The 288,358-nt window shown below is 45.9% G+C and overlaps 1 protein-coding gene and 1 long non-coding RNA gene across 4 annotated transcripts; one reads left to right on the forward strand and one right to left on the reverse strand.

Annotated features, from left to right (window-relative positions):
- Positions 1-41,725: 41,725 nt before the first annotated feature.
- Positions 41,726-145,509, reverse strand: SEPSECS (Sep (O-phosphoserine) tRNA:Sec (selenocysteine) tRNA synthase). 2 transcript variants are annotated; one of them, XM_063921914.1, is made up of 10 exons: positions 145,251-145,509; positions 127,928-128,082; positions 124,306-124,424; positions 124,068-124,226; positions 123,770-123,923; positions 108,814-108,916; positions 107,896-108,117; positions 68,895-68,988; positions 65,160-65,250; positions 41,726-42,907 (listed from the first exon to the last, which is right to left on the reverse strand). In XM_063921914.1, the coding sequence occupies exons 1-10, from the start codon at positions 145,452-145,454 to the stop codon at positions 42,622-42,624; spliced, it is 1,587 nt and encodes a 528-aa protein (XP_063777984.1). In that variant the 5' UTR covers positions 145,455-145,509; the 3' UTR covers positions 41,726-42,621. The 2 variants fall into 2 exon arrangements, with proteins under 2 accessions (XP_063777984.1, XP_063777993.1); XM_063921923.1 differs by lacking the exon at positions 145,251-145,509 and adding an exon at positions 144,898-145,127.
- Positions 144,754-223,500, forward strand: LOC134927458 (uncharacterized). 2 transcript variants are annotated; one of them, XR_010177648.1, is made up of 4 exons: positions 144,754-145,042; positions 218,325-218,380; positions 220,952-221,715; positions 222,915-223,500. It is a non-coding gene; the product is annotated as an uncharacterized LOC134927458 (long non-coding RNA). The 2 variants fall into 2 exon arrangements; XR_010177647.1 differs by having other exon boundaries at positions 221,675-221,715.
- Positions 223,501-288,358: the final 64,858 nt, after the last annotated feature.

The raw sequence follows: 288,358 nt of genomic DNA on the forward strand, positions 1-288,358 counted from the left end.
GTTTAGGATTTCTGCCGCTGCATTGTAAATGATTGCTGCTTTAAAAATATGTGCAATCTCAGCCAAAATCCCGGACCTCAGCAAACTCGGACCCTATGACATTTCCCCCCATATGAGAAACGTATCAAACCTTGGAGAGCTGTAGAGCGGGATTCAGCAAAGCTTATTTTGCGGCCAAAACCTCAGGTTTGGATGCTTATATTCCAAATAATAAGGGAGTTCTGTGTTTTTTTGTTGTTTTTTTAAGTGGCAATCATTTACATGGCAAAACCAGGTTTATTTTGCCATGTAAATGATTGCCTCTTTAAAAAAACAAAACAAAAACAAAAAATAGAGACAACTCTCACAAAATCTTTCACTTTCTGATTCTCACACCCTATTACATTCCCCCATAGTTTCTCAGTGCCATAACCCTGCGTGCCCACCAATAAGCTTACAGCAGACATGCCCCCATTATAGGTAGTCCAGTTATGGCAATATGTAATATTTGTTCCGTGGCTCTGTTAATGAATAGTATTTCCCCTGCAGTGTTTTTGAATTGATGAGAAATGGATTATCAAGTAATAACTTTGGCGCTAGTAATGAGTTGCTTTCCTTGAAGCAGCTAATACAACGGGGTTAGTTAAGCCCCACAACTAGAACAACAATAAATGAAAATTAGCGCTTGGAAACTGGATATGAAATTTATCACAATTTTAATAAAGTGATTAAAAAATATTACTGTTGCAACAGATAATTAAAACACAGTGTGTATGGTTAAATTCGGGCATAACATAGCACTGCAAAGATTAAAAAGTTCCATATATTCTATATGGTATATATGTTGTTTGCCGGTACTCAAATAAACCAGTTCATCCCCAAGAATGCTGCCACAGTCCAGGAACAATTGCAAGCGAATGGAAAAATACCAACTGCTGTTGGAGGTGACCTTACGTGGCTTGGTTCAAGATGCTACTTGGTCCAATTCGTTGCTCAGGTCCAATGGTGCAAATATCCAATTCGCAGATGAAGGGAGTTTCTATATCAGACTTCTAGGCTTTTGTAGGGGGATGAAGAAACAGAGTCCAGCTAACCCACCGACGCGTTTCGCTGTTTCACATAGCTTTTTCAACCTTGAAAAAGCTGTGTGAAACAGCGAAACACGTCGGTGGGTTAGCTGGACTCTGTTTCTTCATCCCCCTACAAAAGCCTAGAAGTCTGATATAGGAACTCCCTTCATCTGCGAATTGGATATTTGCATCATTGGACCTGAGCAACTAATTGGACCAAGTAGCATCTTGAACCAAGCCACGTAAGGTCACCTCCAACAGCAGTTGGTATTTTTCCATTCGCTTGCAATTGTTCCTGGACTGTGGCAGCATTCTTGGGGATGAACTGGTTTAATTGAGTACCGGCAAACAACGTATACACCATATAGAATATATGGAACTTTTTAATCTTTGCAGTGCTATGTTATGCCCGAATTTAACCATACACACTGTGTTTTAATTATCTGTTGCAACAGTAATATTTTTTAATCACTTTATTAAAATTGTGATAAATTTCATATCCAGTTTCCAAGCGCTAATTTTCATTTATTGTTGTTCTTTTTGAATTGATGGTATGATTTACTGCACTGCCTTAGTGATATCTATTAAATAACGATACTGGGGGGAACATTGACCTTGGACCATCCCTAAAACTTTTTTGCAAGTTTCAGCCCTCTCGCACAGATAGTGTGCTGTCATACAGCTTTTGAAGAAGTTGTGTTTTTACTGTGCGTCATAAAAATGCTTAGTTCAAAAGTAGAGCATGTCTTAACTTAAAATTTGTAGTTAAATTGAACAAAAAATGCCCATCTAATTTTTTCGTTTGCTAACTGAGGCTTACGGGGCAGACTGTATGTTACGTGAGTGGCACAAACGCTTTAGTGACGGTCGTGAGGAGATAATGAACGTCCTGGAAGGCCTTGCACATAAAAAGTAAACAAAAATGTGGAAAAAAAATGAGAAAATTGATCGAATTGACCATCGACTCAGCATCCGCATGATAGCAGAAATTAAAAACATAAACAAAGAAACCGTTAAGTAAATTTTGCATCATGATCTTAACATGACAGAAGTTTGTACTAAGATGGTTCCAAGGCTTCTCACTGCCGAGCAGAAAGAGATCCGAGAGCAAATTTGTGCAGACATTTTGGAACAAATTCAAGTGGATATGCATGTTTTAGATAAAATTATTACTTGCGCTGAAACATGGATCTCCCAGTACGATCATAAGACAAAACGCCAGTCCATACCATCATCACCAAGAATGAAGAGAGCATGTGAAAGCAAATCCAAATTCAAAGCAATGTTGTTTACTTTGATATCAAGGGTGTTATTTTGGCAGACTGGGTACCAGAAGGCACAACAGTGAATCAACATTACTACAAAAATGTTCTAGCAACTTTGCGGGAAAAGAATCAGAAGAAAGAGGCCATCAGGACAATGCACCAGCCACACAGCTCTCTCTGTGAAGCAGTTTTTGGGCCCAAAAAAAACGATTGCAGTGTTAGAACACCCTCCATACTCCGCAGACCTTACACACTGTGACTCCTTTTTTGCCCCTAAAGACAACTTTGTACTCAAGGGAATCTGTTTTGCATCAGTTACTGAACTAAAGAAGAAACGATTGAGCTGTTGAGACAGCTGACAGATAATGAACTACACCACGGCTTTGACCAATGCAAAATAAGAATGCCACTGTAATTAAAATGTACTAAATATAATTAAATGTAAATTATAGCATCAGTCTGGTTATTTAATAGCCACACCACATATAGCTGTGATTTAGATTTATAGTGGAATAGGTATATAGATAAGGCAGTGTACTGCATTGCACACTGGGCCTAATTCAAGGTTGATTGCAAAATCTTCTTCTAATGGCCAAGACCATGTTGCACTGCAGGGTGGTGCAGATATAACATGTGCAGAGAGAGAGTTAGATATGGGTGGGGTGTGTTCAAACTGAAATCTGAATTGCAGTGTAAAAACAAAGCAGCCAGTATTTACCCTGCACAGAATCAAAAGAACCCACCCAAATCTAACTCTCTCTGCACATGTTATAACTGCCCACCTGCAGTGCACATGGTTTTGTCCATTAGAGGAATATTTTGCTTTTGCAGTCAACCTTGAATTAGGCCCATAGCCTTTTACTGTAATTGTTCTTTTGTACACTTGGGATAAGTTAGTTACTTGTAGGGTACTGTTGTAGATAAGTTAGGCTTGTGTGGGTGATAAAAACTCATCTGGTAGTTGAAACAGGGCAGCCACAAGTGAGGGCTGTATGCAGGGGCTGAGATTGCCCTAGTGAGCATTCCTCTCCCCTTTGTGTATCCTCTGTGGCAATGTGGCGGATGCTATTGCTATATATCACTTGAGCGTGTGAGCACTATATACTGTAGGTGATAAAAGGGTTTCTAAAGCTGATTGCCTAACACCCAGCTTGGCAAAGAGTCTGGATCCTGGTAAGTACCTTGGATTCTCCCCATGCTGTGACTGTTTGTGTCAGGTTTTACCATGTCTCATTTGTTCTAATGTTGTCAGACCTGAGTTCCAGCCCGGTCTGATTGCGGAACATCCAGCATCCTGAGGGTTATAGCAGGTGGAACAGGTAAGTAACTTTTATCTAGGTGGAATAGGTAAGTTACTTTTACCCCTCTTACATAGCAGAGTGGGCTATACTGTTGGTGCCCTTGTCAAACAGGGAGCTGACAAGCAAGCAGCTCTTAGCAGTGGTGAATTTCCCATTAGGCATATGAGGCACGTGACTAGGGGTGCCACTTGTTGGGCAAGGAAGGGGGGGACGGGACGGTGGCACTTGGATACTTTTTTTTAGTACTGTTAGTACAAAAAGTACCAGTAACTACAATATATTTCCAGTCTGCTGTATCTCAAGCCATCTTAAATGGAGTATAACTGGATAGGACATGCCCAGACTGCCCCTGTAAGCTGTCCTCAAGGGCGTAGCTACTATAGGTACAGGCAGTGTAGCTGCTATGGGGCCCAGAGCTGAGAGGGGCCCACCTTCCATGTCAAAGTTACATGTGTTATAAACATTTTTGCCATTGGGCGGTATGTAGGGGTCCTTTCAAAATCTTCCTTGGGGCCTGCAATATATCTAGGTATGCCTCTGGACCTGCTCATTGTAGTGTGGTATAAAATTAACTGAAGGGCATTTGAATGTTATATAATATGAACCGGGGCACTGTAATGAGGCACAATATTAACAGGGAGCACTATATATCATAATGTGAATTGGGGGTACTGTGCGGCATAATGTGTACTGGCAGCTCTGAAATGTGACATAGGGTGACTATTACGATTCATAAAATAAACTAGGGCGGGGGCGTGGCTTGGCCGAGCATGGAGTAGGAAGCTAGGAGTTAGAGCTCCGTATATCCTGCCTTTTATATCCTGCTTTCCCCGCTAGTGGCTACCAATAACCCGGCTCAGGCGTTGTGGCTTTTGACCCTGCTCACATTGAGGGGTCTGTGGGACGGTGTTTCTGCTCTGGGAAGCCGCTGGACGTATCGCGGCCTACACCGCTCGGCATCACTCCTTCCGCCCGGCGCCATCTTGGGAATCAGCGGCGGAGTCCGGAGCTGCGCTGGGACGGGGCTCCCTCCACTCGCACCATCTGCTGTTTTCGGCTGAACCGGAGATCGCTGTGTGCCCCTGTCTCCTTTCACCTTGCGTTTGGCGGACTGCAGGCCCCTCTGTGGCGGTGATAGCTGCTGGCGGCGCGGGGGTACATCTGCCTACACGGGCCGTCTCTCCTCACATCCCCTGCCTTTCTGCGCTGCTGATCGGAGCCTCCCAGCCTGCATTACTCTGCCTGCAGGGGCTGCCTTGATACCTACAACTACCCTGCTCTACCCACACTGCTGGGTGACGTTTCCATATCTACACTACTCTCTGAGAGGGTCCACTCAAAAGCCTGCTGTTGATTATACTGCCTGACTGCTGACATTACAGATTTCCTTTCCCCTGCCTGGGTTTATTCAACTGCGTGAGACTCTGGAGTCCTGGGGATTTTACAACCTGTGGTGAGCACGTACTGTTTATTCTATATCATTGAATCTGCCCGTCTCCCATCATGGTGCGTGGGGGCAGTGCTGCTGCTGCTACCGCTGCTGCTAAACTTGAAAAATATGCTAGAGGCTCTCAATCCTCCTCCCAACCCACCAGGGCTGCTGCTCCCCCATCCCCCTCTTCCCCTTCGGAATCACCACCTCGGGAAGACGACACGTCTCAGTCGACGCAGCAAATTCTCTTAGCCATATCCACATCCGAGCACAGAGTCATGGATAAAATTGGCCAAGTACAGGTGGATATCACTTTAATCAGGCATGACATGCAAAAGATTCGTGAACGGGTGGGAGAGGCGGAACACCGTATCTCCGACCTAGAAGAAGTCACCAATCCTCTCAAAGACACAGTTTCCAGCCTCACAACTCAGATGTCGGCAGTTAAGGCGAAGCTCTCCGATATTGAAGGAAGACTGCGTCGTAATAACGTTCGCTTTGTGGGCCTCCCGGAGAGAGTGGAGGGCTCCTCCCCAGAATCCTTCCTTGAAACATGGCTTCTCCGTCTATTTCAACGCGATGACTTTGGTCCTCAGTTCTCTGTGGAGAGGGCCCATCGATTGCCTGCCAGGGCTCCTCCCCCGGGCGCACCTGCACGCACTTTCATAGCCCGTTTTCTACATTACAGGGACCGGGATGCAGTCCTACGGCTGGCCCGTACACAGGGTCCTTTGAAATTTGACAACCATGATATTGCTGTCTACCCAGACTTTGCCGTGGAAGTCCAGAAGTCGCGTACGCAGTTCCTACAGGTCAAGAGAAAGCTTCGTGATCATCAAATTCAATATGCCATGTTATTTCCGGCACGGTTGAGGGTGGTGTATGATGGCTCCACACACTTCTTCAATACCCCTCAAGAGGCGGAGGCCTGGCTTGAGCGCAGACCCAGGCCCCCTATTTAGGGACTGGTTCTCCCTCAGAGGACGCATTGACTGCTGGGTTCTGTACTCCTTCTAATCCTGTAGCGGGAATGATCTTTATTTCTAGGAGCTGAATGCTAGGATATAGCCTTTTTGTAGAGGCATTAGTTGTCTCTACTCCCTAGGGTTGTTATAGGTTCTCAGCCTTAGTTCAGTTAACGGTTTTTCTGGGATCCAGGCGTGTCTAGTTTGGGATGGATATGCAGGGAGGGGGGGGTTTGGGTTGTTCTGGGTTTGTTCTTTTTTTTGTACATGTATTGTCTTATGTGTCACTGTGCTATTTTTTTTTCTCGAACTGTAATGTGTCCATGATTTCGTTTATGTATGCCTTCTGCTCTCCGTATGCTCCGCCTGTGTGCTGGCGGGGGGTCGTAGTGATCCCTTTGCTTCTCTCCCCTCTATGTTATGGGTTCCTCTCTTTTGCGCGCCTTGCTTGCCTTGGATTTTCTTCTTCCCCTCCCTCTCCGCATTTGCCCCTTGCCCTTTTTCTCCTCCTGTCCTTTCTCTTTTGTATCTATGGCTGCAGGGGTTGATGGGCTCCGCATACTCGGCTGGAATGTGAGGGGCCTGAATGACCGCATTAAGCGGGCTCTGGTTTTGTCTCAGGTGAGAAAATATAGGGCAGATATCATATGCCTTTCCGAAACGCATCTAGTTGGTACTAAAACCTTGGCTCTCAGGAGGCCCTGGGTGGGTCTCTCCTATCACTCCACCTTCTCTGCTAACTCCAGGGGGGTTTCAGTTTTGGTGCGGAAGTCGGTTAATTTCCACTTGGTTCATAGCCAAATTGACCAATATGGCAGATATGTATTTCTTAGGGCCTATGTTAACCGTACACTTTTACACATACTTGCTGTCTACGTCCCTCCCCCCCTACAATAATGAGGTACTCAGGCAGGCGATGTCGTTTCTTGCTACTTCTCCCTCGGCTCCGGTCCTTTGCATCGGTGACTTCAATAATGTTTTGGATAAAGTCTTAGATAGATGGACTGAGCTTCCCCCTTCCCTACCCTCTGCCTCCCCGTCCCCCACTCCGTTCGCAAGGTTGATTTCCGAGCTTGGACTCCTGGATATTTGGAGGTTGAGACACCCTAATCAACTCCAATACTCCTGCCACTCGGCCAGCTTTCACTCGTTCTCGAGAATAGACTTGGCCCTCGTCTCCCCTGATCTCACTGCTAGAATACTGGATGCCCAGTACCTTCAGAGAGGAATCTCGGATCACTCACCTGTGCTGGTGGTCCTGGATTCTGTTCCTCCCCGTGGGGCTAAGCTCTGGAAGTTGAATCCCTTTTGGTTGACCTTGTTAACTGACCACGAGGCCTTGCTTAACGAATGGAGTGATTTTGGGGTTCATAATGCGTCCTGTTCTGATCCACTGGTTAAACATGACGCATTTAAAGCTTCACTAAGGGGCTCCTTCATACGACAAATAGCTAATGTCAAGAAATCTAGTAGAGAAGAGGAGATGCGCCTGGAGCTTGCCTGTTCCCAATCCGAATCTACTTACCTCACTACTAGGACCCTTGATGATCGGACAAGTTGGGATTTGGCCAGGAAAGCCTGGTCTGACCACTTGCTTGATAAATCAAAGCGCAAATTACTTTTCTCCCAGCACGCCCTGTATTCACAATCGGACACGGGGGGTAGTTACTTGGCATTTCTGGCTAGGGGAGAGAGGACGGGGGGTTCCATCCAGCAGGTCTGTGATACTCAGGGCGAAATGGTATATGCCACTCCTGAAATAGCCCAGGTCTTCCAGTCCTTTTATTCCTCGCTGTATGCCTCTAGAGTCGCCTATACCCCCACTCAACTACAGCAATATCTTTCAGACATTACCCTGCCACAACTATCTCAACAATCTGTAGATATTTTGGATGCTAATATTACCCCAGAGGAAGTTGAGGCTGCTATTGCCTCCTTCCCTAACAAAAAGGCCCCGGGTAGCGACGGTATACCGGTTGAAGTTTATAAACAATATCGTGCATACTTTGTCCCCTATCTTTTGACTCTCTTTAATACATTGCTGGAGGGCGCTCGTCTACCTCCCTCTATGTCTGAAGCTATTATCGTGGTGATCCTTAAACCGGGTAAAGACCCTACGGCCCCGGAATCCTACCGCCCGATCTCATTGCTACCTACTGATGTCAAAATTTTGGCCAAAATTCTGGCACTTAGACTCAATAGTGTTATCACTTCGATCATACATGATGACCAGACGGGATTTATGCCAGGCAAGTCCACCCTCCAAAATTTGAGGCGACTGTTCTGTCACCTGCAGATGGGGGACCGCCCCGAGTCGGAGGCTGTGGTAGTTTCCTTGGATGCTGCCAAGGCCTTCGACTCTGTGGAGTGGGTGTATTTGTGGGAAGTACTTAGACGGTTTGCTTTTGGCCCCAAATTCATACGCTGGGTACAATTACTCTATTCCTCCCCCGTGGCTCGGATATCTGTCAATGGCTATGTGACCTCCCCGTTTGCCTTGTCCCGTGGTACCAGACAGGGCTGCCCACTCTCCCCTGCCCTTTTTGCCCTGGCTGTAGAACCATTGGCATGTTTCATCAGAGCGTCCCCTGATGTTAGGGGCATCACCATTGACGGACATGAGGATGTCATTGCATTATATGCCGATGACATGCTCTTGTTCCTCAGAGACCCTGATGCTTCCCTGACCTCCCTTCTGGGTATTGTTGATACATTTGGTCTCTACTCAGGCCTGACTATCAACTGGAATAAGTCTAATGTCTTCCCCATCTCTGGTATTCTTCCTGACCCGTTGCCAGATGTGTCCTCCTTGACCTGGACCCTTCGCTTTCAGTATCTTGGTGTCTGGATCACTCCTAATGTTAAGTCTTTTGTACATCAAAACATTGACCAGGTCACGATGGATCTGAAGCGACGGGTTCATGTATGGAAGAAGCTTCCCCTTACTGTCACGGGTCGCATTAACCTTATTAAGATGGTGATGCAACCGAAGTATCTTTATTTATTGCAGCACTCTCCTACTTATATCCCCAAGAAAATATTCACAAATATTGATAGTGTACTTTCCTCCTTTGTTTGGGGCGACAAAACGCCTAGGGTTGCCCTGAGAGCTCTGGTTAAGGCTAAATCGGATGGAGGCTTGGGCTTTCCCAATCTCCGGGCTTATTATATAGCTGCTCAGCTTGCACACCTGTCTAATTGGATTCTCAACAGGGATAGTCTCACATTTGAGAGATTCTTTGCCGAGTGTGTGGGGTCTCATTTCTCCCCTCTCCAGTTTCTTCTTTCTGCCTCTTCTACTGCTGGTCTTCCTCCTTTGCTACGACAATCGCTACTTGTGTGGCGTCAGGCTCACTCCTATTACTCATGGCAGGGCACAGACTCTGACACGCCACTCTGGTTCAATCCAAGATATAGGGAGTTGTTGCAACTCTCACAGGACAACATATGGATTGGGGCAGGCCTTACCACAGTCTTGCAACTATTTGATAATGGTGTTTTCAAGTCTTTCGCACAACTGAAGGAGGAGCTTGAAATATCCAATAGATCCTTTTATCGCTATCTACAGCTCCGCCATGCGGTGCAGGCACAGTTTGGGGCCTCACCCCCGCCCATTTCTGACTCCCCGATTAAAGATATGGTTAGGAATTTAGGTGCAAGACACCAAGTTTCCATTCTATATAGTAGTCTGAATGCACACATCTGTCCGAATATATTTGATCAACTTAAACTCAAATGGGAACAAGACATTGGCCCAATTGCAGACGACCAATGGCTACAGGTGTTGAGCTCACTTAAATACTCCACTCAGTGTATCAAATATCAGCAGGTTTATTTTTATGTTCTGCATAGGACATACAGAACTCCAGTTTCTATGTATAAAGCAGGCCTACGGCCTGATAGTACCTGCCCCAGATGTGGTGCCCTTGAATCTACTTTTTGGCACCTATTATGGCTGTGCCCCACTGTGTATGCCTTTTGGGCAGCAGTTTGGGCGGACGTTCTGCTCACTGAACCTACGCTCCCCCCCCCTCTCTCCTACTATATGTATGTTTGCGCTAGACTTAGAGGAATCCTACTGCCCTGCACTATACAAATATGTTCTTTGCCTGACTACCTTAGCTAAGGTGATTATAGCGCGTAACTGGTTTGCTACCTCTTCCCCCAGTGTGTACAACTGGCGAGCCCTAGTAAATGAGGTGTCAGGACACGAGAGGTTTACACATAGATCTAGAGGGACCCTACCCCATTACTTTAGCAAGTGGGATAGGTGGAATACCTCCCGTCTGGCTACAACTGGAGCAATATTCTCTGACTGATTGAGGCTTCGTATTTGAATTTACAATGTTGCCGTGACGCTTATTCCATGTGACACTGTGACACAGATGGTATTAATTACTGTATTTTTTCTGCAATGTGTGTTTTTTTTTTCTTTTTTCTTTCTCTTCTCTTTCTTTCTCCCTCTGTTTTGATTGTTGTTCTGGTTTTGTTCTGCATTTAATGTTGTTGTTGTTTTTTTTTTTTTTTTTACCTTGTCCCTGTGCAAAACTCTAATAAAAAATTACACAAGTAAAAAAAATAAAAAATAAACTAGGGCACTACTATGGGGCATAACATTACATAAGGCTCTACTATGGTTCAGAAAATGAACTAGGTCACTATTATAAGGTATAAAATTGCAGAGAAGTGTCTCTCTAGAAGCATTGGGACAGGGGGCCCTTCAAAATGTTTCTATAGGGCTCACAGAGTTCTGGCTACACTCCTGGCTGTCCTAATTATGAAATATGTATACATAATTAAAAATAAAACAAAAAGTTATAGTACATGGCTTTTTTTATTATTATATTAAATTAGCAATCATTAAATATTAAAATTGGACAGAGGGAGGGCGGCGATCTATGTTGTGCCTAGGGGAGCCCTGACCACTAAATTCCCCCCTGATCCTCAGATCCTTTCTATTCCTATGCTGTGTTCCATGGCGTATTTCTCTTTAAAGTACTTGAAACAGTGGGAAACTTCCACAGTGCATGTTAGGAAGATTAAGACAGTGACGCTGGTGTTGAGAGGGTTATGGCTCCCTCACTTAAAATAGCATCTGCGATACATCAATTGGAGCAGAGACCCACAGTAACATGGGCTAATGATATGTGTACAGACACCTGCTGCCCACGGCATCACTTCATTTCATGCTCAGAAAGCTCACAAGCTGCAGGAATGGAAACATCAGCATTTCTGCCATTACAGCTGGTTGAGAAACACATCCAGGTAGCAAAAAATAAAAGGAAGTAAAAAAAAATGTGCAAATCCCTTGGAACGTCTTTTAATGCACAGCGAAAAAGCTACATTTAAAAAACTTAAAAGAATTAGCTATAAGCTGCATGCCCTGAGAACGGGCGCATGTTGGTTGGCAGAAAGTGTACTTGGCAAACTTCAGAATAACTTTGGATTTTCTTTATGCTTTTGCTTTCCAAGTTTTAGTGTAATCTCAGAAAATCCCCCTCAGGTTGGCATTGATGGCTAGCCATTCCGAATATCAGCACTTTCCTTTCTTGTTCTATTCAAACAACCTCTCCTATATATTTCTTTCCAAGGAACTTAACAAAATAATTCAGGATATATGATGTGCACAGCATATTTCAAGAAAAACTATACTTCACATACTGTACATTTTCCATATCAAAACAAATACAACTGAAATTAGTAATTGTCACGGCTCAGGATAATGCTCCCAAAACCGTCCTTCTTTCTTACCTGGCTGGTCGCTGGAACACTGTATCAGCCAGAAGGTGCAGGATTAGTGTGGCGATGATCGCTTCTGCAACCAGGTCCGGAGGTTCCGTGGATGCCGCACTAGGATGCACAGAGCAGGATTCCAGGATTGCCTTGCATGGTGCATGTGTATGTGCAGAGTGGGGTTCAGGGTGGGCTGCTGGCATTTCACATGGTGCACTTCCTGCCAGACCACCAACATGGACCAATCCTGTCCAGTCTGAAGCTCAGCTGACACTTCCAGCCAGTCCAGAGCAACCCTTGGATATAAAGCTTCCTGGTTTGCAAGGCCAAGATTGTCAGTGCCATAAGCCCCACAAGTCTGCATGTGAACATTGTCTCTGTGCTCTCCAGCAATCCTATCCAGTTCCTGGGGATCATGATCCCATTATAGTTTCTCTCCTAGGGGTAAATTTACTAAAGCTTTTAAAACAGAGAATTGGTGATGTTGCCCATAGCAACCAATCAGATAGGGTGTATCATTTTCTAAACGGCTATAGAGAAATGATAGCCAGCATCTGATTGGTTGCTATGGGCAACATCACCAATTCTCTGTTGTGGAAGCTTTAGTAAATTTACCCCTTAGTATCTTCCAATATTCTCTACCATCGGTGCAAGTACAATATTCTCTACCAACGGTGCAAGTCCGATATACTCTACCATTGGTGCAAGTTTGATATTCTCTATCAACAGTGCATGTCCAATATTCTCTATCAACAGTGCAAGTCCGATATTCTCTACCATTGGTGCAAGTCCAATATTCGCTACCCTCGGTGACTCCTAAATTATACAGTAGCTTTCTAGTGTTAACGCAGGTGGCCCAGACAGGGGGATACGACCGTCCCGTTGGGTGACGGGGTAAGACTCTACGACCCTGTTTTGGGTCTTAGTCAACTATCTGGTGTTAGTTTATGTACTCCGTCTACTACTTCTTCATAGTAGCCAGCACTACAGTCTCTGATGCGAAGGAACTATATAAAGACTCCTAACTTCACGCCATCCTCAAACCCAGCACCAAACAGCCTGACCACAAGGAACGACATCCATCCACATCAAATCCTGACCGTAATTAATTTAACAAAAAATATACATTATATATTCTTTTGTGTTTATTGTTTCCTTGTGTTGCCAGAACTTTATTGCCTCATCCAGACCAACTGACATTGGGCCTAATTCAGATCCCGAAGGATCTGACACACATAACAATGTTCGGTACTTTGCGCCGGTTCTGCATTGTTGGATGCACTACGGCTGCAAACATCAAGATATTGATAACCTGCAGACATTTAGTATCAGGGAGGGGGCAGCAATGGGCTCCGTTATCTAAAATGGACGCGTGTTGGGGGCATGATCTCCGTCAGAAGATGGAGATTTCCTGGCCTCCTGGTCGGAACTACTGTGGCTGGCTTGTGTGACCCCATAGGTCACGCAGCCTGCTGATCATGTCGCAGATGATCAGGAGCTGTGTCTTAGAATGCAGCCCTGGAACACAAATGCATGCAGGAGACATCTACTTATACCAGAGTCTTCTGCTGCATTACCATATTAGTGCATCACTGCAGCAGCGCCTCCTCCAACCACATCTGAATTAAGCCGATTGTTATTTGGACTATATTTAAAGCGCTTTGATACTTTAGATAAGTTCCTTATACCCTTGAAAAAGTAATAAAAATAAAACTTTTCTACTACCGCAAAAAAAGACCCAGATTCATTAAAAGCAAAACCACACAACATACAGGTGAAACTCAGAAGATTTGAATATCGTTCAAAAGTTAATTTCATTCAGTAATTCAACTTAAAAGGTGAAACTAATATATTATATAGACTCATTACATGCAAAGTGAGATATTTCAAGCCTTTATTTGTTATAATTTTAATGATTGTGGTTTACAGTTTAAGAAAACCTCAAATTCTAAATCTAAACTCAGAAAATTAGAATATTCCATAAAATCAATAAAAAAAGGATTTTAAATATAGAAATGTCGGCCCTCTGAAAAGTATAATCATACATATGTACTCAGTACTCGGTTTGGGCCCCTATTGCATGAATTACTGCCTCAATGCGGCGTGGCATGGATTCTATCAGCCTGTGGCACTGCTGAGGTGTTATGGAAGACCACGATGCTTCAATAATGGCCTTCAGCTCTTCTGCATTGTTCGGTCTCATGTCTCTCATCTTTCTCTTGGCAATACCCCATAGATTCTCTATGGCAGGGATGGGGAACCTTTGGCCCTCCAGCTGTTATTGAACTACACACCCCAGCATGCCTTGCAATAGTTTTAGCATGGCCAAATAGCAAAACTGTAGCAGGGCATGCTGGGATGTATAGTTCAACAACAGCTGGAGGGCCAAAGGTTCCCCATCCCTGCTCTATGGGGTACAGGTCAGGCGAGTTTGCTGGCCAATCCAGGCAGGATATCAGATGTACCCCAGTATAAGTATACATATATATACATATACTTACCCCCTAACACAACATACAGATGTATCCTCAGACACCAAGCCTCTATACGCCAGGTGGCACAATACACCGTGCGCGAGTGAGCAGCACTGGATGGTGTAGCATAGCAACTTTTTCTTTAAATGTGAATCTTATTCGTATCACAGAAACAGTGAAAATAACACTCAACCTGTACCAGAGACACTGGGCTGCAATTTAAACCGCACAGGAATTAGTTTAAAATATGTACAAAATAGCAAATGAAAATACTGAAAATACAAAACTACCGACCAATAGCCTTATTAAATGGTGATATCAAACTTTATGCAAAGCTCATAGCCACCCGTATTAATCCCTTTTCTGCTGCGGGGTACACTGGGCTCTGCCTCCACAAGGATTGGACAATGGGGTGTAGAATAGGATCTTGATCCGAGGCACCAACAGGCTCAAAGCTTTGACTGTTCCCAGAATGCACAGGAGCTCAGTTTTGTAAGTTGGTGCTGCAGTAAGCAGGCACTTAACAGAAGGGCTGCTCCCAGCAACCCTAAGAAAAGCTTTTTATGAGGTAAAAAGTGAAGACTTCAAGGGCAGCAGCGGTGGTAAATGTCTTGTGACATTCACTGCAGCAGTTCCAGCTCTCCCCAGCGGCGCTGTACACTCCCGAGCCCTGGTTGCCGGGTACCTACAGCGGAGGCTCCGGTTTTCTTCACGTTAGACACACACGGCTGGGGCTCTCCAGGATCGCGTGGCCGCGCTTCGGGAGGTGGTAAGTGGGTCCCACTTGCGGTACCCGGTCTTTATCGCGATCCGGCGCAGTCAGTGGGAGGCGGGCCGCTCGCGCTGGCGGTGGACACTGTGCAGTACAGGCGATCCCACTAGATCACCAGGGCATGGGCGCAGGTCAGGTGTTCTCTCTAAACCAATTCTTATATCGGCCACAGTACCTGGTGGTTTTGCCAGCAGAGGGGATAAGGCTTAGACCTGAAGCCCCTCCCCCAGACCCAAGGCGCCATTTCTAGCAAGTGTTCCCGCCCTGGAGCTGCATATCTGTCTTTTCCTCACTCCCTGTCAGTGTCTGCGGCGCCATTATCCCTCAGCTTACTGTTCCTGGGACTGCTTGGGCAAATCCTCCTATGTAAAGCCGCCTGGTTGTCAGCGCTGTGCCTATACATGACACTTAAGTATTCTACCTGCCTTTTTAGACAGTGATAGTTAAGAAAGAGTGCACTTAGGGTTTTATAGTACAATTACCCTGTGATATACATCCATTTCTTACTGTGTACTGTTATATTTATTGTTATATAGCTGTGTAAGCTAGTCCAGTGCAGTATTATTGTCAGTAATAACCTCTGCATTGTACAGACTGTGACTATTTGTGTGTGCATTTGATAGCTGAGTGGTGTCCATTTCGTGTCTTTCACTCAACCTGCTATCCCTATATTCTATAACCTGAGGGGGCTTGGTGCGTCAGGTTTTATCTAATATAGGATTTTCACAAAGATATACTGTATTACGTATTTTTCTCTGTGATTTAGTCACCATATCTCTCCCTTATCTCTGCTAGTGCTGACTACACTGCGCAGGGGTTTAGAGGTATAGTGCTGCTGATAATTGTACTGTGTTAATCTCATACTGCAAGTTATATCATGTCTGCTTCTTACGGTAACGGTTCTGGGGCTGAACACACTGCCGGTGTTGCTGACGCCACGGGGCCATATGAGGAGAATATAGCAGCTGTGGGCTCTGGTTCTGGGGGCTCCTTGCCCCCCAGTGGGACTGTGGCAACGGAGGCACATACTGACCCACCGTGGGCCACTTTTTCCACACTTCTGCATACGCTAGTTCATAAACTAACTCCACATATGGGACCCCCAATGCCGGTACAACCGTATGTGGTCCCTGCAGCTAACCCGCTGTGGGCGGACGATTTATCTGCTCAATTAAAGAAGTTGAACCAGTCCTTGACTACTAAAAAGTCTGACCAACGCTAACCTAAGTCCAAGAGGTCCTCTAAGCGAGCGCTTATCTCCTCACAATCCACTGCTGTCACCTCGTCTGATGAAGACGGCACATATACTGACCCCACAGGTTCTGACTCAGACACGGCTGATGGGGATGGTAGTTCACATGTGGATGTTCCTGATCTTTTGGAGGCTATTAAGTTAATTCTGCAGATTACAGATGATCCCGAGCCATCCGTCCATCCTAAGAAACCAGATAGGTTCAAGCGTCAGAAGGTGGTTAAGCAAGTTTTACCTCACTCTGACCACCTAGTGGATATATGTCAGGAACCCTGGGAAAACCCGGGTATGAAGTTTGTGCCTCGAAAGAAGATGCTGGCTCGCTATCCCCTCGCGCCAGAGCTGTCTAAAAATTGGGAAACGCCTCCTCCAGTGGACTCACATGTGGCTAGGATGGTGGTTTCCTCAGCTCTACCTGTCACTACCGTCACGTCTCTAAAAGAGCCTACGGATAAACGTGTGGAGGGTTGTCTGAAAGCGATTTACACCCTCACGGGTGCTGCACAAAGGCCCACTATTGCAGCTACATGGGCTGCAGAGGCTATTGAAGCATGGGCCTTGGAGTTAGAAGCTGAAATCTCTTCTGACCATGCTAGACAATGCTTGTCATATATTGTCACAGCTTCTGATATATTAAAGAGGCGGCTTCTGATGCCGGTATCCTAGCAGCCAAGGCCTCTACTACGTCAGTCCTGGCTCGCCGGATATTGTGTCTGAGATCCTGGTCTGTGGATCTGGAGGTACTCCCTTTCAAGGGAGATATTCTGTTTGGGGAGGACTTAAATAAGATTGTGGCTGACTTGGCTACTGCCAAAACTGCCTGTCTGCCTAATACCGCTCCTTCTGTGTCGAAGGCTAAAGGTACGTCCTTTCGCCCCTTTCGTCCTTCAGGTAAAGCAAAAGGTCAGGCGTACAACAAGCAGGCCCGCACTTCCAAACCTGGTAAGCCGAAGCCCAAAAGAGCCTGGGCTGCCCGTCAGCCAGCTTCCAAGACCGATAAGCCTGCCGCATGATGGGGCGGGCCTCCCCTTGGGGGATCTCAGGGTGGGGGGCCGGCTTCTAGGGTATACCCAGGAATGGTTGAAAACCACTTCAGATGCCTGGGTACGGGAAGTCGTCACTCGAGGTTACGCCATAGCCTTCAAATACTGACCCCCTCATCGATTTTGCCCGACAGACATCCCTTTGGACCAGACAAAGGCAAAAACTCTACACTCGGTGGAACAGACCCTCCTGGATACAGAAGTCGTCGTACAGGTGCCTCTTGCTCAGAGGGGCCGCGGGTACTATTCTCCGCTGTTTCTAGTCCCGAAACCGAATGGGTCCTCCCGGCCCATTCTCAACCTCAAGGCATTGAACAGGTTTGTGAAGGTTTCCAAGTTCCGTATGTAAACCCTTCGCTCTATAGTTCTGGCCTTGCAACCTGGGGACTACATGGTCTCCCTGGACATACAGGATGCTTACCTGCATATTCCTATAGCAGTGTCACATCAACAATACCTGAGGTTCGCTATTGACAACCTACATTACCAGTTTCGGGCGTTACCTTTTGGCTTATCAACGGCTCCGCGAGTCTTCACCAAAGTTATGGCGGTGATGACGGTGGTACTCCGCCGTCAAGGGGTCAGGATACTGCCGTATCTGGACGACTTGTTAATCCTGGCAAATTCTCCAGATCTTCTCCTGCGTCATCTGGATATGACGGTCCGGTTTCTACAAGGCCATGGGTGGCTCATCAACTGGAAGAAATCCTCCCTGGTCCCTGCTCAGAGCATGGTGCACCTGGGAGCGTTGTTGGACACTCACAACCAGAGGTTGTTCTTGTCTCAGGAGAAAGTCCTGAAGATTCAGGACAGGATTCGTTGCTTCCTTTCTCGTCCGCAAGTGTCGATACATTCGGCAATGCAGGTGCTGGGCCTAATGGTATCAGCATTCGACATGGTGGAGTATGCTCAATTCCATTCTCGCCCCCTCCAGAGGCTGATTCTAGCCAAGTGGGACGGCCTGCCTCACCGGATCAGGTCTCAAATGATCTTCTTGACTGCGGAGGTCCGTCTGTCGCTACACTGTTGGCTCCGGGACCAACAATTGTGCAGGGGTCGTCCCTTCTGGATATCCAACTGGGTCCTGTTGACGACAGATGCCAGTCTAAGAGGTTGGGGCGCGGTGCTGGAGCAACACTCATTGGTGGACCAAGGAGGAATCTCTCCTCTCGATCAACATTCTGGAATTGCGGGCGGTCTTCAATGCATTGAACCTGGCCCAGCATTTAATTCAGAACCGTCCTGTTCAAGTATAGTCGGACAACGCCACCGCAGTGGGTTACATAAATCATCAAGGCGGCACTCGAAGCCGTTTGGCAATGAAGGAAGTCTCACGGATTCTACGTTGGGCGGAACGCCATCTACCGGCCATATCGGCAATATTCATTCCGGGGGTTCTGAATTGGGAAGCGGACTTTCTCAGTAGTCAGGACGTGCATGCCGGCGAGTGGGGCATCCATCCAGAAGTGTTTCAACTCGTAGTGGAAAAGTGGGGTCTTCCAGACGTAGACCTGATGGCGTCTCGACACAATCACAAGGTTCCGGTCTTCGGAGCAAGGACAAGGGATCCTCAAGCAGCATTCGTGGGTGCGCTGGCGGTGCCGTGGAGGTTTCGGCTGCCGTATGTGTTCCCTCCGGTGTCGCTCCTGCCCAGGGTGGTTCGGAAGTTCAAGCAAGAAAAAGGAAATCTGCTTCTCATAGCTCCTGCGTGGCCCAGACGGCACTGGTTCTCAGACCTGCAAGGCCTATCGTCAGAGCGTCCAATTCTACTTCCACAACGCCCAGACCTCCTCATTCAGGGCCCTTGTGTCTACCAGGACCTAGCCCGGCTGTCTTTGACGGCGTGGCTCTTGAAGCTTCCGTCTTGAGGGCTAAGGGTTTTTCTGAAGAGGTCATTAAAACTATGTTGCGGGCCGGGAAACCGGCTTCTGCTCGGATTTACCATAGGGTCTGGCATTCCTACTTTGTTTGGTGCGCATCTAACAATTATGACTCTTCCAAGTTTAGTACAGCCAAGCTTTTGGCTTTTCTGCAGCAAGGCCTAGAGTTGGGCCTGCGTCTGGCCTCCCTAAAGGTTCATATTTCTGCCTTGTTGGTGTGGTTTCAGAGAAAAATTGCGACTTTGCCTGATGTTCATACTTTCACTCAGGGTGTGTTGCGTATCCAACCTCCCTATGTCCCGCCTGTGGCTCCTTGGGACTTGTCGGTGGTTTTGGAGGCGTTGCAGGAGCCTCCGTTTGAACCCCTTGGTTCAGCTGACCTTAAGTGGCTTTCCCTTAAAGTGGTGGTCTTGCTGGCTATTGCCTCTGCTAGAAGAGTGTCGGATCTGGGTGCCTTGTCTTGTAGTTCCCCATATCTGATTTTTCATCGTGATCGAGCGGTTCTTAGGACTCGTCCCGGATATTTACCTAAGGTGGTTTCTTTGTTTCACCTTAATCAGGAGATTGTGGTACCGGCCTTTGTCTCTCCTGATTTGTCTCCCAAAGAGCGGTCTTGGATGTTGTACGGGCTCTCCGTATCTATGTGAAGAGAACTGCTTCTATCCGAAAATCTGATTCTCTCTTTGTTTTGTTTGGATTTAACAAACGTGGCTGGCCTGCTCACAAGCAGACCCTGGCCAGATGGATTAGAATGGTGATTGCACATGCTTATGTGAAGGCTGGTCTCTCTGCTCCTGTTCACATTAAGGCCCATTCTACTCGGTCTGTTGGACCTTCTTGGGCGGCCCAACGTGGTGCGACCCTTGAACAATTGTGCTAGGTGGCTACGTGGTCTTTCGGGAACACGTTCAAAAGGTTTTATGCCTTCGATACTGCCGCTTCCCAGGATGCTTCCTTTGGACGCCGGGTTCTTGTGTGCCCGCTACAGTGCGTCCCCTCCCATAAGGAACTGCTTTAGGACATCCCCATTGTTCAATCCTTGTGGAGCCCAGTGTACCCCACAGCAGAAAACGAGTTTTATGGTAAGAACTTACCTTTGTTAAAACTCTTTCTGCGAGGTACACTGGGCTCGACAAGGCGCCCACCCTGACGCACTTAGCTTATTTGGGTTGGTATGGCATTAGCCGCTGACACTTCTCTTGTCGTGAGAGTGTGGTGTATGTGGCTACTAACTGTTGTCGTCTCTTTTCCTGCTACTGCATTGGGCTGGTTAACTAAAAACTGAGCTCCTGTGCTGGGAGGCGGGGTGATATAGGAGGCGGCGCTGTGCATTCTGGGAAGTCAAAGCTTTGAGCCTGTTGGTGCCTCGGATCAAGATCCTATTCTACACCCCATTGTCCAATCCTTGTGGAGCCCAGTGTACCTCGCAGAAAGAGTTTTAACAAAGGTAAGTTCTTACCATAAAACTCGTTTTTGCCCTTGCTGATCCACATGGACCAAGCTGGATTTGTCCCTGGCAGACAAACATCAGATAACACCCGACGAGTGTTCAATTTGAACCCTGGAACAAGGCCTTCTTTTGTTGTCCCTCGACGCAGAAAAGGCTTTCGACCGCCTAAACTGGTCATACATGAGAGAGGTCCTTCTAAGGTTTTGATTTCAAAGTCAAAATTTAACTTCTATTTGTTAATTGTATACTGCACCCTCGGCACGTGTGTTCAGCAATGGCTTCTTGTCTGACATCTTTCCTATATCTAATGGAACTAGACAGGGCTGCCCCTTATCCCCCCTGATTTTTGTTCTGGCTATTGAGCCCCTAGCAGTTAGGATCCGAAACATTGATAAGGTTTCCGGGATGGTTGTAGGTGATTCGCATCACAAACTATGTTTATACGTGGATGACGTTCTTTTATTCGTCTCTGACCCCTCTTCTACTCTTCCGCATCTCCACTTAATATTAGATGACTATATTAAGGCTTCTTATTACAAACTAAATACGACAAAGACAAACACCCTTCCTATAAATCTTTCTAGGGTCCCATCTTCCTTGCAGGCCGGTTATCCGTATAATTGGCAGTCTGAATCGATAAAATACCTCGGTATTAATATCCCAGCGGTCACCTCCAAATCCTTTGAGGTGAATCTCCCTCCTCTTCTCACGACCCTATCTTCTCTGACTAAATCCTGGGTAACCTATGAGATTTCCTGGTAAGGCCGCATGGCAGCATTCAAGATGTCCCTACTACCAAAGTTAATGTACTTATTCCATACTATCCCTTACTCTTTCCCTGCTAAATACTTAAATGAGTGTAACCGTATTTTAATTAAATATATTTGGCCAACAGGACCCCCCAAACTCGAGAAGTCTAAGATGATTTTACCCAAGGCTAAAGGAGGTCTCAACCTCCCAGATTTGACCTTGTACCATGAAGCCTGTATCCTGGCCCAACTTAAATTTTATTCTGATACTGATTCAAATATGGGCTGGGTAAATTTGGAACAAACAGCTGGTTCCAATTATCCGTTACTTGATGCTGTATATATCCCTAAATTCCTGCATCCACTCTCCTCTTCCTTGCTACCCTCCACACAATCTTCATTGAAAATATGGGATAAATTAGCTGAAAAATTACATATTCCCTTGCTCACGCTTTCGAAAAAAAACAAAACTTTGAGGTCACTCTCTAAATTAATACCTAATTTGAACTTAGTGAGGTGGGTCTCCTGTGGTGTGGCGACGCTTGGCGACTTGCTCAACGGTTCATTATTGTTATCATTTTCCACATTACAATGTAAAATTTCAAATTCTTGACACGGAATTATTATGTTATTACCAAATACACCATTGGTGGAAAGATTTACCCAAGCAACTTGGTTCTACTAATTCTCTGACACCTTCAATTTTAACGCGCATTTCTCAACACACATCCAAAGGGGACATCTCTTTTTGGTATAAGACCCTTATTGATTTAGCCCATATTCCTGACTACAAAGCTCAAAAAAGGTGGGAAGAGGATTTGGGAATTACATTGTCTGGGACACAATGGAGTAAAATCTTTATCCCTTCCTTTAAAATCTCCAGATGTTTAAATCACTCTGAGATGCATGTGGAATTGCTCCATAGGATGTATCTGACACCTGATAGGCTACATACTATCTGGCTGTCTTGTTCTAAATTTTGTTGGCGCCAATGCGGTGAGATAGGCCACATATTCCATGTGTTTTGGCCATGTGTTGTTATTGGTCAATTCTGCTCAGACGTTTTTAAATTGATTAATGATGTGTTGAATTTCATACTCTCTCCCTCCCCCTCTATAGCATTACTAAATTAATTTCCTGACGATATTTTATCCCGCAAACGCTATGTCCTTGGACAAATTTTGATAGCGGCGAGAGCCGCCTTAGCGCAATTGTGGAAACAATCAACTCCTCCTTCTTTACTAAAGGTTATCCATAAAATTCAATTCCATTTCACTATGGAGACGACAAATCTACCCTACTCGTACTCGGTCAATTCTCCCTTAGTGCTCTGGTCACCTTGGCACGAATTTGTTACGGAAGGCGCTAGAGCCCAGTATTTCCCTAAAGCTTCCCAATCTGATCCTCTGCCATTTAGCCTCAATGAGTGTCTGATTCTTCCTAAACTTAATGAACCTTTCATTTGTTTCCATGCATTATGTTCTACTATTGTTGTGTGTACAGACAATTGTGAATATATGATAACTCTGTATTGACAAAATATTCCCTTCTTTTTTTTCTCTAATAAAAACTATTGATGTTAAAAAAAAAAAAGAAAATACTGAAAATAAACTTCCTTTATCTTTGTGATGAAACAGATTACAGCAGATGAAGCACAACGGAATTTGAATGAGAAAAAGTCACGGATGTTGCATCCTAGCACTTCGCACACAAATGTCGCATAGCACATGAATCAGTGTCGTCTCGTTAAGCAGTTCTGGCATATCCGATTGTTTAACTTGTGCAACGAAGATGCACATTCGAGTGAAAATGATGCTCACAGTAAGCCGAGTTGCCCGGCCCCCAATGCGCCAAAAAAGGCTTTTTGAATCAATTATTCCACAATGCGACATCTGATAGATAAAAGTTGAAAATTACCACGGGTGTAGTCCTGCACTCCTGGGCTGTTCAAGGGGTGGTGGTCTCTGCATATTGGAGCTGTGACATTAGGGATAGGAGATTTGAGGGAGGTTCTGTGCAGGTTCCCCCTGCTGATTACGGGCCTAATTCAGACCTGATCACTCGCTAGGGTTTTTTTTGTAGTCCTGAGTTCGTATAGTCGCCGTCCATAGCGGAGTGTATTTTAGCTTTGCAAGTGTGCGAACGCATGTGTAGCAGAGTTGTACAAATAGATTTTGTGCAGTCTCTGAGTAGCCCAGGACTGACTGTGAACACTTCAGCCTGACCGGTACCGGAATTGACGTCAGACACCCGCCCTGCAAACGTTTGGACATGCCTGCATTTTTCCAACCACTCCCTGAAAACGGTCGGTTGACACCCACAAACAGCTACTTCCTGTCAATCTCCTTGCAAACAGATTCTTCGCACAAACCCATCGTTGAGCGGTGATCCGCTTTCTACCTGTGCGATGCGCCTGCACATTGCATACGCATGCGCAGTTTAGACCTGATCGCAAGTGGTACGAAAAAGCAGCCTAGTGATCAGGTCTGAATTAGACCCTACATGCCACAAAGTTTAACACAATCCTAGGTGAGAACTACAGTATAAGCCTTCCATAGTATCCAGTCACTCCCAGAATTAACCCCTTATGTGTTTTATTTTTCTATGGTATAAGAGCTTTTAGTGGTTGCTGACTCCTGTTGAGAATCTCACCAGTAGCTGGTGACTGGCATGAGATCAGGTAGACCCCTGGGCAGCATTTCAGAGTGGCCAGTGGTACCTACTATTCATTGATTATTCATCACACAGTTTGATAACAACAAGCCCTGGGTAAATAGAAACACCCACAAGTTATCCTTAGAAAAGGTGTCTAATGGATGGACTGATTGGGTACCCATCGAATTTCTCTTCCTCTGGTTTCATCACTGTGGGCTATTACACTGGTTATTCGCTATTGCAGAAGTTCCCAAACTGTACAGTACAGTGCACTAGCAGAGGTGCAATGGGTGGGTGTTCCGGTCCCAGATCAAATGTCTTGTGGGCTTATCCAGAGCCATTTGCACAGGATGACATGATCAGAGGGTGCCCCAATCCCCTACCCATCTTCCCCATTTCTTTCCTCTTTGACAATGTCTCAGCAGAAGGTAGACAGTGTAACTAAGGTCCCCACGCCTTCCCCGATCTTACTGTACTATTCCCCAACATATTCATCCCCTTCTGTGTGCCTCTGTCAAACTCTTTTTGTTAATCTGTCCCCAATTTTGAATGTGTACTTTCTGTCTCCCCAAATATGCCTCTCTGGGCCACCCTTTGTGTGCATGACACACATTATCCTCTCCATCCCATCCCATCTGTCACCATCTGCTAACGAAGCCCACTGTCCACTTGCACCACACCTTCCACTTCAGCCCTTTTCATGCCTTCCTTTCCTCCTCTTTCTGCTCATAGTAATAGGGAAAACCAGTACTGGTAGCTGCCAATCTGAAGCAATGGGACAAACAGAAGCGTAACTGTGTCCAACACCAAGTAATCAAACCTAAGAGTGGCAGGTAGCTGTAGCGTATAGGCTGGGTGAGTGGGCCTAAGGAAGGGATGAAACAGAAGTATAGAGGGCCCTGCTTACAAATCCTAAAGGGGGTTAGTGGTAAAGGGGAAAAACAGTGGGTTAGGGATGGTAGAAAGACCAGACAGGTTAGTGTTAAATAGTGGGTTTTGAAGTAGAGCTGGATGTAAAGGATATTGGGGGAGAGTCTGATGGAAAAAGACATAGACATAGACATAGGGCAGCGCAGGAGAAGTTTAGAGTGGGAGGTGGTTATCAACGGAGAAGTGAGGCGGCGACCTCTGGCTGACCGATAAGAGCAGGTGGGGGTGTGGAGAGAAATGAGGTTGGAGATGTAGGAGGGAGAGAAGTGTGAGAACACAAAAGTATTACAATGCATTATACAGAACATACTTGAGCATTTAGTATGTGTTCCAGTCACACTGTCAGACTATTTTTAAGGCTCTCTAAAGTATATATAATTTTACGCCCCTTTCTTTAATCCTCTTATGCAAACTGATCTGTTTCATTGGTGGTGTATATCTTAAGGGAGCAGACCTTTAGATTTGTTAACGTTAATCCGGTTAAAGAGCACTTTGAGGATCATCACTCCGTCCCCATCTGTTTAGAAACTGTTATGTTCTACTGTGACCATTAGTCGTAAAAGTTGTCCATGCAATTAATCTATCAATTAATCTTCAATTAGCTATATCATTGCTTTAGCAATGCAAAAATAAGTGAAAATGCTGACGCACAGCAGAACGGAGGAGTATGTAGGTCTCTGGTCTCCAGCTGTCCTAAAAAATGATGATTATACACTACAAATGACTTTTCAATAATGTGCTTTCAGTTTGTATGAGCTAAATTGCAATGCCAGCATTAACATTTGCAACATAATCTCTTTCCCCCACCTACTGGGCTCTGGAGATTCGATGCATCTGGTTGCCCTGTTCCGTTCTCAGCAGCTACAAATTATAAAGTGCACATTTCAACAAAAGCAAAACACAATTACACAGCATATCATTCTGCCCTTCCGTCTCTACCTCCAGCCGAGATTTATTTTAATTTTAAATCCAACTTTAATGTACCTTGACAGCATGTGAAGTACTAAGCAAAGCACGGCTACAGAACATAGAACATGCAGTAGGATATTTTATACAACTTGGGCACCAGAGAGTAAATCTCCATCGCAGTTACAGTGTATCCAGAGGCCCTTTCCACACCCCATTATATTTATTGATGTTAATTTGTCTGTCAGTTTGAATTCCTTTTGAATGCATCTAAAATTCGCAAACATTTTCACGGTCCGAGCAGTTTTAGTACGAGCAATTATACTGATACTGTGCTCCGTATAATACAGGAGTAGCGCAAATAACTTTGTGCAAACACTTGCAAAAAATTAAGAAAATACATAACGGAACAAAAAAAAATAAATAAAAAGAAAATTCTAAAATCCTAATTCATTTATTTGCCAAAATATTTATCAGGAGTTCTTCTTGAGGGATATAATTACTTGCTGACTAGTAGAGTAATTTCATCCCTGCAAGAAGCTTCATCCTATCCTAAAGTTATGACTTTGGAATAAAAAAATTATTATTATATTGTGTAATATTTCCATATACCTTGGCGGCATATGAAAAGAAATGTCTGTTACTGATGTTTATTCAAGATTCTGAACATAAAGGCTGTAAAAAAACAGTACAAAATAATAAAACTAAAATATTATTACATTTCCATGTTTAGCTCTATGATATATTACATGTTTTGTATACTCACGGTAAATATCACTCATAGACCGAATAGCCTAAAAAACATAAAACACTAATGTTTTGAAGTTATATGATACACCCCACGCAAAGTCAGTGTTCATAAAATTGCAACAGTAAAGATTCCAAAGTTAGCTGTCATCATATACGTATGTAGAGAACCGGGGACCTGCCCACTACACAAAAACTCACAGCAAATTTGCTAAAAATGGCGCTCCAATTCTTCAATTAGGTCAATAACCTCTCATTGGAGATTTTTGTGAAACATGAGGTGTTGGGGGGCCATTACATGCACACTAGAGATGCACTGCCACTCTGTCTGGAAGGAACCAAGGGCTGTCCAGGTATTGCACAGATTCTACTTTCCACGCAAAGTTATAAAAAAAAAAAAAAAAAGAAGAGCAAGAAGTCAGGTCTTCTTTTTTCTTTTTTGTAAATGTCTATTTAAGTCAGTTGGTAGCACCACCAATTCACGTTAGGGATTAGAATTAGAATCTCCCTATGTTTTGTATTATATTAAGGATTAATCTTGGTGTGGGATATCTGTTTGGTACATTGATTCCTATTTTAACATCTGATAAGAAGCCAATTTGCTTCACTATGGCCTTTAAAGTATGTAAGTTTTCGTATATTGTTTTTATACTTTAAATTAGAACTGACTTTACGCTATCGACTTCTCCTTCATCTTTTGGGTCTTTAGAGTTCCACACAATATAACTTTGGGGGTGTTCTAACAAAAATCCCCTATGAGAGGTTGACTGGATTAAAGTAATGTGCCATTTTTAACAACTTTGCTGTGCATTTTTGTGTAGTCGACAGGTCTCCTATTCCCTACATAAGGATGCTGCCTTTTGAATTCTTCACTATTGCAATTTGATGAATACTGCCTTTGTGTAGGGTGTACATTTCTATACTAAAATACTACACTATATATATTATGTTTTTAGATTTTATTCTTTGAGGTAAACTACCTATTCCAAGAGCACCACACTGGACAAATACTCTCTACAAGGGCAGTGGTGTAGTATGTAATTTATTTACTGAGCGTTGTTACCGTTATAAATTATTTTTGTTATAGTAATTACATGTACACAATAAACTGACTTTGGCCACCTTTGTATCAATATATCCCCAGGGATGTAAATTAACAGCCTTTTATTCAGGAACATCACTTCAAGTGGACCTTACAATATAATTCCTCATATCACATGCACACAAACATGCAGCACCTGGATAAAGCACACAAAACCTGGTGAGAACTTTGACATTCCATATAAATAGTGACCTGGGTCAGGATCTTTCCACAGTCCCAGCACTGTGAGGCAGAATTGCTAACCCGTGTGCAACTGTGCTATCCCTAATGTAATATCAGTGTCTACCCTATGATATCAATTAGCCATGAGAGTATGACAGATCAAAGCACCCCTACAAATATGCGTGTCTAAGTGCAATTGGATTGTGCAGATGATGTCCCTATAAATGTAGAGGATGAGGACTTGTGTGACTACTATGCAGATAGCAAGGAATGTCCTGTCACAACCCAACTCCTCTCACGTGTAGCCGTATTCTGCCATTAGCCAGCATTAGTGAAATTCCCGACTTTGAAATCAATGGAGTAAGATGAAAAGAAAAATGGGGTAATAAGAGTTTAAATTATGCAGTTCTCAATGGGATAATTGTGTGAATAAAATATGAATGGAGACTTCAAATTGTTTGGTTATGGCCGTATTACTCTACTGTTATGATTCCAGCTCTCTTCAGAGGAGATCTTATGGCAAGGACCGGAGCACTGGAACGGAATGCTGGGGAAGGGAGCAGGACAGGAAATTAGCCCCTGGCGCCCTAACTCTGTTGTCTCACCCGTGTTGTCAGAAATCCCCTGCGAGACTATGGTTTCTTGAGCCCTTGGCAGCCGCGTTTGAAGGGCGGATTATGTCTGCCCAACTCCGATGCCCCCCGGTCTTAATGAGAGACAAAGGGAAATCCGAGACAGGGTGATAACAAGAGGCCCTCTAACTAAACAACCAGGCCAGGGGCTAAGCTAACTCAAAACTATAATATGTGCGGAGAAACCGCCAGAGAAAAGGACAACCAAAATATCCACTTGTCCAATTCTCCTACCCGGCACCGCCGAGTACCAGAGAGGACTTGTGGAAGCGGAACCCTCCGCAAATGCTCCAAACACAAAATATAAAAGGCAAAGCGGCTGAGCCGCAACACACGGCAGAGCCGCAACTCACGAACACCACTGGATATAAAACGGTGATCAGTCAGGACTCCTGGGAACCAAACGACCTCCTGGGATTAGATGACAACTCCCGAATACCGGACTTCTGAGGACTGGAATGACCGGATACAGCAGGACTGGAAACAGACTCTCAGCAAACAAAGGCAGCATGCAGGAAGCTATTACCGGCGTCTGTGAGAAGCCCTGGGAGTGTATTTAACAAGGAGTCCTCCAATCAGCTGCTTAAAGGCTGATTAGAATAAATGCCGTGCAGCTGCCTTGCTGCACGGCCAGAGAGCAGGTGAATATCTTAATTTCCTAAAGCCTAGCAACGGGGAACGCGGTCCGCCAGTGGCGTCCCCGTTGCTAGGGTCCGTGCGGCTCAGCGCGCCCGGCGTCTAGCGTTGCTAGGGAGCCGGCGGCTGTACGCGCACGGCGTCTCTAGTTGCTAGGCGCCGGGCCGCGCAGACAAGCGGACCCCGGCGCCTCACAGTACCCCCCCCTTGAGGAGGGGTCAAGGAACCCCTAAAGCCAGGTTTCTGAGGAAATTCCCCAAAAAAATGCCCTCTTGAGCCTCGGGGCATGAAGATCCTTATCCAGGACCCAAGACCTTTCCTCCGGACCATAGCCTTTCCAGTGAACTAGAAAATACAGCCGACCCCGGGACAATTTGGAATCGAGAACCTTCTCTACCAAGAACTCCTGTTGTCCCTGTACATCCACTGGAGATCTACCCTGAGAGATCTTCCGAGAAAATCTACTGGAAGAAACGTATTGTTTCAACAGGGAACAATGAAACGTATTTCCAATCCTGAGAGATCTTGGTAAACGTAACCGAAAGGCAACTGGGTTGACTCTTTTAATAATAAGAAATGGCACAATAAATTTGGGTCCCAGTCTAGCCGAGGATTGTCGAAGCCTGATGTTGCGAGTCGACAACCACACCCTATCTCCCACCTTAAAAGTGCAAGGACGTCGGAGCCTGTCAGAAAATTTCTTCTCTCGAAAGGCCGCTTTTCTGAGAGCAAGGTGCACCTTTTTCCAAATGGCTCTGAGATGGGAGGTTAAGGTTAGCGAGGAGACTGAGGAATGATGAAAAAAAGAATTAGCTCTGGGGTGAAAACCAAAAACTGAAAAGAATGGAGACTCTTTAGTGGAGGAATGACAAGAATTATTGTAAGCAAATTCAGCCAACGGAAGAAACTCGGACCAATCATTCTGGAGTTTGGCTGAATACAAGCGCAAATATTGTTTCAATGATTGGTTAACTCGTTCGGTTTGCCCGTTGGATTGTGGGTGGTAACCGGATGTTAACGACAATTTCATCTTCAATGAGGCACAAAAACATTTCCAGAATTGTGCAATGAATTGTGGACCCCGATCAGAAACAATATCAGTAGGCAACCCATGAAGCCTGAATACATGGCGGAGAAACAAAACTGCCAACCCTTGGGCAGAAGGCAATCGGGGGAAGAGCAATAAAATGAGCCATTTTACTAAAACGGTCCACTACCACCCATATGACTCGGAATCTGGCTGAAAGGGGAAGGTCTACCACAAAATCCATGGAAATATGAGACCATGGCCTGAGAGGAACATTTAAGGGCATAAGTTGCCCGATAGGCAAGGAACGGGGAACCTTATGCTGTGCACAAACCTGACATGAATAAACAAATTCCTTGACGTCTTTAGAAAGACCAGGCCACCATACTGAGCGAGAGACTAACTCCAATGTCTTAGAGACTCCTGGATGCCCTGAAACTTTGTTATCATGGAATTCCGTTAAAACAGTAGCTCTCAAAAACTCAGGGACGTAAAGACGACCAGCAGGAGTAATTCTAGGAGCTTGGTGTTGAAGCTGTTTTAACTGGGTAAATAAATCTTGTGTGAGGCCCGCCCAGATGACCGAAGATGGAAGTATGGGGGTAACAGGATTGTTATTGTGAACCGGAAGAAAGCTACGTGACAGGGCATCAGCCTTAATATTCTTAAAACCAGGCCTGAAAGTGATTATAAATTTGAAACGCGTAAAAAATAATGCCCAACGTGCCTGCCGGGCATTTAGCCGCTTAGCCGATTCAATGTATTGCAGGTTCTTATGGTCAGTCAATACCGAAATAGTATGTTTTGCTCCCTCCAGCCAATGCCTCCACTCCTCGAAAGCCCACTTTACCGCCAGTAACTCCCGATTACCAACGTCATAGTTGGATTCAGCGGAGGAGAATTTCCTGGACATAAAGGCACAAGGATGTAACTCCAGAGACTCCGGATCCTTTTGAGAAAGGATAGCCCCCACTCCAACCTCCGAGGCATCAACCTCCACCACAAAGGGCAATTCCGGATTAGGATGTCTGAGGACTGGAGCCGAGACAAAGGCTTGTTTCAAGGCCCGGAAGGACAACTCAGCTTCACGCGACCAGTTGGTAGGATCCGCTCCTTTCTTTGTCAGAGCTACAATGGGAGCAACCAGGTCAGAAAAAGAATGAATGAACCTCCTATAATAATTCGCAAACCCTAAAAAGCGCTGAATTGCTTTTAAATTGGTGGGTTGCGCCCAACTAAGGATGGCCTGGAGTTTCTTTGGTTCCATGGAAAATCCCTGAGGGGAAATTATGTACCCTAAAAAAGATACTTCCGTGACATGAAACTCACACTTCTCCAGCTTGGCATATAAATGATTCTCACGTAACTTTTGAAGAACCAGACGCACCTGGGTAACATGTTGTTCCATTGATTCAGAAAAAATCAGGATGTCGTCTAAGTAAACGACCACGAATTTCCCTAGGAAGTCACAGAGCACATCGTTAATGAGGTCTTGAAAAACTGCTGGAGCATTGGACAGGCCGAACGGCATCACCAGGTATTCGTAGTGACCTGACTGAGTACTGAAGGCCGTTTTCCACTCATCTCCAGATTTAATTCGGATGAGGTTGTACGCTCCTCTAAGGTCAATTTTAGAAAAAATCACAGCAGAACGTAACTGATCAAAGAGTACAGAAATCAACGGCAAAGGATAGGTGTTTTTAACTGAGATCTTATTCAGGGCTCTAAAATCAATGCAAGGTCTAAGCGAGCCATCCTTTTTCTCCACAAAGAAGAAGCCTGCACTTAAAGGAGATTTTGATGGTCTAATAAATCCTTTCTCAAGGCTCTCCTTTATATAATCATTCATAGCCGCAGTTTCTGGCCCGGATAATGCATATAATCTTCCCTTTGGCAATGCGGCACCAGGAATTAACTCAATAGCACAATCATAAGGCCGATGGGGAGGCAGAATGTCCGCATTGCCTTTGGAGAAAACATCAGCAAACTCCTGGTATTCCACCGGAATGAGTTCTGGAATGATAGCTGCTACTCTGACTGGAAACGTGATACATTCCTTATCACAAAAAGTACCCCATTGTGAAATCTCCCCCGACCGCCAATCAATGGTGGGATTATGAAAGGCCAGCCAAGGGTGACCCAGAACAACTGGAACTGCTGGGCAATGGGTAAGATAGAACTCGATTTTCTCGGAATGTAGAGCTCCTACTGTAAGTAATACAGGGGGTGTACGGAGAGAAATAATCCCATTGGACAGCGGACTCCCATCTAAGCCATGCATGGTGACACACCTACCCAAAGGTAACTGAGGAATGCCTAAGGCCTTAGCCCAAGTTAAATCCATAAAGTTTCCTGCAGCTCCACTGTCAACAAAAGCCGACACCGAAGAACTGAGGCTGCCAAAGGAAACTTTAACTGGGACTAAAAGGGAGTTATTCGAGGAGATAAGCTGCAGACCTAGGTGAACCCCCTCACAATTCACCTGGTCAAAGCGTTTCCCGACTTGTTCGGACAATTACGAGCAAAATGTCCCTTAACCCCACAGTACAGACAAAGACCAGAATTTTGCCTTCTGGCTTTTTCCTCAGGAGACAGCCGGGAGAGACCCATCTGCATGGGCTCCTCTACGTCTTCAGGAATGGAATATACACACGGACTTGACCTTACAGGTGCTCCTCTTTCAGCCCTCCGCTCTCTGAGACGACGATCAATCTTAATAGAAAGCTCCATGAGTTTATCGAGAGTCTCAGGAGCGGGGTACTGAAGGAGACTGTCTTTTATAGACTCTGATAAGCCGAGGCGAAACTGACTGCGCAGGGCTGGGTCATTCCAGCCACAGTCGTTCGACCAATGGCGAAACTCCGTACAATAAACCTCCGCAGGATTTCTACCTTGTCTGAGGGCGCGCAACTGACTTTCAGCGGACGCCTCTCTATCAGGGTCATCATACAAGAGCCCTAAAGACTCAAAAAAAGCGTCAACTGACAACAATGTAGGATCCTCTGCTCTTAAACCAAATGCCCAGGTCTGAGGATCCCCCTGGAGCAAAGAAATAATAATCCCGACCCGCTGAGATTCAGTACCCGAGGAAGTCGGTCTTAAACGAAAATAAAGTTTACAGGATTCTTTAAAATTAAAAAACTCTTTTCTATCACCAGAAAAACGGTCAGGCAAAAGCATTTTTGGTTCAGGGACTAGCCTTGTGGAAGCTCGCAAAAGATCTTCCTGCGAGTTCACCCGAAGAGAAAGATCCTGAACCATCTGAGTAAGTTCTTGAATCTGGCTGACTAAGAGCTGACCAGGATTTGGCCCTAAACCTGTCGGATTCATGAGGCCGACAAACTCTCACAAAACTGAATGAGAAAAAATTAAACCCCGTTTAATTTTAAGTTTTGGTATGGCCGGTAATAATGTTATGATTCCAGCACTCTGGTCAGAGGAGATCTTATGGCAAGGACCGGAGCACTGGAACGGAATGCTGGGGAAGGGAGCAGGACAGGAAATTAGCCCCTGGCGCCCTAACTCTGTTGTCTCACCCGTGTTGTCAGAAATCCCCTGCGAGACTATGGTTTCTTGAGCCCTTGGCAGCCGCGTTTGAAGGGCGGATTATGTCTGCCCAACTCCGATGCCCCCCGGTCTTAATGAGAGACAAAGGGAAATCCGAGACAGGGTGATAACAAGAGGCCCTCTAACTAAACAACCAGGCCAGGGGCTAAGCTAACTCAAAACTATAATATGTGTGGAGAAACCGCCAGAGAAAAGGACAACCAAAATATCCACTTGTCCAATTCTCCTACCCGGCACCGCCGAGTACCAGAGAGGACTTGTGGAAGCGGAACCCTCCGCAAATGCTCCAAACACAAAATATAAAAGGCAAAGCGGCCGAGCCGCAACACACGGCAGAGCCGCAACTCACGAACACCACTGGATATAAAACGGTGATCAGTCAGGACTCCTGGGAACCAAACGACCTCCTGGGATTAGATGACAACTCCCGAATACCGGACTTCTGAGGACTGGAATGACCGGATACAGCAGGACTGGAAACAGACTCAGCAAACAAAGGCAGCATGCAGGAAGCTATTACCGGCGTCTGTGAGAAGCCCTGGGAGTCCTCCAATCAGCTGCTTAAAGGCTGATTAGAATAAATGCCGTGCAGCTGCCTTGCTGCACGGCCAGAGAGCAGGTGAATATCTTAATTTCCTAAAGCCTAGCAACGGGGAACGCGGTCCGCCAGTGGCGTCCCCGTTGCTAGGGTCCGTGCGGCTCAGCGCGCCCGGCGTCTAGCGTTGCTAGGGAGCCGGCGGCTGTACGCGCACGGCGTCTCTAGTTGCTAGGCGCCGGGCCGCGCAGACAAGCGGACCCCGGCGCCTAACATCTACTATACTGGTGAGCAGCAATGGCTTCTCTGAGATCATTGTAGATGTCTTTTCTCCTTGGCATAGTGTTAACCCATTAGCTGATTGCTCCACACTGTTCTACCGTTATACAAAGGCAGTAGTTCTCCCCGATGATCACTGTCGTACATTTTGTTAGATAGTAAGTTCTCACAAACAGAGCCCTCTTACCTAATTTGCTTATGCTTCCCATCTTTTTCCGATTGGCAACAGCGACACCAAACTTTTGGGTATTGTGACTTCATAAGCACCGATGGTTATATAGCTTGTATCCCATGTTATGAAATATATCACACCGCAAGTCTTTTTGACTTTTCTGGTCTTGTTTGCACTGCTTCTGCATTTAGGAAGCCTCTGCGGACCCTGTGTGGCACCACATAAATATTAATATCAGCACATGACTTAGCTTCTTTTCTAATAAACACACATAGCAAGGGGACTCATTTTATCTACACACAGCTTTTTCACACAATCATATTGTTTTTGTCTAAATAATGTAAAAGTAGAAATGGTTATGTATAATTTACAAAATTAAATTTGATTCATTCCATTTTAGTACTTGGTGAGTAGTAGATAAACCATGCCCAGATTTGTAAAAATATTGATTGAAAGAGGGTGTATTTTCTTTTTCACATCACTGTATATTTCTCATATTGTATTTCCCGATTAGTAGTCTTTTAATGACCAATGGGATACACTGTTTGGAATTTAGTGAAGTCTACCATCGGGATAATAGAATCAAGACATAAATAAACAATAAATAATTTGCATGATTACACACCCAGCTATGAATGATCTCAACATATATGGATAGAAGTGGCTAAAATATAAGTGCTCTGCTGTGTACGTCCTGGGTGTGTCTATATTAATTAGCTGGTTTTTCCATTTATGTTCAAAGCCTGTCCACGTTTCTAGTCCACGGATCAAATGCCTGGAGGTCTAGGATAGCTTTAACGTAAGTGTGTCTTACATTTTCACAACAAAGAACTACTTTTTCATAATTTGTATTGGCATCTACATACACTACCGTTCAAAAGTTTGGGGTCACCCAGACAATTTCCTTATTTTTGAAAGAAAAGCACAGTTTTTTTTTTCCAATGAAGATAACATTAAATTAATCAGAAATACACTCTATACATTGTTAATGTGGTAAACGACTATACTAGCTGCAAACGTCTGGTTTTTAATTGAATATCTACATAGGTGTATAGATGCCCATTTCCAGCAACCATTACTCCAGTGTTCGAATGGTACACTGTGTTTGCTAATTGCATTAGAAGACTAATGGATGACTAGAAAACCCTTGAAAACCCTTGTGCAATTATGTTAGCACAGCTGAAAACGGGTTTGCTCGTTTGAGAAGCTATAAAACTTGCCTTCCTTTGAGCTAGTTGAGTATCTGGAGCATCACATTTGTGGGTTCAATTATACTCTCAAAATGGCAGAAAAAGAGAACTTTCATGTGAAACTCAACAGTCTATTCTTGTTCTCCGAAATGAAGGCTATTCCATGCGAGAAATTGCCAAGAAACTGAACATTTCCTACAACGGTGTGTACTGCTCCCTTCAGAGAACACAAACAGGCTCTAACCTGAGTAGAAAGAGAAGTGGGAGGCCCCGGTGCACAACTGAGCAAGAAGACAAGTACATTAGAGTCTCTAGTTTGAGAAATAGACGCCTCACAGGTCCTCAACTGGCAGCTTCCTTAAATGGTACCCGCAAAACGCCAGTGTCAATGTTTACAGTGAAGAGGCGACTCCGGGATGCTGGTCTTCTAGGCAGAGTGGCAAAGAAAAAGCCATACCGGAGACTGGCCAATAAAAGGAAAAAATTAATATGGGCAAAAGAACACAGACATTGAACAGAGGAAGATTGGAAACAAGTGTTATGGACAGATGAATCGAAGTTTGAGGTGTTTGGATCACACAGAAGAACATTTGTGAGACACAGAACAAGTGAAAAGATACTGGAAGAGTGCCTGACGCCATCTGTCAAGCATGGTGGAGGTAATGTGGTATGAGACTGCTTTGGTGCTGGTAAAGTGGGAGATTTGTTCAAGGTAAAAGGGATTTTGAATAAGGAAGGCTATCACTCCATTTTGCAACGCCATGGCATACCCTGTGGACAGCACTTGATTGGAGCCAATTTCCAATGACCCAAAGCACACCTCCAAATTATGCAACAACTATTTAGGGAAGAAGTAGGAAGCTGGTATTCTGTCTGTCTGTAATGGAGTGGCCAGCGCAGTCACCAGATCTCAACCCAATTGAGCTGCTGTGGAAGCAGCTTGACCGTATGGTATGCAAGAAGTGCCGATCAAGCCAATCCAACTTGTAGGAGGTGCTTTAGGAAGCGTGGGGTGAAAATTCTTCAGATTACCTCAACAAATTAATAGCTAGAATGTCACAGGTCTGCAATGCTGTAATTGCTGCAGAAGGAGCATTCTTTGACGGAAGCAAAGTTTGAAGGACAAAATTATTCAAATAAAAATCATTACTTCTAACGTTGCCAATGTCTTGACTATATGTTCTATTCATTTTGCAACTCATTTGATAAATAAAAGTCAGTTTTCATGTAAAACAAGAAAATTGCCTGGATGACCCCAAAGTTTTGAACGGTAGTGTATATTTCTAATTACGGCAACTAGATGGACCAAATAGGTTAAATATTTACAGTATATATTAGACTGATATGGAATACAGTGAAATCACAAATCTTCCTGAGGCATTGATATTTCATGATTATGTTTCATATACAACTGTGAGATTAAATGACCTTATTGAATGTAATAATAGAGTGCTAGTATGTTAAAGAGTGAGGACATTATAATAAAAAAATGTTAATCACTAGAATTGGTCTTATACAAAGAAGTAACAGGTCCTAAAAATAAATTGGCATTTCCACCATAATCCGGTCACTGATCTCACAGGGAGAAAGAGGAGTGTGGACAGAAGAAAATATGCATCGATTTGCAAAATTCTAAGAATTGTGGACCAGCTTCCTGTCTGTGTTTCTTGCTTTATCTTGCTAATTACAGTATATTTGCATATATGTGAATGTTAGTTCTGTGTTCTTCCTTTACTTGTTTAAGAATGGTTTTGCAATTTAACTTTATTATATATATATATATATATATATATATATATATATATATATATATATATATTACAGTTGTGCTCATAAGTTTACATACCCTAGCAGAATTTGGGATTTTCTGGCCATTTGTCAGAGAATGTGAATGATGAGTCACAAACTTTTATTTCACTCATGGTTAGTGGTTGGGTGAAGCCATTTATTGTCAAACAACTGTGGTTACTCTTTTTAAATCATAATGACAACAGAAACTACCAAAAAATTCGTCAATACAATTCAGTACTTTCCGTCAAAAAAACGGACTTTTTGAAATTCGACTTTTTGCAAATTCGACTTTTCTGCAATGATACAAGTGCTGCAATTCGACAAAAGCATATTCAATTCAAGTTTGGAAATTCGACAGCAGTGCTTTTAAACAGTAAATTCGTCATTTTCAATCCGCCATACTTTGGAGGGTGAAAACAATAAAAAAAAATTTAAAACATGTTTTTTTTGGTGTTTTTTTTTTTTGGGAATAGCATATCTATTTATATTAGAAGGGATTAGGTACTTTTTTTTTTTTTTTTTGGAGGCACAAGTATTATTTATATATTTTTAAAAATATTTTAAAAAAAAAAATTTTTTTTATTGCTGGAACGGTAAAATAAAAAAAAAAAATGGCGTGGGGTCCCCCCCTCCAAAGCATAACCAGCCTCGGGCTCTTCAAGCTGGTCCTGGTTCTAAAAATGCGGGGAAAAATTGGGCAGGGATCCCCCGTATTTTTAAAACCAGCACCGGGCTCTGCGCCTGGTGCTGGTGCAAAAAATACGGGGGACAAAACGAGCAGGGGTCCCCCGTATTTTTCACACCAGCATCGGGCTCCACTAGCTGGACAGATAATGCCACAGCCGGGGGTCACTTTTATACAGTGCCCTGCGGCCGTGGCATTAAATATCCAACTAGTCACCCCTGGCCGGGGTACACTCCCCCTTCAATCAAGGGGTCCCCCCCCCAGCCACCCAAGGGCCAGGGGTGAAGCCCGAGGCTGTCCCCCCCATCCAAGGGCTGCGGATGGGAGGCTGATAGCCTTGAGTAAAATGTCCGAATATTGTTTTTTCCAGTAGTACTACAAGTCCCAGCAAGCCTCCCCCGCAAGCTGGTACTTGGAGAACCACAAGTACCAGCATGCGGGAGAAAAACGGGCCCGCTGGTACCTGTAGTACTACTGGAAAAAAAATACCCAAATAAAAACAGGAGACACACACCTTGATAGTAAAACTTTATTACATACTGCCGACACACACACTTACCTATGTTGACACGCCGACTGCCACGGTCTCCGACGATCCGAGGGTACCTGTGAAAAAATTATACTCACCTTCCAGCGTCCAGAGGTAAATCCACGTCCAGATATAAATCCACGTACTTGGCAAAATAACAAAACGCAAATACCCGACCAGCGAACTGAAAGGGGTCCCATGTTGACACATGGGACCCCTTTCCCCGAATGCAGAGAGACCTCTCAGAGTGACAGCTGTCACAGAAAGGTCTCTAAAGCCAATCAGGAAGCGCAACTTCGTTGCGCTCACCTGATTGGCTGTGCGCTGTCTGAACTCAGACAGCGCATCGCACAGCTCCGTCCATTACTTTCAATGGTGGGAACTTTGCGGCTAGCGGTGAGGTCACCCGCCGGTCAGCGGCTGACCTCGGGTAACCCCACCGCTGACGGCAAAGTTCCCACCATTGAAAGTAATGGAGAGGCTTTGCGATGCGCTGTCTGACAGCTCAGACAGCGCACAGCCAATCAGGTGAGCGCCACGGAAGTAGCGCTTCCTGATTGGCCGAAGGGACTTCAGTGACAGGAGTCACGTGGTGTCCCAGCATTCGGGGAAAGGGGTCTGATGTGAAAGCACGGGTGTTCGTTTTTTTTTTTTTAACAAGTACGTGGATGTATCTCTGGACGTGGATTTATCTCTGGACGCTGGAAGGTGAGTATAATTTTTTTCACAGGTACCCTCGGATCGTCGGAGACCGTGGCAGTCGGCGTGTCAACATAGGTAAGTATGTGTGTGTCGGCAGTGTGTAATAAAGTTTTACTTGTCACGGTGTGTGTGTACTGTTTTTATTTGGGTATTTTTTTTCCAGTAGAACTACAGGTACCAGCGGGCCCGGTTTTCTCCCGCATGCTGGTACTTGTGGTTCTCCAAGTACCAGCTTGCGGGGGAGGCTTGCTGGGACTTCTAGTACTGCTGGAAAAAACAATATTCTTGTCATTTTTCTCAAGGCTATCAGCCTCCCATCCGCAGCCATTGGATGGGGGGGGGGGGGACAGCCTCGGGCTTCACCCCTGGCCCTTGGGTGGCTGGGGACCCCTTGATTGAAGGGGTCCCCACTCCCCCAGGGTACCCCGGCCAGGGGTGACTAGTTGGATATTTAATGCCACGGCCGCAGGGCACTGTATAAAAGTGACCCCCGGCTGTGGCATTATCTGTCCAGCTAGTGGAGCCCGATGCTGGTGTGAAAAATACGGGGGACCCCTACTCTTTTTGTCCCCCGTATTTTTTGCACCAGCACCAGGCGCAGAGCCCGGTGCTGGTTTTAAAAATACGGGGGATCCCCTGCCCAATTTTTCCCCGCATTTTTAGAACCAGGACCAGCTCGAAGAGCCCGAGGCTGGTTATGCTTTGGAGGGGGGACCCCACGCCATTTTTCCCCCGGGTTTTTCCCGTTTTTTTAAATCGCTGCAAAATCCGGCAAATCGGACGATTTTCGCCCGCGGGACTGTCGAATCAGTTTTTCATTGAATATGGTGAATTCCGGCAGCCACCTGCCGGAATTCACCTGTCGAATTGTGTCGAATTAAAAAACGTCGATAATTTGCCGCGATTCGCCGTGAATTGCATATACCCCTAAAACTGACAGCGGATTGTTTGGTTTAAAATAATCCTAGTTAATTTACCAATTTTATACCGCAGGTCACAGCCGGGAGCCTGACACGGGTGCTACCCGGCTGCGACCAGCCTTAGGAACCTTTCCCACCGCAGTTACCAACGTTGCCAATGACGCCGCGGGGGCGGCATCTCCAAGCGCTGCCCATACATACACTCTAAATGGGAAGCCATGTCAATGCGACACAGCTCCCGTTTACACAGCACAGTTTGCCGGGTTGAACCAGTGTTCAACCCTGCAAACCATTAGTGTTGGAATAACGGGTCACTCGACCCGGATTATATCAACTCGCCCCTTATACACCAACCAGCAACATGGGTTATGCACGTTCATGTGCAATAACCAGTGTTATATGCTAGCGGTGTAAAAGATTGTAGTGGAATGCCAATTATGGATAACTGAATAACTTCTTCAGTGAGTCAGCTTTAGAAACAGATCTTGGTGGTGCCAATACTGCTAGATTAATAGTGAGTAAGAGGTATTAAAAAGAGGAAAATAGGTGTTTTTTTGCTGATTAACTGTTTGTCACAAGTATGTTTTGCGGATGCACACCACAGAAAATAAGCCATCCACATTTTGAACTGATGAGCTTAACAGGTATATGCATAATAGTTGATGACTCTAGTTGATGACTTGGATTGTAAAACAGACACTTCTGAGCGAGTTTATACCAGATATTTAAAAGGCCAATGCTTTTACGAGTAAAAGCATTGCCCTTTTTTAAAATCAGACATAAACACGCTCAGAAGTGTCATGTTTTACAACCAGACCCTTCGGGGGAAATTTATTAAAGGTTCTAAAAATGAAAAGTGGTGATGTTGCCCTTGGCAGATTCTACCATTTTCTAGGACGCAACAGAGAAATGATAGACAGAATCACCACTTTTCATTTAGAACCTTTAGTAAATTTACCCCTTCGTAACTAAACCCCTGCATCTCTGGATGTATCTATGCTAGAATGCCCATGACTATTGATGCATGATTTGCAAACAAGTGAAGTGAAACAAGTGAAACTCTGTTTTTGTGGAATATTACATATTGTTTTAAACCAGATACATATGATTGTACATACTGTACCTTGTTATAAGAATGTGCACTTCTAAGTAATAAGATAAGAGGAAAAAAAAAAAAAGACTACAATAAGAGAATAATTTAAAAAGCTTTATTTACCAAAGAAAGAAAAACAAATGTAATGAAGATTTTGGAAAATTAGCGGAAAGGCAAAATAGAAAAAAAAAAGGCACTTTAAATTAGTTTTTGTGTCAGCTCTGACACTGGATTAAGCATATTTAATTTAACTTTGAAAATCAAGATTTACCTTTGTTTAGGCTTACAAAAGGTGCAATTAGTTAACATACTGTATTTTTTGCCTACGAATCACGAATGAGGGGTTTTCGTGATTTTTTTTAAAAATAACTTTTCAGCAGATCTTTTTTGCCCAATCCTATTTCTCCAGACAAAACCCTCCAAATTCCCCCTTTTTTTTGTGTGCAAAATATACACAGGATCCGCGAAAAGTCACGGACCTATTTATTTTTGTGTCCGCAATCAGGAAAAAGTGGTCTTATCAGGAATTTGATTCCACCTGTCTGCGGCATAATCCCTGATTAGTGTCGGCAGCAGGGCTAATTGGATAGCCCCAGGAGAAGTCAATTAGCCGCAGTAAATTATCACGGCCAATTGGATACCACGTAAACTGGCTCTCAAAGTTCATCCATAAGAGGGCTCACATACTGTACACATTTAAATTGCATTAAAATAGAGCAAAAGCTATCATATGCCAGGCCTAAATTATGGATCAACGTTCCTTGTCTTGGCTTTAAATTGGTCTCACACTCCACAGAGGTTTCAATAAACCCTTTATGCAAACCCTGTCTGTGATGTTTCTAACTTGTCCGTTGTAAAATATCATAGGATATGGAATTAAGAGTGTTTCCAACATTCTTACTATCCTTGTAGATGTAATTCATTAGAAAAGCAGGACCAGTCCGACTGCATTGCAGTTTGTAGAAATATCCTTCATCTTCTATCTAATTATTCTCGTCAAGTCTCAGCTTCACTTGTAACGAGACTGAGCTTCTTTGTTAATTCAGCGACATCCTCCTCTGGTGCCTGCTGAGCGCCTTTAGGTTCATCCCCTAAATCTTTTTCTTTTCTACATATCTTGAGGCACTTGTCCAGTCGCCTGATGAATATGTCAACATCTTGTTTTTTAATTCCAATGGCTGAAGCTGCATTCAGGTAAGCACATGGATAGTCATTACTGTGTGACATGAAACCTTTAAAAACGTATCCGTTAACGGTCTGTGATGTCCCGAGCGGCACCACCCTGCAAGAGAAGTAAAGGAAGGTTATATTAGCTATGACTACACACAAGGTGCTTAATTACATGAATTTAATCCTTCCTGAATTATAAAAATATGATACATACAATTACAGAATTGAAGTTTCACATCATCTAGTTATTGATCTCAGTGAAGGGGAGATGTATCCAGCCTTGGAGAGAGATAAAGTAGAGTAGTTGATCAAAGCAACCAATGTCCTTTAAAAGACTGTGCTAGATAAATGACAGACGCTGATTGGTTACTATGAACAACTTCTCTACTTTAACTCTCTCTAAGGCTTAATATATGTCCCCCTAAATCTTCTTAACCATCTTAGACTAAATGCCGCACCCTTTCTAAAAGATCTTAAGATGTATAGTTTGGAGGAGAGAAGGGAAAGGGGGGACATGATAGAAACTTTCAAATATATCAAGGGTCTTAAAGTTCAGGAGGGAAACATTCTTCAAAGGAAGAGAAGTATTAGAACTCAAGGACATACACTGAGACTGGAGGGGCGGAGGTTCAGGGCAAATTTAAGGAAAAATTACCTCACAGAAGTGGATAAGTGGAATAGCCTCCCAGCAGAGGTGGTAGAGGCTAAGACTGTAGAGCAATTTAACCATGCTTGGGATAGGCATATGAATATCCTTACAAAGAATTAAAGTTCAAACAGGGTTGACCTTGCCTAAAGGATAAAAAAAAAAAGGGGCAGACTAGATGGGCCAAGTGGTTCTTATCTACCGTCAAATACTATGTTTCTATGTTTAATATGAAGGACATAAAGTTCAGCATCTACATAGGAAAACAGGGTGCGGATTATTAGGTCTACAGCAAAAAGGTCTACAGTCAGTAGGTCTACCACTAATTGTAGACATGCATTAGGCCGACAGGGTCAAAAGGTTGACAGGTCAAAATGTCAACATAGAATAGGTAGACAGTAGGAAAGGTCGACAGGGTCAAAAGGTCGACATGGAAATGGTAGACAATGTTTTTTGGGTGTTTTGTCACTTTTCTGCCACAAACAAGCTCTATTAGTGTACTGCTTCGCTCGCCATGCTTCGGGCAAGGTTACTATTCCCAATCATAGTCCACGTGGATGGTAAAGTATGAAAAAGTTGGAAAAAACCCCCAAACTTGTATCTACCATATGTTTGTTGACCATTATCATGTCGACCTTTTGACCCTGTCAACTGTCTACCTTTACATGTCAAGCTTTCAACCTAATGCAAGTCTACCATTAGTGGTAGACCTATGGACTGTAAACCTTTTTAGTGTAGATCTACAGTCCGTATACCAGGAAAACATGCCTAAGAAATAAACAGTTCTCTCTAATCTCATGACATTATTTTTATAAGTAGTCATGTGCCGAATAATGTATTCCCTAGAAAGAAGAAAGACACGCAAGGATATAAAATTACTACATGTAGGTATGTCGTGCCACTGCCAATGTATCTTTGTACGCAGTGGCTGTGCTACAATATGCAGAAGCTGCAGGAGGCATCATGTAAAAAAGATGCTCATTGCCAGCGGGCCTCTCTGATCTGCTGCCTAGATCCGCAGACGCAGCATTGCTGCAGCATTGCTTCAACATCGCAACCTTGGTCGCAACATCAAACTTCAGAGCCTGGAAAAACTGTACTGCTATGGCCAGTGAGACAGTATCTAAGGATGCAGGCACCTGAATTCAGCAAGCCTAGAAAACGCTGCCAACCAGAGGTGGGGCTGAGGCTCCAGAGGTGGGGCTGCAGCGCAGTCTAAAGTTCAAATAGGGGATCCACACCAACTGCCAGTTAGTCTGTTTAGGATGACAGTTGGTGGCAGTTGGTGTGGCTCTCATATTTGAAATTTGGACTGCACTGCAGCCCCACCTCTATGCTACCGTTACTGTACTAGTTATAAGGATTAAAGCCATAGGGGTATATGCAATTCACGGCAAATTATCGCCGTTTTTTAATTCGACACAATTCGACAGGTGAATTCCGGCAGGTGGCTGCCGGAATTCACCATATTCAATGAAAAACGGATTCGACAGTCCCGCGGGCGAAAATCGGCCGATTTGCCGGATTTTGCCGCGATTTAAAAAAACGGGAAAAAACGAGAAAAACCCGAAAAAAAAATGGCGTGGGATCCCCCCTCCAAAGCATAACCAGCCTCGGGCTCTTCGAGCTGGTCCTGGTTCTAAAAATGCGGGGAAAAATTGGGCAGGGATCCCCCGTATTTTTAAAACCAGCACCGGGCTCTGCGCCTGGTGCTGGTGCAAAAAATACGGGGGACAAAACGAGTAGGGGTCCCCTGTATTTTTCACACCAGCATCGGGCTCCACTAGCTGGACAGATAATGCCACAGCCGGGGGTCACTTTTATACAGTGCCCTGCGGCCGTGGCATTAAATATCCAACTAGTCACCCCTGGCCAGGGTTCCCTGGGGGAGTGGGGACCCCTTCAATCAAGGGGTCCCCCCCCCAGCCACCCAAGGGCCAGGGGTGAAGCCCGAGGCTGTCCCCCCCATCCAAAGGCTGCGGATGGGAGGCTGATAGCCTTGAGTAAAATGACAAGAATATTGTTTTTTCCAGCAGTACTACAAGTCCCAGCAAGCCTCCCCCGCAAGCTGGTACTTGGCGAACCACAAGTACCAGCATGCGGGAGAAAACCGGGCCCGCTGGTACCTGTAGTTCTACTGGAAAAAAAATACCCAAATAAAAACAGGACACACACACCGTGACAAGTAAAACTTTATTACACACTGCCGACACACACATACTTACCTATGTTGACACGCCGACTGCCACGGTCTCCGACGATCCGAGGGTACCTGTGAAAAAAATTATACTCACCTTCCAGCGTCCAGAGGTACATCCACGTCCAGAGATAATCCACGAACTTGTTAAAAAAACAAAACGAACACCCGTTCCATGCCGGACTGAAAGGGGTCCCATGCTTTCACATGAGACCCCTTTCCACGAATGCCGGGACATCACGTGACTCCTGTCACTGAAGTCCCTTCAGCCAATCAGGAAGCGCTACTTCCGTGGCGCTCACCTGATTGGCTGTGCACTGTCTGAGCTGTCAGACAGCGCATCGCAAAGCCGCTCCATTAGTTTCAATGGTGGGAACTTTTCCGTCTGCGGGGGTTACCCGCGGTCAGCCTCTGACCGGCGGGTGACCTCTCCGCTAGCCGCTAAGTTCCCACCATTGCATATAATGGACGGAGCTGTGCGATGCGCTGTCTGAGTTCAGACAGCGCACAGCCAATCAGGTGAGCGCAACGAAGTTGCGCTTCCTGATTGGCTTTAGAGACCTTTGTGTGACAGCTGTCACTGACAGGTCTCATTCGGGGTAAGGGGTCTCATGTGTCAGCATGGGACCCCTTTCAGTCCGGTGGTCCGTGTGTCCGTTTTCTTTTTTTGCCAAGTACGTGGATTTATCTCTGGACCCTGGCTGAGGTGAGTATATTGATCTTTTCTTTTCAGGTATCCGTGGATTCTACATGGAGAAGAGGACCGATGTCGGCGTGTCAACATAGGTAAGTAGGTGTGTGTCGGCAGTGTGTAATAAAGTTTTACTTGTCACGGTGTGTGTGTACTGTTTTTATTTGGGTATTTTTTTTCCAGTAGAACTACAGGTACCAGCGGGCCCGGTTTTCTCCCGCATGCTGGTACTTGTGGTTCTCCAAGTACCAGCTTGTGGGGGAGGCTTGCTGGGACTTGTAGTTCTTCTGGAAAAAACAATATTCTATCATTTTACTCAAGGCTATCAGCCTCCCATCCGCAGCCCTTGGATGGGGGGGACAGCCTCGGGCTTCACCCCTGGCCCTTGGGTGGCTGGGGGGGGGGACCCCTTGATTGAAGGGGTCCCCACTCCCCCAGGGTACCCCGGCCAGGGGTGACTAGTTGGATATTTAATGCCACGGCCGCAGGGCACTGTATAAAAGTGACCCCCGGCTGTGGCATTATCTGTCCAGCTAGTGGAGCCCGATGCTGGTGTGAAAAATACGGGGGACCCCTGCTCGTTTTGTCCTCCGTATTTTTTGCACCAGCACCAGGCGCAGAGCCCGGTGCTGGTTTTAAAAATACGGGGGATCCCTGCCCAATTTTCCCCCGCATTTTTAGAACCAGGACCAGCTCGAAGAGCCCGAGGCTGGTTATGCTTTGGAGGGGGGACCCCACGCCATTTTTTTCAGGGATTTTACCATTCCATCTATAAAAAAAAAAAAAAAATATTATTGTTAAAAATATATAAATAATACTTGTGCCTCCAAAAAAGACAAACCAAGTACCTAATCCCTTCTAATATAAATAGATCTGCTATTCCAAAAAAAAAAAACACAAAAAAAAACATGTTTTAAATTTTTTTTATTTGTTTTCACTCTCCAAAGTATGGCGGATTGAAAATGACGAATTTGCTGTCTAAAAGCACTGCTGTCGAATTTCCAAACTCGAATTGAATATGCTTTTGTCGAATTGCAGCACTTGTATCATTGCAGAAAAGTCGAATTTGCAAAAAGTCGAATTTCAAAAAGTCGAATTTTGAAAGTCCGTTTTTTTGACGGAAAGCACTGAATTGCATTGACGAATTTTTTTTTTTTTTTGGCGAAAATGACCCGAAATTCGACAATTTCGGGAATTCGACCGCAATTGCATATACCCCATAGCCTGTGTGGCGAAAGGTAGCCAGCAGCTGGTGGTCTTTAGAGTTATAAAATGCTCATCTCTCCTCATTCCAAGCACCACACGGATAGCTGCACAGTACTACCAGTCCCCAGAGACTGCTCTGACATTGCTACTGCTGCTGACGGCAGAATCCCGAACAGTGGAATAATGCAGCATCACATCCCGACATCAAAATACCGTCTGGAATCCCGTACTTCTTTTAGCCGGATGCGCTCGCGTCCTGCTGCAGGGGGGTGGGAGGTTAGGTTTAGGAAATAGAAGGGGGTCTAGGGTTGGGGTGCAGGGTCAGAAAGGGGACGGTTAGGTATCGGGAGGGGGGGAGGTCGGGTTTAGGCACTTACAAGGGGAGGTTAGGCATCATCATTGTGCATATTACGTTTATCTGTATTGCTGAATCATATTCATCTGGCATTGCTAACTGCAACATTTAATGATAACGCTACTTTAGCAGACTATGGATAATTAATAGTTTAACAAATGTCTAAATATATATTAACTGCATTATACCTAAAGTGTACCTGATGCCAGAACTAACTAGAGGCAGCCATTTTGTGGGGTGAACCAATATTAAACCATCAAGTCACAAAGAACAAATGACATCACCTGAGATATTCGGTCTCATTCTTAGGGATGCCATGTATAAAAGGGGGAGATGTATCAAGCAGTGGAAAGAGCGGAAAAGTGGACAAAGTGGAGAAGTTGCCCATAGCAACTAGTCAGACCTAACATGTTATAGAATGTACTCGATAAAGGTCACCTCTTTACAATATTTGATATACCTCCCCCTAAGTTTTCTAAAGGTAGTTCCCTATTTTCCGCACCACATTTTAAACTTCTAATTAAATATGTTCCTAGAAACCTATAACTTACATGGGACCTACAGAAAGTATGGGGTGGATTTTATGACTTAATTTCCAAATGTTGGGAACCCAGCTCATTCCACAGTATTGCACTTTCAGGAATACGGATTCAAAATGGCTCTGTCCCAGTGGCATATCCATAATGGGTGCACGGTGTACGGTGCATACGGGTCTAGGGGGGCCCACACGCCCTGCACCCATTGCTTTACTTGCCGCCTGGCTGCTGCATGTGCAGATCTCCAATACTAGCTTCTGCAATATGGCTCTGGCTCCACATTTCTTATGTAATAAACAGAAATATGGTGCTGGTACTATTGTATCCGTAGACTATGCTGGAAATATACACATAAGACTCTGGCAGAGGGCCAGCGCACGAGCTGGTGCCAGGTAGTTTTCCTTTGGGGGGGACATCAGCACCCCTGATTCCATTAGCAAGGGACAGTTATACCTTAAAGAGGGATAATTTTAAATGCTATTCTATGTCCCTGAGAAAGGTCTGAAAAACACTTCCAGAGATCAATGTTGGTGTTTAAAAATGGATGAAGCCTTACATGAGAGAGTGGAGTACCTTATTACATGTACCAGAAGATACGTGCTGCAGAGTAAGAAAATAGCCCTCTGGTGTCCTGTATCCATTTACCAGCATGGAGGTAGGATGTGTATCAGCTGCTGTGTTTCCCAGCAATACAGAGACATTATCACCTCAGCTAAATATGATCTGCCAGGCTGCTGGATGCGCAGAGATGGCCGACCTGTGGATACAGCAGCTCTGCTCAGAGCTGGCCAGGGGAACAGAACAATTCAGAGTAATGGAGCATTTCGCCCTGGAGTACGTTTCTGTGGCCATCCGAGAGCAGAAAACCGTTCAGTCTTGCAGAAAGCAAAACATGCAGCAGCAAAGAAAATTCACCAAGATCACACTTACGAGAGTTTTGCTTTATATTTAGATGTAGAAAGTGCATAATTTCAGTGGATTATGTAATTATAATCCAAAAAGTCAAACTATACCACATATATTCATTATTTTATTAATTATTGTAGTTAATAATATGCACCCTTCACAAGGGGAAACAGGAGTCTTTTATGGATTAACAGCAATTAAGTCTTAATAGAAAAAATAACCGTTATGGTAGACTTACCGTTGATAACTCTATTATTCCTAAATCCACAGGATCTACAGGATAACATTGGGATATGAGGTGGTGACAGCGGATTGGCACCAAATGATCAAAACTTTCGGCCTCCCAGAATGCAATGGGCCCGTCCCTATATACCCGCCTCCTGGCTCAGGCAATTCAGTTGTTTTCCAAAGCTCAAGGCAGGAGCATCATAGAGAGCCCTAATCAGGCGAGAACACACATGCACACCCTTCCGTACAAGAAGGAAGAGGTTAGTAAGTGAAAGGATCCTCAAATCAGGTGCATCAGGGTGGGATCCCTGTGGACTTAGGAGAAATAGAGTTATCAATGGTAAGTCTACTATAACGATTATTTCTCCTGCAGGGTCCACAGGTTATCCACAGGATAACATTGGGATGTCCCACAGTAATTTAGTGGTGGGGACGCTCCTGATTGGACAGGAGAATCCTTCGCCCGAATTCAGCGTCCTGAGAGGCAAAGGTATCAAAGGCATAATGTCTAATGAATGTGTTAATGGAAGACCATGTGGCTGCCTTACACATCTGTTCTGCTGAAGCACCACGTTGTGCTGCCCATGACGGACCTACCTTACGAGTAGAGAGAGCAGACACATTAGCCGGAACAGGGAGAACAGCTTAAGAATATGCTTCTGAAATAGTCATTCGAAGCCACCTCGCCAGTGTCTGCTTGTTAGCAGGCCATCCTCTCTTGTGAAATCCGTAGAGAACCAAGAGAGTGTCTGTTTTTCTGATGGCACTGGTACAATCCACGTAGATCCTTAAAGCATGGACTACGTCCAACGATACATCTCCCACAGAAAGGTCCGGCCCTTGGAAGGCCGGGACCACAATTTCTTTGTTAAGGTGGAATTTAGACACCACCTTAGGAAGATACCCAGATTTGGTTCTGAGAACAGCTCTACTTTAGTAAAAAAAAAAAAAAAAATCAGAAAAGGAGGGCGACATAACAATGCCCCCTAAATCTGAAACTCTTCTAGTTGGAGCAATAGCCAGTAGAAAGAGAACTTTAGCTGTGTTATGCACACCAGTGCCTGCAGGAATGTACTGGTGTCTGAACTGTTATGCACACCAGTGCCTGCAGGAATGTACTGGTGTCTGAACGGATAGGTATGCAAAACAAATGAACTCACAGACAGACTGGGGAATATGACATTACGTACACAGAAGGTGATAGGGTAACAAAATAAACACAAAGTGAACAGAGAAGCCCAGAGGCTAAGAAACTGGGTGTCTCCCTAGTATTAGGAATGCTCAGATGGGAAAAGCAAGATGTTGTGTTTTAATACGTAGAGAACCCGAAATGCTGTTGCTAAGGGCAACAGCAAAACCCTAAAGGGTTACCAACGGGTGTGGCAGTAAACTCCTTGGTCAGAGATGGAATGATAGACACAAGGAGAGTCTCCACAATCCTAATCCTCACTTGCAGTGCACAGGTTCAGCTTACTGCCACTAAACTGACACCTGAACTCCTTGCACAGTGAGAATGGATTTAGGCAGGCAAGTCTGAGAATACAGACGCAAACTTGCTAAGTTCACAGAGTAGCAAAAGAACCCCAGCAAGTTAAACGACTGACTCCAGTCTTACTGCTAGGTCTGGATTGGCAGAGTGTAGTACCAAATCCCCAGGCCTATTTGCAGTAAGCAACAACAAATACAAAGCTACACAGTACTGGCTAACTTTCAGGAACTAACTAACCAACAAAGATTCAGCAGCATCTGCTTAACCTGAGAAGAGGGTTTATAAAGCAGGTGCTGTCCACGCCCCACTCAGACCTCACAGACTGAGCACAAAAACCAGCACCGGATCCCCTGCCGTGCACAGAGCCTGTAACCACTGCACAGCAAAAGACCCGAACCGGAGTATCAGCTGCGCTCAGGTTACTCCGCTTGCACTTGTCTACCGGTTGCCATGACGACGTGGCAGCACAGAGCAGGAGACCCTAACAGTACCCCCCCTCTGACGAGGGGTCAAAGAACCCCTACCACCGGGTTTATCGGGGAACTGCGAGAAGAAAGAGCGTATCAGTCTGGGGGCATGAAGATCACAACTGCGCACCCACGACCGCTCCTCCGGGCCATACCCCTTCCAGTGCACCAAAAATGACAGCCGACCCCGAACCATCTTGGAGTCAAGAATCCTTTCAACAACAAACTCCCTCTGGCCACGTATCAGAAGAGGGGAAGGTCTTCCACTGGAAGAAGGATTACTAATCGCCCGTTTTAAAAGGGAACAATGAAATGTTTTATTGATACCCAAAGAACGGGGCAGATCTAACTGAAATGCCACCGGATTGATAACCCTGGTGATCTTATAAGGGCCGATGAACCGGGGGCCTTACTTATGAGATGGCTGTCTCAACTTCAAATTCTTGGTAGACAACCAGACGAAGTCTCCTAATTTGAAGCTGCAGGGTCTTTTCCGCTTATCAAAAACCCTTTTGGTCACTAATGACACAGACACAAGGGCTTTCTTCACTTTCCTCCAAATACCTCTAAGGACCGAAACCACAGAGGAACCACCAGGCGTGGAGTCCAGGGGGTCAAAAGAATTGGCCTTAGGATGATGCCCATACACACAAAGGAAGGGAGAGATCCCTGTAGCAGAGTGAGCCGCGTTGTTATAGGCAAACTCCGCCATGGACAGATGAGCAACCCAGTCAGTCTGACACTTGGAGACATAACACCTGAGGAACTGCTCCAAGGACTGGTTCACCCTTTCCGTCTGCCCATTAGACTGCGGATGGTAGCCTGACGACAAGCTGACAGAAATCTGGAGATCGGTACAAAATGCCCTCCAGAATTTGGCCACAAACTGGGATCCGCGGTCAGAGACCACATCAAGTGGCAACCCGTGGAGACGCACAACATGCAGCATAAATAATTCAGACAGGCGTCTGGCCGATGGCAGCCCAACCAGTGGAACGAAGTGCGCCATCTTCGAAAACCTGTCAACGACAACCCAGATGGCTGTCATCCCCGAGGATTTGGGCAAGTCCACCACAAAATCCATTGAAATGTGGGTCCATGGCTTAGATGGAATAGAGAGTGGATGTAATGGGCCAACAGGAACCCCTCTAGGAGTCTTAATTCGGGCACAGGTGTCACATGCCCAAACCCACTGATCCACATCCTAAGCCACCGAGGGCCACCACACCGCCCTAGATAGCAACTCCCGAGTTCTGGCAATACCCGGGTGACCTGCCGACTTCTTGGCATGGAATTCCAGGAACACTCGCTGTCTTAACCTAGGAGGCACAAACAAAAGACCTACCGGAAGGTCTGGAGGAGCCTGCTCCTGTGCTCTAAGGACTAATGACAAGAGGTCCTGGGTAATGCCCACTTTAATACATGATGGGGACACAATGGGCAACGGCTCCTCGGTGGTCTCCTGGATTGGAGCAAAACTCCGCGAGAGCGCATCAGCCTTGATGTTTTTTGACCCAGGGCGATATGTTATCAAAAAATTAAAGCGAGCAAAAAACAAAGCCCATCGTGCCTGCCTGGCATTGAGACGCTTCGCTGACTCTAAATATGCCAGATTCTTATGGTCGGTGAGAATTGAGACCACAAACTTAGCCCCCTCAAGCCAGTGTCTCCACTCCTCGAGTGCATCCTTAATAGCCAACAATTCCCGGTTACCCACGTCATAATTCATCTCGGCAGGCGAAAATTTACGGGAAAAGTAAGCACAGGGATGAAGGCGATTATCAGACACTCCCATCTGAGAGAGCACTGCCCCAATACCCATCTCAGAGGCATCCACCTCCACCACAAAAGGACGCTCTGGATCTGGGTGTCGCAGCACCTTGGCCGAGACAAATGCCCTTTTGAGACGGGCAAAAGCCGCTTTAGCCTCACAAGACCAGTGAGCAACATCCGCCCCTTTCTTAGTGAGTGCCACCAAGGGCGCCACTATAGACGAAAATCCAGCGATAAATCGTCTATAAAAATTCGCAAAGCCCAGGAAACGCTGAAGCGCCTTCAAACTAGTGGGCTGCACCCAATCCAGGACTGCCTGTACCTTGGAACCCTCCATTTGGAAACCTTCTGGGGAGATAATATATCCTAGAAATGCGATTTGCTGAACTTCAAATTCGCACTTCTCCAGCTTCGCCCCAAGCCGGTGGTCTCTGAGTTTCTGGAGGACAAAGCGTACATGCTTCCGATGTTCCTCCAGGGAATGGGAGAAGATTAGGATGTCATCTAAGTATACAACTAAGAATCTATCCAAATATTCCCTGAGTACATCGTTCATGAAATCCTGGAAGACTGCCGGGGCATTACAGAGCCCAAAAGGCATCACCAAATATTCATAATGCCCTGAGTGGGTATTAAAGGCAGTCTTCCATTCATCCCCCTCTCTTATTCGGATTAGATTGTACGCCCCGCGTAGGTCAATCTTAGAAAAAATGGTGGCAGTACGAAGCTGGTCAAACAAGACCGAAATGAGAGGCAGTGGGTATGAGTTTTTAATCGTGATACGGTTCAATTCCCTGAAGTCGATGCAGGGTCGCAACGAACCGTCCTTTTTACCCACGAAGAAGAACCCCGACCCAACTGGAGACTGTGAAGGTCTGATAAATCCCTTAGCCAAGTTCTCCTGAATGTACTCTGCCATAGCCTGAGTCTCAGGACGTGACAGGGAGTACAACCTGCTCTTGGGAAGCTTAGCATTCGGCAACAAATCAATGGCACAGTCATAGGGGCGATGGGGAGGTAGTACCTCTGCAACTTTTTTGGAGAACACGTCCGCAAAATCTGCATAACACCCTGGCAATCCTGGCAAACTTAGCTGCGAGAGCCTGACTGGAAGGCTCAAGCAACTCCTGAAACAATCAGTACCCCAACTAAGAATCTCCCCAGAGACCCAGTCAAATTGAGGATTGTGGGCCCTTAACCAGGGTAACCCCAACACCAATGGGGCAAAAGTACAGACAGTCACATAAAAGGACAATTTTTCAGAGTGTGTGGCTCCAATAAACAAAGAAATCTGGCTAGTGCAAGAGGTAATTTTACCTTGGGATAATGGTTCCCCGTTTAACCCACAAATCTCAATTTCCAATGCCAAGGGTACTAAGGGAACAGAGTGTTTCAGGGCGAATTGGCGGTCCATAAAAACCCCGTCGGCCCCACTGTCCACAAAGGCCTCAGTCTTGACAGTTTGACCGAGGATCTTCAAGGTCACCGGAATGATAAAAGTCTTCTTGGGAAATTCTGACTTCTGGCCTGACAGGATATTTCCCATCACCCTCAGGCCCTGAAGTTTTCCGGCTTTTCTGGGCATGATACTACCACATGACCTTTATTCCCACAGTACAAACACAACCCCTGCTGTCTCCTCCGCGTCTTCTCACGCGAGGAGAGGCGGGTAGCCCCAATCTGCATAGGCTCCTCGGAAAATTCCTCAGAGTCTGAGGTTCCCTTGGGAAAGAAGGAAACCTCGGTCTCCCTTTCAAGCCTACGCTCTCTCAGCCGTCTATCCACCCGGATGGATAACTGCATGAGCTGATCCAAGCTATCAGGCAAGGGATATTGTACCAGTTGGTCTTTTATCTGGTTAGAAAGACCTCTTCGGTACTGGTGTCTCAGGGCTGGGTCATTCCACTGGGTATCATGGGCCAACCTCCGAAACTCCGTACAGTAAACCTCAACTGGCCTTCGCCCTTGCTTAAGGATCGAAATCTGAGCCTCGGCTGAGGCCGTCTTGTCAGGGTCATCATACAACATGCCCAGTGCCGTAAAAAAAGCATCAACACTTTTAAGCGACGGACAGTCAGGCTGCAACCCATATGCCCAGACCTGTGGGTCTCCTTGTAGCAAGGAAATCACTATGCCCACCCGCTGAATCTCCGACCCAGAAGACTGAGACCTAAGCCGGAAGTATAGCTTGCAGCTCTCCTTGAAACAAAAGAACTGCGAGCGATCTCCAGAAAAACGATCCGGGAGATTTACTTTCGGCTCCTTAACCCCTGAAGGTGCTGCTGCTGCGGGAGCTCCGCCAGCGGCCTGGGAGGTGTGCATTTTAATGGACAAATCATTAAATTGTAGAGTCAGGACCTGCACCTGATCGACCACCTGTTGCAACGTATTTTGAGGGGTATGCTCCATATTCCCACAAAATTTCAACAGGAGTGTTAGGCTGCTGAATATGTTATGCACACCAGTGCCTGCAGGAATGTACTGGTGTCTGAACTGTTATGCACACCAGTGCCTGCAGGAATGTACTGGTGTCTGAACGGATAGGTATGCAAAACAAATGAACTCACAGACAGACTGGGGAATATGACATTACGTACACAGAAGGTGATAGGGTAACAAAATAAACACAAAGTGAACAGAGAAGCCCAGAGGCTAAGAAACTGGGTGTCTCCCTAGTATTAGGAATGCTCAGATGGGAAAAGCAAGATGTTGTGTTTTAATACGTAGAGAACCCGAAATGCTGTTGCTAAGGGCAACAGCAAAACCCTAAAGGGTTACCAACGGGTGTGGCAGTAAACTCCTTGGTCAGAGATGGAATGATAGACACAAGGAGAGTCTCCACAATCCTAATCCTCACTTGCAGTGCACAGGTTCACCTTACTGCCACTAAACTGACACCTGAACTCCTTGCACAGTGAGAATGGATTTAGGCAGGCAAGTCTGAGAATACAGCCGCAAACTTGCTAAGTTCACAGAGTAGCAAAAGAACCCCAGCAAGTTAAACGACTGACTCCAGTCTTACTGCTAGGTCTGGATTGGCAGAGTGTAGTACCAAATCCCCAGGCCTATTTGCAGTAAGCAACAACAAATACAAAGCTACACAGTACTGGCTAACTTTCAGGAACTAACTAACCAACAAAGATTCAGCAGCATCTGCTTAACCTGAGAAGAGGGTTTATAAAGCAGGTGCTGTCCACGCCCCACTCAGACCTCACAGACTGTGAGCACAAAAACCAGCACCGGATCCCCTGCCGTGCACAGAGCCTGTAACCACTGCACAGCAAAAGACCCGAACCGGAGTATCAGCTGCACTCAGGTTACTCCGCTTGCACTTGTCTCCCGGTTGCCATGACGACGTGGCAGCACAGAGCAGGAGACCCTAACAAGCTGTCAACCATTTAAAATCCACACATTTTAGTGATTCAAATGGGCCAACTTGAAGGGCCTTTAGGACTAAACTTAAGTCCCAAGGCACTGTAGCAGGAACAAAAGGAGGCTGAATGTGCAGCATTCCCTGGAAAAAAGTGCACACATCCTGTAGGTTAGCAATTTTCTTTTTGTACCATACAGTCAATACTGACACTTACACTCTCAAGGAAGCCACCCTTAGACCTTTGTCCATTCCTGCCTGAAGGAATGCTAGGACCCTGGAAACTCTGAAACCTAGAATCAAATTTCTGGTCACTGCACCATTGAATATAGGCTTGCCATTTTCGGTGATAAATGTTAGCTGAGGAAGGTTTCCTTGCTCTGAGCATTGTTTGAATTACCTAGTTGTGAGAATCCTCTTGCTTTCAGGATGGAAGTCTCAAGAGCCACGCCGTCAAAGACAGTCGATCCAGGTGCTTGTGATAGCAAGGACCCGGAGACAGTAGATCTGGATGTTGAGGGAGTAGGAATGGAGCATCCATCGACAACCTCTGTAGATCTGTGTACCAATGTCTTCTGGGCCAAGCCGGAGCTGTGTGTCACGGCGCCCCTTCCTTGTTTTGCCTTTTGCATCACCCTGGGTAACAGGGCGATTGGTGGAAACACATAGGCCAGACGAAAGTCCCATCTCACTGACAGGGCATCCACAAAGATCGCTTTGTGATCCTTTGTTCTTGACCCGTATGCGGGAACTTTGTTGTTCTGACGGAAAGCCATGAGATCTATCTTCAGTAACCACCACGTGGCTACCAGAATTTGGAAGACCTCAGGGTGTAAAGCCTATTCGTTTGCATGGGGAGGCATTTGGAATGGCGTGTTGACTGAGAAAATCCGCTTCCCAGTTTAGGACTCCAGGAATGAACACTGCGGACAAGGCTGGATGATGAAGTTCTGCCCACTTTAACGTGCGACTTACTTCTTCATTGCGTTTTGGCTGCAAGTTCCTCCCTGATGGTTGAGGTACGCTACTGTTGCATTGTCCGAGCGGATTTGGACTGGTTTCCCCTGAAGGATGTCCTTTGCCTGAATAAGTGCCATATATATGGCCCAAAGTTCTAATATATTTATTAGCAGGCAACTCTCTTCCTTGGCCCACTGCCCCTGGAAGCAACTCCTTCCTGACACCGCTTCCCAGACCTGAAGGCTAGCATCCGTTGTCAGAATTTCCCAATCTGATATCCAAAAATTACTCTCTGAAGACTAATTCAACACAGCCCCAAAGTGAGTCATCCGTTGTGACGGATCCAGGGATGACTTTGCCCAATTTACGAGCCAACTGTGACTCTGCAAACAAGCTATTGTCTGCCGCAAATGACACTGAAGAAATTCCTGAGATTGTGCCAGCATTAATAAGTCGTTGAGGTATGGAAAAATCCTTATCCCCTGCTGACGGAGATTAGATGCCATTACCATAATTTTGGTGAACACTATGGGAGCTGTGGCCAGTCCGAATGGTAGGGCCTGAAACTGAAATTGTTCCTGGAGGAAAGCAAACCTGAGATAGCGCTGATGGGACAGTGCTATAGGAAAATGAAGGTAAGCATCCTGGATATCCAGATATACCATAAACTTCTCCGGCTCCACGGGCAAAATAATGGAACGTAAAGTCTCCATATGAAACCGAGGCACCCAAATGTACTTGTTCCACACTTTGAGACTGAGTATGGGCCGGAACAATCCATTTGGCTTCTGGACTAGAAACAGGTTGGAATAAAAACCTTGTCCTCATTGTGCAGGAGGAACTGGAATTATCAATCCTGACTGAAGCAAATCTGAACTGCCTCTTGCATAGCCCTGGCCTTCGTTTCCACTGAAGACGGGCTGGTACAAAAAAACCTTTGAGGAGTGTGTTTCTTGATAGCAAACGCATAACTGTGAAATACCGCTTCTTGCACCCAGGCATCTGTGGTAGAATGCTGCCAGATCTGTGCAAACTGAAGAAATCTGCCTCCCACCCTGGGGTTCCCCAGGTGGAGGCCCGCACCATCAGGCTGATGGTTTATCTTCTGATTTGGAAGCCGGCCCTCTGGTAGCCCAATGCGTTTTAGTCTTACCAGACTTGTCAGTTTGAGACGGTTTGCCATAACCCTTTCCTTTTGATTTTCCTTGAGGTCGAAGAGCTTGAAATCTAGGCTTGGATTTATGTGTGGAAGGAAATTTTACTTTCTTGGAGTCTGCTTCTGACTCCAAAATACTGTTTAATTATTTATCAAAAAAGAATATCTCCAGTAAAATGCAAAGACTCCTGAACCTTCTCAGATTCTGAGTCAGCTTTCCATGTACGTAGACAAACTGCTCTGCGAGCTGCTACTGCTGAGGCTGATGCCTGAGAGGCAATTGTACCCATATCCAAGGCTGCTTCTTCCATAACAATAGCTGCCTGTTTGATATGTCCAATATGGGATTTTTGCTCTCTAGATGCCATTGAAAGGTCATCCTCCAATCCATCAGCCCAGGCTGCCACTGCTTTTGCCATCCAATCCGAAGCCATGGCTGTCTTATGATTGCCCCAGACAAGGAGAAAACGGTTTTAAGAAAACTATCTATTTTCCTATCCGTGACATCATTTAATGATGTTAAAGGCAGAGGTAATGTAGATTTTCGCACCAATCGGATGACATGCATATATACTTTGGGAGTCACCTCCCTTTTTAAACAGTCCCTAGCCGGAAGAGGATAATAGGAATTCCATTTACTTGGAATTCTAAACTTCTTACTGGGTGCAACCCAAGCCTCTTGCATAATTTCCGTCAGCTGTTCTGACCTAGGAAACTCAGTCCTACGTATTTTGGGACATTTAAACACAGGTGCCTTAGATTTTAACAAAGGCTCTGCTGCCTCCTCTAAGGATAGAATGTGTTTCATAGCACTAATTAGCTCAGGAATGTCCACTGAGCTGAGGCCTTCCTCCTAGTCTCTGTATGCAGACCCAGAGTGCGATGAGTCCTCATTCTCCGACGAGTCCTCCTCTGAAACATGTGTAGACTGTGAAGATTTTGTTTCATGTCTATGTGATTTACTTACCACCGGCCTTTCAGCCTGTTTGTTAAGAGGCTGCCGATTCCTGTACTGGATGTGATAATCCACAGGTGGAATGTTGCACGTAAGGGTTAATAGGGTAACCTATCCCTGGTATAGGAGCTGGCATTATCCGCTCAGCTATAATGGATGTCTGTGCAAAAGTAGCCCATGGGGGTTCAACCTGAACCTGCCTCGGATTATTCAAGAGGCTTTGGTGAAAGCTACAACAATTTGCACAGAATCCATTTTGAACCAGATCCTGAGAGGTTAACCCAGCTTTGCAAGACAAACAGGACATAAGTGTTGGTGCTGCTGTGGAGAGTGTATCCTCCTCACCCTTGCCTCTCTTAGACATGATAAATAAATCACACACCTTTAAAGTGTTAACTACACAAATTGTGACAGCTATCACTTTAAAATTTGTTAAAGTGACACACAATCCGATCCCTTTCTGCTTTGCACAAGTATTGAGGATCAGAATACACAGAAACGGACAGAAAATAGTGAAGTCAGCAATCACACTAGCAATCAGTCACAGGTTATACATTAGTATAATAAGCAATATGAGCACATAATCAACTACAGATACATTTCAAGTATGTAGGAGAAACATATTACTGCATTACCTTATATAGGAGTATTCAGTCACAGCGAAAGAAAACAGCAGCAATAGTTTACAGAATCATATGCATCAGGCACTTATCGAACTATTCGTACCAAAGATAGATAGAGACTTAGTGCTGTAGCACCCGGCTCAGGAGAGTGGGATACAGGGAGAATTCACCATGCTTCCAGGGTCGATCATTACATTAGTGAACGCTGAGTGGATCCAGACGCTATTAGTGTACACAATCGCCCCGTAAACCTACAGTGAACACAGACGCCCAAGAGAACACAGACACACCAGAATACAGCTGCCTATACTGCGAATGGGTCCTTTTAAATACACAGCATCTTAAACGGAAGCGGGAACTCAGTTCATGGTGGGAAACTCAGAGGAAACTGGTCATGAACTAGGGATCGCAGCCTCATATACCCCTGTAGCCTATGATTCCTGAGGCCTAGCACTGGTACACACATGCCATTTCAGTGACTGTTCAATAGTCTCCATCCCGAAATAGTGCAGCTGTGTCTCACGTTTCCCCTACTAAGCGGAACCGATGCCTTACCTTCTCCCTGTGCTCTGGCCACAGCCTGGTAATGTCTGCTGGACTTGCTAGTACATCCTACACAGACGCCCGCCGAAACAGCACTGTACAAATGGGTAAGCGTTGTCACGACCTGGCGGGGAGTTGTTGGAGTGACTATTTCTAAGGTACGTATAAAGACGCTTTTTAGAAAGATCTCTCAAAAAATATAGTAAGACTATAAAAATAAAATAAAAAGCTTATGGCTGCTAAAAACTAGCAGCCCATTGACTGTTGTCCAGCTCCTGCCGCACCAAACAAAAAACTGAATTGCCTGAGCCAGAAGGCGGGGATATAGGGACGGGCCCGTTGCATTCTGGTTGGCCGAAAGCTTTGATCATTTGGTGCCAATCCGCTGTCGCTACCTCATATCCCAATGTTATCCTGTGGATAACCTGTGGACTCTGCAGGAGAAAAAATAATCCATTCTCTACCTGTTCTTCCATTAAGAATCTCTAGGAGGGAAGTGGGAGTCACAAAGTTGCTGAACTTAATACACTAAAGAGATGACTGGGTAGAGATGTAGCTCCTCCATGCTGCTCTACATATTCCAAATCATGGTTTTCAGAATTTCCAACTGGTCTGGGCAATGACGGACTGGGGCTAAGAATCGTCCCCAGCTTTGCTAGTAGGCGCACACGGGAAAAGGGGCGTGTCCTGAGGAAGTAGAGATGCTCGGCCCGGCTGTCAGACAACCGGACCCACCCATCGGGCATTTGCCAGATGGCCATTGTGGCCATGGTTCTGGCAGCTAACAAGGAATGGAGACTGCAGTTCTGAAATAGTGCTGTTCAGCAAATGTAATAAAAGTCTGACAGAGCTAAAAAAGTGTTTGAAATAAGTTATTACTTATTCTAGTAGCAACCTATTAAATAAATGAGCATTGTTCAGCCTTAGCCTGATTTTTAGCTTTACATACAAGTCACTGTAAATGACTCTGTTACATTCACAAAACGATTTACTTGTTCACTATCCATCATAAGTGAAATATTTCTGCATTTTAAACCAATCTATAATTTTATAATATTTTACATTTTGTTTAATGAATTGGGTAAGTTTTATATATTAGCCTGCAGAAAAGGCGGTTTAAGTAGTGCGTGGCTGTAAAACAGCTTGTAGGTCACAACAGAGAGGAACCCCACCTGCGTAAGCGTAGGCTGTGTACATATATTTTAACACTTACTACAGTTGGTTCTACATTAAATCACAAAGTTAATCAATTTGACAAGTGTTGTAGGTGTGCATATATGAGATGCAGTTACTATATCAACAATTACAATATCGACATTGCTGATATGTCAACATAAAACTTGTTGACTTGTTCAAAATGTCGACATCTGAAATTCTGTAGAATTCCAACATTAGGCTTAGGCTGTGGGAGTGGAGGCTTAGGGATAAGCACTAGAGGGAGGGTTAGGCACTAGAGGAAGGGTTGGGCTCTGGGAGTGGAGGGTTAGGCACAAGAGGAAGCTCTAGGGGGAGAGTTAGGGTTGGGCTGCAGGAGAAGAGGGTTAGGCACTAGGGTGAGGGTTAAGAATAAGGGCGTTACCTCCTGGTAGATGACACCCAGAAGTCATCATACGCTGACCACTGGACCCAGCAGACACCGCCAGAGAGCTCCTAGCAGGTAAGTGATTGCTGCACCGCTGAGGTGGTTTTGTGGAAGTCTAATCATGTCAAAATTTGATCAGTGTCGACATGCTATTCAAGTCGACAAAACATACCAAACCCGCATATGTACAGTAGCTTGACAACTTTCTATAAGTTTGTGACATGCTCTGTCAGTATGTTATGCCACATCTTTTACAGTTAAATGCCAACCTATTCTGCCCCATATCTTTTGGAGATAACAACTACAGTAGATTGGTGTCAAATTTCAAGACCCTTGAATAAAATATTTGTTACAAAACAAATTAATTCATGAATAAATGTAGCATACCCTGTTTGGAAGAATAAAGGGGGAAATTTACTTAAGGCAAAACCGATAAATAAAAACAATACTGGACATTTCTCTAATGCAGTCTAGAAAATGATAGAATCTGACTGGTTGCTATGGGCATACAAAGGGAGAGAACAGAAGGCTCTTGTGTGGGCGCACTCTTAGGAAAAAAGGTTGATCATTTGTAACAATTCAGAAAGTTTTAAGACATAACTTTTAATTACATTGGTAAAACGAAGATAACCTTCCCAAGGATCTATGAAACAAATAAGAAATTTGAGAAAATATTAAAAATGTTCTGGTCTCTTTGATTCAAAAAGTATTTGGAAAGGTTGTAGACATTGGATTGTCATACCCCCATTTCCCCTAACCAGTACAGGGTTTCTGTATTGATGGAACCGGGGGTTGGTCAAAAAAAAATTCCAGCCATGTTCAAAACAGATGCTTAATAAATCTGTTTCATTTACCATTGAAAAATTGGGAGTGTGGTAGAACATTTTTAATATTTTCTCAAATTTATTATCTTCGTTTTACCAATGTTATTAAAAGTTATGTCTTAAAACTTTCTGAATTGTTACAAATTATCAACCTTTTTTCCTAAGAGTGCGCCCACACAAGAGCCTTCTGTTCTCTCCCTTTGTAAGTCCACGTACTTTCTGGCTTTGGGTGCACCACCAACCAGGACAGCATACCTAAGAAAAAACGATAACATACGTTGTTTTCTCCCTATTATTAAGGGCAATACACTGTCCAATTTTGGTCTTTGTCTTTCGAATTTATAAACTATCATATTTATATAAATCCTGTGCCAGATCGCCCTTTGTCTTTCTGGTTGCTATGGGCAACAGCAGCACTTGTCTATTTTAGAAGCTTTAGTAAATCTACCACACTGTCCCAATTTTTCAATGGTAAATGAAACAGATTTATTAAGCAGCTGTTTTGAACATGGCTGGAATTTTTTTTTGCCAGAATAGCATGCCAAACAAAACAAGATGGTTGTGACAGGCGAATCAGAAGATGAGGACTCCCAATACACTTTTAATGAGGGAACCATAATGCATTGATGAAGAATAAAACAAACAATAATACTCTAATGGGCTAATACAGGTTGAGTATCCCTTATCTAAAATGCTTGGGACCAGAGGTATTTTGGATATGGGATTTTTCCGTATTTTGGTATAATTGCATACCATAATGAGATATCATGATGATGGGACCTAAATCTAAGCACAGAATGCATTTATGTTTCATATACACCTTATACACATAGCATGAAGGTAATTTTAGCCAATATTTTTTATAACTTTGTGCATTAAACAAAGTGTGTCTACATTCATACAATTCATTTATGTTTCATATACACCTTATACACACAGCCTGAAGGTCATTTAATACAATATTTTTAATAACTTTGTGTATAAAACAAAGTTTGTTTTTTGATGGCTCAATGTACACAAAGGTTTCCCTATCTCACTCAAAAAAGTCCGTATTTCGGAATATTCCGTATTTCAGAATATTTGGATATGGGATACTCGACCTGTATTTATATTTTAAGATATTTCATCGTAAAAATAATGTTGCATTTGATCATTAGAGGATTATTATTTATTATATTAAAACATCAATATTATTAGTTTGTGTTGAAAGGTGAATTTATGGGGGAAGGTGACAACATTTGTTATTTATAACCATTTATAAATTCATAAAATAACAAATGTTGCCCCCTTTCATACATTTCTAAATACATTTTTCTTAGCTGTCCTCCAGGAAATCTTTCTCCCTCCCCCAATCATCTTCAAAGTATGGCTGCAAGTCACACATTCAGATTATCAGCATGTCCTGTGATGGCACATGGGTTGGTTTTTACAAAGCAGACTAAACTCATGTGTAATGTGGCTGTGATTGCCATGGTAATATTTAGAAAAAACAAACCCCACCTAAGTTTATCTTGGGATTGCTGAAATCAGCGGGAGATCTGAGCTGAAGAGAGTAGCAGATAGAGTGATAGAATGTGAATGTTGGAATGTGTCATGCGACTGACTCGCGTTAAACCATGTACTGCAGCAACCTTCAAGGCTCTTGTGTTTACGGTCTTGCCCAGCTGATTTTGCTAAATACGGGGAGCTGTACAATAAAGTTTAGGCAATATTCAAAATTTCCACCACCACATAAATAATTATATAATAACTGAATGTTGATTAGGTTAATGTAATCTCTGTTGAGAAAGTAGGATTTAATAAAGTATGTACCAGTAGAGTTGTCAAACAATCACTTTCGTGTAAGAAACCACTCACCTTGCACCGGACACCTGTCTAGTAAAGAGCATGGATCCAAGCTGTGTGACGGTTTCTCCGCCTTTGTTATTCAGATTCCCCAAAGACATTGCTGCATTGTGAGACATAAAGAAAGGAAGGAATGATGTATGCTGAGACACTGCCCACTGCCAGCTGTTTTGGATGGCAATTTATCAGTCGTTCCTTCAATTACAGAATTTGTGACGGGTAAACAAAACAAAGCCATGTAATACAGTCTTCTTACATGAACTAGAACGGTCGGATTAAAGCAGAATTATAGAACAGGGACAGACTGGGTTACTCTTGGTTGTTAGCAAACCCAAAAAACAAGCAACTGGGCAAAACCATGTTGCACTGCAGGTGGGGCAGATATAACATGTGCAGAAAGAGTTAGATGTGGGTGGGGTTTGTTCACACTGAAATCTAAATTGCAGTGTAAAAGTAAAGCAGCCAGTATTTACCCTGCACAGAAACAATATACCCCACCCAAATCTAACACTCTCTGCACACGTTACATCTGCCCCACCTGCACTGCAACATGGTTTTGCCCAGTTGCTTGCTTTATTGGTTTGCTAACAAACCTAAATAAAAGGCCCAGAGGTTTTTGCTTCCATCTCACGCTAGCATGGATACATTATTCACACAATTGCACGGATTACTAAGGTTGCAAGCCATTTTGTTCTGTTACAAACAAAAGGTGAATTCAACAAGTCATGGCCAACCTCAGGTGCTCCTTATTATAGGTTATCCCCTCAGGTATATTACGAGACCTCTGCGAAGCGAAACTCTTTTACCTCTGAGGAAACGGCCAGGTTTGGAGGTGGAGAAATGCATTAGTTTCCACTTCACAGCATTACAAGTCCGGTATCTTAAGCTCTTCACGGAATGGATTATCCTTCAGTACTTATACTACTTCATTGAAAGCGCATATCGGACAGCCATCCACAGTCATCAGCAGCACTGCCACTACATTCATTAGGAGATGCTCTCCCATTAGAGCACCCAGTGATTTGCAGCCAGACGGACATTACACAGACACCGTGGATGCACGGTTCAACTACGCGGCCTGTCTCCGGCTCTTGCTTCCAGTCACCAGGCACGGTAAGAACAGAGATTATCACTCCCGAACACTAAGCTGATACATACCTGCATGTGACATATGAGGGACTGGAAAATTTTGTGCATTTTTATTTAATCGGGTGTGTGCACTAGCGGAGACTATAGTGTATACACACAAGACTCGCAAAAACGATTCTCTGCCTACCATTATATACTATGCTCCTTTTGGACTTTTATGTGAAGAAACCGTTCTGCCTACAATATCTGATTTTTGACCTAAATACCAGTATTAGGGCTTGCTATATTTTAATAATACATAGATCTGTACTGTTATTATATATTGTTTATTTGATATGTGAGATTTTTTATTGAATTGCGTTTTATATATTTTTATTGGGATAAAAAAAACTGCACTTTATCTGAGAGCACTCCCATTATTTTCAATCTTACTTTTTATTTACTGGTCTACATAAAAAAAGAATAGAAAAAATGAAATGGCATCATTTAATAGCATAAAAAGCTGCAATACCAACATCATCATGCTAAACTAAACAAGCCATCTAAAAAAGGATAACAGAAGTCACCTCTGTGTTTCATCACTAATCTCAAAGCACTGCAAGGACTGTACTTTTATACAATCACAAAGTGATGACTTTGAATATGATTGCATGTTACAATGGAGGGTCTATTATAGTCATTATTACTTCTCTACGGGGGGTGCAGAATGATTTATTCCACTTAGCTCCTTACTATACATATGACACGGCATCACTATAGCACAGTTTACTGTATATACTGTTTTTAAGATATTTTCATTCATTCTTAAGTTAAAAAGAAATAATGTAAAATAAGGGAATGAGGTTAGGGGAAGGTGTTGGGGTGGTTGCCTACCATTACTACACACAGACTAGGGCAGCAAAAAAAAACAACAGAATCAGACAATGTCTGATATACCGGATAGGCGCAGTGCAATAATGCAGCATGCCAAACTGTCGAGGTATAATTAGAATGTTTTCTAAATATTGAGTCCATGTAAGCCTACCATTCTGATAAACAGCTGGAGCGTAATAACCAACATATAATAAAACGGTGTATTGCTAATGTAATGTGCAGAATCCCAGGATGTTCTGAGACAACTATTACCTGGCAGTTGAATACTTTATCGCATTAATAGGCTTAATGTCACGCAGCACAAAGCAGGAATCACAGACCATTTGTACTCTGCACTCACACTGCGCCACACAGAAAAGAATCCATTGATTGTACGAAGCCATTATGTCCGGCCTAAGTGCTTACAGTAAGTATCCCTTTGTGCTGATAATACAAATTCATTGTAGGCAGAAGCAACGAACACAGGACACAATGTGCCTAATATAAAGTTCATTTCACACAACCTTGTGATGTATCTCAGTATATATCAGCAATGTGATATTGCAAACTGATCTGCTATCACCATTTTATTTATAGATAAGAAGAATGTTCAAGTATCAAACACACATTTGTGCATCCTTCAACATTATGTTGAAAGCCAAATATACTGAGCAGGTTACATTCATTATTTTAACATTAAAAATAAGTGTTTTCTCCCTGCAACTTCCAACAGCTTGCCAGAGCTCATTGAGATAATGGCACAGAGAGCATCTGCAGGTCTACGTTAGGTGATTGGCAACCAAGCCAGCCCTAGGCATAGGCAGTATAGGGAAATCCTAAGGGCATCTGGAAAAGCAGAGGCACCCAAACATGGTCCTCAAGGCACCCTAATGGTCCAGGTTTTAAGTATATCCATGCTTGTCCACAGGTGACTTAATTAGTACATCAATTTGATTTAACCATCTATGCTGAGCCATGGATATACTTAAAACCTTGAGGACCACGTTCGGGAACCTCTGGCCTATGGGCACCTGTGCAGGCTGGACATCTAAGATCTGCACCGCTGGTTCCAGATATCAAAAGTCCTGGCTGACAGTGGCCTCTGATGGGATGTACAGACTTTCCGTCACTGCTGTACTGTTGCCTGTCATATTACATGACAAGCAGCACAGCAGCAGAAAGCCCTATACAACCCAGCAGCGATCATACAGCTTCCATCAGTGTGACGCTGTCACGTATGCATCATTCACAGCAGAGGAGAGAAGCAGAGGAAAGCCACCAAGGGTAAGGAAATGATGAGAGCTTGTTAAACAGATAGGTTGGGGATTGAATTGCTGGACACAAACAAAGGGGAGATATTTGTTTGCTTAGACACACAAGGGTGAGAATTTGATAGCTGGAGACATACGAAGGGGAGATTTGAGGCTGGAGACACACAAGGGGGAACGATTTGATGGCTGGAGACACTGACACCCTCTACCTCCCTTCCTGGGAACAGTCAGAATCTTGCCTAGGGAATCAAATTGGTCAAGGCCAGCCCTGCTGGCAACATAAGCCTGGCACCAAGGCAAAAGGAATCCAAGAATGACTTGTCACTATTTTATATTAAATGGACTGGCTGCATGATTGGATTGGCTGGAGCGACTACCATTATAAAATCCAGAAAATGTCTAGACCGGTCAGCAAGAGTCTTGGAAAGTATATATATATATATATAAAAAAAAACCAAAAAAACCCCAACAATCTACATTTAATATGAAACCTATTGAAAAGTTATTTGTTTCAACACAAATTGATATTACTTACCTAATGAGATGGGATTATGCGGAGTTTTCAGCAACTGCTCATTGTATTTTGCTGCCAAGACCATTAGTTCATTGGAGAGATATGCAAACAGTTCCTAGAAGAAAACATCTGGATTACTGCAAGAGTAGCCATCACCTACACATTAGAACTCAAGAAAAGGTTTTAGTAATTAAATATGCTTACTAGATACAGCAAAGGAGGCAGCATGTTAAAGCTGTTAGTTTTCTTCTAGATCTATGCTTTGACATGCCTACATTAAGTAAGCTCTCATCTGGGCAGCAATGATTATTCATGAGTATTAATGAGAAAGTGAGCAGCCTAAGAACTGGCAGGAGCATGCTCAGTATGCTACAGAGTCATCAAATTGCCAGCTTTCAGTACATTGGCTCTAAATGATCACATGAGATCACAGTAGCTTCTGCCCACACCTACACCTAATTTAAAAAATGGCATTTAAGACACAACGATGAAGGGGCACTGGTATGTGTATTGCAACAAAGCTTTTAGGGGGATATCCAATAAGGCACGGAATTACCATGCAGGTAATGATCTGGGTTTCACACCTGGAGGTATTCAACTATTATGCATTTTCCCCATATTCTGTGTAAAACAAGAGATCTATAGGTTTCCTATGCATTGAATTCCAAGGGATGCCTTTTAACGCAGACTTTTCCACTCAGCTCGTAAGACTGCGAGAAATAGTGAACCTTCAGAGCTTGATGTGCAGGAGATGCAGAACCTAGCTGAAGAGGGCTAAGCCTACAATTAGCTACAGAGTTTAGGACAGGGATTCCCCAACCACAGTCCTCAAGGCACACTAATAGTATAGGTTTTAAAGATATCCATGCTTGAGCACAGATGGTTAAATTAAAATAACTTCAGTACTAATTAAGTCACCTGTGTCCAAACATGGCTATCCTTAAAACTAGGACTGTTAGTGTGCCTTGTGGACAGAGGTTGGGAAAACAAAATTTATGGTAAGAACTTACCTTTGTTAAATCTCTTTCTGCGAGGTACACTGGGCCCCACAAGGATAGACATTGGGGTGTAGAGTAGGATCTTGATCCGAGGCACCAACAGGCTCAAAGCTTTGACTGTTCCCAGAATGCACAGCGCCACCTCCTCTATAACCCCGCCTCCCTGCACAGGAGCTCAGATTTTAGTTAACTAGCCCAATGCAGTAGCAGGAAAAGGGATGACAACGGTTAGTAGCCACATACACCACACTCTCACAACAGGAGAAGCGTCAGCGGCTAATGCCATACCAACCCAAAGAAGCAAAGTGCGTCAGGGTGGGTGCCTTGTGGAGCCAAGTGTACCTCGCAGAAAGAGATTTAACAAAGCTAAGTTTTTACCATAAATCTCGTTTTCTGCTGCGGGGTACACTGGGCTCCACAAGGATAGACAGTGGGGATGTCCTAAAGCAGTTCCTTATGGGAGAGGACGCACTGTAGCGGGCACAAGAACCCGGAGTCCAAAGGAAGCATCCTGGGAAGCGGCAGTATCGAAGGCATAGAACCTTATGAATGTGTTCACTGAGAACCACGTAGCCGCCTTGCACAATTGTTCAAGGGTCGCACCACGGCAGGCCGCCCAAGAAGGTCCAATAGACAGAGTAGAATGGGCCGTGATGTGAGCAGGAGCCGACAGAACAGCCTTCACAAAAGCATGTGCAATCACCATTCTAATCCATCTGGCCAAAGTTTGCTTGTGAGTTGGCCAGCCCCGTTTGTGAAACCCAAACAGTACGAAGAGAGAATCAAATTTCCTAATGGAAGCAGTTCTCTTCACATAGATACGGAGAGCCCGTACCACATCCAAAGACCTCTCTTTGGGAGACAGATCAGGAGAAACAAGTGACGGAACCACAATCTCCTGGTTAAGGTGGAACGAGGAAACCACCTTAGGTAAATATCCGGGACGAGTCCTAAGAACCGCCCGTTCACGGTGAAATATCAGATATGGGGAACTACAGGACAAGGCACCCAAATCCGACACTCTTCTAGCTGAAGCAATAGCCAGCAGAAATACCACCTTAAGGGAAAGCCACTTAAGATCAGCTGAACCAAGAGGATCAAACGGAGACTCTTGTAACGCCTCCAAAACCACCAAGTCCCAAGGAGCCACAGGCGGGACATAGGGAGGTTGGTAAGGTCGCAATTTTTCTTTGAAACCACACCGACAAGGCAGAAATATAATATGAATCTTGAGGGTCCAGGCCCTGCTGAAGAAAAGCCAACAACTTGGCTATACTAAACTTGGAAGCGTCATAATCGTTAGAAGCGCACCAAACAAAGTAAGAATGTCAGACCCTATAGTAAATCCGAACCGAAGCCGGTTTCCGGGCCCGCAACACAGTTTGAATGACCGCCTCAGAAAACCCTTTAGCTCTTAAGATGGAAGCTTCAAGAGCCACGCCGTCAAAGACAGCCGGGCTAGGTCCTGGTAAACACAAGGGCCCTAAACGAGGAGGTCTGGGCGTTGTGGAAGTAGATTTGGACGCTCTGACGATAGGCCTTGCAGGTCTGAGAACCAGTGCTGTCTGGGCCATGCTGGAGCTATGAGAAGCAGAATTCCTTTTTCTTGCTTGAACTTCCGAATTACCCTGGGCAGGAGTGAACCGGAGGGAACACGTACGGCAGCCGAAACCTCCACGGCACCGCCAGCGCATCCACGAATGCTGCTTGAGAATCCCTTGTCCTTGCTCCGAAGACCGGAACCTTGTGATTGTGTCGAGACGCCATCAGATCTACATCTGGAAGACCCCACTTTTCCACTAGGAGTTGAAACACTTCTGGATGGAGGCCCCACTCGCCGGCATGTACGTCCTGACGACTGAGAAAGTCTGCTTCCCATTTCAGGACTCCCGGAATGAAGATTGACGATATGGCCGGTAGATGGCGTTCCACCCAATATAGAATCCGTGAGACTTCCTTCATTGCCAAACGGCTTCGAGTGCCGCCTTGATGATTTATGTAAGCCACTTTGGTGGCGTTGTCCGACTGCACTTGAACAGGACGGTTCTGAATTAAATGCTGGGCTAGGTTCAAAGCATTGAAGACAGCCAGCAATTCCAGAATGTTGATTGAGAGGAGGGACTCCTCCTTGGTCCACCGACCCTGAAGGGAGTGTTGCTCCAGCACCGCGCCCCAACCTCTTAGACTGGCATCTGTCGTGAACAGGACCCAGTTGGATATCCAACACAATTGTTGGTCCTGGAGCCACCAGAGCAGCGACAGATGGACCTCCGGAGTCAATGAGATCATTTGAGACCTGATTCGGCGAGGCAGGCCGTCCCACTTGGCTAGAATCAGCCTCTGGAGGGGGCGAGAATGGAATTGAGCATACTCCACCATGTCGAACGCTGATACCATGAGGCCCAGCACCTGCATCGCCGAATGTTTCGACACTTGCGAACGAGAAAGGAAGCAACAAATCCTGTCCTGAAGCTTCAGGACTTTCTCCTGAACACAAGAACAACCTCTGGTTGTGAGTGTCCAATAGTGCTCCCAGATGCACGATGCTCTGAGCAGGGATCAGGGAGGATTTCTTCCAGTTGATGAGCCACCCATGGGCTTGTAGAAACCGGACCGTCATATCTAGATGACGTAGGAGAAGTTCTGGGGAATTTGCCAGGACAAACAAGTCATCCAGATACGACAGTATCCTGACCCCTTGACGGCGGAGTACCACCGTCAACACCGCCATGACTTTGGTGAAGACTCGCGGAGCCGTTGTTAAACCGAAAGGTAACGCCCGAAACTGGTAATGGAGGTTGCCTATAGCAAGCCTCAGGTATTGCTGATGTGACGCTGCTATAGGAATATGCAGGTAAGCATCCTGTATGTCCAGGGAGACCATGTAGTCCCCAGGTTCCAAGGCAAGAACTATAGAGCGAAGGGTTTCCATACGGAACTTGGAAACCTTCACAAACCTGTTCAATGCCTTGAGGTTGAGAATGGGCCGGGAGGACCCATTCGGTTTCGGGACTAGAAACAGCAGAGAATAGTACCCCTGGCCCCTCTGCGCAAGAGGCACCTGTATTATGACTCCTGTATCCAGGAGGGTCTGTACCACCGAATGCAGCGTGTTTGCCTTTGTCCGGTCCAACGGGATGTCTGTCTGGCAAAATCGATGAGGAATTCGGTTTTTGATGGCATAACCTCGAGTGACAACTTCCCGTACCCAGGCATCTGAAGTGGTCTTCAACCATTCCTGGGTATACCCTAACAGCCGGCCCCCACCCTGGGATCCCCCAAGGGGAGACCCGCCCCATCATGCGGCAGGCTTGTCGGCCTTGGAAGCTGGCTGACAGGCCGCCCAGGCTCTTTTGGGCTTTGGCTTACCAGGTTTGGAAGTGCGGGCCTGCTTGTTGTACGCCTGACCTTTTGCGCCCTGGGGCTGGGGGAGGGGCTTCAGGTCGAAGCCTTATCCCCCTGCTGGCAAAACCACCGGGTACTGTGGGCTACTGAAAATGGTTTAGAGAGAAAACCTGACCTGCACCCATGCCCTGGTGATCTAGTGGGATCGCCTGTACTGCCACAGTGTCCACCGCCAGCGCGCGGCCGCCTCCCACTGACCGCGCCGAATCGCGATAAAGACCGGGTCCCGCAAGCGGGACCCACTTACCACCTCCCGAAGCGCGGCCACGCGATCCCGGAGAGCCCCCGTCGTGTGTGCCTGACGTGAAAAAAAAAACGGAGCCTCCTGCTGTAGTTACCCGGCAACCAGGGCTCGGGAGTGTACAGCGCCGCTGGGGAGAGCTGCAGCTGCAGTAGTGAATGTCTTCTGACATTTACCACCGCTGGTGCCCTTGTAGTCTTCACTTTTTTCTTCAAAAAAAGCTCTTCTTAGGGCTGCCTGGAGCAGCCCCTCTGTTATGTGTCTGCTTACTGCAGCACCAACTACAAAACTGAGCTCCTGTGCAGGGAGGCGGGGTTATAGAGGACGCGGCGCGGTGCATTCTGGGAACAGTCAAAGCTTTGAGACTGTTGGTGCCTCAGATCAAAATCCTACTCTACACCCCAATGTCTATCCTTGTGGAGCCCAGTGTACCCCGCAGCAGAAACACTGGTTTAGGATATGCCCATGGGTGTTTTATGAGAGAAGGGTGCATGCGTCAGGCTCCCACCTCTCTGGTGATGCAGTAGAATCTACTGCACATGCCAAGGTCTCTGGGAACATGGCTCCCGCACCTTGTTCTCTACTACGCATACGTAAATCACTGGAAAAATGGCTGCTGCATCCATTTTCCTAGGAATTTCTGCAGCTCAGCAGCCAGCGCTGGGCCAACAGAGTGGTATGCACAGTTTGCGGTGTGTGGGCCCCCCTGGACCCAGGGATCAGTGTGCACCACACACCCTGCGCCCATTATAGATACGCCAGTGGATATGCCCTATAGTAAGACTGCCCTAGTAGGGTGTAGTAACGTATATGGCGGCGGCCGGGCTCCCGGCGACCAGCATACCGGCGCCGGAATCCCAACCGCCGGCATACTGACAGCGTGGCGAGCGCAAATGAGCCTCTTGCGGGCTCGCTGCGCTTGCGACGCTGCGTGTACGGTGGCATGCTACGCGCGCCATGTTATTTTTTTCTCGCTCCAGGGGGGTCGTGGACCCCCAAGAGGGAGATAAAGTGTCGTTATGCCGGCTGTCGGGATTCCGGCGCCAGTATACTGTGCGCCAGGATCCCGACAGCCGGCAAACTGAAGACCACCCGCCCTAGTAATATTAGTTCTTTCAAAACAGCATTACAGATAAGCTTCCATTTTGAAAGTTCAGAAAACCACATTGTTGTGGACAATTCCAGTCCATAATGAAATATTAAACATGGCTAGACCACACAAGAAATAGGACTGTGATTATAGGGGATGTGTACTCAACTAAAAAGTGATTTAGAACATAAATTTAGATAGCCAGGCAGGATATAATTACTGCATTTGTTACAATGTATCTACATACATATGTCAAACAAATAGTTGGCTGTTAAATTAAAGTATCCCAAAGTAGAGTTCTAAATGTCATAATGAGAAGAAATTTGGTTAACCGGTAATTCAGAAGTTGTGCTAGCCATGTATTAATAACATTTTTTTTTTTTGTTATGTCCTCCATTGTGGTAAACCACAGTTTCTGGGCCTAATTCAGACCTGATCGCTAGGCTGCTAAAATTGTTGTCCTGCAATCAGATAGTCGCCACCAAGGGGAGTGCATATTCGCCGTGCAAGTGTGCGATCGCATGTGTACACCGAGCTGGTAAAAATACCTCAGTCAGCGGACAGCGGTAAATCCGTTCGCACCTCACTCACCAGTGAATGGTTTTTACCGCTGTGCGCAGCTCAGGACTTACTCCTACAGTGTGATCAGAACGGGCTGATCAGGACCGTAACCAACGTTACACACCCTCCCTGAAAACGCCTGCGATTTTCCTGACACTCCAAGAAAATGGTCAGTTAGCACCCACAAACGGCCGCTTCCTGTCAATCAGTAAGTGAATGGCTGTACAATTAGACTTTTTGCACCAGCCTGTCGCTGACCGGCGATGCCTGTTGTTGTTTGGTGACGTGCGTGCGCATTGCGGTGCATACGTATGCGCAGTTAATCACTGATCGCCTGCTGTGCGAAAACGCACAGCAGCGATCAGGTCTGAATCAACCCCTCCAGTCGAAGAACTGCTTTCTCTATAGCAGAAAATAACAGGGGTGGAATAGCCAGCAAATGATGCATCATGCTATCATTCAGATCTGACAGGGCATGACAGTCTTCTCGATATATAGCTGATTTGTAAAAAAACACACACAAAAAAAAAAAACAAATAAAAAACACACAACCAAAAGATGCATGGGGTGTGGTTCAGTGATTGGTGTGGCCAAGATGGCTGAAAGTAGCGGCTGATGACCAGTTTTGTTAATTGTTCCCATAGCACTAATAGTGCTCCTCAAGTGATTTTTATAGACACATGGTGACAATATCTGTAACCAATTTGTTTTTTTTTCCAATAAAATGAATCCTCTGGTGTACTGGTTGTCAAAAATTCTCTTTATTTTGGGCTCTATGTGCTCGAAGTATGGATACTTTACATGTAACAGCCCTGTACATAAAAGAGACTTTAATGCCCAGAGCGATTCACGTAGAGCCCTTTTCCTTGCCTGGTAAATTAGCCTGCTAATGCACGCTAACCCATAGAAAGCGGGATAAGTTCCCGGACACATGACTTAACACGTTCGCGGCATCCGCAATCAGGGCTTTTATCGTGGATTTCTTTTCCAGAGTGTTCAGGCTTGAAAAGAAATTCTTACGAACTGTGAGTTGCCGCAAGCTCTAATTGAATAGACCTGCTGCTTCGAGTCAGGTAAACACACGTGAACAGAAAGGAGAAGCAGAAGACTTGTGTGGGTGCACTCTTATTCTAAATATTAAATTCTAAGATATGTAGAAATATTAAAATATAATTTTTATTGATAATTAGAATAAAACAAAACAAAACAAAACAAAAAACAAAGAATTACCCAGATGCCAATGCCTCAACAGACAAAGCATGTGCCTAAAGTAGGTTAAAACGTTCTGGTCATACTACACATCTGGTAGGTTGAATAGGTGTGGACACAGTAAGTACTACACCCTTTTCCCTTGAGCAGTATAGAGAAATCTGTATTAATGAGACCGGAAGGTTGCTCGGTGACAAATAGGGACCCTGATCTCTAGTATATAGAAAAAGCTAAACAAGCAACAGTCGTGATTTCAATTTCATACCAGATGATTAGATAGCACAAGTAAAAGATCTCACTGATAAGGATAAATAGGGGCGGATTGGGAACAAAAAGCGGCCCCGGAAAAAATTTGTACTAGTGGCCCCACATGGGTAGCACCAGAGGTGTAAGGTCTAGCCATGGGCCATGGCAGCAGCACCCTCACCCCAAGACTTTCCAGGGAGTGGGCATGTCCAACATCAAGGGGGAAGTTAAAAAGAAATAAAATTAAATATTATGAGCACATTATATGATACACCTTCAGAATTTAGGAAACTATATCATTCTTTAGAAAGAAATATGTTCTTACTTATTACACCAACAGTATCTCAATCACTTTTCATTCAATCGTATATGTCAGCCAAGTAGGCAGAGTATACACTAGATCATCTGCAATCACAGGCTAAGTGGCAAAGTAATTTTCATATATGCAAATTATTTTGCAGCTTATTCATTATGTCTATAAATAGGACCATGTTTCCTCAAACAAAACAGGCCCCATGGGTGCATTGGCCCACCGGGAATCTTCCCTGTAAACCCTATGGCCAATCCGCCTCTGAGAATGAAAATAAAAAAACTGATACTGCTGTTAGTGTTATGTTTGAATCACACCCAAATGAATTCCAGAACCTCTACAACACTAGGTATTCCTAGGAGGTCTCCCATCCAAGTACTGACCCAGCCCAGACCCTAATTGGATTCCCCTAAAGGTGTATACACACGGTGAGATAAATCTGTAAGAATTGACTATATAGTCAAAATCTTATGAAAAGTTAGTGCATATCTCAAGGTGTGAGGCAGCTTGCGATACAGATTCAATCCCGATGCGCGCTCCCGATGGGTCGTTATTGTAAGGCTAGATAGACTGTGCAGGCAAGTCAATCTTGACTATCTAATGTACTACCTAGTACAAAGTATAGTCAAAATCGTACATAGCCAAAATCTCAAGCACAGATAAAATCTGTACTATCTGTGCTATCTGGGCTCTGGGGGAGTTCAAGGGAAATCGCATAGTCAAAATCGGGCATAGCAAGGATCTTACCGTGTGTAAAGAACACTGATTTTGCTTGGTAATTATTTATTCACCAAGAAAAAACAAACAAAAAACAAACAAAAATTAAGCCATGTGTAAAAAAAAAAAAAAAAAAAAAAAAGGAAGAATTAACAAAAAAATAATTCTTACTACTTAAATAAGAAATACAGATGGTAGTGCGTACAGGTACTGATCATCAAGTGCATCTCATTTTTTCATCAGAGCTACCACCACTGTATAAACAGCAGAACCTTCTGCAGCGGGACTGGAACATTGAAGTTTCTGTTACCATCATTCCAAGGAGAAGAGGAATTTGCAAATCTGCTATAAGGGTTTGTTGCTACCAGAGGAGGCTGCAGCGCCGATTACCTAGTGCAGGAGGGGGGGTACTAAGCACATATAAACATACACATGAAGATGTATGAAACATATGTGCTAATATGTATGCTTAGCGGTCCCCCTTTGATCAAGGTAGTTGGCACTGCAGCCGCCTCTGGTTACTACTTACACACCTTATGTATATGCAGTTGAGTGCCAAGCCAGCCTCCTGACAAAGTCACTTTGGGATGAAACGTGCCGTTACCGTATATACTCGAGTATAAGTCGACCTGAATATAAGCCGAGGCATCTAATTTTACCACAAAAACCTGGGAAAACTTATTGACTCGAGTATAAGCCTAGGGTGGGAAATGCAGCTCTAGCCGTACACAGCCCTCAGTGCCAGATATGCCCCCACAGTGCCAGATATGCCCTCATACTGCCAGATATGCCCCCACAGTGCTAGATATGCCCCCACAGTGCCTGATGTGCCAGATATGCCCTCATACTGCCAAATATACCCCACAGTGCCAGATGTGCAAGATATGCCCTCATGCTGCCAGATATGCCCTCATGCTGCTGCCAGATGTGCCCCTCATGCTGCTGCCAGATGTGCCCCTCATGCTGCTGCCAGATGTGCCCCTCATAGTGCCAGATATGCCCCCTCCCCAAGTGCCAAATATGCTCCCCCAGTGCTGGTACTTACCCCTCCGTTGATCCCGCGCTGTCTTCTGAAGGAGGGACACGGAGCGCACAGCGCGCTGCTCTCCTGTGTCCCCTCTGCATCTCCGGCGGCCGCGGCGGGTCTATTAAAGGAAGTGCCGGTTCGTGATCAGAGATCACGGAGCGTGTCCCTCCTTCACACTGCACTCCCTGTCACTGTGCACTGACTCGAGTATAAGCCGAGGTGGCTTTTTCAGCAGAAAAAAAAGTGCTAAAAAAGTCGGCTTATACTCGAGTATATACGGTAATTAGGTTGGGCCAAGTTCGGAATTTGGATTTTTCAGAGCATGATGCAAAGTGTTTGGCAGAAGTGCTCAGACTCATACTTAGGAGGGGTAAGAGTTTATTTTTAAATATCTGGTATGAATTTGTGTCTATGAAATAGCATTGTAAATAACAGTCATTTATGTACAACAGGGGTGGGGAACCTTTTTTCTACCAAGGGCCATTTGGATATTTATAAAATCCTTCGGGGGCCATACAAGTCTGTCCCGGCGCGCGCCCAAAAAATGGGTGTGGCCAGATAAAATGGGACGTGATACACATATGCCCCCAACAGTGCAGTGCCAGATCCACAATTGCCCCCACAGTGCCAGGTATACAAATGCCCCTCACAGTGCCAGGTATGCAGATGCCCCTACAGTGCCAGGTATACAAATGCCCCTCACAGTGCCAGGTATACAGATGTCCCCACAGTGCCAGATATACAGATGCCTCCACAGTACCAGGTATACAGATTGCCTGCCCCCCCCCCCCCCCTCCAACATTGCCAGGTATACAGATGCCCACCCACAGTGCCTGGTATACAGATGCCCCCCACAGTGCCAAGTATACAGATGCCCCCCACAGTGCCAGGTATACAAATGCCCCCACAGTGGCAGGTATACAAATGCCCCTCACAGTGCCAGGTATACAGATATACAGATGACCCCACAGTGCCAGGTATACAAATCCCCCCCCCCCCCGTGCTGCTTACCGCTCCTTTCGGCGGGACACGGAGGAGAGTGCGGCTATGTTGCGTGGCGGCGTGTAAGACTTGAAACCAGCCGCCGGTTCGAGAGCCAATCAGAGCTCACGGACCTGCAGCCGCGGCTCCTGATTGGCTGCCGGTCCGCGAGCTCTGATTTGCTCACGAACCGGCGGCTGGTTTCAAGTCCTACACGCCGCCGCCAGCCGACAATAGCCGCCTGATGTACAAGTTACAGTAGCAGGTCCCTTTCTAGGGGCCTAATTCAGACCTGATCGCAACAGCAAAGTTGTAAGCAGTTGGGCAAAACCATGAGCACTGCAGGTGGGGCAGATATAACATGTGCAGAGAGAGTTAGATTTGGGTGGGTTATATTGTTTCTGTGCAGGGTAAATACTGTCTGCTTTATTTTTACACTGCAATTTAGATTTCAGTTTGAACACACACCCACCCAAATCTAACTCTCTCTGCACGTTATATCCGCCCCTCCCCCTGCAGTGCACATGGTTTTGCCCAACTGCTAACAAATTTGCTGCTGCGATCAACTCTGAATTAAGCCCTATGCTTTGTACAGATACACCTTCAAAATCTGTTTTGTGCATCAAGGATCAACTACCTGTATTGCAGGATTTTTTACTCCGGAACATCACAGTAAATTTATTAGCATCATTAGTGATTTTTAATTTTTGGACACATATTTGTTTGACTGTTCACAACAATAAACTGCAAAACACACATTGCAAACAATTATAGGCATGGGGTTTGGTCTACACACTCACATTGAATATATGGAAAGAAAAGTGCATCACCACTGTGAGTGGCCAGGAAAGCAGGATCACATTTGAGACTTACTGATCTAAGCGGGAATTCAGTTAGGCGCAGGGTTTGCCGTGTAGGTAATAGCTCCGTGTTTCATAGGGGTAATTCCAAGTTGATTGCAGCAGGAAACTTTTTAGCAGTTGGGCAAAACCATGTGCACTGCAGGGGGGGGGGGGGGCGCAGATATATAACATTTGCAGAAAGAGTTAGATTTGGGTGGGTTATTTTGTTTCTGTGCAGGGTAAATACTGGCTGCTTTATTTTTACACTGCAATTTAGATTTCAGTTTCAGCACACCACACCCAAATCTAACTCTCTCTGCACATGTTATATCTGCCTCCCCTGCAGTGCACATGGTTTTGCCCAACTGCTAACAAAGTTCCTGCTGCGATCAACTCAGAATTACCCCCCATGACCGGAGCTATTCATTTTCCCTGAGTGTTTAACCGATACTTGCTGAGTGTATGGGTTTCCCCGTGCGCTAAACCCAAGCAACTCAATTTTAACCCAGGCTTTTTCTCAGAACACCGGAGGCTGCGAGGAAGAGTTCTCCTGCGGGGATTAATGCACAGGGTAAACCCCGCTAACTGAATCTTGCAGCAATTTAATTTGTTAGGATATATCCCAAAATGTAAAATGTCCATATACTGTGACATTTTTCAGATTGTTCCAAAATGATTAATCCTTTTATATGACAGGTGACCTCCCTCTCCCCGTTACACCTCGCTACAGGCTATAGATACGGATGGCCTCCATAGCCATCTGAATGAGGTCACAGTAGATGGGCATTCAGGAAGCAATCAAAATGTGCAGCAATAATCAGATATCCATTTCATATATCTCAGTACAGTTGCATATCTCTTGGGCAATAGAGAGCAAAACTAAACATGACAATTGTGCAGTCTACAGTGACACCCACAGGAACATACTACTGGCTGCAGGGACACCATAGTATCTAGTGTATGTGGTTGCCAGGCATCAGTTAACATGCAGTGTAAAGTAGAGTGACCATATTATCCCTTTTACCTGAGGATTGGGCTTTAGGTCACAGATTATAGTAAAAAACAAACTAGAAATTAGGGGTGTACAATGCACAGTCCCTTCTTAACTTCGTTTGCACAGATTTGTCTGGTCAACTGTGTATAGGTTTCCACTACTTAAACAGAAAGGTAGTAGCACAACATTGAACCAGGTGGCCCTAGCAGCGTTACAGCGCTGACCACACAGTGCAGGGGTGCTTAGCATATATAAACATACATGTTATGTTGTTTGAACAACATTATACAAGTATTGTCATCCATCCGGGGACATCGATCCACAAATAAGCTTAGGAGCCAGAGCAGGGTGAAGATTTGATTACCCTGCCCTATTTTAACACCTGCGGCTCCTAGCTTACCTTATTGGTACGCTTTTAGTTGTTTTATGAAATTGTGTATTAAAATGTGTGTTAATTTTATGATTACACTGTATGTTATCAGTTTTACAAAATCACACCCACACAGTCACCTGTATTGTGAGGTGACCATTGTTTTGGCCCTGCTATAAGTCCACTGAAAGGTTAGGCGCCCAGGGTACACCACTATCCCTTGACATATGTTATGGTGTATGTAATATATGTGCTATAAAGTTAAACCCAGGTAAAGCCTAACGCTGAGTCCCAGGGGTCGCACGAGAGCTGCAATATGCACATCACTGCCGATCCCCAGGATAACCGGCTGGCGCATATATTACATGTATGTACTGGCAGGTTATCCTGGGGGTCGGCAGGATAACCCCCCTGCACTGTGTGGTCCGCGCTACAGCTGCCGCTGGTGGCCACACAAAGTATTTTTGTTTTTAAAATAAATCATTATATGGACATTAAATAACATCTATGAAACCTGTGGCACACAAGTTAAACAATTGTCATTGGGCAGAGCAGAGAGATAGCTTGTAAGACTGCTGTAGGATTGTTACACTTTTAGCACAAGGTTACCGTACACACTAGAGTCCTTTATAATGTCCTAGATACTTAAGGGGCGTACACACAGAGAGATCTGGGCTTAATTTCTAAGCAATCTGACTAGATTGCTTAGAAGTTAAGCACGGATCTCTGTGTGTATGCCCCACAGCGATAGTGATGCGCAGCCCCGCGCATCGCCGGTACTAGATTGGCATGCATGCCGGCACAATCTAGCACATACCTAATTTCACCGCTGGGTGAAATGAGCGGCCCCCTTCCCCCTCGCTCGCTCAGCACACATCGAGAGAGTTGTGTGCTTAGCGGTTGTACTTTTGTAACCTTAGAGATGTGACTAAAATACATATTTTGTGACAGGACATATGGTGCGGCATAGTGATAAAGTCTTTGTGCGCCAGACAGAACTATTTGGTGCGATACGTGGACTGGTGGATATAGACACATCTGTAAGTAAAACATTACAGGGCCGATAAAAAGTTGTATGAAAGTTATTTGTGCGGATAGATCTTTTTTCTTCCTTAAAAATGTAAGCACTGTGCATGCTCCAGACCCCAGTGCGCACATCTACGGCCGATACAGTGTCGTACACAATCCTCCACTTGCACCTCAATGGGTAAAACTGGGTAGCATAAGGGCGTTAGCATGTAGGCTACGTTTAGCAAAGGTGTGTGGACAGGCCCATGGGCTATGCAGAGTCCTGCACCAAGTATAGCGCTGGTGCATGTGTGCACTTATAATGATGAAACCAGCGTACAAGCAGCGGCAGTACCATTGCACAGATGTGCACAATTCACGATACAGGCGAATATCCGCATTTAGTTGTGCGCAAGCAATGCTGTAGCAATTCCGTCCGGCTTGCACTCAACTCTGCACTATCTCCAATGTGCGTGGCTAGATTTACTACTGAAAGTCTAAATGCGGTTTTTATTTATTTTTTGACATAGCCATAGATAAGAATGAGCCTTTGGTGATAATTCTTAACCCCCCTTTACCCCCAAAAAATTATAAAAATGCAAGAAACATATAGCACGTGCAGTTGTATAGAAATTACGTTAAGGAAAAGATACAATGGGGTGATCGGCATATGAAGGATGACCCCTTTGGCTATCGGTGATGTAAATCTCTATAGGTTAAATTAATAGTAAGCTAGGTTTAATCAGATAGTGAGCAGATAACGCTGTAATTGGGATTTCTCCTTCAGCTGACTGGTGATGTGTGTACAGATGGTCACCCTGACTCCTACCCATCTATAACACACATTACGTATCAGAGGAAGGGAATATCACTCAAGTCATCCACATCAATCACTGACTTTTTCTAACTTCTAGCTGTAAAAATAACTTTCCGACTCTCCTGCGCCCCTAAAATACATGTATGTATCCAGTTTAGAGTCACACACACACAGGCGGGGATTCAATTTAATGCAGAAGAGATTAATCGTGCTTTTGGACTTGTAGCATTTTTTCTGCAGGGGTCAAATCAATAAGAGGCTTTATTCCAGAGCGACGTCTGTGGGGAACTTAATAGCACCCCAAGCAAACACACAGTTCAGGGATTCAGAGAAATGAGATGGCAAATGCATTGATTTTTATGTACTATATTTAACTCAATTTGTACACCTCTTTTGTGATGAACAATTGGCAAATTGTGAAAAAGCTGTCCTGCACAGTACTCCTGCATACCAAGCAGTGGCTTTTTTATTTTGGTTGTAAAAATCTGCAAAATAAATCAATGTGGAACGATAGAAAGGTGCTGCAGAGGTAAAGGCTAAATTTGATTGAATATAAAAACAAATTATCCTTTGTATTTTTTTTATAGCAATTGATTCTAAATATGATACTGTATAGGTATCAAGGATAAACAGAAGTGAAGGTCAGCGCTAGATCTTGCCACTGAAGCAGCAGATTCTTAAAGGCACCTTGAGACAAGACATCTCCACATTCCAATGCAAAGATGCATGTCTCACTTATCCGTGCTAATTTGGCATTCCCCACTTGATCTACACTGCTATATAAAATGTGAGATTGTGATGGCTGGGACAGCAAGGTGTAGATTAACTCGGACTGTTAAACTGGGTACACATTAGACCATGTGTACCAAGCACAACATCATCAGCGAGGGGAACCGACGGGGCTGCTGGTACACCCCCACCGGTTCCCTTCGCTGGCAGCGAAGGAGCGATGGCAGGAGGAGTAGGGACCATGCTGCATTCGGCAACATGGCCCTTGCTGGCAATGTTGCCCGTCAGACCTTCATGAAACATGTGCAGAGAGATTAGATTTTGATGGGTTATGTTCAAACGGAAATCTAAACTGCAGTGTAAACATAAAGCTGTCTAACATGTGTGGGCTACATGCAAAAGCAACCGGTATTTACTCTGCAGAGAAACAAAATAACCCACCCAAATCTCTCTGCGCGTTACATCTGCCCCACCTGCAGTGCAGCATTGTTTTGCCCAGTTGTGTGCTTTTTTTGCTTTGCCAACAAACCTGAATCAGGCCCAATAACCGCACTGTGATACGTGGGTAAGAGCAGTATGTGAGTAGAATGATCCCTGACGAGGAGAGATGCTCTTCTATGGCTACTCATCAAATATCTTACTAACCAGTTGGTGCTGTCCCAGGCATTATGGAAGCTCTCAACCAAGTGGTGGGGGAACTTTGTGAAACTGAAGTTTTGAACCAAATTGGAATGTGTATATAAGAAAATCCCTACACAGAGGAGAAGTTGGGAAAGTTAATTATTTTTAAATACAAATCTTAAACTATCACAGATCAAAAATAAATACATTGGGGTGGAGTCAGGGGCATTTGTGATGACTTCTTCCCCTCCTGGATCACACCATCAAGAGGATCTGATGAAGACCAAGTAGAAGGACTTCTACTGACCTTGTGACTACTTCAATAGGTTGTTTTTCAACAATGCCTCATCGCAACACTCCCCTGGGTCCCAAAAGAATCCCTCCCTGCCAGGCAGGCATAGGCTTTATTATAGCAAACACTGATAATGTTAGTCCCCCCTCCCCAATTTATTTTTACATCCTGGCAATCAATGTGTCAGGAGGCTGATTAAGATAAGATTTACTACAATGAAACTAGCAGTACCATTAAAAAAAGAAATTAAAAAAATAAATAAAAATAAATATAAAGTAATAATACAGAAACACCCTTCTAAAGAGTGCCAATTTCCAATGTTGGAGGGCAGTAGTATCCTATGGATAGAGTATCACTGGTATCCATGGCTTAATGAACAGAAAGGGTTGGAGAGAGCAGTAAACTCACTCATCGTCTCATCATTGCACTGTAGTATGGTGGATAAATAGGTTGTTGCTGCAAAACAATTACAATCCACTGTAATCGCAGCTTAAGAGGACATCAATATATAGTTCACTATACATTAAACCTAAACATTTTGAAATCAATGTCAACAACCACCTACATGAAAATGAACATAGTGACTTAATCACTGTTCAACCTCACCTTTATACAAGATGCAATTTTTTGTTGATTTACGTATGAATTTAAGTGAGGGTGATCTATTAACCACTTAATTGACTAATGTTTATTAAAAAAAACGCTCAGACATTGACAGGTTTTTTTGATGGAATTAGATTCAGATTTTTTATTTTATTTTTGAACAATGGGGGTCATTCCGAGTTGATCGTAGCTGTGCTAAATTTAGCACAGCTATGGTCATGTTCCCAGACATGTGGGGGGACGCCCAGCACAGGGCTAGCGCACCCGCATGTCTATCCGTGTCCCCCCCCCCCCCGCACAAGTACAAAAGTATTGCACAGCGGCGATGCTTTTGTACTTGTTGAATAACTCCCGGCCAGCGCAGCTCCTGTGGCCGACCGGGAGTTGCTTGTCGCTGCCCCACCGCCCGCACGATCCGGCCACGCCTGCGTTGGCCATACCGCGCCCTCAAAACGGCAGCCAAACGCCGGCGTGCCGCCCCCTCCCGCCCAGCGACTTCCTCTGCCTGTCAATCAGGCAGAGGTGATCGCTAGGGGACGACGCGGCCGTCCGGCATGCGCGCACTGCGGCACCGGCAAATGCGCAGTTCCGACCCAACCGTTGCAATAAACTGCAGCGAACAATCGGTCAAAGCAGAACACGGTACAATAGAAAAAAAAACACAAATTACATGATACATATTGAGGCATTAAGTCTGAAACCAGCAGAGTTAGGTGAATAGTGGAAACGAAGGCTAAATCGGCCAAGAACATGTAATATCTGACACTGCAATACCCAATTTTCATTTACATCAACAAAAGAGACGTCTAGAAACATAACATAAAACAATAGACTAAGGGGGGGGGGGGAGAAAAGGAATGCAAGAATAGTAAGTGGCGTGGCTAGAACCATTAAAAAGAAAGGAAAAAAGGAAAGAGACAGGACAATTGGAAAAAAAAAGGGGGGGGGGGGGGTTACGTAAAAGGAGAACTAGCTTTAAAGAAGGACAGCCAGGGCCTCATATTTTGTCAAAAGATTTAGAGGTATGTTTAATGATATTGGTCATAAACTCCATGCGATGAACTGACCAAACCCTGGTGATAACTGAGGTGACAGTGGTTGGGAGGGGCTGTTTCCACTCGGCTGCCAGTTGACAAGTGGCTGCTGAAATGACATGCCTAACAAGTTTATTCTGATGGCAGGTTGCTTCTGGGAAAGGCATTGGTAGGAAGAAAAACTTAGGATCTAGGGGAAGCGAGAGTTGAAGGAGGGAGGAGAGAAGGTTCCTAATATCAGACCAAAAGATGGAGAGCTTGGGGCAGCTCCACCACATGTGGAGTAATGAGCCTTCCTATCTGCAACCTTGCCAGCACTAATTAGAGGCCTTGGGGAATATCCTAGCTATCCTGGAGGAAACCAAGTACTTTTGTAGACGTTTTATTTTATTCTAACACATACTGAGCTTGACACAGCTCCCCCTATAATATCATGCCAATCTCCGGGATCTAAGGACTCACCCAAATCCCGTTCCTAAGCCAGCTCAAAAGAGTCCCATGTGTGCAAAGAGGAAGATGACAGTTCAGAATACAAGGAAGAAATAAGACCAGATGTGGAGAATTGGCGGAGGGAAAGTGACTCAAAAGATGTTAGGGGGTGGGAAACAAGACGGTGTTTGGAGGTACTATGAAAATTACGTAGCTGTAGGTATTGGAAATTTTTTTTGAGGGGATATCAAATTTAGATTGGATGTCGGAAAAAAGGGGAAATGTGAGGTCATGTGATATAGGATTAAGAAATCTGATACCTCCTTTTAACCATGGGGAAAACGTCAGAGGGTCCAGACCGGGTGGGAAATCCTTAGAATTGAACAGAGGGATAATCGGGACAGGCGTTGGAGATAGTCCAAACTTACGAATGGACAAGTCCCAAATCGATCAAGAGTGGGAAACAATTAGATGTTTGCGGACCTTCTTTGGGCGACGGGCTCGAGGAATCCAAAGAACGGAAGCTGGGGAAAGCAGTTCCAGAGACTCAGCCTCAAGGTGAACCCACACTCTAGAGTTATTAAAATAATTCCATAAAATACATTGAGTGAGCTGCGCAGAGAGGTAGTAATGCTTAAAATTGGGAATACCCAAAACCCCTCCCTGAGTCAGGCCTTTTGCCTGCCCAAATAAACTTAGAAGTCTGAAACTGAAGAAATTTTAAAACATATGGAGGGCTACGGATAGGGAGGCTTTGAAAGAGATAAAGGAGTTTAGGGAGAACAGTAATTTTTACAGTGTTAATACGGCCTATCCAGGAGATAATTTGATGGGACCAGGACCAAGGCGTGGAAAGATGGCCTGGAAAAGCTGATGGTATCTTTTAGTTATGAAAATGCCCACATTTTTAGTTATGAAAATGCCCAAATATTTTATCTTCTGAAGACGCCAACTGAATGGGAAAAGGTTTTCTAAGGACGACTAGTCCATTTGTGATATATAAAAATCAAGGACTTCCGTCTTATCAAAATTAATCTTGTAACCAGAGAAGTGGCTATATAAATCCAGTTCAGCTAGAGTGGGTGGGAGCGAGAAGAGGGGGTTAGTGAGTGTTAAAAAGACATCGTCGGCGTACAGAACCAGTTTATGTTCCGTGGTGCTAATACGAACCCCAGATATTTCAGAGTTGGCACGAAGTCTAGCAGCCATGGGCTCAATAATGAGAGCGAAAACGAGTGGAGAGAGGGGGCATCCCTGACGTGTGCAATTGGAAATATCGAAAGGCATCGAGGTCAGACAGTTTGCAGAGACAGCAGCAGAGAGTGAATGGTAAAGGGCTGCTATTCCCTGCAGAAATCTGCCAGAGAAGCCCATTGACCCAAGAACACCAAACATGAACAGCCAGGATATGCGGTCGAAAGCCTTTTCGGCATCCAAAGACTTAAACAAAGAGGGAATTTTTCCGCCATGAATGGAGTGTATCAGGTCGATGGTCCTCCTGGTGTTGTCAGGAGCTTGACGGCCCGGGATAAACCCCACCTGATCAGGGTGAATTAAAGTTGGCAGGTGGGGATTCAGTCTATTTGCAAGGATTTTTGCACATTGGGGCAGATGTATTAACCTGGAGAAGGCATAAAGGAAGTGATAAACCAGTGATATTTGCAAGGTGATAAACATACCAGCCAATCAGCTCCCATATGTAAATTAACAGTTAGGAGCCGATTGGCTGGTGCATTATCACCTTGCACTTAACACTGCTTTATCACTGGTTTATCACTTCCTTATGCCTTCTACAGGTTAATACATCTACCCCATAATTTGAGGTCGACGTTGAGAAGGGAAATTGGCCTAAAGTTAGAACAAAGTGAATGATCCTTTCCGGGTTTCGGAATCACAGTTATGTTAGCAGTCGTCGTGGCACAGTCAAAGGAAGTCCCGTCCAGCACTCTTTTATAAAGTCCGTCAGGTAGGGAGTAAGGACATCAGAGTCTTCCGGGCCGGGGGCAGAACAGCCTTTAAGGGATTTAATGGCAGCCAGAACTTCGTTTTGCGAGATACTAGAGTTAAGTGTTGAGAGTTAATCTGGGGAAAGTTTAGGAAGTGGGGAATTTGCCAGATAAGAGTCTAGGCTGTCAAACTGAGGGGAATGGTCAGCGCAGGAGCTAGGGAGGTTATACAAGGAGGAATAAAATTCTCTAAATTCATGGACAATTTTGATTGGGTCATAAGTAGTGGAGTTAGTGTGGGGAGAGCGAATCTTAATTAAATTGAGGGAGCGTTTCTTTCTGAGTTTTTTGGCCAGCATAGAATCAGCCTTGTCGTCCTTATCATATAAGCTCTGCTGGAGTTCTTGCATGGCGATGGCAGCCCTCTTAGAAAGAAGGGTATTAAGTTGGCCTCTGACAGTCGAAATCTCGGTCAGAAGGGTTGATGTGGGTTTACGTTTATGACTATCTAGAAAGGCAGCAAGCCGATGCTGTAAAGAGGTTATTTCTTCGGCAACACGTTTTACGTAAGTCGGAGATGAAGCTAATAAGATGGCCGCGGATGGTGGCCTTATGGGCCTCCCAAACGACCTACGGTGATACGTCTGAGGTAGAATTAATTAGAAAATAATCAGAGATAGCCTGTTAGATTGTAGAGAAGATAGTCGGATGTAACAAAAAAGTGAGTCATCGAGACGCCACCTACGAGGGCGGGAATACGGTCTGAAGAGGTCGAGGAGGATAAAGACTCCTGCATGATCTGTCCAGGAAAGGGGGGTAATTCCGGCTGGAGTAGTCAGGGCGGTTAATGAGCGGGAGACAAAAATCATGTCTATGCGTGAATATATATTGGGAGTCATTCAGACCTAATCGATTGCTAGCATTATTTGCAGCGCTGCAATCAGGTCAGAACTGTGCATGTACCGCAATTCGCATGCGCGTCGCACGGGTACAAAGCGGATCACTGCTGTGCGAAGGGTTTTGCGAAGAATCCATTCGCACAGGCTATCGCAAGGAGATTGACAGGAAGAAGCAGTTTGTGGGTGGCAACACAGGAGTATTCAAGCGTTTGCAGGGCGGGTGTCTGATGTCAATTCCGGGCCCCGGATAGGCTGAAGTGATCGCAGCGGCTGAGTAATTCCTGGGCAACTCAGAAACTGCACAAAGTTTTTTTGTACCGCTCGGCTGCACATGCGTTCGCACACTTGCAAAGCTAAAATACACTCCCCTGTGGGCGGCGACTATGCGAACGCAGGACTGCAAAAAAACCCTAGTGAGCGATCAGGTCTGAATGAGGCCCATTGTGCGGTGGGGAGAAATGGCTGTAGTCACGAGCAGTACAGTTTTTAAGACACCAGGAGTCATAAAGATGATATTGTTTAAGCAATGAAGATAAACATAGTGCGTCTTTTGAAAGAGGAGGGTGAGGACCTATCAAGGCTCGGGTTAAGGATAACATTAAAGTCCCGCGCTATAATGAGATGACCCTGCGCATGTTGCTCAATGCACTAGAACAGCCTAGAAAAAAAAAGGGCCAAGAGTTTGGTTTGGAGCATATACTGAAACAAGAGTAACACTTTGTGAGCAAAGCGAGCCAGACACAATAAGAGAACGACCCTCCGGGTCAGAATAGGTGGCAGAGTGCAAGAAATGAGTCTTTTATAAAACAGTATTGCAACACCTCGTTTCTTGCAGTCCACAGAAGCATAAAAAAAAGTTTGAGAGATATGCTTCCCCTATAATAGAGTGTGGGTTCCAGTGAGGAGAGTTTCCTGCAAAAACACTATGGGGGTTATTCAGAGTTGATCGCTAGCTGCCGTTGTTCGCAGCGCAGCGATCAGCCTAAAAAAAAACCAAGATTTTACTCACCGGTAATTCTATTTCTCGTAGTCCGTAGTGGATGCTGGGGACTCCGTAAGGACCATGGGGAATAGACGGGCTCCGCAGGAGACTGGGCACTCTAAAGAAAGATTTAGTACTACCTGGTGTGCACTGGCTCCTCCCTCTATGACCCTCCTCCAGACCTCAGTTAAGGAAACTGTGCCCAGAAGAGCTGACAGTACAAGGAAAGGATTTTTGGAATCCAGGGTAAGACTCATACCAGCCACACCAATCACACCGTACAACTTGTGATAACATACCCAGTTACCAGTATGAACAACAAACAAGCATCACTCAACTGATGCCACATAACATAACCCTTTAGGAAGCAATAATAAGAATTTACTCACCGGTAATTCTATTTCTCGTAGTCCGTAGTGGATGCTGGGAACTCCGTAAGGACCATGGGGAATAGACGGCTCCGCAGGAGACTGGGCACAACTAAAGAAAGCTTTAGGACTACCTGGTGTGCACTGGCTCCTCCCTCTATGACCCTCCTCCAGACCTCAGTTAGGATACTGTGCCCGGAAGAGCTGACACAATAAGGAAGGATTTTGAATCCCGGGTAAGACTCATACCAGCCACACCAATCACACCGTACAACTCGTGATAATAAACCCAGTTAACAGTATGATAACAACGGAGCCTCTGAACAGATGGCTCTCAACAATAACCCGATTATTTAACAATAACTATTTACAAGTATTGCAGACAATCCGCACTTGGGATGGGCGCCCAGCATCCACTACGGACTACGAGAAATAGAATTACCGGTGAGTAAATTCTTATTTTCTCTGACGTCTTAGTGGATGCTGGGAACTCCGTAAGGACCAAGGGGATTATACCAAAGCTCCCAAACGGGCGGGAGAGTGCAGATGACTCTGCAGCACCGAATGAGCAAACTCAAGGTCCTCCTCAGCCAGGGTATCAAATTTGTAAAATTTAGCAAAAGTGTTAGACCCTGACCAAGTAGCCGCTCGGCAAAGTTGCAGTGCCGAGACCCCTCGGGCAGCCGCCCAAGATGAGCCCACCTACCTTGTGGAATGGGCTTTTACTGATTTAGGCTGCGGCAGTCCTACCGCAGAATGCGCAAGCTGAATAGTGCTACAAATCCAGCGATTGCCCTCATTCCGAGTTGTTCGCTCGCAAGCTGCTTTTAGCAGCATTGCACACGCTAAGCCACCGCCCTCTGGGAGTGAATCTTAGCTTCTTAAAATTGCGAACGAAAGATTCTCAAAATTGCGATTACACACCTCTTAGCAGTTTCTGAGTAGCTCCAGACTTACTCGGCATCTGCGATCAGTTCAGTGCTTGTCGTTCCTGGTTTGACGTCACAAACACACCCAGCGTTCGCCCAGACACTCCTCCGTTTCTCCAGCCACTCCCGCGTTTTTCCCAGAAACGGTAGCGTTTTTTCGCACACACCCATAAAACGGTCAGTTTCCGCCCAGTAACACCCACTTCCTGTCAATCACATTACGATCTCCAGAACGATGAAAAAGCCGTGAGTAAAAATCCTAACTGCATAGCAAATTTACTTGGCGCAGTCGCAGTGCGGACATTGCGCATGCGCGTTAGCGATTCATCGCTCCGTTGCGAAAAAAACAACAACGATCGATCAACTCGGAATGACCCCCAATAGTCTGCTTAGAAGCAGGAACACCCAGCTTGTTGGGTGCATACAGGATAAACAGCGAGTCAGTTTTCCTGACTCTAGCCGTCCTGGAAACATACATTTTCAGGGCCCTGACTACGTCCAGTAACTTGGAATCCTCCAAGTCCCTAGTAGCCGCAGGCACCACAATAGGTTGGTTCAAGTGAAAAGCGGATACCACCTTCGGGAGAAACTGAGGACGAGTCCTCAACTCTGCCCTATCCATATGGAAAATCAGATAAGGGCTTTTACAAGACAAAGCCGCCAATTCTGATACACGCCTGGCCGAAGCCAGGGCCAACAGCATGACCACTTTCCACGTGAGATATTTCAAATCCACGGTTTTAAGTGGCTCAAACCAATGTGATTTCAGGAACCCCAAAACCACATTGAGATCCCAAGGTGTCACAGGAGGCACAAAAGGAGGCTGAATATGCAGAACTCCCTTGACAAATGTCTGAACTTCAGGCAGTGAAGAAAATCTGGAAGAAAATCGACAGATCCGAAATCTGGACCTTAATGGACCCCAATTTGAGGCCCATCGTCACCCCTGCTTGCAGGAAATGCAGGAATCGACCCAGATGAAATTCCTCCGTTGGGGCCTTTCTGGCCTCACACCAAGCAACATATTTCCGCCAAATGCGGTGGTAATGTTTTGCAGTTACATCCTTCCTGGCTTTGATCAGGGTAGGGATGACTTCCTCCGGAATGCCCTTTTCCTTCAGGATCCGGTGTTCAACCGCCATGCCGTCAAACGCAGCCGCGGTAAGTCTTGGAACAGGCAGGGCCCCTGCTGCAGCAGGTCCCGCCGTAGCGGTAGAGGCCATGGGTCCTCTGAGAGCATCTCTTGAAGTTCCGGGTACCAAGCCCTTCTTGGCCAATCCGGAACCACGAGTATAGTTCTCACTCCTCCCATTCGTATAATTCTCAGTACCTTGGGAATGAGAGGCAGAGGAGGGAACACATAAACTGACTGCTACACCCACGGTGTCACTAGAGCGTCCACAGCTATCGCCTGAGGGTCCCTTGACCTGGCGCAATATCTTTTTAGTTTTTTGTTGAGGCGGGACGCCATCATATCCACCAGTGGTCTTTCCCAACGGTTTACAATCAGTTGGAAGACTTCTGGATGAAGTCCCCACTCTCCCGGGTGGAGGTCGTGCCTGCTGAGAAAGTCTGCTTCCCAGTTGTCCACTCCCGGAATGAACACTGCTGACAGTGCTAACACGTGATTTTCCGCCCATCGGAGAATCCTTGTGGCTTCTGCCATCGCCCTCCTGCTTCTTGTGCCGCCCTGTCTGTTTACATGGGCGACCGCCGTGATGTTGTCTGATTGGATCAGCACCGGCTGGTTTTGAAGCAGGGGTCTTACTTGGCTTAGGGCATTGTAAATGGCCCTTAGCTCCAGAATATTTATGTGTAGTGAAATTTCCGGATTTGACCACAGTCCCTGGAAATTTCTCCCTTGTGTGACTGCTCCCCAGCCCCGAAGGCTGGCATCCGTGGTCACCAGGACCCAGTCCTGTATTCCGAATCTGCGGCCCTGTAGAAGATGAGCACTCTGCAGCCACCACAGTAGAGACACCCTGGTCTTTGGCGACAGGGTTATCCACTGATGCATCTGAAGATGCGATCCGGACCACTTGTCCAACAGGTCCCACTGGAAAGTCCTTGCGTGGAACCTGCCGAATGGAATTGCTTCGTATGAAGCTACCATCTTTCCCAGGACTCTCGTGCATTGATGCACCGACACCTGTCCTGGTTTTAGGAGGTTTCTGACTAGAGATGACAACTCCTCTGCTTTTTCCACTGGAAGAAACACTTTTTTTCTGGTCTGTGTCCAGAATCATTCCCAGGAACAGAAGACGTGTCGTCGGGACCAGCTGTGACTTTGGGATATTGAGAATCCAGCCGTGCTGTTGTAGTACTTCCCGAGAAAGTGCTACCCCTACCAACAACTGTTCCTTGGATCTCGCCTTTATCAGGAGATCGTCCAAGTACGGGATAATTAAAACTCCCTTCTTCCGAAGGAGTATCATCATTTCGGCCATTACCTTGGTAAAGACCCTCGGTGCCGTGGATAACCCAAACGGCAGCGTCTGGAACTGATAGTGACAGTCCTGTACCACAAACCTGAGGTACTCCTGGTGAGGAGGGTAAATGGGGACATGCAGGTAAGCATCCTTGATGTCCAGGGAGACCATGTAATCCCCCTCGTCCAGACTTGCAATAACCGCCCTGAGCGATTCCATCTTGAACTTGAATCTTTTTATATATGTGTTCAAGGATTTTAAATTTAAAATGGGTCTCACCGAACCGTCCGGTTTCGGTACCACAAACATTGTGGAATAGTAACCCCTTCCTTGTTGAAGGAGGGGTACCTTGATAATCACCTGCTGTGAATACAGCTTGTGTATAGCCTCCAACACTGCCTCCCTGGCTGAGGGAGTTGCAGGTAAGGCAGATTTTAGGAAACGGCGGGGGGGAGACGTCTCTAATTCCAGCATGTACCCCTGAGATACTACTTGAAGGATCCAGGGATCCACCTGTGAGCGAGCCCACTGTGTGCTGAAAATTCTGAGACGGGCCCCCACCGTACCCGGGTCCGCCTGTGGAGCCCCAGCGTCATGCGGTGGACTTAGCGGAAGCGGGGGAGGACTTCTGCTTCTGGGAACTGGCTGTATGCTGCAGCTTTTTCCCTCTACCTCTGCCTCTCGGCAGAAAGGATGCGCCTCTAGCCCTCTTGTTTTTATGGGGCCGAAAGGACTGTACATGATAATACGGTGCTTTCTTTTGCTGTGGGGTAACTTGTGGCAAAAATGTTGATTTCCCAGCCGTTGCCGTGGAAACAAGGGTCGAAAGACCATCCCCAAACAGCTCCACCCCTTTATAAGGCAAAACTTCCATGTGCCTTTTTGAATCGGCATCACCTGACCACTGCCGAGTCCACAACCCTCTCCTGGCGGCAATGGACATTTAGCTTATTTTCGATGCCAGCCGGCAAATATCCCTCTGTGCATCACGCATGTATAAGACAGCGTCTTTTATATGCTCTATTGTCAGCAAAATATTGTCCCTATCCAGGGTATCAATATTATCCGACAGGGAATCTGACCACGCAGCTGCAGCACTGCACATCCATGCTGAGGCAATAGCTGGTCGCAGTATAATGCCCGTGTGTGTATATATAGACTTAAGGGTAGCCTCCTGCTTCCTATCAGCAGGTTCCTTTAGGGCGGCCGTATCCGGAGACGGTAGTGCCACCTTCTTTGACAAACGTGTAAGCGCTTTATCTACCCTAGGGGGTGTTTCCCAACGTGACCTATCCTCTGGCGGGAAAGGGTACGTTGCTAATAACCGTTTAGAATTACTAATTTCTTTTCGGGGGAAGCCCACGCTTCTTCACACACCTCATTTAATTCCTCAGATGCAGGAAAAACTACTGGTAGTTTTTTCTCACCAAACATAATACCCTTTTTAGTGGTACCTGGGGTAATATCAGAAATGTGTAATACATTTTTAATTGCCTAAATCATGTAACGGGTGGCCCTATTGGAAGTTACATTGGTCTCCTCGTCGTCGACACTGGAGTCGGTATCCGTGTCGACGTCTGTGTCTGCCATCTGAGGTAGCGGGCGTTTCAATGCCCCTGATGGCTTTTGAGACGCCTGGACAGGCACAAGCTGAGTAGCCGGCTGTCCCATGTCGTCAAACCTTTTATGTAAAGAGCTGACACTGTCACGTAATTCCTTCCATAAGTCCATCCACTCAGGTGTCGACCCCGCAGGGGGTGACATCACATTTACCGGCATTTGCTCCGCCTCCACATCATTTTCCTCATCATACATGTCGACACAGCAGTACCGACACACCGCACATACACAGGGAATGCTCTGATAGAGGACAGGACCCCACAAAGCTCCCAAACGGGCGGGAGAGTGCGGATGACTCTGCAGCACTGAATGAGCAAACACAAGGTCCTCCTCAGCCAGGGTATCAAACTTGTAGAATTTTGCAAATGTGTTTAAACCCGACCAAGCAGCAGCTCGGCAAAGCTGTAATGCCGAGACCCCTCGGGCAGCCGCCCAAGAAAAGCCCACCTTTCTTGTGGAATGGGCTTTCACTGATTTTGGATGCGGCAAACCAGCCGCAGAATGAGCCTGCTGAATCGTGCCACAGATCCAGCGAGCAATAGTTTGCTTTGAAGCAGGAGCACCCAGCGAGTCAGTCTTCCTGACTCCAGCCGTTCTGGTCACATAAATCTTCAAAGCCCGGACTACGTCAAGCAACTTGGAATCCTCCAAGTCACAAGTAGCCGCAGGCACCACAATAGGTTGGTTCAAATGAAAGGATGACACCACCTTTGGCAGAAATTGCGGACGAGTCCGCAACTCTGCCCTAGCCATATGGAAAACCAGATAAGGGCTTTAACATGACAAAGCCGCCAATTCTGACACACGCCTAGCCGAAGCTAAGGCCAACAGCATGACCACTTGCCACGTGAGATACTTTAGCTCCACAGTTTTAAGTGGCTCAAACCAGTGGGATTTCAGGAAACTCAACACCACGTTAAGATCCCAAGGTGCCACTGGTGGCACAAAAGGGGGCTGAATATGCAGCACTCCCTTAACAAACGTCTGAACCTCCGGCAGTGAAGCCAGTTCTTTTTGAAAGAAAATGGATAGGGCCGAAATTTGGACCTTTATGGACCCTAATTTTAGGCCCATAGTCATTCCTGACTGTAGGAAGTGCAGGAATCGACCCAGCTGGAATTCCTCTGTAGGGGCCTTCCTGGCCTCACACCAAGCAACATATTTTCGCCATATACGGTGATAATGCTTTGCTGTCACGTCCTTCCTAGTCTTTATCAGCGTAGAAATAACTTCATCCGGAATGCCTTTTTCCGCTAGGATCCGGCTTTCAACCGCCATGCCGTCAAACGCAGCCGCGGTAAGTCTTGGAACAGACAGGGCCTTTGTTGTAACAGGTCCGGTCTGAGAGGCAGAGGCCATGGGTCCTCTGTGAGCATTTCTTGCAATTCCGGGTACCAAGTCCTTCTTGGCCAATCTGGATCAATGAGTATTGTTCTCACTCCTCTTTTTCTTACAATTCTCAGCACTTTTGGTATGAGAGGAAGAGGAGGAAACACATAGACAGACTGGAACACCCACGGTGTTACTAGTGCGTCCACCGCTATCGCCTGAGGGTCCCTTGACCTTGAGCAATACCTTTGTAGCTTTTTGTTGAGACGGGACGCCATCACGTCCACCTGTGGCAGTTCCCATCGATTTGCAATCTGCGTGAAGACTTCTTGATGAAGTCCCCACTCTCCCGGGTGGAGGTCGTGCCTGCTGTGGAAGTCTGCTTCCCAGTTGTCCACTCCCGGAATGAACACTGCTGACAGTGCTAGTACGTGATTCTCCGCCCAACGAAGAATCCTGGTGGCTTCTGCCATTGCCACCCTGCTTCTTGTGCCGCCCTGGCGGTTTTGCCGAACCTGCGGCCCTCGAGGAGGTGAGCACTTTGCAGCCACCACAGAAGAGACACCCTGGCCCTGGGGGACAGGGTGATCAGCCGATGCATCTGAAGATGCGATCCGGACCACTTGTCCAACAGATCCCACTGAAAGATCCTCGCATGGAACCTGCCGAAGGGAATGGCTTCGTATGACGCCACCATCTTTCCCAGGACTCGCGTGCAGTGATGCACTGATACCTGTTTTGGTTTTAGGAGCTCTCTGACCAGAGTCACGAGCTCCTGAGCCTTCTCCTCCGAGAGAAACACCTTTTTCTGGTTTGTGTCCAGAATCATGTCCAGGAAGGGCAGACGCGTCGCAGGAATCAGCTGCGACTTTGGAATATTCAGAATCCAGCCGTGCTGTTGCAACACTTCCTGAGAGTGTGCTACGCTGATCAGCAACCGCTCCCTGGACCTCGCCTTTATGAGGAGATCGTCCAAGTATGGGATAATTGTAAACCCTTGCTTCCGAAGGAGCACCATCATTTCCGCCATCACCTTGGTAAATATTCTCGGTGCCGTGGACAAGCCAAACGGCAACGTCTGGAATTGGTAATGACAGTCCTGTACCACAAACCTGAGGTACTCCTGATGAGGTGGATAAATGGGGACATGCAAGTACGCATCCTTGATGTCCAGAGACACCATAAAATCCCCTTCCTCCAGGCTTGCAATGACCGCTCTGAGCGATTCCATCTTGAACTTGAATTTCTTCAGATAAATATTCAGGGATTTTAAATTCAAAATGGGTCTGACCGAACCGTCCGGTTTCGGTACCACAAACATGGTGGAATAGTAACCCCTGCCCTGTTGAAGGAGGGGAACCTTCACTACCACCTGGTGGAGATATAGTTTGTGAATTGCTGCCAACACTACCTCCCTTTACATGTGGGAAGCTGGCAAGGCCGATTTTAGGTAACGGTGAGGGGGCGTCACCTCGAATTCCAGCTTGTATCCCTGAGACACAATTTGTATAGCCCAAGGATCCACCCGTGAGCAAACCCACTGGTGGCTGAAATTTCGGAGACGCGCCCCCACCGCTCCTGGCTCCGCCTGTGGAGCCCCAGCGTCATGCGGTGGATTTAGTGGAAGCCGGGGAGGACTTTTGTTCCTGGAAACTAGCTGCATGGTGCAGCTTTTTTCCTCTACCCTTGCCTCTGGCAAGAAAGGATGCACCTCTGACTTTCTTGCTTTTTTGTGAACGAAAGGACTGCATTTGGTAATACGGTGCTTTCTTTGGCTGTGAGGGAATATATGGCAAGAAATTTGACTTCCCAGCCGTAGCTGTGGAAACTAGGTCCGAGAGACCGTCCCCAAACAATTCCTCACGCTTATAAGGTAACACCTCCATGTGTTTTTTAGAGTCGGCATCACCTGTTCATTGCCGAGTCCATAGGACCCTTCTGGAAGAAATCGACATTGCGTTTATTCTAGAGCCCAGCAGGCAAATGTCCCTCTGGGCATCCCGCATATATAGGACAGCGTCTTTGACATGTCCTAGGGTCAGTAAAATAGACTCCCTGTCCAGGGTATCTAACTCCTCAGACAGAGTATCTGTCCATGCTGCTACAGCACTACACATCCAGGCAGAAGCAATTGCTGGCCTCAGAAGAGTACCAGAACATGTATAGACAGACTTCAGGATACCTTCCTGCTTTCTATCCGCAGGATCCTTTAGGGCGGCTCTATCCTGTGACGGCAGGGCCACCTTCTTAGATAAGCGTGTCAACGCTTTGTCTACCCTAGGGGAGGATTCCCAGCGCAACCTATCCGTTGGCGGGAAAGGATACGCCATAAGTAATCTTTTGGAAATCAGTACTTTCCTATCAGGGGAATCCCACGCTTTTTCACATAACTCATGTGAAGGGGGAAAAGTCACTTCTTGCTTTTTCTCCCCAAACATATAAACCCTCTTGTCAGGGACAGGGTTATCCTCCGATATGTGCAATACATCCTTCACTGCTATAATCACGTATCGGATGGCTTTAGACATTTTAGGCTGCAACTTTGCATCATCGTCATCGACACTGGAGTCAGAATCTGTGTCGACATCTGTGTCAACCAACTGGGATAGTGGGCGCTTTTGAGACCCTGACGGCCTCTGAGCTGTAGCATCAGACATTGGTTGAGACCCTGACTGATTATCCCCTTTTATGCAAGGAGCTTACGTTATCATTTATCATTTAACACCTTCCACATATCCATCCAATCCACATATCCATCCAATCAGGTGTCGGCGCCGACACCACATTCACTTGCACTTGTTCTGCCTCCACGTAACCGTCCTCGTCAAACATGTCGACACAAACGTACCGACACACCGCACACACACAGGGAATGCTCTAATGCTCTAATTGAGGACAGGACCCCACGAGGCCTTTTGGGGAGACAGAGAGAGAGAGAGTATGCCAGCACACACCCCAGCGCTGTATAACCCAGGGATTACACAGTAACCTAGTGTTTACCCAGTAGCTGCTGCATTATGATAATTTGCGCCTAAATTTATGTGCCCCCCCCTCTCTTTTTTACCCTTTTTCTACTGCAGGGGAGAGCCTGGGGAGCTTACTCTCAGCGGAGCTGTGGAGAGAAAATGGCGCCGGTTAGTGCTGAGGAAGAAGGCCCCGTCCCCTCAGCGGCGGGCTTCTGTCCCGGGTCTGTGTAAATAAAATGGCGGGGGCTGGTACATATATACAGTGCCCAGCTGTATATATGTGTCCTTTTGCCAAGAGGTATCCTAATTGCTGCCCAGGGCGCCCCCCCGAACCCTCTGGAGCTAATGGTGTCCAGTAGCCTAAGAAGCGTAACCTAGCCGCAGTTAGTAGGTTTGCTTCTCTCCCCTCAGTCCCACGTAGCAGAGAGTCAGTTGCCAGCAGAAGCTCTCTGAAAATAAAAAACATAACTAAAATACTTTCTTATTAGCAAGCTCAGGAGAGCTCACTAAAAGCACCCAGCTCTGGCCGGCCACAGATTCTAACTTAGGTCTGGAGGAGGGGCATAGAGGGAGGAGCCAGTGCACACCAGGTAGTACTAAATCTTTCTTTAGAGTGCCGAGTCTCCTGCGGAGCCCGTCTATTCCCCTTACGGAGTCCCCAGCATCCACTATGACAATGTCTATAATATTTGTCCTATTAAAAACACGTTAAAGGTTAAAGAACACAGTACGCAATTGGCGCAAAAGGTACCGCAAGGGTATGCGCAGACGCTGTGCCCAGGGTGTGAACACAGGCATTGCAGATACTTACAGAATTAAACTAGAATAACTATACCTTAAGGAATGTACTTATACTGTAAACCTCTGTGTAGTGGTAGAGTGTAGATGCAACACCGTGTAACCTTATTAATTTAAAAGCTGTTCGAGCGTCACCGACGCTCTGAGAATACTTAACACTATAAGAAATACACAAATACCGTGCTTAGGGTCTAACGCCTTATATGAATGTTATACTTGCAAAAGAATAATACAATACAAGTCACACACTACAATATAACATAGACTAACTAACCAGATAACTACACAGGAAATACAATACAATACAATTACGTTTAAGGGAAAAAATGAGGGAGAAAGAGGAGAAGAGAGAGAGAGAGAGAGAGAGAGAGAGAGAGAGAGAGAGAGAGAGAGAGAGAGAGATATGGCTCACAATAACTATAAAAACAATATGGTTGCAGAGAAGCTTACACATGTGGGGAACAATCGCTGCGCAGTTAGTCAATGCTGAGAATCTTTGTGGAGAAAATACTTGAGCTTACCCATACTGGCTGTCCCTATATACACAACCCTACAATACCGCATGGGACAGAAGCTAGACTCCATTTTGGGAAACCTCCCATGATTCCAAGGACTGCAACACATGGTTGAAAGGGGGATGCTAGCAGCCATTTTAGATTTGCAGGTCCAAACACATGGCACTCTCTGCTACACCACAATCACATAGCAGAAGACACAAGACTCCATTTTATTCCAAAATGTCCAAGCCTCAAAACAATGCATATGTTCTGATTTTACAAATCCAAACCATCTAAATCACCTTTCACAATTTCAAGCAAACACAGTATCTCAATAACCAGAGCATATGAGCTATCACAAGACCAGACCACCAGGTACCCACAAGTATCAGCCTGCCATTGCTACAAGCACATATTCAAATGTAACTGCATGGTGGTATTCATGATTAACAAGATATATTATAACAAACCAGCACAATCTATTTTAAATCACCATAGGCAAACAAATACCACAAATGCTATGCTACAGGTTGTCTAATGTCCCAGCTACCATCACAGATTCCCAGATCTATCACACAAACAAGTTACAATATCCTATTTAAACCAGCACCATTGACCTTAAAGCAATCTGTCTATATTTCCTTATCTAGCCATGTGAATTCAATACTTAGCCTTTAGCTTGGAGGTCAGTCCTGGGGATGTAGCCGTCATGCTGCTGGGTGCCAGGTAGCTGTGTGAGAGTCTGAGCCCTGTGATTTCCAGTGGATAATATCATACCTGCATTCCAGCTGTGGGGGTGTGTCAACCACAGGAAGTGTGTCTTTCTTGTATCAGGGAGCTGAGCATGTGAGCTTGGTTATGCAAAATGTTGGGTGATGACTAACACATTCCTGTCTTCTGGAGAGCTATTGTTTGGCGAATACAAAACAAAACCCTGTCTCTGGGTTTTGTTCGATATTCATGATGTCCACTTTCAGTTGAGACAATGACATCTCAGCAATCATTCTTCTGGAGACAAATCCAGCCCCATTTCGTAAACACAGGTGTTGGCCCTCCTCATTGAGTCTCAAAGCTCAGTGTAATTAAAGGCTATTGTACTCCGTCTGCGGGAAAGATACTGATTCGGAATACAATTAATCTTCAATTACTATTCCTGTGCTTAACTATGCATATGAAGATGTGAAGCCCTCCCAACATGCAAACTATTGTTTGGGGAATCTCTAAGGTCAAAGAGCCATTTGAGACCCACTGATACCTGCTGGACTCAGGGGAATATTAACTTATAAAATACATTATATGGTTAAATTATGTAACGATTGAGTCGCACGCTATGAACACAAACTCTATCGTAAATGCGCATACCGTGCGCCTGCGGGTGCACGCAACAGCGAGAATGCGCACGCACGGGAGAGCTCACGCATGCGCAGCGCGGACATGTATGAGGTGCAAATATGGCAGTGTGCATAGTGATATTTTTCTGACTTTGACAACTAGGACGTTAGAGAAAAAGGAATTTCTGTGCATGCGTATGTCCTGCAATGTCCCGTAAGGGTACAAATCCCGTTTTGGCTGTGCACAGGTTCTAGCGAAGTTTTCAGTTGCACTGACGGCCGCAAGAAGATTGACAGGAAGGGGGCGTTTCTGGGTGTCAACTGACCGTTTTCAAGGAGTGTCTGAAAAAACGCAGGCGTGGCTGGGCGGGTATATGACGTCAAATCCGGACACAAATAGGCTGAAGTGATCGCAAGCGCTGAGTAGGTTCAGAGCTACTCAGAAACTGCACAAACTGTTTTTGCAGAGCTCGGCTGCACATGCGTTCACACTTCTGCTAAGCTAAAATACACTCCCCAGTGGGTGGCGGCATAGCGTTTGCACGGCTGCTGAAACTAGCCGGCGAGCGATCAACTCGGAATGACCCCCTATATCAGCTTTTTCCCTCAGACAGGCCTCCAGGGCGACAATGTGCTTGTGTGGGACGTTAAGACCATTTACATTAATGGACAGTAATTTAAGGGCCATGGAGTCAAGGGTATAGTCGCTAGGCAGTGGATAAAGTAAAAGGGCTAAAACACTGAGAAAGTCTACCAGACACATGAAGAGGGGGGAAAAAAAGAGAGAAGAAGGAGAGTAGCCACAAACAAGTAAGAAACTGAGGAAAGGGGGAGGAAGCCCAATTGGGCGTAAACCCTCAAACCTAGGAACCCACAAGGGGTTCAGCGTAATGAGGAGTATAATATAGAAAATAACGTACAAGAAGTACAGGGTGCGTGGGTCATAGAAAGGTGGGGGGTTTAAGACACCCCACATCGGGACCTGGGGTCCTAATTAGAACAGCAGCAAAAGAAAAACAGAAAATATTCGGTTAGAAAACATGGGTCAATACTTTTGTGTGTAGTAACTACAAAAACCACTGGAAGTTGAAACATTGAATAAAGCGTATAATGTCCAGGAAGACCTAGACATGACTATGGGAAATGAGAACAGTCAAAAACAAAAACAACTTCCCAGTCATAGGCCGGTAACCACCGAGGACATCGTCCAAGGGGAGGGTGCGGGTGGAAGCATCCAATAAGCAGAAAAGGCAAGATACTATAAGTGGAACCAACAGTCTCACTGAGGGGCAGCATCACGCTCACGATCCTGACGTCTCGTGACAGTAGACCATTCCGGAGCAGGGGGGCATGAACATTAGGGTTTGGGTGAAGTAGGGGACAGAGACGAAGATTCAGGTAACAATTCCAATTTTGCCAGGAGATCCTGGCCTTGAGCAATGGATTTCACAGAATACGAGGAATTGGCAGTGGATACTTGAAGTTGGAAAGGAAAACCCCAACGGTATACGGTATCTGACATCGTGTTGACGTAATAGGCGTGTAATAGGTTGGAGGTCTCTATGCTTCTAGATTGTGGATGGGGCCTGGTTCTAAATTAGCTGGATATCCATATCTTGATAAAGTAATGACCTGGGTATCTCTGGTGGCTTGGAGTAACCGTTCCTTAGTACGGTAATAGTGCAGCCGGACAATGATGTCACGAGGAGGTTGAGCAGACGAGGGCCTCGCTCTATAGGCCCGGTGGGCCCTATCTATCAAATAGTCAGTTGCGTACAAGTCCGGGAGGATGTGTCAGAAGAGGCCACCAAGAAAAGACTGTAGTTCAGAGGTAGAAATGGTCTCGGCCACATTGCGTATCCTCAGATTATTACATTGAGAACGATTTTCTGCGTCATCTTGTTTTTCCTTAAGGGATTCGACCTCATTATGTAACCGCGAAAGTTCTTTGTCAAGGGTAATCTGAGAGAGGCAGAGACGGTCAGTCTTGGATTCTAGGGTATCCGTCCTAGCGCCAAGAGAAGACCGTTCTGATTTAAAGTCATTGACCACCTTAGAAAGTTCCTGCGCAAAGGCCGTTTTGACTCCCTCCAGAAGATTAGTCATAACCGCTTGTATTTACGGGTCAATTTCAACGTCCGCCAGTGGTGGCAAACTGGATGAGGAGCGAGGATTAGGTGACTGTGGAGTCGGCTTGTTTTAGGGCCAAAAAAAGGAAGCCGATGGGGCTTGGGATGACCTCTTCATTTTAGACATAATGAGTTTATGGAGAAATGAAGATAGCGAGCCTACAACACTTGAAGGGGTCTCGTGTCCCAGGGTAGAGTAGCGGAAAATGTGAGTTGCAGGGAAAGTATACAAATGAATAATGTCGCTGCATTCAGATTGATTGAATAGAAAACATATGAGGGGTCCCCAGGACGTCATAAAGGGATTCACATGGGGAGTGGAGTGATTACATACCTATAGAGCCTCAGAGAGAGGGGCTGACCGGTGATCACTGGGAGCAGGCCAGCAGGGTACCAAATTGCTCTGCAGCTTCAGCCTGGGATACAGGAACCAACACCACAGGACAATGCAGGCTCATATGATCCAGGCTGTTCCGTACAAGACTATGTGGCAACGCAATGCAAGCCCTGTGACAGCAATCCAGCCACAGGGGACTATAGAGCAGATAACCTAAATTAAGTGTAGGCAACAGAAACAGAATACCAGTGAGCACTCTGGCTGTTTAGAAGAAAGGCACAGAATTGATGAAATGTTCACTGCGGAGAGGGGCGCCAGCAGCACAGGGGCACTCGACCAGCACTCACCCCACCAGTATCACTTCAGGCCAACCCTGCTGTGAAAGGAGGTTCCAGGGATCTGCTGGTTAGTATTGCCAGCAAATGGGGTATCAGCCTCACAGCGCACAGGCCAGTCACTTTTAGCAGGGGAGAGCAGGCTCAGGACCGCAGCACACAGCCCCAATGAGCCCCCAGCCAGCGGCACTAGTCCCAGGGGAGAGTAGGAGCAATCAGCCCCCCTCAGAGCAGAGCAACAGTCCCCCAGGCTGCCGCTCCCCCACACCTCCGGCCGCGGTCCGCAGCACACTCCCAGGGGATCTGCAGTCTCCGGAGCCAATTAACCAGCGCAGCTGCCTCCCTGTGCGTCCCGCTGTCTGCTCCTTCCGGTCCCTGTAGCAGCACGTAGAGGAGACCCGGCGGGCTGATGACACCGGGAGGAAGGAGGTCCACTGGTGCTAAGTAGGGCCAGGAGGTGGGGGGAACCACGCGGGAGCAGAAGTGAATGAGGGACAGGGAAAAAGGGCACACTGTAGTAGAGGAATAACAGGAGTTCTCCTGAAACACGTCCGCACAGCAAGCCGGTTAAGCCACACCTAGATTCATATTTTTTAACTAAACATTGTCCAAAACTATTTTCTTAAAAACAAAACTAACATAAAAAAAACAAAAAACCATTGGTGTAAACATTGATGGTCGGAACATCGCGACCATCAATGATTGGACCATCGCGACTTCCATTTCCAGACATCAGATCCTCCCAGCAGCCCCTGGAGCCCCTCGGGAAGGTGAGGGGCTGTTTTTTGTTTTCAACCATTCCCCAGCGGCTGCTAATGTCTGCAGCCGCTGGGTGGGTGGTGCTGCCGGGCTGACCGTTCAGCAGTGATCGGCAGTATGGCAGGCACTGGGTGCGGAGGGATCCAGGAAGCCTTTGAGAGCAGCAACTGCAGGAAACTTTGCTTCCTGCTGCTGCACAGTGAGCTTTCTGACTGGTCGCATCAGATGTGACCAAGTCAGGGAAAGCCCAGCCTGGTGTGGTCGCATCTTATGCAACCATGCAAGGCAAGTGGTTAATTAAGGATTACAAGTATGGATGTAGTTGCTCTGAACACAAGAACAAAGCACGGGTACATTTGCTATATGTTTGCTCCCCTGAGCAGGACTCCATTCATTAAGCCCTTTCACGGTCTACTACCATCACTCACCACACCCATTCCTCTTCAGCACTTCTCATTGGATCAGACAGTACAAGGAGGTGGGGAGGCGGAGCTCTGCCAAGTGGAGTACTTAGCATACAAGTCTATGGCCCTGTATGGATGAGTTGGAGAGGGGAAACTTTTATACATTAATTACTTTGATGTATGAAATAATGCAATCAATACCATTTAATAAGCATGAATTAACTGTAGTAGTTTTGAGTGTTGGTTACTTTGCTACATTCCACTTTATGTGGCATCTTATGGTATTGTAATAAATCACGTTTACAGGCACTGTCTTGAGATTTCTGGAGTCACAAAGGCAAAGAAAGACTTCTTTCAGCAGACTAGAACAGTCACTGCGGCAAAACTTCAACTAACCTCTTCAGATTAAAAACATTTCTGTTTCTAGCAGTGCAGCTTACCTTCCTTTCTGTCAGGAGATTCTTGTATCCACTCGCACCAAGTGACAGCAGTGTTATTAGGACATCCAGAGACGGAGAGGCAGATGCTCTCCCTGGGTACATTTTACTAATTTCGTCAATAAAAGAACTGTTGAAACCAGCGATAACAGCGCCACCTACTGGAACCATGAAATTCTTGTCTAAGCTCTGCACAAATGCATCAATTCTGCCCTTGCAAGCTCCCTGGACAAATGGAAGAGAAAAATTATTTAACTCCAATGGTTTTTAGCTGTTTTTTTTTTTCTCCGACCTTTATAACATATCAAATGCACAATATTAAAGTAGCATCAGGACAAATACTGTACAGAGGTAAAAAAAAATGTATGTGAAATCTCAATTAAGGCCTTTCAAAACAGGTACCATAATGTAATAAATCGCAAAAACATCAATGAGGATAGATATCTAAGGAGGAAAAAGAGCAAGGGGAAAGGGAGCCTGTTGGTGCAGACAGTGAGCAGCAGAAGGATAAGTCAGTAGGAAAAGAATTAAAAAGTAGACAAAGGAGGTTTGGCTGCAAAGGGCGAGCTTCAGGGCGTCCAAACTTTAACAAAGTGTGCTGGGGTATTAGGTATAGTGTAGGTTATAGGCTGATAGTTTGTGTTATTATTATACATTATTCCAGCACAGGCTGAATCCAGGGCTTTCTGACGAGGTCCCCATTCACAAATGGGTAACGGCTCGGGTTACAATCAGCCCCTGTACACTAGTTAACGACAACAGGGAGTAGACTGTCGTTATGTAGGATAACACTAAACCACCTGCAGTGAAGTCATGAGATGCTAGTGAATTGATGAGATGTAGTCAGCCTTACCCTAAGCAGCTTGTGGTCACCCACATATTGGAGACCTATAATAAAGGGACACACATTAGTCACATTACCTGTTGGATTAGATGCATACACTTTGAAGACTGAACGCCATAGGCATTGTTGACTATATGTGGAATGTCATACTTGGCACAGATCACTGCCAATTCTTCCAGCCTAAAAAGAGAGCACAAATAGAGAACTAAGGGGTCTATTTACTAAGCCTTGGATGGAGATAAAGTCGCTGGAGATAAAGTACCAGCCAATCAGCTCCTAACTGTCATTTTTCAAACACAGCCTGTGGCATGGCAGTTAGGAGCCGATTGGCTGGTACTTTATCCCAGCGACTTTATCTCCATCTAAGGCCTAAGGGCCCTACTCACTGGCCGACCCGCCGCCGAGCTGCCCGACGGCGGATACGGCCGACGAGCGACCCGGCGGCGGGGGGGCAGTGACGGGGGGAGTGAAGTTTCTTCACTCCCCCCGTCACCCGGCTGCATTGAAGTGCAGGCAAATATGGACGAGATCGTCCATATTGGCCTGCATGCACAGCCGACGGGAGACCAGCGATGAACGAGCGCGGGGACGTGCAACGTTCATCGCTGGAGTCTCCACACTGAAAGATATGAACGAGTTCTCGTTCATTTATGAACGAGATCGTTCATATCTTTCCGAAAATCGGCCAGTGTGTAGGGCCCTTTAGTAAATAGACCCCTAAGACAGATCTGTGTGAATTATATATTAGTCGTTTTTAATATACCAGGCATTCTTCTATAAAATACCAACAAAAACATGTACTGCATGAGTGTTGCCTAATATATGGTAAGATGCAGCAGTTTGTGGAAGTTTTCATTATATTTTAAGCTATTTACACAGCAGGACGTGTTGACGATGTGGTCACAGATGGTGTGTTCTTACAGTGCTAAGACTCCCTTTTGGGAGTGACAGTACTGGGAAAGGACGTGTTATCTGGGAATATTGATAAAGGAAAGAGATGGTGTGAGTAAATATTGCTATGCAATGTGTAGGAAATAGTGAAATATTATTATTTAATGGATATACATAAATACAGAGAGATACCTGTATGGATGCCAACATATATTTTTATGTGAACCGGGTATGGATGGCGGACATTGGGAGTAAAGAACATGATTGGCGATGACTACTAAAATAGGATTTTAATACCTACCGGTAAATTCTTTTCTCGTAGTCTATAAGGGATATTGGGGAATTAGTACGATGGGTATAGACGGGGTCCTCCCCTCTATGACCCCTCCCACAGACAGTTATAGGTAAAAACGTGCCCTAAGGAGAAAGGACATATGAGAGAAGGAACATGATAACAGAAAAGGTGGTGAGATTTAGACACCAGCACACCACTATCAAACAACAACCAGCAACCACAACAGCAACAGCTGAACAGGTAACTATAGAACAAGAACCTGCAGAGAAGTCCACGCACTGAGTTGGGCGTCCAATTTCCCTCATGGACTACGAGAAAAGGATTTACCAGTAGGTCTTAAAATAAGATTTTACTCACCGGTAAATCTATTTCTCGTAGTCCGTAGTGGATGCTGGGAACTCCGTAAGGACCATGGGGAATAGCGGCTCCGCAGGAGACTGGGCACAACTAAAAGAAAGCTTTTAGACTACCTGGTGTGCACTGGCTCCTCCCACTATGACCCTCCTCCAAGCCTCAGTTAGGATACTGTGCCCGGAAGAGCTGACACAATAAGAAAGGATTTTGAATCCCGGGTAAGACTCATACCAGCCACACCAATCACACCGTACAACTCGTGATAAGAAACCCAGTTAACAGTATGATAACAATGGAGCCTCTGAACAGATGGCTCTCAACAATAACCCGATTTGTTAACAATAACTATTTACAAGTATTGCAGACAATCCGCACTTGGGATGGGCGCCCAGCATCCACTACGGACTACGAGAAATAGATTTACCGGTGAGTAAAATCTTATTTTCTCTGGCGTCCTAGTGGATGCTGGGAACTCCGTAAGGACCATGGGGATTATACCAAAGCTCCCAAACGGGCGGGAGAGTGCGGATGACTCTGCAGCACCGAATGAGAGAACTCAAGGTCCTCCTCAGCCAGGGTATCAAATTTGTAGAATTTTGCAAACGTGTTTGACCCTGACCAAGTAGCAGCTCTGCAAAGTTGTAGAGCCGAGACCCCTCGGGCAGCCGCCCAAGACGAGCCCCCTTCCTCGTGGAATGGGCTTTTACGGATTTAGGATGCGGCAGTCCCGCCGCAGAATGCGCAAGCTGAATTGTGCTACAAATCCAGCGAGCAATAGTCTGCTTAGAAGCAGGAGCACCCAGCTTGTTGGGTGCGTACAGGATAAATAGCGAGTCAGTTTTCCTGACTCTAGCCGTCCTGGAAACATACATTTTCAGGGCCCTGACTACGTCCAGTAACTTGGAATCCTCCAAGTCCCTAGTAGCCGCAGGCACCACAATAGGTTGGTTCAAGTGAAAAGCTGATACCACCTTCGGGAGAAACTGAGGACGAGTCCTCAACTCTGCCCTATCCATATGGAAAATCAGATAAGGGCTTTTACATGACAAAGCCGCCAACTCTGACACACGCCTGGCCGAAGCCAAGGCCAACAGCATGACCACTTTCCACGTGAGATATTTCAAATCCACGGTTTTAAGTGGCTCAAACCAATGTGACTTTAGGAAACTCAACACCACGTTGAGATTCCAAGGTGCCACTGGGGGCACAAAAGGGGGCTGAATATGCAGCACTCCCTTAACAAAAGTCTGAACTTCAGGCAGCGAAGCCAGTTCTTTCTGGAAGAAAATCGACAGAGCCGAATTTTGGACCTTAATGGAACCTAATTTTAGGCCCATAGTCACCCCTGACTGTAGGAAGTGCAGGAAACGACCCAGCTGAAATTCCTCCGTTGGGGCCTTCCTGGCCTCACACCAAGCAACATATTTCCGCCATATGTTGTGATAGTGTTTTGCTGTAACATCCTTCCTAGATTTAATCAGCATAGGAATGACTTCCTCCGGAATGCCCTTTTCCTTTAGGATCCGGTGTTCAACCGCCATGCCGTCAAACGCAGCCGTGGTAAGTCTTGGAACAGACAGGGCCCCTGCTGTAGCAGATCCTGTCTGAGCGGTAGAGGCCATTTGTCCTCTGATACCATTTCTTGAAGTTCTGGGTACCAAGCTCTTCTTGGCCAATCCGGAACCACGAGTATCGTCCTTACTCCTCATCTTCTTATTATTCTCAGTACCTTTGGTATGAGAGGCAGAGGAGGGAACACATAAACCGACTGGTACACCCACGGGGTCACTAGAGCGTCCACAGCTATTGCTTGAGGGTCCCTTGACCTGGCGCAATATCTCTCTAGCTTCTTGTTTAAGCGGGACGCCATCATGTCCACCTGTGGCCTTTCCCAACGGTTTACCATCAGTTGGAAGACTTCTGGATGAAGTCCCCACTCTCCCGGGTGTAGGTCGTGTCTGCTGAGGAAGTCTGCTTCCCAGTTGTCCACTCCCGGAATGAACACTGCTGACAGTGCTAACACGTGATTTTCCGTCCATCGGAGAATCCTTGTGGCTTCTGCCATCGCCATCCTGCTTCTTGTGCCGCCCTGTCTGTTTACATGGGCAACTGCCGTGATGTTGTCTGATTGGATCAGTACCGGCCGGTTTTGAAGCAGGGGCCTTGCCTGACTTAGGGCATTGTAAATGGCCCTCAGTTCCAGAATATTTATGTGTAGAGAAGTCTCTTGACTTGACCAAAGTCCTTGGAAGTTTCTTCCCTGTGTGACTGCCCCCCAGCCTCGAAGGCTGGCATCCGTGGTCACCAGGACCCAGTCCTGTATGCCGAACCTGCGGCCCTCTTGAAGATGAGTACTCTGCAGCCACCACAGCAAAGATAACCCTGTCTCCAAGGACCAGGGTATCAGCCGATGCATCTGAAGATGCGAGCCGGACCACTTGTCCAACAGGTCCCACTGAAAAGTTTTTGCATGGAACCTGCCGAATGGGATTGCTTCGTAGGAAGCCACCATTTTTCCCAGGACTCGCGTGCAGTGATGCACCGATACCCGTTTTGGCTTCAGGAGGTCTCTGACTAGAGATGACAGCTCCTTGGCTTTCTCCTCCGGGAGAAACACTTTTTTCTGGTCTGTGTCCAGAACCATCCCCAGGAACAGTAGACGTGTGGTAGGAACCAGCTGTGACTTTGGAATGTTTAGAATCCATCGTGCTGTTGTAGCACTTCCCGAGATAATGCTACCCCGACCGACAACTGCTCCTTGGACCTCGCCTTTATAAGGAGATCGTCCAAGTACGGGATAATTAAAACTCCCTTTTTTCGAAGGAGTATCATCATTTCTGCCATTACCTTCGTAAACACCCTTGGTGCGGTGGACAGTCCAAACGGCAGTGTCTGGAATTGGTAATGGCAATCCTGTACCACAAACTGAGGTACTCCTGGTGAGGATGGTAAATGGGAACATGCAGGTAAGCATCCTTGATGTCCAGGGATACCATGTAATCCCCCTCGTCCAGGCTTGCAATAACCGCCCTGAGCGATTCCATCTTGAACTTGAATTTCGTTATGTATGTGTTCAAGGATTTCAAATTTAAAATGGGTCTGACCGAACCGTCCGGTTTCGCCACCACAAACAGAGTGGAATAGTAACCCCGTCCTTGTTGAAGTAGGGGCACCTTGACTATCACCTGCTGGGAATACAGCTTGTGAATTGCCTCTAGCACAGCCTCCCTGCCTGAGGGAGTTGTCGGTAAGGCAGATTTGAGGAAACGGCGTGGGGGAGACGTCTCGAATTCCAGCCTGTACCCCTGAGATACTATTTGAAGGATCCAGGGATCCACCTGTGAGCGAGCCCACTGATCGCTGAAATTTTTGAGGCGGCCCCCCACTGTACCTGGCTCCGCCTGTGGAGCCCCACCGTCATGCGGTGGACTTGGAAGAAGCGGGGGAGGACTTTTGTTCCTGAGAACCTGCTGCTTGTGGCAGTCTTTTGCCTCTACCTCTGCCCTTGGGCAGAAAGGACCCGCCTTTCCCCCGCCTGCTTTTCTGGGGTCGAAAGGACTGTACCTGATAATACGGCGCTTTCTTAGGTTGTGAGGGAACATGGGGCAAAAAAGCTGATTTCCCAGCTGTTGCTGTGGAAACTAGGTCAGAGAGACCATCCCCGAACAACTCCTCACCCTTATAAGGCAAAACTTCCATGTGCCTTTTAGAATCTGCATCCCCTGTCCACTGCCGAGTCCATAAGCCTCTCCTAGCAGAAATGGACATTGCACTTATCTTAGATGCCAGCCGGCAGATCTCCCTCTGTGCATCTCTCATGTATAAGACAGAGTCTTTTATATGCTCTATGGTTAGCAGAATAGTGTCCCTGTCTAGGGTGTCAATATTTTCCGACAGGGAGTCTGACCACGCAGCAGCAGCACTGCACATCCATGCTGACGCAATAGCTGGTCTCAATATAATGCCTGAGTGTGTATATACAGACTTCAGGATGGCCTCCTGCTTCCTATCAGCAGGCTCCTTGAGGGCGGCCGTATCCGGGGACGGTAGTGCCACCTTTTTTGATAAGCGTGTGAGCGCTTTATCCACCCTAGGTGGTGTTTCCCAACGTGACCTATCCTCTGGCGGGAAAGGGTACGCCATTAGTAACTTTTTAGAGATTACCAATTTCTTATCGGGAAAAGCCCACGCTTCGTCACACACTTCATTTAATTCTTCAGATGGGGGAAAAACTACTGGAAGTTTTTTCTCTCCAAACATAATACCCTTTTTTGTGGTACCTGGGGTAATATCAGAAATGTGTAATACCTCTTTCATAGCCTCAATCATGTAACGAATGGCCCTACTGGACATTAAAGTAGTCTCATCGTCGTCGACACTGGTATCTGAATCCGTGTCGACATCCGTGTCTGCCATCTGAGGTAGCGGGCGTTTTAGAGCCCCTGATGGCTTTTGAGGCGTCTGGGCAGGCACGAGCTGAGAAGCCGGCTGTCCCGCATTTGGCATGTCGTCAAATTTCTTATGTAAGGAGTCGACATTAGCTCGTAATTCCTTCCATAAATCCATCCATTCAGGTGTCTGCCCCGCAGGGGGTGACATCACATTTACAGGCATTTGCTCTGCCTCCACATAACTCTCCTCATCAAACATGTCGACACAGCCGTACCGACACACCGCACACACACAGGGAATGCTCTGATTGAGGACAGGACCCCACAAAAAAACCCTTTGGGGAGCCAGAGAGAGAGTATGCCAGCACACACCAGAGCGCTATATAATGCAGGGACTAACTGAATTATGACCCCTTATAGCTGCTTATTGTATTAAACTGCGCCTAAATTTAGTATCCCCCCTCTCTTTTTTACCCTTTCTGTAGTGTAGACTGCAGGGGAGAGCCAGGGAGCTTCCTTCCAGCGGAGCTGTGAGGGAAAAATGGCGCCAGTGTGCTGAGGGAGATAGCTCCGCCCCTTTTTCGCGGACTTTTCTCACGCTTTTTTATGGATTCTGGCAGGGGTAATTATCACATATATAGCCTCTGGGGCTATATATTGTGATTGTTTAGCCAGCCAAGGTGTTTTTATTGCTGCTCAGGGCGCCCCCCCGCAGCGCCCTGCACCCTCAGTGACCGGAGTGTGAAGTGTGTATGAGGAGCAATGGCGCACAGCTGCAGTGCTGTGCGCTACCTTGGTGAAGACAGAAGTCTTCATGCCGCCGATTTTCTGGACCTCTTCTTGCTTCTGGCTCTGTAAGGGGGACGGCGGCGCGGCTCCGGGACCGAACACCAAGGACGGGTCCTGCGGTCGATCCCTCTGGAGCTAATGGTGTCCAGTAGCCTAAGAAGCCCAAGCTAGCTGCAAGCAGGTAGGTTCGCTTCTTCTCCCCTTAGTCCCTCGGTGCAGTGAGCCTGTTGCCAGCAGGTCTCACTGTAAAATAAAAAACCTAACATATACTTTCTCTCTAGGAGCTCAGGAGAGCCCCTAGTGTGCATCCAGCTCGGCCGGGCACAAAAATCTAACTGAGGCTTGGAGGAGGGTCATAGTGGGAGGAGCCAGTGCACACCAGGTAGTCTAAAAGCTTTCTTTTAGTTGTGCCCAGTCTCCTGCGGAGCCGCTATTCCCCATTGTCCTTACGGAGTTCCCAGCAACCACTAGGACGTCAGAGAAAATCCTATTTTCTCTAGCATCCATAAGGGATATTTGGGGGAAACTAGTACGAAGGGGATGTCCCAAAGCTTCCAGAATGGGCAGGAACGTGCGGAGAGTGCTGCAGCACCGCCTGCCCAAACTGGCTATTCTCTTTGGCCAGGGTATCAAACTTGTAGAACTTCACAAAAGTGTTCTTCCCCAACCAGGTAGCAGCTCGGCATAATTGCAAGGCCGAGACTCCATGGGCAGCCGCCCATGAAGAGCCCACTGATCTAGTAGAGTGGGCCTTTAGAGACTTAGGAACAGGTAAGGCTGCCGACACATAGGCCTATTAGATAGTAAGCCTAATCCAACGAGCAATGGACTGCTTTGAAGCAGGGCAACCCATTTTCTGCGCATCATAGAGCACGAACAAGGAATCCGTTTTTCTGACCCGAGCTGTGCGCTTGACATAGATCTTCAAGGCATGCACAACATCCAATGCTTCTGGAAGAGCAGAAGTGTCAGAACTGGACGGAACCATAATATGCTGATTCAGATGAAACGCAGAGACAATGTTCGGCAGGAACTGCTGTCTAGTCCGAAGCTCTGCTCTGTACTCGTAAAAGACCAAGTACAGACTTTTACACGATAAGGCCCCCCATTTCTGAAACACGGCGAGCAGAAGCCAGGGCCAGTAATATCACAGTCTTCCACGTGAGATACTTGTCTTCTACCATCATCAGAGGTTCAAACAAGGAGGCTGTAGAAATTTCAACACGACATCCAAATCCCAGTGCCGCAGGCGACACAAAGGAGTATGTGGAGTAGCCTTTGCAAGATGGTCTGAACTTCTGGCAACACTGCCAATTTCTTCTGAAAGAAAATGGAGATATCTGAAATCTGGATCTTAATGGAACCCAGACGTAAGCCCTTATCCACACCAGCCTGCAGGAAACGACCCAAGTGAAACACTGCAGGTGGATGTGTGTGTTCCTCGCACCAAGGGACATATCTCCTACAGATATTATAGTGTTTTGACGTCACAGGTTTTCTGGCCTGAACCATGGTTACAATAACCTTCTTGGAAAGGCCCATGTGAGCTAGGATGTTCCGCTCAACCTCCATGCCATCAAACGAAGTCGCCGTAAGTCCGGGTAGACGAACGGTCCTTGTTGAAGAAGATTGCTTCTTATAGAGGCCAGAAGTACCGCGTACCACGCCCTTCAAAGCCAATCCGGGGCAATCAGAATTGCCTGGACTCCTTGATTTGCGATTCACTTGAGCACCCTTGGGAGCAACGGAATCGGAGGAAACAGGTAGACAAGCCGGTAAGGCCAAGACTACGTCAGTGCATCCACTGCCCTCGCCTGAGTGTCCCTGGTTCGTGAGCAATACCAGTGAAGCTTCTCGTTGATGGAAGAGTTCCAAATCTCCTGGGTGGAAAGCTGACGACTCAGCAACTACGCTTCTCAGTTGTCCACACCCAGAATGAAGAATGCCGACCTTGCTCTTACATTTCTTTTCGCCCAGAGGAGTATCTTTGACACCTCTTGCATGTAGGCTCTGTTTTTGTCCCTCCTTGCCAATGGATGTACGCCACTGCTGTGGCGTTGTCAGACTGTACTTGGATCGTGTGAACCCTGGGTAGAGGAGAGGACTGAAGTAGAGCATTGTAGATCGCCTGAAGTTCCAGAATTTGATCGGAAGGAGGGTTACGTGGGCTGACCACCTGCCCTGGAACTGAGTCCCTTGGGTTACAGCTCCTCATCCTCGCAGACTTGCATCAGTACTGAGGAGTATCCAATCCTGGATTCCGAAACTTCGCCTTCCAGTAGGTTGGAGGACTGCAGCCACCACAGGAGAGAAATCCTGTCCTGATGAGACAGCCGTATTATCCGGTGCATCTGAAGATGTGATCCGAACCACTTGCTCAGGAGATCCAACTGAAATGTCCTGGCATGGAACCTTCCATACTGGATTGCCTCATATGAGGTTACCACCTTTCCCCAACAATCCTATGCAAGGATGGATGGGTATACGAGTAGGCCGGGGAACCATGCGGACCATCTCATGAAGTGCTCTCCCTGTGTCCCCTGGGAGGAACACCTTCCGGGTCACAGTATCCAGCAACAGTCCCAGAACAGGAGCCGCCTAGTTGGCTCGAGGCGGGATTTCTGTAACTTGAGGATCCAAGCATGATGTGACAGAAGTTGGATAGTGCGGTCTAATTGTAGCAAGTAAGCATGATTTGAAAAATCGGTGGGGAGGAGTGCCGTCGAACTCTAGCTTGTAGCCTTGAGAGATTAGGTCCTTTACCCGGGTATCCTGACAGGAGCTCACCAAGACGCGGCTAAAGTGACGCAGTCTAGCTCCCACCTCGAGATCCCCTCGGGGTGGGTGGGCACCGTCATGCCGAGGCCTCAGTGGAATCAGAACTGGTGCTCTCCTGAGAGCCTGCGACGGCTGGGTTTTACTGTCTCCTCTCTGGTGCCTCTAGCCGCATTGGAGGCACCTCTGGCCTTTGATCGAAAACTGTGAGACCGAAAGGACTGGACAGACGGCTCCGGATAGGAGCGTCTCGCAGGCAGGGCCCCAGAAGGGAGAAACGTGGGTTTCCCAGCAGTAACTTTGGAAATCCAGGTATCTAATTCAACCCCAAAAAGCCATTCCTCAGAAAAGGGGAGGGATTCCACACTATGTTTGGATTCTGCTTCCGCAATCCACTGACGCAACCACAAGGCCCTGCGTGTCGACACTGCGATGGCATATGTCTGAGCATTAATGTTCCCCATCTCTTGAGGGAAATCACAAAAGGACACGTTTAGTGTCCTGAATGTGTTTCAGCAGGGTTACCATAGTAACAAAGGGCATATACCCCGAGAGGCCCCCTGAATTAGAACGGCCCAAGAATGAATAGCATGGGTCATCCAGCAACCCGCAATGACCGGTTTTTATGAAAGGCCGGCTACAGCGTATACTGTCTTTAGGGTAGTCTCTATTTTCCGATCCCCAGTATCTTTCATGGTAAAGAATCCCGGGGCAGGTAGCACCGCCTTCTTAGACAGGCGAGAGACAGAGACACCCACGCCAGGGTGTTCCTCCCAAAATTTTCTACCTTCAGGACCAAATGGGAAAGTGCACAAAAACTTTTTGGACACTTGGAATTTTTTGTTTGGATTTTTCCTAGCTTGAAAAAGTCATCTAATTATGTAGAATCAGGGAAAGTGACATTAGGCTTGTTTTGTACAAAGAAAAACGACTGCTGTGACGCAGCTTCAACACATCCCTTATAGCCGAAATGAAGGGTTCAATACCCTGAGCAGCATCTGGATCCCCACTAAAGGGATCCAGGTCATCCCCATCATCCTGTATATCAGCATCTGTATTAGATAGTAGTGCATGGAAACCGCACTTCTGGGGACCTGCATGAGAGAGGGGGGGGGGGGGGGGGGCGCAAATGTGCATCAGCCCTAGCAGCTAAATCTGCAACAGCTTGTTGCAGCAGCTGAGTTTTCTGCACATTAGCAGTGAGTTGGGATGACATATCTGACATCATAATCTAACCAGTGGGGCTCTGGACCCTCTCCCCCAGCCTCTTCGCCAAGTTGTGAAGAGTATCTACATTGTTCACAGGCAATAGAGTCATTAGATAATGGAGAGAATTTGGTGTGACATACACTGCACAGCTTGTGTTTACCCATATTCACAGTAAGCACAATAACATACACACAAACAGATAATGCAAGCCTGCCCTACTGTATGTGAGGATTATGAAACCAGCACACCCCGAGTTGCACAATCCCAGTGAGACTGTCAGCTCTGTATATAACAGTAAACACTAATAAATGCAGTCCTAAATAGGCTCAGTATAGTGTACACAAGCGACTCTCCCCCTTAGCTACACCCTGTGCCAGTTTCCAGCATGTCGGTGAGGCAGAAAGTGCTGAGTGTGTGCTGTTGATGGCTGCAGTAAGCAGAGGAAGGTGCCAAAACGCTGCTGGTCCCGCTCTGAGGAAGCTCCGCCCCCTCCAATGGCGCTGGAGCTATATATCTTATTTATACTTGCAAAGTCTCCAAATAAGCTTAAAACCTCACACAAGTGCTTAGTTAAGCAATTTAGTGCCAGTTTTCACACAGAGGATCTTAGCAGGACCCTCCAGGGAGGGTCCTGTACGCCACGTCCACGGTCAGCTGTACTTTGAACTGGGGACCCCCTAGCGGGGTCCCCAGTTTGTACTCACCACCGAAGTCACCTTCAGGCAGCGTTAGGGGTGTGCGGCTGTGAAAGCCAAGGCCCAGCGGCCCGCTGAAAAACCAGACCCTCAGGATGGTTGTCCTGCAGCGGAGAAGCGGCTCTGCACCTCGTAAGGCCGGTGACCGTCTCCCCCCTAACACCCAAGGTGCAGGTATGCTGTTGCCCAGACAGAATACTGAAAAAAAATAAAAGTTTAAAATTAAATTTAAGAAAACTCTCTGAAGCTGCAGAGATGTGCATCCTCTCCTGAGGGCACTTTTTTCTAAACTGCCTGTGGGAGGGGGATAGAGGGGAGGAGCCAGCACACCCAGTTGAAGAAATTTAAAGTGCACTGGCTCCTTTGGACCCTGTCTATACCCCCATCGTACTAGTTTCCCTCAATATCCCTTATGGATGCTAGAGAAATAAGAAAAATACAGGATTCTAGGATGGGAATGATGGCATGGGAATTCTGTATGGATATTGATATGGTAATGATGTTGGAATAAAGATATGGGACTGCTAGTGATACAGACAGGGAGGAAGCTGTACTGGGAAATAATGATAGTAAATTGAAGTAGAAGTCACAACAATGGGGAATTGATTAACCTGTATCCATGTTTTATATTATTCGAACTGTGTGCAGAATTAGGTTTTTTGATGAGCGAGCAAGGGATATTATTTTATACATATACAGTACATCTGCAGGGATGCAGATGGATGCCGGCGGACAGGTGGCCGACCCCGGAATCCCGACAGACGGCATCTCAATGGTGAGTATTGGAATGAGGGTTAGGGCCCCCGCGGAAGGGGGTGTTTAGCTGTATCGCCCCCCCCTACCCGAGTCTAAGCCCTAGCCCCCCCCCCCCCCCCCCTCCCCCCGTGATTAGCTGTAGCAGACACCCCCCACTACCTAGGTGTAAATTAAATATTCAGTCCCTTGTCGGCATTGTACAAGCCGGGATACCTCGGTCGGTCATGTGACCGCCGTCATCCTGACTGTTGGCATTTCATATCACACCCCACCTGCAAAGTGTGCAAGAATGTGATTACACAGTGAGGTATCATAGGAAGAAAACATATGTTATGAGAGCGTATAGCAACATCTTTAAAAAACACTCCTATTTCTGGAGGTACTGTATATATATATATATATATATATATATATATATAAAATATTGATAACATATTGTGTTAGGACATTAATAGGGATTATAGTCTAGTAATTGATATTAGTATGAAAGAAATTCTTTTACACTCAAATAAACAAATGTGTTACTTTGGGAAGCAGTTATAACTCTATATTTCCAATACAGATTACTGAAGCCTATTCTGCTTTAACCAAATAGTCTCGCACAACAGAGCAGAGGGTAATCGGAAACTTATTACAGAACCTGGATGCACAGAATCCAAAGCTTAATAATGCTAATATATGATAATGAGAGGCAAATAGCTACAGGGACATGGGTTGATAGACGTAGTAGGAGGCTAATTGGGAAACATAGAAAACAATGGTTAATTAAAGAGTCACAGCTATAACCCTTGTGTTACTGCTCTTTCTGTGGAAGGACATTTTCTTTTCAGCAATTTATGACTGCTTGGTTTCCACCCCTCCATAACCAGACTGAAATGCACAGTTTACAATGTAATGGACATATCCTTTTTATTTCTTTATCCACACAAGGGAATTGTTTCATGATGAAGAAGGCTTTCTTAAAGTACTATAGGCATTTTTAGATATTATTCCATATTAAGGTGAATAACTAACTAGAATGAAGGTCTGGAGTATTTTTTTTTCATGGTGGTAATCATTGGGTGCAAGGGATGCAGCTGTTATGAGCTCCAGGGCACGCCCCTCCCCCTGCACCCAGTCACGCAGAGATTGGGCCATCGGGAATGAAGGATCCTTTTGGCTCAGTGTCTAATACTATGCGCTAGGGACCAAACACTAGAGGCTGGACTGGCACTCTAGTGTACAGGATTGGGCGCATGTACAGTGAGCGGTACCCTGAAGTGTCAGCACTACTTGCCATGGGCGCTGGGAAGGGAGAGCTGTGGACACACATAAAACCTATAAAAATGAGCAGACTCCTGACAACAAGCAGAGGGGCACCAGCCATTGAGAAAGTCCCATTTAGGGATGAAACACATTGGCCAGCATATCAACACCTATGTGTAATATTTACATACTAGGTATAGTGATTTCACTTGTATTTACATTGGACCTTTTGTTTAATACATGCAGTTCCCCAATTGGGGATGTTAAGGACAATATGCATTGCTAAAACACTGTGCTTTTAAACCAAAGGGCAGCAGATCCAACATACCTTTGCCACGGGTATAGTATACCGACAGCTGGGCTAATGAGCCCCTTGCTGGCTCGCTGCGCTCACCACGCTGCGGGCACGGTGGCTACGCGCGCCACGCTATTTATTCTCCTTTCAGGGGGGTCGTGGACCCCCAAGAGGGAAAATATGTGTCGGCATGCTGGCAGTCGGGATCCTGGCGCCGGTATGCTGGTCGCCGCGATCCCGGCCGGCGGCATACTGAAGACCACCCTATACCCTACTACGCACCAGAAATTGTATATACTTGTCAGTGTCTAATGCTGGCTGCTTTAGGTGTACTAGGGAAGAATGGGAGGGCCATTGGGAGGAGGGTGTGCTCATTGCTTTAGACGACCCAGCATTCTCAACTGTTGCTCGGACAGCGCTAGGTATTTCCAGGAGGCCCAGACACTGGCCAAGCCTGACCCTTCTGACAGTGGCATGCCGGTGTGATGTCATAGGTCACGTTGATGCACACTGTTCCCGCCCGCCCAAAGTGATCTAATGACTGGGACTGGAGTCAGGCAGTGCGGTGCTCAGAGGATGAGCAGCAGTCAGCCAGCAGGTAATGTGTACTGTGCTGCTGAGGACTGAGCCTGCAGTGCTAGGTATGTTTTTTTTTTTTTCAATGTTGTGGCAAATGTGTGTTTTTTTTACCTCTTGGTGCCAATGAGGGGCAGGGGACTTTCAAGATTTTGCTATGGGGCCCACAAAGTTCTAGTAACACTCCTGGTGACATTGACACATTTTGAAGGTGTGATGCAGTCTAGGTGAATTTACAAAGTGTTCGGCTGTAAAACTCTGTGCTTCTGATTGTTATGCCCAAAGTTTAAAAGAGCAATGCTTTACTAGCAAGACAAACCATGTAAAAGCATTGTTCTTTTAAATATCTAGCATACACACAATAAGAAGTGCCAACATCATAAATAAACCCTTATGTATTAAAGGGAGGGAGGATCGGGAAGGATTAATTTCCCCAAAAAATATATTAAAATGTAAAAAAATAAAAAAAATAAATAAATAATTTTTTACATTTTGAGAAGAAGTTCTAATGGGACTCCCTTTCATTCTAACAGTATTAATTGCAGTGCTAATTGGATCTTGTATCAGGTATTAGATTCAGGTGGGAAGATTTCAGCTACATTTGTATTGGAACCAGAGTTTGTGTCAATATTCAGTGACTCTTGGGCCACAATGGAAGTGGAAGCGGGAGTAAATATACGTTGTGTTCGAGACATAGAGCCTCCAGACCAACATAAATACAATGTGGACTGTGTAGAGCAGGTTTTACCACGCATGCTATACCTGTCAGGCACACGAGGCGCGAAGCAGGAGGTAGTAGAGTGGACACACAGGATATTGTCAGCTCCGAGTTCATGGATTGTAGATTCAACACTATTCAGATCAGTGCGTAACTCGTCTCCTTCCAGCACATTCTCAATCACCACTGGCTCAAAACCTTAATAAAACACATCGCATACAGTATCATAAGAGATAGAACCCTATAATGCAATGATTCAGAATCAAAGTGGAAAGCTAGTATGACAGATATGAAAAGCTAAAGTAATAACTGTTATGAGAAAAATAAAACACTGTGCTCTACCTGCAGTAATCATAGATTTGAAGCAAGACTTCTGGTCTATCCTTGGCCAAATAATGTATTTTGCCTTTGGCCTTTTATGTCGGAGAGTAAGAAAACAAAGGGTTAAACTCATTCCAGTTGCCATGGGAACCACAAAGCAGCTTGTTGCAGTACGCACACCTGAAATGATAAATACCTGTTACAATGAACCACTGTGTATTGACATGGACAGACAAGTAGTTATTGAATCTTTTTATACCTGCCATCTTTAGAATGTCCAGCACTACAGAATTGGTTAGTTTGTTTAGGAGACTTGATCCGGCAGCTTTTGGCTGGACAGCAGATATATCTCCCGATCTTCCAATTCCATGAATAAGGCTACAAACAAACAAGAGAGGACTTTCAATCGTATATAGTGTAACTTCCTGCAAGACGTGAATGCAAATTCGGTAATAACTGAGTAATGAAAGTATAGCTACTGAAGACAGTCTTATACCACTTTCAGACAGACAGAAAAGTCTGAGAGTCCCGGCAATTACCCGGCATTTCAGTGTTTTGTCGGGACCTGCCGGGTCCCCCCTTTCACACAGACATGCAAATTACCGGGTCAAGAATTTCGACCCGGTAATTTGCAGATCAACACGGGTATTTTGTCTGTGTGAAAGGGTCAACCCGTGTCTCAGACCCTGGTAGATTCCAGGGTCGAATTCCCGGGAATTACAACACGAGTTGACCCTTTCACATAGAAAAAGGACCCATGTGTTTCATTAAATTACCGGGTGGAACTGCTTCACCCAGTAATTTCGGTTTCTGTCTAAAAGGGGTATTATTTAATATAGTCACATCCTGTAATATTTATGTTCCTAAAGATGAAGAGAAGGGAGATGACAGAACAGCCCATAATTAAATGAAAAAAAAAAAAAAAGAGGCTGGATGGGCAGAACCCCTTTCACGAACGTCTGAACTTCAGGAAAGGAGGCCAATTGTTTGTGAAAGAAAACTGATAAGGCCGAAATCTGGACCTTGATTGACCCCAATCTAAGGCCCACATCCACACCAGCCTGCAGAAAATGGAGAAAACGTCCCAACTCAAACTCTTCTACTGACACCATGAAGTCCCCCTCCTCCAGACTGGAAATCACTACCCTCAGGGATTCCATCTTGAACTTGAACCTTTGAGATTCAGATTTTCCAAGTTTAAAATCGGTCTGACCGAACCGTCCGACTTCGGAACTACGAAGAGGCTTGAATAAAAACCTTCTCCTTGCTGTGACAAGGGTACCAGGACAATGACCTGATCCTGACATAATTTTTGAATTGCCGTTGTTACTGCCTCTCTTCCTGGAAGAGAAGCTGGCAAGGTCGATTTGAAAAATCGGCATGGGGGGGACGTCTTGAAACTCTAGTTTGTACCCATGGGACACTATTTGTAAGACCCATGGGTCCAGGCCAGATTGAATACAGATTTGGCTGAAAAGTTTTAGGCGTACTCCCACTCGAGCAGACTCCCGCAAGGGAGCCCCAGCGTCATGCTGCAGATTTGGCATAAGCAGGGGTGGACTTCAGCTCCTGCGATCCGGGAGACGCTGCAGATTTCTGTCCTTTTCCCCTTCCACCACCTGCAAAAAAGGGGGAACCTTTGGCCCTTTTATATTTGTTGGGCCGAAAGGACTGCATGTGAGAGTGATGTGTCTTTTTCGCCGGTGTAGGAGCATAAGGCAAGAATGTCGACTTACCTGCGGTAGCCGCCGAGACTAACGCATCCAGCCCATCACCAAACAAGGCCTCACTTTTATACGGGAGAGCCTCCATATTTCTTTTGAAATCTGTATCAGCATTCCACTGGCGAACCCACAACGCCCTCCGAGCCGATACTGCGCCATGGTAGTGGTTCTTGATCCCAAGAGACCAATATATTTCATGGTTTCTAGTACGTACGTAGCAGCGTCTTAAATATGACCTAACGTTAGGAGTATCTCGTCTCCATCTATTGTGTCAATGTCTAATGACAAGTTTTCTGACCACTTTTCAATAGCACTACTCACCCACGCACAGACAATGGTAGGCCTGAGTAGTGTCCCATTGGCCACATCAATAGATCACCTCACTCATCTCGGCTCCTTAAGTGAAGCCATTCCAGGCGCAGGGAGAAACACCTTTCCTCTTTTATGACAGGGCCCTGTCTAAAATGTGGCGTGACTCCCACCTTTTGGAAAAAGGTAAGCTGCCTGAATTCCTTTTGGGAATCTGAAATTTCTTTTCAGGTTAAATCAGACTCCCACCAAGAGACTGTTCAACTCTTTAGGTGGAGGTAAAATTACCTTACTTCTTTACTAAAGTAAACCCTCTCCTTGTGGTAAAAGAGAGGGCTTCGTAACTTCTAACACCTCCTTTATAGCTAAAACATGTTTTGAATGCTTATTGCTAACTTAGGACCTATTCCCCTGGAATCAGAGTCCGTGTCGGTATCAGTTTGTACTACTTGTGCAAATTTGTATGTGACCCAGAAGGGTCCCTGTGGATGAAAGGCAGAACTATTAAAAATCACATATTCAACAGATTATATTCAGTGTTCTGTATAACATTCAGTCCAACCTCTTACTGATATGATTCACACTATCATGTAACCTTTCACCCAGTCAGGCTCTTGGTGTCATATTACACCTCTGTGTCTCTAACATGTCTCCCACAGAGGAAGAGTTCCCTGTCACAGACATGTCTACACATGTGCACAACCACACCACAGACACTCCGGGACTTATAGGGGACAGACCCACAGTAAAACCTGTCAGAGGGACACAGATAGGATTTGCCAGTTCACAACCCAGCGCCAGTAACACAATGTCTGTGAACACAAAATGCTCACTGACATGCAGCGCTTTTATAATGCTAACCACACAATTATATAGCACCAAATTCACTGTGGCCCCCCCTGTTTTGCACCCTGATAGTGGAGGAGGACCAGCGTTGTCTCTGCAGCCTGAGGAGAGAGAGAAAATGGCACTGAGCAGTGTGCTGGCTGACTGAGGAGGAAGCTCCACTCTTCGATGGCGTGTTTCTCCTCAGCTTTTTTGAGGTAATTTTTTATACTGGCGGGGGTAGGACTGTGCCTCAGCAACTTATGCCTCTTATTTATGCTAGTTTCCATAAGTTTCATGCTGCCCAGGGCGCCCACCCCGCGCCCTGCAGTGCCTGTGTATGTGTGGGCAACATGACGCGCTGCGCTCCCGCCAGCCGTGCGGTACCTTTAGCCGTCACTTTCTTGATTGAAGATATGGCTTCTAACACTCACCTGTCTTGTGACTTCTGGCTCTGTGAGGGGGGTGACGGCGTGCTGTGAGAGCATCTAGGCACGGCTAGCGTTCAGTTCCCTTCAGGAGCTAATGGTGCCCTGTCAGCCAGAAGCAGAGCCATGAAACTCTTTAGGAAGTTGGTTCCTACTTCCCACGAAGCAGGGAGTCTGTTGCCAGCAGTTCTCCCTGAAAATAAAAAACCTAATATAAAAGTCTTTTCAGAGAAACTCAGTAGAGCTCCTCTGGAGTGCATCCAGTCTCCTGGGCACATTTCTAAAACTGAGGTCTGGAGGAGGGGCATAGAGGGAGAAGCCAGTTCACACCCTTGAAAAGTCTTAAAGTGCCCATGGCTCCTGCGGAACTGTCTATACCCCATGGTACTGAAGTGGACCCCAGCATCCTCTTGGACGTATGAGAAACCTTACCAAATCTCTCACTTTCTGAAACTCTCACTCTATTACATTTGGCCCCTAATGTTTGTTGTGTTAGACTCTTGACATTACTAAGTGCTTTTATATGAATATTATTTAGCACAACTGTAGTATTAATGATACCTTAACATACTGTAGTAATACAAAAGAGAAATACCGATAGTGCCGTCGGGAAACCATGCCAGACGCAACTCTTCCTTCTCTTTCACCAACGCCACAATTGCCGAGGAAATTATTGCTGTCCATCACCGCTAATTCATGAAGGAAGAGTTCAATTGTGCTTTCATCCCAAGCATCTCGTGGACATTTTCCCTAAATCACGAAAAAGAGCAAAAATATAAATAGAAGAGCAAAACATAATAAAAAAAAGAATAATAATAATACTAACAACACCCAAACACATGTATGTGTAGATACTTTTTACCCCGATTATGCAGTGATATTTTTGCGAGATTTATGTTTAGGAGTTATTTCATTGTAAACCCAAAAAGCAAATCCGGAATTTTTTAAACAACATTGGAGTCAGTACAGGGTTAACGCAAGAGGATGATTTCTACATGTCCTTGGCAGGAGCTTTGTGAGAAGAGACATAAGCATATATTTACCAAACGTCATTATTTAAAGCGAACGGCTGGATTTGAAAGTGCAACAGTGATACACAGAAGACAAGCCTGATTTCCTATGATCGCCCTTTTAAATACAGCCCTCAGAGTCGCCAAGAATACTTGGCTTTGAAAAACTGACCTTTAGTAAAATAAACCCGATTAACAGGAATATGGGAGTGTTTGTTCATTGCAGCCTCATGTTTTCACATTTCCTGGCCATGCGGTTATAAATTCCCCTTTCACACCGCCAGCTTCTAACACGGGTTATTGCTCGCATAACGTGTGTTGCTGTGCGGTCTGAAAGGTGCCAGGGAAAATATACCGGGTTGAGCGACCCGGTATTTCAACCCTGGTAGCAACCAGGGTTGAACATGGTTTCAATCCTGATCGCTGTGCGGTGTGAACGGGTTGCCGGATCGATGCGACCCATTTCCCATTCATACTGAATGGACGGGAGGCGCTTGGAGATCATCTGATCTCCAAGTGCCACCCCCGCACGTGTCATCGCTGATGTCACCAACCTGGCAATATGCCAGGCTGGAGGCGCCAGTGTAAAGGGGCCTGAGGCGTGTTGCACCTGGGAAGAACACATGTACGGCTCTTGGGTGCGACCCGCCAATAGTGGTGTGAAAGGGGTATAATTTGAACAATGGATGCATGTATACCAGGTATTAATGGAGCTATATTGTAATAAATAAGAATTTACTCACCGGTAATTCTATTTCTCGTAGTCCGCAGTGGATGCTGGGGACTCCGTAAGGACCATGGGGAATAGACGGCTCCGCAGGAGACTGGACACAATTAAAGAAAGCTTTAGGTCTATCTGGTGTGCACTGGCTCCTCCCCCTATGACCCTCCTCCAGACCTCAGTTAAGATACTGTGCCCGGAAGAGCTGACACAATAAGGAAGGATTTTGAATCCCGGGTAAGACTCATACCAGCCACACCAATCACACCGTACAACTCGTGATAAGAAACCCAGTTAACAGTATGATAACAATGGAGCCTCTGAACAGATGGCTCTCAACAATAACCCGATTTGTTAACAATAACTATTTACAAGTATTGCAGACAATCCGCACTTGGGATGGGCGCCCAGCATCCACTACGGACTACGAGAAATAGAATTACCGGTGAGTAAATTCTTATTTTCTCTGACGTCCTAGTGGATGCTGGGGACTCCGTAAGGACCATGGGGATTATACCAAAGCTCCCAAACGGGCGGGAGAGTGCGGATGACTCTGCAGCACCGAATGAGCAAACTCAAGGTCCTCCTCAGCCAGGGTATCAAATTTGTAAAACTTAGCAAAAGTGTTAGACCCTGACCAAGTAGCCGCTCGGCAAAGTTGCAGTGCCGAGACCCCTCGGGCAGCCGCCCAAGATGAGCCCACCTTCCTTGTGGAATGGGCTTTTACTGAAGTCCTACCGCAGAATGCGCAAGCTGAATAGTGCTACAAATCCAGCGAGTAATAGTCTGCTTAGAACCAGGAGCACCCAGCTTGTTGGGTGCATACAGGATAAACAGCGAGTCAGTTTTCCTGACTCCAGCCGTCCTGGAAACATACATTTTCAGGGCCCTGACTACGTCCAGTAACTTGGAATCCTCCAAGTCCCTAGTAGCCGCAGGCACCACAATAGGTTGGTTCAAGTGAAACGCTGATACCACCTTCGGGAGAAACTGAGGACGAGTCCTCAACTCTGCCCTATCCATATGGAAAATCAGATACGGGCTTTTACACGACAAAGCCGCCAATTCTGATACACGCCTGGCCGAAGCCAGGGCCAACAACATGACCACTTTACACGTGAGATATTTCAAATCCACGGTTTTAAGTGGCTCGAACCAATGTGACTTCAGGAATCCCAAAACCACATTGAGATGCCAAGGTGCCACTGGAGGCACGTAAGGAGGCTGAATATGCATAACTCCCTTGACAAATGTCTGAACTTCAGGCAATGAAGCCAGTTCCTTTTGGAAGAAAATCGACAGAGCCGAAATCTGGACCTTAATGGACCCCAATTTGAGGCCCATCGTCACCCCTGCTTGCAGGAAATGCAGGAATCGACCCAGTTGAAATTCCTCCGTTGGGGCCTTCCTGGCCACACACCAAGCCACATATTTCCGCCAAATGCGGTGATAATGGTTTGCAGTTACATCCTTCCTGGCCTTGATCAGGGTAGGGATGACTTCCTCCGGAATGCCCTTTTCCTTCAGGATCCGGTGTTCAACCGCCATGCCGTCAAACGCAGCCGCGGTAAGTCTTGGAACAGGCAGGGCCCGCCTTAGCGGTAGAGGCCATGGGTCCTCTGAGAGCATCTCTTGAAGTTCCGGGTACCAAGTCCTTCTTGGCCAATCCGGAACCACGAGTATAGTTCTCACTCCTCCCCTTCGTATTATTCTCAGTACCTTGGGAATGAGAGGCAGAGGAGGAAACACATAAACCGACTGGTACACCCACGGTGTCACTAGAGCGTCCACAGCTATCGCCTGAGGGTCCCTTGACCTGGCGCAATATCTTTTTAGTTTTTTGTTGAGGCGGGACGCCATCATATCCACCTGTGGTCTTTCCCAACGGTTTACAATCAATTGGAAGACTTCTGGATGAAGTCCCCACTCTCCCGGGTGGAGGTCGTGCCTGCTGAGGAAGTCTGCTTCCCAGTTGTCCACTCCCGGAATGAACACTGCTGACAGTGCTAACACGTGATTTTCCGCCCATCGGAGAATCCTTGTGGCTTCTGCCATTGCCCTCCTGCTTCTTGTGCCGCCCTGTCTGTTTACATGGGCGACCGCCGTGATGTTGTCTGATTGGATCAATACCGGCTGGTTTTGAAGCAGGGGTCTTGCTTGGCTTAGGGCATTGTAAATGGCTCTTAGCTCCAGAATATTTATGTGTAGTGAAATCTCCTGATTTGACCACAGTCCCTGGAAATTTCTTCCTTGTGTGACTGCTCCCCAGCCCCGAAGGCTGGCATCCGTGGTCACCAGGACCCAGTCCTGTATTCCGAATCTGCGGCCCTCTAGGAGATGAGCACTCTGCAGCCACCACAGTAGAGACACCCTGGTCCTTGGCGACAGGGTTATCCGCTGATGCATCTGAAGATGCGACCCGGACCACTTGTCCAACAGGTCCCACTGGAAAATTCTTGCGTGGAACCTTTCGAATGGAATTGCTTCGTATGAAGCTACCATCTTTCCCAGGACTTGCGTGCATTGATGCACCGACACCTGTCCTGGTTTTAGGAGGTTTCTGACTAGAGATGACAACTCCTCGGCTTTTTCCACTGGAAGAAACACTTTTTTCTGGTCTGTGTCCAGAATCATTCCCAGGAACAGAAGACGTGTCGTCGGGACCAGCTGTGACTTTGGGATATTGAGAATCCAGCCGTGCTGCTGCAGCACTTCCCGAGAAAGTGCTACCCCCACCAACAACTGTTCCTTGGATCTCGCCTTTATCAGGAGATCGTCCAAGTACGGGATAATTAAAACCCCCTTCTTCCGAAGGAGTATCATCATTTCGGCCATTACCTTGGTAAAGACCCTCGGCGCCGTGGATAACCCAAACGGCAGCGTCTGGAACTGATAGTGACAGTCCTGTACCACAAACCTGAGGTACTCCTGGTGAGGAGGGTAAATGGGGACATGCAGGTAAGCATCCTTGATGTCCAGGGAGACCATGTAATCCCCCTCGTCCAGGCTTGCAATAACCGCCCTGAGCAATTCCATCCTGAACTTGAATCTTTTGATATATGTGTTCAAGGATTTTAAATTTAAAATGGGTCTCACCGAACCGCCCGGTTTCGGTACCACAAACATTGTGGAATAGTAACCCTTTCCTTGTTGAAGGAGGGGTACCTTGATAATCACCTGCTGTGAATACAGCTTGTGGATAGCCTCCAACACAGTTGCTGGTAAGGCAGATTTTAGGAAACGGCGGGGGGGAGACATCTCGAATTCCAGCCTGTACCCCTGAGATACTACTTGAAGGATCCAGGGATCCACCTGTGAGAGAGCCCACTGTGTGCTGAAATTTCTGAGACGGGCCCCCACTGTACCCGGGTCCGCCTGTGAAGCCCCAGCGTCATGCGGTGGACTTAGCGGAAGCGGGGGAGGACTTCTGCTCCTGGGAACTGGCTGTATGCTGCAGCTTTTTCCCTCTACCTCTGCCTCTCGGCAGAAAGGATGCGCCTCTAGCCCTCTTGTTTTTATGGGGCCGAAAGGACTGTACATGATAATACGGTGCTTTCTTTTGCTGTGGGGTAGCCTGTGGCAAAAAATGTTGATTTCCCAGCCGTTGCCGTGGAAACAAGGTCTGAAAGACCATCCCCAAACAGCTCTACCCCCTTATAAGGCAAAACTTCCATGTGCCTTTTTGAATCGGCATCGCCTGACCACTGCCGAGTCCATAACCCTCTCCTGGCGGCAATGGACATTGCGCTTATTTTTGATGCCAGCCGGCAAATATCCCTCTGTGCATCACGCATGTATAAGACAGCGTCTTTTATATGCTCTATTGTCAGCAAAATATTGTCCCTATCCAGGGTATCAATATTATCCGACAGGGAATCTGACCACGCAGCTGCAGCACTGCACATCCATGCTGATGCAATAGCTGGTCGCAATATAATGCCCGTGTGTGTATATATAGCCTTCAGGGTAGCCTCCTGCTTTCTATCAGCAGGTTCCTTTAGGGCGGCCGTATCCGGAGACGGTAGTGCCACCTTCTTTGATAAACGTGTAAGCGCTTTATCTACCCTAGGGGGTGTTTCCCAACGTGACCTATCCTCTGGTGGGAAAGGGTACGTTGCTAATAACCGTTTAGAAATTACTAATTTCTTATCGGGGGAAGCCCACGCTTCTTCACACACCTTATTTAATTCCTCAGATGCAGGAAAAACTACTGGTAGTTTTTTCTCACCAAACATAATACCCTTTTTTGTGGTACCTGGGGTAATATCAGAAATGTGCAATACATTTTTCATTGCCTCAATCATGTAACGTGTGGCCCTAATGGAAGTTACACTAGTCTCATCGTCGTCGACACTGGAGCCAGTATCCGTGTCGACATCTGTGTCTGCCATCTGAGGTAGCTGGCGTTTTACAGCCCCTGATGGCTTTTGAGACGCTTGGACAGGCACAAGCTGAGTAGCCGGCTGTCCCATGTCGTCAAACCTTTTATGTAAGGAGCTGACACTGTCACGTAATTCCTTCCATAAGTCCATCCACACAGGTGTCGACCCCGCAGGGGGTGACATCACATTTATCGGCATTTGCTCCGCCTCCACATCATTATCCTCATCATACATGTCGACACAGCAGTACCGACACACCGCACACACACAGGGAATGCTCTGACAGAGGACAGGACCCCACAAAGCCCTTTGGGGAGACAGAGGGAGAGTATGCCAGCACACACCAGAGCGCTATATAACACTGGGATATCACTATACAGAGTGTTTACCCCTATAGCTGCTTGTATTTTATATATACTGCGCCTAAATTTAGTGCCCCCCTCTCTTTTTTACCCTTCTGTAGTGCAGGACTGCAGGGGAGAGCCAGGGAGCGATCCTTCCAGCGGAGCTGTGAGGGAAAATGGCGCCAGTGTGCTGAGGGAGATGGCTCCGCCCCTTTTTCGGCGGACTTTCTCCCGCTTTTTGTGTAATTCTGGCAGGGGTAATTTACACCTATATAGCCTCTGGGACTATATATGGTGTATGTTTTGCCAGCCAAGGTGTTATTTATTGCTGCTCAGGGCGCCCCCCCCCAGCGCCCTGCACCCATCAGTGACCGGAGTGTGTGGTGTGCATGAGGAACAATGGCGCACAGCTGCAGTGCTGTGCGCTACCTTGGTGAAGACCAAAGTCTTCTGACGCCGATTTTCCGGACCACCTTCTTGCTTCTGGCTCTGTAAGGGGGACGGCGGCGCGGCTCCGGGACCGGACGAAAAGGTCGGGTCCTGTGTTCGATCCCTCTGGAGCTAATGGTGTCCAGTAGCCTAAGAAGCCCAAGCTAGCTGCAAGCAGGTAGGTTCGCTTCTTCTCCCCTTAGTCCCACGTTGCAGTGAGTCTGTTGCCAGCAGATCTCACTGAAAATAAAAAACCTAAACTATACTTTCTTCTAGGAGCTCGGGAGAGCCCCTAGTGTGCATCCAGCTCAGCCGGGCACAAAAATCTAACTGAGGTCTGGAGGAGGGTCATAGGGGGAGGAGCCAGTGCACACCAGATAGACCTAAAGCTTTCTTTAATTGTGCCCAGTCTCCTGCAGAGCCGTCTATTCCCCATGGTCCTTACGGAGTCCCCAGCATCCACTAGGACGTCAGAGAAAACTGGTTGGCACTGGTTTGCAAAGGGGGCTATAACAGCGTCCGGCACATTACCTCAGTATCTCACTTTGGGATGAGAGAAATATTGCGCCCAAGATCATCTGCAATGATCAGGCAGCAAACAGCCATGAATGCTGAATGGGCCCCTGGTAGGAGAAGTCCACTTTGGACAACCACTTCAAGAAAAATAAATTATCCTTAGTACAGCAAATAGGTGGTCCCAAACAATAGGGAATTTTGGACTACCTGAAACCTGATGCTGGACTGTATGTAATGCAGGCCACTTCTCCTGCACAGGATTACATTACAATCCATACCAATAGCCTGCGCAGAGATATGCAAGTAGAATACCCTTTATGGAGGAGTCATTTCCCCCCTTCAAAAGTGGGCAACCTCATGTAACTAGGAAGCACTGACACAAAACCTGAGCTACTAAATAGCTGCCTCAATACTATGGGAGTTACACATAGGGCTGTTAGACTCTCCCCGACCTTGCAAAGCTTCAAACGGGCACTGAAAATGACCTGTTCATCAAAGCGTACCCTTCCGCATAACCTAGTTTCGAGGCTACCCTCCCAACCCACTAACTCAAGCCTTGGCCATTTCTGCCTCACTTACTTCCTAACATTAGGCCACCTTCCGCTTGCTGTCATCTGCCTGTATCCCCCCACGCCCTAGACTGTGAGCTCCTTGGAAGTGGACCCTCTTCACTCCTGTTCTCACATACTTCAATTACAGCTCTCACCTACGTAGCGAATGTCTATACCCGCATCTCCTCTCGCTCATTGCTGTATCTCTCCCAATGGCTGCCTGCCTCTAGTAGTACGCCGATTACTCCTCTGCTTCCTTATATCTCGGCTGTATTGTGTACTGAGAATTGTGTTGCTAAGTGTTACCTGTGCTCCGTTTTAGTTTTTCCGTTACTGTAATGTTAAGTTCTGTGTACCCTGTATTGTTCTAATGTGTGCCGTATGTACGACGCTGCAAAACACTTGTGGCGCCCTATAAATAAAATATAATAATAATTATTATTATTATTCAATTAGGTGTTAGTTGGGTCCAGCAAGCAGTTCTCATAGTAAACTTATACCGCAAATTACATTTGCAATTCAATTCCTTACTCACATTGCCTTTTCTGAGGAAATCTGTGTTTATTTATGGTAAGACCCCAGAACAGGTGGAAAGGTAGGAAAAATCTTTATCCAGAGGTAAAAATGTCAGTACACAGCGCAGAACTCCTAGAGGCAATGGAGACACCTGCCTCCGGGCTCCAAGCCCTGAAGGGACACCTGCATGTACAGCAGCACCTGTGTGATTCACAGCGGGATCAAAGTGTGACCGCTAATTTCCAAGCGGTGCTAAGCGGCGTACCTGCAGAATTGTCTCTGACCCTGCTAACACCTGCACTAGGGGACAGGAATGCTCCCGTCTGGTACCACTCAGCAAGCTGGGATGCGACCTGCTGGTGTGTGCCGTTTCTGCATGTGGCAAACATCTGTTGTCACACAGCGTAGCTGGAGTCCTGGCAATTCACTGCAGGCTGCAGTCCCTGTATACCGGCTGAGAGTGCTATCTATAAAATTCTGTAAGATGTGTGTGCGTGCGTGTGTGCGTGCGCGCACGAGGCAATTGGGACAATAACGACATATCAGTTTTGAGAAGAATGTCTGAATTAATTAATTAATTGGTTAATTGATGTGGGGCATGTATGTAGAGGTGCTGTATTGTTTGTAAATGGTAGCTGAAAAAAATGTTTTTATTCCTAACTTGTATTAAAACACAAAAAAAAAATCACTTTTCAGACATCTTCCTATACCCCGAAGTGCTGAAAGACTGTAATTTGATGAAAAACACTTGTTGCCCATAATTTTTCCATCATTAATAAAACCTGCAAAAATCAGGCATTAAAAACGAGTTTTATGGTAAGAACTTACCTTTGTTAAAACTCTTTCTACGAGGTACACTGGGCTCCACAAGGAAAGACATAGGGGTGTAGAGTAGGATCTTCATCCGAGGCACCAACAGGCTGAAAAGCTTTGACTGTTCCCAGAATGCATAGCTCCGCCTCCTCTATAACCCCGCCTCCCTGCACAGGAGCTCAGTTTTTAGTTAACCAGCCCAATGCAGTAGCAGGAAAAGAGACGACAACGGTTAGTAGCCACATACACCACACTCTCACGACAGGAGAAGTGTCAGCGGCTAATGCCATACCAACCCAAAGAAGCTAAGTGCGTCAGGGTGGGCGCCTTGTGGAGCCCAGTGTACCTCGTAGAAAGAGTTTTAACAAAGGTAAGTTCTTACCACAAAACTCGTTTTCTGCTGCGGGGTACACTGGGCTCCACAAGGAAAGATGTAGGGGATGTCCTACAGCAGTTCCTTATGGGATGGGACCCACTGTTGCAGGCACAAGAACCCGGCGTCCAAAGGTAGCATCCTGGGAAGCGGCAGTATCGAAGGCATAGAACCTTATGAACGCGTTCACCGAGGACCACGTAGCCGCCTTGCACAATTGTTCACGGGTCGCACCACGGCGGGCCGCCCAAGAAGGTCCAACAGACCGAAGAGAATGGGCCGTAATGTGAGCAGGAGCTGATAGACCAGCCCTCACATAAGCATGTGCAATCACCATTCTAATCCATCTGGCCAAAGTTTGCTTGTGAGCAGGCCAGCCCCGTTTGTGAAATCCAAACAGCACAAAGAGAGAATCAGATTTCCTAATAGAAGCAGTTCTCTTCACATAGATACGGAGAGCCCGTACCACATCCAAAAGACCGCTCTTTGGGAGACAGATCAGGAGAAACAAGTGCTGGAACCACGATCTCCTGGTTAAGGTGGAACGAAGAAACCACCTTAGGTAAATATCCGGGACGAGTCCTAAGAACCGCCCGGTCACGGTGAAATATCAGATATGGGGAACTACAAGACAAGGCACCCAAATTCGACACTCTTCTAGCTGAAGCAATAGCCAGCAGAAACACCACCTTAAGGGAAAGCCACTTAAGATCAGCTGAACCAAGAGGTTCAAACGGAGACTCTTAGAACGCCTCCAAAACCACCGACAAGTCCCAAGGAGCCACAGGCGGGACATAGGGAGGTTGGATACGCAACACAGTGAAGGTATGCACATCAGGTAAGGTCGCAATCTTTCTCTGAAACCACACCGACAAGGCAGATATTTGAACCTTGAGGGAGGCCAGACGCAGGCCTAAGTCCAGGCCCTGCTAAAGAAAGGCCAACAACTTGGCTGTACTATACTTGGAAGCGTCAAAATTGTTAGATGCGCACCAAACAAAGTAAGAATGCCAGACCCTATAGCAAGTCTGAGCAGAAGCCGGTTTCCGGGACCGCAACATAGTTTGAATGACCGCCTCAGAAAACCCTTTAGCCCTTAAGACGAAAGCTTCAAGAGCTACGCTGTCAAAGACAGCCGGGCTAGGTCCTGGTAGACACAGGGGCCCTGAACGAGGAGGTCTGGGCGTTGCGGAAGTAGAATTGGACGCTCTGACGATAGGCCTTGCAGGTCTGAGAACCAGTGCTGTCTGGGCCACGCTGGAGCTATGAGAAGCAGAATTCCTCTTTCTTGCTTGAACTTCCGAATTACCCTGGGCAGGAGTGACACCGGAGGGAACACGTACGGCAGCCGAAACCTCCACGGCACTGCCAGCGCATCCACGAATGCTGCTTGAGGATCCCTTGTCCTTGCTCCGAAGACCGGAACCTTGTGATTGTGTCGAGACGCCATCAGATCTACATCTGGAAGGCCCCACTCGCTGGCATGTACGTCCTGACGACTGAGAAAGTCCGCTTCCCAATTCAGGACTCCCGGAATGAATATTGCCGATATGGCTGGTAGATGCCGTTCCGCCCAATGTAGAATCCGTGAGACTTCCTTTATTGCCAAACAGCTTCAAGTGCCGCCTTGATGATTTATTTAAGCCACTGTGGTGGCGTTGTCCGACTGGACTTGAACAGGACGGTTCTGAATTAAATGCTCGGCCAGGTTCACCACATTGAAGACCGCCTGCAATTCCAGAATGTCGATCGGGAGGAGGGATTCCTCCTTGGTCCACCGACCATGAAGGGAGTGTTGTTCCAACACCGCGCCCCAACCTCTTAGACTGGCATCTGTCGTCAACAGGACCCAGTCGGATATCCAGAAGGGAAGGCCCCTGCACAATTGTCGGTCCTTGAGCCACCAGAGCAGCGACAGACGGACCTCCGGAATCAAGGAGATCATGTGAGACCTGATCCGGTGAGGCAGGCCGTCCCACTTGGCTAGAATCAGCTACTGGAGGGGGCGAGAATGGAATTGATCATACTCCACCATGTCGAATGCTGACACCATGAGGCCCAGCACCTGCATGGCCAAATGTAGCGACACTTGCGGACGAGAAAGGAAGCAACGAATCCTGTCCTGAAGCTTCAGGACTTTCTCCTGAGGCAAGAACAACCTCTGGTTGTGAGTGTCCAATAGCGCTCCCAGGTGCACCATGCTCTGAACAGGGACCAGGGAGGATTTCTTCCCGTTGATGAGCCACTCGTGGGCTTGTAGAAACCGGACAGTCATATCCAGATGACGTAGGAGAAGTTCTGGGGAAATTGTCAGGATTAACAAGTCGTCCAGATACGGCAGTATCCTGACCCCTTGACGGCGGAGTACCACCTTCATCACCGCCATGACTTTGGTGAAGACTCGCGGAGCCGTAGTTAAACCAAAAGGTAACGCCCGAAACTGGTAATAGAGGTTGCCAATCGCAAACCTCAGGTTTTGCTGATGTGACGCTGCTATAGGAATATGCAGGTAAGCATCCTGTATGTCCAGGGAGACCATCTAGTCCCCAGGTTCCAAGGCCAGAACTATAGAGCGAAGGGTTTCCATACGGAACTTGGAAACCTTCACAAACCTGTTCAATGCCTTGAGGTTGAGAATGGGCTGGGAGGATCCATTCGGTTTCGGGACTAGAAACAGCGGAGAATAGTACCCCAGGCTCCTCTGCACAAGAGGCACCTGTACTACGACTCCTGTATCCAGGAGGGTCTGTACCACCGAATGTAAAGTGTTTGCCTTTGTCTGGTCCAACAGGACGTCTGTCCGGCAAAATCGATGAAGGGGTCGGTTCTTGAAGGCTATGGCGTAACCTCGAGTGACGACTTCTCGTATCCAGGCGTCTGAAGTGGGCTTCAACCATTCCTGGGTATACCCTAGAAGCCGGCCCCCCACCCTGGGATCCCCCAGGGGGAGGTCCGCCCCGTCATGTGGCAGGCTTATCGGTCTTGGAAGCTGGCTGACGGGCCGCCCAGGCTCTTTTGGGCTTTGGTTTACCAGGTTTGGAAGTGCGGGCCTGCTTGTTGTACGCCTGACCTTTTGCTTTACCTGAAGGACGAAGGGGTGAAAGGAAGTACCTTTAGCCTTCGACACAGAAGGAGCGGTACTTGGCAGACTATCTTTTTTAAGTCCTCCCCAAACAGAATATCTCCCTTGAAAGGGAGTACCTCCAGGGTTTTTCTAGAGTCCAGATCCACAGACCAGGATCTCAGCCACAATGTCCGGCGAGCCAGGACTGATGTAGTAGAGGCCTTGGCTGCTAAGATAACGGCATCAGAAGCCGGCTCTTTAATATAGCGAGAAGCTGTGACAATATATGACAAGCATTGTCTAGCAAGGTCAGAAGAGATTTCAGCTTCTAACTCCAAGGCCCATGCTTCAATAGCCTCTGCAGCCCATGTTGCTGTAATAGTGGGCCTTTGTGCAGCACCCGTGAGGGTGTAAATCGTTTTCACACAACCCTCCACACGTTTATCCGTAGGCTCTTTTAGAGACGTGACGGTAGTGACAGGTAGAGCTGAGGAAACCACCATCCTAGCCACATGCGAGCCTACTGGAGGAGGCGTTTCCCAATTCTTAGACAGCTCTGGCGCGAGGGGATAGCGAGCCAGCATCTTCTTTTGAGACACAAACTTCTTACCCGGGTTTCCCCAGGGTTCCTGACGTATATCCACTAGGTGGTCAGAGTGAGGTAAAACTTGTTTAACCACCTTCTGACGCTTGAACCTATCTGGTTTCTTAGGAGGGACGGATGGCTCGGGATCATCCGTAATCTGTAAAATTAATTTAATAGCCTCCAGGATGTCTGGAACATCCACATGTGAACTACCCTCCCCATCAGCAGTATTCGAGTCAGAATCTGTGGGGTCAGTGTAAGTGCCATCTTCATCAGACGAGGTGTCAGTGACAGCAGTGGATTGTGAGGAGATAACAGCTCGCTTAGAGGACTCCTTGGACTTAGGCAAGCGAGGGTCAGACTTTTTAGTAGTCAGGGACTGGTTCAACTTCTTCAATTGAGCAGATAAATCGACCACCCACGGTGGATTAGCTGCAGGGACCACAGGGGTCATTCCGAGTTGTTCGCTCACTAGCAGATTTTAGCAGCATTGCACACGCTAGTCCGCCGCCCTCTGGGAGTGTATCTTAGCTTAGCAGAATTGCGAAAATTCTTAGCAGTTTCTGAGTAGCTCGAGATTTACTCCTAACACTGCGATCAGCTCAGCCTGTTTCGTTCCTGGTTTGACGTCACAAACACGCCCTGCGTTCGGCCAGCCACTCCCCCGTTTTTCCAGACACTCCTGCGTTTTATTCTGGCACGCCTGCGTTTTTCCGCACACTCACAGAAAACGGTCAGTTTCCGCCCAGAAACACCCACTTCCTGTCAATCACTCTCCGATCACTTCAACGATGAAAATTCTTTGTTCGGACGTGAGTAAATCTACTAAGTTTTGTGCTAAAATACTTAGGCGCATGTGCACTACGTACCATGCGCATTTTTGCCTTAATCGCTCCGTTGCGAAAATCGGCAACGAGCGAACAACTCCGAATGACCTTCCACATACGGTTGGACCGGCATAGGGGGTCCCATAGGGGGTGTTAGTTTGTTAACTAGCGTATATAGAAGCGTGGAAAAAGCAGCCCGCGGTGGGTCATTATGTACCTACGTTGCCACAGTCCCACTGGGGGGCAAGGAGCCCCCAGCTGCTGTATTCTCCCCATATGGATCTGTGGCTTCAGCAACAACGGCAGTGTGTTCAGCCCCAGAACCGCTACCCTTAGAAGCAGACATGATATAACTGGCAGTATCAGGTAACACAGTACAATTGGCAGCAGCACAATACCTCTTACCCAAACCCCTGCGCAGTGTAGTCAGCACAAGCAGAGATATAGGAGAGATATGGTGACTAAAATCACAGAGAAAATTACGTATATATTCTGAATATCCTATATTATTATAAAACCTGACGCACCAAGCCCCCTCAGGTTATAGAATATAGGGATAGTTGAGTGAGAGACACGAATGGAAACTACTCAGCAAGCTAATGCACACACAGATAGTCACAGTTGTACAGTGCAGAGGTTATTACTAACAATAATACTGCACTGGACCAGCTTATATAGCTATGTAGTCAATAGATATAACACTGCACAGTAAGAACTGGATGTATATCACAGGGTAATTGTACTAGAAACCCCTGACTAAATGCGCTCTTTCTTACTAACACTGACTAAGTGACAGGTAGAATACTTAAGTGTCATGTAAAGTCACAGCGCTGACAACCAGGCGGCTTTACACAGGAGGATTTGCCCAAGCAGTCCCAGGAACAGTGTAGTTGAGAGAAATGGCGCCCAAACACTGACAGGGAGTGAGGGAGAGACAAATATGCAGCTCTAGGGCGGGAACATTTGCGGGAAATGGCTCCCTGGGGCTCCAGGTCTAAGCCTTATCCCCCTGCTGGCAAAACCACCGGGTACTGCGGGCTACTAGTAAAATGGTTTTAAGGGAAAACCTGACCTGCACCCATGCCCTGGTGATCTAGTGGGATCGCCTGTACTGCCACAGTGTCCACCGCCAGCATGCGCGACCCGCCTCCCACTGACCGCGCCGGATCGCGATAAAGTATGGGTCCCGCTAGCGGGACCCACTCACCACCTCCCGAAGCGCGGCCACGCGATCCCGGAGAGCCCCCGTCGTGTGTGCCTGACCATAGAAGAAAACTGGAGCCTCCTGCTGTAGTTACCCGGCAACCAGGGCTCGGGAGTATACAGCGCCGCTGGGGAGAGATGGAGCTGCAGCAGTGAATGTCACTAGACATGTACACACTGCTGCAGCCCTTGAATTCTTCACTTTTCCTTCTCAAAAAGCTCTTCTTAGGGCTGCCCAGAGCAGCCCCTCTGTTATGTGCCTGCTATCTGCGGCACCAACTACAAAACTGAGCTCCTGTGCAGGGAGGCGGGGTTATAGAGGAGGCGGCGCTATGCATTCTGGGAACAGTCAAAGCTTTTCAGCCTGTTTGTGCCTCGGATCAAGATCCTACTCTACACCCCTATGCCTTTCCTTGTGGAGCCCAGTCTACCCCGCAGCAGAAAACCTTTTAAGAGCCTCCAATAATACTCTCCTTATGGCCAATAACAGTCTTCTATATGACCCTGTTATCACAGCTGTCTGGGGTCTATGATAGTTTCCCTACTTTTTCATGCACTTATAGTTTACTTTTTGTAGAAGAGTCGCACAACCTTGGCACAGGACCCACAAAAAGGCATTTCTAATAGCATCTCGCATTTCTCTGGTGCTTGCATTCACACAATGTATGCGAGTTTCTCAAACCTGCTCCTAATTGAATTGGTCCCATACGCTTACATTTTAAACAAATCATTTAAGAATTGTCACAGCTCCTAATCATATTTGCAATTATACAGGGGAATAAATGACGTAAGAGAGCAATCCTACACATACTTTTTCCCTTTAAATAGCAAGTTAAGCAGTACTCTTAAAGCTTGTATAGGGATGTAGTTATGTGATCGGCGGTCTGACAATATCTCCCCCTACATCCCACCCCCTGAGAATCCCGACAGTTGGCATGCCCACTAGCAGGCACTATTCCTATTCCTATTGGCCCGGGTCTCTCAGCAGCAGTAGAGACTAATGGGATGCTCATTTTTTTAAATGAGATTGCTGTATTCTGTGGGACACTGCAGCCCGTGGGTCAGCAGTGCCCAAAAAGCTGGGCTGTCCAACCAAAAGAAAGATGGTGGGAGGTATGCATCCTTACTGCAGTATTAGGGTATACTTGCAGATTTCTTGGCAGTGGTCTACCCGGGAGTTGGCAGATAGGCATGTAGTGTAGGGTGGAGTGGTGCTACCACTGCAACTATATGGCCCTGTTCCCCACTATACAAAGCAATGATTCCCTGCTTTAGTATTCACTCTAAAAATTATACTAGGCAGGGCGCCAGACTGTGTGGGCATGTCTGCACGCGCAGCATTGCCCCAAAAAGGGACGTGGCCATATAGCGTCATTTAAGTGGGCGGTGCGGCCCACATACATTACTTTAGGGGGCGTGGGCAGCCGGCGACATCACTGTTGGGGGCATGCCCATAACATACGGAGGTGCTGGGTTTCCCCAAAACTCTCTCCCCTAGCGTGAATGCGCACTGCATCTTTACACGTTGGGAGGGCAGGAAGCGGACGGGTGTTTTAGCAGGGTGCCGCAGAAAGGGCAGGGCAGATTTTGCCCTTAAAAAAAATCGGGCAGGGTGTGGCGCCCTGCTAAAACAGCCTAGCGTGAACACTACTGTTTGGTAAAGCAGGGGGCGGAACCACAACAACGTAATTCAACGTGTATCGTGTTATCAAACCAGGAGACTTGTGTACTAGAGTCCAGGAGACAGCACCCGGCCATAAAAACGTTTGCTGCTAGCGCTAGTGGCGAGAGTGTAGCTGTTAAGCCTGATACAAACTGGAGTGGTTGTGGCCTGTTGTCGTTTCGGGCCAAATCGCAATTACATATCAGGCATATTTAGGTGAATGTATTATAGAGTCATGCATCATGGTGCTATAAAACTTCCTGCTTTCCTCATTACCGAGGTGAAGCAAGAAGGGACATCAACAAGATGTATTCAAATCTTGTCTGCCGAAGTGGAGGAGCTCACAGCGAGTCAGCTGTGTCTCCTTCCCGGCCGGCTCGTCTACGCATGTGCGGGATCTCGCTACTCACGCAAGATACCCTGCGCACTCCGGAGCCGGCACCTGCCACAGTCCCTGCTGTGGTGAATGGGCATCGCCACCTGTGCTGGTTCCACTTCTCCCCCATATCGCCACATAATACATTTACCCCATTGTTCGGTGTGTATGCATAATATGTCGGTACCCACAGTCGCTGGTGACATTACACATCTCGTTCTGATGTTTTCCCAGTATCCGAAAATGTCAGGCTGACACATCGGCTGGGTGCACATCGCTCAGTGTGCTCCCAGCTGTAGACTTCGCAGGGATGGCTTACTCCAACAACTGGCACAGGTACAATAATAAATTGCTCTGACAGTGACATTTGTTTGCTGACAAATAGCAGCGAGTTGGTTTGATAACTACTGACACAGTCCCCTTTAAGGATTGTTCATGTGCACACCTGGACAAATAATACCACATCACGGAAGAACTACCATTCCCATGATGCTTTGGAGTGTCACGTGATAAGGCGCAATAGCCAGCGCAGACTGACACCTACCGTCTCCAGCAGCAGCCTGATGAGCTGCTCGTGGCTACGCCGGGCTTCCCTCCCCTGGCGGATGTAAGCCGGGGAGACGACTCGCTCTCCTGCGCTGAAGCTCTCGCTGTTCATGGCATAGAGGAGAGGATGGACGATTGGCAACTCTGCCCTTAGGCGCACAGCGTGATGCAGCTGCCAGCAACTACGACGCCAACCAATCATGAGCGAGCGCTGGCTCTGTCTGCGCACTCTGAGCCAATCACAGCGGAGAGCGGCGGCCTCAAGTCGCTGTTACAGCAGAGTCAGCTGCATAAAATGCCACGCCCACTGTGGGCGAGGTCTATTCCGCTGCAAGGATAAGGTCACGTGAGAAACGAGCATCTATAAAAGGATGAATACGATGTGCGCCATTTTCTCAACGAGTGTTGGAACTTGGAAGCGGGTGTGATGTGTACATGGAAACATGGGATGGGATGGGATGGGATGGGTTGGGTTGGGTTGGGTTGGGTTGTCATATAGAAAACGCAGTTGTCTTACCCGTGATTAAAACCGGTTGTAGGGGGGCAGTAAGTCGTCTCTCCCACTTCAAACATAGGTGGATTCTGTAGGGTCCTTCCATATGAGGATCTGTTAAGGTAGTGCTGGAAAGTGACCCAGAGGAGTTCTGAGAGGAAGAACTATACAATGCTTGGCAGGGGAAACGTAGAACAACTGTTTGAGGAACTAAAAATCCTATTTTCTTTATTATGAATTATTTACAAAATACAGGCAATGTATATGACACCTGCACACAGTGTCCCCATCTGCTGTAATTCTGCTGAACTTAATACCCCTTTCTCTATCGTCCTAGTGGATGCTGGGGTTCCTGAAAGGACCATGGGGGATAGCGGCTCCGCAGGAGACAGGGCACAAAAAGTAAAGCTTTTCCGATCAGGTGGTGTGCACTGGCTCCTCCCCCTATGACCCTCCTCCAGACTCCAGTTAGATTTTTGTGCCCGGCCGAGAAGGGTGCAATCTAGGTGGCTCTCCTAAAGAGCTGCTTAGAGAAAGTTTAGCTAGGTTTTTTATGTTACAGTGATTCCTGCTGGCAACAGGATCACTGCAGCGAGGGACTGAGGGGAGAAGGAGTCAACTCACCTGCGTGCAGGATGGATTGGCTTCTTGGCTACTGGACATCAAGCTCCAGAGGGACGATCACAGGTACAGCCTGGATGGTCACCGGAGCCGCGCCGCCGGCCCCCTTGCAGATGCTGAAGACAGAAGAGGTCCAGAATCGGCGGCTGAAGACTCCTGCAGTCTTCTAAAGGTAGCGCACAGCACTGCAGCTGTGCGCCATTTTCCTCTCAGCACACTTCACACGGCAGTCACTGAGGGTGCAGGGCGCTGGGAGGGGGGCGCCCTGGGAGGCAAAATGAGTACCTATAAAGGCTAAAAATACCTCACATATAGCCCTAGAGGCTATATGGAGATATTTAACCCCTGCCTGATTTCTCAAAATAGCGGGAGACGAGCCCGCCGGAAAAGGGGCGGGGCCTATCTCCTCAGCACACGGCGCCATTTCCTCTCACAGCTCCGCTGGTCAGGACGGCTCCCAGGTCTCTCCCCTGCACTGCACTACAGAAACAGGGTAAAACAGAGAGGGGGGGCAAATTTATGGCGATATTTTTATATAACAAAGCAGCTATAGGGGAGCACTTATTATAAGGCTATCCCTGATATATATATAGCGCTTTTGGTGTGTGCTGGCAAACTCTCCCTCTGTCTCCCCAAAGGGCTAGTGGGTCCTGTCTTCATTAGGAGCATTCCCTGTGTGTCTGCTGTGTGTCGGTACGTGTGTGTCGACATGTATGAGGACGATATTGGTGTGGAGGCGGAGCAATTGCCAAATATGGGGATGTCACCTCCTAGGGGGTCGACACCAGAATGGATGCCTTTATTTATGGAACTACGGGATAGTGTCAACACGCTAAAGCAGTCGTTTGACGACATGAGACGGCCGGACAATCAATTAGTGCCTGTCCAGGCGACTCAAACACCGTCAGGGGCTGTGAAACGCCCTTTGCCTCAGTCGGTCGACACAGACCCAGACACAGGCGATGACTCCAGTGGTGACGGTGACGAATCAACCGTATTTTCCAGTAGGGCCACACGTTATATGATTTTGGCAATGAAGGAGGCGTTACATTTAGCTGATACTACAGGTACCACTAAACAGGGTATTATGTGGGGTATGAAAAAACTACCTATAGTTTTTCCTGAATCAGAAGAACTAAATGACGTGTGTAATGAAGCGTGGGTTGCCCCTGATAAAAAGCTGATAATTTCAAAGAAATTATTGGCATTATACCCTTTCCCGCCAGAGGTTAGGGAGCGCTGGGAAACACCTCCTAGGGTGGACAAGGCGCTAACACGCTTATCTAAACAAGTGGCGTTACCCTCTCCTGAGACGGCCGCACTTAAAGATCCATCAGATAGGAGGATGGAAAATATCCAAAAAAGTATATACACACATGCAGGTGTTATACTACGACCAGCTGTAGCAACTGCCTGGATGGGCAGTGCGGGGGTAGTTTGGTCAGAATCCCTGATTGAAAATATTGATACCCTGGACAGGGACAATATTTTACTGTCGTTAGAACAAATAAAGGATGCATTTCTTTATATGCGTGATGCACAGAGGGATATATGCACACTGGCATCACGGGTAAGTGCTATGTCCATTTCGGCCAGAAGAGCTTTATGGACGCGACAGTGGACAGGCGATGCGGATTCAAAACGGCATATGGAAGTTTTGCCGTATAAGGGGGAGGAGTTATTTGGAGTCGGTCTATCAGATTTGGTGGCCACGGCTACAGCCGGGAAATCCACCTTTCTACCTCAAGTCACTCCCCAACAGAAAAAGGCACCGACTTTTCAACCGCAGCCCTTTCGTTCCTTTAAAAATAAGAGAGCAAAGGGCTATTCATATTTGCCACGAGGCAAAGGTCGAGGGAAGAGACAGCAACACGCAGCTCCTTCCCAGGATCAGAAGCCCTCCCCGGCTTCTACAAAAGCCTCAGCATGACGCTGGGGCTTCTCAAGCGGACTCGGGGACGGTGGGCGGTCGTCTCAAAAATTACAGCGCGCAGTGGGCTCACTCGCAAGTAGATCCCTGGATCCTGCAGATAATATCTCAGGGATACAGGTTGGAATTAGAGACAGATCCACCTCGCCGTTTCCTGAGGTCGGCTTTACCAACGTCCCCCTCCGAAAGGGAGACGGTGTTGGAAGCCATTCACAAGCTGTACTCTCAGCAGGTGATAGTCAAGGTACCTCTTCTGCAACAAGGGAAGGGGTATTATTCCACTTTTTTTTGTGGTACCGAAGCCGGATGGCTCGGTAAGGCCTATTCTAAATCTGAAGTCCTTGAACCTGTACATAAAGAAGTTCAAGTTCAAAATGGAGTCACTCAGAGCAGTGATAGCGAACCTGGAAGAGGGGGACTTTATGGTATCCTTGGACATCAAGGATGCGTATCTCCACGTTCCAATTTACCCCTCACACCAGGGGTACCTCAGGTTCGTTGTACAAAACTGTCACTATCAGTTTCAGACGCTGCCGTTCGGATTGTCCACGGCACCTCGGATCTTTACAAAGGTAATGGCCGAGATGATGATTCTTCTTCGAAGAAAAGGCGTATTAATTATCCCATACTTGGACGATCTCCTAATAAGGGCGAGGTCCAGAGAACAGCTAGAGATGGGATTAGCACTGTCTCAAGAAGTGCTAAAACAGCACGGGTGGATTCTGAATATTCCAAAATCCCAGTTAATGCCGACAACTCGTCTGCTGTTCCTAGGGATGATTCTGGACACGGTTCAGAAAAAGGTTTTTCTCCCGGAGGAAAAAGCCAAGGAGTTATCCGAGCTTGTCAGGAACCTCCTAAAACCAGGAAAGGTGTCTGTACATCAATGCACAAGAGTCCTGGGAAAAATGGTGGCTTCTTACGAAGCGATTCCATTCGGCAGATTCCACGCAAGAATTTTCCAAAGGGATCTGTTGGACAAATGGTCAGGGTCGCATCTTCAGATGCACCTACGGATAACCCTGTCTCCAAGGACAAGGGTGTCTCTTCTGTGGTGGTTGCAGAGTGCTCATCTATTGGAGGGCCGCAGATTCGGCATACAGGATTGGATCCTGGTGACCACGGACGCCAGCCTGAGAGGCTGGGGAGCAGTCACACAAGGAAGAAACTTCCAGGGAGTATGGACGAGCCTGGAAACGTCTCTTCACATAAACATTCTGGAACTAAGAGCAATATACAATGCTCTAAACCAGGCAGAACCTCTGCTTCAGGGAAAACCGGTATTGATCCAGTCGGACAACATCACGGCAGTCGCCCATGTGAACAGACAGGGCGGCACAAGAAGCAGGAGGGCAATGGCAGAAGCTGCAAGGATTCTTCGCTGGGCAGAGAATCATGTGATAGCACTGTCAGCAGTGTTCATCCCGGGAGTGGACAACTGGGAAGCAGATTTCCTCAGCAGACACGATCTTCACCCGGGAGAGTGGGGACTTCATCCAGAAGTCTTCCACATGCTGGTAACCCGTTGGGAAAGACCAATGGTGGACATGATGGCGTCTCGCCTCAACAAAAAACTGGACAGGTATTGCGCCAGGTCAAGAGATCCGCAGGCAATAGCTGTGGACGCGCTGGTAACGCCGTGGGTGTACCAGTCGGTGTATGTGTTTCCTCCTCTGCCTCTCATACCAAAAGTATTGAGAATTATACGGCAAAGAGGCGTAAGAACGATACTAGTGGTTCCGGATTGGCCAAGGAGGACTTGGTACCCGGAACTTCAAGAGATGATCACGGAAGATCCGTGGCCTCTACCTCTAAGGAGGGACTTGCTTCAGCAGGGTCCCTGTCTGTTTCAAGACTTACCGCGGCTGCGTTTGACGGCATGGCGGTTGAACGCCGGATCCTAAAGGAAAGAGGCATGCCGGAAGAAGTCATTCCTACTTTGATTAAAGCAAGGAAGGAAGTAACCGTGCAACATTATCACCGAATTTGGCGAAAATATGTTGCGTGGTGCGAAGATCGGAATGCTCCGACGGAGGAATTTCAACTGGGTCGATTCCTACATTTCCTGCAATCAGGATTGTCAATGGGTCTCAAATTGGGATCTATTAAGGTTCAAATTTCGGCCCTGTCGATTTTCTTTCAAAAAGAATTGGCTTCAGTCCCTGAAGTCCAGACCTTTGTTAAGGGAGTGCTGCATATACAGCCTCCTGTGGTGCCTCCAGTGGCACCGTGGGATCTAAATGTGGTTTTGGACTTCCTAAAATCTCATTGGTTTGAACCACTAAAAAAGGTGGATTTGAAATATCTCACATGGAAAGTGACCATGCTTCTAGCCCTGGCTTCTGCCAGGAGAGTGTCAGAATTGGCAGCTTTATCTTACAAAAGCCCATATCTGATTTTCCATTCGGACAGGGCAGAACTGCGGACTCGTCCGCATTTTCTCCCTAAGGTGGTGTCAGCATTTCATCTGAACCAGCCTATTGTAGTGCCTGCGGCTACAAGTGACTTGGAGGACTCCAAGTTACTGGACGTTGTCAGAGCATTAAAAATATATATTGCAAGGACAGCTGGAGTCAGAAAATCTGACTCGTTGTTTATATTGTATGCACCCAACAAGATGGGTGCTCCTGCGTCTAAACAGACGATTGCTCGTTGGATCTGTAGCACAATCCAACTTGCACATTCTGTGGCAGGCTTGCCACAGCCTAAATCTGTAAAGGCCCACTCCACAAGGAAGGTGGGCTCATCTTGGGCGGCTGCCCGAGGGGTCTCGGCATTACAACTTTGCCGAGCAGCTACGTGGTCAGGGGAGAACACGTTTGTAAAATTTTACAAATTTGATACTCTGGCTAAGGAGGACCTGGAGTTCTCTCATTCGGTGCTGCAGAGTCATCCGCACTCTCCCGCCCGTTTGGGAGCTTTGGTATAATCCCCATGGTCCTTTCAGGAACCCCAGCATCCACTAGGACGATAGAGAAAATAAGATTTTACTTACCGATAAATCTATTTCTCGGAGTCCGTAGTGGATGCTGGGCGCCCATCCCAAGTGCGGATTATCTGCATAAGTTGTACATAGTTATTGTTAACTAATTCGGGTTATTGTTGAAGGAAGCCATCTTTCAGAGGCTCCGCTGTTATCATACTGTTAACTGGGTTTAGATCACAAGTTGTACGGTGTGATTGGTGTGGCTGGTATGAGTCTTACCCGGGATTCAAAATCCTCCCTTATTGTGTACGCTCGTCCGGGCACAGTACCTAACTGGAGTCTGGAGGAGGGTCATAGGGGGAGGAGCCAGTGCACACCACCTGATCGGAAAAGCTTTACTTTTTGTGCCCTGTCTCCTGCGGAGCCGCTATCCCCCATGGTCCTTTCAGGAACCCCAGCATCCACTACGGACTCCGAGAAATAGATTTATCGGTAAGTAAAATCTTATTTTCACACCGTGCAAATAACCCGGTGTGCGCCGCGGTGTGAAAGGGGCATAGCTGAAATCGTGGGTCGCCTGGCCCGTCAATTCAACCCGGGAATAAAGCAGTGTAATACCCGGGTTGAATAGCGGGTCAGTGGCTGCGTAAACGGGCTCCCGGTTCGATGCGTCCTGGGACCCGTTTTCTACAGCAGGGAGAGGCGGCGCGGAGATGATCTCATCTCCCAGCACCGCCCCCGCTGCTTTGGCAATCCGCCCAGCATATTTTCGGGTCGGGGAATCCTGCAGCAGCTGCCAATGCCGAATCCCACTACCCGTTTCCAATTCCCGGGTGGGATCCGGCATTGGCAGTGTGAAAGGGCTATTGGGTTGCTCTGTTTCCAAATAGGGTGGTTCTCCGTGATGCACGGGACAGCTACACAAATTCAAATGACCAACTTCTCTAAAATACCAACATTTTAGTGGGTCTCTAGTTATAGGCTAAGGCATTGCTACTAAGCAACTAAAGGCCCATACACACTTGACGATGCACACATCGTTAACGACCGTCGTTAACGACTTCCCTTGAACTTCCCTTGAACAGCTGAGCAAACGACATGAGCATACACACTACCAACGACCAAAGACCATTCATCGTTGAAGCATCCAAGCTGAACAGTTTATTAAAATAATGAGCTGGGAACAGAGCAGGTAAACAGTGGCTTGGTCGTTGGTCTTTCACACCATACACATTCAACGACGTCTCTGGTCGGTAACGACCGTAGTGGAAATTGAGCATACATGCTCCACAGATAAGCGAGGGTCGTTAACGTCCCGCGGGGCCGCGCATCGGTGGTCGTCGGATGCATACACACTTGACGATATAATGAGCGACGTCGTTCATTTTATCGTCAAGTGTGTATGGGCCTTAAGTGTTCATATAACAATGTATTAGTAGACCTGTTTAAAAGAAAAAAATAAATGCGTGTTATGCACGGGACTTTATGCTCGTTTTCTGGAGAATCACCACCTAGTACAATTTGTGTGAATGAAAATAAAACTGCAATTGTGACCACATACCAGCCTCAAATGCGCTATCTCAAGATGAGGGCTGTTTGGCAGTGATATAATCTTGATTGAGTCCAGGCAAACACCATGCGCTTGTCATATTTTAGTTCATGTTTTTAAACATTTGTAATAAACATTCTGTATTAGTCATGAATAAAACTGCTAAATCCACTTTATATAATGGCAGAAATATTTTTTTATTTTCTTGAAAGTCATAAAAATATATTATTTGCTACATAAATTATCAATTGTTTGTGTAGTATTCACAAATGGCTATTTTACTAGTGTGGTAAGGTGCATCAGAATATGAGTTCTTACTTCCAGGCAGGCTTCACAACATGCATGACTTTGTCTCATTTTTACCCATGTTTTTAACTTTGTTTTGTTTGCAATAAACACAATCACTATTAGGCATCATTAAAATGTCTAAATCCAACTAAATACGACAAATAACCTGTCTTGTGTATCATAATTTTTTTTTGTTTGTTTAAATATGCTCACAAAAGAATTTTATGTACCCAAGTGACAAATTCTCAATTGACTGTGGAATATTAGCAAAGGGGCATTTCACTTTTACCGCGGAGGTTATCTTTTAACTAATGGCACCAGTCTCTGACCATCTGCAATAACTGCACAAACATTACTTCACTCTGCCTACTTTAGAATATCTGCTGAACTAGGTGTAAGGAGCGTGTAAATGGGAGTATCACGAAAATCTGCACGTGTGCACCCACAGTCCTTGGCTTGTGCGGTGACAAATCATTTACACAACTGAATACTTGGTATTTGAGATGAGAGCACTTCAGTGTAGCCTTTGCCCAGACACGTAATAGTGATTTTTTTTTTCTGTCCTACTACGCTGATGATAGCATTAGCCTATAGTAACTTTTTCAGTCTTGTTTTTACTTAAGGCAACTGATGATTACAATTTGCAAAAACATGGTTACTCACACTGTTAACAGCAACACAAGCAGTCGGTGGAAAACTCTGCTTAGGTTGACAATCTTTAGGTTGACAACTATTGGTCGACATGAACAGGGTCGACAAGGAAAAAGGGCGACATGAATTTTTCAATTTGTTACATTTTTTTTAACTTTTTCATACTTTACAATCCACGTGGACTATAAATGGGAACGGTAACCTGTGCCGAGCGCAGTGGTAGCGGAGCGAGGCACCTTGCCTGAATCATGACGAGCGGACACTGTGCACTAATTGGGGTTCCCCGTCACTTTACAAAGAAAACGACAACCCCCCCAAAAAAACTCATGTCGACCTTTTTCCATGTCGACCTAATGACCATGTCGACCTAGTGCATGTCTACCAATAGTGGTCGACCTACTGACTGTCGACTTAATGACCCATACCCAAAACCCAATAGCCAATGTTCTCCAGGAGCAGGGCTGAGACTGCAAGTATTGAAAGTTAGTGTTATTTATTTCAAAATTATATTTTTATTGAGCTTAGATCTGTACAGTGATCTCTGTACATATATAAAGAACAATATTTTATTTTCTCTGACGTCCTAGTGGATGCTGGGTACTCCGTAAGGACCATGGGGTATAGACGGGCTCCGCAGGAGACTGGGCACTCTTAAAAGAAAGATTAGGTACTATATCTGGTGTGCACTGGCTCCTCCCTTTATGCCCCTCCTCCAGACCTCAGTTAGTATCTGTGCCCGGCCAGAGCTGGATGCACACTAGGGGCTCTCCTGAGCTTATAGAAAAGAAAGTATTTGTTAGGTTTTTATTTTCAGTGAGATCTGCTGGCAACAGACTCACTGCTTCGTGGGACTGAGGGGAGAGAAGCGAAGCAGCTAGCTTGGGATTCTAAGGCTACTGGACACCATTAGCTCCAGAGGGATCGAACACAGGCCCAGCCTCAGTCGTCCGGTCCCGGAGCCGCGCCGCCGTCCCCCTTGCAGAGCCAGAAGCAAGAAGAACATCCTGAAAATCGGCGGCTGAAGACTCCGGTCTTCATTAAGGTAGCGCACAGCACTGCAGCTGTGCGCCATTGCTCCCTATGCACACCACATACTCCGGTCACTGATGGGTGCAGGGCGCTGGGGGGGCGCCCTGGGCTGCAATTAGAGTACCTTACATTGGCAAACAGCACATAGTATAGTCTAAATAACTATATATGTGCAAAAATCCCCCGCCATAAAATAAATATAAGCGGGAGAAGTCCGCCGAGAAGGGGGCGGGGCTATCTCCCTCAGCACACTGGCGCCATTTCCTCTTCACAGCTCCGCTGGAAGACAGCTCCCCAGGCTCTCCCCTGCAGTTTCCAGGCTCAAAGGGTAAAAAAGAGAGGGGGGCACTAAATTTAGGCGCAAACTGTATATGTAAAGCAGCTATAGGGAAAAATCACTTTGTGTTAGTGTAAATCCCTGATTATAGCGCTGTGGTGTGTGCTGGCATACTCTCTCTCTGTCTCCCCAAAGGACTTTGTGGGGTCCTGTCCTCAGTCAGAGCATTCCCTGTGTGTGTGCGGTGTGTCGGTACGGCTGTGTCGACATGTTTGATGAGGAGGCTTATGTGGAGGCGGAGCAGGTGCCGATAAGTGTGATGTCACCCCCTGCGGGGCCGACACCAGAGTGGGTGGATATGTGGAAGGTATTACACGACAGTGTCAGCTCCTTGCATAAAAGGTTCGATGACATAACAGCTGTGGGACAGCCGGCTTCTCAGCCAGGTCCTGCCCAGGCGTCTCAAAGGCTATCAGGGGCTTAAAAACGGCCGCTACCTCAGATGGCAGACACAGATGTCGACACGGAGTCTGACTCCAGTGTCGACGAGGATGAGACTAATGTACATTCCACTAGGGCCATCCGTTGCATGATTACGGCAATGAAAAATGTGTTGCACATTTCTGACATTAACCCAGGTACCACTAAAAAGGGTATTATGTTTGGGGAGAAAAAGCAACCGGTGGTTTTTCCCCCATCAGATGAGTTGAATGAAGTGTGTGAAGAAGCGTGGGCTTCCCCTGATAAGAAACTAGTGATTTCAAAAAAATTACTGATGGCGTACCCTTTCCCGCCAGAGGACAGGTTACGGTGGGAGACATCCCCTAGGGTGGATAAGGCGCTCACACGCTTGTCAAAAAAGGTGGCACTGCCGTCTCAGGATACGGCCGCCTTAAATGAGCCTGCTGATAGAAAGCAGGAGGCTATCCTGAAGTCTGTATATACACACTCAGGTACTATACTGAGACCTGCAATTGCGTCAGCTTGGATGTGTAGTGCTGCCGCAGCTTGGTCTGATACCCTGTCAGATAATATTGATACCCTCGACAGGGATACGATTTTGCTAATCATAGAGCATATTAAAGACGTTGTCTTATATATGAGAGATGCACAGAGGGATATTTGCCGTCTAGCATCTAGAATTAATGCAATGTCCATTTCTGCCAGGAGAGTATTATGGACTCGGCAGTGGACAGGTGATGCTGATACTAAAAGGCACATGGAGGTTTTGCCTTACAAGGGTGAGGAATTGTTTGGGGATGGTCTCTCGGACCTCGTATCCACAGCAACAGCTGGGAAGTCGACATTTTTACCTCAGGTTTCCTCACAGCCTAAGAAAGCACCGTATTATCAGGTACAGTCCTTTCGGCCCCAGAAAGGCAAGCGGGTCAGAGGCGCTTCCTTTCTGCCCAGAGGCAAGGAAAGAGGGAAAAAGCTGCACCAGACAGCCAGTTCCCAGGAACAAAAATCCTCCCCCGCTTCCTCTAAGTCCACCGCATGACGCTGGGGCTCCACAGGCGGAGCCAGGTGCGGTGGGGGCGTGTCTCCGGAACTTCAGCGACCAGTGGGTTCGCTCACAGGTGGATCCCTGGGTTCTGCAAGTAGTATCACAGGGATACAAGCTGGAGTTCGAGGCGACACCCCCTCGCCGTTACCTCAAATCAGCCTTGCCTGCTGCTCTCGGAGAAAGGGAGGTAGTACTGGCGGCTATTCACAAGCTGTATGTTCAGCAGGTGATAATCAAGGTACCCCTCCTTCAACAGGGACGGGGTTACTATTCCACAATGTTTGTGGTACCGAAATCAGACGGTTCGGTGAGACGCATTCTAAATTTGAAATCCTTGAACATTTATATAAGAAAGTTCAAGTTCAAGATGGAATCGCTCAGGGCGGTTATTGCAAGCCTGGAAGAGGGGGATTTTATGGTGTCATTGGACATCAAGGATGCTTACCTGCATGTCCCCATTTATCCACCCCACCAGGAGTACCTCAGGTTTGTGGTACAGGACTGTCATTACCAATTCCAGATGCTGCCGTTTGGTCTGTCCACGGCACCGCGGGTATTTACCAAGGTAATGGCCGAAATTATGATACTCCGAAAAGGAGTCATAATTATCCCGTACTTGGACGATCTCCTTATAAAGGCGAAGTCCAAAGAGCAGTTGCTAGTCAGCGTAGCACTATCTCAGGAAGTGCTGCATCAGCACGGCTGGGTTCTGAATATCCCAAAGTCACAGCTGATTCCTGCGAAGCGTCTGCTGTTCTTGGGCATGATTCTGAACACAGAACAGAAGAAGGTGTTTCTCCCGGAGGAGAAGGCCCAGAAATTATCATCTCTGGTCAGGGACCTCCTGAAACCAAAGCAGGTGTCGGTGCATCACTGCACGCGAGACCTGGGAAAGATGGTAGCTTCTTACGAAGCAATTCCCTTCGGCAGATTCCATGCAAGGATCTTTCAGTGGGATCTGTTGGACAAGTGGTCCGGATCGCATCTCCAGATGCATCGGTTGATCACCCTGTCCCCGAGGGCCAGGGTGTCTCTGCTGTGGTGGCTGCAGAGGGCTCATCTGCTCGAAGGCCGCAGATTCGGCATACAGGACTGGGTCCTGGTGACCACGGATGCAAGCCTCCGAGGTTGGGGGGGCAGTCACCCAGGGAAGAAACTTCCAAGGACAATGGTCGAGTCAGGAAACTTCCCTACACATAAATATAAGGGCCATTTACAACGCCCTGAGTCAAGCAGAACCCCTGCTTCAAAACCAACCAGTTCTGATTCAGTCAGACAACATCACAGCAGTCGCCCATATAAATCGACAGGGCGGCACAAGAAGCAGGATGGCAATGGCAGAAGCCACAAGGATTCTCCGTTGGGCGGAGAATCACGTGATAGCACTGTCAGCAGTGTTCATTCCGAGAGTGGACAACTGGGAAGCAGACTTCCTCAGCAGGCACGACCTCCACCCGGGGGAGTGGGGACTTCATCCAGAAGTCTTCAAGCTGATAGTAAATCGCTGGGAACGGCCACAGGTGGACATGATGGCGTCCCGCCTCAACAAAAAGCTAAAAAGATATTGCGCCAGGTCAAGGGACCCTCAGGCGATAGCTGTGGACGCTCTAGTGACACCGTGGGTGTACCAGTCGGTGTATGTGTTCCCTCCTCTTCCTCTCATACACAAGGTACTGAGGATAATATGAAAAAGGGGAGTAAGAACTATACTCATTGTTCCGGATTGGCCAAGAAGAACTTGGTACCCAGAACTTCAGGAAATGATCTCAGAGGACCCATGGCCTCTGCCGCTCAGACAGGACCTGCTACAGCAGGGGCCCTGTCTGTTCCAAGACTTACCGCGGCTGCGTTTGACAGCATGGCGGTTGAACGCCGGATCCTAAAGGAAAAGGGCATTCCAGATGAAGTCATTCCTACGCTGTCAAAAGCTAGGAAGGACGTGACCGCAAAACATTATCACCGCATATGGCGAAAATATGTTGCTTGGTGTGAGGCCGAGAAGGCCCCAACGGAGGAATTTCAGCTGGGTAGATTTCTGCACTTCCTACAGTCAGGAGTGACTATGGGCCTTAAATTGGGTTCCATAAAAGTCCAGATTTCGGCCCTGTCTATTTTCTTTCAAAAAATAAGAATTTACTCACCGGTAATTCTATTTCTCATAGTCCGTAGTGGATGCTGGGAACTCCGTAAGGACCATGGGGAATAGCGGGCTCCGCAGGAGACTGGGCACTCTAAAAGAAAGATTAGGTACTATCTGGTGTGCACTGGCTCCTCCCTCTATGCCCCTCCTCCAGACCTCAGTTAGGGAAACTGCCCGGAAGAGCTGACACAATAAGGAAAGGATTTGGAATCCTGGGTAAGACTCATACCAGCCACACCAATCACACCGTACAACTCGTGATACTATACCCAGTTAACAGTATGAATAACAACTGAGCCTCTTGAACAGATGGCTCAAAACAATAACCCATTAGTTAGGCAATAACTATATACAAGTATTGCAGACAATCCGCACTTGGGATGGGCGCCCAGCATCCACTACGGACTACGAGAAATAGAATTACCGGTGAGTAAATTCTTATTTTCTCTGACGTCCTAGTGGATGCTGGGAACTCCGTAAGGACCATGGGGATTATACCAAAGCTCCCAAACGGGCGGGAGAGTGCGGATGACTCTGCAGCACCGAATGAGCAAACTCAAGGCCCTCCTCAGCCAGGGTATCAAACTTGTAGAATTTAGCAAATGTGTTTGAACCCGACCAAGTAGCAGCTCGACAAAGTTGTAAAGCCGAGACCCCTCGGGCAGCCGCCCAAGAAGAGCCCACTTTCCTTGTGGAATGGGCTTTTACAGATTTAGTATGCGGCAATCCAGCCGCAGAATGTGCAAGTTGAATCGTGCTACAGATCCAGCGAGCAATAGTCTGCTTTGAAGCAGGAGCACCCAGCTTGTTGGGTGCATACAGGATAAATAGCGAGTCAGGTTTCCTGACTCTAGCCGTCCGGGAAACATAGATTTTCAGGGCCCTGACTACGTCCAGCAACTTGGAATCCTCCAAGTCCCGAGTAGCCGCAGGCACCACAATAGGTTGGTTCAAATGAAACGCTGATACCACCTTAGGAAGAAATTGGGAACGAATCCTCAATTCCGGCCTATCCCTATGAAAAATCAGATAAGGGCTTTCACATGACAAAGCCGCCAATTCTGATACACGCTTGACCGAAGACACGCCTGACCGAAGCCAAGGCTAACAGCATGGCCACTTTCCACGTGAGGTATTTTAGCTCCACGGTTTTAAGTGGCTCAAACCAATGCAACTTTAGGAAAACCAACACCACGTTGAGATCCCAAGGTGCCACTGGAGGCACAAAAGGGTGCTGAATATGCAGCACTCCTTCAACAAAAGTCTGAACTTCAGGCAGTGAAGCCAGTTCTATTTTGGAAGAAAATGGACAGAGCCGAAATCTGGACCTTAATGGAACCCAACTTTAGGCCCATAGTCACCCTTGACTGTAGGAAGTGCAGAAATCGACCCAGCTGAAATTTCTCCGTTGGGGCCTTCCTGGCCTCACACCAAGCAACATATTTCCGCCATATGCGGTGGTAATGTTTTGCGGTCACATCTTTCCTAGCTTTAATCAGCGTAGGAATGACTTCCTCCGGAATGCCCTTTTCCTTTAGGATCCGGCGTTCAACCGCCATGCCGTCAAACGCAGCCGCGGTAAGTCTTGGAACAGACAGGGCCCCTGCTGCAGCAGGTCCTGTCTGAGCGGCAGAGGCCATGGATCCTCTGAGATAATTTCTTGAAGTTCTGGGTACCAAGCTCTTCTTGGCCAATCCGGAACAATGAGTATAGTTCTTACTCCTCTCATTATTATCCTCAGTACCTTGGGTATGAGAGGAAGAGGAGGGAAAACATAAACTGACTGGTACACCCACGGTGTCACTAGAGCGTCCACAGCTATCGCCTGAGGGTCCCTTGACCTGACGCAATATTTTTTTTTTGAGACGGGACGCCATCATGTCCACCTGTGGCCTTTTCCAACGGTGTACAATCATTTGGAAGACTTCTGGATGAAGTCCCAACTCTCCCGGGTGGAGGTCGTGTCTGCTGAGGAAGTCTGCTTCCCAGTTGTCCACTCCCGGAATGAACACTGCTGACAGTGCTAACACGTGATTTTCCACCCATCGGAGAATCCTTGTGGCTTCTGCCATCGCCATCCTGCTTCTTGTGCCGCCCTGTTGGTTTACATGGGCGACCGCCGTGATGTTGTATAATTGAATCAGCACCGGCTGGTGTTGAAGCAGAGGTCTTGCCTGACTTAGGGCATTGTAAATGGCCCTTAGTTCCAGAATATTTATGTGTAGGGATGTCTCCTGACTCGACCATAGTCCTTGGAAGTTTCTTCCCTGTATGACTGCCCCCCCCAACCTCGAAGGCTTGCATCCGTGGTCACCAGAACCCAGTCCTGTATGCCGAATCTGCTGCCCTCTAGAAGATGAGCACTCTGCAGCCACCACAGCAGATACACCCTGGCCCTTGGAGACAGGGTTATCAGCCGATGCATCTGAAGATGCGATCCGGACCACTTGTCCAACAGATCCCACTGAAAGATCCTTGCATGGAACCTGCCGAATGGAATTGCTTCGTAAGAAGCAACCATCTTTCCCAGGATTTGCGTGCAGTGATGCACCGACACCCGTTTTGGTTTTAGGAGGTCTCTGACTAGAGATGACAACTCCTTGGCCTTCTCCTCCGGGAGAAACATCTTGTTCTGTTCTGTGTCCAGAACCATACCCAGGAACAGTAGACGCGTCGTAGGAACTAGCTGCGACTTTGGAATATTCAGAATCCAGCCGTGCTGTTGTAGCACTTCCCGAAATAGTGCTACTCCGACCAGCAACTGCTCCCTGGACCTCGCCTTTATAAGGAGATCGTCCAAGTACGGGATAATTATAACTCCCTTTTTCCGAAGGAGTATCATCCTTTCGGCTATTACTGTTATGCACACCAGTGCCTGCAGGAATGTACTGGTGTCTGAACTGTTTTGCACACCAGTGCCTGCAGGAATGTACTGGTGTCTAAACGGAGAGGGATGCAAAACAAATGAACTCACAGACCGACTGGGGAATATGACATTACATACACAGAAGGTGATAGGGTAACAAAATAAACACAAAGTGAACAGAGAAGCCCAGAGGCTAAGAAACTGGGTGTCTCCCTAGTATTAGGAATGCTCAGATGGGAAAAAGCAAGATGTTGTGTTTTAATACGTAGAGAACCCGAAATGCTGTTGCTAAGGGCAACAGCAAAACCCTAAAGGGTTACCAACGGGTGTGGCAGTAAACTCCTTGGTCAGAGATGGAATAATAGACACAAGGAGAGTCTCCACAATCCTAATCCTCACTTGCAGTGCACAGGTTCATCTTACTGCCACTAAACTGACACCTGAACACCTTGCACAGTGAGAAAGGATTTTGGCAGGCAAGTCTGAGAATACAGCCGCAAACTTGCTAAGTTCACAGAGTAGCAAAAGAACCCCAGCAAGTTAAACGACTGACTCCAGTCTTACTGCTAGGTCTGGATTGGCAGAGTGTAGTACCAAATCCCCAGGCCTATTTGCAGTAAGCAACAACAAATACAAAGCTACACAGTACTGGCTAACTTTCAGGAACTGACTAACCAACAAAGATTCAGCAGCATCTGCTTAACCTGAGAAGAGGGTTTATAAAGCAGGTGCTGTCCACGCCCCACTCAGACCTCACAGACTGTGAGCACAAAAACCAGCACCGGATCCCCTGCCGTGCACAGAGCCTGTAACCACTGCACAGCAAAAGACCCGAACCGGAGTATCAGCTGCGCTCAGGTTACTCCGCTAGCACTTGTCTCCCGGTTGCCATGACGACGTGGCAGCACAGGGCAGGAGACCCTAACAGTACCCCCCCTCTGACGAGGGGTCAAAGAACCCCTACCACCGGGTTTATCGGGGAACTGCGAGAAGAAAGAGCGTATCAGTCTGGGGGCATGAATATCACAACTGCGCACCCACGACCGCTCCTCCGGGCCATACCCCTTCCAGTGCACCAAAAATGACAGCCGACCCCGAACCATCTTGGAGTCAAGAATCCTTTCAACAACAAACTCCCTCTGGCCACGTATCAGAAGAGGGGAAGGTCTTCCACTGGAAGAAGGATTACTAATCGCCCGTTTTAAAAGGGAACAATTAAATGTTTTATTGATACCCAAAGAACGGGGCAGATCTAACTGAAATGCCACCGGATTGATAACCCTGGTGATCTTATAAGGGCCGATGAACCGGGGGCCTAACTTATGAGATGGCTGTCTCAACTTCAAATTCTTGGTAGACAACCAGACGAAGTCTCCTAATTTGAAGCTGCAGGGTCTTTTCCGCTTATCAAAAACCCTTTTGGTCACTAATGACACAGACACAAGGGCTTTCTTCACTTTCCTCCAAATACCTCTAAGGACCGAAACCACAGAGGAACCACCAGGCGTGGAGTCCAGGGGGTCAAAAGAATTGGCCTTAGGATGATGCCCATACACACAAAGGAAAGGAGAGATCCCTGTAGCAGAGTGAGCCGCGTTGTTATAGGCAAACTCCGCCATGGACAGATGAGCAACCCAGTCAGTCTGACACTTGGAGACATAACACCTGAGGAACTGCTCCAAGGACTGCGGATGGTAGCCTGACGACAAGCTGACAGAAATCTGGAGATCGGAACAAAATGCCCTCCAGAATTTGGCAACAAACTGGGATCCGCGGTCAGAGACCACATCAAGTGGCAACCCGTGGAGACGCACAATATGCAGCATAAATAATTCAGACAGGCGTCTGGCCGATGGCAGCCCAACCAGTGGAACGAAGTGCGCCATCTTCGAAAACCTGTCAACGACAACCCAAATGGCTGTCATCCCCGAGGATTTGGGCAAGTCCACCACAAAATCCATTGAAATGTGGGTCCATGGCTTAGATGGAATAGAGAGTGGATGTAATGGGCCAACAGGAACCCCTCTAGGAGTCTTATTTCGGGCACAGATGTCACATGCCCGAACCCACTGATCCACATCCTTAGCCACCGAGGGCCACCACACCGCCCTAGATATCAACTCCCGAGTTCTGGCAATACCCGGGTGACCTGCCGACTTCTTGGCATGGAATTCCAGGAACACTCGCTGTCTTAACCTAGGAGGCACAAACAAAAGACCTACCGGAAGGTCTGGAGGAGCCTGCTCCTGTGCTCTAAGGACTAATGACAAGAGGTCCTGGGTAATGCCCACTTTAATACATGATGGGGACACAATGGGCAACGGCTCCTCGGTGGTCTCCTGGATTGGAGCAAAACTCTGCGAGAGCGCATCAGCCTTGATGTTTTTTGACCCAGGGCGATATGTTATCAAAAAATTAAAGCGAGCAAAAAACAAAGCCCATCGTGCCTTCCTGGCATTGAGACGCTTCGCTGACTCTAAATATGCCAAATTCTTATGGTCGGTGAGAATTGAGACCACAAACTTAGCCCCCTCAAGCCAGTGTCTCCACTCCTCGAGTGCATCCTTAATAGCCAACAATTCCCGGTTACCCACGTCATAATTCATCTCGGCAGGCGAAAATTTACGGGAAAAGTAAGTACAGGGATGAAGGCGATTATCAGACACTCCCATCTGAGAGAGCACTGCCCCAATACCCATCTCAGAGGCATCCACCTCCACCACAAAAGGACGCTCTGGATCTGGGTGTCGCAGCACCTTGGCCGAGACAAATGCCCTTTTGAGACGGGCAAAAGCCGCTTTGGCCTCACAAGACCAGTGAGCAATATCCGCCCCTTTCTTAGTGAGTGCCACCAGGGGCGCCACTATAGACGAAAATCCAGCGATAAATCGTCTATAAAAATTCGCAAAGCCCAGGAAACGCTGAAGCGCCTTCAAACTAGTGGGCTGCACCCAATCCAGGACTGCCTGTACCTTGGAACCCTCCATTTGGAAACCTTCTGGGGAGATAATATATCCTAGAAATGCGATTTGCTGAACTTCAAATTCGCACTTCTCCAGCTTCGCCCCAAGCCGGTGGTTTCTGAGTTTCTGGAGGACTAAGCGTACATGCTTCCGATGTTCCTCCAGGGAATGGGAGAAGATTAGGATGTCATCTAAGTATACAACTAAGAATCTATCCAAATATTCCCTGAGCACATCGTTCATGAAATCCTGGAAGACTGCCGGGGCATTACAGAGCCCAAAAGGCATCACCAAATATTCATAATGCCCTGAGTGGGTATTAAAGGCAGTCTTCCATTCATCCCCCTCTCTTATTCGGATTAGATTGTACGCACCGCGTAGGTCAATCTTAGAAAAATGGTGGCAGTACGAAGCTGGTCAAACAAGACAGAAATAAGAGGCAGTGGGTATGAGTTTTTAATCGTGATACGGTTCAATTCCCTGAAGTCGATGCAGGGTCGCAACGAACCGTCCTTTTTACCCACGAAGAAGAACCCCGACCCAACTGGAGACTGTGAAGGTCTGATAAATCCCTTAGCCAAGTTCTCCTGAATGTACTCTGCCATAGCCTGAGTCTCAGGACGTGACAGGGAGTACAACCTGCTCTTAGGAAGCTTAGCATTCGGCAACAAATCAATGGCACAGTCATAGGGGCGATGGGGAGGTAGTACCTCTGCAACTTTTTTGGAGAACACGTCCGCAAAATCTGCATAACACCCTGGCAATCCTGGCAAACTTAGCTGCGAGAGCCTGACTGGAAGGCTCAAGCAACTCCTGAAACAATCAGTACCCCAACTAATAATCTCCCCAGAGACCCAGTCAAATTGAGGATTGTGGGCCCTTAACCAGGGTAACCCCAACACCAATGGGGCAAAAGTACAGACAGTCACATAAAAGGACAATTTTTCAGAGTGTGTGGCTCCAATAAACAAAGAAATCTGGCTAGTGCAAGAGGTAATTTTACCCTGGGATAATGGTTCCCCGTTTAACCCACAAATCTCAATTTCCGATGCCAAGGGTACTAAGGGAACAGAGTGCTTCAGGGCGAATTGGCGGTCCATAAAAACCCCGTCGGCCCCACTGTCCACAAAGGCCTCAGTCTTGACAGTTTGACCGAGGATCTTCAAGGTCACCGGAATGATAAAAGTCTTCTTGGGAAATTCTGACTTCTGGCCTGACAGGATATTTCCCATCACCCTCAGGCCCTGAAGTTTTCCGGCTTTTCTGGGCATGATACTACCACATGACCCTTATTCCCACAGTACAAACACAACCCCTGCTGTCTCCTCCGCGTCTTCTCACGCGAGGAGAGGCGGGTAGCCCCAATCTGCATAGGCTCCTCGGAAAATTCCTCAGAGTCTGAGGTTCCCTTGGGAAAGAAGGAAACCTCGGTCTCCCTTTCAAGCCTACGCTCTCTCAGCCGTCTATCCACCCGGATGGATAACTGCATGAGCTGATCCAAGCTATCAGGCAAGGGATATTGTACCAGTTGGTCTTTTATCTGGTTAGAAAGACCTCTTCGGTACTGGTGTCTCAGGGCTGGGTCATTCCACTGGGTATCATGGGCCAACCTCCGAAACTCCGTACAGTAAACCTCAACTGGCCTTCGCCCTTGCTTAAGGATCGAAAATCTGAGCCTCGGCTGAGGCCGTCTTGTCAGGGTCATCATACAACATGCCCAGTGCCGTAAAAAAAGCATCAACACTTTTAAGTGACGGACAGTCAGGCTGCAACCCATATGCCCAGACCTGTGGGTCTCCTTGTAGCAAGGAAATCACTATGCCCACCCGCTGAATCTCCGACCCAGAAGACTGAGGCCTAAGCTGGAAATATAGCTTGCAGCTCTCCTTGAAACAAAATGCAGAAAACCAAGTGTGGCTTCCTGATCCACATCCTGTAATTACAATGGTCACCATAGATTGGTCACCATAGATTACAATTCCCTTCGATGGCCGCCTTAAATCCCTCAGCCTCCCTACCTGATACCAAACTATCTTCTCACCCAGCGACATAGCATTTGCCGGCTCAGACTCTGCCTTTTAAAAACTCACCTCAACTTTTTGATTATCCATAACCCTCTGTGTTACTGCCTAAGCTGCGTTTCCCACAGCCCTGAAATTGTTTTCATCACCCATAAAATCTCAAGACAAGCCCCCATGTTTTAGTCTAAGCCTTGCCAAATCCATCCGTGACCTTACAATTATATTAAGAGCGTGATGGATACAGCCAGGATCAGTCATTTGAAAATTACCGCAAATCCAGCGGCATGTATATTCCATGTGAAAAACCTTTCCATGGTTGTCACTATCCTAACTGCTGGCATGCCATTTTGGCTGAATGCAGACTTATTATCTTAATGTCTGTTGGCCATCTTAGAGTAGAGTTTTATAAAAAAATAAATTTATCTGGGGATACTAGCTAAATAATCAACAAATTGTAAACATAAAATTACAAACTTTGTTGACCAAAAAACAAACAAACAAACAAACCTGTAGGGCAATCTCATTGTTCTGGTTTGGCAACAGCAACTAATCATCATTGTCAGTTATATGTAAAAACTACTTAAAAATTACATACAGATAAGCCATCCTTTAGGAAATTTTGACTGCTCAAAATCTGTAGTTACTGAAGGGTTTCTTAATATATGAGTCATAAGTCGAGCCGGGATACGCAGCACACACATTAAGTATGCACCCTTTTGATGTGCATATGACCTGCATGTTCATTGACTGAAAACATTTTCTGTTCCTCGAAACCTCCTGTATATCAACTGTAGGCCTATATGGAATGTGAGTACAATCCATTGCTCCTAAGACTCTAGGGAATCCAGCAACTCTATAAACATCTTGCATTACTTCCAACCATTCGGCATCTGTTTTAGGCCAGTGTATAAATGTGTCTGTATGCTCCATTATAGCTTTCGGGACCTTACTGAAAATCCTAGAAAAAGTGGTCTGCGTAATACCACCTACTGCCGCCACTGTTGATCGAAACGAATTGCAACATGGCCAACAATTTTGTGATTCCAGGAACTCATCGATCTCCTAGTTTGGGGTTCAAGACTGTCCTTAATAAGGCTGTACAACATCAGAATCATATAGCTGCATAAAGGTTGACTACATCAGTTTACTCACATGCTCGTTGTTGAGCATGTCATACCATACTACTGTGCAAATGGAAAAGCGATCGGATCCAATCTCCTCAGCCAAAGATTGGACTTCAACTTTAACCACAGGATCTGAAGTACTGTTATTCCCTCATCTCCAAAAGAGCCTTTTGACTTTGCCAGTCTGGTTCCTTACTGCCTCAGTGCTTTTGATCCTGATTTTTCACATGGTCACTGACCATGATTTCAGTGTGGTTTTCAAATGTTTCCAGAGGATAGTCAATCTACTGGTGGAGGCTGAGAAGACTGTGAATATTTTCATTATGTATCTAAAGTTGCCAATGGCATCTGGTACAGTCGTAGCAGCATCAGCTACCACCAGATTTAAACTGTGGGTACCACAAGGGACCAAAAAAGCCCTTGAGTTCTGTTGAAGCAGCCTAGCCTGAACACCTTGAGTCTTTCCCTTCATGTTTTCACCATTGTTATAGGACTACCCAATGCAGTGCCCTGTTGACTGCATTGGCACAAGGAAGCTCATGAAGTGCTCTTTAATTTGTGTTTGGTGTATCTTTCAGTGACCCCATTCTGACAATGACAGACAGCTGTTCTTGTGACTAAGGTGAGGGGTGTAGTCTAAATTTATGCAAAAATACTTAGATACCTGGATGTTTTGGTCTCTTCCACCTTTGATACCAGTATTTTTGTTCTGATTGAATCAGTTCATTTTGGATTCTCCTGCCCAGATAATGTGTGTGATTGACCGCTCCACTTTCCACCCTACCAGTATGCTGCTTCATTACTGGATCAAATTAGCACCACCTCTTTAAGAAAATTTCCATTGCCTGTTTTTTTAAGTGTCTGTTGACCCTCTTACAGCCATGTTTCTTTCAGCTAAGGGCCAAATTATTGCTAATCATGTAAGTACTTGATGCCACCTCAGCAAGTGCTATCTCTTGACTAACATAGTCCCTTTGCAAGGTGGACCTCCAATTCCTTCCATGGGTCTTAAACAGTTGACCTGCATTTTTCCACTCACTTACTGTAATCCTCAAATCAATTTAAAATCTCTCTGAAAACATTTTTCAGCAGAAGCAGTACAGACCATTATTCTTTTTGGAGTACATTAGCCATCTTCTTTTCATTATTTCACTCTTAAGATTGAAGTACTCATGCTGAGACCTTCTTCCATCATTTGTTTTAGAAAAGTAAAGCTTGTGTTAATTTTTAATGGTCCCCTGAGAACAAACTCTGCTCTTAGCTCATCAGATAAGAGAGATGTCTAGTCAGCAGAGTCTATTGGTCAAGCCTGTATTCTGTAGGTATCTGGAGAAGCATTGGTTTCACAGAATTGAAATGCCCACCAGATGAAGCTGGCAATACTGCACTACAGGACTGTTGTGAGGAGATGTAGACATGAGCAATTAAATGCATGGACTGTGCTGAAGAGTAAGCAGAGAAAGGAGCACCTGATTGTGAATGGCTAGAGAGTGCTTAGAAGGAGGCAAAGTAAGGAGTATCTGATTGTAAACAGCTAGAGAGTACTAAGGAGGAAGTGGCAGAGGCAGGAGCACCTGATGGTTTACAGCTGGAGAGTATTGAGGAGGCAGGAGCGAACAATGATGAATAGCTGGACTGTGCTAAAGAGACGGCAGAGGCAAGAGCACACCATGGTGAACATTTGGACTGTTATGAAGAGCCGGCAGAGACAGCAGCACAAAATGGTGAATGTATGTACCGTACTGAAGAGATGAAACAGTCAGGAGCTCACAATGGTGAACGGCTGTGTTGTGCTGAAGAAGCAGCAGTGTACAAAAGTGACTAAAGTTTCCTTCGTACACACTACAAAGCAGCTATATTGCATATAAGGGTACTCTCCAACCCTCACCAATGAATGTATATCCCAAACAATTGACTGACACACATCAAGTGCTAAAAAAACATAAATATCACCGTCTCCTTTTTGATAAATTGAGACTTTCAGTTCCTCATATGCTTATATGGAGTTTCCCAGAAAAACCAAATGAAAGGAAAATCATATAGTGAAGCACAGTTTTAATATACATTAAATATCACAAGTATAAAACATTAAGTAGACATCCACAATGTGAGGATCCTCAAGTGGCTAGGTATTGTAATTACTGGCTGTTCAACTGAACTGAGCGTGTAAACAGGTTTCCACTCAAATCTGTGTCAGCGGCACACTCCGGTCACCAGCAGTTTGGTCCTTCTCCGCAATCGCTGCTGGTCCTCCACAGCTTAACTTGGTTAAGCTATCTCATTTCAACCATCATTAACCAGTTATAAATCAGTCTAACGGCTGAAAATTATATATGTAGCCAAATTTCAAAGGTAAATACATTTTTCACGATTTTGATTAAGCTGCAGATCAAACTGAATTTAGTATAAGTATTATAAAATATAGATTTGAGAAAATTGCTAAATATTTGAATGAGGGGCTGAAAACAAAATGCAGAAAACCAAGTGTTGCTTCCTGATCCACATCCTGTAATTACAATGGTCACCATAGATTGGTCACCATAGATTACAATTCCCTTCGATGGCCGCCTTAAATCCCTCAGCCTCCCTACCTGATACCAAACTATAGCATTTACCGACTCAGACTCTGCCTTTTAAAAACTCACCTCAACTTTTTGATTATCCATAACCCTCTGTGTTACTGCCTAAGCTGCGTTTCCCACAGCCCTGAAATTGTTTTCATCACCCATAAAATCTCGACAAGCCCCCATGTTTTAGTCTAAGCCTTGCCAAATCCATCCGTGACCTTACAATTATATTAAGAGCGTGATGGATACAGCCAGGATCAGTCATTTGAAAATTACCGCAAATCCAGCGGCATGTATATTCCATGTGAAAAACCTTTCCATGGTTGTCACTATCCTAACTGCTGGCATGCCATTTTGGCTGAATGCAGACTTATTATCTTAATGTCTGTTGGCCATCTTAGAGTAGAGTTTTATAAAAATAAATTTATCTGGGGATACTAGCTAAATAATCAACAAATTGTAAACATAAAATTACAAAATTTGTTGAAAAAAACAAACAAACCTGTAGGGCAATCTCATTGTTCTGGTTTGGCAACAGCAACTAATCATCATTGTTAGTTATATGTAAAAACTACTTAAAAATTACATACAGATAAGCCATCCTTTAGGAAATTTTGACTGCTCAAAATCTGTAGTTACTGAAGGGTTTCTTAATATATGAGTCATAAGTCGAGCCGGGATACGCAGCACACACATTAAGTATGCACCCTTTTGATGTGCATATGACCTGCATGTTCATTGACTGAAAACATTTTCTGTTCCTCGAAATCTCCTGTATATCAACTGTAGGCCTATATGGAATGTGAGTACAATCCATTGCTCCTAAGACTCTAGGGAATCCAGCAACTCTATAAACATCTTGCATTACTTCCAACCATTCGGCATCTGTTTTAGGCCAGTGTATAAATGTGTCTGTATGCTCCATTATAGCTTTCGGGACCTTACTGAAAACCCTAGAAAAAGGGGTCTGCGTAATACCACCTACTGCCGCCACTGTTGATCGAAACGAATTGCAACATGGCCAACAATTTTGTGATTCCAGGAACTCATCGATCTCCTAGTTTGGGGTTCAAGACTGTCCTTAATAAGGCTGTACAACATCAGAATCATATAGCTGCATAAAGGTTGACTACATCAGTTTACTCACATGCTCGTTGTTGAGCATGTCATACAATACTACTGTGCAAATGGAAAAGCGATCGGATCCAATCTCCTCAGCCAAAGATTGGACTTCAACTTTAACCACAGGATCTGAAGTACTGTTATTCCCTCATCTCCAAAAGAGCCTTTTGACTTTGCCAGTCTGGTTCCTTACTGCCTCAGTGCTTTTGATCCTGATTTTTCACATGGTCACTGACCATGATTTCAGTGTGGTTTTCAAATGTTTCCAGAGGATAGTCAATCTACTGGTGGAGGCTGAGAAGACTGAATATTTTCATTATGTATCTAAAGTTGCCAATGGCATCTGGTACAGTCGTAGCAGCATCAGCTACCACCAGATTTAAACTGTGGGTACCACAAGGGACCAAAAAAGCCCTTGAGTTCTGTTGAAGCAGCCTAGCCTGAACACCTTGAGTCTTTCCCTTCATGTTTTCACCATTGTTATAGGACTACCCAATGCAGTGCCCTGTTGACTGCATTGGCACAAGGAAGCTCATGAAGTGCTCTTTAATTTGTGTTTGGTGTATCTTTCAGTGACCCCATTCTGACAATGACAGACAGCTGTTCTTGTGACTAAGGTGAGGGGTGTAGTCTAAATTTATGCAAAAATACTTAGATACCTGGATGTTTTGGTCTCTTCCACCTTTGATACCAGTATTTTTGTTCTGATTGAATCAGTTCATTTTGGATTCTCCTGCCCAGATAATGTGTGTGATTGACCGCTCCACTTTCCACCCTACCAGTAGCTGCTTCATTACTGGATCAAATTAGCACCACCTCTTTAAGAAAATTTCCATTGCCTGTTTTTTTAAGTGTCTGTTGACCCTCTTACAGCCATGTTTCTTTCAGCTAAGGGCCAAATTATTGCTAATCATGTAAGTACTTGATGCCACCTCAGCAAGTGCTATCTCTTGACTAACATAGTCCCTTTGCAAGGTGGACCTCCAATTCCTTCCATGTGTCTTAAACAGTTGACCTGCATTTTTCCACTCACTTACTGTAATCCTCAAATCAATTTAAAATCTCTCTGAAAACATTTTTCAGCAGAAGCAGTACAGACCATTATTCTTTTTGGAGTACATTAGCCATCTTCTTTTCATTATTTCACTCTTAAGATTGAAGTACTCATGCTGAGACCTTCTTCCATCATTTGTTTTAGAAAAGTAAAGCTTGTGTTAATTTTTAATGGTCCCCTGAGAACAAACTCTGCTCTTAGCTCATCAGATAAGAGAGATGTCTAGTCAGCAGAGTCTATTGGTCAAGCCTGTATTCTGTAGGTATCTGGAGAAGCATTGGTTTCACAGAATTGAAATGCCCACCAGATGAAGCTGGCAATACTGCACTACAGGACTGTTGTGAGGAGATGTAGACATGAGCAATTAAATGCATGGACTGTGCTGAAGAGTAAGCAGAGAAAGGAGCACCTGATTGTGAATGGCTAGAGAGTGCTTAGAAGGAGGCAAAGTAAGGAGTATCTGATTGTAAACAGCTAGAGAGTACTAAGGAGGAAGTGGCAGAGGCAGGAGCACCTGATGGTTTACAGCTGGAGAGTATTGAGGAGGCAGGAGCGACTAATGATGAATAGCTGGACTGTGCTAAAGAGACGGCAGAGGCAAGAGCACACCATGGTGAACATTTGGACTGTTATGAAGAGCCGGCAGAGACAGCAGCACAAAATGGTGAATGTATGTACCGTACTGAAGAGATGAAACAGTCAGGAGCTCACAATGGTGAACGGCTGTGTTGTGCTGAAGAAGCAGCAGTGTACAAAAGTGACTAAAGTTTCCTTCGTACACACTACAAAGCAGCTATATTGCATATAAGGGTACTCTCCAACCCTCACCAATGAATGTATATCCCAAACAATTGACTGACACACATCAAGTGCTAAAAAAACATAAATATCACCGTCTCCTTTTTGATAAATTGAGACTTTCAGTTCCTCATATGCTTATATGGAGTTTCCCAGAAAAACCAAATGAAAGGAAAATCATATAGTGAAGCACAGTTTTAATATACATTAAATATCACAAGTATAAAACATTAAGTAGACATCCACAATGTGAGGATCCTCAAGTGGCTAGGTATTGTAATTACTGGCTGTTCAACTGAACTGAGCGTGTAAACAGGTTTCCACTCAAATCTGTGTCAGCGGCACACTCCGGTCACCAGCAGTTTGGTCCTTCTCCGCAATCGCTGCTGGTCCTCCACAGCTTAACTTGGTTAAGCTATCTCATTTCAACCATCATTAAGCAGTTATAAATCAGTCTAACGGCTGAAAATTATATATGTAGCCAAATTTCAAAGGTAAATACATTTTTCACGATTTTGATTAAGCTGCAGATCAAACTGAATTTAGTATAAGTATTATAAAATATAGATTTGAGAAAATTGCTAAATATTTGAAAGAGGGGCTGAAAACAAAATGCAGAAAACCAAGTGTGGCTTCCTGATCCACATCCTGTAATTACAATGGTCACCATAGATTGGTCACCATAGATTACAATTCCCTTCGATGGCCGCCTTAAATCCCTCAGCCTCCCTACCTGATACCAAACTATCTTCTCACCCAGCGACATAGCATTTGCCGGCTCAGACTCTGCCTTTTAAAAACTCACCTCAACTTTTTGATTATCCATAACCCTCTGTGTTACTGCCTAAGCTGCGTTTCCCACAGCCCTGAAATTGTTTTCATCACCCATAAAATCTCAAGACAAGCCCCCATGTTTTAGTCTAAGCCTTGCCAAATCCATCCGTGACCTTACAATTATATTAAGAGCGTGATGGATACAGCCAGGATCAGTCATTTGAAAATTACCGCAAATCCAGCGGCATGTATATTCCATGTGAAAAACCTTTCCATGGTTGTCACTATCCTAACTGCTGGCATGCCATTTTGGCTGAATGCAGACTTATTATCTTAATGTCTGTTGGCCATCTTAGAGTAGAGTTTTATAAAAAAATAAATTTATCTGGGGATACTAGCTAAATAATCAACAAATTGTAAACATAAAATTACAAACTTTGTTGACCAAAAAACAAACAAACCTGTAGGGCAATCTCATTGTTCTGGTTTGGCAACAGCAACTAATCATCATTGTTAGTTATATGTAAAAACTACTTAAAAATTACATACAGATAAGCCATCCTTTAGGAAATTTTGACTGCTCAAAATCTGTAGTTACTGAAGGGTTTCTTAATATATGAGTCATAAGTCGAGCCGGGATACGCAGCACACACATTAAGTATGCACCCTTTTGATGTGCATATGACCTGCATGTTCATTGACTGAAAACATTTTCTGTTCCTCGAAACCTCCTGTATATCAACTGTAGGCCTATATGGAATGTGAGTACAATCCATTGCTCCTAAGACTCTAGGGCAGGCTTTTTCAACCAGTGTGCCGTGGCACACTAGTGTGCCGCGACCAGTTGCAAGGTGTGCCGCGGAGCCAGAGCAGTGTCCTGCACCTTCAGAGTGAACTGTTGGCCCGGGCTCTTTTTAGAGGATCAGTCATGCTCCGGCCATGACCTATGACTTGAAGACGCGGCGGTGTGATATCATAGGTCACTGCTGCCGCGTCTACCACCCAGCCAGCCCACTTGCCTGCTTACACATCTTCCAGTTCCCGCCTGCATACACAGCTTTCCTTGCCAACCCACATCCACACCTGCCCAACCGCCCCCTGCTCAGTATTTGCAGCACTCCACTATGAACGCCCGCAACCGAGGGACAGGGAGGAGGACAGCTGACCGGTAGGGGCTAATATTTGTTATTTTATTTCTCCTGTGGGGAACAATAAGATTTATGTGGGGAGAATAAGGATTTATATGGATTTATGGGGGGAACAATGTGAATAATTAATGTGGGGAGCAATACGATTTATGTGGGGAGAAATGTGATTGATTTATGTGTGAGCAACATGATTTATGTGGGGAGCAACTGTGTAGGCCAATGTATGTGTGGATTTTTCTTTACTGTGAGGGCCAATGTGTGTTTTTTGTATTTTTTCTGTGGGGAACTGATGGTGTGCCTTGGGAATTTTTAAATATTATTCGGTGTGCCGTGACTAAAACAAGGTTGAAAATCACTGCTCTAGGGAATCCAGCAACTCTATAAACATCTTGCATTACTTCCAACCATTCGGCATCTGTTTTAGGCCAGTGTATAAATGTGTCTGTATGCTCCATTATAGCTTTCGGGACCTTACTGAAAACCCTAGAAAAAGGGGTCTGCGTAATACCACCTACTGCCGCCACTGTTGATCGAAACGAATTGCAACATGGCCAACAATTTTGTGATTCCAGGAACTCATCGATCTCCTAGTTTGGGGTTCAAGACTGTCCTTAATAAGGCTGTACAACATCAGAATCATATAGCTGCATAAAGGTTGACTACATTAGTTTACTCACATGCTCGTTGTTGAGCATGTCATACCATACTACTGTGCAAATGGAAAAGCGATCGGATCCAATCTCCTCAGCCAAAGATTGGACTTCAACTTTAACCACAGGATCTGAAGTACTTTTATTCCCTCATCTCCAAAAGAGCCTTTTGACTTTGCCAGTCTGGTTCCTTACTGCCTCAGTGCTTTTGATCCTGATTTTTCACATGGTCACTGACCATTTATTTATTTATTTATTTATTTATTTATTTATTTATTAACAGTTTCTTATATAGCGCAGCATATTCCGTTGCGCTTTGACCATGATTTCAGTGTGGTTTTCAAATGTTTCCAGAGGATAGTCAATCTACTGGTGGAGGCTGAGAAGACTGTATATTTTCATTATGTTTCTAAAGTTGCCAATGGCATCTGGTACAGTCGTAGCAGCATCAGCTACCACCAGAATTAAACTGTGGGTACCACAAGGGACCAAAAATGCCCTTGAGTTCTGTTGAAGCAGCCTAGCCTGAACACCTTGAGTCTTTCCCTTCATGTTTTCACCATTGTTATAGGACTATCCAATGCAGTTCTCAAAAGGGATGTTCAGCTCTTCCAGCCATTTGAGAATGAGGGGATGACAAGGTTTGCCCTGTTGACTGCATTGGCACAAGGAAGCTCATGAAGTGCTCTTTAATTTGTGTTTGGTGTATCTTTCAGTGACCCCATTCTGACAATGACAGACAGCTGTTCTTATGACTAAGGTGAGGGGTGTAGTCTAAATTTATGCAAAAATACTTAGATACCTGGATGTTTTGGTCTCTTCCACCTTTGATTCCAGTATTTTTGTTCTGATTGAATCTATCAGTTCATTTTGGATTCTCCTGCCCAGATAATGTGTGTGATTGACCGCTCCACTTTCCACCCTACCAGTATGCTGCTTCATTACTGGATCAAATTAGCACCACCTCTTTAAGAAAATTTCCATTGTCTGTTTTTTTAAGTGTCTGTTGACCCTCTTACAGCCATGTTTCTTTCAGCTAAGGGCCAAATTATTGCTAATCATGTAAGTACTTGATGCCACCTCAGCAAGTGCCATCTCTTGACTAACATAGTCCCTATGCAAGGCAAACCTCCAATTCCTTCCATGGGTCTTAAACAATTGACCTGCATTTTTCCACTCACCTAATCCTCAAATCAGTTTAAAATCTCTCATTAGCCATCTTCTTTTCATTATTTATCTTACGTCCTAGAAGATGCTAGGGACTCCAAAAGGACCATGGGGTACAGACGGGATCCGCAGGAGACATGTGCACACTATATGACTTTTACTAGGTTTGAACTGGCTCCTCCCTCTATGCCCCTCCTCCAGACCTTAGTTAGATTTTGTGCCCAGGAGAGACTGGTCACACACTAGGGGAGCTCTACTGAGTTTCTCTGGAAAGACTAGGCTTTTTTATTTTCAGGGAGACCTGCTGGCTCCAGGCTCCCTGCTTCGTGGGACTGAGGGGAGAAAAGTCAGACCTACTTCTTCTGAGTTAAGGGCTCTGCTTCTTAGGCTACTGGACACCATTAGCTCCAGAGAGTTCGATCACTTGGTGCGCCTAGCTGCTTGTTCCCGGAGCCGCGCCATCACCCCCCTCACAGAAGCCAGAAGAAAGAAGCCGGGTGAGTATTAGAAGAACAGAAGACTTCAGTGACTGCAGAAGACTTCAGTAATGGAGGTACAGCGCAGCGGTCGCGCTGCACTCCATGTTCCCACACACCAACGGCAATCGCAGGGCGCTGTGGGGGGGGAGCGCCCTGGGCAGCAAGTTACTGGAGCCTTGTTTTACACTGGCAATATACATATTAGGGGTGCCTGGGCACTGTGTATATACACAGTATAATATTTCAAAGTGTAGTGGGACTATAGTGCGCTGGGAAGGGGCGGGGCTTAGCCGCACAGCTTACCAGCGCCATTTTCTCTTCTCCACAGTGCATGCGGAGACGCTGGCCCGGACCTCCACTCTCCTTACAAGTAATAAAGGGAGCAAATCGGGGGGGGGGCGGCGGCACAGGCAATTGGTGCTATATATATATATTCAGCGCAGACATCATATATTATTTATGTAGTAGTATATGGGCTCTGGTGGTGTGAGCTGGCATACTCCCTCTGTGTTCTCTCTACAGGCTTCCCTTTTGGCCAGTGTGAGTGTGGTGTGTCGGAACTGCGTTTCGACATGTCTGAGTCTGAGTGTTCCTCCCCGGAGGAAGTTACTGGGGCGCAGAGAAGGATTTGGGAAGGACTCTGTCGGCACAGCCGACTGCTGATTGGGTGAATATGTTGAGTACATTGAATGCAAATGTGGCATTATTGTCTAAGAGACTAGATAAATCTGATTCTCAGACACAAACGTGGAGAAAATCCATGGAGGACGCTTTGTCTCAGGTACAGGCCCCCTCAGGGTCACAAAAACGTTCGTTTACCCAGATGGCAGATACAGATACCGACACAGACTCTGATTCCAGTGTCGACTTCAATGAGGCCATTTTACATCCGAAATTAGTTAAGAGTATTCAGTACATGATTGTGGCTATTAAAGATGTTTTACATATTTCTGAAGTGCCTGCTGTTCCAGATACGAGGGTTTGTTTGTATAAGGGAAAAAACCTGAGCTGACCTTTCCCCCCCTCTCATGAACTGAACGCTCTTTGTGAAAAGGCTTGGGAGTCGCCTGACGAAAGGTGGCAGATTCCCAAGAGAATTTTTATGGCATATCCTTTCCCCTCTGACGACAGGGAGAAATGGGAGTCATCTCCCAATGTGGACAAGGCTCTGTCCCGACTGTCCAAGAAGGTGGCGCTTCCGTCTCCTGACACGGCTGCCCTCAAGGATCCGGCGGATCGCAAGCAGGAGACGACATTGAAGGCCATTTTCGTCACTACTGGTGCACTCCTCCGGCCGGCCGCGGCGACGGCGTGGGTGAGTAGTGCTATTGCTAAGTGGCCTGATAATTTAGCATCTGACATGGATACCCTTGATAAGGATAACATTCTTTTGACTCTTGGTTATATCAAGGACGCTGCAGATTACCTGAAGGATGCGGTGAGGGATATTGGCCTCTTGGGATCAAGGGCCAATGCCAGGGCGCTGTGGAATGCTGATGCCGACTTCAAGAAAGCTATGGAAGCTCTCCCTTTTAGATGTAGTGTCTTGTTTGGTGACGGCCATGCTGACCTGGGGGTATATTTACTAAGGTCCCGATTTGGACCGAGATGCCGTTTTTTCTTCAAAGTGTCATCTCGGGAATTTACTAAACTCAAATCACGGCAGTGATGAGGGCATTCGTATTTTTTTGGAAGTTAAAGTAAAAAAATACGAATGAATACACCATCGGTCAAAACGCGGCTGTTTAAGTATGAATCTCGGTCATTTACTAAGAAGTGCAAAGCAAAAAAAATACAAACACTGCCGTGATAAATTACAATTCGTAAAAAAGTGCTAAAAAAAAACAGACCTGCTTTTTTGAGCCGTGATTGGATAGGCATGCACGGATCCATGAGATCCGTGCATGTATATCTGTGGGAAGGGGTGGGAAAGTGTTAATTTAGACTAAAAAAATTGCGTGGGGTCCCCCCTCCTAAGCATAACCAGCCTCTGGCTCTTTGAGCCGGTCCTGGTTGCAGAAATATGGGGAAAAAATGGACAGGGGTTCCCCCATATTTAAACAACCAGCACCGGGCTCTGCGCCTGGTCCTGGTTCCCAAAATACGGGGGACAAAAAGAGTAGGGGTCCCCCGTATTTTAGAAACCAACACCGGGCTCCACTAGCTGGACAGATAATGCCACAGCCGGGGGTCACTTTTATACAGTGCCCTGCGGCCATGGCATCAAATATCCAACTAGTCACCCCTGGCTGGGGTACCCTGGGGGAGTGGGGACCCCTACAATCAAGGGGTGTCCCCCCCCCAGCCACCCAAGGGCCAGGGGTGAAGCCCGAGGCTGTCCCCCCCATCCAATGGGCTGCGGATGGGGGGCTGATAGCCTTTGTTGAAAAGTGAAAGATATTGTTTTTAGTAGCAGTACTACAAGGCCCAGCAAGCCTCCCCCGCAAGCTGGTACTTGGAGAACCACAAGTACCAGCATGCGGCGGAAAAACGGGCCCGCTGGTACCTGTAGTACTACTACTAAAAAAATGCCCAAAAAAAGACAACACACACACACACCTTGAAAGTAAAGTTTTAATACATCCATCCACACAAACATATACACATACTTACCTATGTCCCCACGCAGGTCGGTCCTCTTCTCCAGTAGTATCCATGGTGTACCTGTTGAGGAAATTATACTCACCAAATCCTGTGTAGAAGGCTCCTCGGATAATCCAGTTGTAATCCACATACTTGATAAAAATAAAAAAACGGAGACCCTATCCTCGCACTGAAAGGGGGCCCATGTTTTCACATGGGACCCCTTTCCCCGAATGCCAGAACCCCCCTCTGACATGTCTAAGTGGGTTTCTACAGCCAATCAGGGAGCGCCACGTTGTGGCACCCTCCTGATCGGCTGTGTGCTCCTGTACTGACTGACAGGCGGCACACGGCAGTGTTAAAATGTAGCGCCTATGCGCTCCATTGTAACCAATGGTGAGAACTTTCTGCTCAGCGGTTGACCGAAAGTGACCTCACCGCTGAGCAGAAAGTTCCCACCATTGGTTACAATTGAGCGCATAGGCGCTACATTGTAACACTGCCGTGTGCCGCCTGTCAGTCAGTACAGGAGCACACGGCTGATCAGGAGGGTGCCACAACGTGGCGCTCCCTGATTGGCTGAAGAAACCCACTTAGACATAAGTCAGAGGGGGTTTCTGGCATTCGGGGAAAGGGGACCCATGTGAAAACATGGGTCCCCTTTCAGTGCGAGGATCGGGTCTCCGTTTTTTTATTTTTTATCAAGTACGTGGATTACAACTGGATTATCCGAGGAGCCTTCTACACAGGATTTGGTGAGTATAATTTCCTCAACAGGTACACCATGGATACTACTGGAGAAGAGGACCGACCTGCGTGGGGACATAGGTAAGTATGTGTATATGTTTGTGTGGATGGATGTATTAAAACTTTACTTTCAAGGTGTGTGTGTATTGTCTTTTTCTCTGACGTCCTAGTGGATGCTGGGAACTCCGTAAGGACCATGGGGGAATAGCGGCTCCGCAGGAGACTGGGCACAAAAGTAAAGCTTTAGGACTACCTGGTGTGCACTGGCTCCTCCCCCTATGACCCTCCTCCAAGCCTCAGTTAGATTTTTGTGCCCGGCCGAGAAGGGTGCACACTAGGGGCTCTCCTGAGCTTCTTAGTGAAAGTTTAGTTTTAGGTTTTTTATTTTCAGTGAGACCTGCTGGCAACAGGCTCACTGCATCGAGGGACTAAGGGGAGAAGAAGCGAACCTGCCTGCTTGCAGCCAGCTTGGGCTTCTTGGCTACTGGACACCAATAGCTCCAGAGGGACCGAACACAGGCCCAGCCTCGGAGTCCGGTCCCAGAGCCGCGCCGCCGGCCCCCTTACAGAGCCAGAAGCAAGAAGAGGTCCGGAAAATCGGCGGCAGAAGACATCAGTCTTCACCAAGGTAGCGCACAGCACTTCAGCTGTGCGCCATTGCTCCTCATACACACCTCACACTGCAGTCACTGAGGGTGCAGGGCGCTGGGGGGGGGGGGGGCGCCCTGAGCAGCAATAAAAACACCTTGGCTGGCAAACATACATCACATATAACCCCCAGGGCTATATGGATGTATTTTAACCCCTGCCAGAATCCATAAAAATGCGGGAGAAAAGTCAGCGAAAAAGGGGCGGAGCCTATCTCCTCAGCACACTGGCGCCATTTTCTCTCACAGCTCCGTTGGAGGGAAGCTCCCTGGCTCTCCCCTGCAGTTACTACACTACAGAAAGGGGTTAAAAAAGAGAGGGGGGCACTAATTAGGCGCAGTATTAATAAAACAGCAGCTATAAGGGGAAAAACACTTCTATAAGGTTATCCCTGTATATATATAGCGCTCTGGTGTGTGCTGGCACACTCTCCCTCTGTCTCCCCAAAGGGCTAGTGGGGTCCTGTCCTCTATTAGAGCATTCCCTGTGTGTGTGCTGTGTGTCGGTACGATTGTGTCGACATGTATGAGGAGGAAAATGGTGTGGAGGCGGAGCAATTGCCTGTAATGGAGATGTCACCCCCTAGGGAGTCGACACCTGAGTGGCTGAGCTTATGGAAGGAATTACGTGACAGTGTCAGCTCTTTACAAAAGATTGATGACATGAGACAGCCGGCTACTCAGCCTGTGCCTGTCCAGGTGTCTCAAAAGCCATCAGGGGCTCTAAAACGCCCGTTACCTCAGATGGCAGATACAGACGCCGACACGGATACTGACTCCAGTGTCGACGATTAAGAGACGAATGTGACTTCCAGTAGGGCCACACGTTACATGATTGAGGCTATGGAAAATGTTTTACATATTTCTGATAATACCAGTACCACTAAAAAGGGTATTATGTTGGGTGAGAAAAAACTGCCTGTAGTTTTTCCTGCATCTGAGGAATTAAATGAAGTGTGTGATGATGCGTGGGTTTCCCCCGATAAAAACTGTTAATTCCTAAAAAGTTATTAGCATCATACCCCTTCCCGCCAGAGGATAGGGCACGTTGGGAAACACCCCCTAGGGTGGATAAAGCGCTCACACGCTTGTCTAAACAGGTGGCACTACCGTCCCCGGATACGGCCGCCCTTAAGGAACCTGCTGACAGAAAGCAGGAAAATATCCTAAAAATGTATATACACTCACACGGGTGTGATACTGCGACCGGCAATCGCCTCAGCCTGGATGTGCAGTGTTGGGGTGGCTTGGTCGGATTCCCTGACTGACAATATTGATACCCTAGATAGGGACAGTATATTACTGACTATAGAGCATTTAAAAGATGCATTTCTATATATGCGTGATGCACAGAGGGATATTTGCCGACTGGCATCAAGAGTAAGTGCGCTGTCCATTTCTGCCAGAAGAGGGTTATGGACAAGACAGTGGTCAGGTGATGCTGATTCCAAAAGGCATATGGAAGTATCGCCTTATAAAATGGAGGAGTTATTTGGGGTAGGTCTAACAGACCTGGTGGCCACGGCAACGGCTGGGAAATCCACATTTTTTACCCCAGGTAGCCTCTCAACATAAGAAGACGCCGTATTATCAGGCGCAGTCCTTTAGGCCCCATAAGGGCAAGCGGGCAAAAGACTCTTTATTTCTGCAGGGCAAGCGGGCAAAAGACTCCTCATTTCTGCCCCGTGGCAGAGGGAGAGGAAAAAGGCTGCAGCAGAAGCCATTCACAAGCTGTATTCCCAGCAGGTGATAATCAAGGTACCCCTCCTACAACAGGGAAAGGGGTATTATTCCACGCTGTTTGTGGTACCGAAGCTGGACGGTTCGGTGAGACTTATTTTAAATCTGAAATCCTTGAACACTTACATACAAAGGTTCAAATTCAAGATGGAGTCACTCAGAGCGGTGTTATGAACCACAGGTAGTGGTTCATTCCTATTTTATGTTTAAGTTGTCTTGCATGCCAGGATTTCCTGTTGCTCTGTTTTAGAATACTCTTGTCTGCTGCCGCTGGTGAGTCTGTGTAATTGCAGCTTGTTCCCATGTGTTCAGCCTCACCTGGCTGCTAATTGCATCTTGTCAGTTTGGAATCATGCAACAGGGCAGCTGCATGGGATTATTAATTAGGCCTCTCTGTTATATGCTGGCTGACTGCAATTCACAGATGCTGGTGATATTCCTTGGTTTGCAGTCTGCTTGAAGTTTGAGCTGGTTCCTGTCAGTCCCTGTGTTGATTCCTGTGTCAGTCCCTGTGTCGATTCCTGTGTCTGATCCCGTGTCCTGCTGTGAGGCGTTCCTGCCCTGAGTTCCAGTGGCTTTGCCTGTCCCTGGTCAAGGCTTCCTGGTGTCCACCGGTCTGTCGTTTGGGATTCTGCCTGTCCTCCAGTTCTGAGAGTCAGTGTCGGCAGCATTAGAAGTTCCTGTCCGTTTGCCAGTATTCGTACCGGTTCCGTGAGTAGCGGCTCTCCCGCGTCCGTTGGCCTAGGCCGCTGTATTCCATTATTGTTTCTGTCCCTGGTGTTTTGCAGAGGGTTCTGCTTATGCTGTCACCGCCGGTACACAAAGGTATTGTGTCGGCGTGTGATCAGCATTTCCTTTGTTGTTCTTTTCCTTTGGCGGTTTCTCCGCACATACTTTAGGTTTTTAGTTAGCTTGTAGCCCCTGGCCTGTTTGCTTAGTTAGAGGTCCTCTTGTTATCATTCTGCCTCGGATTTCCCTTTGTCTCTCATTAAGACCGGGGGGCACCGGAGTTGGGCAGACATAATCCGCCCTTCAAACGTGGCTGCCAAGGGCTCAAGAAACCATAGTCTCGCAAGGGATTTCCGATAGCACGGGTGAGACAACAGAGTTAGGGTGCCAGGGGCTATCCCCTTTCCATTCCCCTTTCCCAGCGTTACGTCCTGGTGCTCTGGACTCACTTCATGAACATCTCCCTTGTTCTGAGCACCAGGAACCTAACATTATCACCAGCCATACCACAAAAAAGAAATAAAACTTTTTTTTCTTTTTTGGCCCAGTCCAGTGTCTAGTTTAGAATCCAGTCCGGTGTTTAGAATCCAGTCCGGTGTTTAAAAAAAAAAAAAAAAAAAGTCTTGTTTTGTTTAGCAAATTTAGTCTTGCCTTGTCTTGCCTTGTCTTGTCTTGTCTAGTTTTAAATCCTCCTATGTCTACTATGCAAGCCCTGCAGGCATCTCTCGCAGCCCTGAACTCTGTATTCAGTGCTTTGAGACCAGAGCGACTAGAAGTTTTGCAGCAATCCCTAAAGCAACTGCAAAACCTTCTGACTAAAATCTTGCTCATTTTGCCAGAAGTCGTTGAGAGTACATCTATCTCTAAAGAGACTCTTGTTCACAGTATGGTGACAAGAGAATCCTCTGGTTTAATTGAAGAGAAAAGGTTTAAGAGTTTTCTGCGGCCCAGGCTCTCAGAAGAGGAGCGTCTGCGTCGCAGAAACTTAAACTTATGCCTATATTGTGGGGGTTTAGGCCATTATCTGCAGACCTGTGAGTTGCGCAAGCCAAAGTGTGGTGACGAGTCTTGCCCTCTGGCCAAGTTGAGTCATGATACAAGACCTACTCCTGTCTCTACTGTGGCAGAGGTACTTGTCACACAACCCACACAAAAAAAGCTCTCTGTCCTATAATTGGGGTCCTTGGGCAAGGGAGCCCCATTATAGATTCAGGAATCAAAAGAGAATGTTTCTCTCCTCTCTTGAGGTTCCTGTGGAAGCGGAGTTGCAAGTCCCTGGAGTGGTGCCCGATGCCCAGGTTCCTGGAGTGGTGCCCGATGCCCAGGTTCCTGGAGTGGTGCCCGATGCCCAGGGTCCTGGAGTGGTGCCCGATGCCCAGGGTCCTGGAGTGGTGCCCGATGCCCAGGGTCCTGGAGTGGTGCCCAATGCCCAGGGTCCTGGAGTGGTGCCCGATGCCCAGGGTCCTGGAGTGGTGCCCGTAGCCCAGGGTCCTGGAGCGGTGCCCGATGCCCAGAGTGCTGGAGCGGTGCCCGATGCCCAGAGTGCTGGAGCGGTGCCCGATGCCCAGAGTGCTGGAGCGGTACCCGATGCCCTAGCTTATAGAGGGACATCAAATATTATAGTTCAGGTGTCCATACCGGAAGGGGTCTCAGAAGCTGTTACCCCAGGTAGGGACTTGAAAAGCGCAACTCTAGAAAGGGTCTCTAAAACCATAGTTCTTGAGGGGAACTCGAGAAGCAAAACCCCAGAAGGGATCTTTGAAGTAATATCCCCAAGTGGGGTCTCGAGAGACGCAGCCCCAAAGAAGGGTCTAGAAGTCGCTTCCCCAGGAAAGAACTTAAGAAGCATAGCATTAGTGGAGGATCTGAACGTTATTGCTTCAGCAAAAGTCCCGGAAGTCATAGTCCCGGGAGAACTTTCGATAATTATCGACTCAGAGAGGGAGGCCGATGGCCCGATCCCAGTCAGGGAGGCCGATGGCCCGATCCCAGTCAGGGAGGCCGATGGCCCGATCCCAGTCAGGGAGGCCAACGGCCCGGTCCCAGTAAAAGAATCCGAGGTGCTGGCCCCAGCGGGGTTCCCGGAGGCCACTGCCCCAGTGGGGTTCTCGGAGGCCACTGCCCCAGTGGGGTTCCCGGAGGCCACTGCCCCAGTGGGGTTCCCGGAGGCCACTGCCCCAGTGGGGTTCCCGGAGGCCACTGTCCCAGCGGGGTTCCCGGAGGCCACTGCCCCAGCGGGGTTCCCGGAGGCCACTGCCCCAACGGGGTTCCCGGAAGTCGCTGCCCCGGGTGGGGTTCAGAAAGTCGCTGCCCCGGGTGGGGTTCAGAAAGTCACTGCCCCGGGTGGGGTTCAGAAAGTCACTCCCCCGGGTGGGGTTCAGAAAGTCACTGCCCTGGGTGGGGTTCAGAAAGTCACTGCCCCGGGTGGGGTTCAGAAAGTCACTGCCCCGGGTGGGGTTCAGAAAGTCTCAGCCCCGGGTGGGGTTCAGAGAGTCTCAGCCTCGAGTAAGGTCAATAGTGACCAGGTCCTAGCAAAGCACTCCAGTCAGTCAGATGAGAAGGAAACAGATCCTGACTCTGATATCTCAACATCCATAACCTTTGATGGGGACTTCGCCCAATTTCTGGCGCTTTTCAAACACTATTACACTATTATGTTGTCTAGACCATTTCTGGGCATCACTTCAGAAAACCTTGGGCTCTATCTGATTTATTCTTTTAGAGGAGAGCCTTCTGAGTGGGCGACCAGCCTAATGAAAGCTGAAGATCCCATTCTTCAGGATCCCCTAGCATTCTGTGATGCAATTGTTAAAAGATACGGTTCCAAAGAAATTGGTTCAGGTTCCTCTAAGTCACCCGTCTTGTCTGCTGAGAGTCCACCAAATACTGTAAACTCGGCACAAGAGTCCCAGCCCGTTGTTTTGACTGCAGGATGTGCTTTTTTGACTTCTTCTAATAATAGTACTTTACCAGAAAGTTCAGCTCCCAAGGGTAAGAGACCTGTCTCTGATTTGAACGCAGCCTTGCTGGGTGGTACCATCAGTTCAGACAATGTTTGGGGAATTACCTTGGTCAGACCTAAAGAGCTTTGTAAAAAGAAGAAGAAGAAAAAGAAGTAATTTTTGACTCTTGCCTTGATAAAAAAAAAAAAAAAAGAGATTTTTTTTTTTTCCCTTGTCTTGTGTCCAGTGGCCACCATCAAGGGGAGGGCACTGTTACAAGTTGTTGCTACAGCTTGTTTTTTGTTTTCTTGTCTGTTACACCAGTGTGTCAGGTTTTTTGTTTTTTTTTTGTATCCCTTGTTCTGGATAGTCTGAATTTTGGGTTTTGACCCCTCCTCAAGGGGGGGGGGGGGTAATGTTATGAGCCACGGCTGTGGCTCATTCCTGTTTTGCAGTTTTGTTCTGTATTTCATGTTATACTTCTGTTTATGTTCCCCGTGGGTGTCATGGGGTGCTCGGAGCTCACCCTTAAGGAGGGGATACTGTTATGAACCACAGGTAGTGGTTCATTCCTATTTTATGTTTAAGTTGTCTTGCATGCCAGGATTTCCTGTTGCTCTGTTTTAGAATACTCTTGTCTGCTGCCGCTGGTGAGTCTGTGTAATTGCAGCTTGTTCCCATGTGTTCAGCCTCACCTGGCTGCTAATTGCATCTTGTCAGTTTGGAATCATGCAACAGGGCAGCTGCATGGGATTATTAATTAGGCCTCTCTGTTATATGCTGGCTGACTGCAATTCACAGATGCTGGTGATATTCCTTGGTTTGCAGTCTGCTTGAAGTTTGAGCTGGTTCCTGTCAGTCCCTGTGTTGATTCCTGTGTCAGTCCCTGTGTCGATTCCTGTGTCTGATCCCGTGTCCTGCTGTGAGGCGTTCCTGCCCTGAGTTCCAGTGGCTTTGCCTGTCCCTGGTCAAGGCTTCCTGGTGTCCACCGGTCTGTCGTTTGGGATTCTGCCTGTCCTCCAGTTCTGAGAGTCAGTGTCGGCAGCATTAGAAGTTCCTGTCCGTTTGCCAGTATTCGTACCGGTTCCGTGAGTAGCGGCTCTCCCGCGTCCGTTGGCCTAGGCCGCTGTATTCCATTATTGTTTCTGTCCCTGGTGTTTTGCAGAGGGTTCTGCTTATGCTGTCACCGCCGGTACACAAAGGTATTGTGTCGGCGTGTGATCAGCATTTCCTTTGTTGTTCTTTTCCTTTGGCGGTTTCTCCGCACATACTTTAGGTTTTTAGTTAGCTTGTAGCCCCTGGCCTATTTGCTTAGTTAGAGGTCCTCTTGTTATCATTCTGCCTCGGATTTCCCTTTGTCTCTCATTAAGACCGGGGGGCACCGGAGTTGGGCAGACATAATCCGCCCTTCAAACGTGGCTGCCAAGGGCTCAAGAAACCATAGTCTCGCAAGGGATTTCCGATAGCACGGGTGAGACAACAGAGTTAGGGCGCCAGGGGCTATCCCCTTTCCATTCCCCTTTCCCAGCGTTACGTCCTGGTGCTCTGGACTCACTTCATGAACATCTCCCTTGTTCTGAGCACCAGGAACCTAACAAGCGGTGATTGCGAACCTGGAAGAAGGGGATTATATGGTGTCTCTGGACATCAAGGATGCTTATCTCCATGTCCCAATTTACCCTTCTCACCAAGGGTACCTCAGGTTTGTGGTACAGAACTGTCACTATCAGTTTCAGACGCTGCCGTTTGGTTTGTCCACAGCACCCCGGGTCTTTACCAAAGTAATGGCCGAAATGATGATACTCCTTCGAAGGAAGGGAGTTTTAGTTATCCCTTACTTGGACGATCTCCTGATAAGGGCAAGATCCAGGGAACAGTTGGTAGTCGGGGTAGCACTATCTCAAGTAGTGTTGCGGCAGCACGGGTGGATTCTCAATATTCCAAAATCGCAGCTGATCCCGACGACACGTCTTCTATTCCTAGGGATGATCCTGGACACAGTCCAGAAAAAGGTATTTCTCCCGGAGGAGAAAGCCAGGGAGTTATCCGAACTAGTCAGAAACCTCCTAAAACCAGGCCAAGTGTGGGTGCACAAGGGTCCTGGGAAAAATGGTGGCTTCCTACGAAGCAATTCCATTCGGCAGATTCCACGCAAGAACTTTCCAGTGGGACCTGCTGGACAAATGGTTCGGATCGCATCTTCAGATGCATCAGCGGATAACCCTGTCACCAAAGACAAGGGTGTCTCTCCTGTGGTGGTTGCAGAGTGCTCATCTTCTAGAGGGCCGCAGATTCGGCATTCAGGACTGGGTCCTGGTGACCACGGATGCCAGCCTGCGAGGCTGGGAAGCAGTCACACAGGGAAGAAATTTCCAGGGCTTGTGGTCAAGCCTGGAGACATCACTTCACATAAATATTTTGGAGCTAAGGGCCATTTACAATGCCCTAAGCCAAGCAAGACCTCTGCTTCAAGGTCAGCCGGTGCTGATCCAGTCGGACAACATCACGGCAGTCGCCCACGCAAACAGACAGGGCGGCACAAGAAGCAGGAGGGCAATGGCAGAAGCTGCAAGGATTTTTCGCTGGGCGGAAAATCATGTGATAGCATTGTCAGCAGTGTTCATTCCGGGAGTGGACAACTGGGAAGCAGACTTCCTCAGCAGGCACGACCTCCACCCGGGAGAGTGGGGACTTCACCCAGAAGTCTTCCACATGATTGTAAACCGTTGGGAAAAACCAAAGGTGGACATGATGGCGTCCCGCCTAAACAAAAAATTGGACAGGTATTGCGCCAGGTCAAGGGACCCTCAGACAATAGCTGTGGACGCTCTGGTAACACCGTGGGTGTACCAGTCAGTGTATGTGTTCCCTCCTCTTCCTCTCATACCAAAAGTACTGAGAATTATAAGACGGAGGGGAGTAAGAACTATACTCGTGGCTCCGGATTGGCCAAGAAGGACTTGGTACCCGGAACTTCAAGAGATGCTCACGGAGGACCCGTGGCCTCTACCTCTAAGAAGGGACCTGCTCCAGCAAGGACCCTGTCTATTCCAAGACTTACCGCGGCTGCGTTTGACGGCAGGGCGGTTGAACGCCGGATCCTGAAGGAAAAAGGCATTCCGGATGAAGTCATCCCTACCCTGATCAAGCCAGGAAGGATGTAACCGCAAAGCATTATCACCGCATTTGGCGAAAATATGTTGCGTGGTGCGAGGCCAGTAAGGCCCCGATGGAGGAATTTCAACTAGGTCGATTCCTGCATTTCCTGTAAACAGGAGTGTCTATGGGCCTAAAATTGGGGTCCATTAAGGTTCAAATTTCGGCCCTGTCAATTTTCTTCCAGAAAGAACTAGCTTCAGTTCCTGAAGTTCAGACGTTTGTAAAAGGGGTACTGCATATACAGCCTCCTTTTGTGCCTCCAGTGGCACCTTGGGATCTCAATGTAGTTTTGGGGTTCCTAAAGTCACATTGGTTTGAACCACTTCAATCTGTGGAGTTAAAATATCTCACATGGAAAGTGGTCATGTTGTTGGCCCTGGCCTCGGCCAGGCGCGTGTCAGAATTGGCGGGCTTTATCCTGTAAAAGCCCTTATCTGATCTTCCATTCAGACAGGGCGGAATTGAGGACTCGTCCTCATTTTCTCCCTAAGGTGGTTTCAGTGTTTCATCTGAACCAACCTATTGTGGTACCTGCGGCTACTAGTGACTTGGAGGACTCCAAGTTGTTGGACGTAGTCAGGGCCTTGAAAATATATGTTTCCAGGATGGCTGGAGTCAGAAAATCTGACTCGCTGTTTATCCTGTATGCACCCAACAAGCTGGGTGCTCCTGCTTCTAAGCAGACTATTGCTCGTTGGATTTGTAATACAATTCAGCTTGCCCATTCCACAAGGAAGGTGGGCTCATCTTGGGCGGCTGCCCGAGGGGTCTCGGCTTTACAACTTTGCCGAGCAGCTACTTGGTCAGGGGAAAACACGTTTGCTAAATTCTACAAATTTGATACCCTGGCTGAGGAGGACCTGGAGTTCTCTCATTCGGTGCTGCAGAGTCATCCGCACTCTCCCGCCCGTTTGTGAGCTTTGGTATAATCCCCATGGTCCTTACGGAGTTCCCAGCATCCACTAGGACGTCAGAGAAAATAAGAATTTACTTACCGATAATTCTATTTCTCGTAGTCCGTAGTGGATGCTGGGCGCCCATCCCAAGTGCGGATTGTCTGCAATACTTGTACATAGTTATTGTTAACTAAATCTGGTTATTGTTGTGAGCCATCTATCCAGAGGCTCCTCTGTTATCATGCTGTTAACTGGGTTCAGATCACAAGTTGTACGGTGTGATTGGTGTGGCTGGTATGAGTCTTACCCGGGATTCATAAATCCTTCCTTATTGTGTACGCTCGTCCGGGCACAGTATCCTAACTGAGGCTTGGAGGAGGGTCATAGGGGGAGGAGCCAGTGCACACCAGGTAGTCCTAAAGCTTTACTTTTGTGCCCAGTCTCCTGCGGAGCCGCTATTCCCCCATGGTCCTTACGGAGTTCCCAGCATCCACTACGGACTACGAGAAATAGAATTATCGGTAAGTAGATTCTTATTTTTTGGGTATTTTTTTAGTAGTACTACAGGTACCAGCGGGCCCGTTTTTCCGCCGCATGCTGGTACTTGTGGTTTTCTAAGTACCAGCTTGCGGGGGAGGCTTGCTGGGCCTTGTAGTACTGCTACTAAAAACAATATCTTTCACTTTACAACAAAGGCTATCGGCCACCCATCTGCAGCCCATTGGATGGGGGGGACAGCCAGCCAGAGCCTGGTGCTGGTTGTTTAAATATGGGGGAACCCCTGTCCATTTTTTCCCATATTTCTGCAACCAGGACCGGCTCAAAGAGCCCGAGGCTGGTTATGCTTAGGAGGGGGGACCCCACGCAATTTTTTTAAAGATTTTACAGTACTTATTTTTTTTTTTTTTTAAATACACAATGATCCCCAGCACGGATCACACAGATCCGGCCGAGATTCATTGTGATAAAGTCGGCAGTGTTTTGCTAATCACTGCCGTAAAAAACGGGGAAAAAAAACGAATGACATCGGAAAAAACGAAAATGCAGAATACGACAGCTTAGTAAATTAGTCGTAATAAATTTAAAAAGTTGCAGTTTTACACTTTCGATGTCATTCGTGATTAATCTCCCACCAAATCGGGAGAATTACGAATGTTAGTAAATATACCCCCTGGTGTCTACCGCTACTGCGGGTAAGTCACCTTTTCTTCCTTATGTTCCCTCACAACAGAAAAAGATGCCCCATTATCAGATGCTGTCCTTTCGGCCTAATAAATACAAAAAAGGAAAGGGCTTGTCCTTCCTCACATCAAAGGGTAGAGGAAGGGGAAAAAGGTCGCCTGCTGTGTCTGTCGCCCATGGACAAAAGTCCTCCTCTGCCAAGTCCACCGCATGACGCTGGGGCTCCCCTACGGGAGTCCCTGCAGGTGGGGGGTCGTCTCCGAAACTTCAGCAACCAGTGGGTTTGCTCACAGGTGGATCTCTGGGCTTTACAAATTGTATCTCAGGGATACAAGCTGGTATTCGAAGCGACTCCCCTCCGCCGTTACCTCAAATCTGCCTTGCCAGCTTCCCCCATGAAAAGGGAGGTAGTACTGGCGGCAATTCACAAGCTGTACCTCCAGCAAGTGATAATCAGGGTCCCCCTCCTCCAACAGGGAAGGGGTTACTATTCCACAATGTTTGTGGTACCGAAACCGGACGGTTCGGTGAGACCCATTCTGAATTTAAAATCCTTGAACACTTATATAAAGAAATTCAAGTTCAAAATGGAATCGCTCAGAGCGGTTATTGCAAGCCTGGAAGAGGGGGATTTTATGGTGTATCTGGACATCAAGGATGCTTACTTGCATGTCCCTATTTACTCACCTCACCAGGAGTACCTCAGGTTTGTGGTACAGGACTGTCATTACCAATTCCAGACGTTGCCGTTTGGCCTGTCCACGGCACCGAGAATATTTACCAAGGTAATGGTCGAAATGATGATACTCCTTCGGAAGAAGGGGGTTATAGTTATCCCGTACTTGGACGATCTCCTCATAAAGGCGAGGTCCAGAGAGCAGTTGTTGATCAGCGTAGCACTCTCTCAGGAAGTGTTGCAACAGCACGGCTGGATTCTGAATGTTCCAAAGTCGCAGCTGATTCCTACGACGCGTCTGCTCTTCCTGGGCATGATTCTGGACACAGAACAGAAGAAGGTGTTTCTCCCGGTGGAGAAGGCCCAGGAATTGGCATCTCTGGTCAGGGACCTCCTGAAACCAAAACACGTATCGGTGCATCACTGCACGCGAGTCCTGGGAAAGATGGTGGCTTCGTACGACGCCATTCCCTTCGGCAGGTTCCATGCGAGGATCTTTCAGTGGGATCTGTTGGACAAGTGGTCCGGATCGCATCTTCAGATGCATTGGCCGATCACCCTGTCCCCAAGGGCCAGGCTGTCTCTTCTGTGGTGGCTGCAGAGTGCTCACCTTCTCGAGGGCCACAGGTTCGGCATACAGGACTGGGTCCTGGTGACCACGGATGCAAGCCTCCGAGGATGGGGGGCAGTCACTCAGGGAATAAACTTCCAAGGGCTGTGGTCAAGTCAGGAGACTTCTCTACACATAAATATACTAGAACTGCGGGCCATTTACAATGCCCTGAGTCAAGCAGAGCCCCTGCTTCGAAACCAACCTGTGCTGATTCAGTCAGACAACATCACGGCGGTCGCCCATGTAAACCGCCAGGGCGGCACAAGAAGCAGGATGACAATGGCGGAAGCCACAAAGATTCTTCGTTGGGCGGAGAATCACGTGCAAGCACTGTCAGCAGTGTTCATTCCGGGAGTGGACAACTGGGAAGCAGACTTCCTCAGCAGACACGACCTCCACCCGGGGGAGTGGGGACTTCATCAAGAAGTCTTCACACAGATTACAAAGCGATGGGAACGGCCACAGGTGGACATGATGGCGTCCCGCCTCAACAAAAAGCTAAAAAGATATTGTGCCAGGTCAAGGGACCCTCAGGCGATAGCTGTGGACGCCCTAGTGACACCGTGGGTGTACCAGTCGGTATATGTGTTTCCTCCTCTTCCTCTCATACCCAAGGTACTGAGAATAGTAAGAAAGAGAGGAGTAAGAGCAATACTCATCGTTCCGGATTGGTTAAGAAGGACTTGGTACCCAGAACTACAAGAGATGATCACAGAGGACCCATGGCCTCTGCCTCTCAGACAGGACCTGTTGCAACAGGGGCCTTGTCTGTTCCAAGACTTACCGTGGCTGCGTTTGACGGCATGGCGGTTGAACGCCGGATCCTAACGGAAAAGGGTATTCCGGATGAAGTGATTCCTACGCTGATAAGAGCTAGGAAGGTTGTGACAGCAAAGCATTATCACCGTATATGGCGAAAATATGTTGCTTGGTGTGAGGCCAGGAAGGCAGAGGAATTCCAGCTGGGTCGACTTCTGCACTTCCTACAGTCAGGGGTGACTATGGGCCTAAAATTGGGGTCCATAAAGGTCCAGATTTCGGCCCTATCCATTTTCTTTCAAAAAGAACTGGCTTCACTGCCTGAGGTTCAGACGTTTGTTAAGGGAGTACTGCATATTCAGCCCCCTTTTGTGCCACCAGTGGCACCTTGGGATCTTAACGTTGTGTTGAATTTCCTGAAATCCCACTGGTTTGAGCCACTTAAGAGCGTGGAGCTAAAGTATCTCACGTGGAAGGTGGTCATGCTGTTGGCCTTAGCATCAGCTAGGCGCGTGTCAGAATTGGCGGCTTTGTCATGTAAATGCCCATATCTGATCTTCCATATGGACAGGGCAGAATTGAGGACTCGTCCCCAATTTCTCCCAAAGGTGGTATTATCGTTTCATTTGAACCAACCTATTGTGGTGCCTGCGGCTACTCGGGACTTGGAGGACTCCAAGTTACTTGATGTAGTCAGGGCTTTGAAAATCTATGTAGCCAGGACGGCTGGAGTCAGGAAAACTGACTCGCTGTTTATCCTGCATGCAACCAACAAGCTGGGTGCTACTGCTTCAACACAAACTATTGCTCGCTGGATCTGTAGCACGATTCAGCTGGCTCATTCTGCGGCTGGATTGCCGCATCCAAAATCAGTAAAAGCCCATTCCACAAGGAAGGTGGGCTCTTCTTGGGTGGCTGCCCGAGGGGTCTCGGCTTTACAGCTTTGCCGAGCGGCTACTTGGTTGGGTTCAAACACCTTTGCAAAGTTCTACAAGTTTGATACCCTGGCTGAGGAGGACCTTGTGTTTGCTCATTCGGTGCTGCAGAGTCATCCGCACTCGCCCATTTGGGAGCTTTGGTATAATCCTCATGGTCCTTACGGAGTTCCCAGCAACCACTAGGACGTCAGAGAAAATAAGAATTTACTCACTGGTAATTCTATTTCTCGTAGTCCGTAGTGGATGCTGGGCGCCCGTCTGAAGTGCGGACTTTCTGCAATATTGCTTAATAAGGGTTATTGTTATGAGCCATCCGTTGAGTGAGGCTCAGTTGTTGTTCATACTGTTAACTGGGTTAGGTTATCACAAGTTGTACGGTGTGATTGGTGTGGCTGGTATGAGTCTTACCCTGGATTCCCAAAAATCCTTTCCTTGTAATGTCAGCTCTTCCGGGCACAGTTTCCCTAACTGAGGTCTGGAGGAGGGGCATAGAGGGAGGAGCCAGTGCACACCAGATAGTACTTAATCTTTTCTTTAGAGTGCCCAGTCTCCTGCGGAGCCTGTCTATTCCCCATGGTCCTTACGGAGTTCCCAGCATCCACTAAGAACTACGAGAAATAGAATTACCGGTGAGTAAATTCTTATTTTTTTTGTTCATAATGTTATCTGGTATTCCTGCTATTCCAGTTGTACGGTGTGTTTGTGGTGTGAGCTGGTATGTATCTCACCCTTGGTTTAACAAAAATCCTTTTCCTTGAAATGTCCGTCTCCCCTGGGCACAGTTCCTATAACTGAGGGCCGGAGGAGGGGCATAGAGGGAGGAGCCAGTTCACACCCAGTAAAAGTCTTATAGTGTGCCCATGTCTCCTGCGGATCCCGTTTATACCCCATGGTCCTTTTGGAGTCCCCAGCATCCTCTACGGAGTAGGAGAAAAGGATTTACCGGTAGGTATTAAAATCCTATTTTCACTCTTTTGATTAAGTTTGAAGTACTCACCTTCTTCCATCTTTTGTTTTAGAAAAGTAAAGCTTGTGTTAATATTTTATTGTCCCCTGAGAACAAACTCTGTTCTGAGCTTATCAGGTAAGGGAGATGGCCAGTCAGCATGGTCTATTGCTCAAGCCTGTATACTGTAGGCATCTGGAGAAGCAGTGGTTCAACAGAATTGAAATGCCCACCAGATGAAGCTGGTACACAATGCTGCACTACAGGACTGTTGTGATGAGACATGAGCAATTGAATGGCTGAACTGTGCTGAAGAGTAAGCAGAAGAGGAGCACCTGATTATGAATGGCTAGAGAGTGCTGAGAAGGAGGCAAAGGTAGGAGTATCTAATTGTGAACAGCTGAGAGTGCTAAGGAGGAAGTGGCAGAGGCAGGAGCGCTTGATGATGTACAGCTGGAGAGTACTGAGGAGGCATGAGCAAACAATGGTGAATAGCTGGACTGTGCTAAAGAGGCGGCAGAGGCAGGAGCACACAATGGTGAACATCTGGATTGTGTACAGAGGCAGGATCATAAAATGGTGAATGACTGGACTGTGTTGAAGAGATGGCAGAGGCAGGAGCACACCATGGTGAACATCTGGACTGTTATGAAGAGGTGGCAGAGATGTTCGTATTTAGGAGCAGTTATAATATGCCTCACAAACAGCACAACTGATATCACCGATAATAAGTGAATGAGTACCTGGAGATTGCTGTAATTTGCAGTAATAGTAAGGTATCAGCATGCTGCTTTAAAGCAGTTATAATTAGTTGCGCTCCACTCTGGAGAGATTGAAAAAACCCTTATGCAGATTTCTCCTCATACGTGTTTGCTGTAGTCAAGCCAAACATCCCCTCTTGGCACACCTGGTTGTGTGAGACTCTTCTACACTAGAGTTTAGTTTGATACTTGTGAACTGGTTTTTGGGAACTCCCTCCCTCCAGGTGTTTGCTAGGTCTATTGATGTAGTTGTTTCAGTCTGTAAATTTCTTAAAACATTTGGTTTGGATGATACCATTTTCGATATACAAAGTAAGATCTACAACATTTGTTTCTCTCTGGACGATATTAAATGTAAATTTGATTATTCTGGTTTAGTGTATGGCAGAAGCTCATAAGGTCCTCCTCTGTGCCCTTCCAGAAGAAAAACATGTCATCTAAATAATGATGCCATGATACCAGGTTTGATCCCCCATGCACTGTTATGTCAGATGTTATATTCTTCCTATTTGGCGAGAAAGAGATTGGCGTAGCTGGCTGTGAACCTTGTACCCATGGTAGTTCCAAGATGAATGAGATGCTTTCTATAAAAAAAGCAAGCCATGCTGTAGCAGCAAGCAATTCTTTGTGGTTGTTTATTGTGTAAAATAATGTAATGTCTACTGAGATCATAAATATATCTTCACTCGACTCAATATTTTTGCTAGAGTATCAGTGTTTTCTTTCATGTAAGCTCTCTTCTTCTTTGCAATTTGTTGTAGACATTGATCAATAAATGTGGATAGGTTGCTTGTAATACTGTTAATATCAGATATAATTGTTTGTCCTGGAGGCATCTAGTCCCAAGGGTGCACATTGTGAGATCTTGTGCATGCCCTGTAAGCCATTCCTAGGGTGAGACAGTGCACATCAGCACTAGGATGGTGCTTTGTGTGGGGCCTGGCAGGATTGTCATACAGGGGAGTTTTCACTCTCCTCCTGCAGCAGACTCGTTCTCACCTTTTGGTGCTAGTTTTTTCCGCGTTTCAGAAAGAGGTGAAGCAGGGAGAGGCATACCAACCCACTACCTGCCAGTTTCCAAAATCTGCCGTAACTACCCTTATGTGATTGAGCCTGCCTCACCTGCGAATTGCAGGTATCGACGCCTTGAATTAAACCAGATTTTGCCAACGTGTGATAGCGGTTAATCAGCCTTTCTGTCATGCTGACTCTCCTACTATCGGGAGCCTGTCCCGTCTCTCCAGTGTCCACAGGCAGGTGTTAGATGCTTTTACCAATGGACCTCTTTGCATTTGTTTTGTTTTCTGCAGATACGTTGTTTCTCTTCCGGGACCCTGTGGCTCTGTGTATATGCGGCCTCAGTCAGTGTCAAAGGACCAGACTGGACAGTCTCTAAGTTGTCCCTGCGATGTATTCTGCAGGCATTTGGCCGGGGTTCCTGCACACATGTGACCGTGATGCACTGTGAGATATCCGGCGGAGGGTTCCTGGGAACCCAGTCAGATCTACTTTCGGCAATACTGATGCGGGGAACAATATCGGGAAAGCTCTGCATTGCCGATAATCATTCATCAGGCAACATTGCATCCCCCATAGACACCTATAGGGGATGCCGCTATGGATGGAAATAGAGGTATCACAGCAGATGTCGGAGATACCTGCTGCGGTCCCTCCCTGTTACATGCAGGTGAAAATTAATATTTGTGGCTAATCCCTGAAAATGGGTGTTTTTGGGGACATAGCTGCAAAAGTAACTTGATCAATGGGCCCCTCAATATGCTTTACTCAAATAATAAGTGTTCAGCATGCTTTGATCTACAGTGCATCCGGACAGTATTCACAGCACTTCACTTTTTCCACATTTTAATATGTTACAGCCTTATTCCAAACTGGAATAAATAAATTTCTGCTGCAGGGTGCACCGAGGCACCAACAGGCTCAAAGATTTAGACTGTTCCCAAGATGCACAGCGCCGCCTCCTCTATAACCCCGCCTCCATGCCAGTGAGCTCAGTTTGTAGTTGGTGCCTGCAGTAGCAGGTCACTTAACAGGGGGCTGCTTCAGAGAGTACAGTTCTTACTAGGTATAGTGCTGCTACAAAATAATAAATATCTTTTTGTACCGGGTTGCCCATTACTGTGCGCATTGTTATGTCTGCTGCACGTGGCAACAACGTTGGGGCCTCTCCCACTCTGCATGGTAGTGAGGACACTGACAGCATGGAGGATAATTTAGCAGCTGAGCGTTCAGGTTCAGGGGCTTCCTTGCCCCCCAGTGGTTCGGTAGCACTCTTGGCTTCACAAGAACCACCTTGGGCTACATTTTCCACATTGTTAAACATGCTTGTAACTAAATTGACGCTCCCTGTGGGACCACCTGTGCCGCTACCACAGATTATGGTACCCGCTGTGAACCCGCCATGGGCAGATCAGCTTTCCACTAAGTTGCAGCATTTGAACCGATCCATGTCCAAATCTAAGGGTCATTCTCACCGGCATACGGCTAAGTCGTCTTCTAAAAAGGCCATTACCTCCTCCCGATCCACGGCCTTAACTGACACATCCTCCGAGGAGGACGGTGCTTATACTGACCCCTCGGACACTGACGCTGATGTTTCAGATGGGGAGGGGAAATCGTCCGAGGATGTCTAGGATTGAGGCGATACGGCTCATTCTTCAGGTGGCTGATGATTCTGAGCCTGAGACTGTCTCCAAGAAACCTGATAGGTTTAAGCGTAAGAAGGTGGTTAGCCAGGTTCTACCCTACTCAAACACCTGATTGACATACGTCAGGAATCCTGGGAAAATCCGAGGACAAAGTTTACACCGAATAAGAGACTGGTTGCTCGCTATCCTCTCTGCGGAGGTGTGTAAAAATTGGGAAACCCCTCCGCCTGTAGGTTCTCATGTGGCATGTATGGTTGTTTCCTCGGCACTGCCAGTAACCACCGTCACCTCTCTGAAGGAACCGACGGATCGTCGGGTGGAGGGCTGTTTAAAAATGATTTATAGCCTTTCTGGGGCTGTACAAAGGCCAACTATTGCAGCGACTCGGGCTGCTGAAGCTGTTGAAATGTGGGCTCAGGAACTCGAGACGGAACTGCCTTCTGATGCATCTAATCATGCTCGACAATGTCTCATATATTGCCACGTCTTCTCTGTACCTTAAGGAGGCGGCCTCCGATGCCGGGGTGCTCGCGGCCAAGGCTGCTACTGCGTCCTTTTTGGGCAGACGTATCCTTCGGTTGAGATCCTGGTAGGTGGATTTGGATTCCAGAAAGACCCTGGAGGTACTTCCTTTCAAGGGAGACATTCACTTTGGAGAAGACCTCAATAAGATTGTGGCTGATCTGGCTACTGCTAAAGCAGCTTGCCTTCCCAGTACGACTCCTTCAACACAGAAGGCTAAAAGTACTTTCCCTCGGCCATTTCGTACTCCAGGTAAAGCAAAAGGTCAGGCGTACCCAAAGCAAGCCCATATGGCCCATTCTCAATCTGAAGTCCTTGAACAAGCATGTGCGAATTTTCAAGTTCCGTATGGAAACACTGCGCTCTATTGTTCTGGCCATGGAGCCTGGGGTCTATATGGTCTCCCTGGACATACAGGATGCCTACCTACATATTCCTTTTGCAGTATCTCATCGGCAGTACCTGCGGTTTGCAGTGGGCAACCTTCATTACCAATTTCGGCTGTTACCTTTTGGTTTGACAATGGCTCCACAAGTCTTGATCCTGGCGAGTTCCCCAGAACTTCTCCTGTGTCATCTCAATTTGACAATCCAGTGCATGCATGCCCATGGATGGCTGATCAACTGGAAGAAATCCTCCCTGGTTCCGGCTCTGAGCATGGTACACCTGGGAGCGTTATTGGACACCTACAACCAGCGGTTGTCCCTGTCTCAGGAGAAAGTCCTGAAGCTTCAGGACAAGATCCAATGCTTCCTATCCCGTCCGCAAGTGTCGATCCATTCGGTGATGCAAGTGCTAGGTCTCATGGTGTCAGCTTTCGACATGGTGGAGTATGCTCAATTCCATTCTCGCCCTCTGCAGAAGTTGATTCTGTCCAAGTGGGACGGCTTGCCTCACCGGATCAGATCTCACATGATCTCCCTATCTCAGGAGGTCTGTCTGTCCCTGAGCTGGTGGCTTCAGGACCAACGATTGAGCAGGGGCCGTCCCTTCTGGATATCCAACTGGGTCCTGCTGACAACGGATGCCAGTCTGAGAGGTTGGGGCGCGGTGTTGGAACAACACTCTCTCCAGGGTCGGTGGACCGAAGAGGAGTCTCTACTCCCGGTAAACATTCTGGAACTGCGGGCAGTGGTCAATGCGTTGACAATGGCCCAGCATCCGATACAGAGCAGACCTGTTCAAGTACAATCGGACAACGCCACCACGGTGGCGTACATCAATCATCAAGGCGGCACTCGAAGCCGCATGGCAATGAGGGAAGTATCAAGGATTCTTCAGTGGGCAGAACGCCATCTATCATATCATATCAGCAGTGGTCGTTCCGGGCGTTCTGAACTGGGAGGCGGACTATCTCAGTCGTCAGGATGTGCACGCCGGAGAGTGGAGCCTACATCGGAGGTGTTTCAACTTCTTGTGGACAAGTGGGGTCTCCCAGATGTGGATCTGATGGTGTCTAGACACAATCACAAGGTTCCGGTCTTCGAAGCACGGACAAGGGATCCTCAAGCAGCGTTCGTGGATACTCTATCAATCCTGTGGAACTTTCGGTTGCCGTATGCGTTCCCTCCGGTGTCCCTCCTGCCCAGAGTAATACGGAAGTTCAAGCAAGAAGGAGGAAACCTACTACTAGTCGCTCCAGCATGGCCCAGGCGGCACTGGTTCTCCGATCTACAGGGCCTCTAGTTGGATTGTTCCCTTCTACTTCCACATTGACCACACCTCCTCGTTCAGGGCCCTTGTGTTTACCAGGATTTGGCCCATCTGGCTTTGACGGCATGGCTCTTGAAGCTTCCGACCTGAAGGCCAGGGTTTTTTCTGAGGCTGTCGTTCAAACTATGTTGAAGGCCCGCAAGCCGGCTTCTGCTCGAATATACCATAGGGTCTGGAATGCTTACTTTACTTGGTGTGCGTCTCACAGTCATGACATTTTCAAGTTTAGCACGGCCAAATAATTGGCTTTTCTACAACAAGGCCTGGATTTAGGCCTGCGTCTGGCCTCCCTCAAGGTTCATATTTCTGCCTTGTCGGTTTGGTTTCAGAGAAAGATCGCTACCCTACCTGATGTCCATACTTTCACTCAGGGTGTGCCACCTGTGGCCCCTTGGGATTTGTTGGTGGTTTTGGAGGCCTTTACAAGAGTCTCCGTTTGAGCCTCTTACCTCTGCTGACCGTAAGTGGCTTTCCCTTAAGGTGTTGTTTTTGCTGGCTATTGCTTCAGCTAGAAGGGTCTCGGACTTGGGTGCCTTATCCTATAAGTCCCCCTATTTGATTTTTCATCGTGACCGGGCGGTTCTTCGGACACGCCCAGGTTATTTACCCAAGGTGGTGTTTTCTTTCCACCTTAACCAGGAGATTGTGGTTCCGGCCTTTAATTCTCCTGAGTTGTCTTCCAAAGAGCGGTCTTTGGATGTGGTATGGGCTCTCCGTATCTATGTGAAGAGAACTTCCTCCATTAGGATATCCAATTCTCTTTTTGTGTTTGGTTTTCACAAACGTGGCTGGCCTGCTTCTAAGCAGACATTGACCTGATGGATTAGAATGGTGATTGCACATGCTTATGTATGGGCCGGTCATCCGGTTCCTGTTTCCATCAAATCTTATTCTACTTGGTCGGTTGGACCTTCTTGGGCGGCCCACCGTGGTACAACCCTGGAACAATTGTGCAAGGCGGCTACGTGGTCCTCGGCTAACACGTTTATTAGGTTCTATGCCTTTGATACTGCCGCTTCCCAGGATGCTTCCTTTGGACGCCGGGTTCTTGTGCCCGCTACAGTGCGTCCCCTCCCATGAGGAACTGCTTTATGACATCCCCGATGTTATTCCCTGTGGAACCTCAGTGTACCTCGCAGCAGAAAAGGAGATTTATGGTAAGAACTTACCTTTGTTAAATCTCTTTCTGCGAGGTACACTGGGTTCCACAGGGCGCCCGCCCTGACGCACTTAGCTTCTTTGGGTTTGTATGGCATTAGCCGATGATACCTTCTCCTGTCGTGAGAATGTGGTGAACGTGGCTACTAACGGTTGTCGTCTCTTTTACCTGCTATTGCATTGGACTGAACAAAACTGAGCTCCTGTGCATGGAGGCGGGGTTATAGAGGAGGCGGCGCTATGCATTCTGGGAACAGTCAAAGCTTTTAAGCCTGTTGGTGCCTCGGATCAAGATCCTACTCTACAACCCCGATGTTATTCCCTGTGGAACCCAGTGTACCTCGCAGAAAGAGATTTAACAAAGGTAAGTTCTTACCATAAATCTCCTTTTCTTATTTCATCCGTCTGGGGGACACCCCATTACCTCTGGGAATTCCCAAATCAAGCTAACGGAGGCATTTAAACAGGCTTCACTCAGAATTTTACATCCAACACTGGCATCATGCGCTCCAAGCATATGGAAGCGGTACAATTTAGTGAAAGTGTGCACGAATGACCAGCTTGCTGCCTTGCACAACTGCTCCACAAAAGCGCCATGTCACACATAGTGATGAGCGGGTTCGGTTCCTCGGAATCCGAACCCCCCCGAACTTCAGCCTTTTTACACGGATCCGAGGCAGACTCGGATCTTTCCGCCTTGCTCGGCTAACCCGAGCGCGCCCGAACGTCATCATCCCGCTGTCGGATTCTCGCGAGGCTCGGATTCTATCGCGAGACTCGGATTCTATATAAGGAGCCGCGCGTCGCCGCCATTTTCACACGTGCATTGAGATTCATAGGGAGAGGACGTGGCTGGCGTCCTCTCCATTTAGATTAGAAGAGAGTGAGAGTGAGACACTTGATTTACTGGAGCTTAGGAGTACTCAGAGAGTGCAGAGTTTACTAGTGACTGACCAGTGACCACCAGTGCAGTTTTATTATATTATTATTAAATATAATCCGTTCTCTGCCTGAAAAAAAACGATACACAGTGACACAGTAACAGTATACCATATCTGTGCTCAGCCTCAGTGTGCTGCATCATCTATGTATATCTGACTGTGCTGAGTGCTCAGTGCTCACACAGCTTAATTGTGGGGGAGACTGGGGAGCAGTAGCAGGAGTACATATTATTTAACAGTGCACACTTTTGCTGCCAGAGTGCCACTGCCAGTGTGACTGACCAGTGACCACTGTCTGACCACCAGTATATTGTGATTGTCTGCCTGAAAAAGTTAAACACTCGTCGTGTGGTGTTTTTATTCTATAAACGCATTCTGCTGACAGTGTCCAGCAGGTCCGTCATTCATTATATAATATATACCTGTCCGGCTGCAGTAGTGATATATATATATATTTTTTATATCATTATCATCCAGTCTATATTAGCAGCAGACGCAGTACGGTAGTCCACGGCTGTAGCTACCTCTGTGTCGGCAGTCGCTCGTCCATCCATAAGTATACTAGTATCCATCCATCTCCATTGTTTACCTGAGGTGCCTTTTAGTTGTGCCTATTAAAATATGGAGAACAAAAATGTTGAGGTTCCAAAAATAGGGAAAGATCAAGATCGACTTCCACCTCGTGCTGAAGCTGCTGCCACTAGTCATGGCCGAGACGATGAAATGCCAGCAACGTCGTCTGCCAAGGCCGATGCCCAATGTCATAGTACAGAGCATGTAAAATCCAAAACACCAAATATCAGTAAAAAAGGACTCAAAAATCTAAAATAAAATTGTCAGAGGAGAAGCGTAAACTTGCCAATATGCCATTTACCACACGGAGTGGCAAGGAACGGCTGAGGCCCTGGCCTATGTTCATGGATAGTGGTTCAGCTTCACATGAGGATGGAAGCACTCAGCCTCTCGCTAGAAAAATGAAAAGACTCAAGCTGGCAAAAGCACAGCAAAGAACTGTGCGTTCTTCGAAATCACAAATCCACAAGGAGAGTCCAATTGTGTCGTTTGCGATGCCTGACCTTCCCAACACTGGACGTGAAGAGCATGCGCCTTCCACCATTTGCACGCCCCCTGCAAGTGCTGGAAGGAGCACCCGCAGTCCAGTTTCTGATAGTCAGATTGAAGATGTCAGTGTTGAAGTACACCAGGATGAGGAGGATATGGGTGTTGCTGGCGCTGGGGAGGAAATTGACCAGGAGGATTCTGATGGTGAGGTGGTTTGTTTAAGTCAGGCACCCGGGGAGACACCTGTTGTCCGTGGGAGGAATAGGGCCATTGACATGCCCGGTGAAAATACCAAAAAAATCAGCTCTTCGGTGTGGAAGTATTTCAACAGAAATGCGGACAACATTTGTCAAGCCGTGTGTTGCCTTTGTCAAGCTGTAATAAGTAGGGGTAAGGACGTTAACCACCTCGGAACATCCTCCCTTATACGTCACCTGCAGCGCATTCATCATAAGTCAGTGACAAGTTCAAAAACTTTGGGCGACAGCGGAAGCAGTCCACTGACCAGTAAATCCCTTCCTCTTGTAACCAAGCTCACGCAAACCACCCCACCAACTCCCTCAGTGTCAATTTCCTCCTTCCCCAGGAATGCCAATAGTCCTGCAGGCCATGTCACTGGCAATTCTGACGAGTCCTCTCCTGCCTGGGATTCCTCCGATGCATCCTTGCGTGTAACGCCTACTGCTGCTGGCGCTGCTGTTGCTGCTGGGAGTCGATGGTCATCCCAGAGGGGAAGTCGTACTCGTAAGACCACTTTTACTACTTCCAAGCAATTGACTGTCCAACAGTCCTTTGCGAGGAAGATGAAATATCACAGCAGTCATCCTGCTGCAAAGCGGATAACTGAGGCCTTGGCATCCTGGGCGGTGAGAAATGTTGTTCCGGTATCCATCATTACTGCAGAGCCAACTAGAGACTTGTTGGAGGTACTGTGTCCCCGGTACCAAATACCATCTAGGTTCCATTTCTCTAGGCAGGCGATACCGAAAATGTACACAGACCTCAGAAAAAGACTCACCAGTGTCCTAAAAAATGCAGTTGTACCCAATGTCCACTTAACCACGGACATGTGGACAAGTGGAGCAGGGCAGGCTCAGGACTATATGACTGTGACAGCCCACTGGGTAGATGTATGGACTCCCGCCGCAAGAACAGCAGCGGCGGCACCAGTAGCAGCATCTCGCAAAAGCCAACTCTTTCCTAGGCAGGCTACGCTTTGTATCACCGCTTTCCAGAATACGCACACAGCTAAAAACCTCTTAGGCAACTGAGGAAGATCATCGCAGAATGGCTTACCCCAATTGGACTCTCCTGTGGATTTGTGGCATCGGACAACGCCAGCAATATTGTGTGTGCATTAAATCTGGGCAAATTCCAGCACGTCCCATGTTTTGCACATACCTTGAATTTGGTGGTGCGGAATTATTTAAAAAACGAGAGGGGCGTGCAAGAGATGCTGTCGGTGGCCAGAAGAATTGCGGGACACTTTCGGCGTACAGGCACCACGTACAGAAGACTGGAGCACCACCAAAAACGCCTGAACCTGCCCTGCCATCATCTGAAGCAAGAAGTGGTAACGAGGTGGAATTCAACCCTCTATATGCTTCAGAGGTTGGAGGAGCAGCAAAAGGCCATTCAAGCCTATACAACTGAGCACGATATAGGAGGTGGAATGCACCTGTCTCAAGCGCAGTGGAGAATGATTTCAACGTTGTGCAAGGTTCTGCAACCTTTTGAACTTGCCACACGTGAAGTCAGTTCAGACACTGCCAGCCTGAGTCAGGTCATTCCCCTCATCAGGCTTTTGCAGAAGAAGCTGGAGACATTGAAGGAGGAGCTAACACAGAGCGATTCCGCTAGGCATGTGGGACTTGTGGATGGAGCCCTTAATTCGCTTAACAAGGATTCACGGGTGGTCAATCTGTTGAAATCAGAGCACTCATTTTGGCCACCGTGCTCGATCCTAGATTTAAAACCTACCTTGGATCTCTCTTTCCGGCAGACACAAGTCTGCTGGGGTTCAAAGAACTGCTGGTGACAAAATTGTCAAGTCAAGCGGAACGCGACCTGTCAACATCTCCTCCTTCACATTCTCCCGCAACTGGGGGTGCGAGGAAAAGGCTCAGAATTCCGAGCCCACCCGCTGGCGGTGATGCAGGGCAGTCTGGAGCGACTGCTGATGCTGACATCTGGTCCGGACTGAAGGACCTGACAACGATTACGGACATGTCGTCTACTGTCACTGCATATGATTCTCTCCCCATTGAAAGAATGGTGGAGGATTATATGAGTGACCGCATCCAAGTAGGCACGTCAGACAGTCCGTACTTATACTGGCAGGAAAAAATAAGATTTTACTTACCGATAAATCTATTTCTCGTAGTCCGTAGTGGATGCTGGGACTCCGTCAGGACCATGGGGATTAGCGGCTCCGCAGGAGACAGGGCACAAAAATAAAGCTTTAGGATCAGGTGGTGTGCACTGGCTCCTCCCCCTATGACCCTCCTCCAAGCCTCAGTTAGAATACTGTGCCCGGACGAGCGTACACAATAAGGAAGGATTTTGAATCCCGGGTAAGACTCATACCAGCCACACCAATCACACCGTACAACTTGTGATCTGAACCCAGTTAACAGTATGACAAACGTAGGAGCCTCTGAACAGACGGCTCACAACAATAACAACCCGATTTTTTTGTAACAATAACTATGTACAAGTATTGCAGACAATCCGCACTTGGGATGGGCGCCCAGCATCCACTACGGACTACGAGAAATAGATTTATCGGTAAGTAAAATCTTATTTTCTCTGACGTCCTAGTGGATGCTGGGACTCCGTCAGGACCATGGGGATTATACCAAAGCTCCCAAACGGGCGGGAGAGTGCGGATGACTCTGCAGCACCGAATGAGAGAACTCCAGGTCCTCTTTAGCCAGGGTATCAAATTTGTAGAATTTTACAAACGTGTTCTCCCCCGACCACGTAGCTGCTCGGCAGAGTTGTAATGCCGAGACCCCTCGGGCAGCCGCCCAGGATGAGCCCACCTTCCTTGTGGAATGGGCCTTGACAGATTTTATAAACAGCGAGTCAGATTTTCTGACTCCAGCCGTCCTTGAAATATATATTTTCAATGCCCTGACAACGTCCAGCAACTTGGAATCCTCCAAATCGCTAGTAGCCGCAGGCACCACAATAGGCTGGTTCAGGTGAAACGCTGACACCACCTTAGGCAGAAACTGAGGACGTGTCCGCAGTTCTGCCCTGTCCGAATGGAAAATCAGATATGGGCTTTTATACGATAAAGCCGCCAATTCTGACACTCTCCTGGCTGAAGCCAGGGCCAGTAGCATGGTTACTTTCCATGTAAGATATTTCAAATCCACCGATTTGAGTGGCTCAAACCAATGGGATTTGAGAAAATCCAAAACTACATTAAGGTCCCACGGAGCCACTGGGGGCACAACCGGGGGCTGTATATGTAGTACTCCTTTTACAAAAGTCTGGACTTCAGGAACTGAAGCCAATTCTTTCTGGAAGAAAATCGACAGGGCCGAAATTTGAACCTTAATGGACCCCAATTTGAGGCCCATAGACAATCCTGTTTGCAGGAAATGTAGGAATCGACCCAATTGAAATTCCTCCGTGGGGGCCTTCCTGGCCTCACACCACGCAACATATTTTCTCCAAATGCGGTGATAATGTTGTGCAGTCACCTCCTTCCTGGCTTTTACCAGTGTAGGAATGACCTCTTCCGGAATGCCTTTTTCCCTTAGAATTCGGCGTTCAACCGCCATGCCGTCAAACGCAGCCGCGGTAAGTCTTGGAATAGACACGGTCCCTGCTGAAGCAGGTCCCGTCTTAGAGGTAGAGGCCACGGATCTTCCGTGAGCATCTCCTGAAGTTCTGGGTACCAAGTTCTTCTTGGCCAATCCGGAGCCACGAGTATCGTTCTTACTCCCCTTTGCCGTATAATTCTCAGTACTTTTGGTATGAGAGGCAGAGGAGGAAACACATACACTGACTGGAACACCCACGGTGTTACCAGAGCGTCCACAGCTATTGCCTGAGGGTATCTTGACCTGGCGCAATACCTGTCCAGTTTTTTGTTGAGGCGAGACGCCATCATATCCACCTTTGGTTTTTCCCAACGGTTCACAATCATGTGGAAGACTTCTGGATGAAGTCCCCACTCTCCCGGGTGTAGATCGTGTCTGCTGAGGAAGTCTGCTTCCCAGTTGTCCACTCCCGGAATGAACACTGCTGACAGTGCTATCACATGATCTTCCGCCCAGCGAAGAATCTTTGCAGCTTCTGCCATTGCTCTCCTGCTTCTTGTGCCGCCCTGTCTGTTTACGTGGGCGACTGCCGTGATGTTGTCCGACTGGATCAACACCGGCTGACCCTGAAGCAGGGGTTTTGCCAGGCTTAGAGCATTGTAAATCGCTCTTAGCTCCAGTATATTTATGTGAAGAGACATCTCCAGGCTTGACCATACTCCCTGGAAGTTTCTTCCCTGTGTGACCGCTCCCCAGCCTCTCAGACTGGCATCCGTGGTCACCAGGACCCAGTCCTGTATGCCGAATCTGCGGCCCTCTAACAGATGAGCACTCTGCAACCACCACAGAAGAGACACCCTTGTCCGTGGCGATAAGGTTATCCGCTGATGCATCTGCAGATGCGATCCGGACCATTTGTCCAGCAGATCCCACTGAAAAGTTCGTGCGTGGAATCTGCCGAATGGAATCGCTTCGTAAGAAGCCACCATCTTTCCCAGGACTCTTGTGCATTGATGCACAGACACTTTCCCTGGTTTTAGGAGGTTCCTGACAAGTTCGGATAACTCCCTGGCTTTCTCCTCCGGAAGAAACACCTTTTTCTGAACCGTGTCCAGAATCATTCCCAGGAACAGCAGACGTGTCGTCGGGGTCAATTGAGATTTTGGAAAATTCAGAATCCACCCGTGCTGTTGCAGCACTACTTGGGTTAGTGCTACTACGTCCCCCAGCTGTTCCCTGGACCTTGCCCTTATCAGGAGATCGTCCAAGTAAGGGATAATTAATACGCCTTTTCTTCGCAGAAGAAACATCATTTCGGCCATTACCTTGGTAAAGACCCGAGGTGCCGTGGACAATCCAAACGGCAGCGTCTGAAACTGATAATGACAGTTTTGCACCACGAACCTGAGGTACCCTTGATGTGAAGGGCAAATTGGGACATGCAGGTAAGCATCCTTGATGTCCAGGGACACCATAAAGTCCCCTTCTTCCAGATTCGCTATCACTGCTCTGAGTGACTCCATCTTGAACTTGAATTTTTGTATGTACAGGTTCAAAGATTTCAGATTTAGAATAGGTCTTACCGAGCCGTCCGGCTTCGGTACCACAAATAGTGTGGAATAATACCCCTTTCCCTGTTGTAGGAGGGGTACCTTGACTATCACCTGCTGAGAATACAGCTTGTGAATGGCTTCCAATACCGTCGCCCTGTCTGAGGGAGACGTTGGCAGATCAGACTTTAGGAACCGGCGAGGGGGAGACTTCTCGAATTCCAACCTGTAACCCTGAGATACTATCTGCAGGATCCAGGGGTCCACCTGTGAGTGAGCCCACTGTGCGCTGAAATTCTTGAGTCGACCCCCCACCGCCCCTGAGTCCGCTTGTAAAGCCCCAACGTCATGCTGAGGGCTTTGCAGAAGCCGGGGCGGGCTTCTGCTCCTGGGAAGAAGCTGCTTGGTGCACTCTCTTACCCTTTCCTTTGCCTCGGGGCAAATATGACTGTCCTTTCGCCCGCTTGTTCCTATAGGAACGAAAGGACTGCGGCTGAAAAGACGGTGTCTTTTTCAGTTGGGAGGGGACCTGAGGTAAAAAGGTGGATTTCCCGGCTGTTGCCGTGGCCACCAAATCCGATAGACCGACCCCAAATAATTCCTCCCCCTTATACGGCAATACTTCCATATGCCGTTTGGAATCCGCATCACCTGACCATTGTCGCGTCCATAAACTTCTTCTGGCAGATATGGACATCGCACTTACTCTCGATGCCAGAGTGCAAATATCCCTCTGAGCATCTCGCATATAAAGAAAAGCATCCTTTAATTGCTCTAAAGTCAATAAAATACTGTCCCTATCTAGGGTATCAATATTTTCAGTCAGGGAATCCGACCAAACCACCCCAGCACTGCACATCCATGCAGAGGCGATGGCTGGTCGCAGTATAACACCAGTATGAGTGTATATACTTTTCAGGGTAGTTTCCAGCCTCCTATCCGCTGGATCCTTGAGGGCAGCCGTTTCAGGAGACGGTAACGCCACTTGTTTTGATAAGCGTGTGAGCGCCTTATCCACCCTAGGGGGTGTTTCCCAGCGCGCCCTAACCTCTGGCGGGAAAGGATATAATGCCAATAACTTCTTTGAAATTAGCAGTTTTCTATCGGGGTTAACCCACGCTTCATCACACACTTCATTCAATTCGTCTGATTCAGGAAAAACTACAGGTAGTTTTTTCAGACCCCACATAATACCCCTTTTTGTGGTACATGCAGTATCAGAGATATGCAAAGCCTCCTTCATTGCCGTGATCATATAACGTGTGGCCCTACTGGAAAATACGTTTGTTTCTTCACCGTCGACACTAGATTCGGTGTCCGTGTCTGGGTCTGTGTCGACCGACTGAGGTAAAGGGCGTTTTACAGCCCCTGACGGTGTCTGAGACGCCTGTACAGGTACTAACTGGTTTGCCGGCCGTCTCATGTCGTCAACTGATTTTTGTAATGTGCTGACATTATCACGTAATTCCATAAACAAAGCCATCCATTCCGGTGTCGACTCCCTAGGGGGTGACATCACCATTACCGGCAATTGCTCCGCCTCCACACCAACATCGTCCTCATACATGTCGACACACACGTACCGACACACAGCAGACACACAGGGAATGCTCTTATCGAAGACAGGACCCCACTAGCCCTTTGGGGAGACAGAGGGAGAGTTTGCCAGCACACACCCAAGCGCTATAAATATATAGGAACAACCCTATAGAAGTGTTGTCTCCCTTATAGCAGCTTAATATATCAAAAAACGCCAAAAAAGTGCCCCCCCCTCTCTGTTTTACCCTGTTTCTGTAGTGCAGTGCAGGGGAGAGTCCTGGGAGCCTTCCTCGCAGCGGAGCTGAGCAGGAAAATGGCGCTGTGTGCTGAGGAGATAGGCCCCGCCCCCTATTTAGGCGGGCTCTTCTCCGGTGTTTGTGAGACCTGGCAGGGGTTAAATACATCCATATAGCCCCAGGGGCTATATGTGATGTATTTTTTAGCCAGAACAAGGTATTCTCATTGCTGCCCAGGGCGCCCCCCGCAGCGCCCTGCACCCTCCGTGACCGCTGGTGTGAAGTGTGTGACAACAATGGCGCACAGCTGCAGTGCTGTGCGCTACCTCATGAAGACTGAAAAGTCTTCTGCCGCCGGTTTCTGGACCTCTTCACTTTTCGGCATCTGCAAGGGGGTCGGCGGCGCGGCTCCGGGACCGGACTCCATGGCTGGGCCTGTGTTCGATCCCTCTGGAGCTAATGGTGTCCAGTAGCCTAAGAAGCCAATCCATCCTGCACGCAGGTGAGTTCACTTCTTCTCCCCTAAGTCCCTCGTTGCAGTGAGCCTGTTGCCAGCAGGACTCACTGTAAAATAAAAAACCTAAAAACTTTTTCTAAGCAGCTCTTTAGGAGAGCCACCTAGATTGCACCCTGCTCGGACGGGCACAAAAACCTAACTGAGGCTTGGAGGAGGGTCATAGGGGGAGGAGCCAGTGCACACCACCTGATCCTAAAGCTTTATTTTTGTGCCCTGTCTCCTGCGGAGTCGCTAATCCCCATGGTCCTGACGGAGTCCCAGCATCCACTAGGACGTCATAGAAAGAGGCAATTTGGAGGCCCTTGCACAAACTGGCTTTATTCTACCTAAGTTGCCCTCCCACAAGTGTGTACTCCGAAAGAGTGTTTAGTGCCGCCGCTCACCTTGTCAGCAATCGGCGTACGAGGTTACATCCAGAAAATGTGGAAAAGATGATGTTCATTAAAATGAATTATAATCAATTCCTCCGTGGAGACATTCACCAGCAGCAATTGCCTCCACAAAGTACACAGGGAGCTGAGATGGTGGATTCCAGTGGGGACGAATTGATAATCTGTGAGGAGGGGGATGTACACAGTGATATATCGGAGGATGATGATGAGGTGGACATCTTGCCTCTGTAGAGCCAGTTTGTGCAAGGAGAGATTAATTGCTTCTTTTTTGGTGGGGGTCCAAACCAACCCGTCATTTCAGTCATAGTCGTGTGGCAGACCCTGTCACTGAAATGATGGGTTGGTTAAAGTGTGCATGTCCTGTTTATACAACATAAGGGTGGGTGGGAGGGCCCAAGGACAATTCCATCTTGCACCTCTTTTTTCTTTCATTTTTCTTTGCGTCATGTGCTGTTTGGGGGGTGTTTTTTGGAAGGGCCATCCTGCGTGACACTGCAGTGCCACTCCTAGATGGGCCAGGTGTTTGTGTCGGCCACTAGGGTCGCTTAGCTTAGTCACACAGCTACCTCATTGCGCCTCTTTTTTTTCTTCTTTGCGTCATGTGCTGTTTTGGGACTAGTTTTTTGAAGGGCCATCCTGCGTGACACTGCAGTGCCACTCCTAGATGGGCCAGGTGTTTGTGTCGGCCACTTGGGTCGCTTATCTTAGTCACACAGCTACCTCATTGTGCCTCTTTTTTTTCTTCTTTGCGTCATGTGCTGTTTGGGGAGTGTTTTTTGGAAGGGCCATCCTGCGTGACACTGCAGTGCCACTCCTAGATGGGCCAGGTGTTTGTGTCGGCCACTTGGGTCGCTTATCTTACTCACACAGCTACCTAATTGCGCCTCTTTTTTTCTTTGCGTCATGTGCTGTTTGGGGAGTGTTTTTTGGAAGGGCCATCCTGCGTGACACTGCAGTGCCACTCCTAGATGGGCCAGGTGTTTGTGTCGGCCACTTGGATCGCTTATCTTAGTCACACAGCTACCTCATTGCGCCTCTTTTTTTTCTTCTTTGCGTCATGTGCTGTTTGGGGAGTGTTTTTTGGAAGGGCCATTCTGCGTGACACTGCAGTGCCACTCCTAGATGGGCCAGGTGTTTGTGTCGGCCACTTGGGTCGCTTATCTTACTCACACAGCTACCTCATTGCGCCTCTTTTTTTTCTTCTTTGCGTCATGTGCTGTTTGGGGAGTGTTTTTTGGAAGGGCCATCCTGCGTGACACTGCAGTGCCACTCCTAGATGGGCCAGGTGTTTGTGTCGGCCACTTGGGTCGCTTATCTTACTCACACAGCTACCTAATTGCGCCTCTTTTTTTCTTTGCGTCATGTGCTGTTTGGGGAGTGTTTTTTGGAAGGGCCATCCTGCGTGACACTGCAGTGCCACTCCTAGATGGGCCAGGTGTTTGTGTCGGCCACTTGGGTCGCTTATCTTACTCACACAGCTACCTCATTGCGCCTCTTTTTTTTCTTTGCGTCATGTGCTGTTTGGGGAGTGTTTTTTGGAAGGGCCATCCTGCGTGACACTGCAGTGCCACTCCTAGATGGGCCAGGTGTTTGTGTCGGCCACTTGGGTCGCTGAGCTTAGTCATCCAGCGACCTCGGTGCAAATTTTAGGACTAAAAATAATATTGTGAGGTGTTCAGTATAGACTGAAAATGAGTGGAAATAATGGTTATTGAGGTTAATAATACTTTGGGATCAAAATGACCCCCAAATTCTATGATTTAAGCTGTTTTTTAGGGTTTTTTGAAGAAAAAAAAACCGAATCCAAAACACACCCGAATCCGACAAAAAAAATTCGGTGAGGTTTTGCCAAAACGCGTTCGAACCCAAAACACGGCCGCGGAACCGAACCCAAAACCAAAACACAAAACCCGAAAAATTTTCGGTGCTCACAGCCCAAGACGCCCCAACATCATGAGTCGAGTGGGCCCATATGGCAGCAAGAACCATCACATTTGAAGATACATAGGCCTGACGAATGGTCAAAGTGACGCATCTAGCGATAGAGCTATTTCACACCTGCCTGTTTCCGCCGGCCAACAAACTCCCAGAAAGCTTTTTGAGTAATTGATTAAAACTTGAGTCCTTTCAGATGGCACGGACACAGCCCAGTCGCCATGTTGCAGCCGGGAATATTCACTGAATATTATGACTGCTATGCCATCCATACAAGTCAGTGAAGCACTTGAATGAAACCATTCACACACACCAGTTTCTTACTGGAAGCTGTGAGCTTCTACACCTACTCCCCGCTCCCAGTTCTATATCACAAGTGTAGTGGCGCTTGACTGACAACATGGCTGATATACTGTAGACATCGATACTGAGAGGCTAATTACATTAATAGAGGTCAGACACGTTTTATTATTATTATTACCAGTTATTTATATAGCGCACACACATATTCCGCAGCGCTTTACAGAGAATATTTGGCCATTCACATCTTAACCCTGCTCCTTTGGAGCTTACAATCTGTTCCCTACCACATGTACATGCACACACATTCACACTAGGGTTACATTTTGTTTGGTACCAATAAATTTTCCAGTATATTTTTGGATTGTGGGAGGAAATCGGAGTACCCAGAGGAAATGCACGCAAGCACTGGGAAAATATACAAACTCCACACAGTTAGGGCCATGGTGGAAATCGAACCCATGACCTCAGTGCAGTGAGACAGTAACGCTAACCATTACACCATCCGTACTGTTTTGTGGGATAATACCCTAGGGCCCAGATTTATTAAGCCTTGGAGAGTGATAAATAGCACAGTTTCGTCTGCGGCGCCATTCGGTAAGCTCCCTCTGTCCTTTTGTGCGGTCGGGGCTGGTGATGCCGTTCTGCAGGGTGTTCGTTATGTGTTTTGTTTTTTTTGTCGATGTCAATAAAGTTTTATATTGACATTTCTCAGTGCCAGCTGACAGGAGCGAGGTGAAAGGCTGTGATAGACAGTTGTCTCATATGTTTTTTTTTTCACTTGTGTGTGTTTTTTTATTTTATTTTAAACAGGTTGCCTTGTAGGTCTGTTTTAGCAATATTGTAGTGCTTTTTAGTGCAAACAATAATGTGTGTTTTAATAGAATAATTGTGTTTTGTTTGTAGCCACACTTTAACTCTCTCTCTCTCTCTCTCTCCTATTGATGTGGTTTTTACACTCACTTATTGGCTATTTGTTCAGTTCAAATATTTACATTTATTAATGGCTAAAATGGTCCTTTTCTAATTTTATCTTTGTATGTGTATATATATATATATATATATCTGTCTCTCTCTCTCTCTCTCTCTCTCTCTCTCTCTCTATATATATATATATATATATATCCAGAGAAAAAAGCAGCGGCATTCATGGATCTTGACCAATGGGGGTGATTCCAAGTTGATCGCAGCCAGCAACTTTTTGCTGCTGGTGCAATCAACTAATCCCCGCCTATGGGGGAGTGTATTTTTGTTTAGCAGGGCTGCGAACGCTTGTGCAGCCCTGCTAAGCCAAAAAGGTTTTCAGCAACCTAGGAGTAAGGCTGGAGCTACTTACCCTGTGCGACTTATCCAGCGACGTTCCTCCCGGCTTTGACGTCAGACATCCGCCCTCCGTTTGCTTGGACACGCCTGCGTTTGGACGACCACTCCCCGAAAACGGCATCCAATGGTGAGTATCCGCCCAGAAACACCTCTCTGCTGTCAATCTTCATGTGATCTGCGCTGCATCTTCTCTTTTTGTTGTGCATGTCGTTGCCCGGCGTTGCGGGGCAACGAAGCGCGTGTGCAATGCGTACGCCGTGCATGCGCAGTTCCGACCCGTTCGCACCATAGCGAAAAACTGCTGCGTGCAAACGGGTCGGAATGACCCCCCCCCCCCCCAAACGTTCATTGATGTGATGTATTTAATCTGGACACCATGCAAATATTGCGGCATTCCTGGACATGCCGTGGGGTAGATGTTTGAGGTGTCGCTATATGCTATCTGCATATAGTGCACGCTTTCTCCTCCTGCTTCCACCTCTCCACGATGTATGCTGCAGCTCTTAGTGGGTCTTTAAGCATTGCAGTGAGCCTACGCTGTAATATCATCTGCCACGTTGTGCCTGTCCTAGTACCTAATTCAGTTCTGGTTGCTGGCGTTCGTTTTTTGCTGCCCTGTGCTCAGATAGTCGCTGGCCACAGGGGGAGGGGAAAGTCGCTGTGCAACTGTGTGTTCCTATGTGTTGCTGAGCTGCACAAAAATATGTTTGTGCAGTCTCTGCACAGGCCCGGACTTATACAGTGCGAATTGATACCTGCTGATTGGGGCTGGAGCTGACGATAGACACCGTCCCTTAAAATGTCTGAGCCCGCCTGCGTTTTTTTAGACACTCCCTGAAAACGGTCAATTACCACCCTCCAACAGCCACTTCCTGTTAATCTCCTTGTGAATGCCCGTGCAAATGTAATCTTTACACCATCCTGATGTTGCCCGCCGATGCCAGTTCTAGCTGTTAGGTGCGCCTGCGCATTGTGGTACATACGCATGCGCAGTTTAGATCTGATTGTCTGCTGTGTGTAATCACACAGCAGCGTTTCGATCTGTTTTTGTCCTTTAATTTGCTGGGTATCTGATGTACAAAGATAGGCTTGCCAGATTAGTGTTTGTAAAGGCCCCTCTTTCATTTTGTGGCGGTCACTGTTTTGGGGGTTTTTGTATTTGTGTGTTGTCGTTATTGTATTTTTAGTCATGGGTTACTCTTGTCTGCAGAATAGTGAGAATCTGTCTTGCGGAAGAATACTTGGTTGTTATGTTTTGTATTATAATTGTATTATAATTTATTTTGTTAAATTTTGATGTCTGTAAGTGGTTTTATGTTTATTTGTGTGTCTATATATATCAGGGACATGCACTCAGGGGAGGCAGTGCCTCCCCTCTCATTAGTGATATTAAAATAAAACAAGGAAGATACTTATGACACATATTCTGTGTCATAGGTATCTTCGTTCTATTATTCAATTCATTTTAAGACATTAAATTAGTTTTGGAGGCACTGATAACAGTGCCTCCCGTTGACAATGGGATTGGGAATAAAGTGGGGGGCAGGGCCAAGCACTGGCCTGTAAAAGCATATAGCAAAAAGATGAGAAAGCGGCACTAGTCTAAATGCCTCGTTGATAAGGCCAGATGTGATTGGACAGCAGATCCAGGGCTGGATCCGCTGGTCCAATCACCCATACGCTGCGGCATCAGTGATAACTTCCCTCTCCTCCTCACATCCCGGCACGGTAGCCTCCTTCGTTACCCCGCCGGGATGTGATGCGCCCGCTTCTTGCACCCCAACACCTGCCGTGTGTTCCCCATCCTGTCTCTCTGTCCCCGCGGAGGGCCGATGCAGCTGCAGGCCGGAAGCCAAGGTAGTCTTAGTCTCTCTCTCTCTGCGCTCTGGCGTCTTCTTACATTAGCAAGGCCCCACTGCTATAGAATGTCTTTAAAAGAGCAATTTGCGTGCCATCTCTCTGTCTCTCTCTCCTCTACAGCTACCCCTATTGGATTCTACTCGACAAGTGGACGTGATTCTCGGCGTGGAATGTAGGTAAGTAATCTTTCTCTCATTTTTACAGGCCCCCTTTTGGATTCTACTGGACAAGTGAACGTGATTCTCTGCGTGGGATGTAGGCAAGTACTTGAGTGTGTAAGTGTGTTTTAATACATTTTTACTTTCAAGGTGTGTGTGTTGTGTTTTTATTTGGTTTCTTTTTGTTGTTGTGGAACTTCAGGTACCAGCGGGCCCATTATTTCCCTACATGCTGGTACTTGTGGTTCTCCAAGTACTAGCAAGCGGGAGTGGATTGCTGTGGCTTGTAGTTGCACAACAAAAAACAATTTCCTTTTTTGTTTTTTTTTTCACTTATGACTATCAGTCCGGCACCCACTGCCCAGGGGTGCTGGGAACAGCCTTGGGTTTCACCTCTGGCCCTTGGGTGCCTGGAGGTGGTGGGACCTCTAGATTTTATGGGCCCCCACTCCTCCAGGGAACCTCGGCCAGGGTGACTAGTTGGGGGGGATAATGTCACGGCCGCAGGGACCAATATAAAAGTGATCCCCGGCTGTGGCATTATCTCCCTGGCTAGTGTAGCCTGGTGCTGGTTTTAAAAATTCGGGGAATCGTACATCTTTTGTCTCCCATATTGTTGGAACCAGGGCCAGACTAAGAGCCCGGTTTTATCTAAATACCCCTGTCCAATTTTTTCCCTGTATTTAAACAACCAGGACTGGCTCAAAGAGCCCGAGGCTGGTTATACTTCCGTGCGGGGACCCCACTTTTTTTTTTTTTTTTAACCCATTTACACGCTTTCCACAGATAAGCATGCACGGATCTCACTGATCCGTGCATGACTATCACAACACGCCAGCAAAAAGCAGGGGGTATATTTACTAAGAATCGTATTTGGTGGGTGTTTCATCTCGAATTGTATCAGTTGTGATTTTTTGCAACTTTTTGAATAAATTGCATATAATTTACTAAGCTGCCGAGTTGTCTTTTTTCGTATTTTCCGATGTCAATGTGATTCGTATTGTTGGGCAGTGTTTTACGGGAGTGATTAGTAAAACACTGACGCACTTAACGCAATGAATCCCGGCCGGATCAGTGAGATCTGTGCAGGGCTTCATTGTGTACATTATGTGAAGTGTGGAAAGGGTTAAAAAATGTAAAAAAAATTGTGTGGGGTCCCCCCTCCTAAGCATAACCAGCCTCGGGCTCTTTGAGCCGGTCCTGGCTGAAAAAATACAGGGGGAAAAATGTATAGGGTCCCCCCCATATTTAAACAACCTGCACCGGGCTCTGCGCCTGGTCCTGGTGCAAAAAATACAGGGGACAAAAAACTTATGGGTCCCCCGTATTTTTAACACCAGCACCGGGCTCCACTAGCCAAAGAGATAATGCCACAGCCGGGGGACACTTTTATGTCGGTCCCTGCGGCCGTGGCACTACCCCCCCCCCCCAACTAGTCACCCCTGGCCGGGATACCCTGGAGGAGTGGGGACCCCTTCAATCTTGGGGTCCCCCCTCCAGCCACCCAAGGGCCAGGGGTGAAGCCCCAGGCTGTCCCCCAATCCCTGGGCGGTGGATGTGGGGCTGATAGTCTTTGTGTAAAAAATAAGTATAGTTTTTTGTAGGAGAACTACAAGTCCCAGCAAGCCTCCCCCACAAGCTGGTACTTGGAGAACCACAAGTATCAGCATGCAGGGAAATAACGGGCCTGCTGGTACCTGTAGTTCTACTACAAATAAATACCCCAAAAAATACACAACACACACACACTGTGATAGTATAACTTTAATTGACATACATGCACACTTACACACACACATACTTACCTATGTTGACACGGAGCACCGCTGTCCCCTTGTCCAGTAGAATCCACGGGGTACCTGTAAATAAAAATTATACTTACAAACAATCCGGTGTTGTTCTGTCCTCTTCTTAAACTTTGTAATCCATGTACTTGATTAAAATAAAAAATTAAAAACCTGGTCCTTGCACTGAAAGGGGATCCAGGTTTACACATGGATCCCCTTTCCCCGACTGGCGGGACCCCCTGTGACTTCTGTCAGTGAAGGTCCCGCCAGCCAATCAGGGAGTGCCACATCATGGCACTCTCCTGATTGGCTGTGCGCTCCTGCATTGTCAATCAGAGGAGTGCACTGGTTACAATGTAGCGTAGCGCAGCTCCATTGTAACCAATGATGAGAACTTTGCGGTCTGCGGTAGACCGGCTGTTAGTATATCGTCTGTGGGATTATAGCTGCATGTGTGCCGGCAGCCTATTGAGCGCAACGAGTTCTGCTGTGTCCTCTATACGATTGTCTTGTCGTGGGCACACTGAAGTGGCAATACCCTCTGTTGGCTTCAAATCTGGGTGTCTGAAAACTCAGTGGTTGGTATTTATGTGTTTGCATATTTGCAGCCCGATTCGAGACTGCTCTCTAATTCTCTGATTTTCTGACATTTTGCCATAATGTACTGGTGGATTTGATTTATTGTAATGGGGTTTTTTTTCTAATTGTAAGTGTCGTAGAAACGTATTTAGTGGGGTTTTTTTTAGATGTATTAGTGTCATAGTTTAGTTTTTAAAATATATATATGTATATTTTTTTTAAGTTTCAGGTTTTGTCCCGACCCAGCATCTTTGACAAGGGCTAACTTGTTTGCCTATTGAGTCAAATATGATATTCTGCCTTGAATATCTTCGTGTATGTTTGATTTTGGAAGATGGAACTAAATCAGCTATCCAAAAGGGAAAAAATAAGAGGCAAAGACGCATAAGGTTCCGGAAGCCACGGATTTTTCCAATACGTACAACTGTGTCAAGTCTCCGTGAGGAAAGAGTTGTTAAAAATGATTGCTTGTCTCTATCTAGTATCTATATGCTGTATTCACTAATTAAGGCAAAAATAGATCCAACTACAAGGCGTTTGCAAGCAGTGCCAGGCTTGACCAAACTTTTAGCTACATTACACTTTCTGGCCTCCGGATCCTTTCAGTCCACAGTTGCGGATGTTGGAGGAATTACACAAGCCACCTTCTCTCGTTGTTTAACGAAAGTTTTGAATGCAATCCTGGAATGCTCATCAATTTATTAATTGGCCAAGCAGTCCTGGTGAATGGTTTGAGACTAAGCAGGCCTTCTACCAAGTAGCCGGAATCCCTAACGTATTAGGGGCAGCTGACTGCACACATATAGCATACATGCCACGAGAAAGCATGGAGGAGGTTTCCCGTAATCGGAAATTGTATAATTCAATGAATATGTTGGTAGTATGTAATGTTAACTGTAGGATCAACCCATGACTCCCATATTTAAAAAAGTTCCTCTATCTACAGTGATTTTGAAACTTCGAAAGTTTCCGGGGGATGGTTAATTGGTATGTATCAGATTTCGAAACCATTTAATGCATTACAGTTCCTTGGTTCCAGTAGTAGAGTGTGTTTTGTCCATTCACAGGGAAATGTTCTGATTGGAAAAATTTGCAGTTAGATTAAATTTTTCTAAACAAAACAATGGTCCATACTTTCAGAGTTGATGCACTGGTGTTAAAGCTACGGGTGTATTGCTTGTGGAGTACAGTGGGCCTTGCATCCGGCTATGGGACACATTGGACGCGCTGCAGTCATTTTAGTAATAGTCCACCCCAAAGGAGTTCAGAGTGGACAGCATTTTCTGCTTTTGGTCCCAGTGTATATAGTGTAGTGTCCAAATTTCTTTTGGACTGCACCTGTGCCTTTGTTTTTTTTTTCTGAAAAATGACTGCAGTACCAGTATCCCATTTTTTGGCGCATGCACATTACGCTCTCTGTGCACTTGTGTTTTGTCTCTATACGCTACCGGCAGAGAGGAGGGGTGCAATATTTGATAACACTGAAGGGATGTTTCCAATAATGCATGCTGGTTCAGAGCTTGCGAGCATGCTCTGTCCCTGCTATGATACTCCACAGCATGTTTGGAGTATTTTTGGATTAACTTGCACCAAAGTACTGCTGTGTTTGCGTCGTCCTTGCTGACATAGCCACTCCCGACGTCGGCAGGAGCACGCTTCATAACTACCCCTCCGCATCGTGACCCCCTCCCCTAACAGGATCATATAATTACCAGTCCTGGGAGCCGGAACATGCTACTTATGCTGGGCTACAGGGCGCCTGATCCTGTGTTCTGCAGTGAGCCCTGATGCAATAAAGTGTGCTGCCGCTTGGCAGCGTTACTTTTCTGCACCGGGATCACAGTGCACAATATTGGGGCCACGGTACCCAACCGCGCTCCCTGGAGCAGCGGACACCAGCCTCCCGGAATTGTAAGCATGGGTTTGGTATTGCACACTTTGATCAGCTTGTATGTCCATCGGACACCCACAGCTGATCAAACCCCTGGGTCCCCGCACTGCTTTCTTTACCGTTTTTACATTTTTTTAATAAAGAAAATGAAAATAAATGGTATCCTTAGTTTGGAGGCAAGTTGCAATTCTGTTTCCAAAATATGCAAATATATTTCCAATGTTTAATGTATTTTGGGAGTTTAAATTAGCCAAATGTACACAGCAATTGTCTAACATGACTAATTTTTCGACAGGAGATGCAGGCTTCCCAGCCATGCCATGGCTTCTCACCCCATTTGCAGTTGCCGAACTGGCGTGTGAGAAAAAATTTAACCAAGCACGTTTCCACACGCTGTTGCATTGAGCGTACTTTTGGTTTTTTAAAAAGTCGTTTTAGGTGTTCAAATAAAAGTGGAGGAACCTTACTGTACAGTCCAGAGAAAGTCTGCAAAATTTTTATGGTGTGTTGTATTTTGCATAACATCTGCATAGATGAAAGAATACCCATACGCATCAAAAAGCTCAATAACCCAGAACCAGAACATACACCTGTCACTGAAGACCACACTTTTGTGACTGCTTATCAGATTCGACAGAGAATAATAAATCAATACTTTGCATAATGCATGTTTGTATATTTTAGAGTGCCAATTTGTCTTTGAACAGTAGTTAATGTCTTAACATTGTTACCGTTTCCTTTCCCAAATTTTGATTAAAACAATGCTAGTTTTTTAGGAAAACAATACTGTTTATTTGTAGATAAATATATATACATTAAAAAACACAAATGGTACTTGTTACAAAGTTTTTATTTCGACAAATAAAACAATTGATATCCGGCTTTGTGATTACATAGTTTATCAATTTTGTTTCTGTTTGTTGTTGGTTTCTTTAATGTCACATAAGCAATTGTAGTTGTTTTTCATGAGTCGATTGATTTAGTGGACAAACGGATATATTTTTAAACAAATCATTTTAGACATTAGGTCAACAGTGGGTACACACAAAACTAGGCAGTCCAGTTGAAGTACACATATAAGTACATGCTTCATTACACCTTTTAATAAACAAAGTGGGCTTCTTTAGACAACATTGCTTAAATGTCTGTTTGAATTTGCGGCTGCTTGCAATATTTCTCTCACTGGTCCCGAACACATTTTTATATATTTTTTATTTTTTATAAATTTTTATTGAAACACAAAATTCCATAATGCATACAATTTCCTTGATAACAATAAAGTTATGATTAAGAAGTTCTGTGCAAAGCATCTTACATAGCATTTGCCAAATATTTATCCAAACATACATTGCAAATACTCTGAATCAATATAATAATCAAATATAAAATAAGTACATCCGTTATACAAAAATATAGTTCAATGTCTTTTCCCACAAGACTATGCACTCATGGAGCATTCTCTTCCGGCCCTTCTCGTTTCAAACCGTCCCTTTGTCTCAATAATTCAGTGAGCTCAATTAGGGTAATTAAGGTAATATATTTACCGGTGGGTCCCCGGTTAGTTCCCGAATGGCATACCATTGCGTGAGTTTCAGGGAATCACGTATTCTGGTACGTATGTCAATAGGCAAAATATCGATATAGCTTTCCCAAGTTCCAAAGAACCCTGGCGAACGCTTCTCTTTTTCCAGCATAGTGTCAGTCCACTCCATGTGAAACACATGGTGCAGTTTATCCTTGAATAGTTTCAGGGTGGAGGGGGTTGCCTCAATCCATGTCTGCAAGATGGCCTTACGGGCAGCTGCACTTATAATTAGTAACAGGCGCTTGCACCCTCTCTCTTCGTTGCTCTTCCGGCAGCATACCAAATATTGACCATTTATCCGTAAAGGGAAAATATAGTTATCCAGAGCAAACCGTCTTATTCTGATCCAGAATGTTCTCAGCATGGGGCACTTCCAACAGTAGTGATACATATCTGCTATATCAGCATAACATCTGGGACAAGAGGCAGATGGTATCAACCCTGCTAAATGTTGCCTGTGGGGCAAAAAGTAAGCCTTGTCACTGACCTAGGTTGGGGGTGTTGTGAACTCGGGGGTTCTTCCGATGGTAGGGAAGAGGAACCACAGCTGGGTCGGAACAGGGATGGCCTGATATAGGTCTTCCTCATACAGGACTCTGACATTAAGGCTTGGTGAAAATATTGAAGAATTTTATTGCAGGAAGGGAATAACACAATGTCACATAGCAGCGAGGGAACTTATGGGAGAATGTCCAGGCCTATAGAAGAACTTGTAAGCAATATTAAAGATGCTAATAAATGAAGTACTTGTGAGTGATGGTGAAAGACACTGAGAACGATGCTTTATAAAGATACTGGTGATTAAAGAGTTTGTGAGCGATGTAAAAGATAATGGTGACTGAAGAACTTGTGAGCGATGTTTTTAAAAACACTGATAATTTGTAGAACTTGTGAACGGTGTTTAAAGACACTGAAGATTTGTAGAATTTGAGAGCGGTGTTTAAAGACACTGATGACTTGTAGAACTTGTGAGCGGTGTTTGAAGACACTGATGATTTGTAGAACTTGGGAGCGGTGTTTTAAAGACACTGATGACCTGTAGAACTTGAGAGCGGTGGTTAAAGACACAGATGATTTGCAGAACTTGAGAGCGGTGGTTAAAGACACGGATGATTTGTAGAACTTGAGAGCGGAGGTTAAAGACACTGATGATTTGTAGAACTTGAGAGCGGTGGTTAAAGACACTGATGACCTGTAGAACTTGAGAGCGGTGTTTAGCCCGCAGCCCACGCTGACTCCGAGAAGCGCTGGTGACTGGACCGCAGAATAACACACCAGCAACTGGAAACTGTACAGCAACTGGCACCTGCAACTGGCAAATGCCGGAAACACTGGAGTACAACTACAGAAAGACACGCCGGTAACAAGAGCACTGGCATCCACTTCAGGGGAAAAGACGATACTCAGGCGCCGAGGCTCTGCCCGGCATCTGACTTTGAATCTCCCGCCTCCACTGGATTGGCGGAACAGTCTGATGACGTCACCTGCTCCCCGCCCACATGATGCCGGGTATCATGGCGGCGCCCCTGCCCCGGGGAACCGATGAGAGCCGCGCCAGCCAGACGCCGGAGCCCGTGGACCACCAAAGGCGAAGGCTGCAACACAGACCAGCAGGCACGCAGGGGTAAGCGCGGCGAACGCCGCCTCTGGCGTGTGACAAGCCTTATGATAGATGTTTAAAAACATTTCTTGATGTTGAATCGCCGGAATTGTTTTCTCGACCAGCAGAGTGTTTTCAACAATCCATCACAAGTCAAGGAGGGAATGATGCATACCCAAGATTTAATACCCGACTGAATATGATTATGGTTAATATTCTGCCTCAAAAAAGTATAGTGTTGTGATATCGCTCCCTTTACTGTTAAGTCTGATATTAGCAGCACATCTAAGAAATTATTCCAGTCATCGTCAGATATTTTTCCTATCACCGACATTGCATAGTCTTTAGCCTGCATAAAGGCGAATGGTATCTTTGGAAGCTTGGAATCTTTCTGATGCTTGCGTAAACGAAAGAGGTGTTTTAGATTATTTAAAAGCGTCCCCACATAATGTAGTCCTTCAGATTTTAGTCTTTCATTGGGTGAGGCCGCCAACCCGCCTGGAAATCAGGGTTGAGTAGGAATTGTGAGAAAAGGGTGTTATATGAATTTAAGTTTTGTCTATGTCGGAGTATATGCCAAATTCACTTTGTGGTCCATAATAAGGGGTTATTACGTATATTGTCTTCTACTTCGCTCTCATGTTTGTGTAACAGACCCGTCAAGCTACAATTCGTCAAAAACTTTTCTAGAGAAGTATTAGCATAAAGGTCTTTGTCAGACAACCAATCTCATAAATAACACAATATCGCCGCTTGGTTATAAAATAAAATATTAGGAAAATTAATACCCCCGTTGGTGACCGGTTGTTGTAATTTTATCAGCCCTATTCGCGGTCTTTTAGCTCCCCAAATACATTTTCGAAAGTGGGCGTTCAATAGGCCAATATCTTTTTGAGGTAAAAGAAGAGGCAAAGCCTGCAATATATATAACCATCTGGGAAACGTCACCATTTTAATGAGATTCGCTCTCCCTACATATGATAGCATAAGGTGGGCCCAACCCTCTAGTTCCCTTGCCGTGTCTGTTAGTGCCCTAGAAATATTCAATCTGTATAGCTCTGCCGGGCGTTTGGGAAGGCGAATACCTAAGTAATCAATGTAGGACCTTGCCCACCTTACCGCAATCAGACGACCCCAATGCGGAGAAGTAATGCAGGGATGTAAGCAAAGACCTACCGATTTAGCCAGATTAACTGTGAATCCTGAGATTTCACCAAATTCTTCCAGTTTATCTAAAAAATTTGGCAAAGATGATTTTGGATCGTCTATATATAATAATACATCGTCCGCAAAGGCAGATAGTTTAATTTCTACCCCACAAACCTTGATGCCCTTGAATTCCGTCCAAGATTGTAGGATGCGAAGCAATCGGTCTATACATAGGTTGAACAATAGGGGGGATAATGGTCATCCCTGACGCGCACCCCTAAACGTGTGTATGTGTTCACCCCTCACTCCATTAATTAATAAAGAAGTTTTGGATTGGGAATAAAAATACCTAATCAATTCAATAAAAACCGGGTCAAAACCTCTTCTGTCTAGTATTGCGAACAGATGAGGCCAAGCCACTGAGTCAAAAGCTTTATTGGTATCTAAACTAAGTAACATGCTATTAGGTAGCAGAGTTTGTGTTCCCGCTGCCACTACCGCAATGGCCATTCTTATTGCCCTTACAGAATGTTGCCCCTTAACAAATCCAGTCTGATGTGTGGTCAACAAGTCCGCCAGGATTACTTGTAGTCTGTTGGCCATAATCTTAGCTAATAATTTCAGATCGGTGTTTAGGAGAGAGATTGGACTGTAGGACTCCATCAACAAAGGATCTTTATCAGGTTTTAGAATAAGGGACGTGTAAAGCATCCGTAAATGAAGGGAATATAGGTTTATCCTTTAACACTTTATTAAATAGTGCCAGTAATGCAGGCAACATTTCAGTTTCCAATATTTTGTAATACATGCCAGAAAATCCATCTGGGCCAGGAGATTTGTGGGGCAATAGCCCCTTAATAACACCTCTCAACTCCTCCTCCGTTATATCCCTGGCCAAGCTATCTCTCTGTTCCTGAGTTAAGCCAAGGACAAAAGGTGATCTTGTCGATCTTTCGATATCGGTACCTCTTGGTACAAGGTCGTATAATAACTGTGGAAATGGTCAAGTATCTCCCGCGTGTTAACGCAGGTTGTGTTAGTAGCAGGGGCTCTTATAACTGTAATAAAGGATCACTTTTTATAAGGTTTGTATATAAGGGCCAGCAATCTGCCAGACTTGTTTCCCCAGTTAAAGTACATCTGTTTGGAGTAGTCCAAACTGGACCTAGCTTGTGCAACCAAAAAAGCTTCAAGAGCCTTTCTGGATTGCAAATAAGCTTCCATAGAGGAGTCTGAGTGATTCGATTGGTATATTCTAAAGGTCTGCGACACTGATTTTTGTAAATTATTATACAGTTTAGTAGATTCTCTCTTATGTCTGGCAACGTATTGTATAATGTGGCCTCGCATGACCGCCTTTGACGCCTCCCAGAATAAGACAATATCATCCCAACTGTCTATATTGTCATCCTGGTAGTTTGTCCAAGCTGTCGTAAGAAAGTTTTTAAAATCCTCGGTTTTGGACAAGTAGTCTGGGAAGCGCCAAAGGTGAATCGCCTCAACCACTGCATGATGCCACAGATCGAAGGATACCGGGGCATGATCAGAGATCAAGATATCATGTACTTCCGCCCGTATTACCTGTACCATTAAAGAATTTGCCAGTAAAAAGAAGTCTATTCTAGATAGCGACTGGTGCACCCTAGAGAGGTGGGTATAAGTAAGTTCACCATCGTGTAGGAGTCTCCAAGGGTCACTAACTTGAAGAGTCGTTTTGAGAGCTTGTACATGATACCAAGAGTGAGATAGGGCTCGAGTTATTGGTGGAGACTTATCAACCGCAGGATTATCTACGGAATTAAAATCATCTGCTATAACTAAGTTGTATATGTGGCGTCTTGCCACCAATTGTATAATTTTAGCCAAAAATCGGTCTGGAGCTATATTCGGGGCATATAGATTCAGCAATGTATATTTATTTCCTTCGATATCCACATCTATCAGCAAAAAAACGACTGTCCGGGTCTTCTACTCTCTCTAAGATGTCATAACGTAAACCTCTCCGAAATACGATGGCCACTCCCCTAGATTTATTTCTAAAAGAGGCTGTGATACATTCCCCGATCCAACGGGCTCTAAGGGTCGAGTCCTCCCCCTGCACCCAATGGGTTTCCTGCAAGAGAGCGATGTCAGGTTTCAACCTTCGCAAATGGGTTACCACTTTCTTCCGTTTGATCGGAGTGTTGAGACCAGCGACATTCTAAGAAACCAAATTACAATGAGGAGGGGTCATAGGTCTATCATAGGATTGTGTGGATGCAGACATGGACCGAGGGAAACCCCGAGTGACATACCTGTCTCATGGGATCAGACATACACAGCAAACAACTGTAAACAGACATCTTAACAGAACAAAATATACTTATATACAGGCGTAAAGAAGTATAAGAAGAGTAGTATCTGACAACATAAGCAAATGAGCATAAAAAACATCGTAGAAGTGTAAGGAAAAGTACCATAAGTATGTGTTTCTCTATTTTTTCATTAGAAGCAAGTGATGGACTTAACCCATCTATCTGTCTTGAGGACCCCAACCTTCTCATTTGGGGGGCTTCGATTACTTGTTAGAACATTAGTATTCTTTTAACTATTTGTAACAAAAACTATAAAGAGTATAGAGCCATAAAATGATCAACTAAGAGACCAACTGTGTATCAGTGATCCGAACTATTTTGCCACTTCTAAAGTGAGCATACCAAGTACACATTATGTCCACAGCCCATTACTGTACTACCGAGCGCTTTCAGAGTTATTAAGGGACCTATGGACAATCCCCGCTGTATACATTCAAAAGAATCAAGTGTGTGATACCTTTAGCAGGCATCATCGAGCACCCTCAAGATTCTCATAATGTAAAATGATTCAGCAAATCGCTCTGGGGAGTGGGCATGTTGTCTACTCAGACGTTCCTTGGCCTGTTTCGGATCGGTAAAGTACCGGATGACCGTTTTCCATTATCCGCAACTTTGCCAGGTACATCAATGCGAAGCGTTCATTACGCTCCACTAGTATCCTGCAAACCTCGGAAAATTCCTTTCTCTTTTGTGATACTAAAACAGAAAAATCCTGAAATATCAAGATGTTTTGTCTGTCCACAACAAGAGATTGAACGTTGCGATAGGCTGTCAACATTTTTTCCTTGGCTCTAAAATCTAGGAATTTGGCTATGGCAGGCCTAGGTCTAGCCAACCTCTCCAGTTTTTCAGGCCCAAGTGTATGTGCCCTTTCAATTTGGGGTATAGCATCTGCAGCATGAATCCCGAGCACCTTTGGGATACCTACACTAATGTAGTCAATCAGTTATGGGCCCCGTATTGACTCCGGAATGCCTATGAACCTGAGGTTACTCCTCCTGTCCCTGGTTTCCAGTTCGTCCAATTTAGCCACCAGCGTCTGAATAGTGCGGTCTCTTTGATTATCAGAAACCTGTAAAGTATGGACCGAGTCCTCATTATCACTAAGACGCTGTTCTAGCGAGGCTATCCGGGACGTATGTGAGTCAATTTTCGCTAGTGAGGTCTCTAATCTTGTACGGAGGTCCTCAAATTTTTTGTCTAATAAGGGCATCAGTAGTTGAATCGTCACTTTGGCATTATCCTCAGATGTAGGTATTACCGGTACCTGAGAAAGTGCTGCCCTGGATTCTCCTGACGTATTCCCCAGCGATTGTCTTGCAGGGGAAGACAAAGTAGCTGGAGCCACAGATTTTCTTTTGTTTCTAACCATATTGGAATCAGAGTGGGTTCTAGGGGTGTCAATTAAAGCATGCTTCTCTAAGTATTTGTCCATACCCCAATGCAGACCACCTAAAAAAAAAACAATAATCGCACCCTATATTCTATTGTTGACAGAAAATAGCCAAACCTATCATAAACGATGCTGGTTACGCGGTAAGTGGTCAATTAGGCTCTTATACCCTTAAATCCTAACTACTACATATTTAGATTAGTGGAGCAGTTGTCCCTGACAGAAAACAGTTCAGAAGAGCAGCTAGCCAAATGCTATAGTTAACACAAAACACTGCAAGAATAGTAAATACTCAACTAAACCTAAGATCGTTCGACTGCTAGTGAGCTCTCAGTTCCGTAACATCGAGAAAGTTAAATAAATCTATATAATCACCACCAATGAAACCGCTCTAATAGCGGTCAATTAATTTGTGCTAACAAAATCTTTTTGGTTTGCAAATGTCTGTCGGCTAAGGAGAACAGAGAGAGTTTTCAGTCAATCACTTATAAGGAGTAGCTGATGCCATAAAGCATTTCACCACAAGATGGCTACAGAGACCTGTTATGTGTAAAAACTTGGTATAGTGGCACACTGCAATATTAAATGAGAGTTGTCCCAGTCCTCTAGAAAGCTGGGACCACAGTATAAGCTAACGTGGTGGGATAAATTTAGACAGGTGAGTAGTATGAGCCTAATGATCACATATTTAACTTAAACACAATAGACATTAATAGTGAAAAATAATACTGTAAAGTGAGTATCCAATGTTGTGCATGCAATAGTGTCTCTCAATGTGGAATGCAGGAGGATAGGGTCCCAGAATACCCCCCTCGATCCACCAGATTCACTGCCGCTTAACAGGTGACAGTGTCCCAAACAATGTCCCTCCGTCCCCTTACAAGCCACCCACCACCCAATAGAATATTTGCTGTTTCGTAATTCCACACCGCCTAGAAAAGTGTCATATAAGTGTAGGCAAATAGGCATGTAAGTCCAGCAGAGTCACCTCACTGTATCCCCCAGCTCCCCTCACCGTACATCCACTGGCTGGCTTCAAGATGTGGCAGCTGAAGTCCCTCACAATCCGTTGTCCCGATTGTCCCCGCACGCCAGCAGAGCACCAGTGGAGTAGCAAAGCCCATTCACAGCAGCGTGCAATAGGAATCAGGTATTCTCCGGCAGTAGCAATCTCCGTGAGACTTCAGCGTCTAAAGCCACTCTGCAGCAGCCGTCCGGCAGCAGTTGTCCCCACGTATTCCTGGTGTCCCAGATCGTAACCTCCTGACGGCGGCGGGAGACCATCCCGCGACCTCAGTCAACCCGCCACCAGCGGGGTGTCACCAGTAAGTCTAGCAGCCCACAGTTCGTGCAATGTATGCCGCTATACGGTCTCCCAGGGGGCAGGAGCTGCGTGGTTTTTCACAGCGGTATGGGTGAGACACAGCAGTCAGACCGCTGACGAGGCTCCTGACCAGTCACAGAGCTCACCGGGCCCGGCCCCATATATCCCCTCCAAATGCGGTGGTGGTATCCGGTGCTCGTAGTCTCAGGGGGCCAGGTCCCGGGTAAATGATCCGGCAGGCGCCAGGCTGAGGAGAATAGTCCCCACAGGGCAGTGTAGAAGGTAGGCAAGGTTTGGCAGTGGGTATAAGGGCTAATATGTGCAGACACACACTGTCTCCCAAACGGCTTCGGCGCCCACACCAGTTTTCGCGCCAGATGTCCTGGCGGTCATACAGGCCGCCAACGTATGCAGCCGGACTTCGGCGGAAATTCAAGCTCCTGAGGCAGGAAGGGCTCCCCCCAATGCTTCAGTCCCCGGTCACCCTGTCAGAGTAGCCACAGTATCCAGAAGGGCTGTAGAAATAGGGAAAATAAGCTTTTGTCCAGGGTCCAACTCAGGAGCAAAGCTAATGCAGCCATGCTGGATTTCCCACCCACCGGAAGTCCACATTTTTATATTTTAAAAACCAAGCTGCCACATTCTTTACCCCTTGAGACATAACGAACATAACTAAAAGACCAGCAACACCAACATATGAATCAACCATGGGGCAGATGTACTTTGCCTTGAGAAATGATACAGCAAGGATAGAGTAGTGATAAGTGCCAGATGATAAAGCAGCACCCAATTAGTTAGTTACTATCAATTTAATATTTGGGAGTTGTTTTGATGGTTGATTATCTCCTTGCACTTATCACTGCTCTCTCATTGGTGTATCACTTCTCTTGGCTTATTATATCTGGCCAATTGTGTGGTCCTACGTTTGTTTAATCGGACCAGATGTTATAAAATGGAATAAACATTGGACAATCCTCTAGAATGTACATTTTAAGAGTGACAAATGCACCAGTGATTGTCACACCACTTGAAATAATAACTAAATGTGAACAGATGTGGTGTAAACAGCATGACATTACAAATGGTGTTCTAGTGTGTAAGCATTTCCCTAGGCTAAAAACATTGCCCCAGTCCAATTCCACCAGAGCATGTTCATGTTGCTTAACAAAGGAACCGGCTATGTGCTGCATGGCCTTGACAGCTTGGCTCTCAACTAGACAGCCTCCTGTCCTGTTTCCTCTTAACTGAACGTGCACAGAGTGTTAGTGGTCACTTCTTAGTAAGTGTATGTCTTTAGATTTTGTCTATATTTAAACCAAAAACATTAGTAAAAAGTACTGTCCTGATATGTCAAAGTGACCCAGGGGTTTTTAAGTGACTTACATTCAGAAACTTGTCCTTTTTAAAATAGTATTATGTGTTCTTTTTGAAGCCAAGTCGATATTTAAATCTAACATTTTTAAAATAGAGAAGTTCTAAGCCTTAATAATTGGTCAACTTGTTCATGACAATTTAAGGCCATATCAAAATGTTTGCTGTCTATGCTCTGTGTACTAGAACCTATCTTTTTTATTTGGGTATTAAAGACAAATTAAGATACTATATAACTGGGCTGTTAGACTGCGCTCACTAATGAGTTGCATACGGATTTAGCTGGAAGTGTCCAGCCTTCAAAGGTTAAACAGATAATTGTGAAGATAATTGCCACTTCAGGTTGGACAGGGGGTTGGGGTGAGGGGCTGGAACAGGAATGGGTAAGGGCAAGTGCAGGGTTAGCAAGTGTATAACGCCGTTTTCAAACGGTATAAAATTAAGACAGGTCTCATGGGGTTAAATACAGTGTTGTGTTTTTCAAAAAATTCAGAGCGTCAATGATCTGTTCATTAGGCTAGTCAATTGACAACCCTTTTGCTGTATACTCTGTATATCTGTATTGGTTATCAAAGTCAAGACGTCCTGGGTTGACAAAATGGCAGAATCCCTTCCTCGACATCTGGGATTGTGGGGTGTTTGTCAAGTGGTCCATGCCTTGTGGTTACCAGTATTAGCGGGGACAAACTTCCCTCTCCCTCTTTGGTTAAGCACTAAGAATGCCAGAAACGCTGTCAAAGTCAGAAAAATATCATGATGCACACTGCCATATTTGCACCTCATATAGGTCCGCGCTGCGCATGCGTGCGCTCTCCCGTGCGTACGCATACCCGCTGTTACGTGCACCCGCAGGCGCACGGTATGCGCATTTACGGTAGAGTTTATGTGCGCCTAGCGTGCGACTCGATCGTTACATATTTTAACCATATAATGTATTTTGTAGATTATGGTCCCTTTGATAGAATCTGAAAGTTTAGTTAATGTAGCATGTTCATGAACAAAGAGATCCCTCTTTGTTTGATACGAAGGGTCAGACAAGGGTTATACAGTGGTGTTTAGTATCCATCGGAAGAGTATTTAATTAGCAATATTCCGGTGTTGGTTTGAAGCGGATTAATCGCTCGTGCGAATAGTTATGGACATAAGAAGTTTATGTACTTTTACTATTATTTGCACTCACTTATCCATGCGGCGGGAAACCTAGTTTCCCACCCACCTGAGCAGTTGGAAATAGTCACAGCCCACCTGTATGAATCAACCTATGACCTTTTGTTATAATGCGAAGACGAATTCCTGTGTCCAATGAACAATGAGATTGTAGGGACCATTGTATTGTATTGTGTGTGGGGCATAAATAGACAAGCCGATCTGATCCAGCTCACTCTCTTCAACGGTTCTCATCACTGATAATCGGGAGCTGGATATTCAGAAAGGCGCATGCGATCGTTCCCTTTGTGCGTAAGTTTTCTCCGCAATCATATTGTCTTTATTGTTATTGTGAGCCATATCTCTCTCTCTCCTCTCCTCTTTCTCTCTCATTTTCCCTTAAACGTAATTATATTGTATTGTATTTCATGTATAGTTATCTGGTTAGTTAGTCTATGTTATATTGGTAGTGTATGACTTGTATTGTATTATTCTTTTGCAAATAGAACGTTCATAGAAGGTGTTAGAACCTAAGATCGGTATCTGTGTATTTCTTATATTTCTAAGTATTCTCAGAGCGTCGGAGACGCTCGAACAGCTTTTAAGTTGATAAGGTTACACTGTGTTACATCTACACCCTATCACTACACCAAGGTTTACTGCATAATACATTGTTATATGGTATAGATATAAAGGTTTTACACTGTGAGCGTCAGCGCCGCTTGTGATCTCCTCGTGGTCCCGAGCGTCCGCTACGCTAATAGCGTATCATTACGTTAGTCGGCAGCCAATAGCGTGCCTGCCTGTGATATCTTGGCCATGAGCGAACGTGACGCTTGAGCGTCTCGACTACGGCTAAGCGATTGTTACGCAACGTGCGTACCCTTACGGTATTCCGTACGCCAATAGCGTACAGTGTTCTTAGACCTCTCAAAGAGTTTTAAGTAAGATAAATATTTAGCTTTATCAATTGGCAGCTCGTCCGTCCTTCACATATCTGCACTAGGTAATTTCAGCAGACATTATCCATCAGCAAAGGGCGGGAGGTCATATTCCTCGTAGTGCTGTCTGGATAAGCGTCTGCTTCGCTTAGTAAAGGGTGCTGAGGGAATCCGGAACCGGAGGTAAGAACAAAACGCTAGTGTCTTTTAAAACTGTTTATTTCTGTTTTGCGTACGCACACACGCACGCATATATCTGCATTTCTTTTCATTCGTGTATTTTCATATCACTCTCCTGTTTGCCATTTTATAATTGATAAACGTGCTAAGAGAGATTTGTCGCTATTTAATAGTTAAAGAGTAAAAGTAATACATTAAGGTGTAAATTGCAAAGCACGCACACAGCTCTGCCTAAAGATACAAGGAGAGATCTGTGTGGTGCTCGGTAGATGATCGAGGATCGTCTACATTGATAAACGTGTTAATTGTGTTACGGTGGATATCTGCTTTGCGTACACGTGTCTCTAACAAAAGGCTGAGACCCGCGTGCGCAACCCAAAGGCTGACACGCGCAGCATATATTACGCAACGGAGCGTCCGGGTACGCCCACGTAACTCAAATCACACGATAGTGTTATTTTAACAGGCGAAAAAGTGGCAACGCGATAAATAGCGCAAATCGATTTTAGTGTCCGAAATTTAAGTTAATAGATCCTTCTCCAATTTACAACTCATCTGGTCTAAAGGAAAGAAATTTCTGCGCAGAAATAGAAATAGAAACAAAAGTGTACATGTGGTGAGTGAGTGTTTGCAATTATATAAGTTCTACAATTTTTGAGATTGAACCACAAGAAGTCGAGTTCTCGTGAGGTACATGCATGTAAGTGACGTACATGGTGGCTAGGGAGGCATCCCTTGTTAAACATAAAATTTGAGCATTAGAGTATAGCAGACCAGGAGGTCTACTGTAGCACAGACCAGGAGGTCCGGAACAGACCAGGAGGTCTAGGTACAGCAGACTAAGAAGTCCGCTATAGAGAAAAGTAGCACAACACCAAGAAGGGTTGGTGCGGAACCCATATAGGCCATAAAGCTCTGGCTGAAGGAATTCGCAGCCGTAATTTTCGATTCCGTTGGTCGCTCCGTACATAAGATTAGTTGCTTATGTACTGAACGATTGTACCGCACGTAATTGTGTGCATTAGTTAGTAATCTGACCCAGTGCCATTTGTGTACGAAAGGGGTCATAAACGCTATTTGTACATTCTAACGTGATTTGTGTAATTTTTTTTATTTTAAAGGAGGTTCGCCAGTCACTTGGGAACTATCCAGCAACCAATAGTTACTGGAAAGAGTAAGTGCTCTGCGGATCACCCTCACATGTTCCAGTAAATAGCGGTTCAGGTCGCAGGGGCCCTGGGTCGAGTACGCCAGCACTAGGGCAGTGTGTAGGTCGTATTGGTTGGCATGGGCGAGTGAGTGGGGTACTCGGTAAACCGCCACCGTCAGCCTATCTTGAACATTTTGGTTTTTGTAAGGGTTCGCTGAAGAAAGCAACACCTGCAGGTATGCGGGCCAATTGTTCAGGTAAGGGGCGATCAACCTCGGTTCGGGTTGATTCAGTAAACCGACCAATCGGGTCGGCAAGGTATGTAATGTGTGAAAAATACGGTTCACACACAGAGGTTTTATGTGATGAATGGGAGAGAATGACGGTACATAACGGGGAGAAGTTCCCAAGAGTAGGCAGCTTTAGCCCAGATGTGTTACTGAATCTAAGGAGGAGGATATGTCTCATTAAATCAACAAAGAGACGGATCAAACATTATGATTATTTACAGTTATGGCAACAGGAGGGTGAAATACAGAGAGGATTGGCTCAGGCGGCGGGATCCAACCCTATCAGGAAACTGATAGCCACGGCACCGCCGCCACCATATATATCAGGAGAGAAATTGGTTGCGGAGAATGACGCACTAGGGTGTAACAAACAAACACTTAGCAACTGTATAAATGTTAAAGATAATGTTAATAAGTTAACCAATGCAAATATTAACCCGTGCAAGTTGTACCCTGTTTTAAACTTTCCCCAGGAGTGTGATCAAGAGGACGAATCGGCAACAATATCGGCGCTCTCTCTAGCAGCCACCTTATCAGAAACAACAGTAGGCACGGCCCAACCCTTAAGATTAGTAGCAAAGGCCCCTAGCGGAGGGACAGGTGAGGTCGTATCAACGGGTAAGTAGGGCACCTTACACTATGCTGAAACCATTTCACCACAGGCTGTAGAATCTACTCAGAATGATGTTGTTAGGCTTAATCCCGTTAGGGTAATAGCTGTGCCAAATGGGAAAACTGACACTACAGGAGTCACTCCTATCAGAAACATTGCCACGTACAGCCCATTTTCCCGAATGGAATTAAGAACCATAGTGTCTGAATTCCCTGATCCTAGAAAAGATCTAGTTGCTAGCCAGAAATACATCAGAGACCTAGGGAACACTGTAGAGCCCAATAACAAAGACTGGCAGATATTGCTGAGGGCATGTTTACCCTCCAATGTCGACTCAGCTCAATTTTTAGCTGACTGTGGATTGGATCAGGATGTACCCCTTACAGATGTGTACAACCAAGACAATGTAAAAAGAATAAATTTACAGTTAAAAGAGTATTTTCCAGCTGTAGTTAAATGGAACAAAATTTTCTCTATTAAACAAAAGGAGTCAGAAACAGCTGCAGAATATTTTCACAGGGCATTACTAGATATGGCTAAATACACAGGCATAGAGGACATTAAAACCAACATAAATCATAGAGAAGTAGCAGTATCTGTGCTAATGGATGGTTTAAAAGAAGCATTAAAGACAAGGGTACAGACCACGCAACCATGTTGGCGAGGTCTGTCGGTGGCTACTTTGAGAGAGGCAGCTATTGATCACGATCGGAACATCACCAGACACAGGGAATTACAAGGTGATAAGTTAATGGCCGTAAGTATACAGGCCCTGACCACAAGGCAGCCTTTGTATAAATCACCAAACCCTGTGGGTAAGTCAAATGTGGTAACTTGTTATTCTTGTCATAGACAGGGACACATGGCACGAGACTGTAGAGTGAAAAAATCACAAAAATCATACCAACCCCCTAGACCACGACATGACACACGACATTGGGATCAGGGCCCGCAGAGACGGAGTTATGAGCCACATGCAGGGGAAACAAAAAGATATCCCCCAAAAGGAGACTGGCAAGCTTCTGGCAGTTCCCAGTTAACCCCTTCACAAGTAGTTGCTGCCAGTGGGATTCAGGGAGGTCACCATACCCAATAGGGGTGTGGCCATACCTGTAATCTGCAGCCAGTAAAATTGATTGCAAGTCTTGGAAGTGAACCCGAAATTGCAATTGATGTAGCTGGTAAAACATTAAACTTTCTTGTAGATACGGGGGCGGCCAAATCAGTGATAAATTCGACAGTGGGCATGAGAACCACTGGTAAGACAATTCCAGCCATGGGAGTAACGGGAGTAGTCCAGCATTACCCTGTTAGCAAACCAGCAGAGATTACAATAGGGCCTTTACATACCAAGCATTCCTTTTTGCTGGCTGCATCGGCACCGACTAATCTCCTGGGAAGAGACTTATTGTGTAAAATGGGGTGCGTCATTTATTGTACTCCTGAAGGTGTATTCTTGGACATACCTGAGAATCACGCTCAGGAAGTGCGAGACATGTTAGACTCCCCATCAAAATTAATGACACATACCGTTATGACAAATAGGACTCCATCCCAAGTAGAAGAAATGACATCCCAGATACCAGAGTCACTTTGGACTAAAGATGGACAAGACACTGGATTAATGGCAAACGTAGCTCCAGTAGTTGTGCAAGTAAAAGATGGTAGGATAGCTCCAAAAATCCCACAATACCCTCTGAAGCCAGAGGTGGAGTTAGGAGTGTATCCCGTAATAGAGCGCTTGCTACAACAGGGCATTCTGGTAAGAACATCCAGCACTGCCAATAGTCCCATCTTCCCTGTAAAAAGAGTGGGGGGAGGGGTTACAGGCTAGTGCAGGATCTAAGGGGGATTAACAAAATAGTTGAGAGTCAGTTCCCCGTAGTGCCAAATCCAGCTGTCATCCTTATGCAAATCCCTCCCACTGCGAAATTTTTCACTGTTATTGACCTCTGCTCCGCTTTCTTTTCGGTACCTCTACATCCTGACAGCCAATATTTGTTTGCATTTACATACAGAGGAGTCCAATATACATGGACTCGATTACCACAAGGTTTCATAGACAGTCCAAGTATATTTTCCCAGGCTTTGCATGATTGTTTACAGTCTTTCCAACCAGAGAGTGGATCAATATTGATACAGTACGTGGATGATTTACTACTGTGTTCAGATTCATTGGAAGCGTCCCTGAAGGATACGAAACAGCTCCTGTTTCATCTTTCAGACACAGGCACAAGGTTTCCAAAGACAAGTTGCAATTATGCCAAACTAAAGTAAAATATCTGGGACACTGTCTAACACAAGGACTGAGACACCTGACCGCTGATAGAATCCAAGCAATTAGAGACATGACTCTGCCACAAACCCAGCAACAGATCAGAACGTTTTTAGGAATGTGTGGGTATTGCCGTAACTGGATCCCAGGATTTTCCATTCTAGCATTACCTTTGCAGGAGATGGTCTCATCAAACAAACCTGATCGGATTTCGCATACAGACGAATCCGAGATGGCATTTGAGAAACTCAAACAGTGCCTAACGCAGGCGCCAGCATTAGGTATGCCAGACTATGGGAAACCCTTTGAGCTGTACGGAACAGAAAGTGCTGGTTGCGCGGCAGGCGTCCTAACCCAAAAGCACGGTGATGCCAGCAGGCCGGTAGCATACTACAGCGCTCAGCTAGATACGGTAGCGCGATCCCTCCCCACATGCTTGCGAAGCGTTGCTGCGATAGCATTGCTAGTAACGAAAAGCGAAGATGTAGTGCTAGGTCACAACCTCACAATTCATATACCACATGCAGTGTCAGCCTTGCTAAATTCTGCCCAAACCAGACACGTCTCATCAGCGCGGTTTACAAGATGGGAATTGGCACTAATGGCCCCCGTAAACATCACCATAAGGAGATGCAGTGCATTAAATCCTGCAACATATCTCCCAGGTGTGCCTGGACAGGCACAAAGGGTGGAGGATGAGAGTGGTGGGGAAGGAGGATTTAATACAAAAGATGACATGCATGATTGTATGGAATATTTGACCCAAAATTTCACGGCAAGGCCTGACATCAGTGACAACCCACTGGAAGATGTAGATCTTACTTTCTACACTGACGGTAGTTGTCACAGACAGTCAGACTCGGGAGACTTGTGTACTGGATACGCAGTCGTAGATGACCATGGCACCATAGAAGCAGAACCGCTAGGCCCACCTCACTCAGCCCAGGTTGCTGAACTGGTCGCCCTAACCAGAGCATGTGAATTGGCTAAGGGCAAGTCAGCCAATATCTACACCGACTCTAGATACGCATTCGGGGTAGTCCATGATTTCGGAGCCCTATGGCGCCTCAGAAATTTCATGACGGCAGCTGGTACACCGGTAGCGCATGCAGCTCACATCAAAAGGCTTCTAACAGCGATACAGGAACCCGACAGAGTGGCTGTTATCAAGTGTAAAGCACACACATATAGCCAGGACCCAGTATCACTTGGTAACAGCCGAGCAGACGAAGCTGCTAAGCTAGCAGCTGGTACCCCCAGACAGACAGACACCACACAATTGATGGTATTTAATACCATCAACACACAAAAGTTGTGTGAAATGCAAAATTTGTGTTCCACACAGGAAAAGGCAGTCTGGAAGGCAAAAGGATATGGCCAGGAGTCCTCAGGACTCTGGACGGATGGACAAGGTAAACCAGTGGCCCCCAGAGCATGCCTTCCATGTTTAGCTGAGGCAGCACACGGGCTGACTCATCTGGGCAAGGAGGGAATGTGTAAGTTGGTAAGAGCATATTGGTGCGCCCCAGGATTTTCATCTCATGCAGGTAAAAGAGCAATGTCATGCCTTACCTGCCTGAGAAAGAATATCGGAAAGGCAATACCAACAGAACCATCTCATATCCCACCTACAGGCGGCCCTTTTCAAGTAATACAGATTGACTTTATACAATTACCCCCTTGTCGAAATTTGAAATATGTACTCGTTTGTATAGATGTATTCTCAAATTGGGTCGAAGCATTTCCTGCGGCCACAAATACCGCTATGTTTACTGCTAAGAAAATTGTGCAGGAATTTGTATGTAGATACGGTATCCCTAGAATAATTGAAAGTGATAGGGGTACTCATTTTACAGGTGATGTCTTTCAAGGAATGTGTAAGTTAATGGGAATTGATAGTAAGCTGCACACTCCATACCGCCCCCAGGCGAGTGCGAAGGTGGAAAGAGTGAACAGCACTATTAAAAATAAACTGAGCAAATTTATGGCAGAGACAGGATTGACATGGCCAGAAGCTTTACCCCTTGTACTATACAGCATCAGAACCACTCCCAGGTCCCCTCTTAATCTGTCTCCCTTTGAGATCTTATTTGGTCGACAACCACATGTTATGATTAACCCTCAGGATGATTTGAAGTGTAACAATGAAGTGACTGTAAAGTACCTGGTTAACATGAGTAAACAGCTAAGGAATCAAAATGATAATTTGAAGTTAGTGATTCCTGATTTACCAGATAGTAATTGTCATGACATTGAACCTGGGGATTATGTAATGATACGGAATTTTCTACGCTCAGGTTGCCTTATTGACAGATGGGAAGGACCATACCAAGTCTTATTGACTAGCACTACAGCATTGAAAGTTGCCGAGAGAGAGACTTGGGTTCATTCGTCCCACTGTAAGAAGGTTGCTGATCCAGAGAGGCCCCGTGATAAGGAACAGACGGTAGAGGAAGTTGTATCACTGGAGTGTCTGTTTCAGGAGGACTGAGGCGGCACCTGAGCATTGAAAATCATAAGACCAAAAGCAGTTGTCGATTCCCTGTTCCTTTTTTTTTATTTTTTTCCAAACTTCCCATCCCATCTCCCTCAAATTATTTCTTTCCCCCTGTCACAACTGAGGGCCTGAGCTGACGGGAGGCAGCCTCAGTTGTAGGGGCTGAGATGTACCGGAACCTGGGAGGTTGTATCAGACCCCTGGACATGTAAGTAACATGAATAATAACTGCCCGAAGGCGTGACCACGACAACTTGGATAAAAGTCAATGATGTTTATTATGACAACTCCGCAACACAGCAACAGTAAAAGAAAACGTAAAAGTCAGCAAATAATAAATACAGTTCCTGGGTACTACAGGATGGCAGGAGCCACAGGGCACTGGTAGTGTGAGATAGTTCTTATGATCTTCTAGATGGAAAGTCCTTACCAGGCCCGACTGTAGCAATGGAGATAACCCAGGATTGTGCCAGCTGGCGTTCCAGGAAAAGCTGGGTTGCTGAAGGTAAAACAGCTGCTGTGGATACTGGCTGGAACCAGACTGTTGTTAGCACGGAGTGGATACTGGCTGGAACCAGTTAAATAATAGATGAACTTGGGAGCGATGAAATATGAACTGGAATGCAGAACTTGAGAGCGGAGAAATAATAATACCGGTGGAGAGTGGTAAAGTGTAGAAAGGACACCGGCCCTTTAAGGGAAGCTGTACTCTGCTGAAAGCTGAGCTGGAAGCAGGTAATGTTGTAGCTGGAAACAGATGAATCCACAATGGATTGGAGAGTCAGGCTACACCGCAGGTGGAATGCTGGTGCGGGTCTCTATGGTGGAAGTCTTGAGACAGGAGCTGGAACCTGGAAGACAATCACAGGAGAGAGACAAACAGGAACTAGGTTTGACAACCAAAGCACTGACGCCTTCCTTGCTCAGGCACAGTTTATTTATACCTGCAGCAAGGAAGGGATTGGCTAGGCAATTATGCAGATTATCAATACTGAAAACAGATTGGTGGAAATGATCAGCTGACAGAATCCAAGATGGCTGCGCCCATGCAGACACTTGGAGGGAAGTTTGGTTTGTAATCCATGTGGTAATGAAAACAGTAATGGCAGCGCCGGCCACCGGAGACAGGAGGCGCCAGGCTGACAGATGCACATCCAACCACGCGGACACAGCGGAGGCCGCGGCTGACGTAATCGCCACTCAGACACTCTGCATGCAGAAGTTCAGGGACGGCGGCGGAGGCCGCGGGAGACGCCATGCCAGGTGTAATATGGCGTTTACTGTGACAGCGTCCCAGAGTGACAGGAGAGGATACAGGAATGTACACATCAGGATAACAGATGGGATCCGGTCCTGGAGCGCTGAGCCAGCCTTAGGAGGCATCTGATGGGTAAGAAATGGCGTCCAGATACCCGGATCGTGACACCCCCTTCTCATTCTTCTCCGTTTCCTCCTATAAGATGGACTTGCCCCAAGAGACTGTGATCCGGATTTTCCTGTTGACCATGATGTTGACCAGAGCAGTCTGTTCCGGCGAGAGTACCATGGAGGTCGAGAGAGGTTCAGGAATGGGTTCTGATGACAAAGATGGAGGCGTAGTTTTCCAAGAACAACTTAATCAACAAGTAAAGGCGAGTATCAGAAAACGATCCGATAGCATTGACAATAGAAGGAATTGTGAAGGATTGTTAGCTGAAGAAAACTGTATCTGTAGGCTCTGTGACAATGTAGTTGAGGATGGGTGCGTCAAGAAATGCCAATCCAGTTTTAATATCCACATGGACCGGCATCCATTGAGTGACTATCACTCCTTAGTGGGTAAAGTGTTAAATCAGACAGATTGTTGGGTATGCTCTTAAGTACCTCAAGGCCATAGCAAATCAGGGCTAGTACCATTTCCTTTAACGATAGGGGAGGTACTTGAGCTAAAGGGTGGGAGACCGGTGGACAGGAGGTTTAATATCTCCAGTCCTCCTAGTTTGAAGCTCCACCAATATCATGTGGATAGATCCCTAATATGTTTTAACATTTCCAATCCCCGAAAGCCGGGAAATTGGGAAGTGTCATGGAGTAACCAAACCATGACCTTTTCATATAGAGCAGATAGAATGCCTACAGATACAGAGCTTATACGCCACATAGCCAGTAGAGAAAAATCTTTCCGATATAGGTATACCCTAGGAAGTAGGATTACGAGAGTTGGAGAGGTATCACCAGGATACTGTGCACATATCATACAAACTGATACGTGTACTAGACAGATGGGAGAATTAGGGTTAGGAGATTTCACATGGAAGATGTGTAATATGGTTATGTCCTACTCCGTCCCATATGTTCTCCCCGATGATGCATATTTCATATGCGGGAGGAAGGCGTATAAGTGGCTTGCCCCAAACTCTGAAGGATTGTGTTATATTGGAAAAGTACTGCCTGAAGTAATGACTGTATCACATGCCAAAATGAAAGATATACACCGTGGTGCCCAAGCTCCTTATACTCACACTCATTACGAGCACGTCGTTAAAAGGCAACTGACAGAAAGGACAGAGCACCCGGCCTCTGATCTGATCCATGAATCCACCGGGATTCAATTCCTAATCGCGTTAGATATCACTCGCACCGCTAGAGGAGTGCTGAACTATAGGTATATCTCTGCGCTTGCAAATTTATTAGACAATATCACAGAAATGTATGATGACACTTTTAGGTATACTGGAAGAGAGCTTCAAGCTTATAAAACAGAACTGGTTCAGCATAGAATGGTTCTTAATTATCTCACAGCAGTGACAGGTGGATATTGTGTCACACTGGCAACACAGTACGGCGTGAAATGCTGCACTTATATTACGAATAGTACCGAGGATCCAGTCGGGGTCATAGACCAAAAGATGGACGATATTCTCCAATTAAAGTGGGAATTTCGCAGGAGACACAATCTCACCCTTGCTGCTGTGGGTAATGAGCTGACTGGTTGGGTGTCATGGTTGAACCCGCGAAATTGGTTCTCTGGTTTAGGAGAATGGGCTCAAGGAGCCATAATAGATGTAGGGAAGTTTCTCCTATGTATCTTGGGTGTCGTCATAACGATTGGCTTGATATTTAGATGCGTTCAGGCTTTAACGAAGTGCAAACGTAGTACCAGGGTAATGAGTCTAAGGAGTGAGGAAATTGTAATTCCAATGGATTTGATTTATGACCCAACGGTAGAGACAATGATGTGATGAAAATGCGATTATACGGTCCGTTTCTTTCACCTGTTTCTCCGTTTTCTCCAAGGTAAAAAGACCCACTTGGACGAGGAATTTGATGATCCTGTACACAGACAACAGATGGATTAAAGAAGAAGTTTTGACAACCTTATACATAGATAATTGATGAACTATGCCATAGACCCCCAGTTTCCCTAGAAATTTTAAATTTACGCTAGCCCAACACTTTTGTAAGTCTATGGACATTGACAAAGCTTTTTGCCCACACTTTTTGGCAAAAGCCCAAAGAAGACTGCATTCAACAGACACCAGACAAGACTTCAACCGACAAATGTTCATTAACCTGACATAGAATACCACTGCATTTACCATAATTGTTCTTTATCTTCATTTCTACAACCTTCAGGTAATGACACACATAGTCGATAGGGAATACAGGCACAGATATCAGCAATCACATATCCCCCCATTCATGTATCATCAACTAAAATGTGCTCCCCCATTTTGTTGCAACCAAAAGCCGAAAAGAGCTCGGTAACGTTTGACAGCCCATCCACAGACCCGTACCGCGGGATAAGAAGGAATTCAAATGTATACTTCGCAATACCTCGAAGCTTGATTTAAGACACGTACGGCACGATGATACATGACCCCCCAAACATGGATTCATACACACATGCTTCTGCTATCTCACTAGGTCATACCCTTTTCTCACCTTCTCCTCTCCTCCCCTACCCAACCATAGAAATGTATTTACACATGACATATATTTTTCTCTTTTTGAAATGTTTTAGGAAGTGGCAGTTATTGTTGACTGCCAAAGGGTGGACTGTCAAAGTCAGAAAAATATCATGATGCACACTGCCATATTTGCACCTCATATAGGTCCGCGCTGCGCATGCGTGCGCTCTCCCGTGCGTACGCATACCCGCTGTTACGTGCACCCGCAGGCGCACGGTATGCGCATTTACGGTAGAGTTTATGTGCGCCTAGCGTGCGACTCGATCGTTACATATTTTAACCATATAATGTATTTTGTAGATTATGGTCCCTTTGATAGAATCTGAAAGTTTAGTTAATGTAGCATGTTCATGAACAAAGAGATCCCTCTTTGTTTGATACGAAGGGTCAGACAAGGGTTATACAGTGGTGTTTAGTATCCATCGGAAGAGTATTTAATTAGCAATATTCTGGTGTTGGTTTGAAGCGGATTAATCGCTCGTGCGAATAGTTATGGACATAAGAAGTTTATGTACTTTTACTATTATTTGCACTCACTTATCCATGCGGCGGGAAACCTAGTTTCCCACCCACCTGAGCAGTTGGAAATAGTCACAGCCCACCTGTATGAATCAACCTATGACCTTTTGTTATAATGCGAAGACGAATTCCTGTGTCCAATGAACAATGAGATTGTAGGGACCATTGTATTGTATTGTGTGTGGGGCATAAATAGACAAGCCGATCTGATCCAGCTCACTCTCTTCAACGGTTCTCATCACTGATAATCGGGAGCTGGATATTCAGAAAGGCGCATGCGATCGTTCCCTTTGTGCGTAAGTTTTCTCCGCAATCATATTGTCTTTATTGTTATTGTGAGCCATATCTCTCTCTCTCTCTCTCCTCTCCTCTTTCTCTCTCATTTTCCCTTAAACGTAATTATATTGTATTGTATTTCATGTATAGTTATCTGGTTAGTTAGTCTATGTTATATTGGTAGTGTATGACTTGTATTGTATTATTCTTTTGCAAATAGAACGTTCATAGAAGGTGTTAGAACCTAAGATCGGTATCTGTGTATTTCTTATATTTCTAAGTATTCTCAGAGCGTCGGAGACGCTCGAACAGCTTTTAAGTTGATAAGGTTACACTGTGTTACATCTACACCCTATCACTACACCAAGGTTTACTGCATAATACATTGTTATATGGTATAGATATAAAGGTTTTACACTGTGAGCGTCAGCGCCGCTTGTGATCTCCTCGTGGTCCCGAGCGTCCACTACGCTAATAGCGTATCATTACGTTAGTCGGCAGCCAATAGCGTGCCTGCCTGTGATCTCTTGGCCGTGAGCGAACGTGACGCTTGAGCGTCTCGACTACGGCTAAGCGATTGTTACGCAACGTGCGTACCCTTACGGTATTCCGTACGCCAATAGCGTACAGTGTTCTTAGACCTCTCAAAGGGTTTTAAGTAAGATAAATATTTAGCTTTATCAACGCTTTGGACCACTGCCACATACTAAGGCACACAAGCATAACACAAGTTCCCCTTCCCTAGCCCGAGAGGGAAGTTATGTACCACTAGCACTAGTAATTGCAAGGCACGGACCACGTGTCAAACAACCCAGATGCCGAGGAAGGCATACTGCCATTTTATCACCACTGTACGTATTGACTTTAATTATCACGTGACCCAAATCGGACATCGGTTCTTGAAATAAAATTCAAAGGTCAAGGTGTGCCCTAAAAGTTCACCTGTCAAAGACTTAATAATTAAAGGTTTCCCTACACCGATAGTATACAGCAAAAGGGTGGACTGATGATCTTTTGCATTGTGACTCTGATTTTTTGGCAAAAATATACAGTGTGTTTAACCCCATGAGACCTGTGTTAATTTAATATCATTTGAGATCGCTGTTGACAGGATCCAATATACACTTGCTCACCCTCCACTTGCCCTAACCAATTCCTGATCCAGCCAGTCTACCCTTTTCTCCCAACTGTCTTGATGTTGACTTTAACTGGCCAAACCAACTTTTAAATAAAGTTGCCCTCTCAATGAGTTCTAGAATTTAGTGTTTTAGAATTTTTTATTTTTTTTTGGTGGGGAGGGTGGGTCAGTGGGAGCCGTGGTTATTACTAATATTATGAGTAGAAGGTTTTGGGACAAACTCGTCAGCAGTTTCTGGAGTCATAGGGGTAAATTTACTAAGGTGGGAGATTTTTAGAACTGGTGATGTTGCCCATAGCAACCAATCAGATTATATCTATTATCTGCTAGAAGCAGCTAGATAAATGGTAAGTAGAATCTGATTGGTTGCCATGGGCAACATCACCAGTTCTAAAAATCTCCCACCTTAGTAAATTTACCCCATAGTCTGTCTAGCAGAGTCATTGCTATTATTTGGCCTAGTATTGTACTCCCAATGGGTTTGTTTAATTGCTAATGATTTGGCCTTTAATTCTACTAAATTGTTTAAAGAACTCGCAATGGTCACTAAAAGAGAATGCAACCTAACATTCATCCGTTCTTGATTTTCAGAGATTGTGGTTAATGTGCAGTTAATGCTTGTTAAATCCTTAGCTATTCCTTCAAACTCTTTTTTTTTATTTTTATAGTTCTGATAATCTAGCATACATCGTTCAAACACATGATTTATGTATGCGGGAATAGAAGTAGGCTCACTCAACTCCTGTTGCACGTTGGTAGTACTATCTTCATTCACTGGGTTCAGCTGTGTAGCTGTTAAGGCAACATCGTTGTCTTGTGTCAAATTTAGTGATTTAACATGTTCTCATCATGGTCTGAGTTTACAGTATCCTCGGACAAGATATCTGATACATTTTGAAGAGTCTTTTTTCAGAGGTTATTAGTCTAAGCCACTAGTGGGCCTATCACTAAAAAAAGGGGCTTAGTGTGTGGCGCACTCTTTTGAAATAATTGTTCTATATTAAAATTTTAAACTTTTATTTCCATACTTAAAAATAGGCACCATGAACAGGCATAGTATTTAATCTGATAGCCTGAAAGTGCAAAAAGTAATAAAATACAAGAATTGCCTGTAGGGTTAGGACATCAAAGTGATGTCAACGTCCAATAAATTTATTGTTAGGCAAGAAGGGTTAGTACAATTTAATAAGCCAAGTGAAATGTTATTAGGATTAATCAGTGCTCGTTTGCTACTGTTAAGCTCCCTTTAGAGACTATGTTGTGGTAATGATCTCTATGATATTATTGCCTTGAGAGCCCTCCAATAGAGGGATTCATATTTCCACAGAAACCACCCATCAGTGCCTTCCAAAGATAGTAATACTTGTATTTATACCAAGGAGTGAAAAAGGACAAGAAAAAAAGAGAAAGAAGGAGCACAAAGAGTGGAATTAAAGTTTTGTAACATAGGAGGTCATTCCGAGTTGTTCGCTCGCAAGGCGATTTTAGCAGAGTTGCTCACGCTAAGCCGCCGCCTACTGGGAGTGAATCTTAGCATCTTAAAATTGCGAACGAAGTAATCGCAATATTGCGATTACACACCTCGTAGCAGTTTCTGAGTAGCTTCAGACTTACTCGGCATCTGCGATCAGTTCAGTGCTTGTCGTTCCTGGTTTGACGTCACAAACACACCCAGCGTTCGCCCAGACACTCCTCCGTTTCTCCGGCCACTCCTGCGTTTTTTCCGGAAACGGTAGCGTTTTTTCCCACATGCCCATAAAACGGCCTGTTTCCGCCCAGTAACACCCATTTCCTGTCAATCACATTACGATCGCCAGACCGATGAAAAAGCCGTGAGTAAAATTACTAAGTGCATAGCAAATTTACTTGGCGCAGTCGCAGTGCGGACATTGCGCATGCGCATTAAGCGGAAAATCGCTGCGATGCGAAGATTTTTACCGAGCGAACAACTCGGAATGAGGGCCATAGTCACCCTTTACACCAGTCTACTGTTCAAGACTGCAGTAACAGTGCTAATGTAATTTGATACAGATTTGCATCCACCATTCTGCAACAATGTGTGGCTGATAAGACAGCTTGTACTGGAGACCAGATAATAAATAAACTGTCTCGAGTATTCGTGTCAGGAGAGGCGCCTGTCAGTGAGTGATATAAAGTAAATAGCTCAAAGCTCTTATCTCTGCAATTCGTGTGCATGTGGTTTCAAAACATATGCATTTAAATATCTAAATGTTCGTGTCACAAAAAATGTTCATTGCGACCCATGTGTATCTAGTATCAAAGCATATGTATGTGCACAAGTGGCAGTTCCATACCCTGGTAAAGGAAGGGTTAACACAGCAGAAATAGCCTGTTAATTCGCTCCAGGAATGTCGTTGTATTCCTTATCCTTCAAATGAAAAAGGTTAAATTGCAAGTAATTATATTCATACAAAGCTGTAGGGGTTTATCTCCCTGGTATAAAAGATGTTTATAACAAGTATTTTGAGATTGAAATCAGATTAAATATCGGCACATCAAATTGATTTTTGTCCTGAGTGATGACATCAGCCCATTTTGTACAGGCACTATTAGCTAGAAGAAGTGGGCTTGTATAAGTTGTGCTCTATCCTAGTAAAGAAAAATTATTAGGAAAAGTAGCTGTAAATTAGCATCATTTGATTGGTATTCCCATGCAGATCTCTATGAGCTTGTTATGAGTTACATATAATGCATCCATATAATCTTATTTGCAAGATACAGAAGCTAAAGATGGAAAAGAGTCCCAGGTGTGTAGAAACAGATTCCCTTTCTACTTTTGTCCCATGTGCCACCATAGGCAGTGAATGGGAACAATGAGAGCGTGGAAGAGCCGTCCACCTGGGGCTGAAAGGAAAGAGCAGTGCGGGCTGCTTCTACTGTCCACGTTTAGCATCCCCCTCCCCTGTTACATAGAAGCATTGCAGGGGGCCCCACAGATGTTAAGCAGTGGATGAGAGGGCATCCCTGAGTACCTAATTGGTGCCACGTGATGTGCCCGTTAGAAATCAGGAAAATCCTCCAGTGGTTTAGGCAGAAAGGAGGCTCCGGGAGACGTCGGATCGGGTGGAATTCCCGCACCTCCGTGTGCTGCTTGCGCCTTAGTCCAATGCAAAGTAAAGTCTCAGTGTCTTGGAGCCGCTGTGGGAGCCGGACGCCGGGTCGGGTAAAATTCCTGTACCTCCTTATTAGATGCGCGCCCACGTCCCGCTGGTTAGTGGATGACGTACGTTTCACAGACAGCTTGTTCACATCCGTAGCGTCAAGGGGGCCGGCGCCTTATTTAAAGCCGGTGCTATGAGTGTCATGATTGACTAATTAGATAATCAAGTTAGGATAACAGCTACAAGCCTGGAGGCAATTTGTTAATTCTCTATCAATCAAGCATTAAGAGTCGAGTGAAAAGGAATTTGGAGATATTTGACTGAAAATATACTGAGAGCTAACTCTTTTATAAGTGCTACCTAGACCCCTAAGTCAGTAACATGGTATACAATTAATAAATTATTAATTAGTGATTAATATATATGTAGATGAATACAAGAGAGCCATTAATATGTAGACACACACATATATATGAACAATACAGAGTGGTAAGGCCCTAACTAATGAGATATTTATCTCTAATGAGGTGATATTGCTCTGATCTTATAAGAATATTGAAATGAGAATAAAAATTAAATATAAGATTCATGCATCTGTGTCTAATCAGATGAGAGAAAGGTGGAGAGAAACTGATAATTCTCTTATATTAGGAATCCATCCAATAAGATAGTCGTTCAGAATAGTGGGGCAGGCTGGTTGGGCTTATTAATCCAGTCGCCCTCTGGAACGCAACGTTATTAAAACTGTGTCTCAGAATAAAACCTATGAACCTTATGTGTACATAATTTAGTTAAGCTCATGCCATGTGTATAATAAAGTGTGATACGCTATTTATGAGAATTATATGTATGTAATGGGGTGTATTAAGGTTCCTGTAGTGTATCTATAATGCAATAATTGCATATTATGATGGTGAGGGTGTGAAAATAATAGAGATATAAGCAATATATTTCTATTAGTGGTGGAGCTACGGTGACTAACTGTGTTAACTAATTGCTCGTTAGAGCCATACTGATTCATTAGGGATAGGACGAGTGATTATAAAAGGGAAATGAAAGGAAGGGGCATCTCTAATATAAAAATGTGAATACTTTTTAATAGTTAAAAATAAATGTAATAATAATAAGAATAATAAAAATAAAAGTAAAGGTAAAAATAAAAATTAATTATTAGTGACGAGGAATCAAAAATTTAGCAAATTTATGAATATGGGATATATATTAGTGAGCGGGGTGTGAAAGGTGTCTAATAATATTAAACCATTAATAACAAATCGTTTGAGTTATATGGTAAGATGTTAGACAGTGGTCTAGAGATCATTAGAATAACTAAAAACAGAACCATGTAAAGGAAAAGGAAATGGGATAGAAAGTTCCTAGGTATTAGAGTATATTCCTAAATGCAAAATTATGCTATGATCTAACTGTATTTGTATTCATCCTTCAAATAATACTCTCACTCCACTAGGGGGTATCTCGTTCTATACATGACAGATGTGGTATAGGACATATATGGTTGAACTAATAATTTAGACAAGTGTAGTGTGGATATACAAATAACATGATAGTTAAACCAAACTACAAGATACGCTAGTATATATAGAACAGTTATTGCATAGAATGTGGGTATAGCCATAGTGGGTCATTGATATGGATCCAATTAATATACTGAAGGAAAGAGAGGAGGAGAGAGGGTAGGAGATTATGTGGACATGAGGGGAACGGAAGCCAGATAGTATATTTAAGCAATTAATTCCTGAACCATAGTATGTTTAACTAATGAGTTCCTGAGGATGAGGATAGGGTGGAGTTCAAATAGGAAGAAAGACCCCATAATTGATGTTTTCATTTAGGCCTTTTGGTGCCATTGTATTCAATTTAAAGATCCACTTGCTTTCCAGTTTTTGCAGTTCTCTAGAAGTGTCTCCTCTTATGCCCATCCGTAGTCTCTCAAGACAAAAGAACCTCAGTTCTTGTGGAGACTTTGAAAGTCTACGTTGGAAGTGTCTTGCAACAGAGGTGATTCTCCTAAATCTCATTGAGTCTGCTTCAACATTCCTGATATTGCCCATATGCTCCATTATACGTATTTTGACCATTCTGGTGGTCATACCCACGTACAGCATTTTACATGGGCATTGGATACAGTAAATGACATTAGTTGTTTGGCAATTAGAGAACTCCTTCATTTGTAGCTCCTCTCCATCCCTATCCTTAATGTCAGGCCTTGTTTCAACCTGTGCACAGACAGCACATGATCCACACGGATATGTGCCTTTGATCCTATCCTCTCGTCTTGGAAGACATTTTGAAGAGTCACAAATGTGCTGCCAGTTGTCAGCATACTATCGTTATCCATATTTTCGAGCACAGTGTTTTCTGGAAAAATTAGCCAATTAGAGTGATTAATTAATATAATGTTTTTTGGTAAAAAGTAAAATTCTAAATTTGGACATTAATGTTACCGTAAAAAACAATACTTACAATATGAAGAAATAGAGATTACTCGAAAATGCCTCATTAAATTGATGCCCTGTAGGCACTTTTTACAAGGTTCAGACATTCTGCTAACTTTTATCAATTTGCTAAAGAATGAAAATCATGTAGCAAATGGACTAAGCATTATTGGTATGGGGGGTAATACTGAGTTGATCGCAGCAGGAACTTTGTTAGCAGTTGGGCAAAACCATGTGCACTGCAGGGGAGGCAGATATAACATGTGCAGAGAGAGAGAGATTTGTGTGTGGTGAGTTCAATCTGCAATCTAAATTGCAGTGTAAAAATAAAGCAGCCAGTATTTACCCTGCAGAGAAACAAAATAACCCACCAAAATCTAACCCTCTCTGCAAATGTTATATCTGCCCCCCCCTGCAGTGCACATGGTTTTGCCCAACTGCTAAAAAATTTCCTGCTGCGATAAACTTGGAATTACCCCCATGATCCGCTAAGTAGATTCTGAAAGTACTTTGGGCCAAAAACTGAATGGATTTCAGCAGACAAAATAGACCCAAATTTGGCAAGCCATTAAACAAACAGGAGGAAGCCACGCACAAGTCAATGTCCCCACACCAGCCCCCCCACCCCCCCCGACAGGCTGTGCTCCACACGGCTGCGAAGTACATGCATTCTCTGTTTAGTACTTTACTAATGCAGCCTTTCAATGGAACATGAAAGCTAGAAGGCAGATGTGTAAACCCCTCTTTTTCGGCGTCACTCCCCCTAAATGTCCTGTTTTGCCTCTTTCCGCAACCCAAATGATTTGAAGGGTCAAGTCGGCAGTTGCATGACTCAACTCACGTGCGTACAGGAGCAGTGCAATTCGACATGGCCACACACTATTCAGACAGTCTGCGGGCTGCTGCTGTCACATTTGCGTTGGGCACTGAGTTTAGAGCGTGCTTTTATCATTGCCATAACTAAATTAAATTGAACAGACATCTTACCATCTTACCTTCTACAAAACACTCTGAATTTTCCACTTGCACCGTCTTCTACCAAAAAAAACATATTGCAGGAATCTAAAAAAAAAAAAAAAGACATTAGCTAATGGTTGTTTACTTAAATTTGCCACAACACATTAAGTACTGCAAAGGAAAAAGGAGGATTATGCATGTAGACAAAGACAGGTGGGGGTGTTTTCTGAGATTTTTTTTAAAAAATAAAATCAGATCATAGAGGACTATCCATTATTCAACAAGTTCACCTATCTTTCATTTTAGGCCATGACTTTTTCTACAATCAGGAAACTGGATATTGCTGCCTACCTGAAATACTGTCAGCCTCTCTTACAAATGTAAAATCTGAATCAGGTGTAAAGTTAACATAATCACATGACAAATTAGACCCATGAGCTATACATTTGGGACAGTTAACAAACACACTTAAATAACCACATGAAATCTACTGTATGCGCTATCCCAAATACATTCTGTCATTGTTGACTGTACTAAATACTACACCACGCTACAGTAGTTTGAAATGGTGCACAACCAAAGATGCCTTGCCATAATAATATACTGGATAGTCTGTAACTTAAACATTCTTTAATAAACAAACACATTTTCACTGTTGTGCACATCCTGAAAGTATTTTTTTTTTTTTTATCTGAAGAAATTTTATTAGAGAAGATTTTCAATACAGAGCATACACAACGTTTGGAAGACAAAAAAGCCAGTAACACAGTGGCAGCATGTCTGTAAACCATAATACATGGTAGTAAAGTAATAATACTAAAAAACGTGAAGGTTAGAGATAAAGAGAAAATAGGGGAGATAAGAAAAAGAGAAGATAGAGAAAGAGTGAAACACACAATAGGGGAGATGCTGACCATCAGTCTTCCAAGGAAGATGTAGAGAACCTGCGCATACTTCTGTATATTCTGAACTAAACAGTAGGCAGATATTTAGAAGAAAAAAAAACATAAAAGGCTCATGTGTATGGTCTATCCTTTGACAATTAGCCCTACCCGGGCTATGTCAAGAGGGCTTAGTTTCAGCATTTCACAGGGTCTTAACATCAGAGAAATTAAACAGTCACACATTACAAGACAAAGCATTCCGGGAGGCAATACAGGAGGAATAGTAATCAAACCAAGGTAGCCATTTCAGTAGAGGGGATTGGGGAGCTAAGGAATATTTAATGCTCATGGTTTCCATTTCGAAATTGCGCTGTATTGACGCTATAATTTTGGACAAGCGCGGTGGGTCTGTTCTTTTCCAATATTGAGCGATTGTGGCCCTGGTGGCTATGAGAATATGGCCTATAACATAAGAGTATTCAGAGGGTACATAGGGAGGGAAATAATGTAAAAGAACAATCTCAGGACGGTGGGGGAGGATCACCTTTGTGACCTTTTCAATTAGTCCAAACACCTCCGTCCACAACGGCCTAATGTCCAAAATGGGCATGTCCAAAATGTATGTATCAAAGTACCTTCCAACCCACATTGCCTCCAACAAAATTTAGAGGAATCAGGCCAGATCCTATGGAGTTTATCAGGTGTGTGATAGAGGCCATGAATTAATTTGAACATCATTTCAGTGTGATTGATGCACCGAGACATTTTAAAAATATTCATGAACATATTTTCCCATTCCTGATCTGTCAGAGGGATATTAAATTCTGACTCCCACCGTACTTGAATATGTAATTTCACATCATTGTGCGGAGAGAGGAGAGTAACATACCACTGAGATATACCACCTTTGTGGTGTATGGAGGAAAAGTTACTCAAGATATGTGGAGGGGGAGTAGGGGAGGAGAGAGGATTAGGTATATTCGCCATTATCCAATGTCGAATGCGTAGATATTTATAAAAGTCCTTTGACGGTATCAAATGTTGGGATTGTAGCTGTTGGAAGGTTTTAAGACCTGAATTATCATATAAGTCCTTGACCAGCTGAACACCAAGCTCCCGCCAGTTCCGCAAAGAAAGGTTTGGGAGCAGTTTAGAAATCGCTAAAATGGATAGGCGCGAGGAGGGCAGCGGGCAGTCGCCCAGCTTAGTAACCAATCTGTCCCAAACTTTAAGAGAATTAGTTATACTCCTCATAAGTTTAGTAGAGGGGGGTCTATGCGAAGGTTTGACCCAGATTAAATCTGGAAGAGGAAAATCAGAGCACATATGTCTTTCAATATCTACCCAGGGTTTTACGGACTCTGTCCGGAGCCAGTCCCTCAACTGATCAAGGAGACACGCATGCTGGTAAAGTTCAAGGTTAGGGAATGCGAGACACCCGCTACCTTTGGATCTAAACAAGCGGGTTCTAGCTATCCTGGGCTTTTTACCCTTCCAAATAAAAGTAGACATGACAGAGTAGAATTTGTTAAGGAGAGCAAGCGAGACTAAGTAGGGTATGGCTCTAAACAGGTAAAGAATTTTAGGGAGGAGCATCATTTTAATTGATGAAAGTCGCCCTAACCAAGAAATTTCATAATTCGTCCACTGTTTAGTGAGGGTTTTGAAATGGTCTAAGAGAGGAAGGTAGTTACAATCCACCGCGGAATGAGATCTGGAGGGGATCTTGATCCCAAGGTATTGAAGGGAAGAGTCTTGCCAGGCGTAGGGATATGTAGATTGTAGGGATTGGAGTGGGATCGGTTCAATGTCGAAAGCTAATGCCTCTGTTTTAGCCGTATTCATTTTATAGTAGGAGACTTTGGAGTAGTCCTGCAGAATATCGTGGATAGCTGGGAGAGAGGATTCAGGTTTAGTTACAAACAGCAGGACGTCATCTGCAAACAGGCAAATCTTATGTTGAGTGGGACCTATATAAACTCCGCTAACCAGGGTAGACGCCCTAATTTTCTCTGCCAGAGGTTCTATTGCTAAGATGAAAATGAATGGTGACAGTGGGCATCCCTGGCGGGTGCCGTTGGTGATGGGGAAAAGATCGGATAAAAACCCATTACTAAAAACGCGCGCTGAGGGATGTGTATATAGGCATAGGACATTCTGTAAAAATTGTCCCGCGAACCCAAACCTGGCAAGAACTTCTGACATGTATAACCAATGAATCCTGTCGAAAGCTTTCTCCGCGTCAAGGGAGAGCAGTAGTAGGGGCTCCCGAAATGTGAAGTGAGCCTCTAGAAGGGAGAAGACTCGCCTGGTATTGTCAGGGGCTTGGCGACCGATAGTGAAACCCACTTGATCTTGATGAATCAATGTGGGAATCAACGGATTCAGTCTATTTGCAAGCAGTTTGGCATACAGCTTAATATCTGTGTTCAAAAGTGCTATGGGTCTATAATTTGCGCAGAGAGATGGGTTCTTGCCAGGTTTGAGAATCGTTATTACCTGTGCCTCCAACATTTCTCTAGGGAAAGGGTTAGAGGAAGCGTCATTGTACAAATTAAGAAGAAGTGGGGAGAGTGAATCTTGGAAGGTAATGTAAAAGAGATTAATAAACCCATCTGGCCCGGGGGCCTTGTCCTTTTTGAGGGCTTCCAGGGAAGTCTGAATTTCTCTCTCAGTCCAGGGTGTGCAAAGTGTGGAAGCATCCTCAGGGGAAATAGAAGGCAGATTAATGGAATCTAGAAAAGACCGTATAAGCTGCAAGGAAGGTTGTGGGGTGAGGGAGTCATGTTTGAGGTTGTACAGTTTTCTATAGTAAGAGGCAAATTGGTTTGCAATATCTTTAGGGTTCAGGGACAGCGATCCATCTGGGTTTGTCAAGTGTTTAATTCTATTGATAAGGTTTTTCCCTCTAAGTTTCCGCGCCAGTAATTTACCCGCCCTATTGCCTAATGTGTAATATTTTTGATTTAGGTTGAAGACTGCTCTTTGTACGTGCAAAAGGTACAGACTGTTCAGTTTCCTCTTTGCTTCAGTCAGAGATGCGAGAGTGAGATCGTCGGCAGGGGATTGTTTATGTTTAGTTTCTAACGTCGTCACCTCCAACTCGTAAGCCAACTGAACTTCCCGGTCACGGCGCGCTATGTGAGCTGAAGCATGGATAGCTACACCTCTCAGGACTGCCTTAAGGGCACACCAATGATTAGAAATAGAGGTATCAGCGGGGCTATTAGTGTCCAGATAAGAAGACAAGGCCTCTCATAATATAGAGACTCCGTCCTCATCTTTCAAAATGTAATCCCGCAACCTCCAAGAGCGTGTAGTGGGGATAGACGTTTTGTATGACCAAGACCAAATGAAAGGTGCATGATCTGACCACGAAATCGGCAATATTTTGACGGTAGGGATTGATTGTAAGGTCCATTTATCCGTCAGGAGCAAATCGATCCTAGAATAGGATCTATGCACTGCCGAATAAAATGTATAGTCTCTAGCACCAATATTCCTGACTCTCCAAGCGTCATATAAATCGAATTCAGTTAGTAGGTGTGAGAAAGAGGAGGCCAGGGATTTGGCTGCGTTAGCAGATTGCTTATCAAGTTTCGAGGATTTGTCTAGATTAGGGTCAGGGGCTATATTAAAGTCACCCATCAGAAAAGTCGCACCTTTCTTGACACTATACAGCTTTTGAAAAAAGGATTTCAGAAACCGGGGTTGATTGGAATTAGGGGCATAAAGGGAAACCAAAGTGACATACTTAGTTCGCAATTTCCCCACTAGAATCAGATATCTGCCATTGCCATCCACCCACTTACCCTCCAATTGGAAAGAGCACGATTTATGGAAAAGGATAGCGACACCATTCCTCTTAAACGGCCCACAGGAGACATAATGAACTGGGTAATTGGTATTGGAGAACTGAGGGGGAGAGTGCAGTGGGAAGTGGGATTCCTGTATAGCCACTACTTCCGCCTTTTGATCAGCAAAATATTTCAGAGCCAAGCGCCTCTTATGGGGTGAATTGAGCCCTTTAACATTAAGACTTAAAAAGGTGGCCATGTGGGAGGGTATGACAGGATGATATATAGCACAGCGAAAAGCATCAGTAACAATCGTGTCAAAATGTAATACATAGCGGCATAGTCCCCAAGAAAGAAGAAGCAAAGTCAGCATCAGTAAAGAGAAGAACATGAGAAGAGAAAACAGAACAAAAAATAAAACAGAGGAGACAAACAGAAATAGCATCCATAAAGGAGCTAGAGGTCCCGTCACATGGGTATCGTGACGGACAAATGTGGGTGGGTGGCGTGTCAGCCAAAATTACCCACCGTCGCCTCCAAACCAAAACATACTTAGCAGGTGATTATCATTCGCAAAAATAGATACGATAAGTAAGGTCATCCTAAAGTAAGGAGAAATGGACGTTTGCTATCTAATTAAAACAGGAACAGTTCTACCTCAATCTAAGTTTTAACTAAAACATTGGAACATCAGGCGAAGAACATAGCCTATAGTATAATGAACACATAAACACAGATAAACCTGTAAGGAAAAAAAAAGCTAAATAATAGCTATCTTATGGTTAGTCCGAAGTGAGCCTCAGCCCGGAGCCAATGTCCAGTCTTGGGCTATTCGTTTCGTTGATGTAGCGGGGGGAACAGGTTGTATATCGAGAAGGATGTCCCATTTTTTCAGGATTTTAGGCCCATCCTCAGGTGTGTTGATGATGGTGGTAGTACCATTACGTAGCACTATCAACTTAGTAGGGCATCCCCACTTATATTGGACTGCAGCTTTCCGTAAGGCTGACGTAATAGCGGAGAATGAACGCCTTTTAGCCATAGTCGCTGGGGACAGGTCCTGGAAAAGTTGAAGAGAATCCAAACAAGTCGCCGTAGGTGAAGAGGGCATTGCTGCACGCAAGATCTTTTCCTTAATGTGAAAAAAGTGAACCCTGAGAAGTGTGTCCCGGGAGGCCTGAGCAGGTGCTTGCCTAGACTTAGGGAGTCTATGGATCCTGTCGATCAGGAGATCATATAGCGAAGCATCAGGTATCAATTTATGGAAAAGATCGGTGGCGTAGCCATACAGGTCAGCATTGGAAACATCATCAGGGATGCCTCTTATTTTGATATTATTCCTACGTGACCGGTCCTCTAAATCCGTAGTTTTGTCGCGGATGTAAGCGACATCCTCTAGGAGAGAGTCGTGTGCGGTGATCAAATCATTATGTGATGTTACCAGCTCCTCCATCTTATGCTCAATGTGGTCTGTCCTGTCACCGATTTCAGAGATATCAGAGCGGAGAGCTTGTATATTAGATCTAAGCTCAGATGAAATGTCAGACTTGAAAGAGGCTAACAAGGAGTGGATAGAGCGTAGCGTGACCGGACCATCCAGAGAGTCCATATCAACTTGTGCGGCGTTAGCCGGGTTGCATATTTTTGACGAAGTTGATTGAGATGGTTGAGCCAGAGTCGGCGAGGGAAGGGATGTGCGGGCCTTGTTACCGGAGGAGGAGGACCCAAAGAAATTCACTTGCGTAGCAAATTTAGACCCCTTCGACTTCTTTGGAGGCATGTCGAGATGTCCCGAGGGGGATTAGTAGATCATACAGGTAAAGAGAGGATGACCGTAGCAAATGGTTATTCAGGCAGGAAGCGACGCTGAGGTAGACATGGTGTTAGTAGGACATATCCTCACTGGGGAGTCGCACCATATATGCTGTAGTTGTTAGCAATGGGTGTAAGACTGCGTGATCCTGGGAAATCAGATTATATGCACGAGGGAACAAAGCAGGGGCATGGGTCATATGTTCCCTCCCCAGCTCCGCAATTCAAAGCTCCCAGCCTGGACCAGCCAACAGCCAGGGTCTGCCGTGTAGGGGCTTGTAAGTATCTAGGGAGACTCTGGAGTGATTCAGCTGGAGGGCATCTGGTGTACATTAAATGTATTCAGCAGCAGCAGCAGCAGCTCTTTGCAGCCAGCTCCCCTCTTCCACCTCCAATATGGCCGCCGCTGCTGGGTCCCTGCGTTATGTGGTGGCAGCTCAGGGGTCCCTCACCTCTATGAGGCGTCACTGACCGCCCAAGCCCCCCCACAGTCGTCCTATTATAGTATAGGGTCGAAGTGGCCGTTCCCGCTGGCGCTGCGTCCGCGTGCCCGGCTCTGCCCCAACCAAGATGGCCGCCGGCACCGGACACTCGCGGGTGCCTCCGCGGCCTTCTACAGCTCACCGTGCCCTGCCTCAGGAACCCGGCCGCCGCTGCACGGCTCTCGGCAGTGGCGTGCAGAGGGTATAATCTGCGGCAGTGGGGGCCGTCCTCGTCCGCACGGCTCCCGGAGGGTCCCGATGTCCGGCCGGGGGTCGGCCAAATCCAGGTCCCGGCTTCTGTCCCGGAGGTAGGCCGCAACCTGCAAGAGCAGGATAAACCTGCTCCCCGGCTCCGCAGCTCTCCCTCTCTAGGAGATAAGGCTCAGGGCAGTATTAATATGCCTCAGGGTGTGTAACTATCCTGGGTGGGCTGCCAATAAGGGGGTTATTGTGGTTATATTAGTACGAGCTCCCCTGGGACACAGCCTATCAGTCAGGCAGCAGGCCACACCCCTCCTGAAAGTAGTTTTAATAGTTCTGAAGACAGCAAGAGTGAGATTACAGATATTATGAACATTACACCTTTTCGTTCTTTTTTCCTACCCCTTGCATCACACCAACGCGACAAGCTAATACCCCTTTCACACTGCCAATGCCGGATCCCACCCGGGAATTGGAAACGGGTCCTTCCCGGGTGGGATCTGGTATTGGCCGCTGCTGCAGGCTTCCTCGACCCGCTAATATGCCGGGCGGGTTGCAATAGAAGCGGGGGGGGGGGGGGGGGGGGCGGAGGTGGAGGTGGCACTGGGAGATGAGATCATCTTTGCGCCGCCTCTCCCTACTGTAGTAAACGGGTCCTGGGACGCATTGACCCGGGAGCCCGTTTACGCAGCCACTGACCCGGAATTCAACCCGGGTATAACACTACTTTATTCCCGGTTTGAATTGCCGGGTCAGGTGACCCGGGATTTCGTCAGTGCCCCTTTCACACCGCATGCTGACCCGTGTCGACCCGTCAATATGCCGGGTCGATACCGGGTTATTTGTACGGTGTGAAAGGGGTATTAATTACACATGGCAATGACTGTCCTTCCAGTAGGCGCAAAATGCTTGTATATAATATTTCTCAAATTGGGAGCACAATCAGCATTGAGCTCAAAATCAGCATTGAGCTCAAAAATCAGCATTGAGCTCAAAAATAGCATAATAAACACAGAGATTGGAAAATAATGTACGACTAACAGATTACAGTTAATTTAGTATTGGAAAAGTTTCCCTTTTTACAGAGTATGGACTTGACCAAATTTAACAACCAAGCCTACATACAAATATTGGGGAAATATTCTGGTTAATTAGGCAAAAGTGGCATGAATTTTGAAAAACTTACCATTTAGGGATAAGTGTACTTTGAGGAGAAGTAGATACCATTTTGTTTTAAAGTTTTTTCACTTTGGGAGTAATTGATTGACTTGCTTAAACATGTTTTTTATTCACACATGTTGTCTGACTATTCCCAGGTCATGTGGTAAAGAAACAATTTAAAGTAAAGCACCCTAACCCTATTAATTAATTTGTAGGTAGATAGATCTGTAATACTTTTCCCCAAAAAATGAAAACAATTCTCCCAACTACGGTGCACACTTTGAAAGTCTATTTACATCATATGCATTAATCAAATACATCTATCTATTCTAAAAAATATGGTTGGGAATCTTATGTATAATTAGCTGACAGCTAAACACCATACTGCAACCCAAAATCAATATGCCGGCAGTGAGGGGTTTAAGAACTACATTCTATTTATGAGCAATAATGCACAATCAACTTAAACCACAAATATATTTCAAATCAACTCACTTGAATCTTTGTTTTTTGGAGGACCAAATTGTTGTTGGGTACGCACTCCGTTCTGTAAGTTTTAAAATTATATATTCCCTCATCCCTTTAATAGTGTATAATGTTCAGAAACATTTTTTCCAAAATATATTTTATTGAGGTACAGGTACAAACCAAAATGCACAGTATATAAAGCAAAGACAAAGCCAGATATACATGACTGAGGACACGTACATAAATAGATACAGGACGGCAACGGGATAGTCCTAAACATACCTCATATTTTCCATTTTCAAACATAAAACATATACACTAGAATGGTGACCAGTATCTAGCACAATCAAGTAGTAAAAAGAGAAGTAGAAATATACTTCTATAAATTCGCAACAGGTCTAATATAATACTAAAACTGCAGTTATATAAAGGCGTCCTACAACATGGAGGACGCATAACATAAACCAAAAACAAATAGAAAAATGTAAAAACGACAAAAACATTATCCACCAAGGCCAGGGGGCCATCAACCCATCCATGGAGAGAACATTTGTGCAAAGTAGAGAAAGATATGAATACTGGAGGTCTAAGAGAGTGTAGAGGGGAAATAGAGGAAGATGAGGGGGGGGAGAGAAGAAAAGGAAAGATAGCGCAGAAGGTAGGGGAAGAATATCAGTGTTATAGAGCTACGGAAGAGAAATAGGAGGTCTATGATCCAGGAGTTGATAACACCATGTGGTGCAATGGAAGCTTTGTTGAATGGCAAGTTTAGTGGATGTGGGTAGTGTATGTATGAATTTCCCCCAGCATTGGAATAATGCGGGGGTTAGAATCTCTTTATCAAGAGAGGTCTCCAACCAATCCATGGTATAGAGAAAGAGTAATCGGGAGGTTGCCATAGGTAGGGAAGGGGGAGTAGCGTATCTATTGCTGAAGAATAGCCTTCCTCCCCACAGCTAAGAGTGTCACTAGTTTTTGGTCAGGAGAGGGGATGTTTGGCTGAGTAAGGAGGTATCCAAAGATAGCCCAAGAGGCGGTGCATTGGAAATCAATGCCTAGTATAGAGGAGCTGTATGTCTGCAACTCACCTCAAAATGTTCGTATGTGCGGGCAATGCCAAAAGCAATGCATAATCTCAGCCACTGGTGCGGAGTATTTCACGCATGCTGCAGACTCCGAAAGGCCCATTAAGTGACTCAGTTTTGGAGATATGTAAGCCCCTATGTAAGATCTTATACAACATTTCCTGATAGATACTCGCCGGAATAAGTTTCAAAGATAAATTGAAGCAGTCCAACACTGCTTCCGGAGACATAGAAGGAATATGAGATGACAATTTTTCAAGTTGTAAAAGATCAGAAGAGGGGACAATGTCTGTGCGAATTCGGGCATAAATTGTCGAAATGGAATATGCGCCGGAGTGTATAAGCGTATCCAGAGAGTTAAAAAAGTAATGTTTATTAAGTCGTGACAGGACCGATCGTACATAATGGGAGGCCTGGAAATAATAGAATTCATGGCGGGGGTTAATGTTATATTTGTCCACAGCCTCAGTGAAAGTGAGTGGTTCATTTAGGGAGTTGAGAAGATTGCGAACGTGTGTGATTCCCGCAGCACGCCAACAGAAAAGGAAGAAACAGAGAGTGAAGACCTTGTAGGTTCAGTGACTTCCTGGACCTTTTCCATGCTAAGATAGTAGAGGTTAAGAGGGCATTGTCAAATTGAGGTAGTTTCAGAGTAACACTACTGGCGTGTAGGATGTAGCTAAGGGATAAAGGGGCGCACAGTTGAGAGTCTAACAGTGAATTAGTGAAAATATTTGTGTCACTGAGCCAGTCAATGGCAAAGCGGAGAAGGCAGGCCCTATTGTACTCTATGTCAGGCAGATTTAGTCCCCCATTCTGTACTGATTAGGATAACTTGAGAAAGCTTATCCGAGTCCATTTATTGGCCCATATAAATTTAGATATGTGTAAGTTAAGAAGGGATAAGTCTGATTTTGTAAGCAATATATGGACCATCTGGAGTACGTAGAGCAATTTGGGAAAGCTTGCCATTTTAACAAGATTACATCGCCCTAGGAGGTTGAGAGGAAAATTTTGCCAGAGACCAAGCTCAGTCTGTATTTTAGTAAGAATAGGTTGGACGTTGTAGGAGTAAAGAAGGGAGGGATCCGCGGGTAGTAAAACCCCTAAATAAGTGAGGTGGGTGGGGGCCCACCGGAATGGGAAAGGGGGGTCCCATCCTACAGTGGCTTGTCGTAATATGGCTATGGCTTCCGATTTGTCATAGTTAATCGAGAAGCCTTCAAGGGAAGAAAAACAAGTTATAACTTCCTGAAGCACCGGGATGGACTGTTTGGGGTTCGAGGTGAGGATGAGAATATCACCTGCGAACGCTATGAATTTTAATTCTTGAGTGCCAATCATGATACCTCTGAAACTAGTCAAACCAACAATGTAACGTATAAAAGGTTCTAAAGCTAAATTGAAAAGGAGGAGAGAAAGAGGACAACCCTGTCTGGTCCCTCTTTCAAGGGTAAAAGGAGGGGAGGAGATATTGTTAACCATCACTTGCACTGTAGGATTAGTATAAAGGGAATTGACAAGACCACAAAACCCCTCCCCGAAGTGTTGGTGGCGTAGAACCCGGTCAAGGTGAGGCCAGTCGATTTTCGTCACAGGCCTTTTCCGCGTCGAGATTAATCAATATATTATTAACTAAATTGTGGAAGCGAGAGTAAGTAATGGCGGCTTGTCTGTTTCTAAGGAAGCCTAGCTGAGCCGGTGATATGATATGAGACAAACAAAATTGTAGGTGGGTGGCCATTAGTTTGGTCAAAATTTTGAAGACTTGATTTAGGAGGGATATCGGCCTGTAGGAGCTAGGCACGCTTTGCTATAACAATTATTTTTGCTTCATTATACCTAATCTGGGTTCGTTTGGAGGAAAGGATATGATTATAGAGAAATGTAAGAGTAGGGGCCAAGTCTTCATGTAGCATTTTGTAAAATTCCGTGCTAAAGCCATCAGGGACAAGGCTCTTATTATTAGGTAAGCTTTTAATAGTGTCTACAACCTCCTAAGTGGTAATCAGGCTTTCTAATAAGTCTCTTTCTTCCTGAGAGAGGACCGGGAGATCAGCAGATTCAAGAAAGGAATAGTTAGCAGCAGTGTCATCAGGGCCTTTGGTGTATAAGGAACGATAAAAGTGCATAAATTCAGTACAGATAGAGTCAGGGTCCGAAACCAATTTGCCTGAGATATCAATGGCGTTAATCCAAGTACGGGATTTGGGTCCCTTGATCAAATTAGCTAGTAGTCTACCCGACTTTTTGCCCAATCTGTGAAATTTATTCCTTTGGTAGTCATAAGAGAGTTAGGCTCGTTCAGTAAGGAAAGTGTTGTATATGAGCTTTGCTGTAAGGTAAGCTTCTTTGTGGGCTGGGGTGTCATGTTGCTTATATCTCCGATATGAGGAGGTTAGTGTCCTACTCAGAGTCTGCAGTTGCGAAGAGAATTTTTTTCCTCCTGGAGTGAGTATAGGACATAACGTGCCCTCTAAGGACCTCCTTAGCAGCACTCCAGAATATAGGGGAGTCTAGAGTCTGGTCGCTATTGTCCGAGGTGTAATTAAGCCAGGATTGCTTTAGGTGGAGCAGGAAATAAGTGGAGTGGCTGAGGTATGCAGGGAAGCACCAGCATGGGGTGATACGAGGGAGCAAAGTCATTCGTAATTCTAATGATATGGGGGCATGATCAGAAATGATGATGTCAGCAATCGATGTGTGTGTAACCTTAGGAAAGAGGGGTGTGGAGGTGAAGATATAATCAATGTGAGAGTGGGACGAGTGGGGGTGAGAGTAAAAAGAGACGTCTTTCTGGGTTGGATGAAAGATGCGTCATGGGTCAAGTAAGTCAAGTTGTGTACAAAAAGAAGACAGTTGAGAGGTAGGGGTAGTGGTGGGAGTACTTACTCGAGATCTGTCCATGGATGGGTCAAACACCAAGTTAAAATCTCCACCTACAATCAAATTTCGTCCGCCCCATTGAAGGAGCATCGATAGGAGAGCTGCAAAAAAAGAGTCAGGGGAGATAGGGGGGCATAGACATTGAGAAAGGTATACATAGTATTATCAATCAGTACATCAAGCAAGATGAACCTGCCTTCGGGGTCGATGTATTTCTTACTAATTGAGTGTTGTAAATTGGCATGGAAAATGATGGTCACTCCCCAGGTCTTAGAGTGATATGGGGCCGAGACGCATTCCCCAATCCAAGGGGCTCGTAGAGAGAGTTCCTAGGGTCATCTAACCAGTGCGTCTCCTGAAGGAATATAACTTGGGGGGGCCATACGTTTCAGATGTGAAACTACTTTCCTTCTTTTCATGCTATGATTAAGTCCCTCTACGTTCCAGGAGATTAAATGTAATGGAGTATTGCTAGAGTCTCCAGTAACATGAGAATGTGGGGAGGCTTCAGAGGCCATATTAGCCTACACCCACAGTCGGGAATATCAGAGTGATTGTGAGTAAGGTAAAATAGGGCCTCGCCCCGTCCCAGCGAGTGGGGGGAGGGCATCCCAGGAGGGGGATGAGTCCCCGGGTCAGGCAGACACAACAAAACAAAAAATAAAAAAACAATAGCATAAACAGCAGAAACATTAAACCGTTAGTGGATGAACTAGGAGCGTTCATGTTTTATAGACCGAGCACTCCACATACGAGACCCGAAGTAAAGAATCGGGGTAATAGTGAGTAATAAGCTAGTAGGCAACAGACACAGTCAAGTGTTAGGCAAGGAAAAATGCAGCTTCACCTCTCCAGGGTCGTCAAAGAACAATGGTTTGCCATTCTCAAGGACCCGGAGGCGGGCCGGGTAAAGCAGGGAGAACTTGACTTTGGTATCAAAGAGGTGCTTACAAATGGGAACAAACTCTCTGCATTTGGCAGCCACGAGGGCAGAGAAATCTTGAAAAATGAGGAGGCGGTCTCCGTTGTAAGATAGGGAGGCCGTTTTACGATAATAATTGAGAAGCTTCATCTTATCAGCATAGTTCAAGATTCTCATTAAGACAGGACGGGGACGTCCAGTGGGGTTTCTCAATTCAGGTCCAAGCCGGTGGGCTCTCTCAATGATGAGTGGGACTCCTTTAAGGTCCATGGCTAGTTGTTCTGGAATGCCAGATGAGAGGAGATCCATGAGCTCATGACCTTTGACCGATTCTGGGATGCCAATGACCCTCAAGTTGTCACGCTGGCTGCGATTTTCAAGATCATCGATCTTCTCCGATAGGTCAGCTATCTCGGATTGATTAGCTTGTATGGTTCGCTGGGCCGTCGGCAAGTCATCTTCCAACTTGGATATCCACTGTTCTGCTTCGTCCAAATGACTAGAGTGTTGGTTGAGTTGGGTCAGCGTGGATTTGATGGCTTCCTTGATGCCAGCTAATTTTTAATCTAAGAGGGGGCCCAGAACAGCTACCAAATCTGTCTGTTTAACAGGCGGTCTGGATCTACATGTGTGCTGAGATGTAGAGCGGGAGGTTGAGCGGTCTGAGTCGGAGGAGTTGCCATCAGGAGTTCCGTCACAATATGGACTTGAAGCCCCCGCGGAAGTCACTGATGTAGGAATTAGAAACTTTTCCATGCAGCCGAAGAAGATCAACAGGTGCGAAGAGTAAGATATGTTGAGTGTATCGGGTCTCACATGTGAAGCGCCAGGCCGCCGCGTCATCACATCACGGCAGGCTTAAAGTAGGACAGAGCTAGAATGAGGACCAGCCCACATGTAGGGGGAGATGAAATAGTCACGAAATGCCTACATAAGGTATTATAAACAAAGCAAACAGTGAGTGGTATGTAATCAGAAAAGGTTATCTGCCATGTTCAATAACAGTGCGGGGCGAGTATAAGCTGTCCAGGCCGAGAATAAGAGATGGTGATAGCAGTTAGTGAGCGATGGGGGGATGATGAGAGGGATCCGGGGCGAGAGAGATATCTCCATGTGCCACTGCGGTGCCTATCTAGATGTAAAGCCAGGGTACGACAGGGGCGCCACAGAAGTGCAACGTAGCAGATCCAGACTGGAGGGCCCAGAAACCCCACCAGTACTCCCCAGCAATGCAGTGGCCTTGATGGGGGTAATCAGGGGGATATAGTAGCTGTCTAGTCACTGGCGGTGGGGTTTAGGACGCGGTCACGGTACTGAGAGCACACAGAGAGGTGAAGGAGGGTTATAAGCCAGAGCAGGGCTTCCAATGAACCTCCATATCTGTGTATCTGCTGCAGCGGGGCGTAGTCAGCAAGCGGGGCCCACAGCTGTGGGTGCAGTCGCAGGCTGGGCACAATACCTTCACCAGATGGCAGTCATCAGGCATCCAGAGGCAGATGAGGGCACCCTGCAAAATCCCCTATGTGCTGCGCGGATCTCAGCAAGTCTTCTTCACTCCCCAGGGAGCAGTATGCAGCGCCATCACAGCCGCGGGAAAATGGCCGCCAGCTGCAGCTGCAGCCACCTCCATTCACATCCAGCCAGGCAGGAGAGGTGGGGGGCGACGTCCACGGGCCACTCCGGGCTCGTCTCAGGAAGCGACGGGGCCAGGAGCCATAAGTAGAGGTGGCTCAGTCACGGCCGATTTAGCGGTCCGGTGGATAGCACCAAAATCGAGGCCCCGGTTCTCAGCTGGCGTCCAGGCCGCAGCCCCGCGGGAGCCTCCGTGTCGCTCCCTGGCTCAGCGGCTCCAGCAGAATTGTGGCAGGGAGGTCTGCGGGAGGACGCAGGGAGGTAGTTGGGGTATGTGGCCGGGAATAAATTGTCCTGGAGGGTTTAAAGATGGTATTGGAGCAGGAGCTATTAGTAGCTGCACCTGCTCTCCTCCGGTGTCAGGCCATGCCTCATAATGTTCAAATTTGAAATAAAAAAAAACCTACCTTTCAATGTAGCAGGGTTGCCTGTATCCAAGCCTCCAAAAGGAATTATTATCATCTGCATCCGTAGCTCCCAAGGGAGGTATTCAATTACAATAGCTGGATCACCACCAGTTCCACTAGCATATTTCTTTTCCAATGCCATTTTTTTTTTTACATTACATTTTGAATCGTGGTACCGTTTTTTACAAACGTGTGCAGATCGTACACATACTCCTTTGGCACTTACATTGCTGGCAATTTTCCGCCAAATAGCATCCTTAGTATCTAAAGAGGCACACAAACCATCTTTATGACCATACAAAAGTTAACAGGAGGAAATACTCGTATAAGCGCGTGCTAACATAAAATAAATTATAAAATATACGTTCCTTGTATATCCACAATGATTTTTCTTAATCCTCTGTCTCCAATGTTTTTATGATTTGATGTAATCGAAAGTTCCTCCGTTCCAGTTGATGTATGGAAAAGAGAAAGACAAGCTATGTGTAGAAATGTTTTACATCCGTGTCCTTTTATATAGCCCACTGGACCCAGAGAGGAAAATATAGGTATTCTGCAACTCGTACCCAAACTTACAATAGAGTACCCCAAACTGTGTACGTAGCGGTTTCTTTATAGCAGGACCATATGTGACCTCCACCAGAGGATCTATAAAAGAAGGATGCGTACCCTACTCACTTGTGAGGAGGGAAGTATCAAACCATAAAAGGTTTTTTTGATCTTGTTATGTTGTATGCACACTGATCTTTCTTTATTAAGATCAGTGTGCATACAACATAACAAGATCAAAGAAATCTTGTGGATATACAAGGAACGTATATTTTATAATTTATTTTATGTTAGCACGCGCTTATACGAGTATTTCCTCCTGTTAACTTTTGTATGTATGTATTGTTGGGCGTGGTGACACCTTTAGGAGGTTCTATACGTTAGAGCAGCTCATTTGCGCATATCTCTAAGACACCACTTTTTCTCTTGTATTGCATCTTTATGACCAAACAGTTTGTGATAGTATTTCTTTACTCCGTCAACTAGGACTTCATTCTTCCTTTGGGTAAACTTTGGTCCTTGAATTCGTTCATGTGTGTGGGTGCGCTTTTTTTTTCTCTTTAGACCATTGGACTGTGTAACTGCAGCCAGGTCCTGGGTTAATAAATCAATTGATAATCCCTCAGAATTATCTGAAATCACATCCATGTTTGAAACTGTGAAAAAAAGACAAACATGAAAGATAGGGCTATTTGAAAAAATTCACCCAAAACTCAAAACACTTTATATGGTAGAAAGGAAGCCATAAACAGTTGTAACCGACCTAATTTTAAATTTTTAATGGTTAAAAAAAATAGCACAAAAATTGGGCTAAGCAAGTTAAACTATTCCAGAGATTATCTGTCGGTACTAGACAATTTGACGCAATGATGCCAATTAACCATGAATAGATAGGATGTTTTGCCAGGAGCATCCGGGAGACTCAACATTAAAGGCATGCTGTACATAGTCTCACACAGTGAAAGGGGCTGAAAAATGCATCTCCACGGACTTAAAATGGATATGTGCTTAAACCCCACAGGGGTTGAAAGCAAAAAAACATGTCTGCAGGGACTGCACTTTGATTCGGATATAACATTGCCAAAGTAAAACTTAACACTTTGAGGAAACATGACAGGGGCAAGCCTGTCACTGAAACAATACCAGGTTTGGGCTGGCCTACAGGGGAAACCCCCGGTGGGCCCCACTGTCTGTGTGCCCTCCTCCTCCTCTAGGGTTCAGGTTCCAAACTATATCCTAGTGCATGTAAGTTACAATTTTACATATGTGACATTATACTTTTCTAAACTTAAGAATTATATGTTTAACAAGGGACACAGAACATGTACTCTGTAAAGGTTAGTCAACCCTCTGTGGTGGCTGGCCTGGCCCCAGTGGAGCCTGGCCACACCCTTAAGCATGGGCCCCTATAACAGCATTCCCCTGGTAGGGCCTTTGAGGCCCAGTACGACACTGAACAAGCCCACCACAAGGCAAAATAACAAAGTAGCATTTACGCAAGAGATAACACGCACTAAAACTGTTTTGCCACCATAATAACCATACAAAACAAACTAGAGACATAAAGATAAAAATTTCCACAAATACAAACAGATCTGTAAAAAATTAATGCAAACAAAATATATATAAATATATGTATATATATATATATAAATATATAGACACACACACACACCTTTCCAAAAGGAAATTGACCACAAAAAAAGACAATTTGAAAAAAAAAAAAAAAATGTATATAATACAAAAAACAATACTAAAACCTCAAAATGTAAGTGTTAAAAATACAAATTGACAAAACAAATGAAGGAAAAAGTATACTTCATGGGGTTAAAGAAAACGCCAAAGGAAAAAACACAAAACAATATATTTATGGATAAAACCATAGTGCAGGGATTCTGCTGCCACACACACACACACACACACACACACACACACACACACACACACACACACACACATATAGATATAGATATATATATATATAGAGAGAGAGAGCAGCAGCAGTGAACAGCACTCCTTTCTAAACATTGATACATCACCCTGGTGCCATTTTAGTTTGGTAAATATAAGTTACACAGATGATGGTGGCACTCCCGGGTCTTCCAAAGTGTAGTTCAGCAGTCAGAAGACTTTAATCTGCTCAGGTCAACGTTTCTTTGTTAATAGTAAAAATTTTGTCCGGTCCAATTTTTTTACTATTAAAAAAGAAACGTTGACCTGAACAGCTTAAAGTCTTCTGTCCTGTGAACTACACTTTGGAAGACCCCCGGGAGTGCCACCATCATCTCTGCAGCTTATATATATATATATATATATATATATATATATATATATATACACTGCTCAAAAAAATAAAGGGAACACTTAAACAACACATCCTAGATCTGAATGAATGAAATATTCTTATTAAATACTTTGTTCTTTACATAGTTGAATGTGCTGACAACAAAATCACACAAAAATTATCAATGGAAATCAAATTTATTAACCCATGGAGGTCTGGATTTGGAGTCACACTGAAAATTAAAGTGGAAAAACACACTACAGGCTGATCCAACTTTGATGTAATGTCCGTAAAACAAGTCAAAATGAGGCTCAGTAGTGTGTGTGGTTTCCACGTGCCTGTTTGAACTCCCTACAATGCCTGGGCATGCTCCTGATGAGGTAGCAGATGTTCTCCTGAGGGATCTCCTCCCAGACCTGGACTAAAGCATCCGCCAACTCCTGGACAGTCTGTGGTACAACGTGGCGTTGGTGGATGGAGTGAGACATGATGTCCCAGATGTGCTCAATTGGATTCAGATCTGGGGAACGGGCGGGCCAGTCCATAGCATCAATGCCTTCATCTTGCAGGAACTGCTGACACACTCCAGCCACATGAGGTCTAGCATTGTCTTGCATTAGGAGGAACCCAGGGCCAACCGCACCAGCATATGGTCTCACAAGGGGTCTGAGGATCTCATCTTGGTACCTAATGGCAGTCAGGCTACCTCTGGCGAGCACATGGAGGGCTGTGCGGCCCCCCAAAGAAATGCCACCCCACACCATTACTGACCCACTGCCAAACCGGTCATGCTGGAGGATGTTGCAGGCAGCAGAACGTTCTCCTTGTGTCACGTCTGTCACATGTGCTCAGTGAGAACCTGCTTTCATCTGTGAAGAGCACTGGGTGCCAGTGGCAAATTTGCCAATCTTGGTGCTCTCTGGCAAAAGCCAAACGTCCTGCACAGTGTTGGGCTGTAAGCACAACCCCCACCTGTGGATGTCGGGCCCTCATACCACCCTCATGGCGTCTGTTTCTGATCATTTGAGTAGACACATGCACATTTGTGGCTTGCTGGAGGTCATTTTGCAGAACTCTGGCAGTGCTCCTCCTGCTCCTCCTTGCACAAAGGCGGAGGTAGCGGTCCTGCTGCTGGGTTGTTGCCCTCCTACGGCCTCCTCCATGTTTCCTGATACACTGGCCTGTCTCCTGGTAGCGCCTCAATGCTCTGGACACTATGCTGACAGACACAGCAAACCTTCTTGCCACAGCTCGCATTGATGTGCCATCCTGGATGAGCTGCACTACCTGAGCCACTTGTGTGAGTTGTAGACTCCGTCTCATGCTACCACTAGAGTGAAAGCACCGCCAGCTTTCAAAAGTGACCAAAACATCAGCCAGAAAGCATAGGAGCTGAGAAGTGGTCTGTGGTCACCACCTGCAGAACAACTCCTTTATTGGGGGTGACTTGCTAATTGCCTATAATTTCCACCCGTTGTCCATTCCATTTGCAGAACAGCATGTGAAATTGACTGTCAATCAGTGTTGCTTCCTAAGTGGACAGTTTGATTTCACAGAAGTGTGATTGACTTGGAGTTACATTGTGTTGTTTAAGTGTTCCCTTTATTTTTTTGAGCAGTGTGTATATGTATATATATATATATATATATATATATTCCAAAGAATGGAGGGCACAAGTATGAGCAAATTGGCCAAACACTATTTATTCAAAGTAAAACCTCACATACATCGTAGCAAAAGATCACTGGTTTAGTATCCTCTCATTGCTGCCTCCAGACAGCGTACATTTAAGGGTTTCTGCGCCACGTGTAGCCAGCACCAGTAGTCCAAATTCCCAGCCACTGGGACCAAAGCGTCGTCATCTCCACTTCCAGCATCCACAAACCACGGCTCTTGCGTTTAGTCACCAACTTCGTATACTTATATAGAGTTATGGGAGTAAAAGATTGTAGAAATCCAAAAATAGATTTGATACAATATATACAGCCGTTAGGTAAAACAAGGTCTTTGTTAGGATTTGGTGACATTTTAAAACACACAGAGGGGGTCATTCCAAGTTGATCGCAGCAGGACTTTTGCTAGCAGTTGGTCAAAACCATGTGCACTGCAGCGAAGGCAGATATAACATGTGCAGAGAGAGATAGATTTGGGTGTGGTGAGTTCAATCTGCAATCTAAATTGCAGTGTAAAAATAAAGCAGCCAGTATTTACCCTGCACAGAAACAAAATAACCCACCCAAGTCTTACTCTCTCTGCACATGTTATATCTGCCCCCCCCCCCCCCCCTGCAGTGCACATGGTTTTGCCCAACTGCTAAAAAATTTCCTGCTGCGATCAGCTTGGAATTACCCCCAGAGAGAGAGAGAGAGAGAGAGAGAGAGAGAAAGAAACCATAGAAGTGCTCTCACCATTCAGTATTTGCACTTAAAAAAACAACAAGATTTGAAATCATAATTCTGAAATAAAATTTTTTCAAACTTTCACTCCTATCACGAACATCCGGAAGACATACAATGTAGCAGCATGCACAACATGTCCTAATAGTCCCTGACTCCTACAGCAATCAGAAAGTGCCTAAGAGGCCCCTTATATACCCGGAGAGATCTAAAACAATGGTGCCAAATAATGCACACCAATCATCACTCATTTAGCATACAATTATTTAATTACAATATTGTAACCTAAATGTTGCTGCATAAATAATAGGTACTGCAAATACAAACCTGCCAGCATAGAATTCGTGTAGCGGCAGTCCAGCTTTGAATAGGGGTAAGCGGAATTCAAATGAATCGCCCCGACGAAGCTTAGTTAAGGTGAAATGAACACAGACATTGCTGCGCAATGCCTGCACTGTCAGAGTACGGACATTTAAACCAGGATTATAAGGTTGCAGTATCAACAATTCTATTAATGTGTGAGGAATGTTTTAGTGAGTGACAGCCGCACTGGCTATGGGGATGAGAATTGTGTAGTGCCACTAATATGTGCTATGCCAAGATTCTAGCAAAATACCAAAGCTTACAGTTTGAGTCCTGTAATATGACAGTGATACACACAAAGTCATATTGTATAGCTATCTGTGTGAATGTTACATTTTTACATTTATACAATAGTGATATTAAGTTTCCTGTCAAGCTAAAAGGAAACTTGACACCGTATAGATGTGAAAATAACTTGCTGCCAATAAAGCTATCTACAGTATACAGCAGTGGTTCCCAAACTGTGTGTAGGGGTGCCCTGGATTGATGGTCCAGCACCAATGCAAAATATTTAGATTCAATGTAATAGGCAAAATCGGTTCTTGTGGCTGCCAGTCAGAATATGTAGACAAACAGTAAGCGCATCCTGTCCCTCACCACATAACTTAACCTAAGGATGACATAACCTCAAATTATCTAATTGAATATTTTTAACTGAATGTCTCTAGAACAAAGTTTTACCGTAGGGGTGCCGTGAACAAAAAATAAAGATACCTGAGGACGCCGTGACTCCAAAAAGTTTAGGAACCACTGGTATACAGGATACAATTGGAGAATACATATTAAAAGTGAACAGTGAAGGAATAAGCAACAAAATATGAGCTTGTAAAATACACATTCACATGCAGTGATAAATATTCACAATTGGACGTATTAATAAGAAAAAACTTGGGAGCAATTAAGTCTGCATTATATTCAGTAAAAATGTAGAAGGAAAGCAAGCTTTTATTGTTGCACATTTACCAGGGGCAAATGCTCATTGTCAACTATTAATACTCAGCATTAAACAACCAGGAATATTTCAACATTGTAGTGTTGCAAGAAAGTATCTCAATAGCGCTACATGAAAATAACAAATGTAACAATTACAACAACTGAGGGAGAAAATCATAAACACTAGGCATAATAGTGTTACATTTGTACATTCCACTGGCTATTCATGCTCAAAACAACCAAGTTATTCTTAAAGAGCAGAACTAGTGAACTCAAACATCACTGGCTTATAAATTACTATACAGAATAAATACAGTGCACTATTATTTTCTTTTCAAACACTTTTATTTTTACAAAGACTATTTTCCATAATTTCTGCACGTTATTCTATCTCTATAAAAAAGTAATAATTCTCTTGACAGAACACCCTATTTTTAAAAATGGAGAACATAGAACACATCATATGTGGTAACAATAAAATGGCATATATCACATATAGGTATTGGACTCTCCTTAAGACTTCATAAAGTGAGAGAGAGGCAGACTATCTATATGACAAAGAGACTAATATATTTAAAAAGAAATATATTCCTTGTTAAACTAGAAACATTTTTCAAAAAGTAAAATACCTCATTAGTTAAAGAAAGAGACAATAAAATGGTGATGCCCGTATGGGTTAAGCAGCAATTTTTGAGAACCCCCCCCCCCCCCCCCCCGAAAAAAAAAGAAAATACAAGAGTATAATAGCCCTTTCAGACCGCAACCTCTCAACACGGCCTATTAGCACAAGACCACACATAACCCGTGTTCACGTGCAGTCAGAAATATACCAAGGTTGGAAAAACGGGTCAAGCAAACCAATAACCCAAACCTAGTTACGAGCATAGTTGAACTCGTGTATATTGTGTTCAAGCCGGTGTTTGCAAAAACTCCCTATATTGTTTTAAGGTTGGGGATGCTGAATTTAGGTGGGGGATGGGTGCTTAGTGTACCAGCGGCAGAGGTGCTGGGGGATACTGATAAAAAAATCTAATTTGACGACCCATGGCCTACATGTAATAGCGTGCAATTTTTGTGATAAAAATGGAAAATGAATACAATTGGGGATTTTGATTAAAGGAAACATCCGAATTATAGAAAAAAACCAATGATGGCGACATGTTTTATGACTTAGTCAGAAGATGCAAGCACAGAACTGTGAGATCTGTGCATGCGTTTTGGTAAATATGAGAAGAAAGTGTTAAAAATATAAAAAAAACACCAATGTGCAGGTCACCCCAAAAGCAAAACCAACCCCGGCCTCTTTGAGCCAGTCAAGGTTGCTAAAAGACGTGTAAAAAAAGGCCAAGGGTTCCCCCATATTTAAGCAACCAGCACGGGACTCTTTGACCAGTCCTGGACCCTAAAATATGGGGGAACAAAGAAGTAGGGGTCCCTCGTATTATTAAAACCAGCACCAGGCTCCACTAACCAGAGGGGTGATACCGCTGCCGGGGGACAATTTCATATAGGTCCCTGCGGCACCAGCATCACACACCCCAATTAGTCACCCCTGGTTGGGTTCCCTGGGGGAGTAGAGACCCCTTAAATAAAGGGCCCCCCTCCAGGGCCCCCAAGGGCCAGGGGTGAAGCCTGAGGCTGTCCCTAGCACCCCTGGGGGTGGGTACCAAGCTGATAGCCTAAAATGTGTGCTATAAGAATATTGCCTTTTGCTGTGGAACTACAAGTCCCTGCAAGCCTGCCCGCATGCTGGAACTTGGAGAACCACAAGTACCAACATGGAGAAAATTCAAGGTCCCACTGGTACCTATAGATCAACAACAAAAATTAAAAAAAACATAACACACCGTGAAAGTAAACGTTTAATGACACACACTCGCACATACCTACCTAGTGGCTCACGCAGCCCATCGGACCTCTTGTCCATGTAGAATCCATGGGGTACCTGGAAAAAAACAAACAAAACAAAAAAAAAATACATTGCACAGCCACACAGCTGAAATGCACTGTTTGCAAATAGCTGACAGTACTTATTTGAAAGAAAGGAAAACACCCTCCACAAAAACTGCAGACATACTCAAAAATCACCCGAAAAACATTAAAAATAATGTGGGACAAAGCTCGGGGGAGAACAGGGAAACACACAAAGTGACACATGGAATGTGGTCGGTATCACTAACAATTATGACAGAGCATCCGATATTGGCGTTAAAAGTTCTTAGAAAAGTGAGAATTTAAACTAGATAGTCAAAGCTGACTAACCTGCATACTCTGTCTGGCCTTGCAATACCGACCTCGTATCGGGATTGCATCGGTATCACAAGGTGACTTTCACCTTGCAATGTGCACTAACTTACCTTGCAATTTTGACTAAATAGTCGAAATCTCAAGTAAACAACATACCATGAGGGCCACGCCTATACACAGAATATTAAGGCAGATGTATGATCACCTCCTCACCGATCGTTGCAGCCACTGTGTCTCTTCGCCGCTTTATCGCGGTGATCCGCCTGCACAGATCACCGGAATGTATGACCCTCTGGCCTGGCATCATAGCGATGCGCTATCTCTCTGGTCTGGTGATATGTCTGTTCGCGTTTGTTGAGGGCCCGCGCATGCACAGTAAACCTTCCTGACCTGCATCTCTTCCTGCGCATGCACAATTTAAAAAAGTACTCCGGGGATCTGAGGCCAGCATGGCAGGGCGCATGGCGCTGTCTCCCCTGCGACCTGGGTAACTTGACCTAGCGCATGCGCAGAGAAGTCATGAGGCACTGACGGCTGTCAATACAGTTGTATTTAAAAAAAAAAACACATGAAAGCAGCTACAGGGCTGCAGCGCCAGCTCTGACCTGGCGAAGAGGCAGAGGGGGGGTAACGAGCAGTAAGGCACGGCCACCCACATCATACATCAGGTAGCATCCGCAAACACACTACACACAGCGCACCGAAGCCGCACCATACATGTGCTAGGCGAATTCCTTAAACCCCCGCTGTGAGCCGCATCATACATACCGATGGTGCGGTAACAGCGGGAGTTAGCATGCGCTATGTGCGAAAAACACAGCGCACACTTGTACATCTGCCCCATAAGTCTGTGCACACACCTTTAAGGGCCCAACACATTGGCAAATTACACAAAAAGATAGGAATGATCTCATTCAAGAGAAACGAGATCTTGCTCAGAACTTGCAATGGGGAAACACAAACGATTAACGATGCACGCACCCGCAGATGTTCAGCGTTGGGGCCAGCTTGTTTAGCTCTGCAAGGTAATATGGACAATAACATCTATATTAGCATGCAGTGCTATGGGGCTGGGGGGAGTAAAGAAACTTTGCACCCCCTGTCACACCCCAGTTCTGTTGCACTTCACCCAAAACAGCCATCAGGCATCCTCTGTGCCCTGTCGGCCAGTGTGTAGGGCCCTCTAGGGGTGCTTCCCACCTCCGGCACTGGTAGAGGAAAATGAGGTGAAAAAATAAAAAAACAAGGCCCTCAACAGCATGATCATTGAAAAAAATTAACACTAGAAAGAGGAAAGTATAAAAAAAAACAACAACCCGTATTGCTGGTGGGGAGGCAAACAGGATTTCACTCCCTTAGAAAGTTTCCTGCGTGCCACCTTTGACTGTGTGTTAGTGATTACCCTGAGGGGGATGTGGCTGCAGTGTCCAAGTAAACAGAGGACTGCTGCCTCTTTAAATTATATCTATATATATATATATATTATCTATCTATCTATATATATATATACAGACAGACAGACAGACAGACAGAAAACTGGTAACCGGCACTCTCACTTCATGTGTATATGCCGCGGTGCTCATTGGTAGGTGCATGCAATTCATCCAAAATACGGCACTCAGCGGTCTCTTTCAACAAATAAATAACGACTTCAGCAGCAATTTGCAAAGCGACGTTTCCGATTTATTAGCCTTTTTCAAGCAGCATAATCATAACAGGACAGTGATACATGTGATTCTTAAATACCCTTACCTCTGCACTCCGTGTCCTGGGCTCCCTCCCGCATCCGGACGCGTCACTTCCGGCTTCCAGGTGCATCGTAATTCTCATGCCGCACACAGATCACTGTGTGTTGTCATGGCGACCGCAGCTGTTTACAACAGCCCAGGCAGCCCTGTTACCTCATCAGTAATGGCACGCAAGGATAGAAGCAACTTCCCGTGGCCAATTGTATAACGGCCCGCTGTCAGTGGGATCAGGAGCACTCAGATACCTAGTATAGAGATAATACACCATATGTGAAATAAACAATATAATTCAAAACAAAACAAGAACATATATATTCAAAAACCACAGATAGAAATACGTTATTGAGGGCAGACAGCTTTCACCCTCAGGCCACCATCAATAGCCTTCCGTATTCTCAGTTTCTGAGAGTTAAGAGGATCACCAGTGATGAAAACATGCTGGAAAGTAATCTTGATACTATGACCAACAAATTTAGAGTACGAGGTTATAAGGATGATACAATAAGAGCTGCTAGAAACAAAGTCACTCTAGGATCTAGACAGCGCACCCTTATAAAGAGAAATAGGGATGATTCTACAAATGCCCTGAATTGGGTACATAGATACATGTATCCTGATGACAAACCATTAAAGGTTTGGAACGTTTATATCCACTTTGCTGTTAGTGTGATTGTGTCCTGAGTGCCGCTTTGGAGGACTTCTATACACTGCTGCTATAGAGGTTTGAGGGTACCGGACCAAGCTCTTTATGTTTCTGGGAGTGCTGAGCCTCTGTCTAAATATATACATATATATATATTAAATATTTCCTTTTAACGGGCGGCACTCAGAGACTTGCAACCAATTTGTAAAGTGCAAAAAAAGCCCCACCGGGCTGATGAAAAGGAATACAAAAACAAAGAAGTAGTTTTCAATCTCTCTTCTACCCCTCTCTTTGAGACAGGAAATCAAGTTACTACAAAGAGGTTTGAATTTTGTCCCGACTACTGTACATAAGAGCTTTGAGAGTAAGATCGACCTGGCACGCTTCAATCGACAGCTGAGATTGAAAGAATTCTTCAATGATAAAGCGCAAGAACAAGAGATATCTTCCAGATGCCCGGTAAGAGCCAAATCTACTTTTGATCCATTCGGGTTTATACTAAGACTATGACTAATCATATAGACATTGTCACTAAGACTCCGCCTAAATATATGAACAATCTTTCATCTGATGAGCGTACTGCCTTACGTAATTTGTCTGCCAGGACTGATATCACAATCCGCCCCGCGGACAAGGGAGGTGGAATTGTAATTCAGGACTTGGATGATTATTTATTGGAAGCCTATTCACAGTTGAATGACTCTAAGGTTTATATTAAATTGACACATGATCCTACAGATACATATGCTAGAGAATTGTATGAGTTACTTTTGAATGCTGTGGATAGAGGTATCATTGATATGGAACTGCTGAATTCTTTATATTTGTCAACTCCACTGGTACCTGTGTTCTATACCTTACCCAAATTACATAAGAATGCTCATAAACCACCTGGTCGCCCCATCGTTGCGGCCAGAGATTCACTGTTTAGTCATGTTCCTTGCTATTTAGATTTTCTGTTACACCCAGTTATACAGCATGAAAAAACTTATTTGAAGGATTCATTTTGCTTCTTAGATAAACTGATGGCTTTATCATTAACTACTACGGAGTTTTGGTTATGCACAGCAGATGTTGTGAGCTTATATACAAACATTCCCCATGAGAGAGGTATATCTGCTGTTAATGATTTGATCTGTGACAACATACACTATACTGGTCTTCCTTTAGATCTATTTTTTGATGTATTAAGATTGGTTTTGACCCGCAATTATTTTTTATTTAATAATTAATTCTTTTTGCAAATACACGGCTGTGCGATGGGATCTCCAGTCGCTCCAGCCTACGCTAACGCGTTCATGTTTAACGTGGAACAAAACTTGTTTTTTTATGTACCAGAATATAGTAAGAACATTACTTTTTTTACTATGTACATAGATGATGTATTCATGATTTGGACTGGTACCCAAGAGGGTTTTATTACCATGATGTCTGAGATAAATTCACGTGACGAGAATATTAAGTTCACATTTAACATACAGAGGGAGAGTATACACTTTTTAGATGTGAATGTTACCCGCAATTCTGTAGGCTTTAAGACATCTGTTTATACTAAACCCACAGATTGCAACAAATTTCTCATGGCCTCTAGTCACCATCCCTCATCCCTGATTCAGGGTTTACCATTTTCACAGCTATTAAGAATACACCGCATTTGCAGTGATACATCAGAAGAAAAACTCATTTCTAAATTCCTTGAACGGGGTTATTCTAATAAATTACTACAGGATGCTAAGAAAAGAGCATTAGCAGCCCCGAAAATTAAACAGGATGCCAGTACCACAAAAGAAGTACAGGACAAGATTATCTTTGTTAACCAATTCTCCACTGCTAGTAAACAGTTAACTAGATGTGCTAAGAGATATTGGCCCGTGTTACAGGCTGATCAAGCACTGTCCTCTCTTGCTTCCAAACGATTAATACCTTGTTATCGTAGGGGACGTAATCTACGTGATTTATTAGTACACTCTGACATCTCTGAATTTAAGCCCACTAAACCAGCTCATTTTTTAAGCAGGAAACCAGGTAATTTTCGATGCCTTGGTTGTACTACCTGCCTGTATATGGAGACTGGGGACACTTTCTATCACCCCCAGTCTGGTAAAGCCATTAAAATCACTCACAGTTTAACATGTACTTCCAGATTTGTTGTATATTATATCAGGTGCCCTGGTGGGCTTTTTTATGTTGGCAAGACCTCCTGCTCTTTTAAAGAGCGCATGACACAACACTGCAGTGCCATCAAGCAAATTCTTGAAGGTAAAACAATAGACCAGCCAGTGGCCAAACAATTTAAACAGTTTAATCATACTTTACCCAGTCTACGTTACAAAATGATAGACCACATCCCAGCTAACATAAGAGGTGGTGACAGAAATAAAAAGTTATTGCAATGTGAGACGCATTGGATTTATAGGCTGAACACCCTTACTCCTAACGGACTGAATGAATCGTTATCATTCAGCAGCTTTCTGTAAGAGCAAGTTTTTGCTGGTATTTTTCTCATTATGGCTCTATTTTCTTGCTATGTATCCTGATTGATAACATTGTTTCATTAATTGTTTCTATTTATTGTTATATTGTTATTTTGTTTTTCCCTATAGGGATTCATTTATATAGTAATAGACTGTATCTGTTTTACTTTCTCCAGCTTTCCATTTTTCTCACGGTGGAGGGTTAAATGTTAATTGATGTTAATTGATGAGGTCAGCTCTGACGGACGTCAGAGGAAGTCCAGGGCTCTGGGCATCCTGTGGCCAGTACACGTGTTTTCTGTGTGTTATTTAAAGGTAAGATTGTCTGTTTATATGTTATTATGCCTGACGACGGTTGAAATAAAATTACCGAAAAGTTGCAAACTATTGATGGGCTGAGGACCCGTTCTTTATTATAGTCCTGAGAGTGCCGCTCAATTCTATGTGTTTATACAGTTGTTTATTCTGCACGAGAAGGCACCAGGCGTTTACATTTATTTAATCTGGAGTGCCGACTGCTTGGACATCTATATATATATATATATATATATATATATATAAACTACTGTTCTTGAAAAAAGTCCATTAGACTGAAACGTTGAATCACAGACGCTGTCCGTCTCTTTATTCTTCTATTGGAAGTCTTGCGAGTGCCGCTTTCATGGGTAGTATATTGGAGTCTATTTGACTAAAGGAGGGCATCGGAGCATTTCTGTGGGACAGTAACGTGAGTGCCGACCCATTCCTGTATATATATATATATATATATATATATATAAATATATATTCACACACACGGTGCAGTCACATTATTATGACCACGTCCTACATTTGATGTTAGCAGCGTGTAGCCCATGAAGTATGTCACATATCACGATAGGCTATTTGCACACATATCACTTGTTGCTGTCATTGCGAATAACCAACATAGAAACTGCAGAGCTCCATGTGTCATTGATGTGAGAGGTGAACTCCAGCTACGAAGTTGCACGAGGGCTGACCAACATAATGCAGTGGAGCAGCTCACCGTTAAACTGATCCTGGTGGCCAACAGACGTGTGTCTAAAATTACAGTTCAGCGAACCCTGCTGCGTTTAGGGCTCTGAAGCAAACAGATCACTTCAACGTCGATTTTCACAACGGAATTGGCAGGGGATTGGCAAAGGGTTGCCTTCTCCGATGAGCCACGTTTACTGCTTCATAGAATGGATGAACATTGAATTGGGCATCTATGGGACTGGTGGTCATAATAATGTGACTCCACTGTGTATATATATTATAAAACAATCCTGTGTGATGTTAAATTGCATCTGGAAGGAGATACTGGAGCTATTCAATGTAGCTTGCTGTTAAGGCAGACAGTATGGTTTTTTTGTTGCACCCCTCCAGAGGTGCGACCATAATTTTAACATAAATAGTTACACAAACCTGTTTTCTGCCTGTAGCACAGGCGGAAAAGCATTTAGTTGGAATCTGACCACTTTTGCATTATGATTCATCCGCAAGAACTGGCACTGTACAACATAACAGCGTGCTGATTTTAAAAGCTCCAGGCCTCTACTACCTGCCATTAGTCATCATCATGCAGAGTTTAATTGAGGTCACATAATCATAGAATTTGATGGCACATAATGCAACCACTTGGCCCATCTAGTGTGTCCCTTTATCCACCTTTTACCTATTTTCAAGGGTATTTGAAAAACAGATTTTTTTTACAGTTTTGTTCCACTTTGCTGAAAGTACAGTACCCACATTCAGATTTTTGACATTTGCCAGGGCACAGCTCTAATGTCTGTTACAAAGTAATTGGCAAATATTTGTCTGACGTTGTTTGCTGTTATTAGCCTTCTTGTGCTGTATGATTTCGTGGGAAATCTTCCAAGCCTGTTATTGTTGTAATATCCTCAATCAGTATTCCATCTCTATCCCGAACAAAACTTTGGAGAATGATACAAGCCTTGACAATGTCAACTGCAACTTCTGGATCTACATTAATTGGTCGTTGGAAAATTTACCACTTATTAGTTAAACTGCCAAACGAGCCACATACCTACACGCTGTACTCAGGTGGTAGTTAAATATTCTTTTGTCTTCTGTCAGGTTTTGACCACCATAAGGCTGTAGTAGATGCTTATTGAAGTGTGTGCTTCGTCACCAACAAACACATATGACACTTTATGACTTTCTGTTCCTGGCAGACATCTCTCATCTGGCAGTTGGTGTGTGTTTGTTACAATTGACCTCCACAGTCCAGATCTTTTCCAGATAGCAGAGTCGCAGTCTTTACCAAAACTTCCTATATTGGCATACACAAAGCAGTATTTTGAGTCCGCAATAGCCATTAACACTACGGAATAGTAATCTTTATAATTGAAGAACATTGACCCACTTCAGGATGTACAAATTAGTCGGGTGTGGTATGGAAGGTACATAGTAACTAGGTTGACAGTGTCTAGGTCGACCACAATTGGTCAACAGTAACTAGGTCGACAGGGTCATTAGGTCGACAGGGTCTAGGTTGACAGGTCAAAAGATCGACATGAGTTTTTTATGTTTTTTGGTGTCGTTTTCTTCGTACAGTGACCGGGAACCCCAATTAGTGCACCATGTCCCCTCGCATGGCTCACTTCGCTTGCCATGCTTCGGGCAAGGTACCTCGCTTCGCTTGGCACAGATTACTGTTCCAATCGTAGTCCAAGTGGATCGTTAAGTATGAAAAGGTTAAAAAAAAAAGAAATAAAACTTGAAAAACTCAAGTTGACCTTTTGACCTATCGACCTAGAACATGTCGACCTAGAGACCCTGTCGAACTAGTTACTGTCGACCAATAGTGGTCGACATAGATGGTCTCGACCTAGAGACCGGATCTCCCATTAGTTCAATATGTTTCCCATGTAATGCCTCTAAAGTGTGGGAAGTTTTTTTTCTCTCAAAATCCTCTGCGATCGATTGCCACTTTTCTTTTGTAGGTGTAGGTAGACATTCCGATTGCATGCCTGACCAAATTGCTCAGCAAACTTCTTTTTTTTTTATATATATTCTTTATTTTGGTTTTTCAGAAGAAATAAAGATGTTACAAATAGTACGATATTCTATAAACACATGGGTCGATAGACCAATATAGCATAGAACATCTAAAAACGCAAAGAGAAAATAAAGAGAAAGGAGAAAAGAGAGGAGAAACACAAAATAAAGAAAAGAACAACACAATAAATACAATTGATCCAACAAGGAAATAATCAGTTGTACATCATACCTCAAAGGGTCAGCAAAATTATATACGCATTGTGTGTAAAAAAAAAAAAAGAAATACCAGCAAGGTACAGTGAAATCTCAACGACAACTTATACTGTATTGATACAAAAAAGACAAGACAAAGGGTAGAGGGGGGAAAAGGGTAAAGTCAGGGAAGGGGAATGAGTGAGCTAATCAGTCTTAACTAAGTGCAAGTATGGGTTCCTTACAGTGAGGTGGTCTACACAAGAAACCAGTATCATGGTGAGTCTAGTGGGATCTGGTCTTTGTGTAAATTCCAGCCAAGAAAACCACGTAGCGACATAGTCAGAATGTGTGTCTAGGACTGAATGAAAAATGTCCTCCATTGTTCTATAAAATTCTATTCGCTGGAACCATTCCCATATCCTGGGGAGGGGGGGGCGGAGACTTCCAGTGGACCGGTACAACCGCCCTCGCTGCATTGTTCAGATGCTTGAGAAGGGAATGTTTATACTTTGCTAGTGGAATTGCAGTGTGGGAGAGCAACCAGAAGTGAATCCCCAGTAGGAGCCTGAAACCCAAGGATTTCGGAGGAAATTTGAATAACCTGGCCCCAAAAGGTAGTGATCAGGGGGCAGTCCCACCATATATGAATAAGGGTACATCGTTCCTTTCCACACCTCCAACACAAGGGGGATACTGAAGGAAAGAACTTATGCAGAAGGGAAGCACATCGATACCACCTAGTAAGCAATTTATACTGTGTTTCAGTAACCTCTAAACTCGTAGAGTAACGGGACATAACTTCACATTGTTTCTTCCAATTAATATATATCCCTCTAGGTGCATCCCATTTCCTACAG

This window comes from Pseudophryne corroboree, chromosome 1, assembly GCF_028390025.1.
Source record: "Pseudophryne corroboree isolate aPseCor3 chromosome 1, aPseCor3.hap2, whole genome shotgun sequence".
Taxonomy (NCBI): Eukaryota; Metazoa; Chordata; class Amphibia; order Anura; family Myobatrachidae; genus Pseudophryne; species Pseudophryne corroboree.

Excerpts from the sequence above, each read along its gene's own strand:
- SEPSECS (XM_063921914.1), bottom strand. The coding sequence starts at position 145,454 with ATGATTGGTTGGCGTCGTAGTTGCTGGCAGCTGCATCACGCTGTGCGC. Across the intron at positions 108,917-123,769 it reads GCGCCTCGTGTGCCTGACAG|GCTGGAAGAATTGGCAGTGA; the intron begins GTATAGCATGCG and ends CTCTCTTTTTAG. Across the intron at positions 68,989-107,895 it reads ATCTCCTGACAGAAAGGAAG|GAACTGTTTGCATATCTCTC; the intron begins GTAAGCTGCACT and ends GTTTTCTTCTAG.